This window comes from Heteronotia binoei, chromosome 20 (genome assembly GCF_032191835.1).
Source record: "Heteronotia binoei isolate CCM8104 ecotype False Entrance Well chromosome 20, APGP_CSIRO_Hbin_v1, whole genome shotgun sequence".
Taxonomy (NCBI): domain Eukaryota; kingdom Metazoa; phylum Chordata; class Lepidosauria; order Squamata; family Gekkonidae; genus Heteronotia; species Heteronotia binoei.
In genome coordinates, this window is record NC_083242.1 from 34,895,657 (window position 1) to 35,146,368 (window position 250,712).

The following is a 250,712-nucleotide window of genomic DNA, read 5'->3' on the forward strand; positions in this document are numbered from 1 at the left end:
TTACTCTGCCTGGTACTGCAGGGGGAAAACATGGAAGACTCCTCCTGGATGAGACCAGAGGGACGTGTAGTGTAATCTTCTCCTTCCCCGGGTAACCAGCCTCATGCTTGGGCAGCATTTCCCTCCTATAGTTTTGAGCAGCCTCTGTACACCACTGTTCCATCAGCTTATCGTCTCTTGGCTTCCTCTGGTAAGAGGCGGCTCCTTCTCTTAGACCAGCGGTAGAAAAGAGCAAGAGTCCAGAAGCATCTTAAAGATTAACAAAACGTGTGGCCGGGGTAGGAGCTTTCGTAAGCTGCCCTTCGCTCCTTCAGGTGCTTGATCTCGTGGTCTCTCTTGGCAGAAACGAGAGTTCAGATCCAAGAGTCCGTGAGAGGGAAAGACGTCTTCATCATCCAGACGGTGTCCAAGTGAGTGACAGCAGGCCTCTGTTCGGGCGATGCAGTCCGCTGCAAGGTGTTATTTCATGGGTAGCGGGGCAGAATGGCGCTGTGCCTGCAGTCTTTTCATTTCTGTTTTGTTTTGAACATATATGAACCTATGAAGCTGCCTTATACTGAATCAGACCCTCTTTGGTCCATCAAAGTCAGTCTTGTCTACTCAGACTGGCAGCTGCTCTCCAGGGTCTCAAGCTGAGGTTTTTCACGCCTCTTTGCCTGGACCCTTTTTAGTTGGAGATGCTGGGGATTGAACCTGGGACCTTTTGTTTACCAAGCAGATGCTCGACCACTGAGCCACCGTCCCTTCCCTGATGAACATATGAAGCTGCCTTATACTGAATCAGACCTTTGGTCCATCAATGTCAGTATTGTCTACTCAGACTGGCAGCGGCTCTCCAGGGTCTCAAGCTGAGGTTTTTCACGCCTCTTTGCCTGGACCCTTTTTAGTTGGAGATGCCGGGGGTTGAACCTGGGACCTTCTGCTTACCAAGCAGTTGCTCTACCACTGAGCCGCCGTCCCTCCCTTAGAAATTTTGTCTAGAATTCTGAACATATGAAGCTACCTTCTACTGAATCAGACCCTGGGTCCATCAAAGTATTGTCTCCTCAGATGCTCTGCCACTGAGCCACCGTCCCTCCTCTAATATATGTCTTGTATGGGTGGATGTGTGTATCTCATTGCCAGATTTTCTTTTGCATTGTGTGGAATAGTCAGCTTTCACACATGAAGCTGACTTGTGAACCAGACCCTCGGTCCATCAAGGTCAGTATTGTCTGCTCTGACTGGCAGCCGCTCTCCAGGGTCTCAAGCGGAGGTTTTTTCACACCCACTTGCCTGGACCCTTTTGAGTTGGAGATGCCGGGGATTGAACTTGGGACCTTCTGCTTACCAAGCAGATGCTCTACCACTGAGCCACCATCCCTCCCCTAATCCTTTTAATAATTTTTGCTGTGTTGCTGGGCATCACCTTTTGTTGCACCGGCTCTTAAAATATTATGTTGACCACTCAGTTTAGAGATGGCATTGACTTTAAAGTGTTTGAAGACAGGGGAATTATATTTAAAATGCCTCCTGTCTCTTTATATGTCTAGGCCTATAAGCCTGTTTAGGCAAAGGGACTGTACTGCGTTTTCCCCCCATGGCAGTGTGCAGAAGATGTTAGTTTGCTTTAAAAATGTTCTTCTTTGGCAGTTCTAATTTTTAGCAGAGCTTCTACGTGTCATTCTCTAAGAACAACGATTTATGGTGTGGCCTCTTTTGGAATACTCTGTACCATTCTGGTCACCATATATCAAAAAAGGACATTGCAGAGCTGGAAAAAGTACAAAGGAAAGCAACAAAGATGATTGGGGGAGTGGGTGGTTGGAGCACCTTCCCTAGAAGAAGACGACGACATTGGATTTGTATCCCACCCTCGACTCTGAATCTCAGAGTCTCTGCAGCTCACCATCTCCTTTCCCTTCCTCCCCCACAACAGACACCCTGTGAGGTAGGTGGGGCTGAGAGAGCTCTCAGAGCAGCTGCCCTTTCAAGGACTGCTCTGTGAGAGTTATGGCTGACCCAAGGCCATTCCAGCAGCTGCAAGTGGAGGAGTGGGGATTCAAACCCCGTTCTCCCGTGCACTTAACCACTACAGCAAACTGGCTCCTTTGAGGAAAGGCTGAAGAATCTGGGACTTTTCAGTTTTGAAAAGATACAATTAAGGGGGGGACATGATAGAAGCTTAGAAAATTATGCGCGGGATAGAGAGAGTGGACCAAGAGAACTTTTTCTTCTCCTCCCCAAGTACTAGAACTCAAGGGCATCCAATGAAGCTGACGGCCAGTAGCTTCAGGATAGTCAAAAGGAGATACTACTTTACACAGAGAGTGATTGAAATGTGGAATTTGCTGTCAGAGGATGTAGTGATGGCCAGTGTTCCCTCTAAGCTGAGTTAGAGTGAGCTAGCTCACATATTTTTAGTCTCCAGCTCACACATTTTTGTCTTAGCTAAAGAAGAATGACCCCAGAGCACCCTAATTTATGCAGCAGCTCACAGCTTTCATGCCAGTAGCTCACAAAGTAGAATTTTTGCTCACAAGACTCTGCAGCTTAGAGGGAACATTGGTGATGGCTACTGGAATCAACAGCTGTAAAGGGGGATTAGATAGATTTATGGAGGATCGTTCTATCAGTGGCTACTAGTCAGGGTGACTGAGGGGAGCCCCCCCATTCTGAGGCACTCATCCTCTGACTCCTAGAGGCAGGGGGCAGAATCACGGGTAGGGCTTTGCTGCTGTGTCCTATTGCTGGCCCTCCAGAGGAACTGGTTGGGCACTGTGTGAGACAGGAGGCTGGACTAGATGGACCCTCCCTGGTCTGACCCAGCAGGGTTCTTATGAAGGCCTCGGCCTCCATGTCCTGTTGTTGGCCCTCTAGAGGAACTGGTGGGCCACTGTGTGAGACAGGATGCTGGATTGGATGGACCCTCACTGGTCGTCTGATCCAGCAGGGCTCTTCTGAGGTTCTTAACATGGTCACTTGTGCATTAGCAAACGTTCTAAATGACTTAACTTTGGGGGGATAAAGAACAGTGCCATAGATTTCCACAAAAGGTGACTGGCAGGTGCCAAAGTGACATGCTACGGTTGTCAGTCGGCTGGCGCAAACACGTGGACTTCAGCGGAGAACATTTTTCTCGCTGTTGAAAGGTACGTGCCACGGGTAGGAAAACGCTCCCATCCCCAAGAGCGCAGGTGATGTAATAGTCATATTTCCCTGCACAGTTGCTGTTGGTTTCATAACATCCAAGTTCAACGCGTGGGGAGTGACAAAGAGCTCGCTTCCGATGCCACAAACATGGATTTGTTCAGCGACCAGTGGAATTTGAGTTTTTCATACGCTGCTCATGCAGTTAATTTCTCCCATTTTTTTATATTCTAGATCAAGGAGCAATATTGGATTTATTTTATCTTTTTGCCCTCGAGTCAGAGCTGACTTACGGTCACCCTGTAGAGCAGAGGTGGCAGACTCATTGGTTATGAGGACCAAATCAGTAAAGGACGTCCGCTTGCCTCAGCCGAAAGCCTGGTGGAACAGCTCCATTTTACAGGCCCTACGGAATGGAAGTCAATCCGGTAGGGCCTGAATCTCCACGGGAAGCCGATTCCACCAGGTCGGGGCCTTCATTACATGAAGCAAGGATTACGTACGACGAGAAGATTAGCCCGCTTACAGCAGCAGACGCTGTGACCTGCACACAGCGGTATAGTTTATCCTCAAAGCGGAGAGAGAAGCATATAAATTGCCGCTTTTGGAAAAAAAAACACCGCATTCGGCGCAGTGGCGTGCTTGGGAATTTTTGGCCGGGCAAAGATTTGGCGCTCCCCCTTCCTTCTCTGGTGCGCGGAGGACCTTTCCGCTAGAAATCCCGTCAGCCAGGAGGCCTCTTTTGGCAAGCGAAAGGTCTGGCGAAAGACCCAGAGCCTTCTCTCGTTGCAGGGACGTGAACACGATCATCATGGAACTCCTGATCATGGTGTACGCCTGCAAGACCTCCTGTGCCAAAAGCATCATCGGAGTGGTTCCCTACTTCCCCTACAGCAAGCAGTGCAAGATGCGGAAGAGGGGCTCCATCGTCTCCAAGCTGCTGGCCTCCATGATGTGCAAAGCGGGTGAGAACGCGGAGCGGTGGGGGACGGGACGGGGGGGTCCTTCGGAGAAGCGCTTCACTTCGTGCATCCGTCTGCGCTAGGACTGGCTTCTGTCGAAAGCCCGACACGACTCGGGTCCAGGGCAGGGATGGCCAGACTCGCTTAACGTGAAGCAACGTGCTGTTCTCTGTGTCCTCTCTGTCAACCAACCTCAGAAAGGGCTGCAGAGCTACTGCAGCCTCACAAACGGCCTCCTAGCGCATGCAGCCTCCAAAGGCCACAGAAATACCCAGGGAAGCCAGGCCCTGGTAGGAGTGCTAGGCAACCCAGGCTGCTTTTGTCAAGAAAGAGAGAGGCCTTGGAAATATAATACCATACAGTCCACTCTCCAGATCAGTTATTTTCTCCAGGATGGGGAGAAAGATCTGTTGTCTGGAGTTCAGACAAGAATGCATGCCAGATCTTTGAGAGCCACCAGACACGAATATCCAGTGTTTTGAGAGTCGGGAAGGAAGGTGGGGAGGCAGGCAGGCAAATAGATGGGGGAGGGGGAAGCTGAAAGAAAGCAACTTTAAATGCATTTCCCGAGCCGCCAGCCGGCTTGGCTTGGCGAAGCGATTTAAAGAGAGGAATGCCTTTTCCTAGCCAGCTGACAGGGTGGTGGGGGCTTGGACATGGCGGCACCTGAGCCACAGTTTGGCCACCCCTGGGCTAGGCTGTCTGAAGGGCTGCCTTCTCCCCTGCGTTCCTGCCCCAGGAATTGAGGTCGTCGCAAGGAGAGGCCCTCCTGACTGTCTGGCCAATCAAAGAAGCCGGCGAAAGGTTGGGCAGTGGGAGAGCACGCTGCTTTTATTCCATTGCAGAACTGAAGGTGGCTTTCCGTGGGCGTTCTTTCCTTCTGGGCACTGGTCAAACTGAGCCCCAACAATAGCAGGTGCCTTCCAACTGTGTCTTCTGCCCCAAGGGCTGAATATTTGGTCAGTTTGTTGGGTCCAAGCAGGGGAGGGGAGGATCAGTGGCTCAGGGGCGGAGCCTCTTCTCGGCATGGAAAAGGTCCCAGCTTCAATCCCCGGCAACTCCAGTTGAAAGGACTGGGCAGAGGTGACGTGAAAGGGCCTCAGCCTTGAAACCCTGGAGAGCCGCTGCCAGTTGAGTAGGCAATACTGACCTCAGTTGGTGGTTGGATTCAGTAGAAGGCAGCTTCCTCTTGAGTCCTGGCTGGGTACAAGACGGAATTTTGCTAGGTGCCAGTAGGCGTCGGCCTCTCGGCCCTTTTGTTGGCCCTCCAAAGAAACTGATTGGCCCCTTTGTGAGGCAGGATGCTGGACTAGATGGACTCTCCCTGGTCTGTCCCAGCAGGGCTCTCCTGATGTTCTTATCAGAGGGAGGCCTCGGCCTCTCTGCCCTGTTGTTGGCCCTGCAGAGGGACTGGTTGGCCATTGTGTCAGAAAGGAGGCTGGACTAGATGGACCCTCCCTGGTCTGTCCCAGCAGGGCTCTTCCTTTATTCTTACTGTAAAATAGGTATTCTCTCTCTGCTCTCCCAAAGGTCTGACTCACCTGATCACCATGGACCTGCATCAAAAAGAAATCCAAGGTTTCTTCAACGTTCCCGTCGACAACCTGAGAGCGTCCCCATTTTTACTGCAGTATATCCAAGAGGAGGTGAGCTGTACCCTGTCTCCAGTCTCCCAGCCGGTTGCACGGAAGGGATCGGTCTCTCTCTCTCTCCATACATCCAGTGCTGGAGCTGAGAAAGCACGCTTCCCGATTGCGCCAGGAGTTTGTTTTGCTCCCGCACCGGGCGGCGTATCTTGCATTTCCCACCGAAGATGTGAGATGTAAAAAAATGGCATTTGTTCTCTTTTCGTGTTACAGATTCCAGACTACAGGAATGCTGTGATCGTGGCCAAATCTCCCGCCTCCGCCAAAAGGTCGGTAATGTTTGTTTTCGAAACTCCTGCAGCCGTAGAAGAATACACACATTTTCTTTGTCCTTCGCTTGAGAGCCGCTGTGGCAAAGCGGCTGGGAGAGAGAAATTTATTTATTGTATTTCTTGACTTACATTAGACTTCTCTCCCGCCCTCTCCGCAAGCGGACTTGAATTGAGTGCAGATTGAGACCTCCCTGGGTTGGATTGTTCCTGCTCTGTGAACTTTCTAAGTCGTATTAGGCGGGGCAGTCTCTCTGCCTCAGCCTGAGCCCCTGCCTGCTGTGTAGGAGTGAAAACAGTGATCTGCATTACAGATTTGTTATAAGCAGGGCTTTTTTTGTAGCAAGAACTCCTTTGCATATTAGGCCACACCTCCCCTGATGTAGCCAATCCTCCTGGAGCTTACAGTAGGCCTTGTACTAAGAGCCCTGTAAGCTCTTGGAGGACTGGCTACATCAGAGGGGCGTGGCCTAACATGCAAAGGAGTTCCTGCTACAAGAAAAGCCCCGTCACTGGTTTGATCCAGCAGAAAGGTCACTTAGAAAGCGATGAGAAGCCCAAAGCCGGAAGAGCCACCTGCCACTGTTCATTCCCTGACAATTTCTATTTATTTGAGGCACATTGCTTTAGAACGTGGAGTCTCTACTAAGCCCAAGGCTTTTTTTTGTAGCAGGAACTCCTTTGCATATTAGGCCACACCTCCCCTGATGTAGCCAATCCTCCTGGAGCTTACAGTAGGCCTTGTACTAAGAGCCCTGTAAGCTCTTGGAGGACTGGCTACATCAGGGGTGTGTGGCCTAACATGCAAAGGAGTTCCTGCTACAAGAAAAGCCCCGTCACTGGTATGATCCAGCCGAAAGGTCACTTGTTTGTTTTGTTTGTTGTGTGCTATGTATGTTTTTAATAAAAAAAAATTAAAAAAAAGAATTGTTGTTTTAATGTTTGTGTTTTTTTGCTTGTGTTTATTTGTTTCGATGATTTGTTTTGGTTTTAATGGGTTTTTTTTTAAGTGTTTTGTATTTTTTTACTTCAACCTTCGAAAATCCAAATTCAAGTGTCCTTTTAATGACCAAAAGTAAACCAACAGTAGTATCCTTTCCAGTAATATAACTTGTAGTCCATTTGCTTTGGTTTTTTTTTTAAAGCTCACTCAAAAGCGGTTTTATTTATTAGTATTATTATTGTTTGAAAATCGTATTATTATTTGAAAACCTTGGCTCTTTGCAGGTGGTTTTGGCCAGAACCAGGAGTTCTTAGACTTGCTAATATCCAAGAGGCTAAAAATATTTGTGTGATTCTCCCTACTGGAGAAGGCTAATCAGAGCAGCTAACAATGGAAGCAAAGAATACATTGCAGTAGCAAAGCCAAGAAGAAAATAAAAAGGGCTGCACCAGTCATAGGAGATAAAAAATAAAGCCAAGGCTAGTGGTGCAAAGTCAGGTAGAAATATATTTTATTACTCTGTTAAAATTTCTTTTAAAATGCCCTATGCATTTCACCAACGGGCTTAGTCTAGGAATATGTTTGTCTTGCAGTTATTTTTCAAAAGGAGTACAAGATCAGCAGCGATTTGTCTCTGGAAGTAAAGTTTCCTCCAGTGACAATCTGATGCTGATTTTGTACTTCTTTTGAAGCATGACTGCAAGACAAAACAGATTCCCCTGACGAAGCCCGTTGGCAAAATGTGCTGGGAATTTTTTTTGAAATTCTAACTGAATAATGAAAAATATATCTTAGAAGAAGATGATGATATTGGATTTATATCCCACCCTCCACTCTGAAGAGTCTCAGAGCGGCCTACAATCTCCTTTACCTCCCTCCCCCACAACAGACACCCTGTGAGGTAGATGAAGATATTGGATTTATATCCCGCCCTCCACTCCGAAGAGTCTCAGAGCGGCTCACAATCTCCTTTACCTCCCTCCCCCACAACAGACACCATGTGAGGTAGATGAAGATATTGGATTTATATCCCGCCCTCCACTCCGAAGAGTCTCAGAGCGGCTCACAATCTCCTTTACCTTCCTCCCCCACAACAGACACCCTGTGAGGTAGATGAAGATATTGGATTTATATCCCGCCCTCCACTCCGAAGAGTCTCAGAGCGGCTCACAATCTCCTTTACCTCCCTCCCCCACAACAGACACCCTGTGAGGTAGATGAAGATACTGGATTTATATCCCGCCCTCCACTCCGAAGAGTCTCAGAGCGGCTCACAATCTCCTTTCCCTTCCTCCCCCACAACAGACACCCTGTGAGGTAGATGAAGATATTGGATTTATATCCCGCCCTCCACTCCAAAGAGTCTCAGAGCGGCTCACAATCTCCTTTCCCTTCCTCCCCCACAACAGACACCCTGTGAGGTAGATGAAGATACTGGATTTATATCCCACCCTCCACTCCAAAGAGTCTCAGAGCGGCTCACAATCTCCTTTCCCTTCCTCCCCCACAACAGACACCCTGTGAGGTAGATGAAGATATTGGATTTATATCCCGCCCTCCACTCCAAAGAGTCTCAGAGCGGCTCACAATCTCCTTTCCCTTCCTCCCCCACAACAGACACCCTGTGAGGTAGATGAAGATATTGGATTTATATCCCTCCCTCCACTCCGAAGAGTCCCAGAGCGGCTCACAATCTCCTTTATCTTCCTCTCCCACAACAGACACCCTGTGAGGTAGATGAAGATATTGGATTTATATCCCGCCCTCCACTCCGAAGAGTCTCAGAGCGGCTCACAATCTCCTTTCCCTTCCTCTCCCACAACAAACACCCTGTGAGGTGGGTGGGGCTGGAGAGGGCTCTCACATCAGCTGCCCTTTCAAGGAAAACCTCTGCCAGAGCTATGGCTGACCCAAGGCCATGCTAGCAGGTGCAAGTGGAGGAGTGGGAAATCAAACCCGATTCTCCCAGATAAGAGTCTGCACACTTCACCACTACACCAAACTGGCTCTTACCTGACTTGGCAGTAGCAAAAACTACAGCCAGAAAGCCGAAACCAGCCATCTTCTGCGTTTTCATTTGAAATGTTTTTTTTTAAACAAATGTCTCTTGGCCGCAGGGCGCAGTCGTTTGCCGAGCGTTTGCGGCTGGGGATTGCAGTCATACACGGAGAGGCCCAAGATGCGGAGTCAGATCTCGTGGATGGACGTCACTCACCCCCAACTGCCAAAAACATTGCTGCCATTCACCCCAGCTTAGAGATACCGAGTAAGTGACCTCGTGTTAAAGGTGTGTGTATGCGCAGGGGTCGTTTTGTAGGGGGAAAGGTGCAGGTGCTCAGTAGCATATCTCGTTTCCATATGCCCTGGGATCTGTGCACAGCGGGGTGAGAACTCCCCACTGCATGCAGACCCTGGCTGGAGGTTCAGGAGCTGTTCTCCTGTGAGCTCCTGCTGAATTCAAGCCCTGTGTGTATGTATCGGTCAGTACAGGCATCTTAAAAGGAGACTAGCGATTGGCTACAAGTTTGGTAAGGCTACCACAGTTCAGGCCTGTGGGTTTTCCTCCAGGTACTTTCCACTCACTCCTGACTTTTCTCTATTTAGGAGTGTAACTCCCAACTTGTGGACAGGGAGTGTGTTTGTGTTGTGTGCCCTCAAGTCACTTCTGACTGACGGCGACCCTCTGTGAACTCCGGAATGTCCTTTCGTTAACAGCCTTGCTCCGGTCTTGCAAACCGCAGGCCCTTGTGGCTTCTTTTGCTGAGTCAAATCGTCTGAAGCTCGATCTTCCTCTTTTCCGGCTGCCTTCCCGTTTTCATACCCCAAAAGAATGTTCTTTTTCTAAAAAGAATATGTGTATCTTTAAATAAATTTTACAGACATTTTCTCAAGTTAATAAATATTGCGTTAAGTATAAAATTTATGATCTCAATAATAGATACGTCGCAAATATAATACACGTCAAAAATAGTCATGCAAAGAGAATATGTTCCAACCAGCGTTCTAAGCCGCAGAGTCTTGTGAGCGAAAATTCTACTTTGTGAGCTCCTGGCATTAAAGTTGTGAGCTCCTGCATCAGTTAGTACGCTCTGGGGCCATCCTTCCTGAGTTAAGACAAAAATGGGTGAGCCGGAGGCTAAAAATCTGTGAGCTAGCTCATGCTACCTCAGCTTAGAGGGAACACTGGTTCCAACCATTGAAATTAAATATGAAACATTTTTTTTTCTCTCTCTCTTTGCATGACTGTTTTTGATATACAATATATTTGTGGAGTATTTTTTTTAAAAAGGGAGGTTTCTTTTTGATTATACATAGCGGGGTAGCGAAGATAGAAACTTTATAAAGGAAATAGGCAAACCCAGTTAATGTTGATGCTGTTTTTTTAACTGAAAATACAAACATGCTTAAGACATTCACACTTAAGCAGTGTGAATCTCTCTTAAAGTATCTCTCCGATGCTCCAGCTTGCAGTTCCACTTCCCATTACTCATTCACTCTGGAACAGTCCATAGAGACAAAGTGTATAATCTTAGCCGTTTGGCAATAAAAGTAATGACCAGTTGGTAAGAGCTCTGGATGGACTATAGGTTTGAAACCTCGTCTTAGAGGGTAGCTGTCGAGGTGATGGCTCTGGGGGCCTTAGAGATAGTTTGAAATGGTCCACGGTCTGCAGAAATGAAAAGAGAAGTCCCAATCTTTGGCTTTCCTTTTAAAGGAAAAGAAATCTTTGTGATGGAAGGAAAATGGGATGGGAGAGAGCAGGGCTGGTTTTTGTAGCAGGAGCTCCTTTGCATATTAGGCCACACCCCTCTTATGCAGCCGGTCCTCCAAGAGCTTAGGGCTCTTTGTACAGGGCCTACTGGAAGCTCCAAAAGGATTGGCTACCTCAGGGGGGTGTAGCCTAATATGCAAAGAAGTTCCTGCTACAAAAAAAAGCTTGATGGAAGGCCATTTCCCCCTCCCGTGAGCTAATTTCATTTCTGATCTCCCCTGAAAAGGATTTCAGGCTTCCCCAGGGCACCATTTTTGTGCGCTTGGCTCTTCGGGTGTCCTTTCTCATTCAGATTTATAAATGCAAATCAGTTGAGGGTTTTTTTTTTTAAATTGTCACAGTTCTTGCTGGGCAGAATGAGGACGGGATGGAGGCGGGGCCGGGGGGGAGGGCGTGGAAAGTTAACAATTCGTAGACAAGCAGAGCATTTCCAGCGAAATTTAGGCCCTGTGATGTGCTCTTTGCTTTTCCCTTCCCCCCGTCTTGACCAGTGCTGATCCCAAAAGAGAAGCCGCCCATCACAGTTGTCGGAGACGTGGGAGGAAGAATAGCCATCATTGTGGTACGTAGCAGCTTTCGTCAGCTTACCTTGTTGGGTGGTGAGTGCAAAGTGCTCTCATGTTGGACTGGACTTACGGTGACCTCTAGGGTTTTTCAAGGCAAGAGACGAAAGGTGGTTCCCCGTTGCCTGCCTCTGCGTAGCAACCCTGGGCTTCCTTGTTGGGCTCCCATCCAAGGACAATCCAAGCTTTTGAAGTGTGATGAGGTCAGGTTTCTGACCCTCCTGGTCAAGGCAAGAGATGAACAGCGGTGATTTGCCATTGTCTGCTGTTGCATTTTTATTAATACCTCCTTTTGTTCTTAATCTTGTGTCCCACTTTGGGCAGGGTCCCGGAGAAGGTGGCATAATTTTGTATATCTAATCAAATAATACAATATGGACACTCTCTGGGGAGCATAGTGTAGTGGTTTGGTGTAGTGGTTAGGTGCGCAGACTCTTATCTGGGAGAACCGGGTTTGAATTCCCCACTCCTCCACTTGCACCTGCTGGAATGGCCTTGGGTCAACCAGAGCTCTGGCAGAGGTTGTCCTTGGAAAGGGCCAGTTTGGTGTCGTGGTTAAGTGTGTGGACTCTTATCTGAGAGAACTGGGTTTGAATTCCCCACTCCTCCACTTGCACCTGCTGGAATGGCCTTGGGTCAGCCATAGCTCTCTTATCTGGGAGAACCGGGTTTGATTCCCCACTCCTCCACTTGCAGCTGCTGGGATGGCCTTGGGTCAGCCATAGCTGTCTTACCTGGGAGAACTGGGTTTGATTCCCCACTCCTTCACTTGCAGCTGCTGGAATGGCCTTGGGTCAGCCATAGCTCTCTTATCTGGGAGAACTGGGTTTGATTCCCCACTCCTCCACTTGCAGCTGCTGGAATGGCCTTGGGTCAGCCATAGCTCTCTTATCTGGGAGAACTGGGTTTGATTCCCCACTCCTCCACTTGCAGCTGCTGGAATGGCCTTGAGTCAGCCATAGCTCTGGCAGAGGTTGTCCTTAAAAGGGCCAGTTTGGTGTAGTGGTTAAGTGTGCAGACTCTTATCTGGGAGAACTGGGTTTGAATTCCCCACTCCTCCACTTGCACCTGCTGGAATGGCTTTGGGTCAGCCATAGCTCTAGCAGAAGCTGTCCTTGAAAGGGCAGCTGCTGTGAGAGCCCTCTCAGCCCCACCCACCTCACAGGGCGTCTGCTGTGGGGGAGCAAGGGAAAGGAGATTGTAAGCCACTCTGAGATTCAGAGTATAGGGAGGGATATAAATCCAATATCGTCATCATCTTCTCATTGAAGAGCCCTGAAGAGGCTTTTTAGGACCAATACTCTCTCTAAGCTGCATAGTCTTGTGAGCAAGAATTCTGTTTTGTGAACTACAGGCGTTAAAGTTCTGAGCTGCATAAATTAGCTTGCTCTGGGGCCATTTTTCCTGAGCCGAGACAAAGATGTGTGAGCCAGAGGCTAAAAAACTGTGAGCTAGCGCATGTTAACTCAGCTTAGATGGAACACTGCTCAGGACAGATCACTGTATCTTGTTCTGGTAAAAGTAATTGTCCGACTGGTCCACACGACATCTCTAGAAGCAACGTTCTTTCATTCAGTTCTCAAATAATTTCCCTCCCCTCCACACTCCATTGTATGTAGCAAGAGCACAGTTGGAGTTGGGTGAAATGCAGCGAAGGACGGCCATCGGTCCTTGACCCCCCATACCTCTTCCCCAGGGCCAGGGCTCCGTCCTGCAATACACAGGGGTATAGCAGTGCGTCTGAGCATGTGCCGAGTGTCACTTAACTCCCGGTTGCGTATCTCTCCATCTGGCCGTCTTGTTGCTCAGGACATTCTGACCGTCCGTCTTCCGTTTCCCTTTCGGAGCAGGATGACATTATTGACGACGTGGACAGCTTCCTGGCTGCCGCCGAGACTCTCAAAGAACGGGGCGCGTACAAGATTTTTGTCATGGCCACCCACGGCCTCCTTTCCTCGGACGCCCCCCGGTTGATAGAGGAGTCTGCCATCGACGAGGTAAGCCGGCAGCCTGGCTTCACGGGAGATAAGGTGGGGTAGAATAAACGACCTGTCACGCCTGTAAGATCAGGGAGCCGCCTGGCAGAAGGACGCTCATCGTAGCTGCTGCTCATTTTTCTCAGCTCTTGAGGGATCGAAGGAGCTTCCGCGATCATTCAGAGCCGAGAAAGACCGGCTCCCCGACTGCTCAGCTTTCCCACGCTGTGCAGAGGTTGAGCGGGGAGGGGGGTGGGGTTGCATGGAGGGCTCCTCTTGAGGAGGAGGGCCCGATTTGGGCTGGCGCTGGGGGCCCTCCCCTACTGGAGGGTGGGGGGGTGGAGCCTGCCTGGAACAGCAGAAACCCCAGCGCCGGCCCTGCACACACAATAAGTATCAGATGTTTGAGAGCCACGAGACAGGAACGTGTGGGGTTGACTTGCGTTACGTTTTACGACACCCGTGGCCCGGCCCGGCAAGCTCTCATTTATGTCAGCTCCGGCCCTCGCAACAAATGATTTTGACGCCCCTGGCTTAGAGGGAACACTGCTCCGTTTGCTGGCCAGGTCCTGGCGCCAAGCAAGACGATCAATAGCTACAAAGCGTTTAATTTCCCTCTTTTAAAGTGTTGATCCCGCACCGTTGAAGGTAGAAGAACGGGGGGCTGAGAAGCCATTCCTCCTTCCGGGTGTCTGATACCTCCTTTCTCTCCCTCGCTCTCTTCCGCTCTCTCTCTTTCCCCAGGTGGTGGTCACCAACACCATTCCGCACGAAATCCAAAAGCTCCAGTGCCCCAAAATTAAGACTGTGGACATCAGCATGATCCTTTCGGAGGCCATCCGCAGGATCCACAACGGGGAGTCCATGTCGTACCTGTTCCGAAATATAGGCCTGGATGACTAACCTCGGGGGCTTTGGAAGAGAGAGAGAAGAAATTCAGGGGCCAAAACTGGAGACAGAGAGAACATTTTTTCGAACTGTGAACCTTCGTGGCTTAATCCTTTGTATTTCAATGGGAACCCCCCCTCCCCCGCTCCGTTGAGTCGCTCCTGTTTAAATTTAGTGAGGAGATTTCGAAAGCTATTTTTTTCCTTTGCCATTTTTGAGAAGAAGAAAAAAAGACTTTACCAAAAAAAAATTACAAAAACCTAAGGAAAAAAAAATTAGCCTGTTAGGTTAGCTGCGCTGCTTCTAGGCACAATCCGGCGGTTGCTCCGGATGGGCGTTTTTGAAAAGAACGGTTGCTCGTGCAAGAGCATTTGTAGTTTCTCTGTTCCGTGGGAGAACAGTCTCAGTATACCGGTATCAGAAGACCAGGTTGGTCACTCGCTGTGAGGTCGTTCTCCTAGTTGGGCATGTAGCAACCTCAGAGGATCCACGTCCCTGGATCTTGCCCACCCGGAACCCGAAAACTTCACCTTGTGGGATGAAGACCGCAAGGAAAGAGGTCTTCTGCAAAATCCCCCCCCCCGCCCCACACAGGCTGGCTCTTGAGCTGCTTGTGGCTACTTCTCTGAGGCTTGCATAGAAGGTCTTGGCAGATCGTGCCACAAAAATGCAACACCCTCTCACCCACGCCCTCCAAAAGGAGCTCGGCTCCTCGATTCGACATTCCCCGTTTCCAAAACCCCTCGCTTTTAACAAGTGCTTTCGGAAGGGCTGGTTTCAGAACCGATGTCAAAAGTAGCTGTCGCAGGAAGCTTCTCACGTCTGCCAAGCCAAAAAACCACACATTTGTGCCGTCGTCTGCAGCTGTGACCTTTTTGGTTGTTTTTTTGGGGGGGGTAGAAGTGCTTTTATAGGAAAAGCATATGAAATATGCACCGGTATTTATTGTTTGCAACAAAATAAAATCTCGGGGTTGTTTTTTTGGTGCATGAGCTTTCAAAGAATCGTCGTGTGCGCTGACAGTTGTTCTCTGGGTGGTCTTTCGGGTGGAAGGGTGCTGGCACCTAAGGGGGAAATAGTGATTTGAAGGTCTCTGACAGAGCTCTCTTGATGTGAGACTTGTGGACTTGGGGCTTAGAGCTGTTGAGGGGAGTGCGGCCTCTACCGGTTCACCCATCCACTCCTGTCTGTTGAGCATAAAGCCGGGTCTCCAGAAGCAGCTTTGGGGAGGGGCCGGTGGGTCAGTGATAGAGCCTCTGCTTGGCATCCAGAAGGTCCCAGGTTCAATCCCCCCCTCCCTGGCATCTCCAGTTACAAAGACTGATTACTTTTTAACATATGAAGCTGCCTTATCCTGAATTCAACCCTTGGTCCATCGAAGTCAGTCTTGTCTACTCAGACTGGCAGCGGCTCTCCAGGGTCTCAAGCTGAGGTTTTTCGCGCCTACTTGCCTGGACCTTTTTTTGAGTTGGAGATGCCAGGGATTGAACCTGGGACCTTCCGCTTACCAAGCAGTCGCTCTACCACTGAGCCACCGTCCCTCCCTTAGAAATTTTGTCTAGAATTCTGCACATATGAAGCTTCCTTCTACTGAATCAGACCCTGGGTCCATCAAAGTATTGTCTCCTCAGACTGGCAGCGGCTCTCCAGGGTCTCAAGCTGAGGTTTTTCACGCCTACTGGCCTGGACCCTTTTTAGTTGGAGATGCCGGGGATTGAACCTGGGACCTTCTGCTTCCCAAGCAGATACTCTGCCACTGAGCCACCGTCCCTCCCCTATACACATATGAACATCTGAAGCTGCCTTCTACTGAATCAGACCCCCCTGGGTCCATAAAATTACTGACTGCAATGGGCCAAAAGGCAGCTTCCTGTTATGTCAGGGGTGGCCAAACGTGCTTAATGTAAGAGCCACACAGACAGGGCCAACGCGTGGGAGTCGGCAAACGAGGCGATCGCCTCCCCGCTCACGCCATCCCTCGTGCCTTCTCCAAGCTGGCTGATGGGGCGGTGGGGGCTTTGAGAGCCACACAATGTGTGTGAAAGAGCCACACGCGGCTCCCGAGCCACAGTTTGGCCACTCCTGATGTACGAGGTCAGAGTGGGACATAAACGTCACGATCTTGGCTCATCTTAGCTCCTGCTCTTTTTTTCTTGGCTCTGAGGGATCGGAGGAGCTTTCGTGATCACTCAGAGCCGAGAAAGACCGGCTCCCCTGGTCCCTGCAAACCCGGCGATCTGGCTGCTCAGCCTTCCCACGCTGCGGGGAGATTAAGCGGGGAGGGGGGGGTTGCATGGAGGGCTCCTCGAGAGAAGCTGAGGGAGTTTACTTCCAAGCAAGTGTGCTGCGCAAGGGAGTGTCTACTAAAACAGTTTGCGTCATTGCCGAGGCGATGGTGTCGTGCTCGGCCTCGATCTTGCGGGCTGGCCAGTGAAACCACTTTGCGGCTGGAATTGCCTCTGTCACCCTGGTTTCTAGTGTCTGCCCGCAGTGCCCAGGTCTGAAGCTACAAAGGCCAGACAGCCTCTCAGAGGGACTGTGCCAAATCTTGCCACCGGTTTGAGTCCTGCCTCTGAAACACGGAACCCGGAAGGAAGACAAGGAAGGAAGAAAGGCAAATAAAAAAGGGTGAGAAGTTGAAAGAAAGCAACTTTAAATGCCTTCTCCAAGCTGGCCAATGGGATAGTGGGGGCTCTGCGAGCCACGCAATATGTGTGAAAGAGCCACATGTGGCTTTCAAACCGCGGTTTGGCCACCCCTGCTCTATAATATCAATCAGCAAAGCCCAACTTTTCGTTACGGGTGACCACCTGCCCTTCCAGTAAATGCTGATGGAACAGGGAGATGTTTGTTGCTTCAACCAGAGGCTAGAAACATTTTGCAATTATGCTTCAATAGAAGCTGCTCGCTAAACCATGGCGATAGCTAATCGAAAGACTGACACATTAACAGAAGCTGTAAATGTTTCTCGGGGAGGGAGGGTGGAAAGTTGGCCTGCTAGAGAAAAGACAGATTGGAAAGTTGCAGCGGAGAGACTCAAAATGCACCCCTTGTGAGTTTTGTAAAAGGTGGGTTGCACGTTGCCGGTGTTCTGGGACTTGCATGCGCCCGGTGTGTTCTAGCACAGCTGAAGACCACAGTGCCCATGACACAACTCAAATCCTGCAACCGATTTGGGGGGCAACGTGGGGTGAAGATCTGGACGTCAGGCCCTGCAGCGGAGAATCAAATCCTTGTGCACACAGGTGTGAAACACGCTTTACACAAGCTTTCCTGTGGAAGCAGTGGGCCTTGAACAATGGGGCGGCCTGCTCTGCAGGGGTGTAAGGCAGCAGGTAAAATCCTGGTGGGAGACTTTCTCCTCTTGCTAGCCGTGAAATGCCACCTGGGAGATGCCATCGTTGGATTTGAGGAAATTGCTGCCACCCCCCTTGGTTCTTACCCCGACCTGGTTGCCTTTTTGGTCCCACTGGTCTTGTTCTGGGCTTGGATCAAGAAAGCCAGGAGATTTTTATCAGTTTGTTATGTATTTGATACCAACACCAAGTTATTTTGGCCTGTGCATACGCCTGCGTACCAAGATCACAACTTGCTGTGTGTGTTTGGGGGTGCGTTTTGATTTGGAGGAGCCGCTCTTCAAAACGGGTTATTTTGCATCTGACTGATATCTTTTCCTTGTAATGTTGATCAACCATATCTTTTTGTTCAATCGCACAGTCGAGTCCGACTCTTTTCGACCCCAGTCACGCCAGGCCCTCCTGTCTTCCACCATCCTCCGAAGTCTGCTCAAATTCATATTAGTTACATCAGTAACGCTGTCCAGCCATCTCATCTTTTGCAGTCCCCTTCTTTTGCCATCTGTCTTTCCCAGCATCAGGGTCTTCTCCAGGGAGCGCTCCCTTCTCATTGGGTGGCCAAAGTATTTGAGCTTCAGCTTCAGCATCTGACCTTCCAGGGAACAGTCAGGGTTGATTTCCCTTAGGACTGACTGATTGGATCTTCTTGCAGTCCAAGGGACTCTCAAGAGTCTTCTCCAGGGAGTGCTCCCTTCTCATTGGGTGGCCAAAGTATTTGAGCTTCAGCTTCAGCATCTGACCTTCCAGGGAACAGTCAGGGTTGATTTCCCTTAGGACTGACTGATTGGATCTTCTTGCAGTCCAAGGGACTCTCAAGAGTCTTCTCCAGGGAGTGCTCCCTTCTCATTGGGTGGCCAAAGTATTTGAGCTTCAGCTTCAGCATCTGACCTTCCAGGGAACAGTCAGGGTTGATTTCCCTTAGGACTGACTGATTTGATCTTCTTGCAGTCCAAGGGACTCTCAGGATTCTTCTCCAGCACCACAGCTCAAAAGCATCTATTCTTCTGCGCTCGGCCTTCCTTATGGTCCAGCTCTCACAGCCATACATTCCTACTGGGAATGCCATCGCTTTGACTATACAGACTTCTGTTGGCAGGGTGATGTCTCTACTTTTTATTGGCAGTTACCTTTTAGCTGCAGAAGAGAGATCTCTCACATAGCTTGCTCATTAAAACCTCGCACTCCAACCCCAAGTTGTTTAATGATCAATTCTTGCAAATGGCTCGAAATGATCCAGTAAGAGGTTGTCTTGATTTTGGTGGGTTTTTTTTGTCTGTGGCTGTCTTGGAGCTTACACTTACCTGCAGCGAACAGCTATGGAAAGCAATTCCAGCGCTGGAGCGTTTCCTCCTTCGCCCCAGTTTACTGCGGCCGACATATCCGTCGTGGTGGCGTACTTCATTTTAAACTTGGCGGTGGGCATTTGGGTAAGACCATTGAGGCTGCAGCTTTTAATTGGTAGACAAACCAACCAAAGTTTTTCGGTCAGTCGTTAAACATGGCTTAGTGTGGCTGAGAGTTTTGTGTTTGGGGTCTGGGTGTGTCGCTGTAACGAGATAATAAACTGGGCTTATTGATGTAGAGCAGGGCTGGCAGAAATTGCTTAACGTAAGAGCCGTGCAGAATAAGTGTCAGATGTTTGCGAGCCGCAAGACGAACATCAGATGTTTGAGAGCAGGAAGTGAGGGAAGCAAATAGGTGGGGAGGGAGAGGTGGAAAGAAAGCAACTTTAAGTGCATTCTCCAAGCCGCCATCTGGCCTGGCTGGGGGAAATGATTTCAAGAGACAAATGCCTTCTCCAATCTGGATGACAGAACAGTGGGGGCTTCGAGAGCCACAAAGTATGTGTGAAAGAGCCACATGTGGCTCCCGAGCTGCGGTTTGGCCACCCCTGATATACAATTGGCAGCCCAGGCCTCGATGGCCCTGGCTGATGCTTAAAAATAAAAATAAAAAATGTTCAGGTTCATGAAGCTTGACAGGTCCTCTTGGGGGGTGGCCCGGCAAGTCCCAAACGTAAAAAGAAACGGGAGGTTAAAGAAATGGGGGGGGGGGGGTGTCTCACAAGACCATAACATGTAGTCTCAGCCACCTCTTCTTTGTGTAAAGAAGATGATATTGGCTTTATATCCCGCCGTTCGCTCAGAGTCTCCGAGCGGCTCACAATCTCCTTTATCTTCCTCCCCCACAACAGACACCCTGTGAGGTAGGTGGGGCTGAGAGGGCTCTCCCAGAAGCTGCCCTTTCAAGGATAACTTTCAGAGTCTCAGAGCAGCTCACAATCTCCTTTATCTTCTCCCCCCCAACAACAGACACCCTGTGAGGTAGGTGTGGCTGAGAGGGCTCTCCCAGAAGCTGTCCTTTCAAGGACAACTCTCAGAGTCTCAGAGCGGCTCACAATCTCCTTTATCTTCTCCTCCCACAACAGACACCCTGTGAGGTAGATGGGGCTGAGAGGGCTCTCCCAGAAGCTGCCCTTTCAAGGACAACTCTCAGAGCCAAAGCGGCTCACAGTCTCCTTTATCTTCTCCCCCCACAACAGACACCCTGTGAGGTAGATGGGGCTGAGAGGGCTCTCCTAGAAGCTGCCCTTTCAAGGACAACTCTCAGAGTCAGAGCGGCTCACAGTCTCCTTTATCTTCTCCCCCCACAACAGACACCCTGTGAGGTGGCTGGGGCTGAGAGGGCTCTCCCAGAAGCTCTCACAGCACTAGGCCAGCCCCCCCCCACCTTTTTGAGCCCACTGGCAGCTTTTGAATTCTAACACAATGTGGTGGACACAACTGCAAAATGGCTGCCACAAGAGGCGGGGCCAGCCACAAAACATCAGAGAGTGAGGTTATGCGTAACTCTTAACGGTCACTTCGGCACTGCACAGGACACCTTTCCAAATGAACATACTTTTGAGAAACATTTTCTTGCTCACACGCAGCTGCAGTCGTGCGGTGCTGTGGTCGCAGCTGTTGCCAAATCAATGTTTTTAAAAAGCCAGTTGGAAGCTTCGGGGCGGGGGGGAGAACTTTCTAAAAGCACTTGGCCCGCACCAAGAAAGGTGTCAGTGGATGCCGCAACACCCATGGACACCGCTTGGGGACCTCTGAACCTCACCACGTGCCACAGGAAACTCTGCCATGCCAGCTCTCCTGCCATGAAGTATTTGCAGAACTTGACAAATCCGCAGATTCAGTTCCAGGAGAGCCAGTTTGGTGTAGTGGTTAAGTGTGCGGACTCTTATCTGGGAGAACCAGGTTGGATTCCCCACTCCTCCACTTGCAGCTGCTGGAATGGCCTTGGGTCAGCCAGAGCTCTGGCAGAAGTTGTCCTTGAAAGGGCAGCTGCTGTGAGAGCTCTCTCCAGCCCCACCCACCTCACAGGGTGTCTGTTGTGGGGGAGGAAGATAAAGGAGATTGTGAGCCGCTCTGAGACTCTTCGGAGTGGAGGGCGGGATATAAATCCAATATCTTCATCTACCTCACAGGGTGTCTGTTGTGGGGGAGGGAGATAAAGGAGATTGTGAGCTGCTCTGAGATTCTTCGGAGTGGAGGGCGGGATATAAATCCAATATCTTCATGTACCTCGCAGGGTGTCTGTTGTGGGAAAGGAAGATAAAGGAGATTGTGAGTTGCTCTGAGACTCTTCGGAGTGGAGGGCGGGATATAAATCCAATATCTTCTTCCAATATCTTCTATCTCAAATCTATTCCCGGCGTGCATACTTTTAAGCTGGCGTTCCTACACGGCTTTTCTCCCCCCGCACCCCACAAGAGACTCAAAATGGCTGTCGGAAACGTCCGAAGCAACCAACTCCAGCAGTATAAGGGGGAAAGCAACAAACAAAAATGCATCAGCAGGGTTTGCGGGGTGAAAATTCGGCATTCGCCGTCAGAGGTTGTAGCGATGGCCGCAGGAATAAACAGCTTTAAAAGGGATTAGATAGATTCATGCTGGAAGATGAGTCTATCAGTGGTTTGGGATTAGGGGCTCTTCTGAGGTTCTTGTCAGGGGAAGACCTCATCCTCTGTGCTCTGTTGTTTGCCCTCCAGAGGAGCTGGCTGGCCACTGTGTGAGACGGGAGGCTGGACTGGATGGACCCCCTTGGGACCTTTTATGGTCATATGAAGGCCTCAGTCTCAATGCATTCTTGTTGACCCTCCTGAAGAACTGGTTGGCTCCTGTGTGAGACAGGAGGCTGGACTAGATGGACCCTCACTGGTCTGACCCAGCAGGGCTCTCCTGAGGTTCTTCTCAGGGGAAGGCCTCGGCCTCTCTGCCCTGCTGTGGGCCCTCCAGAGGAACTGGCTGGCCACTGTGTGAAACAGGAGGCTGGACTAGATGGACCCTCCCTGGTCTGACCCAGCAGGGCTCTTCTGATGTTCTTCTCAGGGGAAGGCCTCGGCCTCTCTGCCCTGCTGTGGGCCCTCCAGAGGAACTGGCTGGCCACTGTGTGAAACAGGAGGCTGGACTAGATGGACCCTCCCTGGTCTGACCCAGCAGGGCTCTTCTGATGTTCTTCTCAGGGGAAGGCCTCGGCCTCTCTGCCCTGCTGTGGGCCCTCCAGAGGAACTGGCTGGCCACTGTGTGAAACAGGAGGCTGGACTAGATGGACCCTCCCTGGTCTGACCCAGCAGGGCTCTTCTGATGTTCTTCTCAGGGGAAGGCCTCGGCCTCTCTGCCCTGCTGTGGGCCCTCCAGAGGAACTGGCTGGCCACTGTGTGAAACAGGAGGCTGGACTAGATGGACCCTCCCTGGTCTGATCCAGCAGGGCTCTTCTGATGTTCTTCTCAAGGGAAGGCCTCGGCCTCTCTGCCCTGTTGTTGACCCTCCAGAGGAACTGGCTGGCCACTGTGTGAAACAGGAGGCTGGACTAGATGGACCCTCCCTGGTCTGGTCCAACAGGGCTCTTCTGATGTTCTTCTCAGGGGAAGGCCTCGGCCTCTCTGCGCTGTTGTGGGCCCTCCAGAGGAACTGGGTGGCCCCTGTGTGAGACAAGGTTGGACTAAATGGAACCTCAGTGATCTGACCCAGCAGGGCTCTTCTAATATTCTTCTGTCCATCCTGGCCTTTTGTAGGCTATTGTAGGCCTTTTGCCACCATGTTCATGCTTTAGGGTCACCAGGTGAGGCCTGAACGACTCCTGGACTCCGAACTGCAGAGTTCAGCTCTCCTAGAGAAAATGGCCGCTTTGGAAGGCGGGTTCTCTCTCCTCATGCTCCATTCAGGTCTTTCCCCATCAACAAAGTGTTGTCCCTAATTGTCTTGCTCCTTAGTCTTCCTGTAGGGTCAACAGGAACACTCTGAGCGGTTACTTCCTCGCCGGGAAGAACATCGCTTGGTGGCCGGTAAGTGGGCGCAACCTTCCCCTTTTGCTGGGTGTGCCGCTTGAACAGAAACCTGGTCTGGAATCAAAGGTGAAATGCACAAAGGTTTGGGATGCTAATTGCCTGTCGTTGGCTTGCAGATCGGGGCGTCTCTCTTTGCCAGCAGCGAAGGATCCGGCCTTTTCATCGGGCTGGCCGGCTCCGGGGCCGCAGGGGGGATAGCCGTGGCCGGCTTCGAATGGAATGTAAGGACGCTTTGTGTTTCAAGGAACAAATCGGCTCATCGATTCTTTTTTTTAAAAACCCTGTGGACTGAAAAAAACACACCCCAAACGCATATCATCTCTGGAGAGCCGGCTGCGGTTGAGACCAGCAGCCTCTAATCTGGAGAACCACGTTTGATTCTTCCTCCTCCTTCACATGCAGCTGCTGAGCGAGCTTGGACCAGTCCCGGTGCTCTTAGAGCTGTTCTCTCAAGAGCGGTTCTCTTAGAGCTCTCTCAGCCCCACCTGCCTCACAGGGTGTCTGTTGTGGGAAGAGGAAGGGAAAGGAGATTGTAAGCCGCTCTGAGACTCAGAGAAGGGCCTGGTATAAATCCAGTCTCTTCTTCTGCCTCTCCTCCTCAATTATCCTCATAGTTGCTGTTGGGGTATTCATTTAAGAAGAAGATGAAGATGAAGATATTGGATTTATATCCCGCCCTCCACTCCGAAGAGTCTCAGAGCGGCTCACAATCTCCTTTCCCTTCCTCCCCCACAACAGACACCCTGTGAGGTAGATGAAGATACTGGATTTATATCCCGCCCTCCACTCTGAAGAGTCTCAGAGCGGCTCACAATCTCCTTTCCCTTCCTCCCCCACAACAGACACCCTGTGAGGTAGATGAAGATACTGGATTTATATCCCGCCCTCCACTCTGAAGAGTCTCAGAGCGGCTCACAATCTCCTTTCCCTTCCTCCCCCACAACAGACACCCTGTGAGGTAGATGAAGATACTGGATTTATATCCCGCCCTCCACTCTGAAGAGTCTCAGAGCGGCTCACAATCTCCTTTCCCTTCCTCCCCCACAACAGACACCCTGTGAGGTAGATGAAGATACTGGATTTATATCCCGCCCTCCACTCCGAAGAGTCTCAGAGCGGCTCACAATCTCCTTTACCTTCCTCCCCCACAACAGACACCCTGTGAGGTGGGTGGGGCTGGAGAGGGCTCTCACAGCAGCTGCCCTTTCAAGGACAACTCCAGCGGGAGCTATGGCTGACCCAAGGCCATTCCAGCAGGTGCAAGTGGAGGAGTGGGGAATCAAACCCGGTTCTCCCAGATAAGAGTCCGCACACTTCACCACTACACCAAACTGGCTCTCTCATTTAAATGTTCACTGCATTCAAGTCATTTAAATCCTCGATTACTCATTTTTTTCAAAAACCCCCCCCCATTTATTTGAGTTTTGTTTCAATGCCCTTTGCTTAAAAACGGGGGTGGAATTCCAGCAGGAGCTCCTTTGCATATTAGGCCACGCCCTCCTGATGTAGCCAGTCCTCCAAGAGCTGACAAGGCTCTTTTTGGTAAGCTCTTAGAGGATTGGCTACGTCAGGAGGGGGGTGGCCTAATATGCAAAGGAGCTCCTGCTGGAATTCCACCCCTGCTTAAAAATAGAATGGTGCTCTTCCAAGAGAAGAGCATGTGTGGAGGTAACACAGACAATGGACTGCTTCACTATGAAATGGTAGAAAACATTCTGAACAGGATTGGGGGAAAATCAGGGCTTTTTTTGGAGCAGGAATGCAGTTCCGGCTTGTTTGGCGTCAGGGGTTGTGGCCTAATATGCTAATAAGTTCCTGCTGGGCCCTGAGGAAAACCCGTGTTTCTTCCTGAGATCTGGAACAGCCACCGGCAGTCAGAGGAGGTGGAACCGTCTCAGTTCCTCCACATGTGTCTCTAATTGCTGGGCCAGCCGCCATCTTGCAGCTGTACCCGCCTCGCAGGGTTGCTGTGAACATAAGATGGCCACCCAGCACAGTCCCCTGGAGAGGAGGGGATTCAAAGCATCTGCCCCTGGAAACAGACAAACACAAACCTTTTTGACTAACAAAAATTGTGGCAGGCTAGGAGCTTTCGTGAGCCGCGGCTCACTTCTTCGGTGACTCACGAAAGCTCACCCCCTCCCGCCACCAATTTTGTTAGTTTTTAAGGTGCTACGGATGCCTGCTCTTTTCTGCTACTATAAATAGACTAACATGAAGAAGAAGAAGAAGACTGCAGATTTATACCCCGCCCTTTTCTCTGAATCAGAGACTCAGAGGGGCTCACAATCTCCTATATCTTCTCCCCCCCCACAACAGACACCCTGTGAGGTGGGTGGGGCTGAGAGGGCTCTCAAAGCAGCTGCCCTTTCAAGGACAACTCCTACCACAGCTATGGCTGACCCAAGGTCATTCCAGCAGCTGCAAATGGAGGAGTGGGGAATCAAACCCAATTCTCCTAGATAAGAGTCTGCACACTTAACCACTGCACCAAATTGGCTCTCTAGTCTTTAAGGTGTTACTTTAAGGTTAGTCTTTAAGGTGCTGTTGGGCACCTGCTCTTTTCTACTATTATAAATAGACTAACGTGACTACGTACCTCGATCTATTTCAAAAACCTTTTTAGTTCTGGGATGACATATAATTAAAGTTGCCTTTTTGGACCTGGGAAACTCCTACAAATTTGGGGGCCTGGGGAATAGGTGGGAGTTCAGCAAGGGCCAAAATCTGTCTGAAGCTGCCCCTTTTTGCCCATGTGTCTGTAGATGCTGGTATTGGGGGAGAGATTTCAGCTGGAATCTACGATATCCCTTAGAGTCCACCCTCCAAAAGCTGTTATTTTCTCCAGCGGCCAGAACTTGTGTGTTTAGATTTCTTTCCGGGTTCTTGCAGGCCACCTACGTACTCTTGGCGCTGGCTTGGGTGTTTGTTCCCGTCTACGTCTCTTCAGGGGTAAGTGAAAACAGCTGGTTTGTACCTGTTGCATGGCTGTCTGTTAAGAAAGCATTTGGTGTTTTACTTCCAGATCTATGGGTGTTGTGGCCGTCCCCTTCCTTGTGAGATACTGATATTGAGCCGCGGATATCTGGGGCTATGGGGGGGGCTGTTTTTTTGGGGTAGATGCACCAAATTTTCAGTATAGCATCTAGTGCCTCTCCCCAAAATACCCCCCAAGTTTCAAAGAGATTGGACTAGGGGGTCCAATTCTATGAGCCCCAAAAGAAGGTGCCCCTATCCTTTATTATTTCCTGTGGAAGGAAGGAATTGAAAAAGTGTGCCGTCCCTTTAAATGTGATGGCCAGAACTCCCTTTGGAGTTCAATTATGCTTGTCACAGCCTTGATCTTGGCTCCACCCCTAATGTCTCCTGGCTCCACCCCCAAAGTCCCCAGATATTTCTTGAATTGGACTTGGCAACCCTGTTAGTTATTGTCATTAACAGCTAGACAAGGAGTTGGAACCAGAGGTGACTTCTCCCCCACCAGCTGTTTGTCTGAAAACTGATTGTTTCCCTTAATTTATACTGCACCTTTCTCCCCCCTGCTCCCGTAAAAACCCAAAGTGACTTACACCAGTGGTATCAAACATGCGGCCTGGGGGCCGAATCAGGGCCCCCCCCCCAAGGGCTGCTATCAGGCCCCGAGCAACTGGCTGTCATCTGCTTCCTTCTCCCCCTCTCTTGCTTCCTTCTGCATCACAGCTTGCTTTGCAAGGCTTGCTCAATCGCACGGGACCTACTGAGCAAAACCTCTATTTTCTCCATTGGCTGAGGCTCCTCCCTTGGGGAGGAAGGGGGGGGCGGAGGCAGAACTTGTTTTTCCAGGCTTTCTCAATCACACAGCAGAGCTACTGAGCCAAGCCTCTCTTCCTTCTATTGGCTGAGGCTCCTCCCTCACCAGTCTCCTGGGGAAGGAAGGAAAGAGCCAGAGCGTCCTTTGCCCAGTTCCCTGGATCCCATGGAAGGAATACAAAGAAAGCACCTTTAAAACCGATGAGTGCTAACATTGTAAGCATGTTTTAAATTAAAAAAAAAAAGATATTTGTGTGTGTTTGTGTCCTTTATAAAGTTTATATCTCTGCTACCGAATTTTAAATAGGTCCACACTTGGCCCAACCCAGCATGGTCTGGCCCAACCCGACACGGCCCAGCTCAGCAAGGTCTCCTTTATGTCAGATTCCGCCCTCATAACAAATTTCGACACCCCCAGGCTTACACTGTTCTCTTCTGTTTTATCCTCATAACAACCCTGGGAAGTGGGTTCAAATCTCTGTTGCTGGATTACCTTGGGCGAGTCACACACACACATACACACACACACTGTTAATCTGCTTTACAGGAAGGTTGTGACGACAAACACAGGGAGACTGTTGTAATCCACTTTAGGTCCCTCTTGGGGAAAGAAAAGTGAGGTATAAAAGAACTAAATAATAATATTTCTCCTTTTGTCTCCCCCCAGATTGTCACAATGCCGGAATATCTCCAAAGGCGCTTTGGAGGAGAGAGGATCCGAGTGTATCTTTCAGTCCTTTCACTCTTACTGTCTGTCTTCACCAAGATATCTGTGAGTGAGCGTGGGTGAGCTGAAATGCCGCCTCTCAGTTACTCGGGGTGTGTGTGTGTTGGTTTGGCCCTCGGCCTTAATAGAATCTGGGCATTCCTCCCCTTGTTAGAATCCTTTTCAGATGTGGCTAAGTGAGGGGTGGCCAAACTTGCTTAACGTAAGAGTCACATAGAATAAATAGATCCAAGTATATAAAATAAAATAGAATAAATGTCAAATGTCTGAGAGCTGCAAGACATGAATGTCAGATGTTTGAGAGCGGAAGGAAGGAAGGAAGGAAGGAAGGAAGGAAGGAAGGAAGGAAGGAAGGAAGGAGAAGAAGGTAGATTTATACCCCACTTTTCTCTCTGAATCAGTCTCAGAGTGGATTACAATCTCCTTTACCTTCCTCCCCCCACAACAGACACCCTGTGAGGTGGGTGGGGCTGAGAGAGCTCTCACAGAAGCTGCCCTTTCAAGGACAACTCTGTGAGAGCTACAGCTGACCAAAGGCCATTCCAGCAGGTGCAAGTGAAGGAGTGAGGAATCAAACCTGGTTCTCCCAGATAAGAGTCCACACAACCACTTCACCACACTGGCTCTCAAGGAAGGAGGAAAGAAAGCAAATAGATGGGGGAGGGAGGGAGGGAGGGAGAGGTGGAAAGAAAACAACTTAAATGCATTCTCCAAGCTGCCTTAGAAAGAGAAATGTCTTCTCCAAACTGGCCAGTGGGGCAGTGGAGGTTGTGAGAGCCACACAATATGTGTGAAAGAGCCACAGTTTGGCCACCCCTGGATTAAGAGTACCACTTTCCAGTGCCAACCAGCAGAGGGCGCTGAGATGGCATTTGGGTTACCTGCATCTCCCAGCTCTACCCCCCCCCCCCACCTCCCCAGTTGTGTATTCTACAATGAATGAAACAATTGATGGAAATATGAGATGCCCCAACGAAATCTCTAGGTGCCTGAACAACTTGGAATCTGGGTCTTGACGAGTGTGGTGGGTGTGAGAGGTTTTTAAGGAACGGTCTGTGCAAGAAGCACAATCTGCCTCTGGGGGGTGGGGTCGGCCCATTCTTGTCTCTTTCATTTTAGTCTCACAACAACCCTGTGAAGTAGGTTTGGCTGAGAGATTGTTACTGGCTGGGGTTGCCAAGTCCAACTCAATAAATACCTGGAGACTTTGGGGGTGTTACATAATTGAACTCCAAAGGGAGTTCTGGCCATTTACTGTATTTTTTGCACCTTTAAGACTCACTCCCCCCCAAAAAAAAAGTGGAGGGAAAAGTGTGTGCGTCTTAAGGAGTGAATACTGCAAAAAATTCACACAAATGCCTCTAAATTCACACAAACGGCTCTAAAAACTAGGTGCGTCTTATGGTCAGGTGCGTCTTATGGAGCGAAAAATACGGTATATGCCTTCCCTCCATTTGGTAAGAATGAACGACAGGAACACTTTCTTTAAGGGCTTGTAGAATTGGACCCCCCCTCCCCCCCCTGTAATGAATATAGCCTTTTAAATGGGTTGGGTTTTTTTAAACAGTGTTTTAAAGGTGGGTGAAGCTGAAATGTTATTGCACTAACACCTGCGTGTAAGTGTTTGTGACCTTGAAGGAAGTTAACTCCATCCAATATCTTCCGTCTAATCACTGTGTACAGCTGTACTATTTGTAGGCCAGCTGAGATACGTTTGTGTTGAGTGTTCCTGGGGTTTTAAAAAAAAAAACCTTTGAGAGTTCCCTTCACTTGGGCGAGACCTTCCAGAAGGAGACCAGGCAGTTGAGAGGTCTCTGTGAAGTTTGAGATCCCGTTGCTGTATGTAAGCTTATGATATTTTATGAGTTGTTATTTTTTTTTGCTCATCAGTCTTACCTTAAATTGCTTGCTTTAGTAATAAATTGTCATTTGCGTTAACTCATTGTTTTCTCCAGGGCTTTTTTTGAAGTAGGAACGCACAGAATCGCAGTTTCGACTGGCTTTATGTCGGGGTGTGGCTTAATATGCAAATGAGCTCCTGTTGGGCTTTTCCTACAAAAAAGCCCTGTGTGAATCAAGGCTCCCCAAAATCATGTTGGTCTCTAAGGTGTGGCTGGACTTGAATCCAGGCCTTTTGCTCCAGAGCTACTCTGAAACTGCTTGTCAGGGGGCGTGGCCTCATACACAAATGAGGTCCTACTGGGCTTTTTATGTTTTTCTCCATTGTCTTGGTTGCCGCAATAGACAAGGGACTTCACGCCTCTAGCCGACAGGCTGCTGTATCTGTTATAAAGTAGACTTCCAATAAGGGAGAGACAAGTTGGTGGCAGTCCTAAATTGTCAAGCTGGAGTAGGGTTTTTTGCCCCCCCCCTCCAGTACTTTCTGTGTAAATCTCTGAGCCACTGAAGAATGGCCCCACCCTGTCTCAGTTAGGGAGGGGTGTGAGTCATTATACCCTGGTCCCAGCTTTTTGAAACTTGGGGAGTGGTTTGAGGAGAGGCACTGGATGCTATGCTGAAATTTTGGTGCCTCTACCTCAAAAAACAGCCCCCCCAGAGCCCCAGATACCCACAGAGGGACAGTGGCTCAGTGGTAGAGCATCTGCTTGGGAAGCAGAAGGTCCCAAGTTCAGTCCCTGGCATCTCCAACTAAAAAGGGTCCAGGCAAATAGGTGTGAAAAACCTCAGCTTGAGACCCTGGAGAGCAGGAGAGGGACGGTGGCTCAGTGGTAGAGCATCTGCTTGGGAAGCAGAAGGTCCCAGGTTCAATCCCTGGCATCTCCAAAAAAGGGTCCAGGCAAATAGGTGTGAAAAACCTCAGCTTGAGACCCTGGAGAGCCGCTGCCAGTCTGAGAAGACAATATTGACTTCGATGGACCAAAGGTCTGATTCAGTATAAGGCAGCTACACATGTTCATATGTTCAGATCAATTCTCCATTATTTCCTGTGGAAATCAGTCTCTATAGGGAATAATGGAGTGCCCAGCAGATGTTCCCCCCCCCTTCAGAAAACCCAAACTGGGGTATCCCCTGCCCCCTCCTGGGGATTGGCAACCCTATGACTGGCCAAGGTTATCCAGCAAGGTTCTGTGGTGCCAGTGGGGATTCGAACCCGGGTCTGACATTTTTAACCACCATGCCACACTGGTTCATACATTTCTCTGAAATGACTTTTTCTTTGTTTTGCTACTGCAACTTCTGGGATTGCTTTCTCCCGGAGGGGAATGGAGGTGTGTAGAGGTGAAAGAGGGTTTAACCCCTTCCTCCCCTTGCATTTTGTTTCTGGGGGGAAGCTACTCGGGCAGCTTTTACTTTACTTTACAACTTGCAAAGTCCTGGATTCGAGTCCATGGTCTCTAACTACACGATTTTGGGGGTGTGTGAGCTATCAGGAGCCAAAGCCCCCTTCGTCAGGATTCTGGAGGAAGTGTTGACTCTTGAAAGCTCGTACTCCCCAAAATCATGTCGGTCTCTAAGGTGTGGCTGGACTTGAATCCAGGCCTTTTTGCTCCAGAGCTACTCTGAAACTACTTGAATAAATACCTACATTTCCCCCCCAGTGTGGGGACAAAAGCAACTTGGGGATGGCCCTTTCTGCTGGAAAAAAGGTTTAATAGTTCCTTCTCTTCTCATGCAAATGAAAGCTTGTGGCCAGAATTAAACTTTGTCGGGTCTTAAAGGTGCCACTGGACGCAAACGGAGTTTTGCAAAAGGTGGTCTGGTTGTAATGCAGCTGTTTCTCAGCAGGGGGAGCTCTTGGCTAAGATACTCCCCACCCTCTCAGCTATTGGCTTTCCCCGCATCCCCCAAAAATTCTTCAATGCATTTCACATATCAAACAGTCACCCCCCCCCCCCCCCGCACCCCGCACCATCATTTGGAAGGAGCAGAGAAAATTTGGGGGTTAATTTTACAGTTTCTGCCAAACCAGGACTTAACCTTTTGGGGTGTAAACCAGCCAGAGTTCAAAACATGTATATTTGTGTGTTAGGGTTACCAAGTCCAATTCAAGAAATATCTGGCGCCTTTTGGGGGTGGAGCCAGGAGACTTTGGGGGTGGAGCCAGGAGCAAGGGTGTGACAAGCATAACTGAACTCCAAAGGGAATTCTGGCCATCACATTTAAAGGGACCGCACACTTTTAAATGCCTTCCTTCCATAGGAAATAATGAAGGATAGGGACACCTTCTTTTAGGGCTCATAGAATTGGACCCCCTAGTCCAATCCTTTTGAAACTTGCGGAGTGTTTTGGCGAGAGGCACTGGATGCTATATTGAAAATTTGGTGCCTCTGTCGCAAAGAACAGACCCCCAGAGCCCAAGATACCCACGGATCAATTCTCCATTATTTTCTATGGGAATAAGTCTCCGTAGGGAATAATAAGAGTTCCAGGCAGACATTTCCCTTCCCCCTCTGCTTTCTGATGACCCTGAATCAGGGGGGGGGGCTCCAAACGGGGGGATCCCCTGCCCCCACCTGGGGACTGGCAACCCTATTGTGTGTTTAAATGGGAGAGATTTAAGCCTTGTATAGCTTTCTCATCGCTCTAGGGTTGCCAAGTCCAATTCAAGAAATATCTGGAGACTTTGGGGGTGGAGCCAGGAGACTTTGGGGGTGGAGCCAGGAACAAGGGTGTGACGAGCATAACTGAACTCGAAAGGGAATTCTGGCCATCACATTGAAAGGGACAGCACACCTTTTTAAATGTCTTCCTTCCATAGGAAATAATGAAGGATAGAGACACCTTCTTTTGGGGCTCATAGAATTGGACCCCCTGGTCCAATCGTTTTGAAACTTGGGGGGTGCTTTGGGGAGAGGCACTAGATACTATACTGAAAATTTGGTGCCTCTACCTCAAAAAACAGCTCCCCCAGAGCCCCCGAAACCTCCAGATCAATTCCCCATTATACCCTATGAGAATCGATCTCCAATGAAGTGCTCAGCAAACGTTTCCCTCCCCCCCCCCACCATTTCTGGTGACGCTGAAGCGAGGGATTGGCCTCTCTACTCACGAGCTGCAGCCAACTTCTTCCAAGTAACACAGACACACCATCGCAAGAGGAAGCCTTTCAATCGGAGACTGAAGTCTCCGGAGGTGCAAAGGCACATGGTCCTCTGGGGGAGGGGCTTCCCCCCGCCGGCCAGCCGACTGGGGGCGGGAAGGAGCCTGGGAAAGCGGAAGAACCCCCACTGGGACCTGGGGATTGGCAAACCTATTGCTCTTGGTGGAAAGTTGAGTGTGCTTAATGTTGCCTGGACCACACCTCTAAGGTCTCTTTTGTTTTTTATTTTACTAAGCACTGCAGGGCCGTTTTGAGGGTCATTAACAGACCAGACTTTTTTTTATAAAAAAGTGTGTTGTAGCGGTTAGAGCATTGGACAGCTTGCCTGGATCAGCTCCAGGTTCAAATCCCACCTCTGCCCCGGAAGTGACTTCCTGGAAGAGATAGTAATGCTAGGAAAACAGTTGAAGGCAATAGGCGAAGAGGAGGACCTGCCATGAGACCAATCGACTCAGTCGAGGAAGTCGTGGCCTTCAGCTTGTTAATGAGAATTAATTACAGGAAATGGCTGTTAATGATAGGAAATACCGCTTGACACAGCGAGTGATTAGAATGTGGAATTTGCTGCCACAGGATGTCACGACGGCCACGGCACAGACGGCTTTCGAAGGGGTTTAGACCAGGGGTGTCAAACATGCAATTCAGGGGCCGAATCAGCCCTCGGAGGGCTCCTATCAGGCCCCCGAGCAACTGGCTGTCATCTGCTTCCTTCTGCCTCTCTCTTGCTTCCTTCTGCATCACAGCTTGCTCAATTGAACAAAACCTCTGTTTTCTCCATTGTCTGAGGCTCTTCCCATGGGGAGGAAGGGGGGGGGAGGCAGAGCTTGCTTTGCCAGGCTCTCTCAATCACACAGTAGAGCTACTGAGCCAAGCCTCTCTTCCTTCTATTGACTGAGGCTCCTTCCTTCCTGGTCCCCTGGGGAAGGAAGGAAAGAGCCAGAGCTTCCTTTGCCCAAATACAAAGAAAGCATCTTTAAGATCAGTGAGTGCTAACATTTGAAGCGTATTTTAAGTTTTTAAAAATATATATTTGTTTTTGTCTGTGTTCTTTATAAAACAAGGAGAGCAAGTTTGGTGTAGTGGTTAAGTGTGCAGACTCTTATCTGGGAGAACCGGGTTTGATTCCCCACTCCTCCACTTGCACCTGCTAGCATGGGCTTGGGTCAGCCATAGCTCTGGCAGAGGTTGTCCTTGAAAGGGCAGCTGCTGTGAGAGCCCTCTCAGCCCCACCCACCTCACAGGGTGTCTGTTGTGGGGGAGGAAGGGAAAGGAGATTGTGAGCTGCTCTGAGACTCTTCGGAGTGGAGGGCGGGATATAAATCCAATATCTTCATCTACCTCACAGGGTGCCTGTTGTGGGGGAGGAAGGGAAAGGAGATTGTGAGCCGCTCTGAGACTCTTCGGAGTGGAGGGCGGGATATAAATCCAATATCTTCATCTACCTCACAGGGTGTCTGTTGTGGGGGAGGAAGGGAAAGGAGATTGTGAGCCGCTCTGAGACTCTTCGGAGTGGAGGGCGGGATATAAATCCAATATCTTCATCTACCTCACAGGGTGCCTGTTGTGGGGGAGGAAGGGAAAGGAGATTGTGAGCCGCTCTGAGACTCTTCGGAGTGGACAGCAGGATATAAATCCAATATCTTCATCTACCTCACAGGGTGTCTGCTGTGGGGGAGGAAGGGAAAGGAGATTGTGAGCCGCACTGAGACTCTTCGGAGTGGAGGGCGGGATATAAATCCAATATCTTCATCTACCTCACAGGGTGTCTGTTGTGGGGGAGGAAGGGAAAGGAGATTGTGAGCCGCTCTGAGACTCTTCGGAGTGGAGGGCGGGATATAAATCCAATATCTTCTTCTTCTTCTTCTTCTTCTAAAATTGATATCTCTGCTACCTAATGCTACACCCTCGGCCCAACCCAACATGGCCCCGCCCAACAAGGTCTCCTTCATATCAGATCCGGCCCTCATAACGAATGAGTCCGACACCTCTGGTTTAGACAAATCCAGGGATTTGTCAGTGTCTACTAGCCGGGGTGACTGGAGGGAATCTCCGTGTTCCGCGTTCTTTGATTCCCAGCGCCAAGAGGCAATGCTGAGGGGAGGCTTTGGCCTCTGTGCTGTGTTGTTTTCCCTCCCGAGAAACTGCTTGGCTGCTGTGGGGAACAGGATGTTGGAGGAGATGGGCCACTGGGGGGGCCTGGCGACCTCCCGCTTTGATAGGCTTGCCAATCCCCAGGTCCCAGCGGGGGTTCTTCCGCTTTCCCAGACTCCTTCCCGCCCCCAGTCAGCTGGCCGGTGGGAAGCCCCGCCCCCAAAGCCACCATGTGATTTTTTCCCCTTCCGGAGGCTCCAGTCTCCGATTGGAAAGGCTTCCTCTTGGGATGGGGTGTCTGTGTTACTTGGAAGAAGTTGGCTGCAACTCGTGAGTAGAGAGGCCAAGCCCTCGCTTCAGAGTCGCCAGAAGCGGGGGAGGGGAGAGGGAAACTTCTGCTGAGCACTTCATTATTCCCGATGTGGAGATCGATTCTCATGGGTATAATGGGGAATTGGAGGTTTCGGGGGCTCTGGGGGAGCTGTTTTTTGAGATAGAGGCACCAAATTTTCAGTATAGTATCTAGTGCCTCTCCCCAAAGTACCCACCAAGTTTCAAAAAGATTGGACCAGGGGGTCCAATTCTATGAGCACCAAAAGAAGGTGCCCCTATCCTTCATTATTTCCTATGGAAGAAAGGTATTTAAAGGGTGTGCCGTCCCTTTAAATGTGATGGCCAGAGCTCTCTTTGGAGTTCAATTATGTTTGTCACACCCTTGTTCCTGGCTCCGCCACCAGTGTCTCCTGGCTCCACCCCCAAAGTCTCCTGGCTCCATCCCCAAAGTCCCCAGATATTTCTTGAATTGGACTTGGCAACCCTACGCTTTGAGCACTGATCTCCTGCTGGCAGAGATCAGCTCCCCTGGAGAAAATGGCTGCTGTGAAGGGTGGGACTCTAGGGCACTGGACCATGCTGAGGCCCCTTCTCTCTCCAAACCTCGCCCTCTCCCGCATCCACCCACAAAGTCGCCAGGTATTTTCCAGCAGAGACCCGGCAACTCTAAGCTTGGGGCCGTTTGTGTTGTTCTCCCTTCCACTCTTTTATACTCACTCCCAGCAACCCTGCTAGGTTGGCCAAACTGAGGGAGAGTGACCAGCCCAGCTAGGCTTACCAGCCTCCAGGCGGGGCCTGGGGACTTCCCACTTTCACAACTGTTTTCCAGCTGGCAGAGATCAGCTCCCCTGGAGAAAATGTGGCAATCAAAGCCGGGACCACGGAGGTTACTGTAAAAGAAAACACCTCAAAGCCTCTCTGTGGAACAAAAATAATACTCCTTATTATTCCTACTTTCCCGTTGGCCTCCCCTGCAATATTGGACTAGTAAATACTAGTATTTACTAGTAACCAACACAGGGCTTACAGTGATAGCCAAACAGAATATAAACAAACATATTTATACAACACAAAATCCCTCCGGAACCGAAAGCACCCGCTGTTCCTACTGTATGATGGATCAATGTCCTATAGAAAAAATATGGAGCTGTAATACAAGTCCGACAATATCCAAGACCAGTCCAATATTGCAGGGGAGGCCAGCGGTAGCTCTCCAGATGTTTTTTTGCCTGCAACTCCCATCAGCCCCAGCCGTTGGCCATGCTGGCTGGGGCTGATGGGAGCTGTAGGCAAAAAACATCTGGAGAGCTACCATTGGCCTTCCCTGCAATACTGTTTCGAGTGCAGAGACTCTTCTTCTCGGGACCGTCGTCTTTATTGTTGATTCAGTAGGTAAGTGGTGCTTCTTTTAATTTTTGTTTCATGGCTTTGCTTTCATTTCTCCTTGGAATGCCTGCAAATTATCTTCATATCCTTCTGAAATGGCGTTCACTATCTTTGTCGGAAGGGGGGGGGGCTCTGTGGCACTGGACCTTGCCGAAGCCCCTCCCCTCCCCAAACCCCACCCTCTCCGGATCCACTCCCAAAGTCTTCAGGTATTTTCCAACACAGACCTGGCAACCACTGTTCCCTCGAAGCTGCGGAGTCTTGTGAGCAAAAATTCAACATTGTGAGCTGCTTGTATTAAAGTTGTGAGCTGCTGGCATGACAACTGTGAGCTACTGTGAGTTACTCAGGTAACTGGCTCCCGGTTGACTCAGCCTTCCATCCTTCTGAGGTCGGTAAATTGAGTCCCCAGCTTGCTGGAGGGAAAGGGTACAGGACAGGGCAAACCACCCTGTAAAAAGTCTTCCATGAAAACGTTGTGGAAGCAACATCACCCCAGAGTCAGAAACGACTGGTGCTTGCACAGAGGGCTACCTTTACCTTTTTACTGCATAAATTATTGTGCTCGGGGGGCCATTTTCCCTGAGCGAAGACAGAAATGTGTGAGCCGGGGGCTAAAAATCTGTGAGCTAGCTCACGCTCACTCAGCTTAGAGGGAACGCTGCTGGCCACCCTAATCACAGAGTTGGTTGTATTCTCACTTATCTTTTCCAGTGTATTTTTCGCAAATTATCCTCCTGCTTTCCCTTTCGTTTACACTCCCGCTGTGTGTGGGGCTCGAATTCCTTCAGGACCCCTTTTGTGGTTGCATCCACCACCCATTTGTCACAATCCCAGAGGGGGCCTCCGAGCTCAAAAAGTTTGGAACCCCCCCCGCCCTCGACAGCTGCTGCCAGCCGGAAATGACCAGGACAGTGACCTTATAAGTTGCGTAAGACATCCAAAAAGTTTGAACGTTCCATCACCTTCTAATTCCTGGCAGAACGTTCTACCAAGTATGTTCAACTTCAGACCTTTCGGGCACTGTTGTCTTTGGGCTTTCTTCTCACACCTAGGTGTGACTTTGGAATCTGGGTACTTTTGTCATCCCCATTCTCTCCGCTGGCCCTGCCTTTGGGGCTTTGCTCAGGCCTAAAAGGGTAGCTGCTTTCGGTTTCCCCAAAGGCCCCATTGTCCCCTCCCCTCCCCAGAGGCTGGGTCCTTTTCTTAAGGGCATCATAACCCCTCTGAGTCATTTGCTTTTTCAGCCATGGAGGGACAGGTTTGGTCCAGGAGATTAAATGAGTGTCTACCTTATTCAGGGTGGATTTGGATAATCGTGTTGACGGCAAATGGTTGAGACAAAAGTCTGTGAATGAAGGTCATGTGCGAGGGGGTGGGGCCATTCATCCGGGTCAGAGTTTCTAATTTGGGTCTCCTCTTTTTTCTTCTTATAGAAGAGCCCCGTGGTACAGAGTGTTAAAGGTGCAAGAGTGTTAAAACTCTGCAGGAGTGTTAAAACTCTGCAGGAGTGTTAAAACTCTGCAGGAGTGTTAAAGCTGCAGAGTGTTAAAGCTCTGCTCACAACCTGAGTTCGATCCCTGGTGGAAGCTGGGTTTTCAGGTAGCCGGCTCGAGGTTGACTCAGCCTTCCATCCTTCCGAGGTCGGTCAAATGAGTCCCCAGCTTGCTGGGGGGGGAAGTGTAGATGACTGGGGAAGGCAATGGCAAACCACCCCGTAAAAAGTCTGCTGTGGAAACGTTGTGAAAGCAACGTCACCCCAGAGTCGGAAACGACTGGTGCTTGCACAGGGGACCTTTCCTTTCCTTTTTTCTTTTCTCAATACGGGCAGAGATGTTGATAAGCACAAACCAGTGGGGAATGCTTTTCCTGATGCAAAGATGGCTGTGCAGATGTTCTGTTCGCATCAGCCAGGAGTGTAGGTCTCCACAGTTCACACAGCATGCGCAGCTGCTATCTTCTGTAAGAGTGTTAGTATATTGCTTTTCTGTACAGGAAAAATGTGACTGGAAGCTGTACCCATGTACAGAATTCATACTTTGCCCAGTTCACATCCAGTGTTCCCTCTAAGCTGAGTTAGTATGAGCTAGCTCACAGTTTTTAAGCCTCCGGCTCACACGTTTTTGACTTAGCTGAGGAAAAATGGCCCTGGAGCGAGCTCATTGATGCAGCGGCTCACAACTTTAATGCCAGCAGCTCACAAAGTAGAATTTTTGCTCACAAGACTCCACAGTTGAGAGGGGACTTTGCACGAGACATTGACTGCATGTATCAGGAGACCTGCGGGCTCCCAGTTCACATGAACCTAAATGTAACGTCGGCACACCGGTTTGTGATCAGGCCATTAGAGCATAAGAACACAAGAGAAGCCATGTTGGATCAGACCCATCCAATCCCTCTGTGTCACACAGTGGCTAGGAATACCAGGCGCTATCAGGAGGTCCACCAGTAGGGCCAGGACACTAGAAGACCTCCCACTGTGCCCCCACTCCCAAGCACCAAGGATACAGAACATCACTGCCCCAGACAGATAGCTCCAATAATACGCTGTGGCTAATAGCCACTGATGGATGTCTGCTCCAGAAGTTTATCCAATTCCCTCTTGAAGCCATCTATGCTTGAGCCGCCACCACCTCCTGTGGCAGTGAATTCCGCGTGTTAATCACCCTTTGGGTGAAGAAGGACTTCCTTTTCTCTTTCTAACCCGACTGCTCAGCAACTTCATTGAGTGCCCCCGAGTCTTGCATTGAGAGAAAGGGAGAAAAGTCCTTCTTTCTCTCCCTTCTCCATCCCATGCAGAATCTTGCCAACCTCTATCATGTCACCCCTGCAGGCGACGTTTCTCCAAGCTCAAGAGCCCCAAGCGTTCTAAGCTTTCTTCAAAGGGGAAGTGTTCCAACCCTTTCATCATTCTAGTGGCCCTTTCCTGGACTTTTCCCAATGCTATAATATCTTTTTTTGAGGTGCGGTGGCCATTAGCAAGGGAGACTGTGAGGCGGCAGCTTCCTGTGCTAAAAAGTGCTTAGAATCAGACGGCTTATAAGGCCAGGTGGGATTCTTGCAGTCCCAGATCCTTGCTCCAATGGGAACTACAATATGGCCTCAAACCTACAGCTGTGATAGAGTGCAGCAGAGAGCAGACCAGCGGCTCCCTTCCCTCGCCAGGCATGTAGAGCCTCCATATTCAGGGACAGTATATCTCTGAATGTCAGTAACTCTGAGCCAGCAGCCGGAGGGATTGGGGAGTCTGTGTGGGGACCTATTGTGATACCCAGTTGTTTTGGAAAACAGAATGCTGGACTAAATGTACAGGGGTTCTGATCGCATGGGGCTCAATACTCCCTCTAAGCCAGGAGTGTCAAACGTGTGACGTGGGGGCCAAATCGGACCCCTGGAAGGCTCCTATCAGGCTCCCGAGCAACTGGCTGTCCTCTGCTTCCTTCTCCCTCTCTCTGGCTTCCCTCTGCATCACAACTTGCTTTGCAAGGCTTGCTCCATCGCGCAGGAGCTACAGAGCAAAGCCTCTGTTTTTTCCATTGGCTGAGGCTCCTCCCTTGGGGAGGAAGGGGGGAGCAGAGCTTGCTTTGCCAGGCTCTCTCCATCGCACAGCAGAGCTACTGAGCCAAGCCTCTCTCACTTCTATTGGCTGAGGCTCCTCCTCCTCTTGGTCCGCTGGGGAAGGAAGGAAAGAATCATAAATAGGGATCTGTGTTTGTTAGTGTTAGGACAAAACAGGGCTGAAAAAACCACTGGAAGGTGATAAAAAGCAGATTGCTGTTCCCTGGATCCCATGGGAGAAATACAAAGAAAGCACCTTTAAGACCAAGTGCTAATTTCTTAAGTTTAAAAAAAAATTATTTGTGTTTGTCTGTGTCGTTTATCAAGTTTATATCTCTGCTGCCTTATCTTAAATAGGTACATACATGGCCTGGCCCAACATGGCCTAGCCCGACAAAGTCTCCTTTATGTCAGATTCGGGCCTTATAAAAATCAGTTCGATACCCTTGCTCTAAATTGTGGAGTCTTCTGAGCAAAAATCCTACTTTGTGAGCTGCTGGCATGGAAGTTGTGAGCTGCTGCATCAACGCGTGTGCTCTGGGGCTCTCCTTCCTGAGCGAAGACCAGAATGTGTGAGCCGGAGGCTAAAAACCTGTGAGCTGGCTCACGCTCACTCACCTCAGAGGGAGCACTTGAGGCTCCCCTTCTGGCCTCACTGCTAAATCCCCAGCAGGCAGCCGTGTTGGTCTGAAGCAAAAGAACAAAGCAGTAGACAAGTCATCCCATAATCATCCCAGAGGCACTCACTCATATGTGATGTGCCACAGGGTGCGGTTCTGTCCCCGGTGTTATTTAACATCTATATGCGCCCCCTTGCCCAGATTGTCAGGAGGTATGGACTGGGTTGTCACCAAGACGCAGATGACACACAGCTCTATCTATTGATGGGCGGCCAGTCCGACTGTACCCCGGAAAATCTAGACCTGGCTCTTCAAGCCGTAGCATCTTGGCTCAGGCTGAGTCGGCTGAAGCTGAATCCGACGAAGACGGAGGTTCTCTATCTGAGCCGGGGTGGTCCAGGGGGAGGGGTCCAGCTGCTGGCTCTTGACGGGGTGCCATTGATACCGGCCCCTAAGGTCAAGAGCTTGGGCGTGCTCCTTGAGTCCTCCCTTACGATGGAGGCCCAGGTAGCAGCCACTATTAGATCCGCCTTTTTCATCTTCGGCGGGTGCGGCAGCTGGCTCCTTTCCTGGAGCACGACGACTTAGCAATGGTGATCCATGCCACCTCAAGAATAGATCACTGCAATGCTCTCTACATGGGGCTACCCTTGACGCTGACTCGGAAACTACAGCTAGTGCAGAACGCCGCGGCGCGGCTGTTAATGAGGCTCCCCCGATGGGAGCACATTCGGCCAGCGCTGAAAGAGCTGCACTGGCCACCTATTGTGTTCCGAATCCATTTCAAGGTGTTGGTATTGACCTTTAAAGCCCTTTATGGTCAGGGACCTGTCTATCTGCGGGACCGCCTTTCCCCATATATTCCCCAGAGAGCACTGCATTTAGGGACAAAAAAATCTACTGTCCATTCCTGGACCAAAGGAGGCCAGGTTGCATTTGACGCGAGCCAGGGCCTTCTCAGTGGCAGCACCAGAATTATGGAATGCTCTCCCGGAGGCCATAAGGGCCCTGCGGGACCTCTCTACGTTCCACAGGGCCTGTAAGACCGAATTGTTTCGAAAGGCCTTCGAGAGAGAGCTGCCACCTGACATCAGTTAGAGTACTCGGTGATCACTGTCTGAAAAGCAGAACCGCCAATATAGTAATGATAAAGCACCATGTAATAGCTTTTTAAAATTTTTAAATTGTAATGATGTTTTATTGATTTTAATTGTGTAAATGAATGTTGTGAGCCGCCCTGAGTCTGCTTGCGGAGAGGGCGGGATAGAAATTTAATGTAATAAATTAATAAATAAAGTGCATCTTTAAGACCAACTAAGTTTTATTTAGAATGTAAGCTCTCGTATGCTCTTAAGCAGACTTCATCAGACAAAATGGGAACGGAAGCAGCAATTCTTAATATAAGTGGGCAGTGTAGAATCATTGGACTGTTTTTAGCAGATTATAAGAATCACAAATAGGGATCTGTGTTTGTTAGTGTAGGACAAAACAGGGCTGAAAAAATACTCAAATGGGGGATATTGGCTGTTTGTCTTACTGCATATACCAACGCATCCTCCACTGTATTTTAATGTCTTCCTTTTTTTCTAATGGCAGACTATAATGGATGTTATAATCTCTTGAGAAACCAGCCCCTCTATTTAAACAAAGCCAGAACGCTACCTAGATTTATGGCAAACTGGAGAGCCAGTTTGGTGTAGTGGTTAAGTGCGGGAGAACCGGGTTTGATTCCCCACTCCTTCACTTGCACCTGCTGAGATGGCCTTGGGTCAGCCATAGCTTTCATAGAAGCTGTCCTTGAAAGGGCAACTGCTATAAAAGAACCCTCAGCCCCACCTACCTCACAGGGTGTCTGTTGGGGGGGGGGGAGGTAGAGGAGATTGTGACCGCTCTGAGATTCAGAGTATAGGGCGGGATATAAATCCAAAATCATCATCTTCGCTTCGCACCTACAACAGCAGTCTGGTTTTTATCCCCCTCCAGTGTTTTTTCAGCCCTGTTTTGCCCTAACACTAACAAACACAGATCCCTATTTATGATTCTTTTAATTACTAAAAACATTCCCATGATTCTACACTGTCCACTTATATTAAGAATTGCTGCTTCCGTTCCCATTTGTCTGATGAAGTCTGCTTAAGAGCGTACGAAAGCTTACAAACTTAGTTGGTCTTAAAGGTGCGCTTGTCTACTGCTTTGTTCTATTGCTAAATCCCCAGTTGGAGACGCCTGGCTTCTTACAGAAGTACTTTCTAAAAGAAATATTTCTTCTGCCTGAATGGAAATCCTTAAGGTTTTGGATGCATTTTTAAAACCTTCCCCTGGGGGAGGGAGGTAAGTCAAGGACAGCTGTCTTGGAAAGGGGGTGTGTGTGTAGGAGGGGGTGGCCTTAAAATATCTTCGGAGAAGGATTCTTTTTACTGCCTGTCTCAGATCACAGCAACGAGGCCATGAGCTCATCTGAAGAGCCCTGCCCTCCCCGCACCGCCGGGAGCTGTTGGGTCCAACTTCAAAGGCCTTTCCTGCAGTTCCCGTTTTTTACGAATGGATAATACCTGGCTGTTTGGTTTTTAATGAGATTCTTGTTGCATTTGGAGCTTGTCTTCTCAAAGGAGCCTGCCTCATGCGCCTTCCCTGCCCATCCAAGCGAAATCGTGCAGCCAGAGGGAGCAGCTGGGGCCAGACTCTGCTAATTCCAGGGAGTGTAATGCTGATTATTTTTAAAATAGTTCCAAGTGGGCAGCCGCGTTTTGTTTGAAGCAATAGAATCAAAGTTCCTTTGCAGTATATTTAAAATAAAGGGCAGGTAGCGGCCAGCAGCTTATAGGATCCCTTCCGTTCCCGAACCCAAATAATTTGGATGACTTTTCTAGGAACTCTGTCAAACCAAGTTGGCAGGGTGGTCTAGTGGTTAAGAGTGTCAGAGTAGGATCTCAGGGACTTGGCTTCTACTGCGAACTCTGCCATGGAAGCTTGCTGGTCACGACCAATGCCAGTCACGACCAATGTTCCCTCTAAGCTGCAGAGTCTTGTGAGCAAAAATTCTACTTTGTGAGCTGCTGGCATGAAAGTTCTGAGCTGCTGCACGGATTAGTGCGCTCCCGGGTCGTCCTTCCTGAGCTAAGACAAACGTGTGTGAGCTGGAGGCTAGAAATCTGTGAGCTAGCTCACGCCAACTCAGCTTAGAGGGAACGCTGGTCACGATGCTCCTCAGCCTGACCTCCCTCGTGGGCTTTTTGCGAGGATAAAAAGGAGATGAGGAGAATGATATAAGCTGCTTTGGGTCCGTATTTGGGGAGAAAAGCGGGGTAGAAATGGACAAAGATAAATTACAATGGGGATAGGCATAGGAACAGCAATTCAGAAAATATCTGGGGACTTTGGGGGTGGAGTCAGGAGACTTCGGGGGTGGAGCCAGGAGAAAGGTTGTGACAAGCCGAATTGGACTCCAAAGGAAGTTCTGGCCATCACTGCACACCTTTTAAATGCCTTCCCTCCATTGGAAATAATGAAGGATAGGGGCACCTTCTTTGGGGGCTCATAGAACTAGACCCCCTGGCCCAATCTTTTTGAAACATGGAGGGTATTTTGGGGAGAGGCACTGAATACTCGGCTGCAGGTTTGGTGCCTCTACCTCAAAAAACAGCCCTCCCCCCAGAGCCCCAGGTACCTGTGGATCAATTCTCCATTATACCCTATGGGAATCGGTCCCCATAGGGAATAATGGAGTGTGCAGCAGACATTCTCTCCCCCCCCCCCACTTTCTGATGAAACTGAAGTGGGGGGAGGGTCGCCAAACCATGGGATCCCTTGCCCCCAACTGGGGACTGACAACCCTACTTGGCTGCAGTCTCCCTTTTAGCTGGTGATGACCCAAGGAATAGAAAACCTTGATCATATTTCCATTTCTTCATCGTCAGTCTTGAAGTTAGGGAGCAATATCTAGGTAAATAAAAGAGTTTGCAGACCTCTTTGGTTTCTTCTTTGGCTTGGCCTGGCCTTCCCACACCTGGCTTGCCTTACAACTAACATCTTCTCGGTTTGGTGTAGTGGTTAAGTGTGCGGACTCTCTGGGAGAACCGGGTTTGATTCCCCACTCCTCCACTTGCAGCTGCTGGAATGGCCTTGGGTCAGCCGTAGCTCTCTTATCTGGGAGAACGGGGTTTGATTCCCCACTCCTCCACTTGCACCTGCTGGAATGGTCTTGGGTCAGCCAGAGCTCTCTTATCTGGGAGAACCGGGTTGGATTCCCCACTCCTCCACTTGCAGCTGCTGGAATGGCCTTGGGTCAGCCAGAGCTCTCTTATCTGGGAGAACCGGGTTTGATTCCCCACTCCTCCACTTGCACCTGCTGGAATGGTCTTGGGTCAGCCAGAGCTCTCTTATCTGGGAGAACCGGGTTTGATTCCCCACTCCTCCACTTGCACCTGCTGGAATGGCCTTGGGTCAGCCAAAGCTCTCTTATCTGGGAGAACTGGGTTTGATTCCCCACTCCTCCACTTGCACCTGCTGGAATGGCCTTGGGTCAGCCATAGCTGTCACAGGATTTGTTCTTGAAAGGGCAGCTGCTGTGAGAGCCGCTCTGAATCTCTGATTCAGAGAGAAGGGTGGAGTATAAATCTGCAGTCTTCCTCTTCTTCTTCTTCTTCCTCTTCTTCTTCTTATCCTCTTCTTCTTCCTCTTCCTCTTCCTCTTCCTCTTCTTCTTCTTCTTCTTCTTCTTCTTCTTCTTCTTCTTCTTCTTCTTCTTCTTCTTCTTCTTCTTCTTCTTCTTCTTCTTCTTCTTCTTCTTCTTCTTCTTCCCCTTTCTTTTGCAAGTGGCATCTCTGTTGTGCTCCTGTGGCTTTGGGAAACTAAAACATAAGACCAGTGTGATGTTTGGGACTTGCGAGGGCTTCCGTAGACCGTGACACGAATGTGGTGTCCAAACCTACCTTTTGTGGAGTCACCGTGTCCGCCTGGGTGAATGGATGGGGGATTGGCGCACCACTCCAGCCTTGGTGGCTTGTGAGACTCGTGTGGAAACAGACTCATGTTGTTGTCTGGCTTCAGAGGCGCGCTCCCTCATGTACCGATGCCTCAGTGCCTGAGGCGGGATGCGCTCAACTAGGTCACCCCCAGCTTTTGCGGCCTTCGTTGGCTTCCAGAGAATTTTCACAACCCGTGTGTGGATGAGCCTGGTGCATTGCGCTGGCTTACGCCAGAGCAACTCGGTAATCCTACGAAGAATGTTAATGTTCAGCTTGCCTCTGATGTGGCCGGGGTGTGAGCTGAGAACAGAAGCCGTGGCTTGTAAAAACAAGGTCACTGTCCCACTTCTTCTTGGGAAGGTGTGAGCTCTCTTAAAATGGAGCAGCTGTGCGTTTGTGAAGGTCATTGCTGCGTCCTTTTGGAAGGCTTGAGATGGGTGTAAAAAGGAAAGACACCTAGAATAACCTCCCTACAACATCTAAAAGCATCATTAAAATGTACAACCCCCTTCAATTCTTGCTTCTGGGCTCCATTGTTGAACCCCCCGGTGAGAATTTCACTGAACTCTAAGATCTGACAAACTTTCCAGTATTTTTCCCCACACACAAGAAAGGGGAATTAACCAAAACATATCAAGCAAGACAGAAGGAATTCTTCATCATGCCATTGTGGCCACAGAGGAGAAAGCAATTTGAAAAGTATGAGGGAAGTAATGTTTTATTATGGCAATTGTAATTCAAGAAGCATTTTAGGAACATAGGATGGGCCACTGGCCTGATCCAACATGGCTTCTCTTATGTTCTGATGTCTGGGGCAGTGAAGCTCTGTATTCTTGGTGCTTTTGGGGGGAGGAACAGTGGGAAGGCTTCTAGTGTCCTGGCCCTACTGGTGGATCTCCTGATGGCACTTGGGTTTTTTGGCCACTGTGTGACACAGAGTGTTGGATGGGCCATTGGCCTGATCCAACAGGGCTCCTCTTATGTTCTTCTGTGACACAGAGTGTTGGACTGGATGGGCCATTGGCCTGATCCAACATGGCTTCTCTTACGTTCTTATGTTCTCATGTTCTCTTATGTTCTTATGGAACTCTCTGTCTGGGGCAAGTGATGCTCTGTATTCTTGGTGCTTGGGAGGGCACAGTGGGAGGGCTTCTAGTGTCCTGGCCCCACTGGTGGACCTCCTGATGACACGTGGCTTTTTTTGGCCACTGTGTGACACGGAGTTTTGGACTGGATGGGCCATTGGCCTGATCCCACGTGGCTTCTCTTATGTTCTTAACACGTTGCTGTCTACTGAGTCAGGCCGTTTGCCCATCAACCTTGTCTACTTTGACTGGCAGCTGCTCTCCAGGGTCTCAGGCAGAGGTCCTTCCCATCACCTTCAATTTTTGGGGGGAGGGAGGTATTTTGTGTCTGTGTGCATGCACCTGGAAATCATGGTGACCTATGGTGACTAGGGGCCTGGAGGGTATTCAGGGTGGAGGCTGAATAGAGCCTGCCCCTGCCTCCCAACTCCTGGTATTCCTTGGTGGTCTCCCATCCAAGTACTTGCCAGAGTTGACACTTCTTCGCTTCCGAGACTGGGGTTGTCTTGGCTTTCTGAGGCGGGGCCTTTTTGTTCCTTTTCACTTGAGAGGGCGGGGATTGAACCTGGCACCTTCTGTATGCCAAGCAGGGGATGTACCATCAAGTCACCCAAGCTTGGGAAGAACATAAACCATCCTTGTTTCAGGCAATTTAATCTTCACAGAGCTTTTCTCAAGTGCCTTGGGCCTGAGTCCCTTTTCAAAACATGCCAGTTGGGCATAGCGGTTAAGTGTGCGGACTCTTATCTGGGAGAACAGGGTTTGATTCCCCACTCCTCCACTTGCAGCTGCTGGAATGGCCTTGGGTCAGCCAGAGCTCTCTTATCTGGGAGAACCGGGTTTGATTCCCCACTCCTCCACTTGCACCTGCTGGGATGGCCTTGGGTCAGCCAGAGCTCTCTTATCTGGGAGAACCAGGTTTGATTCCCCACTCCTCCACTTGCACCTGCTGGGATGGCCTTGAGTCAGCCAGAGCTCTCTTATCTGGGAGATCCGGGTTTGATTCCCCACTCCTCCACTTGCACCTGCTGGGATGGCCTTGGGTCAGCCAGAGCTCTCTTATCTGGGAGAACCAGGTTTGATTCCCCACTCCTCCACTTGCACCTGCTGGGATGGCCTTGAGTCAGCCAGAGCTCTCTTATCTGGGAGAACCGGGTTTGATTCCCCACTCTTCCACTTGCACCTGCTGGAATGGCCTTGGGTCAGCCAGAGCTCTCTTACCTGGGAGAACCGGGTTTGATTCCCCACTCCTCCACTTGCAGATGCTGGAATGGCCTTGGGTCAGCCATGGGTCTCTTATCTGGGAGAACCGAGTTTGATTCCCCACTCCTCCACTTGCAGCTGCTGGAATGGCCTTGGGTCAGCCAGAGCTCTCTTATCTGGGAGAACCGGGTTTGATTCCCCACTCCTCCACTTGCAGCTGCTGGAATGGCCTTGGGTCAGCCAGAGCTCTCTTATCTGGGAGAACCGGGTTTGATTCCCCACTCCTCCACTTGCAGCTGCTGGAATGGCCTCGGGTCAGCCATAGCTCTCTTATCTGGGAGAACCGAGTTTGATTCCCCACTCCTCCACTTGCAGCTGCTGGAATGGCCTTGGGTCAGCCAGAGCTCTCTTATCTGGGAGAACTGGGTTTGATTCCCCACTCCTCCACTTGCAGCTGCTGGAATGGCCTTGGGTCAGCCAGAGCTTTCTTATCTGGGAGAACCGGATTTGATTCCCCACTCCTCCACTTGCAGCTGCTGGAATGGCCTTGGGTCAGCCATAGCTCTCTTATCTGGGAGAACCGGGTTTGATTCCCCACTCCTCCACTTGCAGCTGCTGGAATGGCCTTGGGTCAGCCAGAGCTCTCTTATCTGGGAGAACCGGGTTGGATTCCCCACTCTTCCACTTGCAGCTGCTGGAATGGCCTTGGGTCAGCCAGAGCTCTCTTACCTGGGAGAACCGGGTTTGATTCCCCACTCCTCCACTTGCAGATGCTGGAATGGCCTTGGGTCAGCCATGGGTCTCTTATCTGGGAGAACCGAGTTTGATTCCCCACTCCTCCACTTGCAGCTGCTGGAATGGCCTTGGGTCAGCCAGAGCTCTCTTATCTGGGAGAACCGGGTTTGATTCCCCACTCGTCCACTTGCAGCTGCTGGAATGGCCTTGGGTCAGCCAGAGCTCTCTTATCTGGGAGAACCAAGTTTGATTCCCCACTCCTCCACTTGCAGCTGCTGGAATGGCCTTGGGTCAGCCATAGCTCTCTTATCTGGGAGAACCGGGTTTGATTCCCCACTCCTCCACTTGCAGCTGCTGGAATGGCCTTGGGTCAGCCAGAGCTCTCTTATCTGGGAGAACCGGGTTTGATTCCCCAGTCCTCCACTTGCAGCTCCTGGAATGGCCTTGGGTCAGCCATAGCTCTCACAGAGTTGTCCTTGAAAGGGCAGCTGCTGCGAGAGCTCTCCCAACCCCACCCACCTCACAGGGCGTCTGTTGTGGGGAAGGAAGGTAATGGAGATTGGGGTATAAATCCAATCTCCTCCTCCGTTTACCAGCGCCATTCTTGGCTTACTCACATGCAGGCATGCACATACAGCCTATGTGGATTTATGGCTTCTGCAATCCCAGCATGGGTGCAGAATGTGAAACGGAGCAGAGGTTTCACCCCATGAGATTTAGCTGGCCCAACAACTAGCACAGTGGCGAAAGTTTGGGAGAAATCTCATGTTGGCGACAAGCTGACTTGGACAGGCCTTCTCCCAGTGAGGGTGAAGTCTCGTGAGAGGGGAGGGGAAGGGCGGGTCTGATCGGCTTGTTTGAAATGTCTGGGTGCTGCAGGAGAGGGTGTGTTGGGCCTGCTTCAGCCGGCACCGAGTTCTGGTTTTGCTCATGGAGAGCCAGTTTGGTGTAGTGGTGAAGTGCGCGGACTCTTATCTGGGAGAACTGGGTTTGATTCCCCACTCCTCCACTTGCACCTGCTAGCATGGCCTTGGGTCAGCCAGAGCTCTGGCAGAGGTTGTCCTTGAAAGGGCAGCTGCTGTGAGAGCCCTCTCAGCCCCACCCACCTCACAGGGTGTCTGTTGTGGGAAGGAAGGTAAAGGAGATTGTGAGCCGCTCTGAGACTCTTCGGAGTGAAGGGCGGGATATAAATCCAATATCTTCATCTACCTCTCAGGGTGTCTGTTGTGGCAGAGGAAGGGAAAGGAGATTGTGAGCTGCTCTGAGACTCTTCGGAGTGGAGGGCGGGATATAAATCCAATATCTTCATCTACCTCACAGGGTGTCTGTTATGGGGGGAGGAAGGTAAAGGAGACTGTGAGCTGCTCTGAGACTCTTCGGAGTGGAGGGTAGGATATAAATCCAATATCTTCATCTACCTCACAGGGTGTCTGTTGTGGGGGGGAGGAAGGGAAAGAAGATTGTGAACCGCTCTGAGACTCTTCAGAGTGGAGGGCAGGATATAAATCCAATATCTTCATCTACCTCACAGGGTGTCTGTTGTGAGGGAGGAAGGTAAAGGAGATTGTGAGCCGCTCTGAGACTCTTCGGAGTGGAGGGCGGGATATAAATCCAATATCTTCATCTACCTCACAGAGTGTCTGTTGTGGGGGAGGAAGGGAAAGGAGATTGTGAGCCGCTCTGAGACTCTTCAGAGTGGAGGGCGGGATATAAATCCAATATCTTCATCTACCTCACAGAGTGTCTGTTGTGGGGGAGGAAGGGAAAGGAGATTGTGAGCCGCTCTGAGACTCTTCAGAGTGGAGGGCGGGATATAAATCCAATATCTTCATCTACCTCACAGAGTGTCTGTTGTGGGGGAGGAAGGGAAAGGAGATTGTGAGCCGCTCTGAGACTCTTCGGAGTGGAGGGCGGGATATAAATCCAATATCTTCATCTACCTCACAGGGTGTCTGTTGTGGGGGAGGAAGGGAAAGGAGATTGTGAGCCGCTCTGAGACTCTTCGGAGTGGAGGGCGGGATATAAATCCAATATCTTCTTCTTCTTCATGTTGATTCCTTGACCTGATTTTGATTGAGATCCAATGGTGTGAGGACAAGGAAGGTTTTGTGGGTTTGGAGCCACTGGTTTCAAACGGTTCTGGGAGAACCTCCGCGGTTCTGTGGAAACTTCTCAGCATTTTTTTGGAGCAAAAATCAGTAGATGTGGGGAAATATGGGATCCAGCTATCCTTATGGACACGGGGCCGCTCCTGTTCAACATATTTGCAATTGATTTGGATGAAGGAATAGAAGGAATGCTTATTAAGTTTGCAGATGATACTAAATTGGGAGGGGGTTGCAAATATAGTAGAAGACGGAAACAGGATCCAGGATGATCTTGACAGGCTGGAAAACTGGGCTAAAACCAATAAAATGAATTTTAACAGGGATAAATGTAGAGTTCTGCATTTAGGAAGGAAAAATTCAATGCATGGTTATAAGATGGGGGAGGCTTGTCTTAGCAGTAACATGTGCGAAAAGGATCTAGGGGTCTTAGTGGACCATATGCTGAACATCAGTCAGCAGTGTGATGTGGCAGCTAAAAAGGCAAATGCAATTTTGGGCTTATCAAAGTCCCTTTTCAAAACATGCCAGTTTGGTGTAGTGGTTAAGTGCAGACTCTTATCTGGTAGAACCGGGTTTGATTCCCCACTCCTCCATTTGCACCTGCTGGAATGGCCTTGGGTCAACCATAGCTCTGGCAGAGGTTGTCCTTGAAAGGGTAGCTGCTATGAGAGCCCTTTCCAGCTCCACTCACCTCACAGGGTGTCTCCTGTGGGGGAGGAAGGTAAAGGAGATTGTGAGACGCTCTGAGAGGGCGGGATATAAATCCAGTATCTTCTTCATCTTCTTATCAACAGAGGTATAGTGTCCGTCCAGATTACGTGAAGTGATGGTATCACTTTTCTCTGCTCTGCTTAGACCACACCTAGAGTATTGTGTTCCGTTCTGGGCACAACAATTTAAGAAGGAAATAGAGAAGCTTGAATGTGTCCAGAGGAGGACAATGAAGATGGTGAGGGGTTTGGAGACCAAGTCCTATGGGGAAAGACTGAAGGAGCTGAGTATGCTTAGGCTCAAGAGGGCATGATTGAGAGGTGAAATGATCACCATCTTCAACTACTTGAAGGGCTGTCATGTAGAGGATGATGCGAAGTTGTTTTTGCTGCCTCAAAAGGTCGCACCACAACCAGCGGGTTGAAATTAAATCAAAAGAGTTTCTGATTCAACATTTGGAAGAACTTCCAGACAGTTAGAGCAGTTCCTCAGTGGAACAGGCTTCCTCGGGAGCTTTGGTGTAATGGTTAAGTGTGTGGACTCTTATCTATGAGAACTGGGTTTGATTCCTCACTCCTCCACTTGCAGCTGCGGGGAATAGCCTTGGGTCAGCCATAACTCTTGCAGAGTTGTCCTTGAAAGGGCAGCTGCTGGGAGAGCTCTCTCAGCCCCACCTACCTCACAGGGTGTCTATTGTGGGGGAGGAAGATAAGGAAGATTGTGAGCTGTGAATCTGAGATTTAGAGTGTAGAGTAGGATATAAATCCAATATCATCATCATCATCATCAATTATCATCCCCTCCTCCTTCTTCCCCTTTTCCTTCTCCTTCTTCGCCTCCTTCTCCTTCTTCTCTTTCTTCTCCTCCATCATCTCCTCCTCCTCCTTCTTCTCTTTCTTCTCCTTCTTCTCCTCCTTCATCTCCTCCTTCTTCTTCTCTTTCTTCTCCTCCTTGATCTCCTCCTCCTCCTTCTTCTCTTTCTTCTCCTTCTTCTCCTCCTTCATCTCCTCCTCCTTCTTCTTCTCCTTCTTCTCTTTCTTCTCCACCTCCTTCTCCTCCTCCTTCTCCTCTTTCTTCTCCTTCTTCTCCTCCTTCATCTCCTCCTTCTTCTCCTTCTTCTCTTTCTTCTTCTCCTCCTCCTCTTCTTCTTCTTCTTCTTCTTCTTCTCCTTCTTCTCCTCCTTCATCTCCTCCTCCTTCTTCTCCTTCGTCTCCTTCATCTCCTCTTCCTTCTTCTCCTTCTTCTCTTTCTTCTCCTTCTTCTCCTTTTTCTTCTTCTCCTTCTCCTCCTTCTTCCTCTTTTTTTCCTCCTCCTTTCCTCCTCCTCCTCCTTCTTCCTTGGAAGTTTTTAAACAGAGGCTTGATAGCCATCTGACAAAGCAGATCGTGAGAAGGGTTGCATCAGTGCTTAGTTCTCGTGGCCCTTTCTTACATGTGCAGGGGAATGCTGATCCAGACCTAGTTCGGCGTAGTGGTTAAGAGTGGTGAACTCCATTCTGAAGAATTAGGTTTGATCCCCTACTTCTCCTCCGCCAAGAATACAGAGCATCACTTGCCCCAGACGGAGTGTTCCATCTATACCTATAGCTTTGTCTCTCGGGAGCTTCTACCCCAGAAATCCTGTTGATCTTCAAGATCCTCTTCTACTGCAGACCAAAATGTCTGCCCACCTGAAACTATCCATGTCAGTTGGTGAGTATAAGCCCTCAGTTTAGGGCTGTGTAGGGCCCCGACCTGGCTAGCCCTGTCTCTTCAGATCTCAGAAGCTACGCAGGGTTGGGCCCATTCGGTGCTCGGATTGGAGACCACCAAGGAAGTTTAGGGTTGTTACGCAGAGGCAGACAACGGTGAACCACCTTTGTTCATTGCTTGCCTGACCTGGATGGCCCAGGCTAGCCCAATCTCATCAGATCTCAGAAGCTAAACAGGATCAGTCCCGCTTCCTACTTAGATGAGAGACCACCAAGGAAGTCCAGGGTTTCTGTGCCACCTTTGAACATCTCTTGTCTTGAAAACCCCACGGAGTCGCCATAAGTCAGCTGTGACACAGTGGTTTTTTAAACAATTTATTGATAACGTATGGTTACAATATTTAATTATATCCTTTCTATCTCTAACCCATATGATATTTTCGATCCCCCCTCCCTCCATTACTAGACTTCCCCCGAAGTTATATATTTAAGTTCAATTATAAAGGTACCCCTAGCCAATCAAAGTTCAACGTCTTTCTCTTCCCATTCATGCTAAAAAAATTGTCCAATGTCTTCTTACGTTCCACTCTTGCTCTATATATCCTTTAAATTTCTTCCACTCAGTTTTTAAACACGTCTAAATCATAATCTCTTAACGTCCTTGTGAACTTATCCATCTCACTCCACGATAAAACTTTTCACAATCCAATCCCATTTCTCTGGTATTTCTTCTTGCTTCCACAACTGCGCATACAGTGTCCTAGCAGCTGAGAGCAAGTACCAAATTAAAGTCCTGTCTTCTTTAGGACATTTTTCTATTTGTAATCCTAGCTGTGACACGGTGGTAAGGGGTGGGGGAGGGAATGGCAAGGGCCGGCCTCGGATTCAGTGCGAGCTCACAGGAGCGCAGCTCCTGAATCTTTCTGAGAGCTCCACCTCTTCCTTCTGAGAGTTCCACCTCCTTGTCCGTTGAATAGTACGTGCAGCTGCATAACAATCCCTGGATGAACTCCACCACCTGTTTTTCTACAAAACGACCCCTGGGCAAGCGTGTATTTGAACTGGCCCTTTCCAAGGGAGCTGAGTGAACTTGGGGTGCTAGTCCTCATGAGGGTGCTTTCTGGCGAGTCATCCAGGAACGAAACAGAAGAGCAAGCGGGAAAAGGTCCACACGATCCCCACCACCCGGGGTCATGAGTTCCTTCCTAATCCTAGCAACATTTTGGCAAATCCATCCCTTGCAGCTGGCCCCTCTCCTCGAAGACGGTTCAAGGCAAACGTGGAAACATCACTTGGCGCTGCTGCCACAGGCGGGGCAGATGCCAGAAGGGCAGATCCCTTCAAGTCGGAGAGCGAAAAGACCGGCTTTGCCCCACCTGCTGCCTTCCGCCTTGTCTCCGTCATCTCGCCCCGGAGGGAGCCGGAGGCCAGCAAAAGCATCTGCTGAGCTTGCAGGAAAGAGGGGCGGCAACCGGGCCCTCCTTTGGCAGCACATCTTAGGAGGGGGCGGGCCCCAAGATCCTCCTGGAATTTCCTCCCAGGGCAGCCAGGCAGGGTGAAGAACCATCTGCCACTCTTCTTGGCAAAGAGAGGCAGAGGCCGGGGAGGTAGGGTTGCCAAGTCCAATTCAAGAAATATCTGGGGACTTTGGGGGTGGAGCCATAAGCAAAGTTGTGACAAGCACAACTGAACTCCAAAGGGAGTTCTGGCCATCGCATTTAAAGGGACGGCACACCTTTTAAATGCCTTCCCTCCATTAGAAATAACGAAGGATAGGGGCATCTTCTTTGGGGGCTCATAGAATTTCGACCCCCCCTGGTTCAATCGATTTGAAACTTGGAGCGCATTTGGAGGAGAGTCGTTAGATGCTATGCTGAAAATTTGGTGCCTCTACTTCAAAAACCAGCCCCTCCAGAGCCCCAGGTACTCCCCGATCAATTTTTCATTATTCCCTATGGGAATCGATCTCCATAGGGAATAATGAAGTGCCCGGAAGACATTTCCCTCTCCCTCCCCACCCCCGCGTTTCTGACAACTCTGCTCCCACCTGGAGATTGGCATCTCTACTCACGAGCTGCTGAACTCCCAACTTCTTCAAAGTAACACAGAGCAACTGACCTCCGAAAGGATTATGCGACCAAGGAAGCGTCTGGGCTGCAAACGACCTCTGCAAAGATTGTGCAGCCAACGGAGGGTCTGGGCTGCTTCCACAGCCCTGTTGTTCTGCCTGCTCCCCCCACCCTCCTCCAGCCTTAAAGACACAGACGCACCATCCCAAGAAGAAGCTTTTCCAGTGGAGTCTGAAGCCTCCAGAGGTGGAAAGGCACATGGGGGCTGGGGGGGGGGCTTCCCCCCCCCCCCCGCCGTCCAGCTGACTGGGAGCAGGAAGGAGCCTGGGAAAGCGGGAGAACCCCCACTGGGCCCTGGGGATTGGCAAGCATACAGGGGGGCCCCCGTCCAGTCTAAGGTCGCCAATCCCCAGGTGGGCAACCAAACAGAGTAACACGAAAAGGTAGAAGAAGAAGAAGAATAGCAGATTTATACCCCGCCCTTCTCTCTGAATCAGAGACTCAGAGCGACTTACAATCTCCTTATCTTCTCCCCCCACAACAGACACCCTGTGAGGTGGGTGGGGCTGAGAGGCCTCTCACAGCAGCTGCCCTTTCAAGGACAACCTCTGCCAGAGCTCTGGCTGACCCAAGGCCATTCCAGCAGGCGCAGGTGGAGGAGTGGGGAATCAAACCTGGTTCTCCCAGATAAGAGTCCGCACACTTAACCACTACACCAAACTGGCTCTCCAGGAGGAGAGAGCCACACAGGCATTCATGTTGAATTAACCTCAAATCCTTAGAAATTCAACTATTTATATAACAAATTATTCATAGAAAATGCAGTGCATCGCAAAGCGCAAGGGAAACTACTCCCGAAACAACCCGTCCTGTATCCAAGTCCAACAGTTTGTTCCTTGAGATTGGAGTCGGGAAGTAGTGCGCAGTGCCGTGGAAACAGAGTCCAGCGCTCCAATTCTTCTCTGTTAGCCAGTATCTGGGTGGAAGGCAGCAAGGCACTAAGACGCGCCGTCAAATGTCTCCAACGTAGGAGCGTTGGTCTCCGATATGAATGATTTTGGTCATTGCCAAAGCTCATTGAAGCCTCGCTTGAAACTGCATTTAGCGCATCCCTGTTGCGTCTTACTGCCTTGTAGGGTTCCCAAATCCCCCGCTAGGCCTGGAGACTGCAGATTTGGAGCCTCCTCCCCCCGCTGGCCATAAAAGGGAAAGCGGGGGGAGGGGAGGGAGGAGAACGGCAGCCAGAGCTCTTCCGTTTTCTCAGGCTGCTTCCCGCCCCCAGTCAGCTGGCCGGTGAAGGGAGGGGAGCCCAGCCACGCCCCCAAAGGACCATGTGCCTTTGCACCTCCGGAGGTGAGTGAGTTCTGTCCCCTGCATCAGATTTCCCAGAAAGGGGGGGGGGAGGGTGTGGAGAGGGAAACGTCTTCTCATAGGGTATAATGGGGAATTGATCTGGAGGTTTCGGGGGCTCTGGGGGAGCTGTTTTTTGAGGTAGAGGCACCAAATTTTCAATATAGTATCTAGTGCCTCTCCCCAAAGTATCCCCCAAGTTTCAAAACGATTGGACCAGGGGGTCCAATTCTATGAGCCCCAAAAGAAGGTGCCCTTATCCTTCATTATTTCCTATGGAAGGAAGACATTTAAAAAGGTGTGCTGTCCCTTTAAATGTGATGGCCAGAACTCTCTTGGAGTTCAGTTATGCTTGTCACACTCTTGTTCCTGGCTCCGCCCCAATGTCTCCTGGCTCCACCCCCAAAGTCTCCTGGCTCCACCCCCAAAGTCCCCAGATATTTCTTGAATTGGACTTGGCAACCCTACTGCCTTGCTGCATTCCACCCAGATATTGGCTAACAGAGAAGAATTGGAGCATTGGACGCTGTTAGCATAGGAGAGCCAGTTTGGTGTAGTGGTTAAGTGTGCGGACTCTTGGAGAACCGGGTTTGATTCCCCACTCCTCCACTTGCACCTGCTAGCATGGCCTTGGGCCAGCCATAGCTCTGGCAGAGGTTGTCCTTGAAAGGGCAGCTGCTGGGAGAGCCCTCTCCAGCCCCACCCACCTCACAGGGTGTCTGTTGTGGGGGAGGAAGGTAAAGGAGATTGTGAGCCGCTCTGAGACTCTTCGGAGTGGAGGGCGGAATATAAATCCAATATCTTCTTCTATCTTCTTCTTGTTTTCACGGCACTGCACACTACTTCCCGACTCCAATCCGTTGGACTTCGATATAGGACTGGTTGTTTCGGGAGTAGTTTCCCTTGCGCTTTAAGATACACTGCATTTTCTGTGAATAATTTGTTATATAAATAATTGAATTTCTAAGGATTTGAGGTTAATTTAACGTGAATGCCTGTGTGGCTCTCTCCTCCTGCTCTATCCCCAGGTGGGGGCAGGGGATCCCCTGGTTTGGAGGCCCTCCCCCCGCTTCAGGGTCATCAGAAAGCGGGGGGAGGGGTGGAAAATGTCTTCTGGGCACTCCGTTATACCCTATGGAGACCGATTCCCCTAGGGTATAATGGAGAATCGATCCACAGGTATCTGGAGCTTTGGGGGGGGGCCCTGTTTGTTGAGTTAGATGCACCCGATTTTTAGCATAGCACCTGGTGCCTCTCCCCAAAATACCCCCCAAGTTTCAAAAAGATTGGGCCAGGGGGTCTAGTTCTATGAGCCCCCAAAGAAGGTGCCCCTATCCATTATTTCCAGTGGAAGGAAGGCATTTAAAAGGTGTGCGGTCCCTTTAAATGCGATGTCCAGAACTCCCTTTGGTGTTCAATTATGCTTATCACAACCTTACTCCTGGCTCTACCTTCTTTCCTTCCTTCCTTCTTTCCTTGTCTGGCGGTTCTCAAACGTCTGATAGATTCTGTGTGGCTCTTATGTTATGCAAGTTTGGCCACCCGTGCCCTGGACCAACGGTTTGCTGCTTTTTGGGGGGAAATTATGCATCCCAATTGGCTACTCACCAGCTTCTCCAACAAGGCGCTCGTTGGCTCCCTGGGGTTTCAGGTTGGAGAAACGGTACAGGGGCCATATTTAGATTTACTTTTCCTGCATGTTATCTCTCTCTCGGCTTGGCTTCGCGAACGAAGATTTAAGAAGGGTGCAATAGTCCACGTTTGCTGCAGGCTCGCTGGTGGCTGACAAGACCAATGTGGGACAGGCAGGTCCGGCCACAGCGGCTGCAGGGAAAAGTCTGATTTAGGGTTGGTCCTGTAGCAGTGCAATTCTTCCTCAGTCTCCTTTTGTCCTCAAGACCAGCTATGCGTGCGTTCTCAAAGGAAGAGACAGCCTGGTGGATGGTGTGCCTCCATGCTTTGCGATCTGAGGCTAGGTCAGACCACTGGTGATGGTTGATGTGACAGGTGCTAAGGGATTTCTTCAAGGAGTCCTTGTACCTTTTCTTTGGTGCCCCTCTATTTCGATGGCCGGTGGAGAGTTCGCCATACAGGGCAATCTTGGGAAGGCGGTGGTTTTCCATCCTAGAAATATGCCCCGCCCAGCGCAGCTGCGTCTTCAACAGCAGTGCCTCAATGCTGGTAACCTCTGCCCGCTTGAGGACTTCAGTGTTGGTCACAAAGTCACTCCAGTGGATGTTGAGGATGGTGCGAAGGCAGCGCTGATGAAAGCGCTCAAGGAGTCGCAGGTGATGACGGTATAAAACCCACGATTCGGAGCCGTAGATGAGGGTTGTCATCACAACCGCTTTGTAAACATTGATCTTTGTGCCTTTTTTTGTGCCTGCATGTTATAATATTGATTCAAAGGAGTCCCCACACACCTGAGAATGTATGTCACGAGCAGCAGGTAACAGCAGGTAAAATAGTGGCTCCCCCAATGTCTTAACCTACGGAAATCTTAAAAACCTATCACTTCACAAAGTGGCTTGGTCTTTTTTTTGTTTTGTCCTTCGCTGCAGCGAAGAGAGTGCTTTGAGCATGTGCAGAGTGCCTGAGCATTGAAAAGGCCCCCGGAGTTCTTGAAACAGCTCCTGTTTGTTGTCCTGGAGGTTTCTAGATAGCCTGCCTTACTCTTTTGTATTGCCAGGCCGAACATGTTTCTCTTTACCCAATTGTGTTTCTTTCTAGTTGCTTTACTGCCTGCTCTTAATCTGAGGCCTATTTCATTAATACCGTGTTTCCCCGAAAATAAGACACTGTCATATTTTTTTTTTCTCAAGAAGACACAATAGGGCTTATTTGCAGGGGATGTCTTCTTTTTATTAAGTATAATACAACAATCTACATTTATGGGGCTGGTGCTAGTGATGCGTGAACTCCTTTCCCCTAGCCGTTCGTGCGTGCGCAATAGGATGCCTGCGACCGCGGTTACCACACGCGCACCCGCGCATGTGTGAACGGCTAGGAGAAAGGAGTGGTGTGGTTGCCACTCGTGTACCTGCGCAAGTGCGAATGGCTCGGAGAAAGGAGTTGTAGCAGATAAAAGGTATTTCGGTCTTCCTTACTGCTCCACGCCGAAATGCATGGCGTGGCTATGCAGATACGCTGCATAGCCACGCCCATCACTAGGGGTAGGGCTTATATTTAACAAATGCATAGAAATCCCGCTAGGGCTCATTTTTTGGGTAGGTCTTATTTTCGGGGAAACACGGTATTGGTTTAAATGGCTTTGTTTGTTTTATGTGCTTTTTTCCCACCCTGACTTGGCTCGTTTTTATGGATCTGCTTTTAAAAATCTCTCAGTTCCACCGGTTTAATGACTTGTTTTTATAACGCGATTTGTTGTTCTGAACTGGTTTTATTTGTTATAGTCGAGATCTGCCTTTAGCACTTCTCGGAGAGGCAAGGTACAAATTTTGGGCTGTCCAAGGTGCAGGAACTTTCCCAGAGAAAAGTAGAAGGGGAACTCATATGGTGGAAATACTGCCAAAAATAGAATCCAGCGCTAAACTGACAGAAATTCAACTGGGGAAGCAGCTTCCCGTAAACCTTAAAGTACAACAGGATTCTGAAGTGCTTTCTGGAGAGGAACAGAAGCCAGTAGGAGGGTGGCTGGGCAGGGAGATTGGGGGGGGGCGTCACCCCAGTATGGTGATGTCACTTCCGGGGAACACCGTAAGTATACTAGGGAATACAAGGTAATCTCTGTACATAGAGTTTCAGGCAATTCCTAGAGCTACTGCTGTCTTTTCTGGGTATTCCCTGGAGGTAGGGTTCTGGACAAGTTGTAGCTTCCGGATCAGCCTCCAGGGCAGTTCTTGCATTATTTAGCTTCTCGTGATTAAGTATTTAGCTTGTCTTTTCTTGCCTTGTTGAGCTTGACAGGTTTAATATTTACAACTTGTGTCAGGTTTCTGCCATCTTGGTCCCTTTACGTTGTTTCTTAGATGACTCTTCATCCTGTTGATTGTACGGACTGACCTTACGCAATCCGCCTTCGGTCTCAAGTGAGGAAGGCAGGCTATTAATAATGTACCTCGTGTCAAAATGCAAGCTTTCTTGGCCTCCGTCCAAGGCCTGATCAGAATCCTGGCTGTGTTTCCTCTTGCAGACGGACCTGTATTCGGGCGCCCTCTTTGTCCAAGTCTGCCTGGGATGGAACCTCTACCTCTCCACGGTCTTGATGCTGGCCGTCACGGCGGTTTACACAATTGCGGGTAATGGCCTAGATCAGGAGGCTACAACCTTTTGGAGACTGTGGGCAGCTACGGAATTCTAACAGGGCTGGTGGGCACAGCCACAAAATGGCTGCCTCGGTAGGTGGAGCCATCGCAAAATGGCGCATGCAGGAGGCAGAGCCAAGCACAGATTTTTCAGGGACTGAGGTTGTGTGTAACTTGCATAGTAACTCATTAGCATTTCACCAGAACCTCTGTCTAACAGGATGCCTTTTAATCTACACAGCCAATCAGAAGCCCTGCTGGGTAAAAGTCCCATCTAGCCCCGCCCACTTTCTAAAAGCATTTAATGGGCACCGTGTTGGGGACCCCCATGCTACATGGTTGTCCCAAGTGCAAATTCCTTCCCCTGGAAAGAACATTAGACGAGCCCTGCTGGATCAGACCAGTGAGAGTCCGTCTAGTCCAGCCTCCTGTCTCACACAGTGGACAGCCAGTTCCTCCAGCTTCTGGAGTTCTGGCCCCATTGGTGGACCTCCTGATGGCACCTGGTTTTTTTTTTTTTTGCCCCTGTGTGACACAGAGTGTTGGACTGGATGGGCCCTTGGCCTGATCCAACATGGCTTCTCTTATATTCTTATGTCTGGGGCAGTGATGTTCTGTATTCTTGGTGCTTGGGAGGGGCAACAGTGGGAGGGCTTCTGGAGTTCTGGCCCCACTGGTGGACCTCCTGATGGCACCTGGGTTTTTTTTCTTGCCACTGTGTGACACAGAGTGTTGGATTGGATGGGCCATTGGCCTGATCCAACATGGCTTCTCTTATGTTCTTATGTGACACAGAGTGTTGGACTGGATGGGCCATTGGCCTGATCCAACAGGGCTTCTTTTATGTTCTTATGTGACACAGAGTGTTGGACTGGATGGGCCATTGGCCTGATCCAACAGGGCTTCTCTTATGTTCTTATCTTGGCTGCCCCCTCTCACATCCACCTGCCAGTCCCCCAAAAGGAGGTGCTTCCAGAAGCTCCTTGGGAGATAATGGTGAAGAAGGGGCCCGTCTCATGGTGGTGCCATCCTCTCTGATTGGCATCCGCATTCGTGTTTTGCAGGTGGTTTGGCTGCTGTCATCTATACGGATGCCCTACAGACCTGCATCATGATCGTTGGAGCTGTCATCTTAGCAGTGATGGGTAAGGCCCAGGAACACCAAACCACTAGTTTCGTGTAGTGGTTAAGTGTGCAGACTCTTATCATGGAGAACCGGGTTTGATTCCCCACTCCTCCACTTGCACCTGCTAGCATGGCCTTGGGTCAGCCATAGCTCTGGCAGAGGTTGTCCTTGAAAGGGCAGCTGCTGTGAGAGCCCTCTCCAGCCCCACCCACCTCACAGGGTGTCTGTTGTGGGGGAGGAAGGGAAAGGAGATTGTGAGCCGCTCTGAGACTCTTCAGAGTGGAGGGCAGGATATAAATCCAATATTTTCATCTTCTCTCCTCCCCTAACCTCCAGAAAGTGACCCAAAAGCTCTCCCTTATCTGGACACGTGCGGAATTCACTGGGGAGGGAAGCATATCCTGTCTGTGCAACTGCTGGGCGCAGGTTGGCCTTAAAGAAAAGGATCGGGGCCTGGTTGGCAGGAAGCAGATTGGCGACTGAGCCGTCTGTGCAACCGCTGGGTGAGAGCTGGACACGTGGGTGTTGCGCCAGCAGCAATAGGCAGGTTTCCATTGAGAGTCTTCTCGTGAGTCTTATTGCCTCCCACCTGTCCCGCAGTTTGGAGCAGGGCCCCTATTCTTGCAATGTTCAGAACTTTGTTCCTTGAGTTTGTGATTAGGAACCAGAGCATGTGCTGATCGTTCCAAGATCTGGTCTGCGTATCTAGCATGAACTTGCATAAGTCTTGGGGTCTCAGTGGTGAGGTTGGGGGGGTGCCCTAGGTGGAGAGGCCAAATCCTGGGGGGAGGGGGTTTCCAAAGATTGCAGCCCAATCTTTGGAAATGCTTTAGCTTGGGGGAGGGGGGCTGATGCAACATGGCTTCGAATCCCCAACTCAGCTCTAATGGCAATCCCCGCAATACAGTAGTGGGCAGTCAAGCGTTTTCTAAGGAAGTAGTGCAAAACAGTATCTAAACACTAATTTGCTCAGTCATAAGAACATAAGAGAAGCCATGTTGGATCAGGCCAGCGGCCAATCCAGTCCAACACTCTGTGTCACAGAAGAACATAAGAGAAGCCCTGTTGGATCAGGCCAATGGGCCATCCAGTCCAACACTCTGTGTCACAGAAGAACATAAGATAAGCCCTGTTGGATCAGGCCAATGGCCCATCCAGTCCAACACTCTGTGTCACAGAAGAACATAAGAGAAGCCCTGTTGGATCAGGCCAATGGCCCCTCCAGTCCAGCACTCTGTGTCACATAAGAACATAAGAGAAGCCCTGTTGGATCAGGCCAATGGCCCCTCCAGTCCAGCACTCTGTGTCACATAAGAACATAAGAGAAGCCCTGTTGGATCAGGCCAATGGCCCCTCCAGTCCAACACTCTGTGTCACATAAGAACATAAGAGAAGCCCTGTTGGATCAGGCCAATGGCCCCTCCAGTCCAGCACTCTGTGTCACATAAGAACATAAGAGAAGCCCTGTTGGATCAGGCCAATGGCCCATCCAGTCCAACACTCTGTGTCACACAGTGGCCAAAAAAACCTCCCAAGTGTCATCAGGAGGTTTACAAATGGGGCTAGAAGCCCTTCCACTTTGCCCTCCCCTCAAGCACCAAGAATACAGAGCATCACTGCCCCAGACAGAGATTTCCAATATGCTGTGACTGATAGCCACTGATGGACCTCTGCTCCAGATGTTTATCCAGTCCCCTCTTTAAGCTGGCTATGCTTGTAGCCGCCAGCACCTCCTGTGGCAGTGAATTCCAAAGTGTTAATCACCCTTTGGGTGAAGAAGGACTTCCTTTTATCCGTTCTAACCTGACTGCTCAGCAATTTCATTGAATGCCCATGAGTTCTTGTATTGTAAGAAAGGGAGAAAAGTTCTTTTTTCTCTACCTTCTCTATCCTGTGCAGAATCTTGTAAACCTCTATCATGTCACCCCTCAGTCGACATTTCTCCAAGCTGAAGAGCCCCAAGCGTTTTAACCTTTCTTCATAGGGAAAGTGTTCTAAACCTTTAATCATTCTAGTTGCCCTTTTCTGCCCTTTTTCCAATGCTATAATATCCTGCGGTGACCAGAATTGTACACAGTACTCTAAATGAGACCGCACCATCGATTTATACAGGGACATTATGATACCGGCTGATTTGTTTTCAATTCCCTTCCTAATAATTCGCAGCATGGCGTTGGCCTTTTTTACTGCAATCGCACACTGTCTTGACATTTTCAGTGAGTTATCTACCACGACCCCAAGATCTCTCTCTTGGTCAGTCTCTGCCAGTTCACAACCCATCAACTTGTATTTGTAGCTGGGATTTTTGGCCCCAATGTGCATTACTTTGCACTTGGCCACATTGAATCTCATCTGCCATGTTGACACCCACTCACCCAGCCTCAATAGATCCCTTTGGAGTGCCTCACAATCCTCTCTGGTTCTCACCACCCTGAGTCAGCTCATAAGGGAGCTTTGTACAGAAACTGAGTAGCCACTTTGGCATCAAAACGTTTGATTGCAGAGGGGACATATTGCCCACCTCTGAAAAAAAAAGAAATGCAGGATTCCCTTGTTTGTTCTCAGAGCTTTCTCTTTCATAAGGTCCAAGCTATCCTTCCCTCCCCTTCCTCCCCAAGGGAGGAGTCTCAGCTAACGGAGAAAATCGAGGTTTTGCTCCGTAGCTCTGCTGTGTGATTGAGCAAGCCTGGCAAAGCAAGCTGTGATGCAGAAGGAAGCGAGAGGGAGGGAGAAGGAAGCAGATGACAGCCAGTTGCTCAGGGGCCTGACAGGAGCCCTCTGGGGTTTGACACCCATGGTCTAAATATTGTAGTGGCGATTCTGTATGTGGGCTTCCTGTGTGAGTATTGCACACACGATCCATGACAGGACCAGAGACAGACCACACAGCTTTTTGAACTTTTATTTTTAAAATCTGTAAACAGTTTCTTCAGGAGGCTGTGCAACCATGTATAACACCCCCCTCCCCTCCCTCCCCCAGCAATACAGATTCTGCCTCGAAGGGGGCGTCTAGCCAAGGTTTAAAAGAAGACAATCAAGAACAGCAGCAAACATAAGAACCTTTGTAACAAGGCAAAATCTTCTCTCTCCCCTGCTAGTGCTGGATGGGGCCCTGCGTTGCTCGACTGGGCAACCATCCTGGTTGCCAACTCCAGTCTGGGGACATTTCTGGAGACTGGAAGAGGGACCTCGCTGGAATATAATGCTGTAGAGGCCACCCTCCGAATCCGCCATTTTCTCCAGGGAAAGCAATCTCTGTAGCATGCAGATCTGTTGTAATACTGGGAGATCTCCAGGGTTCACCCTAGCAACTGTCCTCATTTACAACAGCAGCCCATAGTTTCTAATACCCGTTCCCAGTCTTTTGGAGAGGTTTCGAGGATTTTTAAAAATTATTTTTAAAGTGGCTAACCTGAGCTTCCAAACCTGCCCGCCTCCCTTTTCGGAGTCCTGGCAAAGGTGTCGCGTTCTGAGTTCATGATGGTGCCCCGAGCTATCTGGTTTACAGTATCTGTCACGGATCGGGGCCATCCCCACCCACCGTATTGTGCTACTTTGGTTGCAGAAGTACAACTCGGTTACACCCCACCGGGAGATCGGCTATTTCTCTTTGTCGGTAGCCATGCTGGGAGACACAAACTCTAACCTGTCTCCTAAGTAACCACACTGCAATGTGTTTCCATTTGTTTAGTTTTTAAGGCACATCTTTGAGCAAATGCTGACTTAAGCAATCTCGCTATACTTGTGGCCTGAACAAATCTCTGGGGCACACCAGTGATAGTGAATGCTTCATGAAGTTGGTGGACGTGCATGTAAAATGCATGCGCATGAACAGAGAAGTCTCATTCATTGCTTGCTGGCTTGCCCCATGACCGCCAATTTTTAACAGGAGTTTGCGGAACCCATTCTGAATTTCAGAAATTCAGTAAGCCTCTCGTTTTGTGTGGCCTCCGTTGTATGTAACCAGAACAATGTCTGTTGTCCAGCTTTTTGGAACATGGGGTTGAAAACTCCAATAATATTTTGATCTTACGGCTTCAGTGCCCTTGACCGTACAGTACGGAAGTCGGCCTTGGTACAGAACGAAGTTTGAGTCCCGTGGCACGTTTAAGACCAACAAAATTTCATTCCGGGGATCAGTTTCTCTGGCAGAACAAAGCAGGAGTCAAGTGGCATCTTTAAGGCCAATGAAGTTTTATTCAGAATGTCAGCTTTCGTGTCCTAAAAGTAGGGTTGCCAATCCCCAGGTGGGGGCAGGGGATCCCCTGGTTTGGAGGCCCTCCCCCCGCTTCAGGGTCGTCAGAAAGTGGGAGAGGGGGAGGGAAATGTCTGCTGAGCACTCCGTTATTCCCTACGGAGACTGATTCTCATAGGGTATAATGGAGAATCGATCCACGGGTATCTGGAGCTCTGGAAGGTTTCGTGAGGTAGAGGCACCAAATTTGCAGAATAGCATCCAGTGCCTCTCCCCAAAATACCCTCCAAGTTTCAAAAAGAGTGGACCAGGGAGTCCAATTCTGTGAACCCCAAAAGAATTTGCCCCTATCCTTCATTATTTCCAATGGAAGGAAGGCATTTTAAAAGGAGTGCTGTCCCTTTAAATGTGATGGCCAGAACTCCCTTTGGAGTTCAATTGTGCTTGTCACACCCTTGCTCTTGGCTCCACCCCCAAAGTCTCCTGGCTCCACCCCCAAAGTCCCCAGATATTTCTTGAATTGGACTTGGCAACCCTACATGGGACTCAAGCTTTGTTCTGTTGCTTCAGACTGACACGGCTATCCACCTAGAATCATAGAGTTGGAAGGGACCTCCAGAGTCATCTAGTCCAACCCCCTGCACAGTGCAGGAAACCCACAAATACCTACCCCAAATTCACAGGATCCTCATTGCTGTCAGATGGCCATCTAGCCTCTGTTGAAAAACCTCCAAGGAAGGAGAGCCCACCACCTCCCGAGGAAGCCTGTTCCACTGAGGAACCACTCTAAACTCACAAATCCCTCCCCCTAAATTCACAGGATCCTCATGGCTGTCAGATGGCCATCTAGCCTCTGTTGAAAAACCTCCAAGGAAGGAGAGCCCACCACCTTCCGAGGAAGCCTGTTCCACTGAGGAACCGCTCTAAACTCACAAACCCCTCCCCCTAAATTCACAGGATCCTCATGGCTGTCAGATGGCCATCTAGCCTCTGTTGAAAAACCTCCAAGGAAGGAGAGCCCACCACCTCCCAAGGAGGAAGCCTGTTCCACTGAGGAACCGCTCTAATGGTCAGGAAGTTCTTCCTAATGTGGGGCCGGAAGCTCTTTTGATTTAATTTTAGCCCATTGGTTCTGGTCCCACCTTCTGGGGCCACAGAAAACAATTCCACACCATCCTCTAGATGACAGGCCTTCAAGTCCTTGAAGATGGTGATCCTATCACCTCTCAGCTGCCTCCTCTCCAGGCTAAACATCCCCAGTTCCTTCAACCTTTCCTCATAGGACTTGGTCTCCAGACCCCTCACCATCTTCATTGCCCTCCTCTGGACCCTTTCCAGGTTGTCTATATCCTTCTTAAAAATGTGGTGCCCAAAACTGAACACAAGACTCCAGGTGAGGTCTCACCAGAGCAGAGTAAAGCGATACCATCACATCACGTGATCTGGACACTAGACTTCTGTTGATACAGCCCAAAACTGCATTTGCCTTTTTAGCCACCGCATCACACTGTTGGCTCATGTTCAGTGTACAAATTGAGCTAGGTCACTGCAAATCAACAGTTCAGAGGTGGCCAATTTTTCAATGCCTTTTAGGATGGATCTGATCCACAGAGCCCAAATCTCTGGAAAGGTCATGCACACAAGTGGTGCCCTCACACATCTCCTTTTTCTTTGGATGGGACCAGTGTGGAGGAACCTGGGGCCCTGCGTTAATTACCTCAAATATGTGGCTACTTGGATTTTCTGCCTTAGTCACTGCAGTGTCTCGGTTCAGCCCTTCTACTTTGAAAGTGTACTCCTTCTGAACAATTACAACAACAACACCGAGTGGGCACGGCTGGTGCAGAGACGGTGCCCACACCCTCCTTTGGCCGGCTCACCCGCTCGGTTACCATGACAAAGCTCTGAGAAGGCCTGAAATCGTTAATTCCCGTTGGCGCCTGCCACAAAAGACTCTTAAATCTCTCCCTCCGATCCCTTCACTTTCTCTGTAAAGTGGCTTTTCTCTGCGGTGTTGGTGGATGTTTCCGGCCTTGGGCTTTGCCTGTCCTGTGAACGTGAGCTTTTTGTCTTGGAAAGGAGGCTGCCTGCCCGGGAAATACCAGCACGCCCAAGTGCCACTCAACGTGGTTAGCAGGATTCAAGTCCAGTAGTTCTTTAAAGATTTTCAGGTTAGAATCATAGAGTTGGAAGGGACCTCCAGGGTCATCTGGTCCAACCCCCTGCACAATGCAGGAAACTCACAAACACCTCCCCCCTAAATTCACAGGATCCTCATTGCTGTCAGATGGCCATCCAGCCTCTGTTTAAAAACCTCCAAGGAAGGAGAGTCCACCACATCCCAAGGAGGAAGCCTGTTCCACTGAGGAACCGCTCTAAACTCACAAATCCCTCCCCCTAACTTCACAGGATCTTCATCGCTGTCAAATGGCCATCTAGCCTCTGTTTCAAAACCTCCAAGGAAGGAGAGCCCACCACCTCCCAAGGAGGAAGCCTGTTCCACTGAGGAACTGCTCTAAACTCACAAACCCCTCCCCCTAAATTCACAGGATCTTCGTCGCTGTCAGATGGCCATCTAGCCTCTGTTGAAAAACCTCCAAGGGAGGAGAGCCCACCACCTCCCAAGGAGGAAGCCTGTTCCACTGAGGAACTGCTCTAAACTCACAAACCCCTCCCCCTAAATTCACAGGATCTTCATTGCTGTCAGATGGCCATCTAGCCTCTGTTGAAAAACCTCCAAGGGAGGAGAGCCCACCACCTCCCAAGGAGGAAGCTTGTTCCACTGAGGAACCGCTCTAAACTCACAAACCCCTCCCCCTAAATTCACAGGATCTTCATTGCTGTCAGATGGCCATCTAGCCTCTGTTGAAAAACCTCCAAGGAAGGAGAGCCCACCGCCTCCCAAGGAGGAAGCCTGTTCCACTGAGGAACTGCTCAAACAGTCAGGAAGTTCTTCCTAATGTTGAGCTGAAAACTCTTTTGATTTAATTTCAACCCATTGGTTCTGGTCCTACCTTCTGCGGCCACGGAAAACACTTCTGCACCATCCTCTCTATGACAGCCCTTCAAGTCCTTGAAGATAGTGATCCTATCACCTCCCAGCCGCCTCCTCTCCAGGCTAAACATGCCCAGCTCCTTCATCCTTTCCTCGTAGGACTTGGTCTCCTATGAAAGGAAGCTCCTACCCCAAAAAGGACTTGGGTAGGAGCTTTCCCAGCAGAGGATGAGGGGTCATAGGGTTGCCAGATCCAGACTGGGAAACTCCTGGAGATTTCGAGATGGCCCTAGACTGTCTGGCAAGGCTAAACTCTGGCAGCTCCTGAACCTTTCTGAGGGTTCCCCCTCCTCCTCCCCACCTACCTACCTTGTCCATTGAGTAGGAGGTGCAGCTGCATAACAATCCCTGGATTAGGAGAGCGGGCAGCCAGCCAGCCACCAGGGGCTTTGCCACGCCCCCAGCAGCCCTCATTAACCCCTGGAGAAGCCTGTGCCACCCTTTCTCCACTTCTTATGGGCAGTGGGTGGCTTGCTGGCCTTTTGACTCGGCCCAGGAGAGTCCCAGGTGAGCGAGGCCTGCTTGGGCTGGCTGGATCTCTAGCCAGCCTAAGCAGGCCTCGCTCGCCTGGGACTCTCCTTTCTTGCATTGGGTTCCTTTTGGCTGGGGGCAGCATATGTTAATGAGTAATGCTAATGAACTCCACCACCTTTCCCCCCTTCAAAACGACCCCTGCGCTTAGCCAATTGGAAAGCCTTGCTGGGCAAAAGTCCCACCTGGCCCTGCCCCTATCCTTCATTATTTCCTATGGAGGGAAGGGATTTAAAAGATGTGCGGTCCCTTTAAATGTGATGGCCAGAACTCCCTTGAAGTTCAATTATGCTTGTCACACCCTTGTTCCTGGCTCCGCCCCGATGTCTCCTGGCTCCACCCCCGAAGTCTCCTGGCTCCACCCCCAAAGTCCCCAGATATGTCTTGAATTGGACTTGGCAACTCTATTCTTGAAGCCCCCTCTGCCCTGTCGGCCATCTTGGAGAAGACATTTGTCTCTTTCAATCACTTCTCCAAGCCAAGCCGGCCAGCAGCTTGGAGAATGCATTTAAAGTTAAAGTTGTTTTCTTTTCACCTCCCCCTCCTCTATTTGCCTCCCGTCCTTGCGGCCTTCAGACCTCTGACATTTATTCTGTGTGGCTCTTCCATTAAGCAGGTTTGGCCACTCCTGTTCTGGGATATTCCCCCCCACCCCTTTAATACCAACTAAACGGAACTATTGCAAAAATCATTTGCGAAGTGCTTTTCTTGGAGGAGGCAGAACTGTGTAAACTGCATAGAGAAGATTCTCTGATAAATCAAGAGAGCATCATTCTATGGAGTAGACTTCCTGGTTCCTCTCTTTCTGTTCACCCCCCCCCCACCCCCCACCCCATTTTCATCCCTTCCCCCAGATCCCTTGTAGATATGGTTGCCAACTCTAGGTTGGGAAATGCCTGGGGAGGGGGGGATTTGAGGAGGGACCTCAGCAGGGCTGGAATTCTAGCAGGAGCTCCTTTGCATATTAAGCCACACCCCGGTGAGGTAGCCAATCCTCCAAGAGCTTGGAATTCTAGCAGGGGCTCCTTTGCATATTAAGCCACACCCCGCTGATGTAGCCAATCCTCCAAGAGCTTGGAATTCTAGCAGGGGCTCCTTTGCATATTAAGCCACACCCCGCTGATGTAGCCAATCCTCCAAGAGCTTGGAATTCTAGCAGGGGCTCCTTTGCATATTAAGCCACACCCCGCTGATGTAGCCAATCCTCCAAGAGCTTACGGGGCTCTTTTTTTTTCAAGCTCCTGGAGGACTGGCTGCATCAGGGGGCGTGGCCTAATATGCAAAGAAACTCCTGCTAGGATTCCAGCCCTGGACCTCAGGATGGCTCAATGCCGCAGACTCCACCTTTCAAAGCAGAGGAACTGACCTCTGTGATCTGAAGGCCAGTTGACATTCTGAGAGATCTCCAGGCCCCCCCTGGAGGTTGAGAACCCCAAGAAAAACCGTGACGAATAACGAATACAATCGTAAATTCACTTATAATTATTGGCGTATAAACCTTCAAAGTATTTGATTATCATGATCCATTTCAACAATTATTATAAGGGTAAGTACATATAATTCATATACAAAAACGCATCTAAGCACAATGACATCAGAACAAATAATTTAAAGTGCTTAGTGCTACAAAGTGCTTGTAAGTCAAAGTGACTTTGCAGATTTCTCTTCAAAAAGGAATATATCTGAAGATTCCCCGATGTAAGTGTAAGGCACTTTGACTTACAAGCACTTTGTAGCACTAAGCACTTTAAATTATTTGCTCTGATGTCATTGTGCTTAGATGCGTTTTTGTATATGAATTATATGAGAGCCAGTTTGGTGTAGTGGTTAAGTGTGCGGACTCTTATCTGGGAGAACCGGGTTTGATTCCCCACTCCTCCACTTGCACCTGCTAGCATGGCCTTGGGTCCGCCATAGCTCTGGCAGAGGTTGTCCTTGAAAGGGCAGCTGCTGTGAGAACCCTCTCCAGCCCCACCCACCTCACAGGGTGTCTGTTGTGGGGGAGGAAGGGAGAGGAGATTGTGAGCCGCTCTGAGACTCTTCGGAGTGGAGGGCGGGATATAAATCCAATATCTTCTTCTTCTTCTACTTACCTTATAATACTTATTGTTGAAATGGATCATGATAATCAAATACTTTGAAGGTTTATACACTAATAATTATAAGTGAATTTACGATTGTATTCGTTATTTGTCACAGTTTTTTTTGGGGGGGGTTTTCTCATCCTAATCCGTGATTCTCTCCGTTGTATTTTTTGAACAGATAGGTGTGATAAGAAACCAGTAGGGGGCGCGCTCAAACACGAGCCCCTTTAGCCATCCGACCACCATCTCATCATCACCTCTTTTTGGTTTTAATTGGCCCCCCTCCCATTCCCTGCCCTCTTTGCCTTTCAGCTTTTGACAAAATCGGGGGCTACCACAACTTAGAAGAGGCCTACTTGGGTGCCGTCCCCTCCACGATCATCCCCAACACCACCTGCCACCTGCCCAGGCCCGACGCCCTGCACTTGTTCCAGGAACCCAGTTCTGACGACCTGCCTTGGACCGGCATGACGTTTGGCCTCTCCGTTCTGGCCACGTGGTATTGGTGCACAGACCAGGTATCTATTCCCGCCTCCTTCCCCTCTCCCAGCCAGTTGGATGTACAGCAGCGGGAATTCCTTCCACAGGCTCGTGGACTACAGGGCTCCATCTGGAAGACCCAATCGGTCCGGACGGACCTCTCCTCTCCTGGTTTTACTGGTCCTTGCAGCTAGTGGTTCCATACGGCTTCGTCTTAGGATAAGATAATTGGGATGCCCTGTTCTTCAAATGTTTAGATTGGGACAGTTTGGACAAAGGGATGCCCAGTGGTGTCCTTATTTCTTCCGGCACCCTCCGGCTTTCTTGGAACGGTGACAGCGTGCCCCCAGTCGCTCTCGAGAAACTACCTGTCCCAGGGATGTGACCTTGGGGGAGGTGGCTGGGTTGGTTGTGTTTGCCAGGACCGAAGCCGTTGTTTGGCCGCCCCGGGGCGGCTTTTTTAGCCCTTGTTTCGTCCCGGTGGTATCTGCTGTCTCCTGGGATTTTGCTTGGTTGTGCCACGGGGGTGCCGGGTTTCCCACAGCCGGGGGATAGTTGTACTTGAGATCCGTAGCAGAAAAACTGTGGTCCCTGTTGGTGGAGCTGAAAACAAATGATGCAAGGTGTTATTAAACTGTAACAATCTCCTGCTTCCTTCAGTATCTCCAACAGGCAAAAATGAGATAGTTGCAGATTTATTATTTATATCTATCTATGTAGTTCCCAAGAAGCCCCATGGCCCAGAGTGGTAAAGAAGAAGATGATGATATTGGATTTATACCCCACCCTCCACTCCGAAGTGTCTCCGAGCGGCTCACAATCTCCTTTCCCTTCCTCCCCCACAACAGACACCCTGTGAGGTAGATGAAGATATTGGATTTATATCCCGCCCTCCACTCTGAAGAGTCTCAGAGCGGCTCACAATCTCCTTGCCCTTCCTCCCCCACAACAGACATCCTGTGAGGTAGATGAAAATATTGGATTTTTATCCCGCCCTCCAATCCGAAGAGTCTCAGAGCAGCTCACAATCTCCTTTCCCTTCCCCCCCACAACAGACACCCTGTGAGGTAGATGAAGATATTGGATTTTTATCCCGCCCTCCACTCTGAAGAGTCTCAGAGAGGCTCACAATCTCCTTTCCCTTCCTCCCCCACAACAGACACCCTGTGAGGTAGATGAAAATATTGGATTTTTATCCCGCCCTCCAATCCGAAGAGTCTCAGAGCAGCTCACAATCTCCTTTCCCTTCCCCCCCACAACAGACACCCTGTGAGGTAGATGAAGATATTGGATTTTTATCCCGCCCTCCACTCCGAAGAGTCTCAGAGCGGCTCACAATCTCCTTTCCCTTCCCCCCCCCCTCCATAACAGACACCCTGTGAGGTAGATGAACATATTGGATTTATATCCCGCCTTCCACTCCAAAGAGTCTCAGAGCGTCTCACAATCTCCTTTACCTTCCCCCCCCTCCATAACAGACACCCTGTGAGGTAGATGAAGATTTTGGATTTATATCCCACCCTCCACTCTGAAGAGTCTCAGAGCGGCTCACAATCTCCTTTCCCTTCCTTCCCACAACAGACACCCTGTGAGGTAGATGAAGATATTGGATTTATATCCCGCCCTCCACTCCGAAGAGTCTCAGAGCGGCTCACAATCTCCTTTACCTTCCTCTCCCACAACAGTCACCCTGTGAGGTGGGTGGGGCTGGAGAGGGCTCTCATAGCAGCTGCCCTTTGAAGGACAACCTCTGCCAGAGCTATGGCTGACCCAAGGCCATGCTAGCATGTGCAAGTAGAGGAGTGGGGAATCGAACCCGGTTCTCCTAGATAAGAGTCCGCTCACTTAACCACTACACCAAACTGGCTCTCCAGCTGCAGTCCTAAGCACTGCTTACGACCTGAGTTTAATCCCAGTGGAAGCCGGGTTCAGGTAGCTGGCTCCAGGTTGACTCAGCCTTCCATCCTTCTTAGCTTGGTAACATGAGTCCCCAGCTTGCTGGGGGGAAAGTGTAGATGACTGGGGAAGGCAATGGCAAACCACCCCATTAAAAAGTCTGCTGTGAAAACGTGATGTAACGTCACCTCAGAGTCGGAAACGACTGGTGCTTGCACAGGGGACTACTTTTACCTTTATCTGGTTCCCAGTTGTGGTCCCCATCTATGGATACCTGAATTGGTTCATTGGGGCCACGCTTGTGCCAAACAGAACTTCTTGCAAACTTGGGTGACCCTCTCCCAAGTTTGCAGAAAAATCTGAACTCTTAAAAGGAACACTGAGGGGTTAAAAAGGTAAAGGTAATCCCCTGTGCAAGCACCAAGTCATTACCAACCCATGGGGTGATGTCACATTATGGCGTTTTCTTGGCAGACTTTTTACGGGGTGGTTTGCCATTGCCTTCCCCAGACATCTACACTTTCCCCCCAGCAAGCTGGGTAGTCATTTTACCGACCTCGGAAGGATGGAAGAATGAGTCAACCTGGAGCTGGCTACCTGAGCCCAGCTTCCTCCGGGATCGAACTTGTCAGCAGAGAGCGTTGGACTGGGCCTGGTGAGAAAGCGGGGGAGGAATCCCCCTTCAAGTCTCACAGGCCCAAACTTGTGTTCGTGTGTGTATACACACACAGAGGGGTCATTTTGTAGAAAAATAGATGGTGGAGCTCATTAGCATAACTCATTAGCATATGCTGCCCCCCCCACCCAAAAGCAACCTGATGCAAGAATGGAGAGCCTCAGGTGAGCGAAGCCTGCTTGGGATGGTTAGAGATCCAGCCAGCCCAAGCAGGCCTCGCTTGCCTGGGGCTCTCCTTGGCCACCCCCGCTCCACAGTCAAAAGGCCAGCAAGCCACCTGCCATCCAAAATCTCATAAGAAGTGGAGAACGGGTGGTGCGGGCTTCTCCAGGGGTTAATGAGGGCTGCTGGGGGTGTGGCAAAGCCCCCTGGTGGCTGGCTGGCTGCTCGCTCTCCTAATCCAGGGATTGTTATGCAGCTGCACCTGCTATTGAATGGACAAGGTAGGTAGGTGGGGAGGAGGAGAGGGAATCCTCGGAAAGGTTCAGGAGCTGTCCTCCTGTGAGCTCCTGCTGAATTGAAAGATAATATAATGCATATGGGATTAAAATATATAATTTATATTCAATACTGTTTGTGCTGACCTGGGTGGCCCAGGCAAGCCCAGTCTTGTCAGATCTTGGAAGCTAAACGGGTCAGCCCTGCCACCGAAGAAGTCCAGGGTTGCTACGCAGAGGCAGGCAAGGGCAAGCCACCTCTGAACGTCTCTTGCCTTGAAAACCCCCTGGAGTCAGCGTGTTGACTGTGACTTGGTGGCACTTTCCACCGCCGTTGTCGTGGTCACTACGTATCCGCAAGCACGTGGTGGAAACGGCTGCCGAGTTGCGTCTGGCTTAGGGAGATCCTGTACGGTTTCCGAGGCGAGGGATGTTTGGTGGTGGTACGCCATTACTTGCTTCTGCTGGGCAGCCCTGGACTTTCTTGGTGGCCTTCCATCCAAATATGAACCCTGAATAGATCTGATGAGAGAAGGTTAGCCAGGGCCTCGCAGGTCAGGGCAAGGGACATCAAAGGGGGTGGTTTGCTGTTGCCTGCCTCTGCGTAGCAACCTGGACTTCCTTGGTGGTCTCCCACCCAAGTGCTAACCAGGACTGAATCGGCTTAGGTTCTGAGATCTAACAAGATTGAGCTATCCGAGTCAGGTTAGAGATGGCTTGCCGTTGCCTGCCTCTGCGTAGCAACCCTGGACTTTCATAGTGGTCTCCCATCCAAGTTCTAACTAGGGCTCACCCTGCTTAGCTTCTGAGATCTAACAAGCTTGAGCTATCCGAGTCAGGTCAGAGATGGCTTGCCGTTGCCTGCCTCTGCGTAGCAACCCTGGACTTTCATAATGGTCTCCCATCCAAGTTCTAACTAGGGCTCACCCTGCTTAGCTTCTGAGATCTAACAAGCTTGAGCTATCCAAGTCAGGTCAGAGATGGCTTGCCGTTGCCTGCCTCTGCGTAGCAACCCTGAACTTCCTTGGTGGTCTCCCATCCAAGTTCCAACTAGGGCTCACCCTGCTTCGCTTCTGAGATCTAACAAGATTGAGCAATCCGAGTTAGGTCAGAGATGGCTTGCCGTTGCCTGCCTCTGCGTAGCAACCCTGAACTTCCTTGGTGGTCTCCCATCCAAGTTCCAACTAGGGCTCACCCTGCTTCGCTTCTGAGATCTAACAAGATTGAGCAATCCGAGTCAGGTCAGAGATGGCTTGCCATTGCCTGCCTCTGCGTAGCAACCCTGAACTTCCTTGGTGGTCTCCCATCCAAGTTCCAACTAGGGCTCACCCTGCTTAGCTTCTGAGATCTAACAAGATTGAGCAATCCGAGTTAGGTCAGAGATGGCTTGCCGTTGCCTGCCTCTGCGTAGCAACCCTGAACTTCCTTGGTGGTCTCCCATCCAAGTTCCAACTAGGGCTCACCCTGCTTAGCTTCTGAGATCTAACAAGATTGAGCAATCCGAGTCAGGCCAGGGATGGCTTGCCATTGCCTGCCTCCGCGTAGCAACCCTGGACGTCCTTGGTGGTTTCCCATCCAAGTACTAAGCAGGACTGACCCTGCATAGCTTCTGGGATCTGACAAGTTTGGGCTAGCCCAGGCCATCTTGGTCAAGGCAAGAGGCAAATGGCTTTCCGTTGCCTGCCTCTGCGTAGCAACCCTCGTCTTCCACGGAATCGACCTTCTGTCGCACAGTCCTTGTGCTGCCAAAATAACATTTTTTTAAAAAAAAAACCCCTTCATGGCCAAGCAAATTTCCACTGACCGATCAAAAGCCCTCCTGGGCAAAAGCTCCACTTTCTAAAAACACTCAGCAGGCCCCAAGAAAGGTGTTGGCGCCGCCCTTGGAGCCCCCGGGTTACCAACTAGTCAGGGACCCCGTGATAGGAATCGTCGCTTCCAATGCAGGAGTGTTTGAGCCAGAGAGCCTTTCTGCGTGTTGAAACAGCCAAACAACACAGCAAATATTTAGACAGTAAGGCAGAACTATTCGGGCGCCACACCTGATCCGCAAACAGGATCCGAAAGAGAAGACCAGGAAAACCTGGTCGTGGCCAGAAAACTCCCTTCCCCGCCACACACTCTGGTGCAACAGTTCTACTGGCTTTATCATGACAGCCAGCATGGTCTATCGATTATAAGACTAAGATCTCAGGGACCTGGGTTCGAATCTCCACTCTGCCATGGGAGGTTTCTGGGTGATGTTGGGACAGTACCTCGGTCTCAGCCCTGCCTACCTCACAGGAGGAAGTGGAGGAAAGGGCAACCGAAGACACTTTGGGGTCTCAGTTAGGGAAACAGGAGGGCTGTATATGGGGTTGCCAGGTCTGTGCTGGAAAATACCTGGAGACTTTGGGGGTGGAGCTGGGAGAGGGTGGGGTTTGGGGAGAGGAGGGCCGCCAGCATAGTGCAATGCCCTAGAGTCCACCCTCCAAAGTAGCCGTTTTCTCCAGGGGAGTTGATCTCTGCCAGCTGGAGATCAGTTGTGAAAGTGGGAGATCTCCAGGCCCCACCTGGAGGCTGGCAACCCTAGCTGTAAGAGAATTGAATAATTTTGTGTGTGTCTGAGGAATTTTTGTGTGTGTGAGGGAGAGAGAGCCACTGATAGGGAGTAACGGGATTCCGCTTGTGCCCACAAGGGTGAGGTTCCCTCAGCCGTTTTCTAGGGCCCCTTCCTGGATTTTCACTTTTCGATTTTTGTATTATAAAAAGGAAGATTCTGCCACTTATAGGAGACAAAAGAAACATACGTGTGTGCGCGTTCTTTAAGGTTTTATTTATTTATTTATTTATTTTATACAGGGGTCCCCAAATTTTTTGCGCCCGCAAACACATTTGGAATTCTGACACGGCGGGGGAGGGGGGGGCACTGCCACAAAATGGCTGCTGTAAGCAGTGCACCCAGCAACAAAATGGCTGCCGCAGCTGACCATCAGCCACACAATGAAGTGTTGGCAGCTGTTGCCCAGGCAACATTTAAAAATATCTGCACACCCAATGAAATCTCCAGTGGCCAATCGGAAGCCTTGCAAGGCCCATCTGACCCCACCCACTTTCTAAAAAAAAGCCTTGGGAGGTGCCCTGTTGGGGAAACCTGATTTGTACTCTGCTCCCCCCCATTGCTGATCCAAAGTGGTTTTATGACATTCTCCTTTCCTCCACTGTGTCCTCACAAGAGCCCTGTGAGGTCGGTCACGCTGCGAGCGTGTGGCGGGCGTGAGTTCACCCAGCCAGCTTCCATGGCAGAGCGGGGATTTGAACTCAGGTCTCCTGGATCCTAGCCCAGTGCTCCAATCGCTGCGTCATGCTGGCAAGTCAGGATGCATCAAGTCAAAGTCAGTTGTGAGTCATGAACACCAGTGGTACCATTTCATGCACTTCTAGAGGTGCTGTTGTGCACCCCTTTGTGGTACATAAGAGAAGCCATGTTGGATCAGGCCAATGGCCCATCCAGTCCAGCACTCTGTGTCACACAGGTGCCAAAAAACCCCAGGTGCCACCAGGAGGTCCACCAGTGGGGCCAGGACACTAGAAGCCCTCCCACTGTTATCCTCCCCCCAAACACCAAGAATATAGAGTATCACTGCCTCAGACATAAGAACCTAAGAGAAGCCATGTTGGATCAGGCCAATGGCCCATCCAGTCCAACACTGTGTCACATAGTGGCCAAAAAACCAGGTATCATCAGGAGGTCCATCAGTGGGGCCAGGACACTAGAAGCCCTCCCACTCTTGCACCCCCAAGCATCAAGAAGACAGAGCATCACTGCCCCAGACATAAGACCATAATAGAAGCCATGTTGGATCAGGGCAATGACCCATCCAGTCCAGCACTCTGTGTCACACAGTGGCCAAAAAACCCAGGTGCCATCAGGCGGTCCATCAGTGGGGCCAGGACACTAGAAGCCCTCCCACTCTTGCACCCCCCAAGCATCAAGAAGACAGAGCATCACTGCCCCAGACATAAGACCATAATAGAAGCCATGTTGGATCAGGGCAATGACCCATCCAGTCCAACACTCTGTGTCACACAGTGGCCAAAAAACCCAGGTGCCATCAGGAGGTCCATCAGTCAGGCCAAGACACGAAGTCTTCCCACTGTGCTACCCCCCAAAGCACCAAGAATCCTGAACATCCCTTGCCCCAGACGGAGAGTTCCAACAATACACTGTGGCTAACAGCCACTGATGGACCTCTGCTCCAGATGTTGAGCCAATCCCCTCTTATTTATTTATTTATATTTAGACTTATATCCCGCCCTTCCCACCGAAGTGGCTCAGGGCGGCTTACAACATTATAAATTCATATAAAATCAGCATAAAAACAATTACATAATAAAGTTAAAACCAGACAGAAAGTAAAAATAGAAGCCAGCGGTCTGTAAATGCATTTTTGTTCCATCCAGAAGATATTCTCATTGTCCGTTAGATGTTATAGGCCTGCCGGAAGAGGGCTGTCTTACAGGCCCTGCGGAACTGCCCTAGGTCCCGCAGGGCCCGCACCTCTTCCGGCAGCTGGTTCCACCAGTAAGGTGCCGTTAACGAGAAGGCCCGATCCCTGGTGGATTTTAAACGGGCCTCCTTTGGCCCGGGGATTACTAACAGGTTTTGTGAACCCGATCGTAGTACTCTCTGGGGAACGTGTTGGGAGAGACGGTCCCTAAGGTAGGCAGGTCCTAGGCCATATAGGGCTTTAAAGGTAATGACCAACACCTTGTACTGGACCCGGAATGTTATTGGCAGCCAGTGCAGATCCCGAAGCCCCGACCGAATGTGCTCCCATCTTGGGAGCCCTAATAGCAGCTGAGCAGCGGCATTCTGCACTAACTGCAATTTCCGGGTCCGGCACAGGGGTAGCCCCATGTAGAGGGCATTACAGTAGTCCAACCTCGAGGTGACCGTAGCATGTATCACTGTTGCTAGGTCGTCGCGTTCCAGGAAGGGGGCCAGCTGCTTCGCCCGCCTAAGGTGAAAAAATGCGGACTTGGCAGTGGCTGCTATCTGAGCCTCCATTGTCAGTGAAGGATCCAATAGTACCCCCAAACTTTTGACCCTGCTCGCCGCTATCAACGGCGCGCCGTCAAAAACTGGCAGGGGGATTTCCCTTCCCGGGCCACAACGACCCAAGCAAAGGACCTCTGTCTTCGCTGGATTCAGCTTCAGCCCGCTCAACCTAAGCCACCTAGCCTCCACTGCCCAGTCCAGGTTTTCTGGGGCGCAGGCAGGCCGGCCGTCCATGAGCAGATAGAGCTGGGTGTCCTCAGCATACTGATGACAGCCCAGCCCATACCTTCGGGCAATCTGGGCAAGGGGGCGCATATAGATGTTAAATAGCATTGGGGAAAGTACCGCCCCTTGAGGCACTCCGCAATCAAGCGTGTGTCTCCGGGACAATTCTTCCCCAATCGCCACCCTTTGTCCCCGACCGTCAAGGAAAGAGGAAAGCCATTGCAAGGCCAGCCCCTGAATCCCCGCGTCGGCAAGGCGGCACGCCAGAAGCCGATGGTCGACCGTATCGAACGCTGCCGACAGGTCTAACAGCATCAGCACCGCCGAGCCGCCCTGATCCAGATGCCGCTCTTGAAGCTGGCTATGCTTGTAGCCGCCACCACCTCCTGTGGCAGTGAATTCCACGTGTTAGATCACCCTTTGGGTGAAGAAGGACTTCCTTTTATCCGTTCTAACCCGACTGCTCAGCAATTTCATCGAATGCCCACGAGTTCTTGTATTGTGAGAAAGGGAGAAAAGTCCTTCTTTCTCTACCTTCTCTCTCCCATGCATAATCTTGTAAACCTCTATCATGTCACCCCACGGTCGACATTTCTCCAAGCTAAGGAGCCCCAAGTGTTTTAACCTTTCTTCATAGGGAAAGTGTTCCAAACCTTGAATCATTCTAGTTGCCCTTTTCTGCACTTTTTCCAATGCTACAATATCCTTTTTGAGGTGCGGTGACCAGAATTGTATGCAGTACAATATTAGGCCACCACACACACATTACAATATTGTTAGGGGCATTAGTGGTCAGTCCCATGGGAGATGTGTATGCCTTCCTCACCCTGCTTGGCTGTATCTTGGCCTGGCATCTACCAAATGCCAGCGCTTGCCTGCATTTCTCCTGTGGGTGTCGGGTTCGTGCCATTTGTCACCAGGGCTTATCTACTCTTCCTTGGAAAGACTCAAGATTGGGCCGGCAGTGTCTGTGCATGTCCTAAATGTGCGTGAATCACATTTCCTTTGAGTCACGGGGATGACGGGAACATCATGCGTGTTTATGCCAGGCAGCTCTTGAACTCGCTGGGGTGGGAGGAACAGGACTTCAGAAGTCCCGGAGACTGGGAAGGCTTCTTGTGTCCTGGCCCCACTGATGGACCTCCTGATGGCACCTGGTTTTTTTGGCCACTGTGTGACACAGAGTGTTGGACTGGAGGGGCCATTGGCCTGATCCAACATGGCTTCTCTTAGGTTCTTCTGTGACACAGAGTGTTGGACTGGAGGGGCCATTGGCCTGATCCAACATGGCTTCTCTTATGTTCTTCTGTGACACAGAGTGTTGGACTGGAGGGGCCAGTGGCCTGATCCAACAGGGCTTCTCTTAGGTTCTTATGTGACACAGAGTGTTGGACTGGATGGGCCATTGGCCTGATCCAACATGGCTTCTCTTATGTTCTTATGTGACACAGAGTGTTGGACTGGATGGGCCACTGGCCTGATCCAACATGGCTTCTCTTATGTTCTTATGTGACACAGAGTGTTGGACTGGAGGGGCCATTGGCCTGATCCAACATGGCTTCTCTTATGTTCTTTTGTCTGGGGCAGTGATGTTCTGTATTCTTGGTGCTTGGGGCAGGGAGCAAGAGTGGGAGGGCTTCTAGTGTCCTGGCCCCACTGATTGACCTCCTGATGACACCTGGTTTTTTGGCCACTGTGTGACACAGTGTTGGACTGGATGGGCCATTGGCCTGATCCAACATGGCTTCTCTTAGGTTCTTATGTCTGAGGCAGTGATACTCTATATTCTTGGTGTTTGGGGGGAGGACAACAGTGGGAGGGCTTCAGAAGGCCCGGAGACTGTTGAGCTCAGTTTTCCTCATCTGTGAAATGTGGTCTATCCCGTGAGTAACACGTAGGATAGTTGGCTTTAAAGATGACTTGGTGTGGCTTTGGAGATGGTGGCATTCCGAGTGTGCCTCAGTGGTGTGGCTCACAGACAGCCTAAGCCAGCGTGGGACAGTGGTTAGACTGTCGGCGTAGGATCGGAACGTTTGAGTCCAGCGGCGTCTTTGAGACCAACAAGGTTTTATTCTGGGTAGGGCTTTTTTTTGTAGCAGGAACTCCTTTGCATATTAGGTCCCACCCCCCTGATGTAGCCAATCCCCCGAGAACTTACAGTAGGCCCTGTACGAAGAGCCCTGTAAGCTCGTGGAGGAGAGGGACGGTGGCTCAGTGGTAGAGCATCTGCTTGGTAAGCAGAAGGTCCCAGGTTCAATCCCTGGCATCTCCAAAAAAGGGTCCAGGCAAATAGGCATGAAAAACCTCAGCTTGAGACCCTGGAGAGCCGCTGCCAGTCTGAGAAGACAATACTGACTTTGATGGACCAAGGGGGGGGGTCTGATTCAGTAGAAGGCAGCTTCATAGGTTCATATGTTCATTGGCTGCATCAGGGGGTGTGACACGATGTCCCGACTCCTGCTGTCTTTACATCCCTCTTGCTGGAAGACACAGGTTGTACCGAAAGCCTTGAATAAATCCTGAGGTAGCCACACCTGTTGAATAGAGGACTGCTAGCTCAGGACTTATTCAAGCCTTTCGATTCAACCTGGGTCTCCCAGCAAGAGGGATGTAAAGACAGCAGGAGTTGGGACCTGATAATTGCAGCATCCAGTATTGGATCTCAACTGAAGTATTATTTCATTTTGTGGACATTGAACTCGCGTTACAGTCGTATAGATTTTGTTATAATAAGTAAGGCACAAGAAAAGTGTGTGGAGCATTTTTATTTCAAGCGTGCAAGTTTCACAGCGCTCTGTCTATTTCACTAATCTCTACGCTGTGGTTTCCGGTTTGTCTGACCTTCTAGGAAGGGCCTGGAGATCTCCCAGAATTACAAATGGTTTCCGCTGCAGAGTTCAGTTCCCCTGGAGAAAACAGTAGGGCAGACACAACAGTATGCTGCAGAGATGAAATCCCTCCCCAAAATCTCCCTCCAGAGGCACTGAAACCAAATCTCCAGGCATCCCCAGGCCCTCCAAGTGGAACCTGTGGGACTCGCTGCCACAGGAGGTGGTGGCGGCTGCAAGCATAGATGGTTTCAAGAGGGGCTTGGATAAATATCTGGAGCAGAGGTCCATCAGTGGCTCAGCCACAAGATAGAGAAGGAACTCTCTGTCTGGGGCAGTGATGCTCTGTATTCTTGGTGTCTGGGGGGCAGAGTGGGAGGGCTTCTGGTGTCCTAGCCCCACTGGTGGACCTCCTGATGGTGCCTGGGGTTTTTTGGCCACTGTGTGACACAGAGTGTTGGCCTGGATGGGCCATTGATTTGATCCAACATGGCTTCTCTTATGTCTGGGGCAGTGATGCTCTGTATTCTTGGTGCTTGGGGGGGGGCAACAGTGGGAGGGCTTCTAGTGTCCTAGTCCCACTCGTGGACCTCCTGATGGCACCTGGGTTTTGGCCACTTGGTGACACAGAGTGCTAGACTAGATGGGCCACTGCCCTAATCCAACAGGGCTTCTTATGTCTGGGGCAGTAATGCTTTGTCTTCTTGGTGCTTTTGAGGGGGGGGGGCACAGTGGGAGGGCTTCTAGTGTCCTGGTCCCACTGATGGATCTCTTGATGTCACCTGGGTTTTTTGGTCACTGTGTGTCACAGTGTTGGACTGGATGGACCACTGGCCTGATCCAACATGGGGCAGTGATGATCTGTCTTCTTGGTGCTTGGGGGGGGGGCAACAGTGGGAGGGCTTCTAGTGTCCTGGCCCCACTGGTGGACCTCCTGTTGGCGCCTGAGTTTTTTGACCACTGTGTGACACAGAGTGTTGGACTGGGTGGGCCACTGGCCTGATCCAACATGGCTTCTCTTATGTTCTTCAGTGACACAGGGTGTTGGACTGGATGGGCCATTGGCCTCATCCAACATGGCTTCTCTTATGTTCTTCTGTGACACAGAGTGTTGGACTGGGTGGGCCACTGGCCTGATCCAACATGGCTTCTCTTATGTTCTTACGGTGGGGGGGGGGAGAGAAAAAGGCTGCTTTCGAAGTAGTGCTTTGTGCCACTTTCTGCAACACAGGATCCAGGCCCCCTTTTGAGCACCACTGGCTCAGAGGCTGGAGGAGGGGTCTAGAGTTGGCACCCTTGCTCATGATAGAACTTTGAGCCCACGTGGTGCTCGGTACGGCAAACACTTTCCGTATTTCAGCCCCAGGTTCTGTCAGGTGCTCTGCTGCTGTTCTGGATTCTGCAGAGGATTCAGGGCGCTGGGGAGGTGGAGCGGATGGGGTTGGGAGCCACGTCGCTTTGCCTGCAGCCACCTCAGAGACAAAGAGCGACACGCCCTCTACCATTTCACAGATGAAAAGAGGGACCTGCCAAGGAAGAATCGCTTTGCCAGTCCCACGCCCGTCCGCAAGTACATACTGCTGACGGGTGGCTTTCTCACTGTTGTGTGCGGCGCTATGCAGGCTGCCATATCCTGGCTACAAGAAGTTGTGTTTGTTTGGTTTGCTATGAAATATACTTGGGAAAACATCATTCTACCGTGTGTTGTTATCCCATGGTGACTCAATAACACCTCCTAGGAGCGGTCAACCTTTAAATCATAAGAGTTGGAAGGGACCTCGAAGGTCATGTAGTCCAACCACAATGCAGGAAAATTCACAAATACCTCCCCACAACATCCCCCCCACCCGGGACCCCTGCAGGCTCCATACGCAGAAGATGGCAAAACCCCTCCAGAATCCCTGGCCAAAAGGATCCCTTGGTGTCAGTATTATTCGGTTTCTTAATTGTGAAGAGTAATAAATTAGACTCTGTTGTAATGTTTCATTGGTCTCCTCTAAAGCATGGGTTAAAATAACATTTGCCTACAGAATGAAGCTGGAGTCTACTCTGTTCAATTACTGATACAGAAATGCATTAGGATACAGTTGGATATATACCTCTCGAGCAGTTTTCCCTCTAAGCTGTGGAGTCTTGTGAGCAAAAATTCTACTTCGTGGGCTACTGGAATAAAATTGTGAGCTACTGGCAATAAAATTGTGAGCTACTGCATGAATTATTGTGCTCTGGGTCCATTTTTCCTGAGCTAAGACAAAAATGTATGAGTCAGAGACTAAAAAGGTGTGAGCTAGATCACACTAACTCAGCTTAGAAAGAACACTGCTCTGAAGTATGGGTTAACCTTGTCATTCTTTTCATCTGCTGAAAGCGTTTTCACTATTTTGCATACTAATTCACTCCTCACTCTCTCTATATGTAGGTCTGCTACTTTGTGAGAGAGAATGTCGTTAGACACTTGAGGGAGGGATTTCTCCCTTGCAGAGAAAATTGGGGTTCATATTAAAAAGAAAAGAAAATTACAGATTTTTTTGTGCATCACCTTTGAGAATGCAAACAAAAAGGCAGCTACTATCAAGGCCAGGTGTGAATTCTGGGTGGAAGTTATGTCAAGCATGCTATTTCTAAGTGCTGGGTCATCCATGCGTTTCCTTTCTTCTCCTTCTTACAACCCCCCCCCCCCCTTTTTCTCACTTCTCTCTAGCAATACATAATAAATCTCTCTTTGCTTCAGGATGTGTAGGGTAACCTTGTATTAGCAATGTAAAGTGCCTCTCCCCCAGATTCTCACAGCCTTGTCTTATCAGCTAGCAGAGAACGTGTGAGAAACGGAGATGTTCACATTCCTTAGTCACCACAGAGATATTAGTAACTAGCCTTTGAACCTTCAATGCAATTTGCATCTTTGTGTTATTCTTTTTGAAGTTATCTGTAACTCTGTCTTTGAAGTATCCTTTAAGATGCTATGCAACAGTGTAACCTGTATTACTTCCGAGGTATCGGTCCTTGGAGCAAGTCATTGAGTTTCAATAAAACAAATCTTTGATTTAAAACAAAAGCTTGATTATTTTGAAATATCGATGCTTGACAAGTAACCCCAAACTAGATTTCTGACCCTCTTTTTTTTCCTGCAGGTGATTGTTCAAAGATCTCTGTCCGCAAGAGACCTGAACCACGCCAAGGGCGCCTCCATCCTTGCCAGCTATTTAAAAATGCTGCCTTTGATCGTCATCATCATCCCCGGGATGATCAGCCGGATCCTGTATCCAGGTAACTCCAGAATGAAGACTCTGGGAATTCTCTTTGACTATTGTACGGTCTCTTCTTTTAGAGAAGACAGTGAGCTGGAAGTTCAGCAGTAACAGGAGGTTGTTTTCAGTCATCTGGGGGGTTTGCAAACTGTCCCTTTCTGGTGTGGCTTTTAAAGTTGTTGGATGCTTCCACTACAAACTATCTTTTCCCTTGCGGTTTCATCCTCTGTTCAGTCAATAGATTACAAAGTCTTAGCTGATGCAGTCTTGTCTGATGCAGTAAAAGCTTTGTCGTCCAGCACTCAAGGGGAATGAGAGCCAGTGTGGTGTCGTAGTTAAGACCGGGGTGGAATTCTAACGGGAGCTCCTTTGCATATTAGGCCACACACCCTTGATGTAGCCAATCCTTCAAGAGCTTACAAAAAAGGAGCCTTGTAAGCTCATGGAGGATTGGCTACATCAGGGGTGTGTGGCCTAATATGCAAAGCAGCTCCCACTAGAATTCCACCCCTGGTTGAGACCATCAGGCTAGGACCTGGCACAGTGTTCCCTCTAAGCTGCAGAGTCTTGTGAGCAAAAATTCTACTTTGTGAGCTACTGACATTAAAGTTGTGAGCTGGTGGTACTAAAGTTGCAAGCCACTGCCTAAATTAGTGTGTTCTTGGGTCGTCCTTCCTGAGCGAAGACAAAAATGTGTGAGCTGGAGGGTAAAAATCTGTGAGCTAGCTCACGCTAACTCAGCTTAGGGGGAACACTGGACCTGGGAGAACCAGATTCAAATCTCCGCTCGTGCCGTGGAATCTTGCTGGGTGGCCTTAGACCAGTCAGACACTCTCGGTCTAACCTACCTCACAGTAGTGCTGTGAAGATAAAACAGGGGAGAGCAGAACGACGTAAGCTATTTGGGGGTCTCCATTTGGGAGAAATGGGGGGGGGGGTGTTAATAAATGAATTCAATAAATAAATACTTGAGCTTCATGGAAAGCTTACTAGGTGATTCTGGGCCAGTGACATAATCACAATACAAGAACTTGTGGACATTCGATGAAATTGCTGAGCAGTCGCGTTAGAACGGATAAAAGGAAGTCCTCCTTCACCCAAAGGGTGATCTAACACGTGGAATTCACTGCCACAGGAGGTGGCGGCGGCTGCAAGCATAGTCAGCTTCTAGAGGGGATTGGATAAGCATCTGGAGCAGGGGTCCATCAGTAGCTATTAACCACAAAGTACAGATGGAACTCTCTGTCTGGGGCAGTGATGCTCTGTATTCTTGGTGCTTGGGGGGCAACAGTAGGAGAGCTTCTAGTGTCCTGGCCCCACTGGTGGACCTCCTGATGGCACTTGGGTTTTTTTTTTTGGCCACTGTGTGACACAGAGGGCGTTTTCCCACATAGCTTACCTCGGAGCGACGTGCCTCTTCACCGCGCAGCGTCTGCACGGATTTCGCACCAACTGCTTCACAGAACCAGGAAGAGCCGCGGCTTTTGCGTCGCAGATGTAAACCGCTAAAAACCAGTTTACATCTGCGACGCAGAAGCTGCGGCTCTTCCTGGTTCTGCGGAGCAGTTGGTGCGAAATCCGCGCAGACGCTGCGCGGTGAAGAGGGGCGTCGCTCCAAGGTAAGCTATGTGGGAAAACGCTCAAAGTGTCAGACTGGATGAGCCATTGGCCTGATCCAACATGGCTTCTCTTATATTCTTATTTTCTTAGAATACCCACACCCCAAGGCTCAAGGGCACGGTGGCTGGAAGAACAGGCCGGCCATCTAGGCAGTGCTGTTTAATGGAATGTTCTGGATAACTGAGTGCTGGATAACAAAGTTTTTTCCTGTAATTCTATCCGGCTTCATCTTGAGCATCTCAGACCTTCCCCGTCGTATCTGCTCAGCCGTCTCGTTTCGGGTGTGCCCTGCCCTGCCGACTGCGTTGCTGGAAACGAGCAGGTGGATTTAAGTAGCAGCCCAGGCGGTGGTAGGGGAAATGCTTTCCATACCAAGGCTTCTGAACATGGGCTTAGCCTGCGGTCTGAGCAAATTGCTGAGTTACTGAGAAGTCAGGCTTAATCATTATGTGGGTTTTTGCTGATTCACGAGTGGAACAATAATTCTGCAGAAACGGGCATTCTTTCGTTGTGTTTACATGGAAGTTACCGTCTTAGGAGAGGCGGTTCCCTCCTCAGCGAGACAGGAAGAATTCTCTTTCAGAAACTGTCATGGCTGCTTGCGAACTATCAAAACCAACAGTTTTATTGAAAGATCGAGGACGGCAGCCGTGTTGGTCTGAACTAATTATGTAGAGGTGTCTGTCTCTATATATGAACTGTTAACCTCCGTTCCAGTGTGTATGAGGAAGTGCGCATGCACACGAAAGCTCACACCTTGAATAAAACTTTGTCGGTCTTAAAGGTGCCATTGGACTCAAAATTTGTTCTAATTTTGTTGAAAGCTTCTTAATTTGCTGACTGGATCGGATTAATCGCTCATGAATTAACGAATGGTTTGCAGTCCTGTTCATAAGGCCGATATATGTTTAGGCTGTTTGTGCTGTTTAAGAAACTAAGAGTCTTCTGCTGGGGAGAAAGTAAATGGTATAATACTATGTTAAAAAGTCATAGAACCATAGAATTCCGGAGCTGGAAGGGACCTCCAGGGTCATCTAGTCCAACCCCCTGCACAATGCAGGAACTTCACAAATACCTTCCCCTAAATTCACAGGCAATGGTAAACCACCCAGAAAAAAGTCTGCCATGAAAACATCATGATGTGATGTCACCTCAGAGTCGGAAACGACTGGGGACTAACTTTACTTTCAAATTTACAGGATCTTCATTGCTGTCAGCTGGCCATCTAGCCTCTGTTTAAAAACCTCCAAGGAAGGAGAGCCCACTACCTCCCGAGAAAGCCTGTTCCACTGAGGAACCCCTCTAACGGTCAAGAAGTTCTTCCTAATGTTGAGCTGGAAACCCTTCTGATTTAATTTCAACCCACTGGTTATGGTCCTACCTTCTGGGGCCGCAGAAAACAACTCCACACCTTCGTTTATATAACAGCCCTTCAAGTACTTGAAGATGGTGATTATATCACCTCTCAGTCATCTCCTCTCCAGGCTAAACATGCCCAGCTCCTTCAATCTTTCCTTGTACGACTTGGTCTCCAGACCCCTCACCATCTTCATTGCCCTCCTCTGGACACATTCCAACTTGTCTATATCCTTCTTATCAATTATTTGCATCAAGGGCTTTTTTTGGTAGCAGGAACTCCTTTGCATATTAGGCCACACACCTCTGATGTAGCCAATCCTCCAAGAGTTTACAGAAGGCCCCATACTAAGAGCCCTGTAAGCTCTTGCGGGATTGGCTACATCAGGGTGGTGTAGCCTAATATTCAAAGGAGTTCTTGCTACAAAAAAAAGCCCTGTTTGTATCGTTATTTGAGTAGATGGAGGGGGGGGGGACAAAGGTATACCTTATGGGTGACCCTGATTACTCCTGTCTATGTGCCCCCCCCCCCATGTCATTACATGTTGCCCCTGAGCTTTGAGCCTAACCTTGGCAGTCAATAAGGGCTAGAAACCTGATGTCTTGAACCAGAAAAGAATAATGTGTGAATTTCTTCTTTTGTGCGACACGAGAGCAGAATACACACAGCTCATAACTGCAGGAGGAATAAACCTTTTTGGCGCAAGTTAACGTTTTCTTAGCAGTTCCGGAGACAGTCTGAGAATTGCATGATTTTATTGATTTATTGGAAACGTTTCCACTCCACGCTTCCCGTTAAAATAATAATATTTCCGAGGCAACTTCAAAAAAACAGTTCAGATGATAAAAACAATCAGCTAAAACAACAGGCGTGAAAGCGGCTGCGCGCTAACAACCTCTGGAATAACGTCAGTCATGCAACTGTAGCTTGAAGAGCCAAGCCAGAATCGACTAGCAATGTCACAAAGGGTGATAAATAGAATAAAGTAAATAGCGGTAAACCCGGGAAATACTGCTGGTTAAAAGGCAGAATGAAAACACATGTAAAGTGCTAATGGAAGTGGAATAAACAACATCGGTTAAAAGGCTTTGGGGTTATTTGTTAAAAATGGAAAAGACGACAAAGGCAAGTAGATTCCCATGGCAAGGAATTCCAAAAGCCTTTGATGCCACAACTGACAAAAAGCCTCGTCTCTGACATTTGCCCACCTTCTGAAAGAGGAGGCCCTAGGGTTGCCAGCCTCCAGGCAGTGGCTGGAGATCTCTTATTTATTTATTTTTATTTTATTTATTTATGATTTGTATCCCGCCCTCCCCACAAGTGGCTCAGGGCGGCTCCCAACAGCTAGTCAAACATAAAATTAAACAAATATTTGAATATATAAACAATTAAAACATTTAGAACAGTTAAAACCTTAAAACCATTAAACATTCCAAAACTATGTGAACAGGAGTTTGGCAAAGCTACATTGAGTTTCTCGTCGCAGCTAGGTGTAAGCTAGCCGGAAGAGGGTCGTCTTACAGGTCCTGCGGAACTGAACAAGGTCCCGCAGGGCCCTCACGTCCTCCGGCAGCTGATTCCACCATGTAGGGGCCATAACAGAGAAGGCCCTGTCTCTAGTGGATTTTAAGCGGGCTTCTTTTGGCCCAGGGATAGCGAGAAGATTTTGGGTTCCCGATCTCAGCACTCTCTGGGGAACATGTGGGGAGAGACGGTCCTTCAGGTAGGCAGGTCCCAGGCCATATAGGGCTTTAAAGGTAATGACCAGCACCTTGTACCGAACTCAGTACATCACTGGAAGCCAGTGCAGGGTCCGAAGACCCGGCCGAATGTGTCCCCACTTTGGGAGACCCAATAACAGCCGGGCCGCGGCATTCTGCACCAGCTGCAGTTTCCGAGTTCGGGACAAGGGCAGCCCCATGTAGAGGGCATTGCAGTAGTCCAACCTCGAGGTGACCGTAGCATGGATCACTGTTGCTAGGTCGTCGCGCTCCAGGAAGGGGGCCAACTGCCTTGCCCGCCTAATATGAAAAAACGCGGACTTGGCAGTGGCTGCTATCTGAGCCTCCATCTTTAAAGAAGGCTCCAATAGTACCCCCAGGCTCTTGACCCTGTCCGCCGCCATCAGCGGCGCACCGTCAAAAACTGGTAGGGGGATTCCCCCCCCCCCGGTCCCCGACGACCCAAGCAAAGGACCTCTGTCTTCGCAGGATTTAGTCTCAGTCCGCTCAGTCTGAGCCACTCAGCCACGGCCTGTAGTGCCCGATCCAGATTGTCCAGGGCGCAGACCGGTTGGCCGTCCATCAGCAGATAGAGCTGGGTGTCATCAGCATACTGGTGACACCCCAGCCCATACCTTCGGGCAATCTGGGCAAGGGGGCGCATATAGATGTTAAATAACATCTATTAGAATTACATCTTAGAATTACACCTGATCCCCAGACAACAGCAATCAGTTCTCAGGGAGGAAATGGCTGCTTTGAGGGTGGGTGGATTGGATGGCATTAGAATCATAAGAGTTGGAAGGGACCCCCAGGGTCATCTAGTCCAACCCCCTGCACAATGCAAGAAATTCACAAACACCTCCCCCCTAAATTCACAGGATCAACATTGCTGTCAGAGGGGCATCCAGCCTCTGTTTAAAAACCTCCAAGGAAGGAGAGCCCTCCACCTCCCAAGGAGGAAGCCTGTTCCACTGAGGAACCGCTCTAAACTCACAAATCCCTCCTCCTAAATTCACAGGATCCTCATTGCTGTCAGATGGCCATCTAGCCTCTGCTTAAAAACCTCCAAGGAAGGAGAGCCCACCACCTCCCGAGGAGGAAGCCTGTTCCACTGAGGAACCGCTCTAAACTCACAAATCCCTCCCCCTAAATTCACAGGATCCTCATTGCTGTCAGATGGCCATCTAGCCTCTGCTTAAAAACCTCCAAGGAAGGAGAGCCCACCACCTCCCGAGGAGGAAGCCTGTTCCACTGAGGAACCACTCTAAACTCACAGACACCTCCCCCTAAATTCACAGGATCCTCATTGCTGTCAGATGGCCATCTAGCCTCTGTTGAAAAACCTCCGAGGAAGGAGAGCCCACCACCTCCCGAGGAAGCCTGTTCCACTGAGGAACCGCTCTAATGGTCAAGAAGTTGGTCTGTGACCGTAGATAAAGTGACTGACTGACTGGGGCTGCCGTAAGTTGGCTATGACTTGACCTTGCATTCCACCAATAACTTGCCACTTCCCAAGACGTTTGTCCAATGCACGCTAACGGAGCCCTTCATACAAGGTATCCTGCTGGGTAACTGATTAACTGGGAAAGTCTGTATGGACAAGATGGAGTGAGAGGCAGAACGAAAATCCTGCGCCCTGCCACTAGGCGAACTAGGTGATTGTCTAGGGCGCTGGCCTTCTTGGGGCGCCGAATTTGGCTAACAAGTTGGGCACCCCCATGTGACACAGTGACGTTATCCGTGCGGGGGGGGGGGGCGGGACACTAGAAGTTAGCCTTGACAATGTGCCGGACAGTCTAGGGGCTGGCCCTGTATTGGACCACAGGGACACAGAATTGCTCTAAAGACACGGACCTTATTTTGCATGAAAGAAAATGCACTGGCTAGGTTTTTCACCGGCGGTGGTTTTAACGGACGGGCACCTCATGGGAATGCACCGTGCAGCTTCTTGAAAGGTCTCCAGCAACAGCCTGACCCAGAAAAGGAAGACACACTGACTCCGCAGCTGCGGCGTCAAGAGCCTCAAAGCCCTCGGCACGCCCGGTCTTGCAAAACTCCACCACGTGAAGGCAACTTGAAAACTTCTTAGGTGGTACGGAGCAGGCAAGCAATGTTTGGGGCTCAGGTCGATTGGTTTCTTTGTGTTTGCAATGCTGCGGTGTTACGAAGACTGCAGCCTATGGCTGGAATGGCTGGCGCTAAACTAGGGTTGCCAATCCCCAGGTGGGGGCAGGGGATCCTCCGGTTTGGAGGCCCTCCACCCACTTCAGGGCCATCAGAAAGCCAGGGTGGTGGTGGATTGTCTGCTGGGCATTCCATGATTCCCTATGGAGACCGATTCCCATAGGGTATAATGGAGAATTAATCTCTTGGTATCTGGGACTCTGGAGGGGGGGTGTTTTTTGAGGTAGAGGCACCAGAGTTTCAGCATAGCATTCAGTGTCACTCCCCAAAATGCCCTCCAAGTTTCAAAAGGATTGGACCAGGGGGTCCTATTCTGTGAGCCTCAAAAGAAGGTGTCCCTATCCTTCATTATTTCCAGTGGAGGGAAGGCATTTAAAAGGCGCGCCGTCCCTTGAAATGTGACGGCCAGAACTCCCTTTGGAGTTCAGTGATGCTGATCACAACCTTGCTCCTGGCTCCACCCCCAAAATCTCCTGGCTCCACCCCCAAAGTCCCCAGATATTTCTTGAATTGGACCTGTTAACCCTATGGGGCTTACGGGCCCCAGCTTCAATTGGACTTAAAACATACAACCAGATGAATTGGTTGCTGCGGTATTGACAAACAGACGCCATCCTTCCTGTTTGACAACATGATCCCCTGGCTGGCTCTTGAGTAATGACGCACGCGCTTGAAAAGGATTCCGGCGACTACCTCCGAACGGGGTGTGTTTCCGTTCGTAGACTGTGCCACGCCTCGGCTTTGCGACGACAATAATTCCACGCCATTGAATGAGCCTCTCTGAGGTTTTTTCCTGGATCCCTTAACCCCCAATCAATTCCCCCTCGAAATTGGCTGCCTTTTTGACTTGGGGCCATGGAGGGATAAATCTAGGGGACGCCTTGGGGCTATGCTGCAGGACAGGGGTGTTTGGCAATGTTCGGGCAACAGAATGTGAGACTTTTGAGGGAAAGAGGAGGCCTGACGGGTTTTTGGCTGCCAGAGGTGTGAAGTGAATTTGGGAAATGACAGACATCTTTGCCCTCTGGTCCTTTGACTCGAGCAATTAAATTGTCATCTTCCCTGTGAGAGAAGAGGGGAACTCAGCAAGGGAAAGGGCCGTGTCTTTTGACTAGAAGAGGCTCAGAACTTCTTCCGGATGATTCACAGCCTAGGACCCTTCTTCTGGCATCCAGACCCTGCCTTCATCCTATGGGCTAACTGGGCTTCTCGTTCAGACCTCATTTACGTTATCCCAAGGGGATCCCTCAAGTTGGTTTGTTCGCTGGTTTGCTTATACGATTGCAGCCTGAAGTAAATGCGGAGTGCTAAGGGATCCCTCTTATTTATTTTATTTAAAACATCTGTTAGCCGCCTTTCTACCCTGCAGGACTCAAAGCGGCTTACAATACAAATAAAATGACAATGATTAAAAACGCACAGAAGACCACAACTTAAAATCTCCAATAAATAAAAACTGAATTCGTCAAATGCAGTCCTATATAAAGCTTTCTTTAACTGCCTTCTGAAAAGTCAAGAGTGAGGGGGCCAGGCATACTGGCCCTGGGGAGGCTGTTCCGTAACCATGGGGCTGCCCCGAAAAGGCTCTGTTTTGTGTGCTTACCAGATGAGTTTGGGGAAACTGCCCTGTACTGACAGCTACATTTTAAATTTCCTTGACAGGGCAAATGGTAACTCCCTGGAGGTTCCTTTCAGAGTGGAAAAATAGTGCAGGAGAAGAAAGCTCAAGTCCCCTTTCCCTGCATGCCGGGTTCCGCTCTAAATTGACTCTCCCACACCTTGGAATTAAATTCCAAGCACAGAAAGCCTGTGTTTGTTCAAAAGTTCATGTGAGGGCTTTGTAACAGCCATTCATGCAATGAATCGGCCTTTAATGTAAACACATGTGGACAACCAAGCTTGTTTTCAAGCTTGAGTGAGACACATATTAGCCTCAAATGATAACTGCCAGTTTCCCCGCTGTGTGGGAATCCACACTGTTTATCTTTGTGGTTTTTCAGGATATGTGCAAGTTCACGCTTCCTGTTACCCAATGCATTTCTGGAGATAATTCCCCTGGGGATAAACCATGACGCTGCTATCAAGTGATAACTACCTCAGTTGCATGAATCACTCTGTGTCTTATACCTATTATATTCTGATATGTTAATAAAACAGAGTGCTAATACTGTAGTTCGTCTCATGGAACTATTTCAGAATGTTCGCAGGTACGTACAAAAAAAAAAATTATGCGTAGAAAGTTACAACAGATAATCCTACCTGTGGAGCATTGCTCGGACAGGTAATGTAGCCATCTGGTAAAGCATGTGGGCTACGGCCCCTTCCCCAAACACACCTAATCTCTTCTGTGCTGTTGTTTTGCCTCCTCTGCCTTCTCGCCTCTTCCAAACCCACGCTCAACAGCGGTTGGGGGCTGCCCAAGGGACTCACAAAAGTGCCCCGGCTCACTTGTGGCTCGCTTAGCTTTCTTCGCAAGCCGGGGTGTTCGTGAGGGCTGTGCTCTCCTCCGTTGGGGAGGAGGTCAGAGTTGGTCCGGCGCAGGGGCCCAAAGCGGTCTCTCACCTCAAAGTACTCGTCTGAGATGGAGGATGTGTTGGAGTGGTGGCGGCTGTGGGTGGCCGAACTGCCAGACAAACTCCCCTGGTCGCTGAACGTTAGGTAGGCCTCTTCCTCCTCCTCTTCTGCCTCACCCCCTTGTACCCCATTCATGGGGCAGGTGGCAGCTTTTTGAGACACAGCCTCCTCCCTCGTCAGCTTGCAGTGGCTCCCCCTATCTTCAGCCTTCGTGGGGCTTTCCTTGTGCTTTGGACTGGCATTGTCTGTCTTCAAATGCTGCAGTTGAGTGCTTTCTGCTATGGCAGCTCCACACTCGACAGGTACACTTTTCTGGGAGATAAAATCTGTCACGTGGACAGTCCTTGGTTTGGGGACTGGAGGAGTGACACCATTGTCCGCTGCTGGCTTTTGAGCTTTTGTCCATGGGGGTTGCTTCAAATGCTCACTAAAGGCCAAACTGGCAAAGGTACCTCCAGTTTTGGGTTTCCTGTGAGTCCTCTTGGTTGGGCTAGAGTTAGGGGTCTTCTGGATTTGTCCCGTAGCATTAGGGGCCTGCTGATTGCGTTCCGTAGTGTTAGGGGCCTCCTGGCTGTGTCCCACAGGGTTAGGGGTTTTCTGGTTGTGTCCCGTAGTGTTAAGGGTCTCTTGGTTGTGTCCTGTAGCATTAGGGGTATCCTGGATGCATCCCATAGGATTAGAGGCCTCCTGTTTGTGTCCCAAAGGGTTAGGGGTTTTCTGGTTGTGTCTTGTAGTGTTAGGGACCTCCTGGATTTGTCCCTTAGGGTTAGGGGTCTGTTGGATGTGTCCTGTAGGGTTAGGGGCTTCTTCAATGTGTCCTGTAGGGTTAGGGGCTTCTTCAATGTGTTCTGTAGGGTTAAGGGCCTCTGGAATTTGGGCGGAGGAAGAAGCGTTATTGAGATGGCAGGGGGAGGCAGGGGCCTCCTGGTTGCTCTGATTTTTTTTACTGTTTTGCATTTTCTGTTTGATCATCTGTCTGTGCTGTGCCTTGGCTTGGGAGATATCACACACTTTGATGCGGTTCATTTGGGAGAGCTGAATGTTTTTGATCTTGGGGTCAATAATGTTGATGTAACCCAATATCTCGCTTCCTGGTTCCGGGTCAGGCTCGACCCAAGTGGGCAGGTAATCAAACATATTGGCTTTCTCCAGGTTCAGGAGCCCTGGGTGGATAGGAGACGCTGTCTCCGTGAAGCCGCTCGGCCGTTCGGATACCCGTCCTTCCGGAATGGCCTTCCCCTTAGCTTCTGTCCTCTGTTGGTCAGTGAGTTTCTGGTCACTGCTTGCGTGATTCCCATTGGCGATCTGCTCGACACTTTTTGCCTTCACCAGGGCATATTTGGGGTTGACCATTTTCTTCACTATGGCGTTGGCTGGGGTCACAGGAATAACTGAAGGCACGATCACGGGTTCGGGTTCTGGCTCCTCATCCATGGGGATGGACTTCAAGCTGACTCCTCGAGAGAGAAGGTACAATTCTTGGAACTGCTTGTCAAAGGTCTCCACCACCTGACCGGAGAGGACCGAAATGACATTCCTGTCGGTTCTTGCAGCGGACCAGGTGAAGCTGTGTGGGAGAAAATCGGGAATTAATTTCTGGACAAAGAGTCCCTTCCTCCACAGAATCATAGAATCACAGAAGAAGAAAAGATTGGATTTATACCCTGCCCTTTGCTAGCCAAAGAAGTATCAGAGCGGCTTACAATCTCCTTTCCCTTCCGCTCCCCACAACATGAGGAAGCTGGGGCTGAGAGAGCTCTGACAGAAACTGCTCTTGAGCAGAACAACCTCAAGAGAACTTGTGGCTGACCCAGCAAGTGTATGGGGAGGAGTGGGAAATCAAACCCGGTTCTCCCAGATAAGAGTCGGCACACCTTAACCACTGCACCAAACTGCGTCTCAGTTGGAAATGTACCACAGAGGCCATCTAGTCCAACCCCCTGCTCAATTCAGGATCGGCCGAAAGCATCCTTGTCGAGTGTCTGTCTGGCTGTTGCTTGAAGACTGCCAAGAGAGCAGAAGTTCACCTCCTCCCTGGACAGCCCATTCCACTGCTCAACTACTACTACAGTAAAAAAAAGAAGAAAGAAATCCTAATATCCGACGGGTACTTCCCACCCTGAAATGAAACCCATTGTTGTGAGTCCTCTCTTCTGCTGCCAATAGCAACAGACCCCTGCCCTCCTCGAAGTGACAGGCAAACATCTGACATAAAACCAAGTACACGTATATTAGAACAGTGGCTTCCAACATTTTTGGCACCAGGGACCGGTTTCGTGGAAGATGATTTTTCCACGGACCAGTGGGGGGTGGGTAGGGGTGCTGGGGTTCTTACCACCCCAGGCTGCCCCCTGCCCCATCCCCCCCCATGGGAGTGTTTAAATGAGGGGTAGGCGAAGGTCACTGCCACGCTGCCCCTTTTGCCTGGGACCCAGGTGGATGAAGAGCCCCGTGGCACAGAGTGGTAAAGCTGCAGTACTGCAGTTGGAGCCCTCTTCTCACGACCTGAGTTCGATCCCAGGCAGAAGCTGGGTTTTCAGGTCGCCGGCTCGAGGTTGACTCAGCCTTCCATCCTTCCGAAGTGGGTAAAATGAGTCCCCAGCTTGCTGGGGGGAAAGTGTAAATGACTGGGGAAGGCCAATGGCAAACCACCCGGTAAAAAGTCTGCCGTGAAAACGTTGTGAAAGCAACGTCACCCCAGAGTCGGGAACGACTGGTGCTCGCACAGGGGAACTTTCCTTTCCAGGTGGATGAAAGGGGTGATAATTAGGGGCAAGGCCGCACTGCCTCTTTTGTCTGCCTGAGTCATGGGCAGGTTAAAGGGCAGTGTGGCACGTAGCCCCCAGGCTGGGGGGGGGGGTTTCTCCTGACCGAGAGATTCCCCCCCCCACCAGCCCACATTGGGCTGGCAGGGGGAACCTCCCCCGATGTCACTGGCGCAATGACATCACCCACAAGTGATGTCATCGCGCCAGTGACATTGTGTGCTGGCCACTCTAGGCATTTCCAGGGAAACTCTATGGTTTTCCTGGACGCTGTAGCATTTTGGGAGGGAAAACTCTATGGCACAATAGGTACCATAGCGTTTTTACCTCCCCAAATACTAGAGCATCCAGGAAAACCATAGAGTTTTCCCGGAAATGACTAAATCGTGCAATGACGTCACTTGCCGGAGGCCGGGGGGGGGGTGGATTTGGCAAACCTAGTGGCACATCTGCCTCTCTCCATGGCCCAGTTGCTAACAGACCATAGACCACTATTGGTCCACAGCCTGGGAGATGGGAACCTCTGTTTTAGAAGATAAAACCCACAATTGCCTCCCATGTGGGAGGACTAACCAGAACAAAACTGAAATTCTCACGGCCCTTGCACAAGTTATCTGTTGTAGAAGTTCTCACTCGTCAGATCAAACTCTTGGCCAAACATTCTGAGCAAACACACCAATTCCCAGCTGTTTCCAAAGCAACACACGTACCTGTAAGACCCGGTCATGGCTTTATCGCCATCCACAAACATGAACTTCTGAGCCAAGGCACCCTTGAACCTTGTAGCTGAGCGGGTGAAGAACTCGGTCCCTCCCATGGTGCGGACTCGAAGGTTCTGCGAAACAGAAGCAAAAAACCCCACCAAACAAATGGTTCAGTTCGGGAGTTCAGATAAATATCTTTAAGAACAGAAGAACCAGTTCATATTTCCCCCCCCCCCTGAATCTGTCTTTTTAAAAATGGTTAAACCAATGGGCACTCAGACCTTTTTTTGTAGCAGAAACTCCTTTGCATGTTAGGTCATACCAGGCCTTGAATTCAGCAGGAGCTCACAGGAGCACAGCTCCTGAACCTTTCCGAGGGTCCCTACTACCCCCCCCCCCCCCAAAAAAGCCCTCGTGCCTACCACCACTGTTCCCCTAAGCTGAGTTAGCGTGAGCTAGCTCACCAGGTTTTTTTAGCCTCTGGCTCGCACGTTTTTGCCTTAGCTCAGGAAAAATGGCCCCAGAGCAAGCTAATTGATGCAGTCACTCATAATTTTAAAGCAGAATTTTAGCTCACAAGACTCCACAGCTTAGAGGGAATATTGCCTAGCAGCCTATGTCACAATTTCAAAGGTGCCCACAGGCTCAAAAAGGGCGAGTTAAACGCAAGCTGTTCAAACGTCTCTTTTCTCTCTAACTCTTCAATTGGTTGCTTTGGTATAAATTGCCCTGCTCTCGCGATGGGGTGCAAATGGGCGGCCGACCTCGCTGGTACCCGTTCCTTGATTTAGAGTTGGGTAACTGGCATTGAACGATGGCTTGGCATTGCAGCAACCCTTTTGGGCATTTCCCATCCAAAGTTCTTGCCGGATGAACACGGAGATGCCTGACTAGCTACCTGCGGCATCCCATCCTCGTTCTGTTCTCATTGATCAAGGAAGGAGATTTTAAAAGGCAGGTATGTTTGTGGGCTAATAAGCACCCTCGGAGATTGACTCCTTGGCTAGAGTTGCCCGAGGCAGAATGTGGAAACGGTGCCCGCCCATCTACATAATTGATTCTTCCCTAGCCCCTTAATGACGCTTCCGGTTATCTTTGGAGAGCCTCCTTCAGTTGCTCTGCCTAGATGGGTGGCAAGTCAAGAAAGGGCCTTCTCAGTTGTGGCACCAAAACTTTGGGATTCCCTCCCCAGAGAGATTAGTCTATCCTCCTACTAGCTAGCGGGTAAAGACTCATTACATATATGTAACCCGTTTTCATTTCATGTATTCTTTTTTTTCTGATGGCCAACTAGAACGATGTTTATAATGTATAGATTGATGTTGAGAAGTAAATTAGGTGGGCAAGAACAAGGAAATACATGTCCTTTTGTAATTTACCTAGACTAGCAGAAACACCAATTTGCAGGCAGCTTTTATTACCTTTTTTGGCTCTCCAGACCAAATGGCCTTCTAAATTGTCACACTGTTCCACCATGTGATCCCAGCTCTGTATGAGTTTGCCCTCTTAACCCACAAACTGCATGTATTTCAGCCCACTGTACCCGATCCCCTCGTCTGAAGAAGTGTGCTATCAGCACACGAAAGCTTACGTTCTGAATAAAACTTGGTTGGTCTTAAAGGTGCCGCTTGACTCCTGCTTTGTTCAGCTGCTTGGATCTATCTGCTTTTTTGTTTTGTTTGGCAAACCCCCAATAACAGTTACTGACCTCTCCCCCCCCCCCCAATTCTGGTGTTGTTTAAGTGTTTTTATTGTACTGTTTTATAATTTTAAGCGTTGTTTTTAATTGTTTGTTTTTATTTATTTATTTAGACGATTTCTATTCCACCCTATCCCAAAAAGGCCTCGGGGCGGATAACAAGGTTATAAAAACAGTATAAATAGCAATTTAAAACGTATCTATAAAACAATGCAATTTAATCATAAACAGTTATAGGTGGCAGCTCAGTTGGGCACATATTGTATATACTGAGAATCTAGCTCAGTAAAAAGAGTAATTTAACATTGTGGAGAAACACCATCTTAGAGTGCTGGTGCTTCATTGGCAGGGATCAGTAAATCCCTCAGCAGGCTTTGTAGCCTTCCCCTCACTCCCCCCCTCCCTTCCAGAGCCAAACCAACAACTCTAGGGGGAAAGCCTCCTAGAGCGGCAGGAAGTTCTTTTGTTCTTGGCATGTGTTAGGCAGGAAGAGAGGGCAGATTTGAACTGGGGCTCGAGCGAGCATGTGGTGAGCATGGAGGCTCCTGCCTGGGAGGCCCCAGGCAGGCAGACCAAGTAAGTAATTCTCAAGACAGGACAAGTTTAGACCAGGGACAGTAGAAAGCGTTTATAAACACCTTTCCTTTGTCATGCTGTTTGCTGTGCTGTGCTAACTTTTTAAAGGCAACTGTTTTTGTTTTGTTTTTCTTTCCCTATCTTTTTCCCTTTTAAATAAATGTTTTTTCTGTTTTAAATACTGGCAGTCAATCTCTGTACCACCTAGATCCCCAGACCGCTTTAGACCACGCTGTTTTTGAGAAGGGGGCCCCGGGGAAGGGGGAAGGCATGCAGTTGGATAAGGTGCCAATCCTCCAGGGGTGCCCCAAAGAAGCGCTGAGGTCTCTGTGAAACCCAAGTGCAGGGTGGCAGAGGACCTTGAGGCCAGGCCTCATAGCGGGAGCGGGGGATTGGGAGTCCTGTTCCTCTCAATCTGAACCCCTAGACTGAGCGGGTGGTGGCAGCGAGCCCAAGGGGCAGGAGGAGAAATAGCTCCCTCCAGGAGTTGGCGACTCCATAGGGAGCAGACGGGACCGGGTCTGAAGGCAGAATCGGGCCGGTTCCGCCACAAACATTATGGCGGAGATGGTACCACAGCATAGGGCCGGCCAATGCTTTTACGTTCAGTGCCTCGGGGACCCTGACTAGGTGGAAAGATGTTGTGAAAATGTTTTAAATAAAATCGACACATTTCAAAATCTACTTCTCTGAGGCAGACCACCTCACTCTGCCTCAGGGTACAACCCGTTGTATCTTCACACATTACAAAGAACACAGGTTGGGTCCAGAGTCCCCACCTTGCGTCTTGGGTCACCCACGACTTACAGGTTCACCTCATTTCCTGGGTTTTGGCCCCTGTGCGACACAGAGTGTTGGACTGGAGGGGCCATTGGCCTGATCCAACAGGGCTTCTCTTATGTTCTTCTGTGACACAGAGTGTTGGACTGGATGGGCCACTGGCCTGATCCAACATGGCTTCTCTTATGTTCTTATGTGACACAGAGTGTTGGACTGGATGGGCCATTGGCCTGATCCAACATGGCTTCTCTTATGCTCTTCTGTGACACAGAGTGTTGGACTGGAGGGGCCACTGGCCTGATCCAACATGGCTTCTCTTATGTTCTTCTGTGACACAGAGTGTTGGACTGGAGGGGCCATTGGCCTGATCCAAAAGGGCTTCTCTTATGTTCTTCTGTGACACAGAGTGTTGGACTGGAGGGGCCATTGGCCTGATCCAACATGGCTTCTCTTATGTTCTTCTGTGACACAGAGTGTTGGACTGGAGGGGCCATTGGCCTGATCCAAAAGGGCTTCTCTTATGTTCTTCTGTGACACAGAGTGTTGGACTGGATGGGCCATTGGCCTGATCCAACATGGCTTCTCTTATGTTCTTCTGTGACACAGAGTGTTGGACTGGAGGGGCCATTGGCCTGATCCAAAAGGGCTTCTCTTATGTTCTTCTGTGACACAGAGTGTTGGACTGGAGGGGCCATTGGCCTGATCCAACATGGCTTCTCTTCTGTTCCTGTGCGTTTGTCCTTCAGTTTTGGCTTGACTCAGATCATGATGGCCTGAAGAATGTTCCTCTCATAAAATCTGTGTGAACTTTTAGCTCCAACATCACATTTATGGTTGGTCAGCTGATGAGGGTGTGTGCGTGTGGGTGTGTGTGAGGGGGGCAGTCTAGTTCGGGGTGTCAAACCTGCAGCTCGGGGGCCAAATCAGGCTCCCTGAGGGCTCCTATCAGGTCCCTGAGCAACTTGCTGTCATCTGCTTCCTTCTCCCTCTCTCTTCTGCATCACAGCTTGCTTTGCAAGGCTTGCTCAATTGCACAGGAGATACAGAGCAAAACCTTGATTTTCTCCACTGGTTGAGGCTCCTCCCCCTCCTGATCCCCTGAGGAAGGAAGGAAAGAGCCAGAGCTTCCTTTGCCCAATTCCCTGGATCCCATTGGAGAAATACAAAGAAAGCACCTTTAAGACCAACAAGTGCTAAGGTTTTAAGCATGTTTTATTTTTTTAAAAAATCTTTAGTCGTGTTTGTTCGACACTCCTGGTCTAGTCCAATCTTAGACGAAGCGGGGTCAGTTCTCAGCTGGGGGGCCACCAAGGCAAAGGAAGGCAATGACCAATCACCTCTGCTTCTCTCTTGCCTTGAAAACTCTATGGGGTCACCAGAAGTCAGCTATGACCCCACAGGACATTCCACACGTAGGCAATTGGCTGAAGGTCAAGCTAGCTATTCAGCTTGAAAAGTTCGCTATGCTGGTCTACAGTAGAACAGCTCGATTTGAGTCCAGTACAACCTCAGATATGCAGATGACACCACTCTAATGGCAGAAAGTGAGGAGGACCTAAAGAACCTCTTGTTGAGGGTGAAAGAGGAGAGCACAAAAGCAGGCTTGAAACTCAACATAAAAAAAAAAAAAGATCATGGCATCCGGCCCCATCACACTTTGGCAAATAGAAGGGGAAGGCATGGAAGTAGTGACAGACTTCACATTTCTGGGATCCAAGATCTCTGCAGATGGTGACTGTAGCCATGAAATCAAAAGACGTTTGCTCCTTGGGAGGACAGCTGTGGCGAACTTGGGCAGTATAATAAAAAGTAGAGACATCTCCCTGCCAACAAAAGTCTGTATGGTCAAAGTGATGGTATTCCCAGTAGTAATGTATGGCTGTGAGAGCTGGACCACAAGGAAGGCCGAGCGCAGAAGAATAGATGCTTTTGAGGTGTGGTGCTGGAGAAGACTCTTGAGAGTCCCTTGGACTGCAAGAAGATCAAATCAGACTAAGGGAAATCAACCCAGACTGTTCCCTGGAAGGTCAGATGCTGAAGCTGAAGCTCAAATCCTTTGGCCAGCCAATGAGAAGGGAGCACTCCCTGGAGAAGACCCTGATGTTGGGAAAGACAGAAGGCAAAAGAAGAAGGGGACGGCAAAAGAGGAGATGGCTGGACAGCATTACTAATGTAACAAACACGAATTTGAGCAGGATTCGGAGGCTGGTGGAAGACAGGAGGGCCTGACGTGACTTGGTCCAGGGGGGTCGCAAAGAGTTGGACTCGACATTGCGACTGAACAGCAACAACTGTGGGGGGGGGGCACTGCCCCTGACTTCCAGGCAGCCCCCCCCCCCAACTTCCAGGGGGGGCCTCAGGAGTGCAACTTGCTTTTCTTCTTTTTTGCCGTGGCTGAGCCAGCGAAGCGTCCTCAGCGGCAGCCGGTGCCAGGAGAGAGCTGAGCAGGGAACAACGCAGTGCAGCAGCAAAAGTAGCAGGCGGAGAAGAGGGAGGTGGAGGAAGCCCTGTGGAATGGGCCGGGGAAGGGGGGACAGATGGAGCTGCTTGCTGCAAAGTGCCTGGGTGGGGGAGATGGAGGTGGAAGGAAACCCCCCTGCTTTCAGGCATGGTTCAGTCCCTTCTTGACTCCAGAGTGTTAGGGTTGTCGGCCTTGACTTGGCCACTTTCAGAGCCTCCGGCTTTTGCCCCTACCTCAGAAAGCTTCTGAGAAGCAGAAAGTCCCACAGTGGATGGGAAAGGGGGCCCCCTGACTTTTTAAAGAGCCCCCAGACTTTTAAAATCCTGGCTAAGCCCCTGCAGGGCATGAGGTTTCAAGGGTCAAATCCCGTTTTGTTAGACTCTGAATTTGAGCCCAGTAGCCTGTTAACGACCATTAAGACATCGGAAGTATAAGCTTTTCAAGAGTCAACGCTCTCTAATCGAGAGCCAGTTTGGTGTAGTGGTGAAGCGTGCAGACTCTTATCTGGGAGAACCGGGTTTGATTCCCCACTCCTCCACTTGCAGCTGCTGGAATGGCCTTGGGTCAGCCATAGCTCTCTTATCTGGGAGAACCGGGTTTGATTCCCCACTCCTCCACTTGCACCTGCTGGAATGGCCTTGGATTAGCCATAGCTATCTCAGGAGTTGTTCTTGAAAGGGCAGCTGCTGTGAGAGCCCTCTCAGCCCCACTCACTCTGTTGTGAGGGGAGAAGATATAGGAGATTGTAAGCCGCCCTGAGTCTGATTCAGAGAGAAGGGCGGGGTATAAACCTGCAGTCGTCGTCTTCTTCTGATGATGATGAAGAAGAAGACAGAACTCACTCTCAAAAGCTCACACCCCTGAAACCTTGCCGATGTTTAAGGTACGATTGGACTCAAATCTACCTGTCCTAGTTAGTCGGGTGGTCATTTTGATGTGGGGAACCCTCAGAAATCCAGTCACCTTCCTGTCGTTTATGATGTTAATGGAACAGAAGCACACAAACCCTTCCGATGCGAAAACAAAAGGAAAAGTGGAGGAGTAAAGCCACCGCAGTCATTGTTCGAACAGGCCTCTTAAGTGACTCGCTGAGGGCTAGAAGATAGGATCGCTGGCGGAGCCGACAAGAAAGTTGGTCAGGCTTTTCTTGCTGCTCCTGACTGAAATGACGGCTGACGTGCGTCCCAGACGCCTTTGAGCTCGCCCCTGTCTCCCGTTGAAGGAAGGTGATAGATTTATGGACTATAAATATTCCCCTGTGCCAAGACACGACATTTCTTGGCAGGTTTTCGGGAGCTTGTCAAGAATGGCTTCAAGAAGAAGGTTCAGAGTCTGGAATTGAAAGTCCCGGAGACAAAAAAACCCCCCCCAAATGAACCAGTTATTTCATCTTCTTCCAAAAGTAGGGTTGCCATGTCCAATTCAAGAAAGATCCCGGGGACTTTGGGGGTGGATCCAGGAGACTTCGCGGGGTGGAGCCAGGAGCAAAGTTGGGACAAGCAGAATTGAACTCCAAAGAGAGTTCTGGCCATCACATTGAAAGGGACCGCACACCTTTCAAATGCCTTCCCTCCGTTGGAAATAATGAAGGGATGGGGCACCTCCTTTTGGGGCTCATAGAATTGGACCCCCTGGTCCAACCTTTTCGAGACTTGGAGGGCGTTTTGAGGAGAGGCGGCAGATGCGATGCCTCTACCTCAAAAAACAACCCCGCAGAGCCCCAGATACCTACAGATCAATTCTCCATTATACCCATGGGACTTGGTCTCCCTAGGGAATAACGGGGTGCCCAGCAGACACTTCCCTCCCCTCCCCCCACTTTCTGCTGACCCTGAAGCGGGGGGGGGGAGGGCCTCCAAACCAGGGGGTCCCCTGCCCTCAGCTGGGGATTGGCAACCCTATCCGAAAGCAGGGTTTTCACTCCTCAGACAACTGTAGGATTTTCCCATCGTCCAGGTTGGGTCTGAAGGTTCCCTGCAACTCCAAATGCCAGAGAAAAGGCCCCCCCCCCGAAGCTCCTCCCCTCCCCTCCCCAAACTCCACCCTCCTCAGGCTCTGCCCCCCTGTAGCTAGCAACCCTGCACGGCCATCCCACAGTCGGTGAGCGATAGGCACAACAGACACCCCCAGACAGAGCAGGGCTTCTCTTTCTGACGTGAAAACCGCACGTTCGCAGTGGCTCAGAAGCGTCTCTCATGCCGGGGGCATCTGGCGTGCAGATGTTATTGCCGGAGCCGCCAGAATGCTAAATGGCTCCAGGCGCAAATGGAGGATGCGCGGATGAGCCAATTACGGTTGATAATAACAGTGAGCCAACGGGCCCCAAATGTTTTCAGGGCTGCGTTATGCTGCTCAGTGCTGGGGTGGGTGAATTTTTCAGCCCCAAGGCCACATCTGGGTCTCCACCTTCTTTTGAGCCGAACATCACCTCTTCCTGGTTCCGATTCTGGCGGAACTGGCATCTACCATGAAAATCACACGGATCATTTAGATCAGAGAACTCCAGCGTCGTGCCTGAGGGCACTGTGGTGCCTGCCGACATCTTCCCTGATGCCCACCAAATGTTTTTAGAAAGTGGGCGGGGAGATGTCAGGCTTTTGTCCAGCACAGCTTCTGATTGGCCTTTGGCAGCACAAGGATCTTCACTGCGTGTCTGCAGGTGAGCCACGGTGGCCATTTTGTAGCTGGCTCCGCCTCCTGCGGTGGCCATTTTGTAGGCTGTGCCCACCACACTGGGTCAGAATTCCAAAGGTGCCGACGGACTCAAAAAAAGTTGAGGGCCGCTGATCCAGATGGTTCTCTGAATGGCGTTTGGTCTAACCATGTTTGAAAGTGTCTGCTTGCTCCCCGAATCTGTGGCTTGGTAGTCTGATTGTGCTTCTGATAAACTTATCAGCGGTTTAAGGGCTGGCTGAAAAGATTCTGGAGGCTGGATGTGGTGTCCCAGTTTCAGTCCCCAGTTTGAGGATCAGGTGGTACGAGCGTCACATGCCCTCAAGTTGCTGCTGACCTGATGAATTAACACCTTCCAAAACGTCCTCTTGTTAACAGCTTTGCTCAGGACTTGCAAACTGAGGGCTGTGGTTTCCTTCACAGATGTGATCCATCTTCCTTGAAGGGCTGTTCTATAGAGGATGGTGTGGGCCTAGAAGGTAACATCAGATCCAATAGGTCGAAATTAAATCAGAAGAGTTTCCGGCTCAACATTAGGAAGAACTTCCTGACTGTTAGAGCGATTCCTCAGTGGAACAGGCTTCCTCGGGAGGTGGTGGGCTCTCCTTCCTTGGAGGTTTTTAAACAGAGGCTGGATGGCCATCTGATGGCAAGGAGGATCCTGTGGATTTAGGGGGAGGGATTTGTGAGTTTAGAGTGGTTCCTCAGTGGAACAGGCTTCCTCCTTGGGAGCTGGTGGGCTCTCCTTCCTTGGAGGTTTTTCAACAGAGGCTAGATGGCCATCTGACAGCAATGAAGATCCTGTGAATTTAGGGGGAGGGGTTTGTGAGTTTAGGGCGGTTCCTCAGTGGAACAGGCTTCCTCAGGAGGTGGTGGGCTCTCCTTCCTTGGAGGTTTTTCAACAGAGGCTAGATGGCCATCTGACAGCAATGAAGATCCTGTGAATTTAGGGGGAGGTGTTTGTGAGTTTCCTGCATTGTCCAGGGGGTTGGACTAGATGACTTTGGAGGTCATAAGAAGAACATAAGAACATAAGAGAAGCCATGTTGGATCAGGCCAACGGCCCATCAAGTCCAACACTCTGTGCCACACAGTGGCAAAAAAATTTATATACACACATACACTGTGGCTAATAGCCACTGATGGACCTGTGCTCCATATATTTATCTAAACCCTTCTTGAAGGTGGCTATACTTGTGGCCGCCACCACCTCCTGTGGCAGTGAATTCCACATGTTAATCACCCTTTGGGTGAAGAAGTACTTCCTTTTATCCGTTTTAACCTTTCTGCTCAGCAATTTCATCGAATGCCCACGAGTTCTTGTATTGTGAGAAAGGGAGAAAAGTACTTCTTTCTCTACTTTCTCCAACTATATGATTCTATAGTCCCTTCCAACTATATGATTCTATGTCTCTAGGTGGAAATCTTCATCATGCCGCTGTGGCCCTATAGGAGAACGTAATTCAAAAAGTACGATGGGAAATGGGAGTAAGGTTTTATCGTGACAATTAGAATTCAAGAAGCATTTTAATGTAGATGCTGAGCTGATATAATTTAGTATACCTTCCGGTGATGTCAAGAGTGTGTGGCATATTCGAATGAGTTATGCTAATGAGCTCCTGCATCTCTTTTTCCTACAAAATGACCCCTGGATCCTCATATTTGCTTTTGTGGCTAAACATCTTCAGTGTGTGTGAGACTCTGGCGTGTGGGAACACAGAAACAAAGAGAGGCGTCTTGCATCTGAGCCAGAAACTTGGCTCTCTCCATGGGCCAATTTCTTCCACAGCTTTTACAAAAACGTTTAAGGTAGACAGTCGTCTGGCTAATGGGTTTGGCTACCTTTCAGGGGCTGGTGCGCTTTTGTTTCTGTCTGGTATTTTTTTTTTTCACTGCATGACGCAAACCTCAGGATGGTACCTTTTGTTAAAAGATTTCGGACATCTCCCAGCGGAGGCGGGTGACTGGGTTTGCTTTGTTTGCAAAATACCATTTTGGTCAACGCGTCCGCACTTGAGAGTCTGAGTTCACCCCGATCTCAGAAGCTGAGATTTCACAGGGTGGCCAAAAAGAGCCCCATTAATCCCGGCTTCTGTGTCTGTCTGGGCCCTTTTACGAGCAGACAAAAGGGTCAAAAGCGTGGTTTTGGCAACACCCAGCTGTGCGAAAAAGTCCCACAAACAAGGCCCGGCTTTCTGCTTCCTCCTCATGAAGTCAGATCTGTTTGTTCAATCTCCCAACGGGAAGGAGGAAAAAAGAAAGAAAGAAATGAAACAGAAGCAAACACGGGGAGGCGGATGAGCGGCTGGGCAAAGCACAGCCTCTGCTTGGGCCAAGGGTTGAATCACTCAGCAAACACTCCCTTCTGATTGTCGAGCGGATTGTGACACCGTTTCCCAAGCCGGTGTGTTGACCTGTTCTGCCTGCTTGTTCCAGCTTGCCGCAGAGGACCTGGGACTCTTTCTCTGGAACTTGGGATGAGCAGTTTACGCTGCCTCCTTGTTCTTTTCACCCACAAAGGCTCATAAAGATTCCCTCCACTATACAGAGACAGACTCAGCGGTGACAGGGGGCAAAGTCTGGCCTATTGAGTTTTCACTTTTTGAAGGGCCCTTTCCTTCCTGTGAAATAAGCAGGCGCTGTTTTTGTGCTGGAATCAGGCCACGTTCTGGAGTTCTGCGTAGCAGTGGTGTGGGGCTTCAGGTTGCCAGCTCTCGGTTGGAAAATTCCTGGAGATTTGGGGGTGGAGCCTGGAGGGGGCGGAGTTCTGTGGGGCAGAAGAACCTCAGTTGGGCAGAACGCCAGAGCCCACCCTCCATTCCCCAGGTGGGGGCAGGGGATCCCCCGGTTTGGAGGCCCTCCCCCCATTTCAGGGTTATTAGAAAGCGGAGGGAGGGGAGGGAAATGTCTGCTGGGCATTCCATTATTCCCTATGAAGATCGATTCCCATAGGGCATAATGGAGAATTGATCTGTGGGTAGCTGGGGCTCTGGGGAGGCTGTGTTTTGAGGAAGAGGCACCAAATTTTCAGCATAGCACCCTGTGCCTCTCCTCAAATTACCCTCCAAGTTTCAAAAAGATCGGAGCAGAGGGTCCAATTCTATGAGCCTCAAAAGAAGGTGCCCCTATCCTTCATTATTGCCAATAGAGAGCAGGTATTTAAAAGGCCCTTTAAATGTGATGGCCAGAACTCCCTTTGGAGTTCAGTTCTGCTTGTCACAACCTTGCTCCTGGCTCCACCCCCAAAGTCTCCTGGCTCCACCCCCAAAGTCCCCAGATATTTCTTGAATTGGACTTGGCAATCCTATCTCCAAAATAGTTGTTTTCTCCAGGGGAACTGAGGTCTGTAGTCTAAAGATCAGTTGGAACCAGTGCTCCCTCTCAGCTGTAGAGTCTTGTGAGCAAAAACTCTGCTTTGTGAGCTACTGGCATTCAAGTTGTGAGCGACTGCGCAACTTAGTTTGCTCTGGGGCCATTTTTCCTGAGCTAAGACAAAAATGCCTCAGCCTGAAGCTAAAATACGATGAGCTGGCTCACGCTAACTCATCTTAGAGGGAAGATTTGTAACTCCAGGATATTTGTAACTCCAGGAGATCTCCAGGTCCCACCTGGAGGTAGGCAACCGTAGGGGGCTGCAGGGATATAGGTGTGGTTAAAGAGGTTTCCCTACATGGAATATGTCGGGGGGGGGGGGCAGTAGGCCTCTGCGTGCTCTCCTCCCCAATAGTTCTTAATGCATGATGTTGAGTACAACAAGAAAAAAAGTTAAGCATTACCGAGGGCAGGATATAAATACAATCAAATAAAAATAATAAGATAAAATAAAAAAATAAATGTTTTCATTGAACCCATGAGGAAACACATGACCTAGGGTTGCCAGCTATGCAGCTACCCACCCCAGGCAGGAAATTACCAACCCTGGTTTCCACCCTTGAGAAAAATGCCCTCCACACTCTAGGAATTTCCCCGGACTCTGTGGTAAAGACAACAGAGACTAGACGAGGCTGCCTAGAAGATGATGAAGAAGATATTGGATTTATATCCCACCCTCCACTCCGAAGAGTCTCAGAGCGGCTCACAATCTCCTTTCCCTTCCTCCCCCACAACAGACACCCTGTGAGGTGGATGAAGATATTGGATTTATATCCCACCCTCCACTCCAAAGAGTCTTAGAGCGTCTCACAATCTCCTTTCCCTTCCTCCCCCACAACAGACACCCTGCGAGGTAGATGAAGATATTGGATTTATATCCCGCCCTCCACTCCGAAGAGTCTCAGAGCGGCTCACAATCTCCTTTACCTTCCTCCCCCACAACAGACACCCTGTGAGGTGGGTGGGGCTGAGAGAGCTCTCACAGCAGCTGCCCTTTTTAAGGACAACCTCTGCCAGGGCTATGGCTGACACAAGGCCATTCCAGCAGGTGCAAGTGGAGGAGTGGGGAATCAAACCCGGTTCTCCCAGATAAGAGTCCGCACACTTCCCCACTACATCAAACTGCCTAGAGCTTCACATCCTCCCCAAACTCCACCCTCCCCAGGCACCGCTCCCCAAATCTGACAGTTGCGGAGGCAGTGTTGGGAACCCTCTTGCCAACTTCCAGGTGGGGCCTGGAGTTCTCCTGCAATCCCTACTGATCTCCGGACTTCAGAGATCAGTTTCCTTAGAGGAGATGGCAGCTTCAGGAGGAGTACTCTCTGCCACCAAAGCCGCACTGAATTCTCTCCACAGTCACATCCCACAGATCTCCAAGGATTTCCCAAAAGGAAGCCAGCAATCCTATACGGGACCAGTTTCCCATCCCCAATTTGTATTCTATTTCCAAAAATTAGGGTTTGTATTTTGCACTCAGCTCTTCCCTCAGTGGCAATTGCATTACTGCCCACATCGCTACCGTGGCTCCGTGCATTTTCTGAGGTATCTCTCTGATTCTCCAGGTGAAGGTGGCTGGGAAGCCCTTTTGCTAGGGAGGGGAACCTCTCAGCCGAGGCAGGAGAATCACGACAGCGTTTTGTGGCCTGCGCTCCAAGACAATTGCATTCAAATATCCCCTTGGTGTTTGTTTTTCCTAGGAAGGCTTGGCTTCCTCAAAGAAACAGATGATCTAGGGCGGCCGTAGGAATGGCTGTGTTGTTTCTCTGGGGCTGGGCTGGAAGTGGTGCCGTTTATGACGGGGGGAGGGGGGGTTCAAAGTACCGTTTCAGGCTTCAAAACGAAACTGGGAGCGATCACCTCTGGCACAGTTGAAGTGGCGAGAGAGGCAAAGTTATGCAGCTCTGTCATTGGGTCACGCTGCGCGGCCCCATGCCCGACAGTCCTCACTGTCAACTTCAGGGACCTTTTGTTAGGGTTGCCAACTCTGGGCTTAGAAATTCCTGGAGAAGTGAAATTTATGCAGGTGAAGCTGAGGAGGGCGGGGCTTCGGGGAGGGGATGGTCCTCCAAAGGGTATAATGCCATAGACCCCGCCCTCCAAATCCGCCATGATTTTCTTCAGGGGAGCTGTAGTTGGGAGAATAGTTGTAATTCTAGGTTGCCAACTCCAGGTTGGGAAATCCCTGGAGAACTGGGGGAGGAACCTGGGGAGGACCGGTACCTAAGCTGTGTACAATGCCGTAGAGTCCCCCCTCCAAAGCGGCCATTTTCTCCAGGAAATCCAGCCAGCTGGGCACAGTGCCATGGACTCGGAGCTGAACAGTCCCTGGTTTAGATCTTGTCCCACTCTGGAAAGCCAGGGGAGGTCGAACTGCAGCTCGGGAGCCACACGTGGCTCTTTCACACATATTGTGTGGCTCTTGAAGCCCCCATGGGCCCATCAGCCACCTTGGAGAAGGCATTTCTTTCCTTAAATCACTTTGCCGAGCCAGCCGGTGGCTTGGAGAATGCATTTAAAGTTAAAGTAGCTTTCTCTCCACCCCTCCCTTCTGCTCTCAAACGCCTGACATTTATTCTGTGTGGCTCTTACATTAAGCAAGTTTAGCCACTCCTACTCTAAGTCTATCTGACAACGTGGCCCAGGCTGGCCTGATCTTGGCAGGTCACAGAAACGAAGCTGAGTCAGCCCTGATTAGCACTTGGATGGGAGATCACCCAGGGAGTCCAGGGTCGCTCCGCGGAGGCAGGCAATGGCCAGCCACCTCTGAATGCCTCTCGCCTTGAAAACCCCACAGGGTCACCATAAGTCATATGAACATATGAACAACATGTGAAGCTGCCGTATACTGAATCAGACCTTTTGGTCCATCAAAGTCAGTATTGTCTTCTCAGACTGGCAGCGGCTCTCCAGGGTCTCAAGCTGAGGTTTTTTGCACCTATTTGCCTGGACCCTTTTTAGTTGGAGATGCCGGGGATTGAACCTGGGACCTTCTGCTTACTGAGCAGATGCTCTACCACTGAGCCACAGCCCCATTCATGGCTCTCCAGGGTCTCCAGCTGAGGCTTTTCACACCTTTTTGCCTGGACCCTTTTTTGGAGATGCCGGGGATTGAACCTGGGACCTTCTGCTTCCCAAGCAGAGGCTCTACCACTGAGCCACCGTCCCTCCCCAGAACTTATGGACATATGAAGCTGCCTTATACTGAATCAGACCCTCAGTCCATCAAAGTCAGTATTGTCTTCTCAGACTGGCAGCGGCTCTCCAGGGTCTCAAGCTGAGGCTTTTCACACCTATTTGCCTGGACCCTTTTTTGGAGATGCCGGGGATTGAACCTGGGACCTTCTGCTTCCCAAGCAGATGCTCTACCACTGAGCCACCGTCCCTCCCCAGAACTTATGGACATATGAAGCTGCCTTCTACTGAATCAGACCCTCAGTCCATCAAAGTCAGTATTGTCTTCTCAGACTGGCAGCGGCTCTCCAGGGTCTCAAGCTGAGGCTTTTCACACCTATTTGCCTGGACCCTTTTTTGGAGATGCCGGGGATTGAACCTGGGACCTTCTGCTTCCCAAGCAGATGCTCTACCACTGAGCCACCGAACCTCCCCTTTTGTCCCTCAGGTATGACTTGAGGGTGCTTCCCCCCCTGAATCTATTAAGAGGGATAATATACCCCAGGGATGTATCTAGTCTGCGTCAGGAAAGAAAAGGAAAAATGTAAATGTCTCTTCAAGCAGTGCTAAATTCTGCCCCAAAGCAAACTTGTGTTTGGCAGCTCTGCAAACTGCTAATTTTGCATAATTCCCGGGAGGCCTCAGTCACGGGCTTTGCGTTCCTAACTTGTCAACAAGCGGGGCCAGCGATTTGCTGTTTCAATGAAAGCTGAGCTTCTGAGGAGAATGAATGATGTGCCCCTGCAGGACTGGAGCACAGTCTGAACCCTCGAGCCTCCTGTGGAAATCAATGGGTTATGGAGTTTGAAGGACTTAAAATACTACTACCATTACATATAGGGAGGGGTGGGGTGGGGTTAGTTGCCAGGAAGGGCCAATTAGAGTCAAGACAGAGACAGAAATGGAAATTACCAGTCTGCTATATGTAATGGCTGAGGAATTTCTGCTTTGCTATATCCGAAGAAGTGTGATTGCGGACTAAAGCTTATACATTGAATAAAACTCTGTTGGTCTGAAAGGTTCCTTTGTGCTGCTGTTTCAGACCAACATGGATCCCCATCTGACGCTGTCTTCTGGAAGATGTAAATTTGATAGGAAGCACCACCATCTTTCCCAATATTTGCTTTAACTGGAAATGTGGAATGAATCTGGGACATTCTGCACAGAACTTCAGTCTCTACTGGGGCCTTTTGGTATGGTGGTTAAGTGTGGGGACTCTTATCTAGGAGAACCGGGTTTGATTCCCCACTCCTCCACTTGCACCTGCTGGAAAGGCCTTGGGTCAGCCATAGCTCTCTTACATGGGAGAACCGGGTTCGATTCCCCACTCCTCCCCTTGCAGTTGCTGGAATGGCCTTGGGTCAGCCATAGCTCTCTTATCTGAGAGAACCGGGTTTGATTCCCCACTCCTCCACTTGCAGCTGCTGGAATGGCCTTGGGTCAGCCAGAGCTCTCTTATCTGGGAGAACCAGGTTTGATTCCCCACTCCTACACTTGCACCTGCTGGAATGGCCTTGGGTCAGCCAGAGCTCTCGCAGGAGTTGTCCTTGAAAGGGCAACTGCTGTGAGACCCCTCTCAGCCCCACCCACCTCACAGGGTGTCTGTTGTAGGGGGAGAAGATAAAGGAGATTGTGAGCTACTCTGAGATTTGGAGTGGAGGGCAGGATATAAAAATCCAATATCTATCCTCTTACCAGATTACACTGAGAATTCTGTCTCTGTCACGATCATTTTAAACTTCATGCACCTCCCAGTGCATGTGGGGTTAGACTTTGACTCACAGCCACCCCCCCCCCCCCGCAGCCTCCCTTGTTTGGGTAGTAGTGAGATAAGAAACCAGTATCCCTGTTAAGTCCTGGGGAGGTTTTTGTTTATATATTTATGATGTTGTGCATCGCTTTGAGCCTTCTGGGGGAGGGCAGTTTATCAGTCAATCAGCCAACCCAGTTCTGGCAACTGTACTCCAGGAGGTACCTGGAGATCTCCCAGAATTACAACTCTTCTGGAGGAAATTGCTGCTTTGGAGGGTGACATCGGACCCCAGTGAGGTAATAATAATAATAATAATAATAATAATACATTTTATTTTTATCCCGCCCTCCCCACCTCGGCAGGCTCAGGGCGGCTAACAACATTTTATAAAAACATACAATAGTAGATAAAAGCCTTTAGATTTAACAATATAAAACATTAAAACATTAAGCTTAATAACATGAAAACCAATCCAATAAGTACAGTTATTCGGCAGTATAGGTCTTCAAACCGCATTGGCGGATCCTTAATTACCGATCTTCTTAGCAGTCCAGGTGTGCAAGTTTAAAAAGGGCGGTCTTGCAGGCCCTGCGGAACTGATCAAGGTTCCGCAGGGCCCGCACCTCCTCGGGGAGTCGGTTCCATAGGGTAGGGGCCGCAACTGAAAATGCCCGTGCTCTAGTGTTCTGATATTTAATCTCCTTCGGCCCAGGGATGGTCATTAGATTTTTCCCGACTGACCTCAGTGCTCTCTGGGGTTCATATGGGGAAAGACGGTCCCTCAGGTAGGCAGGTCCTCGGCCATATAAGGTCCCTCCCCACACCCCACCTGTCTCAGACTCTCCTGTCTCAAAGCTCCAGGAATTTCCCCACCCGGACCCTAGCCGTATCTGCTAATAAAAAACCCTCGCAAAATAAGAAAGCTGTTTTTATGGTAACCCAAGGCCTTTGTCTTCCTTTGGCCGCAAAGGCATAGGGGGGGGGGGGGGGGGCTGACTCGTCCAGATGTATGCTTTCATTACCTTCAGGTGGCCAGCGTGCATCTGGGCTCTTTCGCACATTTGGAAGAAGTATTTCAAGTTGTTCTCGTCCAGGATGATGTAGATGGCCACTTTCCTCTTGAAGCCGGCGTCGAGGAGGTCCTTGAAGATGTCCACATCCGTGAACATGTCCATGACCACGGCCACGACCTGCGGAGACAACGGAGACGGGAGCTGAGAATCTGATAGGAAGTCTTCCAGGAATATCGGTTTCCCTGGCAGAACAAAGCAGGAGTCGAGTCGCACCTTTAAGACCAACAGAGTTTTATTCAGAATGTAGAAGAAGAAGAAGAATTGCAGATTTATACCCCGCCCTTCTCCCTGAATCAGAGACTCAGAGCGGCTTACAATCGCCTATGTCTTCTCCCCCCACAACAGACACCCTGTGAGGTGGGTGGGGCTGAGAGTGCTCTCACAGCAGCTGCCCTTTCAAGGACAACTCTTGCGATAGCTATGGCTAACCCAAGGCCATTCCAGCAGGTGCAAGTGGAGGAGTGGAGAATCAAACCCGGTTCTCCCAAATAAGAGAGCTATGGCTGACCCAAGGCCATTCCAGCAGGTGCAAGTGGAGGAGTGGGGAATCAAACCCGGTTCTCCCAGATAAGAGAGCTCTGGCTGACCCAAGCCCATTCCAGCAGGTGCAAGTGGAGGAGTGGGGAATCAAACCCGGTTCTCCCAGATAAGATTGCTCTGGCTGACCCAAGGCCATTCCAGCAGGTGCAAGTGGAGGAGTGGGGAATCAAACCCGGTTCTCCCAGATAAGAGAGCTCTGGCTGACCCAAGGCCATGCCAGCACGTGCAAGTGGAGGAGTGGGGAATCAAACCTGGTTCTCCCAGATAAGAGAGCTCTGGCTGACCCAAGGACCTTCCAGCAGCTGCAAGTGGAGGAGTGGGGAATCCAACCCGGTTGTCCCGGATAAGAGAGCTCTGGCTGACCCAAGGCCATTCCAGCAGCTGCAAGTGGAGGAGGGGAGAATCAAACCCGGTTCTCCCAGATAAGAGTCCGCACACTTAACCACTACACCAAACTGCCTCTCTTTCGTGTACACTTTCGTGTGCTCGAAGCACACTTCGTCAGACAATAGGATGGAATGGCAGGCAGTCCTAAATGTAGAGAAAGTGGGCCGTGAATTCACTTACATTCTGAATAAAACTTTGTTGGTCTTAAAGGTGAAACTTAACTCCTGCTTTGTTCTACTGCTTCAGACCCACAAGGCTGCCCACCAGGATCTAGTTTCCCCAGCACTTAGAGGCCGTGTTCTAGACAACCATCTTGGTCTAAGGGTTTTTTTTAAAGAAGAGACTGAAGTAGTTACCGGGACTCCTTTTAACACCAGGGAAATCTACCTTCCAGTCGTCTGTTCCGGCCCCATTGTTGAGGTAGCAAAGAAAGATCAAAGTATGACCAAAGACCAATGAGGTTCTATCCAAAGAATGAGCTTTTGTCTGCTAGTGCTTTTCCTCAGATATGTCGAAATGGAAGGTAACAGTTCATTGATATAAGTGGAAGGTGAACAGCAAATCAGCACACAACACTGCGATATTGCTTAGTTTTTGCATGTGTTAAAGCAAGAATAATAAGAGACCCAGTTTGGTGTGGTGGTTAAGTGTGCAGACTGTTATCTGGGAGAATGGGGTTTGATTCCCCACTCCTTCACTTGCAGCTGCTGGAATGGCCTTGGGTCAGCCATCGCTCTCGCAGGAGTTGTCCTTGAAAGGGCAGCTTCTGGGAGAGCTCTCTCAGCCCTACCCACCTCACAGGTTGTCTATGGTGGGGGGAAGGTAAAGGAGATTGTGACCGCTCTGAGATTCAGAGTATAGGGCGTGATATAAATCCAATATCATCTTAAGTTTACATGGTCTCCATTTGTTTGGGCCTACTGTGAGCTCTTGGAGAATTGGCTACATTGGGGGTGTGTGGCCTAATATGTAAAGGAGTTCTTGCTACAAAAAAAGCCCCGGTTACAAAGAAAACACATTAAATATCACAAAATGAAAGACAGATTGTGTGAAAGTGTCCTCCTTAATTGTGAAATGCTAAGCCTCCACTCTCCTCTCATCTCCTCCCAAGCGTGGAGGTAATTAACAGCATCTTCTTTCTTTGAGGTTGGGTGTACGTCTCCTTTCTTGCCAGATCAGAGAAATACATTCCAATATTCATTGTGTCATATTACAGTCACTATTCCAATATACTATTCTAAAAAGAAGAAGACGACGACTGCAGATTTCTAGCCTGCCCTTCTCTCTGAATCAGATTCAGAGCGGCTCACAATCTCCTATATCTTCTCCCCCCACAAAAGACACCGTGTGAGGTGGGTGGGGCTGAGAGGATTCTCACAGCATCTGCCCTTTCAAGGACAACTCCTGCGAGAGCTATGGCTGCCCCAAGGCCATTCTAGCAGCTGCAAGTAGAGGAGTGGGGAATCAAACCCGGTTCTCCCAGATAAGAGAGCTCTGGCTGACCCAAGGCCATTCCAGCAGGTGCAAGTGGAGGAGTGGGGAATCAACCCTAGTTCTCCCAGATAAGAGAGCTCTGGCTGCCCCAAGGCCATTCCAGCAGCTGCAAGTGGAGGAGTGGGGAATCAGACCGACTCCCAGATAAGAGTCCACGCACTTATCCACTACACTAAACTTATTTATTTGTTTGTTTGTTTATTTCATTAGATGTGTATCCAGCCCTCCCCTTATGGACTCAGGGCGGCTAACAACATTTTAAAATCAACAATTCAGCTTAAAAACAAGACGATACAATAAAACAGCAATATACCAACTTGCAGAACAATAGGCTAGTCATCCAAGAGGATGTATAGCCCTTCTTGGTGGGAATACATATGTAAGGACCAGCGTTCTTTCTAAGCTGCAGAGTCTTGTGAGCAAAAATTCTACTTTGTGAACTACACTGGTATTAAAATTGTGAGCTACTGCATAAATTATTGTGCTCTGGGGTCATCCTTCCTGAGCGAAGACAAAAATGCGCGCGCTGGAGGCTAAAAGTCTGTGAGCTGGTTCACGCTCACTCAGAGGAAACATTGGTAAGGACTGAATGAGGCTAGCTTACGTAGTGAGATAAAAAGCCAATATCCCTGCTAAGTCCTGGGGAGGTTTTTGTTCTGAGCGTTGTAATATCGTGCAGCTCAGCGATTTCCCTTTCTAGTCTGTTCCTGAAGCTCCTTTGCGATAAAACAGCTACTTTGAGATCACCCACTGAATGTTACGGACAAACTGATCTCAGTACGTTTCTCAGTCTTGTGATTCTTGATGTCAAATTTGTGTCCTTTTATCTTTTGCCATAGGGCTTGATCTGTTCGCCGTATGTAGAGAACAGGTGGGCATTGTTGACATATAATAGCATATGCCATGTTAGAAAAATGAGCGTGCGAATAAGCCTGAGATGTTGTTAGGTCCAGCGACTGTGTCACTTGGCAGCAAAGTTGGCATCTGGGTTTATTGCAAACTCTGGTACCAGTGCCCACGCTCAAATTAGAAGTTGTATTCTTGTAGGCGAGGAATTGCTTGGGATTGGGTGGGGGGGGGGCGGCCTGTGTGCAAGGAAAGGTTCAAACCCCTCTCCCCTAGTATTGTGAAAGACAACTGTCTTTATCCAGTAGAGATTGTAAACTGTTGGGGTATAATGACATAAGAGTCCACCTTCCAAATGGACTATTTCCCCCCCAGGGGAAACTGTCCTGTGTTACCTGGAGATCAGCGGTAATCCCAGGAGATCTGCAGCCGCCACCTGGCAAGTTGGCAACCACGTTTACCAAACCTGAGGTGAATTGGCTGGGCCAACGTTCCTGCCAGTTTAGTCCACCATCAAACAATGCCAAGAGGTGTTGATCTGTCATCCTTTCCCCCCAGCGATGAATAAGAGCTTGGGAGATATTATCAAGGGCCTGGGAAAAAGTCTCCCTGGGGAAAAAAACCCAGCTGCATCGAAACGTAGACAGCACGGTGTTATATACTCTGCCCTCCGCTGCTCCACTGCTCAATCTCCAGGGATTTCCCAACCTGGAGTTGGCAACCCAAACCTGTGGTGCTTCCCTCCTTACGTTTGCAAAGGAAAGGGAATAAGATTTGTCACAGTCCCTTGGCCGTGAAAGTGTTTTGCTTTGAAAGGATTGTGTGTCCCAAGTGTTTGCGTCTCCCTCTTCTCTGGGCTGTAAGCCTCCTGATTATATTGCCAACGCACCTCCTTTTATCTAGGTATATCAAAGGCGCTCTGTTTGGGAACCCATTCATTACATCGGCTTCCTTTTTATGGGATGCCACCATGTGGCCTACATGGACCGGATTGGGAAACCGAGGCCCATAAAATAGCTGCTGGGTGACCCCAGACGCTGCTAAGCTGAGTGGCTCGGCGATTATCTCTGCACTTTGCCGCGTCATAGTCGGTGACTTGTGTGAGCTCTCTCCGTCACAGCCCTTTAATTAACGCTTCTTAGTATTAATAACAACAACCCCTTTGTATTTTCATAGCACGTGCCACACGACTTGTTCCGCAATTCTTTAACAACAGCCTTCTAAGGTGGTGTGTCATCCCATTCGGATAGATGATGTGGAGCAAAACGGCTTCTGAAGCAACGCGATAAGGGTTGCTTTGGGGCCGCTCCATTTGCTGCCCTAGTTCCATTAGCATTGAACTGGGAGGCAGCGTGGCATAGCGCTTAGAGCAGGTGTGTCAAACGTGTGGCCCGAGGGCCAGATCAGGCCCCTGGAGGGCTCCTATCAGGCCCCCGAGCAACTGACCGTCAACTGCTTCCTTCTCCCACTCTTGCTTCCTTCTGCATCTCAGCTTGCTTTGCCAGGCTTCCTCAGTCAAGTCACATTGCAAAGCCTCTTTTTTCTCCATTGGCTGACCAGCACATGAAGCCGCTTATGTACAAAAGCTTACAATGCCCAGCCATTTCATGCTTTCCCCTGGGTCCTAGGCTCAAAGCATTGACAAACAGGAGACAAACAGTTTTTGAGAGAGTCTGAAAGTGGCTATGAACAGAAGGATTACTAACCTAGGCAAATGTGGGGAGCTTTGGAGGGTGGTGCTTGGGGAAGGGGGAGTTAGGGGAGGATGTGTTGTTGTTTCTGGGTGACACTAGGAATTTACCCTTATCTCTTTGGTCAAAACAGTAGAGACAAGAGGAAATTCCTACAGTCCCACTACTGTTTAAAAAGAATCTTGCTGTACAGTTTCTCAAGGGCAGGAGACTAGGACTGGGGGAAGGGAATTCCCTGGGCAACTGCGTATGGGGAAAGGTGACACATAAATTATTCTGAATAAATGAATAGGAAAGTGTTAGCAGCAAGCGGAGCCGAGCCCCAGCATCTCTGCTCGTGTCCCAGAGTTCCCTTGACTCACATCCTTTACTGACAGTGACATTTGCCTTCTGACCCTCAGTTCCTTTCTCCCACCCTGTTGCCGGTTTGGTGGACAAAGCAATGGCTGAGCCGGCCCCAGCCGTTGGTGCCGCTGAGTTGCATGGCCCTACAGTGCCCAGAACTCGCGGGCATTCGATGACATTGCTGAGCAGACAGGTTAAAACGGATAAAAGGAAGTCCTTCTTCACCCAAAGGGTGATAACATGTGGAATTCACTGCCACAGGAGGTGGCGGCGGCCACAAGTATAGCCACCTTCAAGAGGGGTTTCGATAAAAATATGGAGCAGAGGTCCATCAGTGGCTATTAGCCACAGTGTGTGTGTATATATATATTTGGCTGCTGTGTGACACAGAGTGTTTGACTGGATGGGCCATTGGCCTGATCCAACAGGGCTTCTCTTATGTTCTTATGTGACACAGAGTGTTGGACTGGATGGGCCCTTGGCCTGATCCAACATGGCTTCTCTTATGTTCTTCTGTGACACAGAGTGTTGGACTGGATGGGCCACTGGCCTGATCCAACATGGCTTCTCTTATGTTCTTCTGTGACACAGAGTGTTGGACTGGAGGGGCCATTGGCCTGATCCAACATGGCTTCTCTTATGTTCTTCTGTGACACAGAGTGTTGGACTGGATGGGCCACTGGCCTGATCCAACATGGCTTCTCTTATGTTCTTCTGTGACACAGAGTGTTGGACTGGATGGGCCATTGGCCTGATCCAACATGGCTTCTCTTATGTTCTTCTGTGACACAGAGTGTTGGACTGGAGGGGCCATTGGCCTGATCCAACATGGCTTCTCTTATGTTTTTATGTGACACAGAGTGTTGGACTGGAGGGGCCATTGGCCTGATCCAACATGGCTTCTCTTATGTTCTTATGTGACACAGAGTGTTGGACTGGATGAGCCACTGGCCTGATCCAACAGAGCTTCTCTTATGTTCTTATGTGACACAGAGTGTTGGACTGGATGGGCCGTTGGCCTGATCCAACAGAGCTTCTCTTATGTTCTTATGTGACACAGAGTGTTGGACTGGAGGGGCCATTGGCCTGATCCAACATGGCTTCTCTTATATTCTTACAGTGCTGGCTTGTTGTTCTGCAACGGTCACTCTGGTTTTTTCCAGAGCCATTTGACTTCCCCGTCCACCCCTGCCTCTAGCCTAAAAATCCTCTGCTCCACAGTAAGCAGTAGCAATCAAACATCTCTCTTACTCATATTAACTTTAATGAATGGGGTTTTTGGTTAAGTCCCCATTATCTAATTAGCAAGAACTTTGCTAATTGGGCAAAACCACCCTTCCAGTCCAGCATTCACTTTCCAACACATTGCCCCAGAGAGCCTAAAGCAGAGGTGTCAAACACATGGCCCGGGGGCCGAATCAGGCCCTCAGAGGGCTTCTATCAGGCTCCTGAGCAACTGCCTCTTGTCTGCTTCCTTCTCCCTCTCTCTTGCTTCCTTCTGCATCACAGCTTGCTTTGCAAGGCTTGCTCAATCGTACGGGAGCTACAGAGCAAAATCTTGATTTTCTCCATTGGCTGAGGCTCCTCCCCCTCCAGGGGAAGGAAGGAAAGAGCCAGAGCTTCCTTTGCCCAGTTCCCTGGATCCCATGGGAGAGATACAAAGAAAGCACCTTTAAGACCAACAAGTGCTAATGTTTCAATAACAATAATTTTAATTTAAGGATGTTTTAAACTTGTCTGTGTCCTTTTAAAGGTTTATATCTCTGCTACCTCATCTTAAATAGGTACACACAAGGCCCGGCCCGACACGGCCTGGTCTGGCTCGACAAAGTCTCATTTATCTCAGATCCGGCCCTCATAACAAATGAGTTCGACACCCCTGGCCTAAAGGGTGGGCGCAAAGGGGATGCCTTTTCTATGCCGACTGTCCTCCAGCATCTGGCACTTGCAGATAGACTGCCTTGGCACTTGGGGCTCCCATAGTCCCCTCAGCCGCCTGCAAGGAAATGCTGGAGATCCCGGGGGTGGGGGAGGCCTTGCAGCCAGTGTTCCCTCTAGGCTGAGTTAGTGTGAGCGGTAGGGCTATCAAGACCCCACCCGGGAGGTTTCCAGCCTGCCAGCCCACACTGGACTGGCGGGGGAAACCTCCCTCGAAGTTGCCGGCGCAGTGACGTCACCCTCGAGTGATGTCATTGCACTAACAATGTTGTGCACCGGCTGCTCTAGGTGTTTCCGGGAAAACTCTATGGTTTTCCTGGACGCTCTAGCAATTTGGGAGGAAAACATCTACGGTACAATAGGTACCATAGAGATTTCCCCTCCCAAAATGCTAGAGCGTCCAGGGAAACCATAGAGTTTCCTCGAAAGTGCATAGACAGACAGGCGCACGATGTCACTGGCGCGATGACATCGTTTACGGGTGATGTCATTGCACCGCGTGAAATGAGTCCCCCGCCAGAGGCTGGGGGGGGGGGGTGCTTGGCAACCCTAGTGAGCTGGCTCACAGTTTTTTAGCCTCTGCCTCACATCTTTTTGTTTTAGCTCAGGAAAAATGGTCCTAGAGCAAGCTAATTGATTCAGGAGCTCACAACTTTAATGCCAGCAGCTCACCAAGTAGAATTTTTCTTCACAGGACTCTACAGCTTAGAGGGACCGTTGCTTGCAGTAGCGACAGCCTGTGAAATGTTTGCGGGAGGCCCTGGCTGTAGGCACTGGGATTAACTCAGCTGAACAAACCCAGCTAGACAAATAGCCTCTCCAGGTCGCTTGCTGAAAGCAGCCCCGTTGTTGGCTTGTCGGTTGTTGCTCAGGTCGTCGCTGGCCCCTTTGCCTTTGCCGAGGCGTGGGGTGGGGGTGGCAATCTTTCACAACCTCCCTTCAAAGCCATCCTGTTGGCCTTTTCCCAGTGGCTACTGTGGAAAATACCCCATGCTCTTTTGCACTGCTGCCTCTAAGGAAACTCTGGCGGGGGCATCTGAGGGCTGGGGAGAGCGCTGTGGCCCGTCTCCTCTCCTCAGTCCTCCAGCAGACCTTATTTTTTTTTAAAGATGGCAGTTCTCTTTTTTATAACTTGGTAATCCCTGGAGAGCTGCCTGGGGGGAAGGGAGGAGAAGAAGGAGGAGGAAGAAGAAGATGATGATATTGGATTTATGCCCTGCCCTATACTCTGAATCTCAGAGTGGTTTATAATCTCCTTTACCTTCCTCCCCCACAACAGACACCCTGTGAGCAGTGTTCCCTCTAAGCTGAGTTAGTGTGAGCCAGCTCACAGATTTTTAGCCTCCAGCTCACATATTTCTGTCTTAGCTCAGGAAAAATGGCCTCTGAGCAAACTAATTTATGCAGGAGCTCACAGCTTTAATGCCAGGAGCTCACAAAGAAGGTTTGCTCACAAGACTCCACAGATTAGAGGGGTATTGCCTGTGAGGTGGGTGGGGCTGAGAGAGCTCTCCCAGAAGCTGCCCTTTCAAGGACAACTCTGTGAGAGCTATGGCTGATCCTGTGAGGTGGGTGGGGCTGAGAGGGTTCTCACAGCTGCTGCCCTTTCAAAGACAACTCCTGCAAGAGCTATGGCTGACCCAAGGCCATTCCAGCAGCTATAAGTGGAGGAGTGGGGAATCAAACCCGGTTCTCCCAGATAAGAGTCCACGCACTTAACCACTACACCAAACTGGACTGACTACATGGGTTGTGTCTGGATTCCCTACTCTGACTCTCACTTGCGAGTTCCCTGTTCCGAGGGTGCAGAGGCCTGCGTTGGTTCAGATCATGTTGTACAGGGGGAAAGGAGGGTTATCACTTCCCTCCCGCACCATTCCCTTCACCTGAGAAACAATCCAGAGAATAGCCTTCCAAACTGCAGAGGCCCAGTGCTGAACTCCTTGCCCCCAAGCCCAGTCTGTGGCCTCCATAATGGTGGTCTAGGAATTTTCCCACATCTCTATGGTCTTTACCATAGCTGCCCTTTCAAGGACAACTCTGTGAGAGCTATGGAGTTGCACCGGCTGCTCTAGGTGTTTCCGGGAAAACTCTATGGTTTTCCTGGACGCTCTAGCAATTTGGGAGGGAAACATCTACGGTACAATAGGTACCATAGAGTTTTTCCCTCCCAAAATGCTAGAGCGTCCAGGGAAACCATAGAGTTTCCTCGAAAGTGCGTAGACAGACAGGCGCACGATGTCACTGGCGCGATGACATCGTTTACGGGTCTCTATGGTCTTGACATCGTTTACGGGTCTCTATGGTCTTTACCATAGAGATGAGGGGAAGTTCCTAGAGTGTTGCCCAGAAGTGATATCACATCCTCCCCAAATTCCACCAGACACCACCTCCACAATCTTCAGGAATGTTGGGAACCCAACTGGGGACTCTGTTTACCTTGCTGGAGAAACTCCTATGTACCCCATCAGGGACGTATGCAGATCCCAATGCGCCAAACAGAGGGCTCTCAAGTTACACTGCTTCAGTAAATGCCGGGCGATTTGGGTGGCAGTGCTTGGGAAGGGTGGAGTTCGGGAGGAAGTGATGTTGTTTCCAGGTGATGCTCTAGGCTGTCTCTCCTAGTTTCTATGGTCTGGGGAAATTCCCAGAGTGCTGCTATGCGGTAGCTGTTATTTCTTTGTCTCTTCAATTGCTTGGGGGGGCAGGTAATTCCCCACCCTGAAATGGTACGTAGGTGGGTGGGAAGACTGAAGCTCCTCCTTCTCATGCATGTTGGTCCTGATCCGAGATGGACCCTTCCTCCATCCGAGTTTGAGGAAGATAAAGGAGGTTGTGAGCCACTCTGAGACTCTGGGATTCAGAGTAGAGGGCGGAATATAAATCCAATGTTGTCGTCTCCTCCTCCTCCTTCTCCTCCTCTTCCTCTTCCTCCTCCTTCTTCTACATCTTCTTCTTCTCCTCCTTCTCCTCCTCCTCCTCTTTGGAATTCAGTTCCCATGGAGAGAACATGCTTCTCACATTCAACTGAAAAGTCCTCAGGGCGTAGGCCTTTTTGGTGCCAATATTGGCAGAAGGGTGGAGTGCTGGATGTTTTAGCTAAATAAACAAGATTGCCACATAACAAAAAGTCGCCCGAATGTATCGAGAATTATTAGGCTGCTAAGGTCCAGTGGCAAATCAATAATGCACGAATGCCTACTCTGCATCCATCATGCAAATGAAGCCGGTTTGCATATGGGAACGGACATTGCATAATGTCTTCTTCATCGGCTGGTCAAGGGGTGAAAAACTGCAGACCAGAGAAGCCCTGAATTCTGGAAATTCTTCTAAATCATGCCATGTAGGTGTATATGTACAGGTCTTCCGTGGCCTGAATTCTGCGCCACTGCCCGTTATGTTGGAGGGGAGCGTCTTCTGTCTTTCTTTGACAACTCTTATTGTCAGGACACGGCTCCCAACCGCGCTCCTTTGCCTGACGTGCGGCAGTCTGCAGTGCTGTCTAGTTGCTTCATAGTAACCCCGTGGCGCAGAGCGGTAAAGCGGCAGTACTGCAGTCCAAACTCTCTGCTCACGACTTGAGTTTGAGCCTGGCAGAAGCTGGGTTCAGGTCGCCGGCTCGAGGTTGACTCAGCCTTCCATCCTTCCAAGATCGGTAAAATGAGCACCCAGCTTGCTGGGGGGAAAGCGTAGAGGACTGAGGAAGGCAGTGGCAAGCCACCCTATAAAAACTATGCTGTGAAAATGTCATGATGCGACGTCACCCCAGAGTCGGAAACGACTGGTGCTTGCATAGGGGAATGCCCTTACCTTTTACCCACCTAGTTGCTTCAGAGGTACGGCGAGCCTATCAATTAATGAATCCTTTCATTAACAGCCTCGAGCAAATCTTGCAAACCAAGGGCCAGGGCTTCCTTATCTGGGAGAACCGGGTTTGATTCCTCACTCCTACACTTGCAACTGCTGGAATGGCCTCGGGTCAGCCAAAACTCTCGTAGGAGTTGTCCTTGAAAGGGCAGCGTCTGGGAGAGCTCTCTCAGCCCCACCCACCTCACAGGGTGTCTGTTATGGGGGAGGAAGATACAGGAGATTGTAACCTGCTCAGAGACTCTGAGATTCAGAGTGGAGGGCAGGGTATACATCCAGTATCATCATCATCATCTCTTCTTCCTTCTTCTTCTTCTTCTTCTTCTTCTTCTTCTTCTTCATCATCTCATCACTCCGTCTCATGTTGGACTCTTCCTCATTCCCTGCTGCTTTCCGCTTTTTCTAGCATTATTGTCTTTTCTGGTGAATCTCGTCTTCTCATGGTGTGGCCAACGTACAATGGCCTCAGTTTAGCCATTTTAGAGGTGAATTTTCTTTTCTGGCACGGAAACCACTTTGGTAGCCAGTTTGGTGTAGTGGCTAAGTGTGCGGACTCTTATCTGGGAGAACCAGGTTTGATTCCCCACTCCTCCACTTGCACCTGCTGGAATGGCCTTGGGTCAGCCATAGCTCTGGCAGAGGTTGTCCTTGAAAGGGCAGCTGCTGTGAGAGCCCTCTCAGCCCCACCCACCTCACAGGGTGTCTGTTGTGGGGGAGGAAGCAAAAGGAGATTGTGAGCTGCTCTGAGACTCTTGAGTGGAGGGCGGGATATAAATCCAATGTCGTCGTTGTCGTCTTCTTTGGTAGGCAACTTGGGTTTGCTGCTGTGAGAAAGTATGTGCACGTTGTGGTTGAGATTGACTCAGCAGCGCATAATACGTAATGGTGCATTTAGATTCAGGTGGCTAGCTGAAGGCGTGTCCGTGCACATGAAAGCTTACACCCAGAATTAAATTTTATGGGTCGTCAAAGTGCCATGGGACTCAAACTTTGCAATATTGCATTTAATGTTTTAGCAGTGCGTCGAGGAAGTTAGCCCCTCATCTGAAAAGCAACTGGCTGATCTTAAGAATTGGCAACCTCAAAGGGGCATCTAGAGATCTCCTGTTGTTGCAATTAGGCCAGTAGCTGTGGGGGGGGGGGGGACGCTCCACCCAAAGTCCCCTTCCACCTGTATGGCCCCTCCTTTTATTCTCGCCTTCGCTGCTGCTCTGGCCGCCCCCAGTGCTCTCGCTGCCCCGCTCTCCTCACTGCTCTCACCACCCTGCTCATGCTGTCCACACTACTCTTGCTGCCCTGCTGCTCTCGCTGCTCCCCCTCTCCCCAACGCTCTTGCTGCCCTGCTACTCTCGCTGCTCCCCTCTCCCCACCGCTCTTGCTGCCCTGCCGCTCTCGCTGCCCCCTCTCCCCATCGCTCTTGCTGCCCTGCCGCTCTCGCTGCCCCCCTCTCCCCACTGCTCTTGCTGCCCTGCCGCTCTCGCTGCCCCCTCTCCCCGCCGCTCTTGCTGCCCTGCCGCTCTTGCTGCCCCCCCTCCCCACCGCTCTTGCTGCCCTGCTGCTCTCGCTGCTCCCCCTCTCCCCACCGCTTTTGCTGCCCTGCTGCTCTCGCTGCTTCCCCTCTCCCCACTGCTCTTGCTGCCCTGCTGCTCTCGCTGCTCTCCCCACTGCTTTTGCTGCCCTGCTGCTCTCGCTGCTCCCCCTCTCCTCACTGCTTTTGCTGCCCTGCTGCTCTCGCTGCTCCCCCCCTCCCCACCGCTCTTGCTGCCCTGCTGCTCTCGCTGCTCCCCCTCTCCCCACCGCTCTTGCTGCCCTGCTACTCTCGCTGCTCCCCCTCTACCCACCGCTCTTGCTGCCCTGCTGCTCTTGCTCCCCCCCTCTCCCGGCCACTGCCACTCTTGCAGCTGCTCCCGCTGCTCCAAGGGATCATTTTAGGCCCCAGGGCCCACCCCCACCTAAAATGTTCTGGCTACCTAGGATTGCCAGGTTTGACTTAGGAAGTGTCTGGGGACTTTGGGGGTGGAGCCAGGAGACTTTGGGGGTGGAGCCAGGAGCAAGGGCATGACGATCACGAATGAACTTCAAAGGGAGTTCCGGCCATCACATTGAAGGGAACCCTGCTCCTTTTAAATGCCTTCCCTCCATTTGGAAACAATGAAGGATAGGGACACCTTCTTTTGGGGCTCATGCAATTGGATTCTCTGGTCCAACCTTTTTGAAACTCGGAGAGTTTTTTGAGGAGAGGCAGCCGATGCCATGCTGTAAATTTGGTGCCTCTACCACAAAAAACAGCCCCCTCTGCTAACCCTGAAGATGGGGAGGGCCTCCAAACGAGGGGATCTCCTGCCCCCGACTGGGGATTGGCAGCCCTTAAACCCCACCCTCTCCAGGTTCCACCCCTTAAAAACCTCCAAGTATTTCCCAACCCAGAGCTGGCAACCATACGGCTTTTGCTTACATCTCCCCATGCCTCAGTTTCCCTTTACATTTCCTTAAAGTAAGAACAAGCCTATTAATACTCCCTCCCCCACTCCACTGTTCCCTGAATTCAAACAAGGTAGCTGGGTATTTGGAATATGCTACTGGCCAACATTTTTGGCAGGATTAGGCCTTACAAACAAGCTTGCCTCAATGTCAGAGACTTCAGGCTATTGTGTGGAACAGCTGCTCAGCACAACGAAGAACGGGCAGCGAGATTCCCGAATCTCAATTTCATCCCTTTTCTTAACCAGCAAGTATAAATGAGATTCCCGAATCTCAATTTCATCCCTTTTCTTAACCAGCAAGTATAAAATGTTGAATTCTTACTGGGTGGGAGGGAATAGGGTGGTAAACAGGTTCTTTCTCCCAGCTTCTCAGGAGAGTACTCTGACTTGCTGTGAGCTTTGTTTCCTCGGTGTACACCTGTAACTGCAGAAAATAGGTTGGGCGACCTGTCGGGGAGCCCCATGGCATAGAGTGGTAAAGCTGCAGTACTGTAGTTCGAGCTCTCTGCTCACGACCTGAGTTCGATCCCGGTGGAAGCTGGTTCAGGTAGCCAACTCAGCCTTCCATCCTTCCGAGGTCGGTCAAGTGAGTCCCCAGCTTGCTGGGGGAAAAATGTAGATGACTGGGGAAGGCAAGGGCAAACCGCCCCGTAAGAAGTCTGCCATGAAAATGTCATGATACAACGTCACCCCAGAGTCGGAAACGACTGGTGCTTGCACAGGAGACTACCTTGACCTTTTTTACGACCATTTTCGCACACAGCTCACCTCGCAGTCACAATCCTGTCCCCTCCGCAGCGTCTGGTTGGATTTCCCACCATCTGCGCCGAAGTTACAGGAAGTGCTGCAGCTTTTGCGTAGCAAACGTAAACTGCTAAAACCCAGTTTACATTTGCTACGCAAAAGCTGCAGCACTTCCTGTAACTCCGGTGCAGATGGTGGGAAATCCGGCAGACGCTGCGGAGGGAACAGGATTGTGACTGCGAGGTAAGCTGTGTGCGAAAACGGTCTACCTGTTGAGGAAGCCGCAGATAGGAGCAAAAACTTGCTAAGAAAACCTGTTGCTTCTCCTACTTTCTTCTTGTGGCTGCCGATTGCTTTGCATCTTATAATTACGAACTGAATTATGCAGGAGTACAAAGTTTGAATCCAGGGGCACCTTTAAGACCAACAGAGTTTTATTCTGGGGATAAGCAGGGCGCTTTTTTGTAGCAGGAACTCCTTTGCATGTTAGGCCCCACACCCCTGATGGGGCCAATCCTCCTGGAGCTTACAGTAGGCCTTGTGCTAAGAGCCCCGTAAGAGGATTGGCTCCATCAGAGGGGTGTGGCCTAATAGGCAAAGGAGTTCTTGCTACAAAAAAAGCCCTGAGTATAAACGTTCGTGTGCACGCACACTTCATCAGATATATTGAAAAAGAAGTCGCCAACCATTACATATAGGTCAGAGGGTGGGGTGGGTGTTGCCAGGAAGGGCTAATTAGAGTCAAGATGCAGAAGTAACTGAGCAATTAGCATAGTTAAGATTGGATTAAGGCTATTGGGAAGACCCAGGGTTTTTTTTTTGTAGCAGGAACTCCTTTGCGTATTGGGCCACGCACCCCTGATGTAGCCAATCCTCCAAAAGCTCACAGGGCTTTTCTTACAGGGCTTACCGTAAGCTCTTGGAAAATTGGCTACATCAGGGAGGTGTGGTCTAATATGCAAAGGAGTTCCTGCTACAAACAAAGGCCTGGTAAGACCTGCGAATAGCAACTACGCATCTAAAATTTCCACAGTGCGTTTGTTTGTTTTGGAGACTGCAGGCAAAAACGATGCTTGTGCCAAGGGAAAACCCTGCAGTAGAGGTTGAATCTCCAAAGATCTCCTAGGATCTCAGTTTAAGAAGGAACGGAGGGAGACCAACGAGTGTCACGCTGCAGAGATTTCAGACTTTTGTAGAATTTGCCCATTTGTCCTCTGCTTTGGGGAAGTGGGAGACAAAAACGGGCTATGTGGACTGTGGAGTTTTTGCTTGTTCAAAGCCAGCTGTGCAGGGTTCGAGCAGGAACGCACAGGAACGCCGTTCCAGCTGGGTTGGCATCAGGGGGTGTGGCCTACTATGCAACAGCAAACAGCAAGCCTTTATTGGCATAAAGGCCTACTATGCAAATGAGTTCCTGCTGGGCTAAAGCCCTGTGCGAAACAAGGGCGACGCAGGGGTGTGGCCTAATACGCAAATGAGTTCCCGCTGGTTTTTTTCTACAAAAAAAGCCCTGCAAATATGTCATATTTGTTGTTTCCCGTGTTTTGCTGGCATAGGGCCGTAGCTCTGTTCAAAGTTCGTTCCCTGATATCTCTTGGCAACAGAAAAAAAAAAGCATTTCTGGAAACCGGGACAGGGGAAGTCCCCTTTGCGAAACTGAAAGACAACTGCTATTGCTCTTTGTGAGGTTTTCTCTTCACTCTCTTTCCCTCTACAGAAACCCTGAGGGCATTTGGAGTAAAAGAGAGAGAGAGTGACAGATGTGAGGTGCGAGTAGAGATGGTTGAGAAGGGATTTGAACCCGGGTCATCTTACTCCACCCTGACCTGGTTGGCCCAGGCTCGCCCAATCGCATCTGATCTCGGAAACTACACAGGGTCAGCATGCCTGGTTAGGGTTGCCAAGTCCAAGAAATATCTGGGGAGTTTGGGGGGTGGAGCCAAGAGACTTTGGGGGTGGGGCCAGGAGACATTGGGGGTGGGGCCAGGAGCGAGGTTGTGGCCAGCATCATGGAACTCCAAAGGGAGTTCGGCCATCACATTTAAAGGGACCGCACACCTTTTAAATGCCTTCCCTCTTCTAGAAATAATGGATTGGGGCACCACCTTTGGGGGCTCATAGAATTGGACCCCCTACTCCGACCTTTTTGAAACTTGGAGGGTATTTTGAGGAGAGGCACTGGACGCTATGCGGAGAATCTGGTGCCTCTGTCTCCAAAACAGGCCCCCCCCAGAGCCCCAGATACCCATGGATCAATTCTCCATAGGGAATAATGGAGTGCCGAGCAGACATTTCCCTCCCCCCCCCTTTCTGATTACCCTGAATTGGGGGGAGGGCCTCCAAGCTGGGGGATCCCCTGCCCCCACCTGGGGATTGGCAATCCTAGGCCTGGTTTGTTCGAGGATGGGAGACCGCCAAGGGTAACTACGCAGTGGCATTGCCAGCTACCTCTGTTCATCTCTTGGCCTGGGTAGCCCAGGCGAGCCTGATCTTGGCATATCTCAGAAGCGAAACAGGGTCAGCCCTAATTAGCATTTGGATGGGAGACCACCAAGGAAGCCCAGGGTTGCTGCGCAGGTGGAGGCAACAGCAAACCACATCTTGGATGGCAAACCCCAGGGGGTCATTATAAGTCTGCTACGATTTGAAGAAGAAGAAGACGAAGTCGAAGAAGAAGACGACGACGAAGAAGACGACGACGACGATATTGGATTTATATCCGGCCCTCATATACTCTGAATCTCAGAGTGGTCATAACCTCCTTTCCCTTCCTCTCCCACAACTGACACCCTGTGAGGTGGGCGGGGCTGAGAGCGCTCGGACAGAAGCTGCCCTTTCATAGACAGCTCTGCGAGAATCGTGGCTGACCCAAGGCCATTCCAGCAGAGGAGTGGGGACTAAAACCTGGTTCTCCCAGATAAGAGTCTGCGCACTTAACCACTACGCCAAACTGATCGTGCCTTCCGCCACAACTCTCCTTGCTCCGAGCCCAGCACTCAGACCACCCCGCACGACTGTTTTGGATAGCATCAGGCAGTGTATTAGGACCACGCACGCCAAGGATGATGAGGTCATGTTGCGACATGATGGACAGCTCAGACGGCCAGAATTCACCTGGAAATGGGATTCCCTTCTTTCCGTAAACACCACCTGGCTTCTAACTCCACCGCGGCGAGTCTGAATCCAGCAACCCCCTCGTTACACAGATGAGCCAAGAAGATGCGGTCTGTCTCGCCAGGCGAACTTTGCCCTTGCCGAAATGCTGTGGTTTGGTTTTATTGGTCTTTGAAATAACTCTGGCTGCCAAAACATGACGCTTTCGCTGATGGAGACTTTGATAAAGGTTCATTTCCCTCCTGGGTCGCGATGAATGATCTCGAAAGAGGGCGATCGCCGCGGTCCTCACAAGACTCTCATTTCTTGATCTCCATACAAATACAAGTCGATGGGGTGTGAACTGGCAGAGACTGACCATGAGAAAGATCTTGGGGTCGTGGTAGATAATTCACTGAAAATGTCAAGACAGTGTGCGTTTGCAAGAAAAAAGGCCAACGCCATGCTGGGAATTATTAGGAAGGGAATTGAAAACAAATCAGCCAGTATCATAATGCCCCTGTATAAATCGATGGTGCGGTCTCATTTGGAGTACTGTGTGCAGTTCTGGTCGCCGCACCTCAAAAAGGATAGTATAGCATTGGAGAAAGTCCAGAAAAGGGCAACTAGAATGATTAAAGGGCTGGAACACTTTCCCTATGAAGAAAGGTTGAAACGCTTAGGGCTCTTTAGCTTCGAGAAACGTCGATTGCGGGGTGACATGATAGAGGTTTACAAGATAATGCATGGGATGGAGAAAGTAGAGAAAGAAATACTTTTCTCCCTTTCTCACAATACAAGAACTCGTGGGCATTCCATGAAATTGCTGAGCAGAAAGGTTAAAACAGATAAAAGGAAGTACCGTACTTCTTCACCCAAAGGGTGATTAACATGTGGAATTCACTGCCACAGGAGGTGGTTGCGGCCACAAGCATAGCCACCTTCAAGAGGAGGTTAGATAAAAATATGGAGCAGAGGTCCATCAATGGCTATTAGCCACAGTGTGTGTGTGTGTGTGTGTGTGTGTATATTTGGCCGCTGTGTGACACAGAGTGTTGGACTGGATGGGCCATTGGCCTGATCCAACATGGCTTCTCTTATGTTCTTCTGTGACACAGAGTGTTGGACTGGAGGGGCCACTGGCCTGATCCAACATGGCTTCTCTTATGTTCTTCTGTGACACAGTGTTGGACTGGAGGGGCCACTGGCCTGATCTAACATGGCTTCTCTTATGTTCTTCTGTGACACAGAGTGTTGGACTGGAGGGGCCACTGGCCTGATCTAACATGGCTTCTCTTATGTTCTTCTGTGACACAGAGTGTTGGACTGGAGGGGCCATTGGCCTGATCTAACATGGCTTCTCTTATGTTCTTATTTTCCAAGGGGCCTTCAGAATACGACTGGCGGGGCTTGTTTTGTCAATATCGGCAGGGGTGGAGTTCTAGCAGGAGCTCCTTTGCATATTAGGCCACACACCCCGATGTAGCCAATCCTCCAAGAGCTTACAAAAAAAAGAATATTATAAGCTCTTGGAGGATTGGCTACATCAGAAGGGCGTGGCTTAATATGCAAAGAAGCTACTGCTAGAATTCCACCCCTGGTATCGGGCACGGTCAGAAATGACAGTTGTCTTTAAGTGACTCTACTGCTGCTAGCAGTGGTAACTTCTGTTCATAGCGTTGCCAGCTTTGGTTTGGGAAATTCCTGGAGCCTGGGAAAGGCAGAGTTTGAGGAGCAGAGGGACCTCAGCAGGGGGATGTAGCCAATCCTCCAAGAGCTTCCAGGGCTCTTAGCGCAGGGCCTACTGTAAACTCCTCGAGAATTGCCTGCGCCAGGGGGCGTGGCCTAATATGCAAAAAAGTTCCTGCTACCAAAAGAAAAAGCCCTGCTTATGAGCCAGTAGAAGGCCGACCCTCAGCAGGGTATGTGAGGGTGGGGATGCTGGGAGATCATGCGCTTTCCTGCAAGAGGGAGATCGGCTCTGGGGCACTTCCCCAGCTTTAAGAAAGGATGGAGACGATCGCTTTGCGTGCTCCTTTTTTGTGCTGCCAACACGAGTGAGGTTTGATGTGGGGAAGGTTGAAAGAAGCTGCAAAAGTCTGGGTAGACCTGCGAACACCCCAGGTCCTCTTAAAAGACGTGCTGGTAAAATTGTACAAAGCAGTAAACAGTTTCCTGCACATAACCCCAGAACTGGTGCATGTGTCAGCGGACAATGGGATCTCACAGGTTTTGGGTGCACACACTATGAGAATTATTAGCAGTAAAAAAGGAAAAAGGCAATCCCCTGTGCAAACGCCAGTCGTTTCCGACTCTGGGGTGATGTCGCGTTCACGTTTTCACGGCAGACTTTTTTACGGGGTGGTTTGCCATTGCCTTCCCCAGTCATCTACATTCCCCCCCAGCAAACTGGGGACTTATTTTACCGACCTCGGAAGGAGGGAAGGCTGAGTCAACCTTGAGCCGGCTACCTGAACCCAGCTTCCGCCAGGATCGAACTCAGGTCATGAGCAGAGCTTGGACTGCAGCTTACTGCTCTGCACCACAGGGCTTAGTATTGAAGGTAGTCCCCTGTGCAAGCACCGACCCATGGGGTGATGTCACATCACAATGTTTTCTTGGCAGACGTTTTGTTACAGGGTGGTTTGGCCTTGCCTTCCCCAGTCATCTACACTTTCCCCGCAGCAAGCTGGGTACTCATTTGACCGACCTCGGAAGGATGGAAGGCTGAGTTACCTGAACCCAGCTTCCACCTGAAGGCTACCTGAAGGCTACCTGAACCCAGCTTCCACCAGGATCAAACTCAGGTCTGCACCATGGGGCTACTCGTTATTAGCAGTGTGTTGATGCAAAGAAAGGGGCGAACATCATACACAGACAGTCTCTAGTGCCGATCTGCCCCGGATGCCTTTGGAACAGGGTTTGGCTGTGAGAAAGAGACGCTTGGTGCGCCTCCAGAAGGCTTGTGGTTTAGATTTCCCAAGCGCGTTTGTGCAGAACTCTATCAGCTTGCCTCACGCTGTCCCGCTAAGAGCCGACTGTGGAAGAGGCCTTCAACCCAGCTAATAATTAGTTAGCGTCTCGGGATCAGCCGAACTGTCACGTCTTGAGGGGCAGCAAAACAGATTAATCAGGGAGGCGGTGAGGCAGAGGGAGAGAAAATGGGAGATAGCGTTTTTGCTAAAGGCGAGCAAATGAGACTTGGAACTCCGATGCTGGAGTGCAGGTTGCCCCCACAAAGTGCTCCCATGACGCACAGCTAGAATCTGTAATTTAGTGTACAAACTGGGCAAGGAAAGGCTGATTGTGCCAGATACAGCTGGAAGAAAGGGACTTTTCCCGGTCGAAAGGTCACTCTTCCGGATAAGAACTTTATCTGATAACAGAGCCCCGTGTTATAAAACCAAGCAGAACGGGGGAGTCAGGCTGTAGCAGTCGGAAGCGTGCATCTCCATTTGCGGAGGTACCCATGCTCAAAATGTGAACTACATTTTTCTGCGTTAACAGCAAGCCATCTGGGAGATGCAGGGCCTTCAGGGACGCGACTGTGCTGTCTATTCGCTGGGCTGCATCTTCACAAGTTAGAACGATTTAAAAAATAAAATAAAAGAAGGACCACATGGGTGAGCAGAGTGAAACCTGGCCTCCGCCCCATTAATTAATTAATTAGATGTATATCTCGCTTTTCTCCAAACTGGGGGTTCAAAGCGGCTTGCAATGTAGCATTCTTCCCTCTTCCAGTTTGTCATCACAAACTGTTCTCCTCAGTGGGGACTGGAAGTGGCTTACATAGAAACACAGAGCTGGAAGGTACCTCAAAGGTCATCTAGTCCAAACCCCCCCCCCCAACAAGGCATGAAATTCACAACTACCTTCCCGCCCCACTCTCCCAGTGACTCATGCTCTCTGCTAAGCAGGGTTAGCCGTGGTTAGTATTTTGATTGGGGACCACCAAGGAAGTCAACAGTGTGATGTGGCAGCTAAAAAGGCAAATGCGATTTTGGGTTGTATCAACAGAAGTTTAGTGTTCAGATCACATGATGTGATGGTGTCGCTTTACTCTGCTCTGTTAAGACCTCATCTGCAGTATTGTGTTTAAGAAGGATATAGACAAGCTGGAACGGGTCCAGAGGAGGGCAACGAAGATGGTGAGGGGTCTGGAGACCGAGTCCTATGAGGAAAGTTTGAAGGAGCTGGGGATGTTGAGCCTGGAGAGGAGGCGGCTGAAAGGTGATAGGATCACCATCTTCAAGTACTTGAAGGGCTGTCCTATAGAGGATGGTGTGGAATTGTTTTCTGTGGCCCCGGAAGGTAGGACCAGAACCAATGGATTTAAATTAAAACAAAAGAGTTTCCGGCTCAACATTAGGAAGAACTTCCTGACCGTTAGAGAGGTTCCTCAGTGGAACAGCCTTCTTCCTTGGGAGGTGGTGGGCTCTCCTTCCTTGGAGGTTTTTCAACAGAGGCGAGATGGCCATCTGACAGCAATGAGGATCCTGTGAATTTAGGGGGAGGGGGTTGTGAGTTTAAAGCAGTTCCTCAGTGGAACAGGCTTCCTCAGGAGGTGGTGGGCTCTCCTTCCTTGGAGGTTTTTCAACAGAGGCTAGATGGCCATCTGACAGCAATGAGGATCCTGTGAATTTAGGGGGAGGGATTTGTGAGTTTAGAGCGGTTCCTCAGTGGAACAGGCTTCCTCAGGAGGTGGTGGGCTCTCCTTCCTTGTAGGTTTTTAAACAGAGGCTAGATGGCCATCTGACAGCAATGAGGATCCTGTGAATTTAGGGGGAGGGGTTTGTGAGTTTAGAGCAGTTCCTCAGTGGAACAGACTTCCTCCTCGGGAGGTGGTGGGCTCTCCTTCCTTGGAGGTTTTTCAACAGAAGCTAGATGGCCATTGACAGCAATGAAGCTCCTGTGAATTTAGGGGGAGGTGTTTGTGAGTTTCCTGCATTGTGCAGGGGGTTGGACTAAATGACCCTGGGGGTCCCTTCCAACTCTATGATTCTAAGTCCCGGGGTTGCTGTGTAGAGGCAGGCAAGGGCAAATCACCTCTGTTTCTCTGCTCTGACCTAGATTGCCCTAGCTAGCCTGATCTTGCCAGCTCTCAAAAGCTAAGCAGGTTTGATCCAGGGTTGCTAGGCAGAGTCAGGCAACAGCCAACCCCCTCTGTTCCTCTCTTGTCCTGACCTGGATGGCCCCGGCTAGCCCAGTCTCATCCCATCTTGGAAGCTAAGCAGGGACAGTGTTTGGATGGGAGACCACCGAGGAAGTCCAGGGTTGCTACGCAGAGGCAGGCAACGGCCGACCACCTCTGAACTTCTCGTGCCTTGAAAACCCCACGAGAGTTGCCATAACGTGACTTGACAGCGCTTTCTGCCACCACCAGCACTGCGAGTGAGCGTTGGCAAAAAGAGAGCCAGTTTGGTGCAGTGGTGAAGTGCGCGGACTCTTATCTGGGAGAACCGGGTTTGATTCCCCCCTCCTCCACTTGCAGCTGCTGGAAGGGCCTCGGGTCAGCCGTAGCTCACCCGCAGCTGTCCTTGAAAGGGCAGCGTCTGTCAGAGCTCTCTCAGCCCCACCCACCTCACAGGGTGTCTGTTGTGCGGGAAGAAGATAAAGGAGATTGTAAGCTGTTCTGAGTCTCTTGATTCAGAGAGAAGGGTGGGGTATAAATCTGCAGTCTTCTTCTCCTTCCCTTCCCTTCCCTCTTCTCGTTTCCCACCTTTTCTTCAATGCCTCCAGTGGAATTTTTCAACAAATCAAACCTTTGTCTACTGGGGGGTGGGGGCAGTCACCAGAACCCAGCCCCATCTCCCAGTTCTGCTTTGGGGGATGACCGACTTGTGCATGGAATAAGCCCCCTTGCTTTGGTGTGCGCGTGCACACAGTTGGGTAGCAACAGGACCTGAAGCGTTGGAACTAGTTGGAGAGATGGACTTGCTCACCGCAAATGTCACACAGAACTGGAACACACTGCCCTGAGAAAAAGACAGACTCTCCCCTTTTTTGGGGGTGGGGGGAAGGTGGTAGTTTGAGAACAGTTTGGGCGGGGAGGCTTTTTGGTACAAGGCGGCCCTGGAGGTCCACCAAGTCCCTTCCTGCCCTGTCATTTCTAAGGATGCTGGTGGAATTAATTCTACCTTTCTCATTCGTTCCTGCCCTCCAGCTCTCGTTCCCAAAGCTGTTTTGGGATTCTTTGCCAAGTCTTGACGTCTGGCCCTGCTAACGTCACCTCCCCTTTGCCAAATCAGCTCTTTGGGATGGGACGGCAACTGCAGGTAGGAGCAGAACCAAAAGAAGCCGGTTTGATAGTGCCATTCTAAGTGACTCCTAAAAGCAGAAGGTACACGGACACCATCTTGTTAGGGGGTTATAGCGTTTATAGGTTTAATGTTTGATTTGTTGTTTTAAACCACAATTCTGCAATCCTGTATGGATAAATGTGCGGAGCAGAGGTCCATCAGTGGCTATTAGCCACAGCATATTGTTGGAACTCTCTGTATGGGGCAGTGATGCTCTGTCTTCTTGGTGCTTGGGGGGGCAACAGTGGGAGGGCTTCTAGTGTCCTGGCCCCACTGATGGACCTCCTGATGGCACCTGGGTTTTTACCACTGTCTGACCCAGAGTGTTGGACTGGATGGGCCATTGGCCTGATCCATCGTAGTTTCTCTTATGTTCTTATGTCTGGGGCAGTGATGCTCTGTCTTCTTGGTGCTTGGGGGGGAGTGGCGGGGTAGGGCTTCTAGTGTCCTGGCCCCACTGATGGACTTCCTGATGGCACCTGGGTTTTTTGCCACTGTCTGACCCAGAGTGTTGGATGGGCTTGATCCAACATGGCTTCTCTTATGTCTGGGGCAATGATGCTCTGTCTTCTTGGTGCTTGGGGGGGGGCAACAGTGGGAGGGCTTCTAGTGTCCTGACCCCACTGATGGACCTCCTGATGGCACCTGGGTTTTTTGCCACTGTCTGACTCAGAGTGTTGGACTGGATGGGCCACTGGCCTGATCCAACATGGCTTCTCTTATGTTCTTATGTGACACAGAGTGTTGGACTGGAGGGGCCATTGGCCTGATCCAACAGGGCTTCTCTTATGTTCTTATGTGACACAGAGTGTTGGACTGGAGGGGCCACTGGCCTGATCCAACATGGCTTCTCTTATGTTCTTATGTGACACAGAGTGTTGGACTGGATGGGCCACTGGCCTGATCCAACATGGCTTCTCTTATGTTCTTATGTGACACAGAGTGTTGGACTGGAGGGGCCATTGGCCTGATCCAACATGGCTTCTCTTATGTTCTTATGTGACACAGAGTGTTGGACTGGAGGGGCCGTTGGCCTGATCCAACATGGCTTCTCTTATGTTCTTATGTGACACAGAGTGTTGGACTGGAGGGGCCACTGGCCTGATCCAACATGGCTTCTCTTATGTTCTTATGTGACACAGAGTGTTGGACTGGAGGGGCCGTTGGCCTGATCCAACATGGCTTCTCTTATGTTCTTATGTGACACAGAGTGTTGGACTGGAGGGGCCATTGGCCTGATCCAACATGGCTTCTCTTATGTTCTTCTGTGACACAGAGTGTTGGACTGGAGGGGCCATTGGCCTGATCCAACATGGCTTCTTTTATGTTCTTATGTGACACAGAGTGTTGGGCTGGATGGGCCATTGGCCTGATCCAACAGGGCTTCTCTTATGTTTTTATGTCTGGGGCAGTGATGCTCTGTCTTCTTGGTGCTTGGGGGAGGGGCAACAGTGGGAGGACTTCTAGTTCTAACCTGCCCTGAGCCCATTCACGGGAAGGGTGGGATGGAAATTGAATCAGATAAATAAATAATTTTTGCGGGATTAGACCAGTGGTCCAACTAGTCCAGCGTCCTGTTTGCCACAATGGCCACCAAGATTTCTCGAAATGTCCAGATGAGGGGTCTTCCCTAAACGTGTCTAATCCTCGGGGCCTTTTTCTGCAGCAGGAACTCCTTTGCATATTAGACCACAAAACCCTGGTGTAACCAATCCCCTTGGAGCTTTCAGTAGGCCCTGTAAGAAGAGCCTTTTAAGCTCCTGGAGGATTGGCTACATCAGGGGGGAGTGGCCTAATACCCAAAGGAGTCCCTGTTACAATAAAAGCCCCTCTGATCCCCCTTTCAAGCCACCCATACTAGTGGCCCTCACGACACCTCGAGGCGGTGAGTTCCACAGGCTGGTTATGCGTTGTGCAAATAAGCGCTTTTGCCTTTTGTTTTGGCTCGCCTAGAAAATCTTTGGCTGAGTTCCAGCGAGTGGTTTCTCAGCAAGCCATCGCCAGATGCAACAGTTGTCACCTCTGTATTTTAACGAATTAAAGACAGCAGCAATCGATCCTCCTTCATTGTCATGGGGGGAAAACAAACATCCCCTGAACGCTGAACTCTGGCAGCCCTGGCGCACGGGATCCTAAAGGTCCTGATACTTCCGTGTTATTTGGCACAGCGGTTGGAGTGTCGGAAGGCCGAATGAGATCATAGAGAAATGCCTTGCTGGATGGGTCAAAGGTTTTGTGAGTGAAGTGCTTTGTTTCCAAAGGCCACCAGTGTCTCTGCGCATCGGGGCATAAAAGACTGTAACCGAGTGTTTTGCAGCAACGTAAATTCTAGCATTTGGAAGGGAGGGAGGAGCATAAACGTTTCCAGATCCCAACCCTCTTTATCAAAGCAAGGAATGAAAAATACTTGCTGCCTCTCCCCCCCCCCCCCTGCATCTAGGACTCAGAGGTTACAGTGAGCCAGTTTGGTGTAGTGGTTAAGTGTGCGGTCTCTTATCTGGGAGAACCGGGTTTGATTCCCCACTGCTCCACTTGCAGCTGCTGGAATGGCCTTGCGTCAGCCAGAGCTCTCTTATCTGGGAGAACCGGGTTTGATTCCCCCCTCCTCCACTTGCAGCTGCTGGCCATTGCCTTGGGTCAGCCAGAACTCTTTTATCTGGGAGAACCGGGTTTGATTCCCCACTGCTCCACTTGCAGCTGCTGGAATGGTCTTGGGACAGCCATAGTGGTGAAGTGTGCAGACTCTTATCTGAGAGAACCGGGTTGGATTACCCCTCCTCCACTTGCAGCTGCTGGAATGGCCTTGGGTCAGCCATAGCTCTCTCAGGAGTTGTCCTTGAAAGGGCAGCTTCTGGGAGAGCTCTCTCAGCCCCACCTCCCTCACACAGTATCTGTTGTGGGGGAAGAAGAGAAAGGAGATTGTAAACCACTCTGAGACTCTAATTCAGAGAGAAGGGCAGGGTATAAATCTATAGTCTTTTTCTTCTTCTACATTTCCTCTGAGCGCGGAGCTTTCATAGTAAGTCCTGCTTTGAAAACTGATGATACATCAACCGTCACCTTTACATTGCTGAGCAGACAGGTTAAAACAGATAAAAGGAAGTCCTTCTTCACCCAAAGGGTGATTAACATGTGGAATTCACTGCCACAGGAGGTGGTGGCGGCCACAAGCATAGCCACCTTCAAGAGGGGTTTAGATAAAAATATGGAGCAGAGGTCCATCAGTGGCTATTAGCCACAGTGCGTATGTGTGTGTGTGTGTGTGTGTGTGTGTATATATATATATATATATATATAATCTTTTTTGGCCACTGTGTGACACAGAGTATTGGACTGGATGGGCCAGTGGCCTGATCCAGCATGGCTTCTCTTATGTTCTTTAGTGACACAGAGTGTTGGACTGGAGGGGCCATTGGCCTGATCCAACATGGCTTCTCTTATGTTCTTATGTGACACAGAGTGTTGGACTGGATGGGCCACTGGCCTGATCCAACATGGCTTCTCTTATGTTCTTTTGTGACACAGAGTGTTGGACTGGATGGGCCACTGGCCTGATCCAACATGGCTTCTCTTATGTTCTTATGTGACACAGAGTGTTGGACTGGATGGGCCATTGGTCTGATCCAACATGGCTTCTCTTATGTTCTTTTGTGACACAGAGTGTTGGACTGGATGGGCCACTGGCCTGATCCAACATGGCTTCTCTTATGTTCTTCTGTGACACAGAGTGTTGGACTGGATGGGCCACTGGCCTGATCCAACATGGCTTCTCTTATGCTCTTATGTTCTTATGTTCTTACATTATATGATACAGCCAGAGAATTATGTGTTCCTTTTCTTTAAAATGAATTTGTCCTCCTTTCTGGTTTGTCATTTTATTTCTCTTCCACTGACACCCATCAAGTCACAAACTGCTTTGTGGCGTCCCCACAGAGCTCTCAAGGCAAAATATGGTCAGAGGTGGCCTGCCCTTGCCTCCCTCTGTGGGTGTTCCTGGGTGGTCTCCCATCGAAATACCAACAAGGGCCGACCCTGCTTGGCTTCCCAGATCTGACGAGAGTGCACTAACCGGAACTACCCGGCTCAAGGATTTCTCATCCGCTATCCCTCATCAGCTGCGACTTGACAATGCTTTACACCAGGGGTCCCAAACCCCCGGTCCACAGACCGGTCCCGGTCTGCGGCCTGTTAGCAACTGGGCTGTGCAGACCCATTGCTCCACCCCCCTGCAGTGTTGCAGTGGGGAGGAGGCAGTGGGGAGGAGGCAAGGGCAGTGCGGCTTTTTCAGCGGGTTGCTCACCGCTGCTGTCGCGGTTCCCTCCACCGATCGATCAACTGATCGACAGGGGTGGGGTCCACCTTTAAAGAGCCGGGGAGGCGCTTCACTGCCCCTTCCCTGGACTTAAATTTGTGAAAACGGAAGAGGGAGGAGGTGCCGTGGGGGGGCAGGGGGGAGGCTGAATTTGGTGCCCCCACCCTGCTGGTCCTGGGGCCACCGTGGGTGGGCCGGGCCTGGGGCCGGTCCCCAGGGCCACAAAGGTTGTTGGCCACTGCTTTACATGCACACAACCTTAGCTGCAAAATGGTTTTGTTCATGCATGTGGCTTGATGGTGTGTCTGCATGCGCGAGCACTTCCATCCGTTGCTTTGGAGAAATTTGCCTGGGGGGAAAACCGATGATCCCCCCTATGCAAACCAGCCTTCCTTCCGTCTGTCGCTTTGGCGGCCGCACTGTCCTTCAGCGTCCCATGCAACGACCTCCTTGTTGACTCCTTTTGACAGTTTCCCAGTTATGCTTCTCACTGCCCAACGCTTTGTGATTGACACGGTCTCTTTCTGGGACAGCGTCACCTTGCAGAAACGCTTGCGTTTCCCGGCAGCTGTGGCTGGTTATTGAGCTGCAATTTCTGCCATAAAGTATGTAGAGATACTGCTCCGGTCTCAACTGCTTGCCTTACATATCCAAGTGGTGTCAACTTACAGCCGACTAATGGCAACCCCAGGCAGTGGCTTTCGAGGCGAGTGAGAAGCAGAGGGGTTGGCCATGGCCTTCCTCTGCAGAGCCTTCCTTGGTGGTCTCCCTTCCAAGTACCGACCCCGTTTCGCTTCTGACATCTGATGAGAGGCTTATGGCAAACCCAGCCAGGGGCTTTCCAGGCAAGTGAGAAGCCATTGCCTTCTTCTACAGAGTTTGCCATTGCCTTCCCCTGCAGAGCCTTCCTTGGTGGTCTCCCTTCCAAGTACCAACTCCACTTCGCTTCTGACATCTGATGAGAGGCTTATGGCAAACCCAGCCAGGGGCTTTCCAGGCAAGTGAGAAGCCATTGCCTTCTTCTACAGAGTTTGCCATTGCCTTCCCCTGCAGAGCCTTCCTTGGTGGTCTCCCTTCCAAGTACCAACTCCACTTCGCTTCTGACATCGGATGAGAGGCTTATGGCAAACCCCGCAAGGGGCTTTCCAGGCAAGTGAGAAGCCATTGCCTTCTTCTACAGAGTTTGCCATTGCCTTCCTCTGCAGAGCCTTCCTTGGTGGTCACCCTTCCGAGTACCAACCCCACTTCGCTTCTGACATCTGATGAGTGGCTTATGGCAAACCCCGCAAGGGGTTTTCAAGGCAAGTGAGAGGCAGAGATAGTTGGCCTTTGCCTTCCTCTGCAGAGCCTTCCTTGGTGGTCTCCCATCTGAGTGCCAGCTTCCAAAATCTGACAAGATCAGGCTATAACATGCTGCCTTCCCTCCCACATCTATTTTAAGTCAGGACAAAATGACCGCGGCTGCAGTCTGGGCTGAGATAACCATTGCTTGTTTTTTTTTTAAAAAAAGAAGTAGATTATTTTTGTAATTTTACTAGCACAATGCCTTGCAGGAGGTTTTTTGGGGGTGGGGGTGGTTAGCTTGCTTTGTCTTACAACAGCCTGAGAGATCGGTCAGTGTTACGCCCATTTTGCAGACATCAAACTGAGGCTGGGAAGCCACTGGATAGGGCTCGTTCTTCAACTGCAGCATGGGAAGACCCCAGGCAATAACTACTGCCCTCTCCCTGCTGTTAACAGTGCCTGGCTTTCCTTATGGCGGGAGACAGTGTGGCACAGTGGTTAGAAGACTAGGATCTGGAAGACTCCGAGTTCGAATCCCCGCTTGTGCTATGGAAACTCACTGGGTGACCTTGGACCAGTCACACACTTTTGGCCTCGCATACCTCACAGGGTTGTTGTGAGGATAAATGGGAGCGGAGGAAGTTTTGCCCAGGTTGAGGTAAAAGTAATTTGGGGGATGTTGATTTTCAGTTTGGGAGAAGGGCCAAAGACTCATTCTTTCCCCTTCCCACAAGTCACAGCCTCAGAGGGTGACCTTCAGCCAGTTTCTCTCAGCCTAGCCCACCTGACAGGGTTGTTGTGACAATTAAATAGGGGGGAACTGTGAGCCTGAACTCTTTAGAGGAAAGCCAGGGTGAAACATGGAATGGATAAATAAACCTATTGCTTAACGGAATCATGTAACAGGACAGAGCAAGTAACTCAAAGTATATCAAGAGAGGCTCTCTCATTCCAGCTAACCTCAAGTAGGCCTTCACTAGGAATAACTGAAAGGCCTTTATTTCAGCTCCGGTTTAATCTACGACCCCATTTCCCATGCTTCGGCCAAGAAAAATCAGTCCCCTTAAACAGGAAGGCTTTAGTTTTATGGAGTGTTATAATCCTGGTGGGTATGTGACTGACTTTAGAAAGATGCCGACTGTTGTGTACCCCCTGAGGTGATGACAGCATCACGGAGCATATGAAGAGTGCCTCTGTTGCTGAGTGGGCACTGATTGTCCCCGCTCTCCTGGAACGAGGGAGTGGGGTTTCCAGGTGGGAAGGTGCCACTTTCCTACTAGATTCAACCCCCTGTGCCTTGGCGCATTAAAAATTAAATCACAAATAGAATGGCGGCGGGGAAACAGGGAGAGAACTGTGCAAACGGCTTCCCAGGCCGGGCTGTTAACTTGGTTTGTGTTGGATCTGTGCTGATACAAAAACTTCAAAGTCTCGTAAGCCTTGGCATTTACTGGAACAAGTCCTGTCTTTCCATCCCTTCTCCTGTGCAAGTACAGACAACGGCCCTAACACCTTCAAAAGAAGGAAGCTAAGATCTGAGACAAGAAAGTTAGGCTGGGGATGATTCAGTCACGCGCCACCCATATTTTTCAACCAGTCATCGTTCAAACCTATCCAACTACCCCTATGATTTCTTTAGGTAACTGGATGGGTGCCGGCTGGGCCCTTGTCATCCAACACGGGGGAAATTGGCGTCAACTCCCAGTGTAATGACCTCATTCCCAAACAGACCAGACATGTCTAGGGAACATCCTCTAGGCAAACTCAGGAGAGGAATCATCTAACCATGCTTCTCGCGTTCCACCCCCCAAAAGAAAAACTGACATGTCAAAAGGGGCACAACTCGGAAAAACCGATACGTCAAAAGGGGCGCAACTCGGAAAAACCAATACGTCAAAAGGGGCACAACTCAAAAAACCTGATACGTCAAAAGGGGCACAACTCACCTTCTGCGCTTGAAAGATCATCTTGCGGACCACCTCTTTGATGTGGGGTTGACAGTCGATGGGGGGCTGCATGTAGACAGTGGCCCGTGTCACTCCCCGGTATGCGACGCTCTCTGGCCACCCGAGGTCTAGCTGAGGGATGGATCGGTCGGACTTCTCTGGCCAATACGCCAGAGAGGGCAACGGATCTTGCTCCCCATTTTGGCTGCTGACATCTCCGTTCTTGTCTCCGTGGGGGGTATATTCCGAACCCGGGTCATATGTCTCCAGTGTATCCAGAATCTTTTTAAGCTCCAGTTCAGAAAGGAAGTCCCGGATATTCTCTTTCTTGAGGACTTCATAGAAGGCTTCAGGGCCTTTGGAGACCAAGGCTTCCAAAGCCAACCTCTGCTCTTCGCTGTAGAAGAATTCAGGCTTGGACTCGCTCGATCGCCAGTTGACGTGACTGTCATCCAAACACTGGACCTGTGAGAAAGCCATGGCTACTGACGCGAGAGCAGAGGGTCCCGATCCCACAGTGCTAGTCCCAAAGCAATAAATAAAAACAAGGTGGCTATTTGCCCAGTCTTAAAAAAATAATAATTTAGTATTGCATATCCCTGAGTCAAGCAGCTAGCAGCAAATTCAATCCCTCCTTTATGTGCAAATTCACACCTATGATCCCACTAATACTTTTTCCTCCTTTGATCCTCACTCAGCTGGCTTTTGAAGTGGGTTTTGGAGTTCCTGGTTACCTCATCTCAGCGGAGGAGTACAGATGTGGGGGCGCGAGGGATAAGTCTTGGTCAAGTTTCTCTCTCAAAACTCCTGGAAGCGGCCGGAATGCGCCGGAATGTCAGCATTAAAAAAACCCACCTGGCTTAAGAATTTCCTTCAGCTTTGAAGACCCTGTTTGACCCTTGCCCTCTAGCCCTCGGAAAGTCGGCTTCCTTCAGGTTTGACTTTTGCTTCCCAGCTCTCCATGGGATGTAGCCCAACAAGGCGAGTCAGAGAGGCACTGCTCTTACCGGAACTTGAATTCAACAGCAGCGATTTCAGATTTGCACCGGTATGCGGTGCCTTCCAACAGTGCGAAAACAGGGTTAGGTCTTTTTCCTGACAACCTGATGGCTTCTTTCTGCTTTCAGCTCTGGGATCGTCTCGGGTTGCCGGGTCTGCTGAAAGCTTTTGCCGCTGAGCAGCCGGGCAGGTATCAGCCAGCAATGAGAAATCAGAAGTATGTTCGGAGAGGAGGGGAAGGGAAGAGGGGGAAGAGAAAGAAAAAAAAAGACAGCTTGAGTAATTGGCTCCTCCTTGCCCCACCCGCTCTCATGCGCTGCACCGCCTCGCGGATCGGCCCCTGTTTCTGCCCAGCCGGCTGTTAACTCCTTCAACAGCGTGTGTCAAAAGCTGTGCACACCTTTGGCTCTAGAGGGAAAGGCAGGAAACTGACTCATTGGAGCTGGCTGGGTCAAGCGGGCCGGGCCAAGGCGGGGAGGGACGAGCCGGGCCTGGTTTCGTCATGTCAAGTAGAAGCGGTGTTTGTTTTGCAGCAGAGGGTTGCCAACTTCCAGGCCAGGGTGGAGAAAAGGGCACGGCCTTCGCGAGAGAACCGTTCACGCTCTTCTCTTCCAGTACTTTCACATCTGTGAATAGCTTGAAGCAAAACTGATCATATTCCCCAAAAAACAAACAAACACAGAACTTCAAAACACAGAGTACAAAGCAGACATCAAAATTATTCCAGTTCAAAATATTGACAACATAAATATCTCCCTTCCTCTTCCTTAAGTGAATCTTCATAGCTCCTGGAACGCATAAAAAAAATATTGCAAAAAGACAGCAGTCCCTATCCGCTTTCAATGCAGTTCACAGACTTTTCTTCATGTAGCTAACAGATGTGAAAGTACGTTTAAGGGAATAGTGTGAACGACTCTGTCCTGAAGGCTGTGCTTTTTTCTACCGTGGTTTTCAATTTGGTTGCCAAACCTCCAGGTTGGGGGCTGGAGATCTCCTGGAATTACAATGGATCTGTAGACTACATGAGTCACTTATTTCTGTATTGAAAAAAATTATTCCATTCCTCCTAGAGAAAATGAACATAAGAGAAGCCATGTTGGATCAGGCCAGTGGCTCCTCCAGTCCAACACTCTGTGTCACAGAAGAACATAAGAGAAGCCCTGTTGGATCAGGCCAGTGGCCCCTCCAGTCCAGCACTCTGTGTCACATAAGAACATAAGAGAAGCCCTGTTGGATCAGGCCAGTGGCCCCTCCAGTCCAACACTCTGTGTCACAGAAGAACATAAGATAAGCCCTGTTGGATCAGGCCAGTGGCTCCTCCAGTCCAACACTCTGTGTCACAGAAGAACATAAGAGAAGCCCTGTTGGATCAGGCCAGTGGCCCCTCCAGTCCAGCACTCTGTGTCACATAAGAACATAAGATAAGCCATGTTGGATCAGGCCAGTGGCCCATCCAGTCGAACACTCTGTGTCACATAAGAACATAAGAGAAGCCCTGTTGGATCAGGCCAATGGCCCATCTAGTCCAACACTCTGTGTCACACAGTGGCCAAAAAACCCAGGAGGTCCATCAGTGGATCAGGAGGTCCATCAGTGGATTCAGGACACTAGAAGCCCTCCCACTGTTTCCCCCCCACAGCACCAAGAATACAGAGCATCCCTGCTCCAGACATAAGAACATAAGAGAAGCCATGTTGGATCAGGCCAATGACCCATCCAGTCTAACACTGTCACACAGTGGCAAAAAAACCCCAGGTGCCATCAGGAAGTCCATCAGTGGGGCCAGGCGTCACGTTCTTAGGATACCAGCACACCAGAAGTCCTCCTGCTTTGGAAGGTGGACTGCATGGCATTACCGAAGTCCTTCCTGCCCCTAAACGCCACTCTCCAAGGCTCCACATATTTTCCAATCTCCAGGTATTTTCTGAACCTGGAGTCGTCAACCCATTAGACCTGGGACTCTCAGACTATGTGAGAAGCCGGAATATGTCTGTGTGAGAACCATGGGGGAGAAATTTCGGATATGAACCATTGCGAGACTGAAGGATAATTGCCTCTCTGGAGTTGCCAGCCCCAGGCAGTGGCTGGAGATCTCTGGAATTTCCAGACAGAGATTAGTTAACTTGGAGAAAACAACTACTTTGGAAGGTGGGCGGTCTGGCATTATTCCCCATTTATTATTCCCTTCCCTTCCCTACCCAAACCCCACTCTCTATACCAGGGTAGCTAAACTTGCTTAATGTAAGAGTCACATAGAATAAACGGCAGATGTTTGAAAGCTGGAAGATATGAATGTCAGAGGTTTGGGAGCTGCAAGGAAGGCAGGCAGGCAAATAGAGGGGAGAGAGAGGTGGAAATGAGCAACTTTAACTTTCAATGCATTCTCCAAGCCACCGGCTGGCTTGACTTGGAGAAGTGATTTAAAGAAGTTGTTACTGGGTTTTTACCCTGCCTTCCACTCTGAATCTCAGAGTTTCAGAGCAGCTCTCAATCTCCTTTCCCTTCTTCCCCCTCAGCAGACACCCTGTGAGGTGGGTGGGGCTGAGAGGGCTCTCCCAGAAGCTGCCCTTTCAAGGACAGCTCTGTGAGAGCTATGGTTAACTCAAGGCCATTCCAGCAGCTGCAAGTGGAGGAGTGGGGAATCAAATCAAATTCTCCCAGTTAAGAGTCTGCACACTTAACCACTACACCAAACTGCCTTCTCCAAGGTGGCTGATGGAGTGCGGTGGTGGGAGTGGGTGTTTGAGAGCTACACAATGTGTGTGAAACAGTCACATGTGGCTCCCAAGCCACAGTTTGGCCACCCCTGCTCTACACACTCCACCCCAAAATTCTCCAGGATTTCTGAACCCAGTCCTGGCAACTCTTTTGTTTCCTGCACCCCTCTTCTTCCTCTTCTCGCTTTGCAGGAAAAGTGTCAGGCAAAGTTCTAGGAGATCCAGATTCGAATCCCCTCTGCCATGGAAGCTTGCTACATGATCTTGGACCAGTCGCATACTCTCAGCCTAGCCTACCTCACAGGGTGGTTGTGATGATCAAATGGAAAAGAGGAGAATTGGTGTAAGCTGCATTATGGGGAGAGAAGGCAGGGTATAAGCAAAGTTAATAAATAATGTGGGGCCCGCAGTTGTCCCAGATTTACAACTGATATTTGTGCTACGGAGATCAGCTCCCCCAGAGGAAGTGGCAGCTTCAGAGGGCAGACTCTGTGGTATACAATAGAGTCTAGAAGAAACAGAAGTCCTAGAGTGACACCACATCCCCACTGAATTCCTTCTACTCCCCAAACGCTGCCCCTAAATCTCCAGGAATTTCCCCAGCTGCCCCCCTGTCTTCTGGGTAGGGTTGCCAGGTCAAATTCAAGAAATATCTGATAAAAAGACAGAAATCTCCATTTCAATCTAATTAATAATATCTGACCAAGGAAGCTTTAACTTTCAGTAGCTTATATCCCCGGAAATCTTTTTGGTCTTCAGTCTAGCTGTTTCATTGGAGCCCAACACAGCTACCCAATATTTATTTTAGTATATTTGTATCTTCTTCCTCTGCCATAGAACTCCAGGCAGTGCCTCTGTTTCTCTCACTTCCTCTATTTTAAGCTCACAACAACCTTGTGAGGTAGTTGAGGCTGAGCGAGACGGCCTCAAGGTCACCCTGTGCTTTTTGTGGCTGGTGGGGATTTGAATCTGAGTCTTGTAGCTCCCAGTCCAACCCTTTGACCGCTGAGAGATCTGGGTTCGAATTCCTACTCTGCCATGGAAGTCACCTTTAGCCATTCACTCCCTCGCAGCCTGACCTACCTCACAGGGACGTGGTGGGGATAAAATGGAGCAGGGGAGGGCCAGTGTAAGCTATTTTGGCTCCCCATTGGGGAGAAAGAAGACTGTAGATTTATACCCTGCCCTTCTCTCTGAATCAGAGTCTCAGAGCGGCTTACAATCTCCTTTATCTCCTTCCCCCACAACAGACACCCAGTGAGGCGGGTGGGGCTGAGAGAGCTCTTACAGCAGCTGCCCTTTCAAGGACAAGTCCTACAAGAGTTATGGCTAACCCAAGGCCATTCCAGCAGCTGCAAGAGGAGGAGTGGGGAATCAAACCTGGTTCTTCCAGATAAGAGCCCGCACACTTAACCCTACACCAAACTGGTTCTCAATGAATGGCAATGAACGAATGAATGAATGAACGAACGAACGAACAAACAAACGTAAACATCTGAAGCAGAAGTCCATCAGTGGCTATAAGCCGCAGGATATTGATGGAACTCTCTGTGTGGGGCAGGGATGCTCTGTATTCTAGGTGCTTGGGGGGGCAACAGTGGGAGGGCTTCTAGTGTCTTGTCTCTACTGGTGGACCTCTTGATGGTGCTTGCTTCTTTCGGCCACTGTGTGACACAGTGTTGGACTGAATGTGCCATTGGCCTGATCCAAGAGGGCTTCTCTTATGTTCTTATGTGACAGAGTGTTGGACTGGATGGGCCAATGGCCTGATCCAACAGGGCTTCTCTTATGTTCTTATGTGACACAGAGTGTTGGACTGGAGGGGCCACTGGCCTGATCCAACAGGGCTTCTCTTATGTTCTTATGTGACACAGAGTGTTGGACTGGATGGGCCATTGGCCTGATCCAACAGGGCTTCTCTTATGTTCTTATGTGACACAGAGTGTTGGACTGGATGGGCCACTGGCCTGATCCAACAGGGCTTCTCTTATGTTCTTATGTGACACAGAGTGTTGGACTGGATGGGCCACTGGCCTGATCCAACAGGGCTTCTCTTATGTTCTTATGTGACACAGAGTGTTGGACTGGATGGGCCACTGGCCTGATCCAACAGGGCTTCTCTTATGTTCTTATGTGACACAGAGTGTTGGACTGGATGGGCCACTGGCCTGATCCAACAGGGCTTCTCTTATGTTCTTATGTGACACAGAGTGTTGGACTGGATGGGCCATTGGCCTAATCCAACAGGGCTTCTCTTATGTTCTTATGTGACACAGAGTGTTGGACTGAATGTGCCATTGGCCTGATCCAACATGGCTTCTCTTATGTTTGAATGAATGAATGAACGAACGAATGCCTAACAGCCACGAAAACTACATGGAACTCCGATGGTCAGTGATTACTGATGACCAGTTATGAGGGGACAACAACAGGTTCAGGACCTCCGTACCCTGTGGGATAGGCCTTCTGGAGATATCTGGCTGGCCGCTCCCAGAGAAGATCCCGAAACTAGAATGACCTTTGATCTAATCCGGCAGGGCAGCTACAATGGCCTCAGAGCAGAGATCTCTCCTAAAGAGATTGCAATCTCAATTTTAGCATTTGGGAAAGATAACAGAGAGTTAAGCAAAGTCAGGCTTAACTTCAACTGGGGCTGAAGCCAAAAACTGACGGAAAGGGGGAGTGGCGAGATAGGATTGAAGGAAAGGAGAGAGGGAGAAGGAGAGAGATTTTGGAATGCTGGAATCCATCACAGCAACAAGAGAGGAAAAGGGAGGCCAACGCTGCTCATGCTAGATCAGACCCTGCATTCGTAGTCTGAAAAGGAAGTTCTAGTGCAGGGAACGATCAAGCAGATTTAAGAAGAAAAAAAAATCCCTGCAAGCCAAGAGTGAGGGATTGCTGCAACCAGCCCTATGTTATGATGTTATTTTGGTTTGCACACCGATTTCGGTCTCCTGTGGCCAATAGCAAGCAATAATTCCTCTAAGCTGTGGAGTCTCGTGAGCAAAAATTCTACCTCGCGAGCTACTCGCAATCAAGTTGTGAGCTAATGCATAAATTGGTTTGCTTTGGGCCCTTTTCTCCTGAGCGAAGACAAAAAATGCGTGAGCCGGAGGCCCAGAAATGGTGAGCTAGCTCACACTAACTCAGCTTAGAGGGGACACTGGTTGCAGACCCCAACCACTTTCTAAAAACGCTTAGCCAAGGCCAGCAAAGGGAAAGTGGGCACCATTTTGGGAACCCTGGAGCTAGAACCCTGGAAGAAGATTCAACTGTAGGGGATTTTTTTTTTAAATCGAAGCTCTCCGGCTTCATTAACTGCATCTGCAACAGCACTTCTTCACCTGGTTGGACTGGGTGTTCCATGTGGCCAGGAACTCACAGTGCCGGATTAAACCCTGTGGAGGCCCTGAGGCAGTCAAAATCTCGAGGGCCTCCCCACAAATTATCTCAGAGTTGGAGCCCTGCTGCAGCCTGCAGACCCCTTCTCCAAAGCCCCTTTGACAAAGCTGTGGGGAAGAGGTAGAGAGAGGCAAACTTGGTAACAATGCCAGCAGCAGCCGCACCAGGCAAGTCGGGCAAAGAGCAGCTCAGTTGCTGGCTGTGTGTGCAAGCTGGGAGGGCTGCAAACAGGGGAGAAACTGGGGAATAGGATTGCCAAGTCCAATTCCAGAAATATCTGGGGACTTTGGGGGTGGAGCCAGGAGACACTGGAGTGGAGCTAGGAGCAAGGGTGTGACAATCACAATTGAACTCCAAAGGGAGTTCTGTCCATCACAATTAAAGGGACCTCACAACTTTTTAAATGCCTTCCTTCCCTCCACCCTCCCCTTCTCCGATTCCACCCCAGAGGCGGAGTGGAGCGGGCGACGTCGCCGCGCTGCTGCCGCCTCTTCCCCGCCCCACCGCAGCCGCTCCTCCGAGATGGGCCCAGCCTGAGCCCATCTCGGAGGAGCAGCCACGGTGAAGCGGAGAAAAGGCGGCAGCGCAGCAGCTTCGCCCGCCCCGCTCCGCCTCCGAGGCGAAACCAGAGAAGGGAAGGGTGGAGGCGGGCCAGGAGCGCGGCGAGCTGCGAGTCCGGGTCCTAAAAGGACCCAGACTCGTGGCCCGCCACTCTCCTGGCCTGCCCCCCCCTGACTCCACCTCAGAGGCGAAGCGGAGCGGGCGATGCTGCCGCGCCGCCGCCCCCTCCCCGCCCCATCCCAGCTGCTCCTCCAAGATAGGCCCAGCCTGAACCCATCTCGGAGGAGCAGCCATGGTGAAGCGGAGAAGAGGCCCGCTCCGAGATGGGGCGGCTCACCATGCTCCTTGGCTCCGTTTCTCCCCCTCCCCCCGCTTCCGTTTTTTTGGGAGTGGGGGAAGAGGATGGAAATCCTGGGGTCCCCCGCCAGGGCGGGAGGGTTGGGAAGCCTACTGGGGAAGGAGGCCCCTAAAGGCTACAAGGGCTATAGGCTAGTGCCTACTTGGCCTAATTGTTAAGCTGGACTGGTCTTTTGTCTGTCATTCCAGATGCCGTCGGCTGTGTGGACCCCAACGAATGCGCTCGAGTGTGTGGGGCCACTGTCGGATGCTCCAACATCGCTTACCCCAAGCTGGTGATTGAACTGATGCCCGGCGGTAAGAGAAACTTGGATGGCGCTGATCTCACTATTGTCTAGGTGGGTCAGGCTGAGCCATAGCCCCTCCCCCCCGCCTTCCAACCCGTTAAGTCCTGAACCATCTCCATGCATGGTGACTTCTATGATTGCAAAATCAAGATAGTTTATTCACTGTATGAAGCGTCACAGGGGCGGACTACGTCTTGATAGGAAATTAAACAGAGGCTGGACGGCCTTCTGACAGCAATGAGGATCCTGCGAATTTAGGGGGAGGCGTTTGTGAGTTTCCTGCATTGTGCAGGGGGTTGGACTAGATGACCCTGGAGGTCCCTTCCGACTCTATGATTCTATGACCGAGAATGTCGATGCAGACAAGTAATTATATAAAAAAGGTAAAGGTAGTCCCCCTGTGCAAGCACCAGTCATTTCCGACTCCGGGGTGACATCGCATCACAACGTTTTCACGGCAGACTTTTGACGGGGTGGTTTGCCGTTGCCTTCCCCAGTCATCTACGGTTTTCCCCCAGCAAGATGGGGACTCATTTGACCGACCTCGGACGGATGGAAGGCTGAGTCGACCTGGAGCCGGCTACCTGAACCCGGCTTCCTCCGGGATCAAAATCAGGCTGTGAGCAGAGCTTGGACTGCAGTACTGCAGCTTTACCACTCTGCTCCATGGGACTTCTTCTAAATAATTATATAGGCCAATCCAGACCATTATACATTTGAGTTAAAAGTGCCTTTTCCTGCCAGTGAGATGTTCCCCACTCCCTTCCCTCTTTCAGTTCCAGTCCAAGCCAGCTGCAGCCTAGAGCAATACTCTCTGAGAGTAGTCGGCCTTGGTACCAAGCACACAACATATCTCAGGGTGAGAAAGCCTACTTGTAAGTTTCCCAGACACAACATACTGGATTAGTATGCCAACTGCTTCATCTGTTACAAAAGCACCACACAGGCCTGGATTCAACATGGAAGTGCTCACGGCAAGGAAACCTGTTGGCACCAGCGTTCCCTCTAAGCTGAGTTGGCGTGAGCTAGCTCACAGTGTTTTAGCCTCCAGCTCACACATTTTTGTCTTCGCTCAGGAAGGATGGCCCCAGAGCTCAAGAATTGATGCAGGAGCTCGCAACTTTCATGCCAGTAGCTCACAAAGTAGAATTTTTGCTCACAAGACTCTGCAGCTTAGAGGGAGCATCGGTTGGCGTCACCATTTCCTCTTTTGGTTTGTATTTGTTTGGGTTGCCGGGTAGAATCAAGACCTGCCTGGATTTATCTTGGGTTTCCCAACCGAGGGGTATTTTTTGTTGTCTTCTCCTTCCAAATGAGGAAACGCAAAGCAATGACTAACGGGGGAAATTTGCCTGGAATGTTTCTTGGTGCAAAGGGGATTACGGAGGCCCTTGTCTTCCCGACTCCTCCATTGTTCAGTTTTTAAAAGGGGAACAGTAATGCTGTTTTCTGGCTGAGCCGCTCTGAAATCGGAGCACACCAGGAAACCAGAACCTCCGTGTGGATACAGCCCCTGTGGCCTCCCTAACCGGTTCCTGGAGGTGTCCTGGCTCTTCCCCCCACTGCAGGACCATTTCCTGGCCAAGGAGAGCATCACGGTTTGCCGTTACCACCTACCCCAGGGCTGCTTTTGCTTACAGAGCTGGAGAATTCCAATGCAAGGGGTGAGGAAATGCTTTGAAGCACACGCTGGCCACTGGAGCGGTTTGTTAAGGGCTTTCTCTACTGAGCGCAAGTGTGTGCCACATGCTCTCAAGTCATTTCTGACTTATGACGACCCTATGAACTTAATGACCTCCCAACCATCCAATTATTGGGAGACCTCCTTGGAATACCAGAAGTTAGGAGACAGGGGCAGGCTTTATTCAGCCACCTCCCTGAATATCCTTCCGGCCTCCATTAGGGGTCAGGGGTCGCCATGACTCCCAGAAGAAGAAGAAGAAGAAGATGATGATGATATTGAATTTATATCCTGCCCCACACTCTGAATCGCAGAGTCTCAGAGCGGCTCACCATCTCCTTTCCCTTCCTCCCCCACAATAGACACCCTGTGAGGTGGGTGGGGCTAAGAGAACTCTCACAGCAGCTGCCCTTTCAAGGACAACTCCGATGAGGACTATGGCTAACCCAAGGCCATTCCAGCAGCTGCAAGTGGAGGAGTGGGGAATCAAACCCGGTTCTCCCAGATAAGAGAGCTCTGGCTGACTCAAGGCCATTCCAGCAGCTGCAAGTGGAGGAGTGGGGAATCAAACCCGGTTCTCCCAGATAAGAGAGCTCTGGCCGACCCAAGGCCATTCCAGCAGCTGCAAGTGGAGGAGTGGGGAATCAAACCCGGTTCTCCCAGATAAGAGAGCTCTGACTGACCCAAGGCCATTCCAGCAGCTGCAAGTGGAGGAGTGGGGAATCAAACCCGGTTCTCCCAGATAAGAGAGCTACGGCTGACCCAAGGTCATTCCAGCTGGTGCAAGTGGAGGAGTGGGGAATCAAACCCGGTTCTCCCAGATAAGAGTCCGCACACTTAACCACTACACCAAACTGGCTACTGGGGAAGAGCGGAGGGCAAGTCCAAGTAACCCCAGAAAGAGTGAAGCGGCTGGGCCAAAGCCGAAAGGAGGCTCAGCTGTGGATGTGTCTGATGGTGAAAGAACTGTCCGATGCTGCAAAGAACAATACTGGTGCTGGGAAAGACAGAAGGCAAAAGAAGAAGGGGATGGCAAAAGAGGAGATGGCTGGACAGCGTTACTGATTCAACCAACACGAATTTGAGTGGACTTTGGAGGATGGTGGAAGACAGGAGGGCCTGGCGTGACTTTCTCCACGGGGTGCGACTGAACAACACTTCTTTAGATATCATGCATGCACATGAAAGCTTATAGAACTTTGTTGGTCTTAAAGGTGCCGCGGTACTCAAACGTTGTTCTCCTGCTTCAGACAAACACAGCTTCCCCCTTGCCTCTAGCCTCAGTTTAGTCATTGTAGCTTCTAGGGAGAATTCAGGTTCGATTTGATCTAGCACTCATTGATGTGTCTTTTAACGAAATAACTTTATTGAGAATTTTGTAACAGGGAAATAATAAAACAAAAAAAGATATATGAATGAGAAGGGGAAAAAGAAAAATATATATATTAAGAAATTTAAAGAAAAGACTTCAAAGTAAAAGTAAAATTGCAATGCATGAGTAAAATTAGGAGCCCCGTGACGCAGAGTGGTAAAGCTGCAGTACTTCTGCTTTCTGCTCACGACCTGAGTTTGATCCTGGCGGAAGCTGGGTTCAGATAGCCGGCTCCAGGTTGACTCAGCCTTCCATCCTTCCAAGGTTGGTCAAATGAGAGCCCAGCTTGCTGGGTGGAAAGCGTCGATGACTGGGGAAGGCAGTGGCAAAACCACCCCGTAAAAAGTCTGCCATGAAAACGTTGTGAAAGCAACATCACCCCATGGATCAGTATCGACTCGGTGCTTGCACAGGGGACTACCTTGACCTTTTATAAGTGCAATTGCAAATTTAATTCCGATTGGCAATAAAGGTAGATAATGTCTTTTCTCTGATCAGAGCAGTAACTTTCGCAAGCTCTGTTATCTTAATCAGCCATTCTTTCGTAGGTCATGTTGAGCATTTCTAGTTCTGTGCATGTAGTAATCTCATTTCCATTGTCATGGATAAAAACAAAGTTGCCATGACTTTCCCCCAACTGTCTATCCATTATACCACTGATTCATCTTTTTAGTGGTCCACATCTGTCAAATTCTCCTCCAACACCACATTTCCAAGGAATCCATTTTCTCCCTGTCAGCCGTCTTCGCTGTCTGACTTTCACACCCATGCATAGCAAGGGGGAATACGGCAGCATGAATTAACTTGATCTTGTTCACCAGCAATACATCCTCAGCCCACGGTTTGGTGTAGTAGTTAAGTGTGCTGACTCTTTTCTGGGAGAACCGGGTTTGATTCTCCACTTGCAGGTGCTGGAATGGCCTTGGGTCAGCCAGAGCTCTCTTATCTGGGAGAACCGGGTTTGATTCCCCACTCCTCCACTTGCACCTGCTGGAATGGCCTTGGGTCAGCCAGAGCTCTCTTATCTGGGAGAACCGGGTTTGATTCCCCACTCCTCCACTTGCAGGTGCTGGAGTGGCCTTAGGGCAGCCAGAGCTCTCTTATCTGGAAGAACCGGGTTTGATTCCCCTCTCCTCCACTTGCAGCTGCTGGAATGGCCTTGGGTCAGCCACAGCTCTCTTATCTGGGAGAACAGGGTTTGATTCCCCACTCCTCCACTTGCAGCTGCTGGAATGGCCTTGGGTCAGCCATACCTCTCTTATCTGGGAGAACCGGGTTTGATTCTCTACTCCTCCACTTGCACCTGCTGGAATGGCCTTGGGTCAGCCATAGCCCTCGCAAGAGTTGTTCTTGAAAGGGCAGCTGTTGTAGAAGAAGAAGAAGATGATATTGGATTTATATCCTGCCCTCCACTCCGAAGAGTCTCAGAGCGGCTCACAATCTCCTTTACCTTCCTCCCCCACAACAGTCACCCTGTGAGGTGGCTGGGGCTGGAGAGGGCTCTCACAGCAGCTGCCCTTTCAAGGACAACCTCTGCCAGAGCTATGGCTGACCCAAGGCCATTCCAGCAGGTGCAAGTGGAGGAGGGAGGATTCAAACCCGGTTCTCCCAGATAAGAGAGCTATGGCTGACCCAAGGCCATTCCAGCAGGTGCAAGTGGAGAAGTGGGGAATCAAACCCGGTTCTCCCAGATAAGAGAGCGATGGCTGACCCAAGGCCATTCCAAGCAGGTGCAAGTGGAAGAGTGGGGAATCAAACCCGGTTCTCCCAGATAAGAGTCCGCACACTTAATCACTACACCAAACAGGCTCTCCAGCCCCACCTACCTCACAGGGTGTCTGTTGTGGGGGGAGGAAGATAAAGGAGATTGTAAGCCACTCTGAGTCTCTGATTCAAAGAGAAGGGCAGGGTATAAATCTGCAGTCTTCTTCTTCCTCTTCCTCTTCCTCCTCCTCCTTCTGCATAGCTGCACTTCCCAGCCTCTATCTCCTCCTGATTTCCTGGCTGCAGTCTCCCTTTGGGTTGATAGGACACTGCAATTTGTATGCCAAAAATTCAGCAGGACTCATTCAAAGCGAGGTAAAGATCGCTTAACTGGCCTTGCCCCCGGGGTCAGTGATTTCCCACACCGCAGCCTGCTTTATACTCCTCCGCTCAGCACAATCCGAAGCCTGTTGTTCAGCGACAGTGGCCCATGAGAACCAGGGCTCCTGTAGCTGGAAGAAGACTCCGAGCTTTGCTGCAAGGACGAGGAGAACTGGTCAAGCCTGTTGGAAAGAGGATGTTGGGACTGATGGCTTATCCGACATTCCTCAGTGGAATGATCAGAAACCACTGCCCTGAAAATTGCACCCCTTCTGTGGATCTTCACTCACAATCTGAAGATCTGAGGAAGTGTCAGGTTTGCAGGGGTGAAAGCGAATCACTCCATGATGCCAGTAAACCATTCCATGCTAGTGCGGGCAAACGGTTGGAAATTTTTGTGAGGGAAATTATTTAAATTATTAGAGAGCCAGTTTGGTGTAGTGGTTAAGTGTGCGGACTCTTATCTGGGAGAACCGGGTTTGATTCCCCCCTCCTCCACTTGCACCTGCTGGAATGGCTTTGGGTCAGCCATAGCTCTCTTAAATGGGAGAACTGGGTTTGATTCCCCACTCCTCCACTTGCAGCTGCTGGAATGGCCTTGGTTCAGCCATAGCTCTCTTATCTGGGAGAACTGGGTTTGATTCTCCACTCCTCCACTTGCACCTGCTGGAATGGCCTTGGGTCAGCCAGAGCTCTCTTATATGGGAGAACCGGGTTTGATTCCCCACTCCTCCACTTGCAGCTGCTGGAATGGCCTTGAGTCAGCCAGAGCTCTCTTAAATGGGAGAACTGGGTTTGATTCCCCACTCCTCCACTTGCAGCTGCTGGAATGGCCTTGAGTCAGCCACAGCTCTCTTACCTGGGAGATCCGGGTTTGATTCCCCACTCCTCCATTTGCACCTGCTGGAATGGCCTTGGGTCAGCCATAGCTCTCTTACCTGGGAGAACCGGGTTTGATTCCCCACTCCTCCATTTGCACCTGCTGGAATGGCCCTGGGTCAGCCATAGCTCTCTTACCTGGGAGAACCGGGTTTGATTCCCCACTCCTCCACTTGCAGCTGCTGGAATGGCCTTGAGTCAGCCACAGCTCTCTTACCTGGGAGATCCGGGTTTGATTCCCCACTCCTCCATTTGCACCTGCTGGAATGGCCTTGGGTCAGCCGGAGCTCTCTTATCTGGGAGAACCGGATTTGATTCCCCCCTTCTCCACTTGCAGCTGCTGGAATGGCCTTGGGTCAGTGAGAGCTCTCTTATCTGGGAGAACCGGGTTTGATTCCCCACTCCTCCATTTGCACCTGCTGGAATGGCCTTGGGTCAGCCAGAGCTCTCTTATCTGGGAGAACCGGATTTGATTCCCCCCTTCTCCACTTGCAGCTGCTGGAATGGCCTTGGGTCAGCCAGAGCTCTCTTATCTGGGAGAACCGGGCTTGATTCCCCACTCCTCCACTTGCAGCTGCTGGAATGGCCTTGGGTCAGCCAGAGCTCTCTTATCTGGGAGAACCGGGTTTGATTCCCCACTCCTCCACTTGCAGCTGCTGAGATGGCCTTGGGTCAGCCAGAGCTCTCTTATCTGGGAGAACCGGGTTTGATTCCCCACTCCTCCACTTGCACCTGCTGGAATGGCCTTGGGTCAGCCAGAGCTCTCTTATCTGGGAGAACCGGGTTTGATTCCCCACTCCTCCACTTGCAGCTGCTGGAATGGCCTGGGGTCAGCCAGAGCTCTCTTATCTGGGAGAACCGGGTTTGATTCCCCACTCCTCCACTTGCAGCTGCTGGAATGGCCTTGGGTCAGCCAGAGCTCTCTTATCTGGGAGAACCGGGTTTGATTCCCCACTCCTCCACTTGCAGCTGCTGGAATGGCCTTGGGTCAGCCAGAGCTCTCTTATCTGGGAGAACCAGGTTGGATTCCCCACTCCTCCACTTGCAGCTGCTGGAATGGCCTTGGGTCAGCCAGAGCTCTCTTATCTGGGAGAACCGGGCTTGATTCCCCACTCCTCCACTTGCACCTGCCGGAATGGCCTTGAGTCAGCCAGAGCTCTCTTATCTGGGAGAACCGGGTTTGATTCCCCACTCATCCACTTGCAGCTGCTGGAATGGCCTTGGGTCAGTGAGAGCTCTCTTATCTGGGAGAACCGGGTTTGATTCCCCACTCCTCCACTTGCACCTGCTGGAATGGCCTTGGGTCAGCCAGAGCTCTCTTATCTGGGAGAACCGGATTTGATTCCCCCCTTCTCCACTTGCAGCTGCTGGAATGGCCTTGGGTCAGCCAGAGCTCTCTTATCTGGGAGAACCGGGCTTGATTCCCCACTCCTCCACTTGCAGCTGCTGGAATGGCCTTGGGTCAGCCAGAGCTCTCTTATCTGGGAGAACCGGGTTTGATTCCCCACTCCTCCACTTGCAGCTGCTGAGATGGCCTTGGGTCAGCCAGAGCTCTCTTATCTGGGAGAACCGGGTTTGATTCCCCACTCCTCCACTTGCAGCTGCTGGAATGGCCTGGGGTCAGCCAGAGCTCTCTTATCTGGGAGAACCGGGTTTGATTCCCCACTCCTCCACTTGCAGCTGCTGGAATGGCCTTGGGTCAGCCAGAGCTCTCTTATCTGGGAGAACCGGGTTTGATTCCCCACTCCTCCACTTGCAGCTGCTGGAATGGCCTTGGGTCAGCCAGAGCTCTCTTATCTGGGAGAACCAGGTTGGATTCCCCACTCCTCCACTTGCAGCTGCTGGAATGGCCTTGGGTCAGCCAGAGCTCTCTTATCTGGGAGAACCGGGTTTGATTCCCCACTCCTCCACTTGCACCTGCTGGAATGGCCTTGAGTCAGCCAGAGCTCTCTTATCTGGGAGAACCGGGTTTGATTCCCCACTCCTCCACTTGCAGCTGCTGGAATGGCCTTGGGTCAGTGAGAGCTCTCTTATCTGGGAGAACCGGGTTTGATTCCCCACTCCTCCATTTGCACCTGCTGCAATGGCCTTGGGTCAGCCAGAGCTCTCTTATCTGGGAGAACCGGATTTGATTCCCCCCTTCTCCACTTGCAGCTGCTGGAATGGCCTTGGGTCAGCCAGAGCTCTCTTATCTGGGAGAACCGGGCTTGATTCCCCACTCCTCCACTTGCAGCTGCTGGAATGGCCTTGGGTCAGCCAGAGCTCTCTTATCTGGGAGAACCGGGTTTGATTCCCCACTCCTCCATTTGCAGCTGCTGAGATGGCCTTGGGTCAGCCAGAGCTCTCTTATCTGGGAGAACCGGGTTTGATTCCCCACTTGCAGCTGCTGGAATGGCCTTGGGTCAGCCAGAGCTCTCTTATCTGTGAGAACCGGGTTTGATTCCCCACTCCTCCGCTTGCAGCTGCTGGAATGGCCTTGGGTCAGCCAGAGCTCTCTTATCTGGGAGAACCGGGTTTGATTCCCCACTCCTCCACTTGCAGCTGCTGAGATGGCCTTGGGTCAGCCAGAGCTCTCTTATCTGGGAGAACCGGGTTTGATTCCCCACTCCTCCGCTTGCAGCTGCTGGAATGGCCCTGGGTCAGCCAGAGCTCTCTTATCTGGGAGAACCGGGTTTGATTCCCCACTCCTCCACTTGCAGCTGCTGAGATGGCCTTGGGTCAGCCAGAGCTCTCTTATCTGGGAGAACCGGGTTTGATTCCCCACTCCTCCACTTGCAGCTGCTGGAATGGCCTTGGGTCAGCCATAGCTCTCTTATCTGTGAGAACCGGGTTTGATTCCCCACTCCTCCGCTTGCACCTGCTGGAATGGCCTTGGGTCAGCCAGAGCTCTCTTATCTGGGAGAACCGGGTTTGATTCCCCACTCCTCCACTTGCAGCTGCTGAGATGGCCTTGGGTCAGCCAGAGCTCTCTTATCTGGGAGAACCGGGTTTGATTCCCCACTCCTCCGCTTGCAGCTGCTGGAATGGCCTTGGGTCAGCCAGAGCTCTCTTATCTGGGAGAACCGGGTTTGATTCCCCACTCCTCCACTTGCAGCTGCTGAGATGGCCTTGGGTCAGCCATAGCTCTCTTATCTGGGAGAACCGGGCTTGATTCCCCACTCCTACACTTGCACCTGCTGGAATGGCCTTGGGTCAGCCAGAGCTCTGGCAGAGGTTGTCCTTGAAAGGGCAGCTGCTGTGAGAGCCCTCTCCAGCCACCTCACAGGGTGTCTGTTGTGGGGGAGGAAGGGAAAGGAGATTGTGAGCCCCTCTGAGACTCTTCGGAGTGGAGGGCGGGATATAAATCCAATATCTTCATCTTCATCTGCCACCCGAGGCAGAACCCCAACGCGTGCCCACCCCAACCTGCAGTTTTGGGGTTTTGCACCTGCAGGGGCTGGGCATGATGATGTCACCCAGAGGTGACATCATCATACCCGGCACTCAGCACGTCCCCTCCCCAGCGCTCATCGAGTTCCGTGGACGGGAAGCACCGTTCTTTCTCGGCTTTAAGAGGTCGGGGGAGCTCCTCCGACCCCTTGAAGCCAAGGAAGAACACTGAGTCACCACTTCCCCTCCCCAGCGCTCGCAGAGTTTGGCGGATTCTGCAGCAGATAGAGAGCTGGGCCAGCATTCTCGCTCGGCCCACCCTTGCCCAGCCCTCTCCCTCTTCCGAGAGAGCTGGCTGCGCCGCATCTTCCCTCCTTCGCTGGGAGTGGGGATGGAGCGCCTGCCTCCTGCCCCCTGCCCCTGCGGCAAGTCCAGGCGGCCGCCAACCTCTCCAATTCCCACGCACCAAGCCTGCTCATAGTAGAATGCTTTGGGGGGGGGGGTCATTGATTCATTGGGTCACCACAAATCAGAAGGCCCTTGATGCTGCTTAACACAGCCACACTTTTTCTTTTAGCTAACAAAACAAGACAATGGCAGCGATGTGGTTTTGCCCTCCAGGTCTGCGGGGGTTAATGATCGCAGTCATGATGGCGGCTCTGATGTCATCGCTGACCTCGATCTTCAACAGCAGCAGCACCCTCTTCACCATGGACATCTGGAAGAAGGTCCGGCAGGAGGCCAGCGAGAAAGAGCTGCTGCTGGTTGGAAGGTCACCCCTGGGGGTGCTGTGGAGTGGGGAGCGGGTGGCAAAGCAACACTATCATAATAATATTTCCTAAGAGCTTAAGTGGCTATTCGTTGCTGCTTGGTGCTTGTCTTTATCAGAGGGGTGTGCTGCGGGAATACTTCTTCCAATTGCTAAAAGGGCAAGAATAGAATGGCTACACACACCCCAAGATATCAATCATATGCATGTTTCAATACCTCTTCATCTGGTCGCCTTCTTAGTCGGAACTATTAGTCAGAAATACAATACAAGCTGCAAGCAGCAAAAGAAAATTACAAGAAAATGGCATGACAGGGGTTTACAAGATTATGAATGGGATGGAGAAAGGAGAGAAAGAATTTTGAGCTGTATCAACAGAAGTCTAGTGTCCAGATCACGTGAAGTGATGGTATTGCTTTACTCTGCTCTGGTAAGACCTCACCTGGAGTCTTGTGTCCAGTTTTGGGCACCACATTTTAAGAAGGATATAGACAAGCTGGAACGGGTCCAGAGGAGGGCGACGAAGATGGTGAGGGGTCTGGAGATCAAGTCCTATGAAGAAAGGTTGAAGGAGCTGGGGATTTTTAGCCTGGAGAGGAGGCAGCTGAGAGGTGATAGGATCACCATCTTAAAGTACCTGAAGGGCTGTCATATAGAGGATGGGGTGGAATTGTTTTCTGTGGCCCCAGAAGGTAGGACAAGAACTAATGGGTTGAAATTAAAAGTGTTTCCATCTCAACTTTAGGAAGAACTTTCTGAACTTTCTGACCGGCTTCCTCGGGATGTGGTGGGCTCTCCTCCCCTGGAGGTTTTTCAACAGAGGCTGGATGGCCATCTGACAGCAATGAAGTTCCTCTGAATTTAGGGGGAGATATTTGTGCGTTTCCTGCATTGTGCAAGGGGTTGGACTAGATGACCCTGGAGATCCCTTCCAACGTTATGATTCTATGAAATACAAAGAAAGCACTCTTAAGACCAATGAGTGCTAATGTTTTTGCATGTTTTAATGTGTATATATAGTTTGTTTGTTTGTTTGTTTACAAGATTGTTTATAAGATTATGCACGGGATAGAGAAGGTAGAGAAAGAAGTACTTTTCTCCCTTTCTCACAATACAAGAACTCGTGGGCATTCAATGAAATCGCTGAGCAGCTGGTTTAGAACAGATAAAAGGAAGTCCTTCTTCACCCAAAGGTTGATTAACATGTGGAATTCACTGCCACAGGAGGTGGTGGCGGCTACAAGCATAGACAGCTTCAAGGGGGGATTGGATAAATATATGGAGCAGAGGTCCATCAGTGGCTCTTAGCCACAGCATATTGGAACTCTCTGTCTGGGGCAGTGATGCTCTGTCTTCTTGGTGCTTGGTGGGGGAGGAACAGTGGGAGGGCTTCTTGTGTCCTGGCCCCACTGATGGACCTCCTGATGGCGTCTGTTTTTTTTTCTTATACTGCTGAGCAGACAGGTTAAAATGGATAAAAGGAAGTACTTCTTCACCCAAAGGGTGATTAACATGTGGAATTCACTGCCACAGGAGGTGGTGGCGGCCACAAGCATAGCCACCTTCAAGAGGGGTTTAGATAAAAATATGGAGCATAGGTCCATCAGTGGCTATTAGCCACAGTGTGTGTGTGTGTGTGTGTGTGTGTGTGTGTGTGTATATATATATATATATATATATATATATATATATATATATATATATATATATATATATATGTATATACACACACACACACACACACACATATATATATATATATAGCCGCTGTGTGACACAGAATGTTGGACTGGATGGGCCACTGGCCTGATCCAACAGGGCTTCTCTTATGTTCTTCTGTGACAGAGTGTTGGACTGGAGGGGCCATTGGCCTGATCCAACATGGCTTCTCTTATGTTCTTCTGTGACACAGAGTGTTGGACTGGATGGGCCACTGGCCTGATCCAACAGGGCTTCTCTTATGTTCTTCTGTGACACAGAGTGTTGGACTGGATGGGCCATTGGCCTGATCCAACATGGCTTCTCTTATGTTCTTCTGTGACACAGAGTGTTGGACTGGATGGGCCACTGGCCTGATCCAACAGGGCTTCTCTTATGTTCTTCTGTGACACAGAGTGTTGGACTGGATGGGCCATTGGCCTGATCCAACATGGCTTCTCTTATGTTCTTCTGTGACACAGAGTGTTGGACTGGAGGGGCCATTGGCCTGATCTAACATGGCCTCTCTGATGTTCTTCTGGAAGGAGGAAGCATCCACCTGTTAAGCCACTTGTATTGAGAACAGTAGCAACATTTGCTTATTTAGAGAAGACTATTCCGCACACCGGCTTAGGCTATGGGTCTGAATGAATCCAACCTCGGTGCTGGATTGGATGGGCCACTGGCCTGATCCAACACGGCTTCTCTGATGCTCTTATATTTGTCTGTGTTCTTTATAAAATTTATCTCTCTGCTACCTAATCTTAAATAGGAACCCACATGGCCTGGCCCAACCCGGCCCGGTCCAACAAGGTCTTATTTATGTCAGATCCGGCCTTCATAACAAGTGAGCTTGACACCCCTCTTCTAGGGTATAATGTGTGGCTGTTTCTTTAAATAAACAGGGTTGCATCGTTTGGGTTGCTTTAACTGATAACCGCGTTGCATCCAGTGGTTCTTTAGCCACCTAAAGGCTGGCAACTCCAGAAAAGTAACAGGGGTGAGGCCGGTAATTCTAGGGGAATCTCATTAGTTCTGGAGTCCCAGCCTGTGATGATACTTGTAATTCCCGCTCCCCCTTCCCCCATGATAATAGAGGCAGTCGGCTCTCTGATCTCTTTCACTGGCACCGTTCTCAGCCGCTGAGCATGATCAATCGCCGTTTGTTTTGCCATTCCTTTTGAACAGGCTCTCGAATCATTTCTTGCTGGCATCTGGGCTTCAATTGAACCGTCTGCGCAATGGACTTCATGATTAGATTCCTCTGGCAAGCACGTTAACGAATGAGATTATTTGCATGGCTGATAGAGAGAGCTCATAAGCAGTAACTCGGTGTGCCTTTGATCCAAATATTTAATCACCCGCCGCCTTTTCTCGGGTCGCTTTCACCAACACCTATGGGCTGGCCCAGCCGATGGCTCATTAAAGCTGCCATATATCCGATGTGATTACTGTCGAACTACCAACATCGACTACTTAATATGCTTGTGAAATCTGGCGATTACGGCACTGGCAATAATCGATGAGCACGCACATCAAGGTGTTCACTTGCTCACCTGGTTATGCCTATGTTATCATCATTAGAAGAAGATGATATTGAATTTTTTATCCCGCCCTTCAGTCTGAATCACAGAGTGGCTCACAATCTCCTTTACCTTCCTCCCCCACAACAGACATCCTGTGAGGTGGGTGGGGCGGAGAGAACTCTCCCAGAAGCTGCCCTTTCAATGACAACTGTGCCAGAGCTATGGCTGACCGAAGACCATTCCAACAGGTGCAAGTAGAGGAGGGGGGAATCAAACCTGGTTCTCCCAGATAAGAGTCCATGCACTTAACCACTACACCAAACTGGGACAAGAGAGCTATGGCTGACCCAAGGCCATTCCAGCAGCTGCAAGTGGAGGAGTGGGGAATCAAACCCGGTTCACCCAGATAAGAGAGCTCTGACTGACCCAAGGCCATTCCAGCAGGTGCAAGTGGAGGAGTGGGGAATCAAACCCGGTTCACCCAGATAAGAGAGCTCTGACTGACCCAAGGCCATTCCAGCAGGTGCAAGTGGAGGAGTGGGGAATCAAACCTGGTTCTCCCAGATAAGAGAGCTCTGGCTGACCCAAGGCCATTCCAGCAGGTGCAAGTGGAGGAGGGGGGAATCAAACCCGGTGCACTTAACCACCACACCAAACTGGCTCTCAAACTAGCATTCTAAGATAAGCAATCCGACTTTTGTAAAACTCTCTTCTCTGGTTGCCTTGGTGGCAGTTCTTCTTCTGCGGCAGCAGGCTGGCTTCTAACCATTTGTTGGCATCTTAAGCCTCAAGAACATGACCACACGGCAGTGTGGTGGTGTGGGGAAAGTGTCCAACTACAATCTGGAAAACCCAGGTTCAAATCCCCACTCTGCCACAGAAGTTTGTTGAGTGACCTCAGACCAGTCTCTCTCTCAACATAAAAGAAACTATGTTGGATTAGGCGAATGGCTCATCCAGTCCAACACTCTATCACACAGTGGCCAACCCCCTCCCCCCCAGTCTCTCTCCCTGAGAGCCAGTTTTGTGTAGTGGTTAAGTGTGCGGACTCTTTATCTGGAAGAACCAGGTTTGATTCCCCACTCCTGCACTTGCAGCTGCTGGAATGGCCTTGGGTCAGCCATAGCTCTCGCAGAGTTGTCCTTGAAAGGGCAGCTTCTGAGAGAGAGCTCTCAGCCCCACCCACCTCACAAGGTGTTTGTTGTGGGGGTGGAAGACAAAGGAGACTGTGAGCCGTTCTGAGTGGAGGGCGGAATATAAATCCAATTTCTTCTTCTTTTTCATTGCTGAACTATTATCTGTAAGACCGCTAATAGGGTTACAAAGGACCAGAGAACTGAGATATTGATAAAGCGCCTATGTTATAAAATCTTTCTTATAGCACCTAATATTTAGTTTTTTAAATTGCCTATATATATTTTTATTCTTTTATAAAGGTAATTTAAATTGTTTTTATCATGACTGTTAGTCCGCTTGTGGAGTGGGCAGCATATAAATAAAATGAATAAATGGAATGGAATAAATAAAATGAATAAATAAATTCCTCCTCCTCTTCTTCTACTTCTCTTCCCCCCCTTAACCTCCATCACAGAGTTTCTGTTAGACTAAAACGGGGAAGATAAATGTCATGGTAAAACATGTTGGAAAGAAGAACAGGACGTCAAGTCAATGAAAATAAAATGAAATGTATGCGTGCCTCCTTTCCCTTATCATCACGCCCTGCTTTGCTAATGAAACCATCGGGCCTTAATCTAGGTGTCTGGTGCGAATCCCCTTCCAAAAGACCACAAGTATTAAATTTTGGTCAGTTGTGTTTGATTTTGCTTCCCGCGAGCCGTTCCGGGGCATCCTTTTCTTGTGGCTGAAAGTGGAGTCAAAATATAATCAGAGGTAAACACGCAACTAATGAGTGCTGCCCTATCTGATGGGGCTGTTGTGAAAGTCCAGGAAGCTCTAAACGCTGGAAATGCAATCCAGAATCATAATGAATTACACTTGATTGGTGTGAAACGCATTTTTCTCCAAACAGGAGACGGAGACGGTTCCACCCACTTAAACGATCCACCAAACTGGTTGCGTCAAACTGGCTTTTCAGTTGCCTCTTGGCTGGTCGCCTGTGGTGCGTAAGCGTTGCCTTCAGGCAAATACACAAGGGTGTTCTTTTTTCAAATGAGAATGTCAGTTCCCTCCCCTCCCTTCTTGTTGCAAGTGATTGAAACAGAGCCCACTTATTGTAGTGCGTGAGCGACAGCCTTTTGCAAATGTTCGCACCTGAAACAGAAGAAATACCGCAAAGCCAAGGGTAGGAAGTGGGCAATGTTCCCTCTAAGCTGTGGAGTCTTGTGAGCAAAAATTCAACTTTGTGAGCTGCTGGCATTAAAGTTGTGAGCTGCTGAGTAAATTAGTTTGCTCTAGGGCTCTTGTTCCTGAGCTGAGACAAAAATATGTGAGCTGAAGGCTAAAAAAAAGTGAGCTAGCTCACACTAACTCAGCTTAGAGGGAACACTGGAGGTGGGATGTTGGAAGCAGGATTAAATCAGCTAACATTAAACAGAGAGCCAGTTTGGTATTGTGGTTAAGTGTGCGGACTCTTTATCTGAGAGAACCGGGTTTGATTCCCCACTCCTCTGCTTGCACCTGCTAGCATGGCCTTGGGTCAGCCATAGCTCTGGCAGAGGTTGTCTTTGAAAGGGGAGCTTCTGGGAGAGCTCTCAGCCCCCACCCACCTCACAGGGTGCCTGTTGTGGGAGAGGAAGATAAAGGAGATTGTGAGCCGCTCTGAGACTATAAGATTTGGAGTGGAGGGCGGGATATAAATCCAATATCTTCTTCTTAATTTGGCAAAGAAGGTTAACGTGGTCTTGGAGTTTATCAAGAGAGGCATAACATCTGAATCGCAAGGTGTTTTAGCCTCACTGTACATCCCATCTGTACAGGCTGGGGGTATTGTGTGCAGTTCTCCTCAAAAAAGATGCAAACAGAATGCAGTGGGTGAAGAGACGGGTGACTAAGATAATCAGGGGCCGAGAGAACAAGCCCTGCAGTGGAAATCTGAGGGACGTGGGGATGTGCAATCTAGCGAAGAGAAGGCTGAGTTCTTTAAGTCTTTGAAGGGCTGTCGCTTAGAGGAGAGCGGGGAGCTGCTGGCAACAGAGGATGAGAGGTCTCGCAAGAATGGCTTTAAATTATGGGCGAGAAGTTGCCTGCTAGATATTAGGATTTTTATTTTTTTTGTTTTACAGTGAGAGTAGTTCAGCAGTGAACTAGGGAGGTGGTGAAACTCCCTCACTGGCAGTCTTCAAGCAGCGGCTAGATAAACACTGGTCAGGGATGCTCTAGGCAGGGGTGGCCTAACTGTGGGTCAGGAGCCAAATGTGGGCAATGTTGCCTCTAAGCTCCAATACCGATCTTTCCCCCATTTCGCTTCTGTAATCAGCAGCCGCTCAGCCGTCTGATGGGTTTTTCTATCCCGATTATCCCAACACAGGCGTACATTTATCCAAAACCAACTTTGCGACGCTCCTCTCATTTCAATTGCAAAGCACCAATCAGGGAAACTCCTTATGGCTCCACCTGGCTTGGGACTGGGTTGCATTGGGGGAGGTGGGAGACGCCCCGCTTAATTGTTTTTATTTCCCTTCTCTGGTTTTTTTTTGGGGGGGGGGCGGTCAGTTTGCTCGGGCTGTGTGCAGAGAGAGAGGGGAAACATTACGAGTGTCAGGTTGCCAGCGATGGTGCAACTCTGCAATACAATTCAGTCAGCTGATCCCCCCCCCTCCTCCACTTCCAGCTGCCGGAATGGCCTTGGGTCAGCCATAGCTCTTGTAGGAGTTGTCCTTGAAAGGGCGGCTTCTGGGAGAGCTCTCTCAGCCCCACCCACCTCACAGGATGTCTGTTGTGGGGGAGGAAGGTCAAGGAGATTGTGAGCCTCTCTGAGACTCTGATTCAGAGACAAGGAAAAGGAAAGGTCCCCCGTGCAAGCACCAGTTGTTTCCGACTCTGGGGTGACGTTGCTTTCACAAAATTTTCACGGCAGACTTTTTACAGGGTGGTTTGCCATTAAGAACATAAGGGAAGCCAATGGCCCATCCAGTCCAACACTCTGTGTCACACAGTGGCCAAAAAAACAAAACAAAAAACCAAGTGCCATCAGGAGGTTCACAAGTGGGTCTAGAAGCCCTTCCACTTTGCCCCCACCACCCCAAGCTCCAAGACTACAGAGCATCACTGCCCCAGACAGTTCCAATAATATGCTGTGGCTAATATGGACCTCTGCTCCATATTTTTATCCAAACCCCTCTTGAAGCTGTCTATGCTTGTAGCTGCCTCCACCTCCTGTGGCAGTGAATTCCACATGTTAATCACCCTTTGGGTGAAGAAGGACTTCCTTTTATCTCTTTTAACCTGACTGCTCAGCAATTTCATTGAATGCCTACGAGTTCTTGTATTGTGAGAAAGGGAGAAAAGTATTTCTTTCTCTACTTTCTCCATCCCATGCATAATCTTATAAACCTCTATCATGTCACCCCGCAGTCGACGTTTCTCCAAGCTCAAGAGCCCCAAGCGTTTCAACCTTTCTTCATAGGGAAAGTGTTCCAAACCTTTAATCATTCTAGTTGCCCTTTTCTGGACTTTTTCCAATGCTATAATTTCCTTTTTGAGGTGCGGTGACCAGAACTGCACACAGTATTCCAAATGAGACCGCACCATCGATTTACTGGCTGATTTGTTTTCAATTCCCTTGCTAATAATTCCCAGCATGGCGTTGGTCTTTTTTATTGCAATCGCAAACCGACTTGATATTTTTAGTGAGTTATCTACAATGACCCCAAGATCTCTCTCTTGGTCAGTCTCTGCCAGTTCACACCCCATCAACTTGTGTTTGTAGCTGGGATTCTTGGCCCCAATGTGCATTCCTTTGCACTTGGCCACATTGAAACCTCATCTGCCATGTTGATGCCCACTCACCCAGCCTCAACAGATCCCTTTGGAGTGCCTCACAATCCTCTCTGGTTCTCACCACCCTGAACAATTTAGTGTTATCTGCAAACTTTGCCACTTCACTGCTTACTCCCAACTCCAGATCATTAACGAACAAGTTAAAGAGCATGGGACCCAGTACTGAGCCCTGCAGCACTCCACTGCTTACCGTCCTCCACTGCGAAGACTGCCCATTTATACTCACTCTCTGCCTCCTATTAATTAGCCAGTTTTTGATCCACAAGAGGACCTGTCCTTTTACTCCATGACTCTCGAGCTTACTAAGGAGTCTTTAATGAGGAACTTTATCAAAAGCTTTCTGGAAGTCAAGGTAAACAACATCTATTGGGTCCCCTTTGTCCACATGTTTGTTCACTCCCTCAAAGAACTGTAACAGGTTAGTGAGGCAAGATCTCCCCTTACAGAACCCATGCTGAGTCTTCCTCGATAACTTTTGTTCATCAATGTGCCTACTCATTCTGTCCTTGATACTGGTTTCTACCAACTCTCCTGGTAATGAAGTCAGACTGACTGGCCTGTAATTTCCCAGATCTCCTCTGGAACCCTTTTTAAAGATGGGGGTGACATTTGCTACCTTCCAGTCCTCAGGAACAGAGGCAGATTTCAATGAAAGATTACATATTTTTGTCAGGAGATCCATAAGTTCACCTTTGAGTTCTTTCAGAACTCTCGGATGTATGCCATCCGGACCTGGTGACTTATTAGTTTTTAATTTGTCTATCAGTTGTAGGACCTCCTCTCTTGTCACCTCAATCTGACTCAGGTCTTTCAACACCCCTTCCAAAATAAGCGGTTCTGGAGCGGGCAAACACTTCTCATCTTCCACAGTGAAGACGGAGGCAAAAAATGCATTCAGCTTCTCAGCCATTTCCCTATCCTCCTTCAGTAATCCTTTTACCCCTTGGTCATCCAAGGGCCCCACTGCCTCCTTGGCTGGTTTCCTGCTTCTAATATATTTGAAGAAATTTTTGTTGCCATTGCCTTCCCCAGTCATCTCCATTCCCCCCCCCCCCCCAGCAAGTTGGGTACTCATTTTACCGACCTCAGAATAATAATAATAATAATAATAATAATAATAATAATAATAATAATAGTAGTAGTAGTAATAATAATAATAATAATAATAATAAATTTTACTTGTATCCCGCCCTCCCCCGCCTAGGCAGGCTCAGGGCGGCTAACAACATTTCATAAAATATACATTAATAAATAAGGCTTTAAATTAACAATATAAAACTTTAAATTTAACATCACTGAAAACCAGTCAATATGATTAAAATTTATCACTTAGTCTGACAGTGATGATGGCATTTGACACTAGTTCTGTCAGTGTATACAATTTACCGAGCGGTAATCATTAATTAGATAGTGGTAATCCTTAATTAAGCAGCCTTGTTCAGCCGTCTGTATATACTAGCCTGAAGAGGGCGGTCTTGCAGGCCCTGCGGAACTGTTCAAGGTTCCGCAGGGCCCGCACCTCCTCAGGGAGCTGGTTCCATAGGGCAGGGGCCGCGACTGAGAAGGCCCGTGCTCGGGTGTTCTGAAGTTTGATTTCTTTCAGCCCCGGGATAGTCAGTGTATTTTTCCCAGCTGACCTCAGAAGGATGGAAGGCTGAGTCAACCTGGAGCCGGCTACCCGAAAACCCAGCTTCCGCCGGGGATCGAACTCAGGTCGTGAGCAGAGCTTAGGACTGCACTACTGCAGCTTTAACACTCTGCGCCACGAGGCTCTCTTCAGAGAGAAGGGCGGGGTATAAATCCATTATCATCATCTTCTGCCTTCCCCACTGACCTGATTCTTCAGTGCTTGCCCAATGTTGTGAGTCAGTATTAAAAAAAACAACAAACCACTGGCAAGTCGAGACTGAGTTTCAGCAGCTGGACTTCCGCTGTGCATATAAACAGATCTGACGGCTCCAGTGTTCTTCTGCTTGTCTGTTCTTGGGGGGTTTGTCAGAACAGCAAGTTAGCCTTTGAGGACAGAAGCGGTTTCCCATTCCTTCTGTTTGTGGTCCCCAGTCATGCACTGACCTCCTTCTGCTCTTGGCTTCACCGTCTGTAAAATGGGTTGACTCCCTTCAGCTTATCTTTGGGCGGGGAATGGCAGAGTGGCTTAATGAGGGCATTTGGGCTGGTAGGCGAAAGTGAAGCCATTCATTATCAGTCGTTGCTGGAGGACAGAACTTGACATGATGTGGATGTGTCCAGACATCGAGGCATGCTGCAGTGAGAGTCTGGTTTTTTCGCACACGCTCTCGATGGCCCCCTGTGTGTTTCTCTCTCCATGCGCAGATCTCGACACGGAATTTCTCGCTTGGCTCAAACTCAGATTCACAAGCCCTGTTTGCAAACTATGGCGAACCGATGTACAATCTAGAAGATAGATCCAGGTGGGCAGCCGTGTTTGTCTGAAGCAATAGAACAAAGTTGGAGTCCAGTGGCACCTTTAAGACCAACCAAGTTTTAATCAGAATGTAAGAAGAAGAAGAAGAAGATGATATTGGATTTATATCCTGCCCTCCACTCCGAAGAGTCTCAGAGCGGCTCACAATCTCCTTTACCTTCCTCCCCCACAACAGACACCCTGTGAGGTAGATGAAGATATTGGATTTATATCCTGCCCTCCACTCCGAAGAGTCTCAGAGTAGCTCACAATCTCCTTTACCTTCCTCCCCCCCTCAACAGACACCCTGTGAGGTAGATGAAGATAGTGGATTTATATCCCGCCCTCCACTTCGAAGAGTCTCAGAGCGGCTCACAATCTCCTTTACCTCCCCCCCCCTCAACAGACACCCTGTGAGGTAGATGAAGATATTGGATTTATATCCCGCCCTCCACTTCGAAGAGTCTCAGAGCGGCTCACAATCTCCTTGCCCTTCCTCCCCCACAACAGACACCCTGTGAGGTAGATGAAGATATTGGATTTATATCCCGCCCTCCACTCCAAAGAGTCTCAGAGCGGCTCACAATCTCCTTTCCCTTCCTCCCCCACAACAGACACCCTGTGAGGTGGGTGGGGCTGGAGAGGGCTCTCCCAGCCGCTGCCCTTTCAAGGACAACCTCTGCCAGAGCTATGGCTGACCCAAGGCCATTCCAGCAGGTGCAAGTGGAGGAGTGGGGAATCAAATCCCGTTCTCCCAGATAAGAGTCCGCACACTTAACCACGACACCAAACTGGCTCTCCCTTCGTTTCCCTTCGTAAGCCTTCGTGTGCATACACACTTTGTCAGTGCCTGACAAAGTGTGCGTGTACACGAAAGCTGACATTCTCCATAAAACTTGGTTGATGTACAATCTGTGTAAGGCATACACTTGTTCTTTGTATGTGCGTTGAGTAATTCCCGTATTATATTCGATGCCTGTACTACTCAACATATTCATTTATTGTAAATTTATATTCTGCCTTTTCCTGGGAGCGAGCTCAGGGTGGATAACAGCATAGATAAAACAACAATTAAAACTTACGATTAAAATCAAAACACCATGAAGCAATGCAATAAACCTTGAGGCAAGTTATAGACCACAGATGGCAGTTTCAGTTGGACACATTCTACAATTCAGTGTACTGATGGTCTAAAAATACAGGGACGGATAGTATAGTAGCAAAGATGGTATCGTTGGTTGTTGGGTCAAAGAGACCCAGAGAGAACTCCATTTTTCTGGGCTGCACCTCTGAGGAGGCCAGTCACAGTTGCTGGAACAATGTCAGATCTCACAGTGCCAAGACCACAGCCACACAGCCTGGAAAAGCTACAACAACCAATGGACTCTGGCCGTGAAAGCCTTCGACAACATAAAGATGGTATCGCTGCAAATAAGAAGATGATATTGGATTTATATCCCGCCCTCCACTCCGAAGAGTCTCAGAGCGGCTCACAATCTCCTTTACCTTCCTCCCCCACAACAGACACCCTGTGAGGTAGATGAAGATATTGGATTTATATCCCACCCTCCACTCCGAAGAGTCTCAGAGCGGCTCACAATCTCCTTTATCTCCCTCCCCCACAACAGACACCCTGTGAGATGGGTGGGGCTGGGGAGGGCTCTCACAGCAGCTGCCCTTTCAAGGACAGAGTCTCAGAGCAGCCTACAATCTCCTTTCCCTTCCTCCCCCACAACAGACACCCTGTGAGGTGGGTGGGGCTGGAGAGGGCTCTCACAGCAGCTGCCCTTTCAAGGACAGAGTCTCAGAGCGGCCCACAATCTCCTTTCCCTTCCTCCCCCACAACAGACACCCTGTGAAGTGGGTGGGGCTGGAGAGGGCTCTCACAGCAGCTGCCCTTTCAAGGACAGAGTCTCAGAACGGCCTACAATCTCCTTTACCTTCCTCCCCCACAACAGACACCCTGTGAGGTGGGTGGGGCTGGAGAGGACTCTCACAGCAGCTGCCCTTTCAAGGACAACCTCTGCCAGAGCTCTGGCTGACCCAAGGCCATTCCAGCAGCTGCAAGTGGAGGAGTGGGGAATCCAACCCGGTTCTCCCAGATAAGAGAGCTCTGGCTGACCCAAGGCCATTCCAGCAGCTGCAAGTGGAGGAGTGGGGAATCAAACCCGGTTCTCCCAGATAAGAGAGCTCTGGCTGACCCAAGGCCATTCCAGCAGCTGCAAGAGGAGGAGGGGGGAATCAAACCCGGTTCTCCCAGATAAGAATCCATGCACTTAACCACTACACCAAACTGGCTCTCCAGACCTGTCAACAGAATAGGACACCCATTACCTCAACCAATGACCAGTCTCTGGTTTCATTCATCACGAGAACACATGTTGGGTCTTATAAAAAGGTATGTTGACATACAGGATTCACTGTAACGTGTGAACAGGGCTATGGTGATATCCAGATGTAATTTGCCTTCAGGCGCAAGCATAATCGCCACAACCCATGTTTGTTTTGTTGACGGAAAGAAAACTGTGAGTGCTCTGTCAGGGGCCACCTTGCCTCTGTTAGTGGCTGGGGCCCCACTTTGGCTCTTTTCCTGGCAAGGCTTCGGATTGGCCACTGGAGATCTGATTGGCTGTGCATTTACATCATAGGGGAGGGACAGTGGCTCAGTGGTAGAGCATCTGCTTGGTAAGCAGAAGGCCCCAGGTTCAATCCCCGGCATCTCCAAAAAAGGGTCCAGGCAAATAGGTGTGAAAAACCTCAGCTTGAGACCCTGGAGAGCCATGAATGGGGCTGTGGCTCAGTAGTAGAGCATCTGCTTGGGAAGCAGAAGGTCCCAGGTTCAATCCCCGGCATCTCCAAAAAAGGGTCCAGGCAAATAGGTGTGAAAAACCTCAGCTTGAGACCCTGGAGAGCCATGAATGGGGCTGTGGCTCAGTGGTAGAGCATCTGCTTGGGAAGCAAAAGGTCCCAGGTTCAATCCCCGGCATCTCCCACTAAAAGGGTCCAGGCAAAGAGGTGTGAAAAACCTCAGCTGGAGACCCTGGAGAGCTGTTGCCAGTCTGAGTAGACAATACTGACTTTGATGGACCAAAGGTCTGATTCAGTATAAGGCAGCTTCATATGTCTTCGGGGAGGGACAATGGCTCAGTGGTAGAGCATCTGCTTGGGAAGCAGAAGGTCCCAGGTTCAATCCCTGGCATCTCCAAAAAAGGGTCCAGGCAAAATGGTGTGAAAAACCTCAGCCTGAGACCCTGGAGAGCCTCATAAGTGTTAGGGAGGGACGGTGGCTCAGTGGTAGAGCATCTGCTTGGGAAGCAGAAGGTCCCAGGTTCAATCCCCGGCATCTCCAAAAAAGGGTCCAGGCAAAATGGTGTGAAAAACCTCAGCCTGAGACCCTGGAGAGCCGCTGCCAGTGTGAGAAGACAATACTGTCTTCTATGGACCAAGGGTCCGATTCAGTATAAGGCAGCTTCATATGTTTATATGTTCATATGTCATTTTGGCAGCAGCTGCCACTACAGCGTCGGTTTTATTTACACTCTTACTTCTCTTTCCCAGTGTATTTTTTTTAAAAAAAATTATCCCTCTTCTCCCGTGCACTTGAGCTTCCTCTGTGTGTCAGTGTGTGACGCCACCTCATTTGGCAGCCATGTTGTGGTTGGCTCTGTCTCGTACGGCAACCATTTTGCGATTGTGTCCACCACCACCTCATGTCCGAATTTCAAAGGTGCCCATAGGCTGAAAAGCTTGCCTATGGAACTGTCAGTATCTTGAAAGGCACAGTATAAGAACAGTTTTGTGTTTACTCTGCGAACAAGTTGCTGCAACCAGGATAGTGCCTTATTTATAAAGAATATATTAAGTGTAGTTTATTCTCTTCAGAGAGGAAACGCATTCTTCATGTACTCACAGACTTTTTCCTCACGTATTTAAAATTTAAAAAAAAAAATATGTTCCTTTGTGCGCTTAAGGTGAAAGAAACTTTAAGCATGCTCAGAGGCCCCCCACTCCACTGGGAAATACCCCTAGCCCTCATCTCTGCTTGTCACCCTGGCTCAGATTAATCTAGGAGGCAAATCGGCCTGAATAACGTGGCGGCGTGGGTGACATTTGTATATGGCTGCAAACTACTATCAAACGGTGGAGCAAAAGCAAAGGACGCGAACCTCTGTTTTTCCTTATAAAGAGATCCCCCCCCCCGGTTTCCTCACCTGAGCTTTCCCCCTGACTGACGTTTTCTTTTTCGTTCTCCTTTCGCTATCGGTTGCGTAACGCTGGTGTGATTAAGCGCGGCAGGCAAAGACGCGATCCGAGGAATGAATGAATGAATGGGTGACTAATCTGAAGGGTTTGATCAGGGACAGACGAGCCGATAGGAAGAATGAGAACGCTCCCAAACCGGAGCAGGGAAAAGAGGGCTTGTTGGGAGGAGCCCCTGAAAGAGAGGAAGAACAATAGCAGAGCTCAGCAGTTTCTGCCACAGCTAGCTGGGCCCAGATGTGTTGGTATGTGAGGCATCTTGCTGAGACATTATTCTCTCCTCCTTATCCAGTGTGATGAATGAAGACACCGCTTTGTTTCTAGGTTGTTTCTAGAGCACTCTAGGTTTTACCCAGAAGAAGAAAAGAGGAGGAGGAAGAGGAGGAGGAGAATATGTATTGAACATGATGCCTGGCGGGAAACGTTCGCGGACAATCGGGCAACCGCGAGAACACTAGCAATGCAATATTTCCGTCGGAAATCTAGACTCTTTTAAAGTAACCAATGAGCAATCAGGGCACGAAACTTGACTGCTGTGATTCGGTAGGGAAAGTTGGGGGGTGATTCTTTTTGCATGCATATAAGCGGAGGCACGGCCCCGCCATGTTATCTTGGTATGTCGTTACCAATAAAGCCAGTTCTGTGTGAACTCCCAACGTATCCAACCCAATATTCAACAATTTTGGATTTATACCACCCTACACTCTGAATCGCAGAGTCTCAGAGTGGCTCACAATCTCCTTTATCTCCCTCCCCCACAACAGACACCCTGTGAGGTTGATGGGGCTGAGAGAGCTCTCCCAGAAGTTGCTCTTTCAAGGACAACTCTGCAAGAACTATGGCTGACCCAAGGCCATTCCAGCAGCTGCAAGTGAAGGAGTGGGGAACCAAGCCCGGTTCTCCCAGATAAGAGAGCTATGGCTGACCTAAGGCCATTCCAGCAGCTGCAAGTGGAAGAGTGGGGAATCAAACCTGGTTCTCCCAGATAAGAGTCTGCACACTTAACTGCTATACCCAACTGGCTAAGAAGAAGAAGAAGATAGTGATGGGGGTGGTGATGATGATATTGGATTTATATCCCACCCTCTACTCTGAATCTCAGATTCTCAGAGCGGCTCACAATTTCCTTTACCTTCCTCCCCCACAACAGGCACCCTGTGAGGTAGGTGGAGCAGAGAGAGTTCTTACAGCAGCTGCCCTTTCAAGGACAACTCTGCCAGAGCTATGGCTGACCCAAGGCCATTCCAGCAGCTGCAGGTGGAGGAGTGGGGAATCAAACCGAGTCCTCCCAGATAAGAGTCCGTGCACTTCACCACTACACCAAACTGACATCTTCTGCCGCACAGGGTGAAGAAGTTATCCCATTTGCTCTGAATCACAGCTGCACACAGAATTTTGTTGGATGATCTGGTGTTCTGGAGGAGACAGAAAAAAATATTGTAAACAATGAGGGGTGGAACTGGGCACCATTTCCTCATTTCCCCCTGTCAATTCCTGTCCCGTCTTTACTTCCTCCCTTATCTGACTGTATCTGCAATCAGTTATCTATGAACCTGATCAATGCAAATTAGGACGTGCCTGGAGCGATTCCTCTGGAATGCAGGGGGTTTCCCGAGTGAAAGTGTTGCTAAATTGTCTTTTTGATCGCTCCCTGTGGCCCGCAGCCCTTTCTCTCCCAAATATTTGCCCAAGTAAGGAAAGTGCCGAAGACTGCCAATCTCCAGGTTCGGTCTGGAGGTCCGCCGGAATCACGTCTGATCTCCAAATCATAGAGATGAGTTTCCCAGAAATAAACGGCAGCTTCGGAGAGGTGGACAGTTTTTGCAAACCAAACTCTATGGCATGCCAGTGCCTTTGGAATTCTGGCAGTGTAGCTGCCTTAAAATGGCTGCAGCGGGAGATGGAGCCGGCCGCAATATGCGCATCTCTGTCGCAGTCATGTGCCTTGGTGTCAAAATGGTCTACACCGGCTACTTCTGAAGAAGAATCGGAGTGTTGGACTCTGTTTTCATGGCTTTTCCAATCGCACTCCTACTGCTATAAAGAATAAGAACTTTATCAAAGATTTCAGGTTTTCACGGCTGGTGACATCATTAGGGTTTGTAGAATCTTTCGGGCTCAAGTGCCGTGTTCTACTGGAGAAAGTTTTCCTTCCAGATGTTTCGTTCTCGGCTGCGGAGAACATCCTCAGTGGCGTTGCAGCCGGAGCAGGCGCTCTGACCTTCTTGGCTGCTGTGCACTCAATGCACAGCAGCCAAGAAGAAGAAGAAGAAGAAGATATTGGATTTATATCCCGCCCTTCACTCCGAAGAGTCTCAGAGCGGCTCACAATCTCCTTTCCCTTCCTCCCCCACAACAGACACCCTGTGAGGTGGGTGGGGCTGGAGAGGGCTCTCACAGCAGCTGCCCTTTCAAGGACAACCTCTGCCAGAGCTATGGCTGACCCAAGGCCATTCCAGCAAGTGCAAGTGGAGGAGTGGGGAATCAAACCCGGTTCTCCCAGATAAGAGTCCGCACACTTAACCACTACACCAAACTGGCTCTCAGAGCACTCAATGCACAGCAGCCAAGAAGGTCAGAGCGCCTGCTCCGGCTGCAACGCCACTGAGGATGTTCTCCGCAGCCGAGAACGAAACGTCTGGAAGGAAAACTTTCTCCAGTAGAACACGGCACTTGAGCCCGAAAGATTCTACAAACCCTAATAATAAATAAGTCACAGAAATGGTCATTTCCTTCCTTGGCTCTGAAGCAGACTTATAGCACATCCTTGACTCGTAGGTCTGTCAACTGCCTGGAGGAAAAAAAGATTCTGCCCTTTTCACAGAGGCTTAATGTGCCACCCTGCCACAAAACTCAAAAAAATGAGCCGAACATTACGTTGTTAGCTGCCCTGAGCCCTGCTTGCAGGGATGAATAGTCTATAAATTGAATATAATAAATAATAATAAATAAAGATTTCTGGTTTTCCACGGCTAGTAACATCATTAGGGTTTGTAGAATCTTTCGGGCTCAAGCGCTGCGTTCTACTGGAGAAAGTTTTCCTTCCGGACGTTTCGTTCTCAGCTGCGGAGAACATCCTCAGTGAACTTTCATCGTGAATTTGAGTATATGGGATTCGGGTGTGACACCATTGCACTTTTGTAAATTGGTTGTCCAAGGTTTCTGTGTTTTGTATGATTAATAGAAATTATTTTATATTTGAGGCTGTTTGTCACGGATGCTTCAGTGCTTCTGACCTGCCCCACCTGGAGGCTGCCAACGCTACCAAAGCAATGTGTTTTGAAAAACCTGCACAGCTGACCGAATCGCTAATGGATAGCAGGGGCTGAATTCTAGCAGGAGCTCCTTTGCATATTAGGCCACACACCCCTGATGTAGCCAATCCTCCAAGAGCTTACAAGGCTCTTTTTTGTAAGCTCTTGGAGGATTGGCTACATCAGTGGGGTGTGGCCTAATATGCAAAGAAACTCCTGCTAGAATTCAACCCCTGATGGACAGTAATATCACTCTTGGAGAGTGACGGGAAGGGTGTTGGTGGGCTCCGTTCTACATTATTCCGAAGATTCTAGCTGAAAGTCCTCCTGAAATTCCCCCTTCATGGTCTTTTTGCAACCCTCATTTTGGGCAGGAGTTCACAGGAGCGGAACTCCGGCACCTCTAAATTTTATTGGGCTCTTTCTTTCTTAACCCCCCTTCCAAATACTTGCTCCTGGACTCCATTGTTCAAACCCCCTGCGGGAATTTTACCGAACGCTAACGTTTGACAAACTTTCTAATGTTTCCCCCCACAAAAAATGGGAAAAGAACCAAAACATACAAAGCAGACAGATGGAAATCTTCCTCATGCCGCTGTGGCCACAGAGGAGAAAGTAATTTAAAGAGTACGATGGGAGTATAATAAGGTTTTTATTATGACAATTAGGATTCGAGAAGCATTTGAAGGTAGATGCTGAGCTGATATCCTTTAGAACATCTTCTGGTGATGTCAGAGGGTGTGTGGCGTATGGAGATGAGTTGTTCAAATGAGTTGTGCTAATGAGTTCCAGCACCTCTTTTTCTAGGAAACAACCCCTGCTTCGAAACATCGGGAAGTTCCCACGTTTGGCAACACTGGCTGGGAAGTGCTTGGAATTGTCCGTTCCCTTCCTCCGAGAAGGATTATAGCGTCTCAAGCTGGAGACAGATGTGGGATTCCAACAGCCGGCACAGCAGTTTTGTCCCTTGGTGGACACCGCAATTTGCAACACAGATGTGCATTCCAGCAAATTTGCATTAGCCTGTCCCCTTTTCCACGCCCTTTGCGCATTATGAGCCAGTTTGGTGTAGTGGTTAAGAGCACAGACTCTAATTGGGAGAACCAGGTTTGAGTCCCCGTTCCTCTTCCACGTACAGCTGCTGATGTGACCTTGGATCAGTCACAAGTTCTCTCCAAGCTGTTCTTTCAGCCCCACCTGCCTCACAGGGTGTCTCTTGGGGGAGACAGGAAGGGAAGGAGATTGTAAGCCGCTCTGAAACTCCGAGGGAAGGGCAGGGTATAAATCCAATTCTTCTTCTTCATTAGGCAAATAGAGCGGCGCAATTAATCATTTGCCTATTTATCCTTACCAAATACACGCACCCCTCGCCAATGTTTCAGAAATGGTTGCGAAGCTGCTCTGTGAGTCTGGGAATTGGAGAGAGCTGGTTGCGGCATGGTCACTGCCCAATATGTGCTGATCGCAGCTGTTATTTCCCTAGTTCCAAGTGTTGCCAAAATTCCCCACCCCCAGAGTTCCCCAGAGGAAAGAACTTGTAAAAACGGTACGTTGCTCCTAAATTCGGTGATAGTGTTTTGAAACTCCCCTGCTGTTCCAAAAATATTACCACTGTCTGAGCCTCCTTCTGGCTTTGTTGTTCTTTCGGGCTAGGATTTAGCACTGACTGAGACAGAATTCCAGGTATTTATTTAGAAGAAGAAGAAGACTGCAGATTTATACCCCGCCCTTCTCTTTGGATCAGAGTCTCAGAATAGTTTACAATCTCCTATATCTTCTCTCCCCACAACAGACTCCCTGTGAGGTGGGTGCAGCTGAGAGAGCTCTCACAACAGCTGTCCTTTCAAGGACAACTCTGCGAGAGCTATGGCTGACTCAAGGCCATTCCAGCTGCTGCAAGTAGAGGAGTGGGGAATCAAACCTGGTTCTCCCAGATAAGAGTCTGCACACTTAACCACTACACAAAACTGGCTATCGCCAGTTTGTAAGCCATTCTGAGACTAATTCAGAGAGGACAGGGTATAAATCTAGTACCTTCTTCAAAAGTGAGGGGGCCAGTTGCAGCTCCCTGGGGAGGTCGCTCTACAATTGTGAGGCTTCCACCGAAAAGGCCCTGTCTCATGTACTCACTGGCTGAGCTTCTTTGATCAGTGGGACAGTTAAGATCTTAATTCCTGGGCAGGAACATATGGGAGAAGACAGTCCTTCAGATACCCCAATCCGTGTAAATCTTTAAAGATTAAAACCAACCCATTGAATTGGGCTTGAGAGCTCATGGGTAGCTGGTGTAATAGCTGTGGTATTGGGGTCATATGTTCCCAGTAGCTGGCCACAACTAGTAGTCTAGCTGCAGCTTTTTGAACACTCTCCAAGGGCAGCCCCAAGCAGAGTGCATTGCAGTAACCCAGGGGTGTTGAAGTCATTTGTTATGAGGGCTGGGCTGACATGAGATCTTCTTGGGCCAGGCCATGCGTGTCATAAAATGTAGTGTCACAAAGCAGAGATATAAACTTTATAAAGGGCACAGACAAACACAATTAAAGATTTTTTAAAAGAAAAACTTCAAATAGAACATAATCAAAACGTTAGCACTCTTGCAATACTTTTATTTAGCAGTCTCTGATAACTGACACCTCTCGCTCTGAATTATTGCATCAAAACCTGGAGACAATGTCTACACTGTAGCAATCTCGAGTATGCTGTTCAGGTGTCGTTCAGGGGTATATCTGCAATTTGCAAACCTACTTTTGATTTACTGACATTCATCGCAGAAATCTCACCGTCAGTGCTTTGAGCGTAAGACCCCAAGGAAAACATGAAACGGCTGGGCATTGCAAGCTTTTGTACATAAGTTGCTTCGTGTGCTGGTCAGCCAATGGGAAAGACAGAGGCTTTGCATTGCAGCTTGATTGAGCAAGCCTGGCAAACCAAACTGTGATGCAGAAGGAAGCAAGAGGGAGACAGAAGCAGGCAAATGTAATTAAGGCACGGATCGTTGTGGGTAGATCTGACTAAGCCAAGAACAAGCACAGCTCAACTTCTTTGATTGATGGGACACCCAGGAGGGCCTTTTCTGGCAAGAAGAGCTTTCTAGGGCAAGGGGAAGAGCTTTCTTCATTTCTGTTTACATCGTCAAAGAGAGAACATGTTGTCAGTTCCCAGGGAAGTGGTGATCCGTCTTTTTTTGTACCAAATACAAAGTGTTCTTCAGAACAAGGATTTTCTTCTATAAACTAAGCAGGCGAAAAAGTTTGGTTTGCGAAAGCTGTCCTCCTTTAACGAAGAGAGAGAACCAGGGAATTCTGTGCTTAATTAAACAGATAGGGCTTGGCCCGAGGTGTAAATAAATGGTTATCAAAATGGCACGCCTTGACTTGTTTCTGCTTGTAATTCTTTCCCTCCGCCCTGCTGCTGATCTTGCGTTGTTAAAGATTTCTTTTTGGCGCGGAGGGGTTAGATTCAGTGTGGGTGTCTCTCTTCTCCTCCCAGAAATTCTCAGCCGCTCACGGTGGGAGAGGATTAAGTTGTCCGATGTGGGCGAATGCATTGCTTCTCTTGTCAGCTGCAGGGTTCGGGTGCATCATTCGAGCGAGTTTGGCCCATGGAAACGCGTTTTTACATTTTAATTCCTTCCCTAGCAAATTCAAACTGGTTGGAAAAGAGCCTTCGTCTGTTGTGGTCGTGGATCTGCTCGAAACAGCATTCAAGGCGCGGATTAAGCGTTTACACCATGGTGTGTGAAACCTGATAGAATTTGTTGGGAGGTTTTGTAAACGACGCCAGTCCTCCTCTGCTCTCCCTTCTGCAGTGACTGAAGGTGGATTCCAGATGCACAGCGGATGGGGTTGCTTCCCAGCAGAGGCTGTCAGAGGCAAAACTTCTCCCCCCCGCCTCATCCTTTTCACAGTGGCCTGCTATCCCTCTGCGCTTTTCCATGCTTCAGAATTTCAAAAGTGGTCCCTTAAAAACTGTGCAAAAGGGGTGTGTGTGTGCAAGCCGAGATCCTCTCCGAATACATCTGCTCTTTTGCATGTGGGAGTGGTAGGCCCCAGCGTTCCCTCGCAGCTGAGTTAGTGTGAGCTAGCTCCCAGTTTTTTAATTTCCGACTCGCACATTTTTGTCTGAGCTCGGGAAAAATGCCTCCTGAGCAAACAATTTGACGCAGGAGCTCACAACTTTAAATGCCAGTAGCACACAAAAAGGAATTTTTGCTCTTTAGACTCCACAGCTTAGAGTAGGGTTGCCAGATCCCTCTGCCACTGAGGCGGGAGACTTGTTCTTTGCATGCTATATGCACGTGGTGCTACGACATCACCCAGAAGTGACGTCATCGTGCCGGGGATGTCACGTCGGGACGCTCTCGGACTCGCACTAAAAACTCCATGGTTTGCTGTAGGAATCGCGGTAAAACTCTATAGTACCGTAGAGTTTTTAGCACAAGTCCTAGAGCATCTCCAGCCCAATGAAGTCACTTCTGGGTGATGTCATTGTGCTGACTACAGCTCTCAAGAATGGGGCTCTTTGGGGGCAGGAATCCCCTTGGAGGCCTGCTCCCTGCCGGCGGGTTGGGGCCCTCCCGGGTGGGGGATCCATCATCCCCCTGTGGGAGCTTGGCAGTCCTAGCTTAGAGCCCTGGGGAAAGAAAAGAAAAAGAAAGATTGCCTGTCTTTTTCTTTTACCTGTCTTTTTTCCTATTGGGCTTCAGAGCAGTCTGGGAGGCCTGGTTTCAATAACGAGAGTCGTGCAGGGGAAATAACCAAAATCCCTACCTTCCCAGCCTGATATACTGATTATGTGAATATTTTGACTCGTAAGACAGGGTCTGAATTGCGGGGGGGAGGGGGACGGGGGGCCGCAACAGGAAGGGCCCTGCAGCAAGGCAACATCAGCAAGGTCAGAGCCTTGTGGGACCTTGCCCAGTTCCACAAGGCCTGCAAGACAATATTATTTCAGCTGGCTTTGGACTGAAACTGCCGAGGTAGTAGATCTAAACGGATGGCTAAGAACACTGAATGCCATCTGTAACTAAATGGAAATGAGCACCACATTGTTCAAATTGTTTTAACTGTTTTTAATGTTTAATTTAATTGTTTTGTTGTGATTTTACTGGGTGTTGTGAGCCGCCCTGAGCCTGCTTTGGTGGGGAGGACGGGATAGAAATCAAATCAAATCAACTAAACTGAACTAAACTCCCTCTGGTGCGGTTGGCATTACTTTCCGGGACGTTTGCGTTGAACTTCCTGACAAATGGATTTCTTCGAAGTCTTTCCGCCCCCCCCCCTCTTGACCGCAGCCTCTCAATCTGGTTTTGTCTCCCCCCCCCTTTTCTTTTGGCATCGTGTTTTTGTGCGTACGTGTAGCAATTACAGCACTAAAAAACAAAGCGTATCACCATCCGCAGATTAAAATTCTGGAGTGCTTATGAACCAATCGTGTAATTAGAAGCCAAGAGAGAGAACCGGGTTTCATGCCTGGCACACGATAAAGATCAAAGGCTGGTGCCAAAGCAAATGGATATGCCACAGACAAGATGCCAGGGTGGAAAGAGCTTTCTGTGAAGAATAAGATGATATTGGATTTATATCCCGCCCTCCACTCTGAAGAGTCTCAGAGTGGCTCACAATCTCCTTTACCTTCCTCCCCCACAACAGACACCCTGTGAGGTAGATGAAGATACTGGATTTATATCCCACCCTCCACTCCAAAGAGTCTCAGAGAGGCTCACAATCTCCTTTCCCTTCCTCCCCCACAACAGACACCCTGTGAGGTAGAGTAAGATATTGGATTTATATCCCTCCCTCCACTCCGAAGAGTCTCAGAGCGGCTCACAATCTCCTTTCCCTTCCTCCCCCACAACAGACACCCTGTGAGGTAGATGAAGATATTGGATTTATATCCCACCCTCCACTCTGAAGAGTCTCAGAGCAGCTCACAATCTCCTTTACCTTCCTCCCCCACAATAGACACCCTGTGAGGTAGATGAAGATACTGGATTTATATCCCGCCCTCCACTCCGAAGAGTCTCAGAGCGGCTCACAATCTCCTTTCCCTTCCTCCCCCACAACAGACACCCTGTGAGGTAGATGAAGATACTGGATTTATATCCCGCCCTCCACTCCGAAGAGTCTCAGAGCGTCTCACAATCTCCTTTCCCTTCCTCCCCACAACAGACACACTGTGAGGCGGGTGGGGCTGGAGAGGGCTCTCACAGAAGCTGCCCTTTCAAGGACAACCTCTGCCAGAGCTATGGCTGACCCAAGGCCATTCCAGCAGCTGCAAGTGGAGGAGTGGGGAATCAAACCCAGTTCTCCCAGATAAGAGAGCTCTGGCTGACCCAAGGCCATCCCAGCAGGTGCAAGTGGAGGAGTGGGGAATCCAACCCGGTTCTCCCAGATAAGAGAGCTCTGGCTGACCCAAGGCCATTCCAGCAGGTGCAAATGGAGGAGGGGGGAATCAAACCGGGTTCTACCAGATAAGAGTCTGCACACTTCACCACTACACCAAACTGGCTCTCTTCTGTGATGGCCAGTCCTCTTCTGACACCCTATTCAGACTTCCCAGAATTCTCTTCTCTGCCTACAAGAGGAAGTACCCCCCAATTGCAGCTTCGGAGGACCAAACTGGCACTCAGACTGGTCACTGGAGAAACGCCATCTTGTGTGTGTGGGTTTAACTAGGGCTGCCAAGGTTCTGGGCAGGGCAAGGGTTCAGAGCTGGGTCCGCCAGCCAACACAGGCCCAGTCTGCCACAGTAATGATCAAAGGTTACTCGGCTGAGGTCAGATTGTTTTTGAGCACCTACTGGTCAGATTTGGCCAGCCTCCCTTAACTGCACTGACAATTCCACTAGATATGACGGATGTAGTTACCTAAGAAGCAAGTGAGCCAAGCTGCATTTTTAACTAGGGTTGCCAAGTCCAATTCAAGAAATATCTGGGGACTTTGGGGGTGGAGCCAGGAGACATTAGGGGCGGAGCCAGGAGCAAGGGTGTAACAAGCATAAATGAACTCCAAGGGAGTTCTGGCCATCACATTTAAAGGGACGGCGCACCTTTTCAATTCTTTCCTTCCATAGGAAATAATGAAGGATAGGGGCACCTTCTATTGGGGCTCATAGAATTGGTCCAATCTTTTTGAAACTTGGGGGATATTTTGGGGAGGGGCACTAGATGCTATACTGAAAATTTGGTGCCTCTACTCCAAAAAACAGCCCCCCCAGAGCCCCAGATATCCACTGCTCAATTCTCCATTATTTTCTATGGGAATAAATCTCTATAGGGGATAATAGAGTTCCCAGCAGACATTTCCCTCCCCTCCCCCTGCTTTCTGATGACCCTGAAGCGGGGGGAGGGCCTCCAAACCGGGGAATCCCCTGCCCTCACCTGGGGGTTGGCAACCCTATTTTTAACTGTGTTGTTGTCTGCAGGGGTGGAATTCTAGCAGGAGCTCCTTTGCATATTAGGTCACACGCACCTTGATGTAGCCAATCCTCCAAGAGCTTACAAGGTTCTTTTCTGGAGGACGGGCTAATCAGGGGGTGTGGCCTGCTACGCAAAGGAGCTCCTGCTAGAATTCCACCCCCGGTTGTCTGTATCGTTTACGAGCTGTCCGATGTTTCTTCACGCTTCCGCGTCTTGCGCTAACTCTTGCAGGATAGTCACCGTCATCTTGGTGGTTGTGAGCGTGGTCTGGATTCCGATCCTGCAGAGCTCCAACAGCGGTCAACTGTACATCTACATCCAGTCTGTTACCAGCTACCTCGCGCCGCCCGTCACAGCTGTGTTTCTGCTGGCTGTTTTCTGGAAGCGAGCCAACGAGCAGGTAGATCCAGCGTCGGGTGCGCGGCTAGCGGACAGCAGCCTTCTGGCTTTCCCACGTCCCCTCAGACTTGGGTCGGGGAGCTGAAGTCGATTCACACAAAGTTTACATCATTTTACTTCTATCCCGCCCTCCCCGCCGAAGCAGGCTCAGGGCGGCTGACAACACAAATCAATACGTTAATTATACAGTGTATTTCAACAAGACTAATTGACAATTTAATTAAAATTCTATTAAAATTCTAAAAACAATAAAATTAATATTAATATGCTGGTGCTATTATACAGATGGTAAGTTCTTAGCAGTCTCTCTCTTTTGTCGGTGAAGGCCATTCGAGAAAGGATGGTCTTGCAGGCCCTGCGGAACTGTTCAAAATCCCGCAGGGCCCGCATTTCCTCCGGAAGCTGGTTCCAAAGTTGTGGAGCCACAGCAGAGAAGGCCCGGGCACGGGTACTCTGTAGTTTTACCTCTTTCGGCCCGGGGATAGTTAGCAGGTTCTTCCCTGCTGACCTCAGTGCTCTCTGGGGTTCGTATGGGGAGAGACGGTCCCTAAGGTAGGCAGGTCCTCGGCCATATAAACTAAGGGCGCACAACTCAAACAGATACGTGGGCCGTTACGGATCTTGACTGCAGCTAAGTGAATACTACCGGGCTGTGCTTTGTGATGCCACCAGTTTGTCCCCTGTGATGCTACCTGACTACACCCTGTAATGCCACCTGGCTGCACTATGGCACTATTGGGAGGAGGGTGAGAACACCATCTCTCAGCTGTTCTCAAGGCTGAGATGCTGCTAGCAGTCACGCTCCTCCTCTTGCGGACGAGCAGTTGAGCAGGCTAGAAAGAGGCAGGAACACCCTTCGTATAATATCACCTCGGAAATCATAAATATAAGACACTGTCTGGCCCCAAAGGACACAAAAATGGACGCCAGCCGGAGGCAAGCCTGGGGAAACCTGGGAAGGTGAAGGTGAAGTCAGAAGCGGCTGACTAACAACCCTCTCCCCACTCTTGGGAGATGCATAAATTAGGAACGAATGAGTGTCCCAAGAACTGTCACCACACATTATACTAATCCTGACAACTGTCTAGCCTTACTCCCCTCTGACCCATTTGCCCTTAATTTAGCAATACTTAACACCGGGGCTTTTTTTCTTTTTGGTAGAAAAGGTTCAGCAGGAGCTGAACTGGGGAAGGCTGAAGTCATCAGAGAGGTATTTAAAGAAGGCTCCCCGCACCTTCCCCAGCGTGCCACAAGAGCTCTGGCCAGCCCAGGCAGATCTCCGCTCCTATGCGCTCCTGCCCCCAAAAGCCCTGCTTAGCACTGTTCACAAAACCTGGTAGCTTTCCCGTCCCATCCTCAGCAGGTCATCCAGAAACACTGGCACCTTTAGCACCCCTCAGAAATCCCATCAACTTTCTTTGGATGCTGAAAGCAGACTCCTAGGGTTGTACCTGGAGATCTTCAGCTATTACAATTTAAGAACATAAGAGAAGGCCCCTCCAGTCCAACACTCGGTGTCACACAGTGGCCAAAAAAAACCCCAGATGCCATCAGGAGGTCCATCAGTGGGGCCAGGACACTAGAAGCCCATAAGAACATAAGAGAAGGCATGTTGGATCAGGCCAGTGGCCCCTCCAGTCCAACACTCCATGTCAATCAGGGGCCAAGAAACCCAGATGCCATCAGGAGATCCATCAGTGGGGCCAGGGCACTAGACGCCCATAAGAAATAAGAGAAGGCATGTTGGATCAGGCCAGTGGCCCCTCCAGTCCAACACTCCATGTCAATCAGTGGCCAAGAAACCCAGATGCCATCAGGAGGTCCATCAGTGGAGCCAGGGCACTAGAAGTCCTCCCACTGTCCCCCCCCCCCAAGCACCAAGAATACAGAGCATCACTGCCCCAGACAGAGAGTTCCAACAATACCCTGTGGCTAATAGACACTGATGGACCTCTGCTCCATATATTTATCCAATCCCCTCTTGAAGCTGGCTATGCGTACAGCCGCCGCCACCTCCTGTGGTGTCCAAGCGACCAAGATTAATTCCACTGGAGGAAATGGCTGCTTTGGAGAGTGGACTCTGTGGCATTATACCCTGCTGAAGCCCCTCCCCTCCCCAGACCCTGCCTTCCCCAGGCTCCGCCCCCCAAATCTCCAGCTCTTTCCCAAGCCAGCAACTCTATTTTATATATCCAAAGGGGCAGAACAGCGATTAATAAAGTCGTCTGCCGCTGTTGTGTGATCACAGGGTGATTAAAATGCAGTCCGGTGGCGCCGTAAGGATTAACACAATTTATTCCAGGGCTCGCTTCACCAGACGTATTGGAGGGGTACGCCCACGGCTGATATATTTATACATAGAGTTACAAGTCGGACAAGGTAGTTAGACTCGCGTTAAGGAGAGAACTTCAAAAGGGTAGCCCCATCAGTCTATTTGTAAGCAAGTGATCCAGTGCTACCCCCAAGGTTAACCGAGTTTATTCCGGCAGAAACTTTTCACAAATTAGTGTTTTGACTTCTCACTTGGTTGACTTGACATGCAGAGCATCGGCCGCCAGAAATTAAAAATGCTCCAAAAGGGAAGATGTGACTCATATTGCAAACAGATTGGATCTGTCGGGAGCAGCGTTATCTAATCCAGGGATCCCCAACCTTTCTGGGCCAACTGGTTCCTCTGGAGGGCCAACAAGAGGGCAGAGAGGCTGAGGCCTTCCTTTGAGAAGAACATCAGAAAATCCCTGCTGGGTCAGATCAGTGAGGGTCCATCTAGTCCAGCCTTCTGTCTCACACAGTGGCCAGCCAGTTCCTCTGGAGGGCCAACAAGAGGGCAGAGAGGCTGAGGTCTTCATAAGAACCTAAGAAGGGCCCTGCTGGATCAGACCAGAGAGGGTCCATCTAGTCTAGCTTCCTGTCTCACACAGGGCCCAACCAGATCCTCTGGAGGGCCAACAACAGGGCAGAGAGGCTGAGGCCTTCCCCTGAGAAGAGCATCAGAAGAGTCCTGCAGGATCAGACCAGGGAGGGTCCACCTAGTCCAGCCTCCTGTCTCACACAGGGGCCAACCAGTTTTTCTGGAGGGCCAGCAACAGGGCAGAGAGGCCGAAGCCTTTCCCTGAGAAGAACATCAGAAGAGCCCTGCTGGGTCAGACCAGTGAGGATCCATCTAGTCCAGCCTCCTGTCTCACACAGTGGCCAGCCAGTTCCTCTGGAGGGCCAACAACAGGGCAGAGAGGCTGAGGCCTTCCCCTGAGAAGAACATCAGAAGAGCCCAGCTGGATCCGACCAGGGAGGGTCCATCTAGTCCAGCCTCCTGCCTCACACAGTGGCCAGCCAGTTCCTCTGGAGGGCCAACAACAGGGCAGAGAGGCCGAGGCCTTTCCCTGAGAAGAACATCAGAAGAGCCCTGCTGGGTCAGACCAGAGAGGGTCCATCTAGTCCAGCCTCCTGTCTCACACAGTGGCCAGCCAGTTCCTCTGGAGGGCCAACAACAGGGCAGAGAGGCCGAGGCCTTTCCCTGAGAAGAACATCAGAAGAGCCCTGCTGGGTCAGACCAGAGAGGGTCCATCTAGTCCAGCCTCCTGTCTCACACAGTGGCCAGCCAGTTCCTCTGGAGGGCCAACAACAGGGCAGAGAGGCTGAGGCCTTCCCTTGAGAAGAACATCAGAAGAGCCCTGCTGGGTCAGACCAGTGAGGGTCCATCTAGTCCAGCCTCCTATCTCACACAGTGGTCAGCCAGTTCCTCTGAGGTTCAACAGCAGGGGAGAGAGAGGCTTTCCCCTGATGTTGCCTCCTGGCACTGGGATCCAGAGGTTGACTACCTCTGAATGTGGAGGTTCCCTTTATTCACCGTGACTAGTAACCCACTGCTTAAACCTCTCCTCCCTGAATCCGTCTAACCTCCTTTATGCTTGTGGCCATCGCTACACTTTCTGGCAGCGAATTCGTAGTATAAAGAAGTATTTCCTTTTGTTTCTCTTTTCAGGGTGCGTTCTGGGGCCTGATGGTGGGGCTAGCCGTGGGCCTGACCCGGATGTCTTTGGACTTCATGCACCCCAAGCCCCACTGCGGGACCCCAGACGACCGCCCGTCTCTTGTGAAAGATGTCCACTACCTTCACTTTGCCGCCATCCTCTGTATGCTGACAGCCGCCGTGGCGGTTGGGATCAGTTGGCTGACCGGGCCTCCCGCCAAGTCCCAGGTGAGGAGAGAAGGGTGGTGTCAAGCACTGATAGTCCAAATAATGATATCCTTTGTGGTTTGCAAATAGATTCATTTATTAGTGTTCCACGGAACACGTCTGTGAAAGAACTGAGGATTCAAACAACATACATAGCTATATAACATGTTACTAGCGGTTACTAAATTGGCGGTTCTTTTCGAACCCAGGGGTTACAGGTTAGAATAATAAAACTACAAAGAGAATTGGCAAAGATGCTTCAAAAGATAAGGACCTTGAGAACACAGGGGCATCGCTTCTCACACATCCAGAGACTAGATCCAAGAGGGCAGCTGTGTTGGTGTGAAGCAGTTGAACGAAGCAGGAGTCAAGTTTCACCTTTAAGACCAACCAAATTTTATTCAGAACATAACCTTTCGTGTGTTCTCTAAGCACACTTCATCAGACGAGGGGATCAGGTATTGTGATCCCCTCGTCTGATGAAGTGTGCGTAGAGAGCACACGAAAGCTTACGTTCTGAATAAAACTTGGTTGGTCTTAAAGGTGAGACTTGACTCCTGCTTTGTTCAACATGATACAACAGTTTGGCTTGGCCATTTGGTCTGGATAGCCATGAAAGGTAATAAAGTTCCCTGCCAATTGGGGTTTTTGCAAATCACAGAAGGACATGTCTTTCCGGAGACTAAACAGAGCCCTCTAAAGTTGTAAACATTCCTTTGCCAGATGGTAACGGCTATTAGGTAGTAAATATCAGAAAGTAACAGGGCCCCTTGTACCTGGCACTTAGATTCCATGGAAAGAAATATAGAGGAGCTTGACAGGTGGAGGCAGAGTGAAGCTGTCTGCATTTCTGATGAAAGTAACGAAAGGAGGAACACAGTATAAATGTCTCAAATACAACACCCCCCCAAAAAACTGTGTTTAATAACACTCCATCCATCCATCCATCCATCCATCCATCCATCCATCCATCCATCCATCCATCCATCCATCCATCCATCCATCCATCATCTATCTATCTATCTATCTATCTATCTATCTATCTATCTATCTATCTATCTATCTATCTATCTATCTATCTATCTATCTCTCTCTCTCTCTATCTATCATCTATCTATCCATCCATCCATCCATCCATCCATCCATCCATCCATCCATCCATCATCTATCTCTCTCTCTCTCTCTCTCTGTCCGTCTGTCTGTCTATCCATCTATCATGTGCAAAGAAATATATTCAACAAATGCATACAATATTTGATATACTGACACAGTCCTTGTTACAAAAATTTGTTGTTGTTCAGTCGCAGTCGAGTCCGACTCTGCGACCCCGTGGACCAAGTCACGCCAGGCCCTCCTGTCTTCCACCATCCTCCGAAGTCTGCTCAAATTTGTGTCAGTTACATCAGTAATGCTGCCCAGCCATCTCCTCTTTCGTCGTCTCCTTCTTCTTTTGCCTTCTGACTTTCCCAGCAAAAATACTTGTTTGCAATAGTCCTTTCAGCGAAGCAGCCCCGAAGTCTGAATCGTGCGAGGCTATGAAGCTGAGTAATATTGTTAATTGGGACCCCAAAAAGAAGCTACACACAAATTCTTCTCTATATGTATTTGGAAAGAGTATATGAATAGAATTTTTCCTTGAAGGAAATAGAACTTACCTGATGAAGGACCACAGACTGAAACACGCTTCAAAATCTAGATATCATGTAGTGCGGGATTATGACTTGAGGCTACTGGTGTGGAATTATATTTTGAGGCTATTTTCCAAGAATATATACTCATCTGCAGACAACAGTGAGCATCATTAAGAGACTGCTTGAGTAAAGAGACTGCTTGGTTGAAAGGACTTTATTGCAAATAAGAATTTTGAAGAAGGGCTGTGTCACTATATCAAATATTGTATGCATTTGTTGAATATATTTCTTTGCAGGTTGTTTTTTTTGGGGGGGGGGGTGTATTTCTGAAGCACCCAAAGATCCACAAAGGGCAAAGAACGTGGCTGTCTTGCAGAATTTTATATTTTTCCAGAATTTAGAACTGGTCTCCAGATGACAGAGGTCAGCTGCCCCGGAGGAAATGGCTGCTTTGGAGGGTCCACTCTGTGGCAATAGACCCTGCGGAATTACTTGCCCTCCCACGGCTCTAAGGTTGTCAACTCCATTCAAGTTCTAACCAGGACAAACCCTGCTTAACTTCTAAGATCTGATGCGATATGTCTAGCCTGGGCCATCTACGTCAAAGCAAAAGATGAGCAGAGGTGGTTGGCCATTGCCTACCTCTGCGTAGCAACCCTGGGCTTCCTTGCTGGGCTCCCACCCAAGGACTAGCCAAGCCTGACTCTGCTTAGCTCCTGAGATCTGAGGAGATCGGGCTAGTCTGGGCCATCTAGGTCAATGTAGAGATGGAGGTGGGTCACCATTGCCTACCTCTGCGTAGCAACCCTGGGCTTCCTTGCTGGGCTCCTACCCAAGGACTAGCCAAGCCTGACTCTGCTTAGCTCCTGAGATCTGAGGAGATCGGGCTAGTCTGGGCCATCTAGGTCAATGTAGAGATGGAGGTGGGTCACCATTGCCTACCTCTGCGTAGCAACCCTGGGCTTCCTTGCTGGGCTCCCATCCAAGGACTAGCCAAGCCTGACTCTGCTTAGCTCCCGATATATGAGGAGATCGGGCTAATCTGGGCCATCTAGGTCAATGTAGAGACGGAGGTGGGTCACCATTGCCTACCTCTGCGTAGCAACCCTGGGCTTCCTTGCTGGGCTCCCACCCAAGGACTAGCCAAGCCTGACTCTGCTTAGCTCCTGAGATCTGAGGAGATCGGGCTAGTCTGGGCCATCTAGGTCAATGTAGAGATGGAGGTGGGTCACCATTGCCTACCTCTGCGTAGCAACCCTGGGCTTCCTTGCTGGGCTCCCATCCAAGGACTAGCCAAGCCTGACTCTGCTTAGCTCCCGAGATATGAGGAGATCGGGCTAATCTGGGCCATCTAGGTCAATGTAGAGACGGAGGTGGGTCACCATTGCCTACCTCTGCGTAGCAACCCTGGGCTTCCTTGCTGGGCTCCCACCCAAGGACTAGCCAAGCCTGACTCTGCTTAGCTCCTGAGATCTGAGGAGATCGGGCTAGTCTGGGCCATCTAGGTCAATGTAGAGATGGAGGTGGGTCACCATTGCCTACCTCTGCGTAGCAACCCTGGGCTTCCTTGCTGGGCTCCCATCCAAGGACTAGCCAAGCCTGACTCTGCTTAGCTCCCGAGATATGAGGAGATCGGGCTAATCTGGGCCATCTAGGTCAATGTAGAGACGGAGGTGGGTCACCATTGCCTACCTCTGCGTAGCAACCCTGGGCTTCCTTGCTGGGCTCCCACCCAAGGACTAGCCAAGCCTGACTCTGCTTAGCTCCTGAGATCTGAGGAGATCGGGCTAGTCTGGGCCATCTAGGTCAATGTAGAGATGGAGGTGGGTCACCATTGCCTACCTCTGCGTAGCAACCCTGGGCTTCCTTGCTGGGCTCCCATCCAAGGACTAGCCAAGCCTGACTCTGCTTAGCTCCTGAGATCTGAGGAGATCGGGCTAATCTGGGCCATCTAGGTCAATGTAGAGATGGAGGTGGGTCACCATTGCCTACCTCTGCGTAGCAACCCTGGGCTTCCTTGTTGGGCTCCCACCCAAGGACTAGCCAAGCCTGACTGCTTAGCTCCTGAGATCTGAGGAGATCGGGCTAGCCTGGGCCATCTAGGTCAATGTAGAGACGGAGGTGGGTCACCATTGCCTACCTCTGCGTAGCAACCCAGGGCTTCCTTGTTGGGCTCCCACCCAAGGACAAGCCAAGCCTGACTCTACTTAGCTCCTGAGATCTGAGGAGATGGGGCTAGTCTGGGCCATCTAGGTCAATGTAGAGACGGAGGTGGGTCACCATTGCCTACCTCTGTGTAGCAACCCAGGGCTTCCTTGCTGGGCTCCCATTCAAGGACAAGCCAAGCCTGACTCTGCTTAGCTCCTGAGATCTGAGGAGATCGGGCTAGTCTGGGCCATCTAGGTCAATGTAGAGATGGAGGTGGGTCACCATTGCCTACCTCTGCGTAGCAACCCTGGGCTTCCTCGCTGGGCTCCCATCCAAGGACTAGCCAAGCCTGACTCTGCTTAGCTCCCGAGATCTGAGGAGATCGGGCTAGTCTGGGCCATCTAGGTCAGTGTAGAGATGGAGGTGGGTCACCATTGCCTACCTCTGCGTAGCAACCCTGGGCTTCCTTGCTGGGCTCCCATCCAAGGACTAGCCAAGCCTGACTCTGCTTAGCTCCCGAGATCTGAGGAGATCGGGCTAATCTGGGCCATCTAGGTCAATGTAGAGACGGAGGTGGGTCACCATTGCCTACCTCTGCGTAGCAACCCTTGGCTTCCTTGCTGGGCTCCCACCCAAGGACTAGCCAAGCCTGACTCTACTTAGCTCCTGAGATCTGAGGAGATCGGGCTAGTCTGGGCCATCTAGGTCAATGTAGAGATGGAGGTGGGTCACCATTGCCTACCTCTGCGTAGCAACCCTGGGCTTCCTTGCTGGGCTCCCATCCAAGGACTAGCCAACCCTGACTCTGCTTAGCTCCCGAGATCTGAGGAGATCGGGCTAATCTGGGCCATCTAGGTCAATGTAGAGACGGAGGTGGGTCACCATTGCCTACCTCTGCGTAGCAACCCTGGGCTTCCTTGCTGGGCTCCCACCCAAGGACTAGCCAAGCCTGACTCTACTTAGCTCCTGAGATCTGAGGAGATCGGGCTAGTCTGGGCCATCTAGGTCAATGTAGAGACGGAGGTGGGTCACCATTGCCTACCTCTGCGTAGCAACCCTGGGCTTCCTTGCTGGGCTCCCATCCAAGGACTAGCCAAGCCTGACTCTGCTTAGCTCCTGAGATCTGAGGAGATCGGGCTAGTCTGGGCCATCTAGGTCAATGTAGAGATGGAGGGGGGTCACCATTGCCTACCTCTGTGTAGCAACCCTGGGCTTCCTTGTTGGGCTCCCACCCAAGGACTAGCCAAGCCTGACTGCTTAGCTCCTGAGATCTGAGGAGATCGGGCTAGCCTGGGCCATCTAGGTCAATGTAGAGACGGAGGTGGGTCACCATTGCCTACCTCTGCATAGCAACCCTGGGCTTCCTTGTTGGGCTCCCACCCAAGGACTAGCCAAGCCTGACTGCTTAGCTCCTGAGATCTGAGGAGATGGGGCTAGTCTGGGCCATCTAGGTCAATGTAGAGACGGAGGTGGGTCACCATTGCCTACCTCTGTGTAGCAACCCAGGGCTTCCTTGCTGGGCTCCCATTCAAGGACAAGCCAAGCCTGACTCTGCTTAGCTCCTGAGATCTGAGGAGATTGGGCTAGTCTGGGCCATCTAGGTCAATGTAGAGACGGAGGTGGGTCACCATTGCCTACCTCTGCGTAGCAACCCTGGGTTTCCTTGCTGGGCTCCCACCCAAGGACAGTCCAAGCTTTTGAAGTGTGATGAGGTCAGGTTTGCCTGAGCCATCGTGGTCAAGGCAAGGGACATTCAGAGGTGGCTTGCCATTGCCTGCCTCTTCCTGGGTGGTCTCCCATCCAAGTACGAACCAAGGCCAACCCTATACAGCTTCTGAGATCTGACAAGATCCGGCTAGCCTGGGCCACGCAGGACAGGGTGAGACAAGCAGAGGTGGCTTGCCATTGCCTGCCTCTGCATAGCAACCTTGGACTTCCTCGGTGGTCTCCTGTCCAAGTACTGACCAGGGCTGACCCGATTAGCCTCTGAGACCTGATGAGACTGAGTGGGGTTTGGGGAGGGGAGGGACCTCAGTAGGCTATGATGCCCTAGAGCAGGGGTGACAAACATGCGGCCTCGGGGCCTGAATCAGGCCTCCAGAGGGCTCCTATCAGGCCTCTGAGCAACTGGCTGTCCTCTGCTTCCTTCTCCCTCTCTCTTGCTTCCTTCTGCATCGTGGCTTGCTTTGCAAGGCTTGCTCAATTGCTGCATAGCAAAAGCTCTATTTTCTCCGTTGGCTGAGGCTCCTCCCTTAGGGAGGAAGGGGGAGGAGGGATAGCTTGCTTTGCCAGGCTCTCTCAATCGCACAGCAGAGCTACTGAGTCAAGCCTCTCTCCCTTCTATTGGCTGAGGCTCCTCCCCCTCCTGGTCCCCTGGGGAAGGAAGGAAAGAGCCAGAGCTTCCTTTGCCCAGTCCCCTGGATCCCATGGGAGGAATACAAAGAAAGCATCTTTAAGGCCAATGAGTGCTAATGTTTTAAGCATGTTTTGTTTTAAAATATACCTTTGTGTTTGTCTGTGTTCTTTATAAAAATTTTATCTCTGCTACCTAATCTTAAATTGGTACACACATGGCCCAACCTGACATGGCCCAGCCTGATCCAACATGGCCCAGCCCAACAAGGTCTCATTTATGTCAGATCCAGCCCTCATAACGAATGAATTCGAGACCCCTGCTCTAGAACCCACTCTCCAAAGCAGCCATTTCCTCCAGGGCCACTGATTTCTGTTGCTTGGAGATCAATTGCCATTGTGGGAGCTCTCCAGCTGCCACCTGGAGGTTGGCAACCCAATGGCAGCCACTAAGGTTGCCTGGCAACATGCAGGAGCTTTTGGGGTGGGGGCACGGCTTTGTGTGCAGTGCGTCACTTCCCGGATGAACCCGGAAGTGATCTAGTGTAGCTCTTGAATGACTGGAAATTCTCTGGTGAAACCATAGGTAAGTTTCTTTCTTTTTTAAAAACTGCAGATCCAAAACATGACCTGGTGGACCCTTCGAACAGAGCGACACCCATCTCTTCCCCCAGTTTCAGTGCCCAAATCACTACCTGAGACAGCAAACGAGGGTGAGTAGGCCAGACGAACCCAGGGGAACAGTTGGCTTTTCCTTGGGAAGAGAAGTGGGCATGCTGGGAATGGAACCCTGGTTGTTACCCCTTGGAATACGGAGGCAGACTTTGCCCATGGACTAACAGGGTTGCCAACTCTGGGTTGGGAAATATCTAGAGCAGCAGTGTCAAACATGTGGCCTGGGGGCCGGATCAGGGCCCTAGAGGGGTCCTATCAGACCCACAAGCAACTGGCTGTCATCTGCTTCCTTCTCCCTCTCTCTTGCTTCCTTCTGCAACACAGTTTGCTTTGCCAGGCTTGCTCAATCGCACAGGAGCTACAGAGCAAATAGCTCTCCTGGGTGCAACTGGGTTGCCTCCCCCTTTTCACTGTTTTCATGTCCTCATGATCCAGTCTTTCTCAGTAGGAAAGCAATGTGAACTATTTAGATGAGGAATAACAACAAGCCAGTGAAATGGATGAGGCTGAGAGTGTGTGTCCAGACCAAGTTCACCCAAAACATTTGCTTTGTAGATGGGGGGGGGTTTAACCTAAGCTTCCAAGATCCTGACCACTATGCATGGCTGTCTCCCTTGCTGTCCTACTTGATCTCCCCTGCTGTTTGACCTCAGCATTCGTTATGAAGATAGACTACTCCTGTACCTGGAAGCTCCAGTTAGCTACCATAGTCACTGGGCAAACCTATCCTCCACAATGCTTATTTTTCTTTCAAACGCGACCCGTTTCTCTTGTTTTCTGACAGAGCCCCAGGAAGGACAGACCAGGAGTGGTGTCTGCAGTTCCCCAGGCCTGAACTCAGAAATATCTGGGGCTCACACGCCGTCTCCTTTCTGGGCTCGGGTTTGCTGCATCAACGCCCTTCTCCTGCTGTGTGTCAACGTCTTTTTCTATGCTTATTTTGCTTAGGGATATCCTTTGCTCAGGGCCATAAGAAAGCTGGGACAGGGGGATCTATAAAGGATAGAATTTCCCAGTGATATCGGCGTGATTTTGTTTAATAGTATGTTTCGACCACCAATGCAGCCTTTTCACCTTCATCCGAGGCTGGAAACATTACGGGACATTTGACTGGGGGTGTTACGGATGTGTGCCTGGCACAGACTGAAACTTTGCAATCTTGAGGGCCATAAACCTTACATGAAAGCTGAAATCTGGAAGCTTCAGTTGTCCCAACTGGCAGGTTATTTCCCCCCCTCATTGGCCACTGGGGAAAGGTGGGGAAGGTTACTGGATCCAGGTTGGGAAACTCCTGGAGATTTGGGGATTAAGCCCGGAGAGGCCAGAGACTTCAGTGGGTTACAATGCCCTAGAGAGCTCACCCTCCAAAGCATCTGTTTTCTCCAGGGGAACTGATCTCTGTGGTCTGGAGATGACCAGTAATTCCAAGGCATCCCCACCTCCCACCTGGATAGGGTTGCCAAGTCCAATTCAAGAAATATCTGGGGACTTTCGGAGTGGAGCCAGGAGACTTTGGGGGTGGAGCCAGGAGACATTAGGGGTGGAGCCGAGATCAAGGCTGTGACAAGCATAAATGAACTCCAAAGGGAGTTCTGGCCATCACATTGAAAGGCACACCTTTTCAATGCCTTCCTTCCGTAGGAAATAATGAAGGATAGGGGCACCTTCTTTTGGGGCTCATAGAATTGGGCTCCCTGGTCCAATCTTTTTGAAACTTGGGGGGTATTTTGGGGAGAGGCACTAGATGCTATACTGAAAATTTGGTGCCTCTACCCCAAATAACAGCCCCCCCCAGAGCCCCAGATACCCGCGGATCAATTCTCCATGTTTTTCTATGGGAATAAATCTCCATAGGGAATAACAGAGTTCCCAGCAGACGTTTCTCTCCCCTCCCCCCGAAGTGGGGGGAGGGCCTCCAAAACGGGGAATCCCCTGCCCCCACCTGGGGATTGGCAACCCTACACCTGGAGGCTGGAAACCATACCCTTTACCCCGGATGCCCCTAAAACTCTTCGAAAAGCTGTCTTTGGGGCTTTAGAGCCCTCCCCTCTTCCTACGTTGTCAGACTCCAGGTTGGGCCTGGAGAGCTGCAGGAATTTAAACCAGTCCCCAGACAACAGGGATCAGTTGGGAGAAAATGGCGGCTTGGGGGGTGTGGCGTCTGTGGCTTCATAGCTCTACTGAACTCCTTCCCCCTTCTAAGGCCCGCCCTCCCCAGGCCCCACCCCACATAGGGTTGCCAACTCCAGGTTTTGAAATTCCTGGAGATTTGAAGGTGGAGGAGCGGGGTTTAGGTGGGACCTCGGTAGAATATAATGCCCTGGGTTCCCCCTTCCAAAGCAGCCATTTTCTCCAGGAAAAGTGGAAGAACGCTTTTAAATGAACCATAAATAAGTAGTTTATGCAGTCTGGAGACCGTTGTAATGCTGGAAGAGCTCCAGCACCCACCTGGAGGTTGGCAACTTATCTCCAGGAATTTCCCAACCTGGAGGTGGCAACTGTGCACTGTTCTGGTAGCACAAACTGTGCCCGGGGACAAGAGAGGTGAACTCAATGTCCTGTCAAGCGTGTCTCCTTTGGGAAAGCCGTTAGATTGTGGTTGTGATTGTCACCAGCAGTGAGTTGTTGGTTGTCGCTAAAGCTTTTTTGTGGTTGACTGACGAGTGCCAGTTCCTGCCTCCCGTTCCCACTACGAGATTTCCCAGGTCAACATCTGTCAAGGGGAATTAAAACAGCGTTGCAGAGGGAAAGTTCTAGATATTATTGCGCCAGCCGTACATCTCAGCTTTGCATGGATGAGGGCAATTGACTCGGGAGGCGGATCCCTGAAACAGGGAATGAAGAAAAAGTTTGTGGCTGTTGTTTCTGTTTTGGTTTTTTTGGGGGGGAGGGGGGATGTTAGATTTGCTGTACGGAGGGAAAGTACCAGCGGCTCCTCCCAGCACCGTTTTGTAGGCCTCGGAAACTGCAGAGCCAGGGTCTCCAACCTTTCTGAGCTCGCGGGCACCTCTGGAATTCTGACGCAGTCACAAAACAGCTGCCCCGGGAGGCGGAGCCAGCCCCAAAATGGCTGCCGCAGCTTGCCTTCAATCGCACAGTGAAGCTCCTTGTGCTGCGCCAGCTGATGCTGCAGAAGCCATGTTTCTTTTTTTTTTAAATTAATCAGATTTTTATTAACAGATTTTCACTTTACATCAAAGAACGCTGTCATCTCTCACCTCAAATAACGCAGCCTAAGTGAGGATATAAGAAACAAATTTTAAAAAAACAACCAAGGAAAAGAAAGAGTAATCCATAAAATGGAGAACCAAGAAGAAGAAGAAGAAGAAGATATTGGATTTCTATCCCGCCCTCCACTCCGAAGAGTCTCAGAGCGGCTCCCAATCTCCTTTCCCTTCCTCCCCCACAACAGACACCCTGTGAGGTAGATGAAGATATTGGATTTCTATCCCGCCCTCCACTCCGAAGAGTCTCAGAGCGGCTCCCAATCTCCTTTCCCTTCCTCCCCCACAACAGACACCCTGTGAGGTAGATGAAGATATTGGATTTATATCCCGCCCTCCACTCCGAAGAGTCTCAGAGCGGCTCACAATCTCCTTTACCTTCCTCCCCCACAACAGACACCCTGTGAGGTGGGTGGGGCTGGAGAGGGCTCTCCCAGCAGCTGCCCTTTCAAGGACAACCTCTGCCAGAGCTATGGCTGACCCAAGGCCATTCCAGCAGGTGCAAGTGGAGGAGTGGGGAATCAAACCAGGTTCTCCCAGATAAGAGAGCTCTGGCTGACCCAAGGCCATTCCAGCAGCTGCAAGTGGAGGAGTGGGGAATCCAACCCGGTTCTCCCTGATAAGAGAGCTATGGCTGACCCAAGGCCATTCCAGCAGCTGCAAGTGGAGGAGGGGGGAATCAAACCCGGTTCTCCCAGATAAGAGTCCGCACACTTCACTACTACTCCAAACTGGCTCTCCCAAGGAGCAGCCATACAATTATACTGAAGAGCATCCAGTGAAAATGCATTCTGTTGACTGATTTTACTGTAGGCATGTACAAACAACTGTCCCGATATTCTATTAAGAAATCCGGTTAATCAAACTCAACTAATTAGAGCTCACGGTTTTTGTATTCAGACCAGAGGAGAGAAAGGGAGCCCAGAACATATCAGAAATAGAGCATATCATGATAAAAAAAAAATGTTTTTTGGGGGGAGAATATTATGTTTGGTGAGATATTCCACTATTTGGAACCAGAACGCAGGACATTTTTCTTGAGTATGTTCTGTCAGAGCATCAGCACTATAAATTGAGATTTCACTTAGTAGGAAATAATCCCACAGTCGGGTTCTCCAGCATGTATTGAAAGCAGATCCTTGTCTTTCCAGTGTGCGGCAACCTCCAATCCTGCTGCTGCCAGTGAGAGGGCAATCCTGTCTACAGAGATTTTGTTGGATGGTGCATTGGGCCGCCAGCCTAACAAAACAGTCTCTGGATGAAAGGGGAGAGATTCTCCAGTGATTTCCTTCATTTCTTTTAATGTAAGAACCCCCACAATTATGAATTTTAGGGCAGGACCACCACAGATGTATGAAGTCACCACCTTGTCCACAATCTTTCCAGCAGAAAGGGCTATTAATAGCTTTCATGCTATAGAGTTTAGGAGTATAACACCAACGGGTAAAGCAATGCTTCTTTAGAAATCTGCACAGCCAATCAAATCTCCAGGCGCCAGTCAGAAGTCTTGGCCTAGCCAGCTGCTGGTTTGGAGAATGCATTTAAAGTTGCTTTCTTTTCACCTCTCCATCTCCCATATATTTCCTTCCTTCCTTCCTTCCTTCCTTCCTTCCTTCCTTCCTTCCTTCCTTCCTTCCTTCCTTCCTTCCTTCCTTCCTTCCTTCCTTCCTTCCTTCCTTCCTTCCTTCCTTCCTTCCGTTTGGTATAGTGGTTAAATGTGTGGACCCTTTTCTGGGAGAACTGGGTTTGATTCCCCATTCCTCCGCTTGCAGCTACTGGAATGGCCTTGGGTCAGCCATAGCTCTGGCAGAGGTTGTCCTTGAAAGGGCAGCTGCTGTGAGAGCCCTCTCAGCCCCACCCACCTCACAGGGTGTCTGTTGTGGGGAAGGAAGGTAAAGGAAATGGTGAGCCGCTCTGAGACTCTGGGATTCGGAGTGGAGGGTGGGATATAAATCCAGTATCTTCTTCTCCTTCCTTCCTTCCATCCCTCCGTCTGTCCTGCAGCTCTCAAACATCCGATGTTCATATCTTGTGACTCTCAAACATCTGACGTTGATTCTAGGTGGCTCTTATGTTAAGTAAGTTTGGCCACCCCTGCCCTAGAGTTTCTAGAGATTTCTTGAGCTACTGTATGTCACTCCCAGGTTTTTTCCTGCAAGTGCTGTAGCAACATTATTTTAAAAATCAAGTAACTAGCATTGCCAGTAGGAGGCCTTCCCCCCCCATAGTGGGAGATCAAGCAGCCCAAGACGCATGTGGGTGTTGGGCTCTGCAACCTTCTCAGAATGCACTCAGCTTGGTTCTTAGGGCGGACGCCTGGTGTAGGAAGTTCCAAAGCCGCAGGAAGATTCTTTTCTTGACCAAACAGTTTCGTTAGGAGCATGCCTTGGTGGACACACTGTGTTTTAGAAACCTTGTGCGTTTACAGGCTTCCGATAGGAGAGGCCGCAGCTCAAACCTCAGTCGCGTCACCAGAAACAGGAGTCAAATGCCAGCGGCTTCAAGAACCAGCCCCAACGGTGGATGCCTTGCAGAAAAAAAATGACACCCTATTATTTTGAGCCTTGTAAAACACAGGAGGAGCCAGGCTGGTTGTGTCAGAGGACAAGCGGCACCCTTCCCGTCCTAGAAGGGTGATGCTTGATTTTTAACAGCTGCACTGAGCAAATTGGCCGAATGATGTCATTGCAGGGCTTGTTAGATTACCAAGGAAGAGGCTTGTATCACTGGCTTGTTCCCGACATGCCCGAGATGGTCTCGTTTTAGAGACGTGTGCTTTGTCGATCTGAGGGGCACAAAAGAAAGTGCTGGGCCCATAACCTGCCATCTAGGGCGGAGGACCTCCAGGTGGGACCTGTAGATCTCCCAGAATTCCAGCTAGTTTCCAGATGACAGAAATTGGAGTTGAATGCTATCCTTACCTTTGGACCCAAGTTCTCAGCTGCTACATGAAGGGATTAGGCAAAAAGGGGAAAATATGGCAAAGATGGTTGGTATAAAAGAAGAGGGAGAAGATGATATTACATTTATATCTCGCCCGCCACTCCAAATCTCAGAGAGGTCACAATCTCCTTTGCCTTCCCCTCCCCCCACAACAGACACTCTGTGAGGTAGGTGGTGCTGAGAGAGCTCTGACAGAAGCTGCCCTTTCAAGGACAACTCCTACAAGAGCTATGGCTGACCCAAGGCCATTCCAGCAGCTGCGAGTGGAGGAATGGGGAATCAAACCCAGTTCTCCCAGATAAGAGAGCTACGGCTGACCCAAGGCCATTCCAGCAGCTGCAAGTGGAGGAGTGGGCAATCAAACCCAGTTCTCCCAGATAAGAGAGCTCTGGCTGACCCAAGGCCATTCCAGCAGCTGCAGGTGAAGGAGTGGGGAGTCAAACCCGGTTCTCCCAGATAAGAGTCCGCACACTTAACCATCACACCAAACAAGCTCTCAGCAGGTAGGGCCATTTTTTCCAGTTGCACTTCCAGGAATCTCCAGGCTCTGCCTGGAGGCTGGCAACCCTAAATTGAATGAGCCAGTCAAAGAAGATTTTGCTTATAAATTGTTGGTTAAAACAAGTTGTGCCCTGTTTTTCCTCAAAAATGTAGTGTCCAATTCGGCTTTTTGAATAGGAATCCAGGAGAATCACGTTGCAGTTCAAAGAGTGGGCCAAATCCCTCCCTGACTTCAGTTCAAGATCTGCGTGCTTCCACAACTCAGCTAGAAATGGGCCTGGAAAAACAACAACCTTCCCTGTTGTCTCAGCGCCTACGTCTTTAAGGAGCCGGTCCCCCTCCCTGAACGAATGGGTTTCTTGGGTGCTCTCTGCCAAGGTAAATACACCTGCTTTGGACAGGGAGAACCTACTGTGAGAACCTCCACGGAGCTTCCCCCCACACAACGCCCTAGAGAGCCAAACCATCAGCCTGCTCTCCTGCAGTCCTTCAACCCTGGCAGCTTCAAAGGGGCGTGTAGCAGAACAGGCCTGTTCCGGCCTGCCGGCCCAGCTCCACCCTGCCCTCCTAGATCTTCCCAGCACCCGGAGAGGCTTTTATTTTGGGTAACCACTGCCACCACCTGTCCTTTGTAGGAATTGTTCCCTGGGAGGGTCAGGACTCCCAGCTTCCTTAACCCAGTTTGGAGGCCTCGCCTTTGTGTCTCTCACTGGCCAGAGCTTGGTCACCACGGAGACCGTTTACTGCTTTGTGCGTCCTTGGAGGAATAGCCGCTTGCCAACTGCCAGCCTCCCCCCGCCCCCCCAAGTGCTCCTTTTAAAATAGTATGTCCAAGATGGTGGAGGTCTGTGTGGTACAGAGAACCACTTTTGTTGTTTAGTCGCACAGTCGAGTCCGACTCTTTGTTACCCCATGGACAAAGTCACGCCAGGCCCTCCTGTCTTCCGCCATCCTCCAAAGTCTGCTCAAATTCATGTTAGTTGCATCAGTAACTCTGTCCAGCCATCTCCTCTTTTGCCGTCCCCTTCTTCTTTTGCCTTCTGTCTTTCCCAGCATCAGGGACTTCTCCAGTGACAGCTCCCTTCTCATTGGGTGGCCAAAGGATTTGAGCTTCAGCTTCAGCATCTGACCTTCCAGGGAACAGCCTGGGTTGATTTCCTTTAGGGCTGTCTGATTGGATCTTCTTGCAGCCCACTGCCAGCGTCAAAAGTTAGGAAGGATTTATTAAAAAGAAAATGTTTACCAGCATACTTTTGGCACAGCACCCGGTTGAGCGAGGGATTCAGAAGAAATTGAGAAAACGCAAATCCTCCATCCCTTTCTCCATACATGCTCTATCGGATGTTAAAGTATAGGACAGGGACCTTAGCTGAGGAGGTTACAGCTCTCTACAGAGGGTCTATTACTTTGAAGCTTCCTCTGTGATGTATGTGTCTTTAAGTAGGAGGGTCTCCATTCCATTCCTCTTTATTTAATTTGTTTAGAGTGGGATGGTTGGAGAACTCTCCAGCTACATGCTGTCTGTGCTTGGCTCTCCTTCCTGGTGTTTCATCTTTGCCAATAAAGCTGTTCTGTAAACAACGGGGTGTTGTTGTTCGTTGTTCCTGTGTGCCAAACACTACACGGTGTTAGAAGTGGAATGCGAACCCACGCCTCCATGTGGGATTTGAACTCACACCTCTTCAAGCTGTCACATGGTTAATGGCTGCCACCTCCAGACCTCAGTTAAGAGTTCTGTCTGCTCTGAGAGACTCAGCACCAAAGAGCCCGCCCTCCTTGCTTCCAGGAGGTTTATCTTCTCCCTTTCCCCTCCCACCGACCTAGTCAGGCCCGGTCAAGGAGGCTTTTCCTTCCTGAAGTCACTCGAGTTTTGATTCCTCCCAATCTCTGTTCCCTGCTTGGAGAGAAGGAGGGGGACAGAGCTTGACTTGGAGAGGAGTTGGTGGGGAGAGCTTGGCCATTGCCTTTAGCTGGACCTATTAGCATTTCATAATAGTTGAGCCTGGAGTTGAGCCTGGAAAGACACTGATTGGCCTCCCCCGCCCCCCGCCGCCTGTTCTCTGCCCTGAAAGAAATTAAAAAAACACACACAGTGAAGGTTTTGCTCATTTCAACCTCCAAAGGGGGAAAATTGCATTTCTTGACAAGGTGTCTGCCGGATTTGAATGTGCTCATAAATGGGGTCGAGAACACCAAGGTGCAGAACAGAGAACAGCACTCAGGGTCTTGAGGTTTTTGAATGCTCAGCTGTTTTTCAAAAAGGCAAATAATACTTTGCAAATATTTCATAGAATCATAGAGTTGGAAGGGATCTCCAGGGTCACCTAGTCCAACCCCCTGCACAATGCAGGAAACCCACAAATACCTACCCCAAATTCACAGGATCTTCATCGCAGTCAGATGGCCAACCAGCCTCTGTTTAAATACCTCCAAGGAAGGAGAGCCCACCACCTCCCGAGGAAGCCTGTTCCACTGAGGAACTGCTCTAAACTCACAAACACCTCCCCCTAAATTCACAGGATCTTCATTGCTGTCAGATGGCCATCTAGCCTCTAATGAAAAGCCTCCAAGGAAGGAGAGCCCACCATCTCCCGAGGAGGAAGCCTGTTCCACTGAGGAATCGCTCTAACGGTCAGGAAGTTCTTTCTAATGTTGAACTGGAAACTCTTGATTTAATTTCAACCCTTCGATTCTGGTCCTACCTTCTGGAGTCATAGAAAACAGCTCCACCCCATCCTCCATATGACAGCCCTTCAAGTACTTGAAGAAGGTGATCATATCACCTCAGCTGCCTCCTCTCCAGGCTAAACATCCCCAGCTCCTTCAACCTTTCCTCATAGGATTTGGTCTCCAGATCCCTCATCATCTTCATCACCCTCCTCAGGACCTGTTCCAGCTTGTCTGTATCCCAAAACTGAACACAATACTCCTAGTGAGATCTTACCAGAGCAGAGTAAAGCGATACCATCACATCACGTGATCTGGATACTGGACATCACGTGATCTGGAGAGCCAGTTTGGTGTAGTGGTTAAGTGTGTAGTCCCTTATCTGGGAGAACCGGGTTTGATTTCCCACTCCTCCACTTGCACCTGCTGGCATGGCCTTGGGTCAGCCATAGCTCTGGCAGGGGTTGTCCTTGAAAAGGCAGCTGCTGTGAGAGCCCTCTCAGCCCCACCCACCTCACAGGGTGCCTGTTGTGGGGGAGGAAGGGAAAGGAGATTGTGATCCGCTCTGAGACTCTTCGGAGTGGAGGGTGGGATATAAATCCAATATATTCATCTACCTCACAGGGTGTCTGTTGTGGGGGAGGAAGGGAAAGGAGATTGTGAGCCGCTCTGAGACTCTTCGGAGTGGAGGGCAGGATATAAATCCAATGTCTTCATCTACCTCACAGGGTGTCTGTTGTGGGGGAGGAAGGGAAAGGAGATTGTGAGCCGCTCTGAGACTCTTTGGAGTGGAGGGCGGGATATAAATCCAATATCTTCATCTACCTCACAGGGTGTTTGTTGTGGGGGAGGAAGGTACAGGAGATTGTGGGCCGCTCTGAGACTCTTCGGAGTGGAGGGCGGGATATAAATCTAGTATCTTCTTCATCTTCTAGACTTCTGTTGATACAGCCCAAAATTGCATTTTCCTTTTTAGCCACCGCATCACACTGTTGACTCATGTTCAGCGTATGGTCCACTAAGATCGTTTTCGCACAGACTACTGCTAAGACAAGTCTCCTCCATCCTATAACTATATTTATCCAATCCGTTTTTCCTTTGCTTTCCTCCCCAATAGGGACTGTAACCAGCCAACATAGAAACATTAGGTTTTTCTCCTCTCTTTGTTTTACTTTAGCCCCTATGCCACGCTGGCTTTCCTGAGGGATGGAGATCCAGTATGGTGTAGTGGTTAAGTGCATGGACTCTCATCTGGGAGAACTGGGTTTAATTCCCCACTCCTCCACTTGCAGCTTCTGGAGTGACCTTGAGTCAGTCACAAGTTCTCTCAGAGCCGTTCTGCTCAAGAGCAGTTTCTGTCAGAGCTCTCTCAGCTCCACCTGCCTTACAGGGTGTGTGTTGTGGGGAGGGGACAGGAAAGGAGACTGGAAGCCACTCTGTGACTCCTTCGGGTATGAAAGGGTGGGGTATAAATACAATCTCTTCTCTTCTCTTCTTAAATGGACCTGCATTGGATAAATGGCAGACACGGCTTTATGAGACAGCCTCTTGAAGCCTAGCCTGGGTGGTACCCAGAATCAGCTGGGAGGCATTTTGAGCCGGGCAACTTTTGAACATGCTGAGAATACACTCTGTTCTAATTTTCGGGGTGTGAGCTGGGCAGCTGCAATCTCAAAAGCTGCAGATGTGAGATACGCATCTGCCTTATCACACCCTACCCATAATGAGAGGTGTGGTGAAATTCTAAAGACTGTGTGTGGGGGGGAGATCTCATAGGGGTACCAACTCCAGCTTCAGAAGCTTCTGGAGGTTTGGGGTTGGTACCTGCTGGGCGAGATGGACCTTCACTGGTCTGATCTAGCAGAGCTCTTCTGATATTCTTCTCAGGGGAAGGCCTTGGCCTCTCTGCCCTGTTGTTCGCCCTCTAGAGGAACTGGCTGCCCTCTGTGTGAAACAGGATGCTGGGCTAGATGGACCCTCACTGGTCTAATCCAGCGGGGCTCTTCTGATGTTCTCCTCAAGGGAAGGCCTCTGCCTCTCTGCCCTGTTGTTGACTCTCCAGAGGAACTGGTTGCCCCCTGTGTGAGACAAGAGGCTGGACCCTCACTGGTGTGACCCAGCAGGGATCTTCTGATGTTTTTCTCAGGGGAAGGCCTTGGCCTCTATGCCCTGTTGTTGGCTTTCCAGAGGGACTGGTTGACCACTGAGACAGGATGCTGGACTAGATGGACCCTCACTGGTCTGGTCCAGCAGGGCTCTTCTGATGTTCGTCTCAGGGGAAGGCCTCGGCCTCTCTGCCCTGTGGTTGGCCCTCCAGAGGAACTGGCTGGTGGACCACTGTCTGAGACAGGAGGCTGGACTAGATGGACCCTCACTGGTCTGGTCCAGCAGGGCTCTTCTGATGTTCGTCTCAGGGGAAGGCCTCGGCCTCTCTGCCCTGTGGTTGGCCCTCCAGAGGGACTGGTTGACCACTGTCTGAGACAGGAGGCTGGACTAGATGGACCCTCACTGGTCTGGTCCAGCAGGGCTCTTTTTATTTTTCTGATGTTCTTCTGTCTCCACAGCAGTATTTCTTTGTCATTCTGCTCCAAACTTGGGCGCAAGGGCTTGTGACTAGTAATTATGCATACATTGAGGTGCTGATGTCAGCCTCTCTGTCTTTTGATGGCTCTGATTGTTGGAGGGCAAGCTCATGGGCAGCTGCTTGCAAATGAAGGGTGGAGAGGTTTATCAGAACTGCTCAGCAAATCCACACCTTCCGTCTCCTTATCTGTGCAGGATTTCTTCCATGGGTCTAGGAGGGTCGCTAAAGGCTCGGTGGAATTTATTTTTAAAAATGTTGAAAGGTACCGCCAGGGTGGAGTAGGCAGATGGTCAGGAAAGAGAGGGAATAAAGAAGCTCATGGTAGAGAACTCACTGAAAATGTCGAGACAGTGTGCGATTGCAATAAAAAAAGGCCCACGCCGTGCTGGAAATTATTAGGAAGGGAATTGAAAACAAATCAGCCAGTATCATAATGCCGCTGTATAAATCGATGGTGTGGCCTCATTTGGAGTCCTGTGTACAATTCTGGTCACCGCACCTCAAAAAAGATATTATAGCATTGGAAAAAGTGCAGAAAAGGGTAACTAGAATGATTAAAGGGCTGGAACACTTTCCCTATGAAGAAAGGGTAAAACGCTTGGGGCTCTTGAGCTTGGAGAAACGCTTGGAGCTCTTGACTGCGGGGTGACATGAGAGAGGTTTACAAGATTATGCATGGGATGGAGAAGGTAGAGAAAGAAGGACTTTTCTCCCTTTCTCACAATATGAGAACTCGTGGGCATTCAATGAAATTGCTGAGCAGTCAGGTTAGAACGGATAAAAGGAAGCCCTTCTTTACCTTAAGGGTGATTAACACGTGGAATTCACTGCAACAGGAGGTGGCGGCGGCCGCAAGCATAGACAACTTCAAGAGGGGAATGGATAAGCATATGGAGCAGAGATCCATCAGTGGCTATTACCCACAGCTTATTGTTGGAACTCTCTGTCTGATGCTCTGTATTCTTGGTACTGGTGGGGGGGCACGGTGGGAGGGCTTCTAGCCCCACTGGTAGACGTCTTGATGGCACTTCATTTTTTTGGTGACTGTGTGACACACAGTGTTGGATGGGCCATTGGCCTGATCCAACATGGCTTCTTTTATTTTCTTAAGCTCAACGGCTCTACTCTGTGCTCCTGGATTTCTGCTAACTGAACTCTGTAACATGTAAAATAGGGTTGCCAACCTCCAGGTAGGTTCATTGAAAACCTAGACTGCCTGTATCACTGTTTGGGCTCATGCCTCTGTGAAATTGTATTTTGAGCACTGGTTCCAAATTTAATGATGGTGATTAGGAGGAAGGAGAGCCACTTGAAACACATCTAGTTTAAACCCAGGAGACGTGTCATTACTTATCAGAAGCCAAGAGCTCAGAGGACAACTACTGGAAATTGACCAGAGTTTGTCTCCTATCAAAAGCCAAGAGCTCAGAGGAACACTGGTGGGAATTGACCAGAGTTCATCATCTATCTAAGCCAAGAGCTCAGAGGACCACTACTGGAAATTGACCAGAGTTTGTCTCCTATCAAAAGCCAAGAGCTCAGAGGAACACTGGTGGGAATTGACCAGAGTTCATCATCTATCTAAGCCAAGAGCTCAGAGGACCACTACTGGAAATTGACCAGAGTTTGTCTCCTATCAAAAGCCAAGAGCTCAGAGGAACACTGGTGGGAATTGACCAGAGTTCATCATCTATCTAAGCCAAGAGCTCAGAGGACCACTACTGGAAATTGACCAGAGTTTGTCTCCTATCAAAAGCCAAGAGCTCAGAGGAACCCTACTGGAAATTGACCAGAGTTTTGGAAATTGACTAGAGACTTCTACATGGACTTCTTTTTTGCATTCTAGACACTTATTATGGCTCTGGACATGTAATTTTGTATTGTTGTGTGCATGAACGTGTGTATAACAATTATAACACGCTAATTTAAGTAAGGTACAGTGTTGTTTCTTTTGTGGCCTTGCCTGGGGATCTCCTGGGGGTCTCCTGAACTTGCAACTGACCTCCAGGTGACAGAGCTCAGTTTCCCTTGAAGAAAATGGCTGCTTTGGAGGGTGGACTCTATAGCAACAAAACCGGTTAAAGGCCCTCCTACCTGCACAAGGCGGTGGAGGTGGCAGCTGGCGACCTCCTAGAATGACAAGTGGTCACGAGGTGTCATGATACTATACCCTGCTGAGGTTCCCCCCCCCCCCGGCCCCCAGACCCTTCCCCCCTTGCGTCTTTTCTGAATAGTGGAAAGGTTTCAGGAACACGAAACCTGCCTCTTGCAGTCTAAAGTAATGTGACTCCAGCAAAACTATATCACAGTAGATTTAATACTAAAGGTGAAGGCAGTCCCCTGCGCAAGCACCAATGGTTTCCATCTCTGGGGTGACGTTGCTTGGAGACGATTTGTGTAGGACCAGCGCCCCCTGGCGTTCTCCCAGAGGCACTACAGCTGTGAACGTTGTCCTGTACTGGCTGGGGTTGTCGTTTCCAGGATGGGGCAAGAGTTATGTCCAACACCCAAGTCTCAGATTCAGCAGGAGCTCACAGGAGGGCAGTTCCTGAGCCTTTCCAGAAAGTAGGACCAGAACCCATGGGTTGACATTAAATCCAAAGAGTTCCTGGCTCAACATTAGGAAGAACTTCCTGACTGTTAGAGCGATTCCTCAGTGGAACAGGCTTCCTTGAGAGTTGGTGGGCTCTCCGTCCTTGGAGGTTTTTCAACAGAGGCTAGATGGCCGTCTGACGGCAATGAGGATCCTGCGCATTTAGGGGGAGGTGTTTGTGAGTTTCCTGCATTGTGCAGGGGGTTGGACCAGATGACCCTAGAGGTTGCTTCCAACTCTATGATTCTAAGTATCACAGCTACTCTGTGAGCCAGTTTGGTGTGAGAGCCCGTTTGATACAGTGGTTAAGCGCACGGACTGTTATCTGGGAGAACCAGGTTTGAATCCCCACTCCTCCACTTGCAGCTGCTGGAATGGCCTTGGGTCAGCCAGAGCTCTCTTATCTGGGAGAACCAGGTTTGAATCCCCACTCCTCCACTTGCAACTGCTGGAATGGCCTTGGGTCAGCCATAGCTCTTCTAGGAGTTGTCCTTGAAAGGGCAGCTGCTGTAAGAGCTCTCTCAGCCTGTTGTCTGTTGTGTGTGTGTGTGTGTGTGTGGGGAGAAGGTAAAGGAGATTGTGACCGCTCTGAGATTTAGAGTATAGGGCGGGATATAAATCCAATTTCTTCTTCTTCTTCTTCTTCTTCTTCTTCTTCTTCTTCTTCTTCTTCTTCTTCTTCTTCTTCTTCTTCTTCTTCTTCTTCTTCTTCTTCTTCTTCTTCTTCTTCTTCTTCTCCTCCTCCTCCTCCTCCTCCTCCTCCTCATATAAGGCCACATACCCCTGATGTGGCCAATCCTCCAAGAGCTTACAGTAGGCCCTGAAAGAAGAGCCCTATAAGCCCTTGGAGGATTGGCTACATCAGGGAGGTGTGGCCTAATATGCAAAGGAGTTCCTGCTACAAAACAAGCCCTGCTTACAGGGCAAGGCCCCTTGTGGTGAGGAAACCATCCCACCCTGAACCCAGGACCTCTGGTGTCCCCTTCAGGGCTGTTTGGCCGAGACCCAGCTGGGGAGTGTTGGAGGGGCAACTCTTGATGTTTGGGGGGGGGGTCTGGACTCCCAACAGTGGACTCCCAACAGTGATCCATCCCCCCCCCCCAGTGATCCATCAACCAATGCTAAGGCATGTTTCACCCGCTACCCAGTTTTTGGGGCTATTCTGGGCCATCTGGTCCTTCCTCCAAATGAGGATAGCGACCACAGCCCTCGTTTACAGGTAATGTTGCCTGCTGCAGATATCATGTAATGCAGTGGCTACCAATACCCCAAAAGCTGTGCAGATCAGGTCCTGACCTAATGGCCAGCTATCAAGAGATTTGCCAAGTTTGCAAATCTCTGGGGAAAAAACAGCAACCTTTAACGTCATAGCATGCCTTCTGTTTCCTCTTCCTCTGACAACGTTACTTTGGGAGACGACAAACAGACTATTGTTAATTCTTGCAAACTAAGCAAGATGTTATCTCCCATGCCAGACTTCCTTGTGACGCTCTATTGTGTCATTGTATTGTAAGACTAGAATGATTTTGAATAACTGGGGAACGTATATAAAATAAAGACGGCTTGCCCAGCAAGCTGAAGAACTAATTCCCTCCTCACAAACTCGTGTCAAGAGTCTGCATTGCAGCAGCCTGCAGGGGGGATAGTTGGCTCTTACTGCCGGTTGATGCTCTTTGTTCTTCCTAGAAGAGAACACAGCACTCGGCTATATATACAAGCCACTTTCTGAAGGTCTTTGGCACCTTGTAGGATTGCCAATCCCCAAGTGGGGGCAGGGGATCCCCCGGTTTGGAGGCCCTCCCCCCATTTCAGGGTCATCAGAAAGCGGGGGTGGGGAGGGAAATGTCTGCTGGACACGCCGTTATTCCCTATGGAGACCGATTCCCATGGGGTATGATGGAGAATTGATCTGCAGGTATCTGGACCTCTGGGGGGGGGGGAGCTGTTTTTTTTTTAGTTAGAAGCACCAAATTTGAAGCATAGCACCCAATGGTTCTCCTCAAAACACCCTCCATGTTTCAAAAAGATTGGACCAGGGGGTCCAATTCCATGAGCCCCAAAAGAAGGTGCCCCTATCCTTCATTTCAAACGGAGGGAAGGCATTTAAAAGGTGTGCCGTCCCTTTAAAAGTGATGGGCAGAACTCCCTTTGGAGTTCAATTATGCTTGTCACAACCTGGCTCTTGGCCCCACCCCCAAAGTCTCCTGGCTCCACCCCCAAAGTCTCCTGGCTCCACCCTCAAAGTCTCCTGGCTCCATCCCCAAAGTCTGGCTACACCCCAAGTGTCTCCTGGCTCCACCCCCAAAGTCTCCTGGCTCCACCCTCAAAGTCTCCTGGCTCCATCCCCAAAGTCTGGCTACACCCCAAATGTCTCCTGGCTCCACCCTCAAAGTCTCCTGGCTCCACCCCCAAAGTATCCTGGTTCCACCCCCCAATGTCTCCTGGCTCCACCCCCAAAGTCCCCAGATATTTCTTGAGTCGGACCTGGCAACCCTTGCTTGGGCCATGAAAACCAAACATGCATGAGGGTAATGCGGATTAAGTGGGGGGGGGGCGAGCTTGCTTCTTGGGGGGGGGGTGTTCAGCAGGGGGCAAGGAAGATAATTCCTCTACTCCCGCACTTACCCCTTGAGATGGAAAGGGATACTCTGTCAACCAGGGTTTTTTTTGTAGCTGGAATCCTTTGCATATTAGGCCACACCCCCATAATGTAGCCAATCCTCCTGGAGCTTACACTCGGCCCTGTACTAAGAGCCTTGTAAGCTCTTGGAGGATTGGCTACATCAGGGGTGTGTGGCCTAATATGCAAAGGAGTTCCTGCTACAAAAAAAAACCCCACGCCCTGGTGCCAACTAGGGGGAACATATGTGCGTAAAATGCATTACACACTCACAGCTATGTGCATCTTGACACTCTCTCTCCCTCTACAAAACTCCAGACAGGCTTAAGAAGAGAACATAGCAGGTGTGTGTTCAAACTAACCAGCGTCCGGTTCTGCCCTCCCCCTAGTTGTTGGAGATCTGTAATTCCGGCTCCTGCCTGCATGAGAAGGGTAGAATATTCTGTTCTGGCCCAAAGACCTCAGGGTGGGCTCGGACTTGCCAATGGCGTGCTAATTACAGCGCTCGTGACAAAAGCAGTTGCAACTAAATCTCATAAGGTGCATTTATTATGGTCCCACTGTTAACATGTTCGAGTATAAAGGGCTTGGTGGAGCCTGGTTAAATCCTTCCCTTTCCAGGCTCTCGTCTACCTGCCGGCGGTCGTCACGTGCCGATCCCGTGTCCTGCGCGGCGATGGAATCAAACCCACCCTTCCCAAATTGCAGCGCTCCCAGGGTTCTCGTCTCGTCGCCTCATGCTCGCCTACGAATTTGACACGCTAACGAGAACCAAACCTGCCGGAGCAGCCCTGCCTCTCCAAAACCGCAGCAACGCACACATACGGCTCGAAGAAAGCTGGCACGTGAAATAGGTTTGCCAAAGGCAATGTTTTGAAATGGATTTGGCCTCTGAGAGCTGCAGCTTGACCCCCCCCCCCTCTTAAGCCTGATAGCAGAAGTTACCGCTGAGCCTCAGACCCTTCTGCTCCTCTAGAGGTGCTGAAAGAAACGGACTTCAGAAGAACAGGCAGCGTGGTGGTTGCAGGTCCTTCTCTTGCGGTCTGTGATGCTTTTCAGAAAGTTGGTGGGGCCACTGAAAGGCCAAATTTGTTCTTGGCTACCCTCGTTCCAATTTAAGGAGGAGGACTGGAGTCGCTTTCCGTGCTCCGCGTGTGGTTCCACCCCCTTCTCAGGGTTTCCTTCTTCCCAGGAGGTGTGAGGAGGGAAGGATTCAATTTGGGTCCACCTCCTGAGGCAGCCATTTTGGGGCGGAACTCATCACACACGCCCCTCAAAATCCCAAAAGTGCCCACAGGCTCACAAAGGTTGGGAACCCCTGACAGTGGATGGGATGTCCTCCTCAGTGCTGATCAAGGCCTGATTCAAACCTACTTGTTCATCTTAAGGACAGGAGAGAGCCATGTTGGATTAGGTCAGTGGCCCATCCAGTTCTACACCAGGTGCCATCAGGAGGTCCATCAGTGGGGCCAGGACACTAGAAGCCCTCCCACTGCTTCAGCCTCACTGCCCCAGAATAAGAACATAAGAGAAGCCATGTTGGATCAGGCCAATGGCCCATCCAGTCCAGCACTCTGTGTCACAGAAGAACATAAGAGAAACCCTGTTGGATCAGGCCAATGGCCCCTCCAGTCCAACACTCTGTGTCACAGAAGAACATAAGAGAAGCCATGTTGGATCAGGCCAATGGCCCATCCAGTCCAACACTCTGTGTCACTGAAGAACATAAGAGAAGCCCTGTTGAATCAGGCCAGTGGCCCCTCCAGTCCAACACTCTGTGTCACAGAAGAACATAAGAGAAGCCATGTTGGATCAGGCCAGTGGCCCCTCCAGTCCAACACTCTGTGTCACATAAGAACATAAGAGAAGCCATGTTGGATCAGGCCAATGGCCCATCCAGTCCAACACTCTGTGTCACAGAAGAACATAAGAGAAGCCATGTTGGATCAGGCCAGTGGCCCCTCCAGTCCAACACTCTGTGTCACATAAGAACATAAGAGAAGCCATGTTGAATCAGGCCAGTGGCCCCTCCAGTCCAACACTCTGTGTCACAGAAGAACATAAGAGAAGCCATGTTGGATCAGGCCAGTGGCCCCTCCAGTCCAACACTCTGTGTCACAGAAGAACATAAGAGAAGCCATGTTGGATCAGGCCAATGGCCCATCCAGTCCAACACTCTGTGTCACTGAAGAACATAAGAGAAGCCCTGTTGAATCAGGCCAGTGGCCCCTCCAGTCTAACACTCTGTGTCACATAAGAACATAAGAGAAGCCCTGTTGAATCAGGCCAGTGGCCCCTCCAGTCCAACACTCTGTGTCACAGAAGAACATAAGAGAAGCCATGTTAGATCAGGCCAATGGCCCATCCAGTCCAGCACTCTGTGCCCCACAGTGGTCAAAACTCAGGGGCCATCAGGAGGTCCACCAGCAGTGCCAGAGCTCCAGAAGCCCTCCCACTGTTGCCCCCTCCCAAGCACTAAGTAGGCAGAGCATCACTTGCCCCAGACAGAGAGTTCCATCAATACCTTGGGGCTAATAGCCACTCATGAACATCTGCTCTTTATATTTATCCATAAGAACATGAGAGAAGCCATGTCGGATCAGGACAATGGCACCTCAGTCTAGCACTCTGCGCCACGCAGTGGGCAAAACCCAGGTGCCATCAGGAGGTTCACCAGTGGGGCCAGAACTCTGGAGGCCTTCCTACTGTTGCCCCCCGAGCACCAAAAATACAGAACATCACTGCTCCAGACAGAGTGTTCCAACTATAAGTTGTGGCTGATAGCCACTCATGGACCTCTGCTCCTTTAGAACATTAGAACTTAAGAGAAGCCCTGTTGGATCAGGCCATTGGCCGATCCAATCTAACACTCTGTGCCACAGAAGAACATAAGAGAAGCCATGTTGGATCAGGCCAGTGGCCCATCCAGTCCAACACTCTGTGTCACATAAGAACATAAGAGAAGCCCTGTTGGATCAGGCCAGTGGCCCATCCAGTCCAACACTCTGTGTCACATAAGAACATAAGAGAAGCCCTGTTGGATCAGGCCAATGGCCCATCCAGTCCAACACTCTGTGTCACATAAAAACATAAGAGAAGCCATGTTGGATCAGGCCAGTGGCCCATCCAGTCCAACACTCTGTGTCACATAAGAACATAAGAGAAGCCCTGTTGGATCAGGCCAGTGGCCCATCCAGTCCAACACGCTGTGTCACATAAGAACACAAGAGAAGCCATGTTGGATCAGGCCATTGGCCCATCCAATCTAACACTCTGTGCCACACAGTGGGCAAAACCTCGGTTCCATCAGGAGGTGCACTAGTGGGGCTAGAACTCCAGAAGCCCTCCCACTTTTGCCCCTCCCCCAAGCACCAAGAATACAGAGCATCACTGCCTCACTGGCTAATAGCCACTGATGGACCTCTGCTCCATATGTTTATCCAATCCCCTCTTGAAGCCATTTATGCTTGCAGCTGTCACCTTGCAGCAGTGAATTCCATGTGTTAACTATTCTTTGGGTGAATAAATAGCAGCTTGCATGTGCGAAAGGAAGCATCTAACAAGGAGTTAAACCTTTTTTTTTTTTTTACTTAAACCTTTTTAATGGTGCTTATTCATGCACTCAGCTTCAACTTTTCAAGTCTACACATAATCCAAACGATCGTGTGCAAATCTGTCCCAGAGTGGCAAGTATCGCCTTTAACACACCGTGCTCAGAGTTCCTGCATTGGAAGCACAAGAAGGCATCATCCCGTGGTCGCGGTAATCCCTGTTGTGAGAGACGGACACAAGTTTCCTTCTCTTCTAGCGGCTCACTGCCAGCTCGAGGCTCCGGAGGCAGGTCTTCACGTCCTCTCGGAAGGACGGGGCGTAGAGGCCATCAAAGATGGGGTCTGTGCAGGTGTGCAGCAAGCCGAAGAGAAACTGGAAGTGGTTGATGTATTCGGGCATCTGACGGATCATGTCGGGCTGGAACCAGTACCACAAGCCCAGGAGGTAATACGGGGTCCAGCAAATGAAAGACGCCACGATCACAATAGTCATTTTGAGAGTCTTCATGCGGGCCTTGGAAATGTGGCCGTCTTTGCCTCTGGAAAGACCTGTAGGGAGAGTGACCAAAGAGCAGGGATCATTTTGTAGATAAATAGGTGGTGGAGCTGTCAAGCATCGGTATTTGGAATAACCTAGCTTTGTTTGAATCAAAGACTCGCTTTATTGATAATCCAACACTTGCTCCATGGTATGAAGAAGATATTGGATTGGATTTGTATCCCGCCCTCCACTCCAAAGAGTCTCAGAGCAGCTCACAATCTCCTTTCCCTTCCTCCCCCACAGCAGACACCCTGTGAGGTAGATGAAGATAGTGGATTTATATCCCGCCCTTCACTCCGAAGAGTCTCAGAGCGGCTCACAATCTCCTTTCCCTTCCTCCCCCACAGCAGACACCCTGTGAGGTGGGTGGGGCTGAGGGAGCTCTCACAGAAGCTGCCTTTTCAAGGACAACCTCTGCCATGCTAGCAGGTGCAAGTGGAGGAGTGGGGAATCAAACCCGGATCTCCCAGATAAGAGAGCTCTGGCTGACCCAAGGCCATTGCAGCAGGTGGGAGATTTGAACACAGATCCCAGTTGCACACTTTAACTGCAGATAGTGCATCATTTGGCAGCCTTGGTAAAGCTAAGGGAATCCGAATCCAGTCAGTGTCATGATGGGAGAAAACCCCATGTATTCTGACTTGCGTCTTATGGAAGAAAGGTGGGATATAACTTGAACTTCTTTTCTCCCTTTCTCACAATACAAGAACGCATGGACACTCAATGAAATCGCTGAGCGGTTGAGTTAGAATGGATAAGAGGAAGTCCTTCTTCACACAAAGGGTGATTAATACATGGAATTCACTCCCACAGGAAGTGGTGACTGCTAAAATCATAGAGAGCTTCAAGAGGGAATAGGATAAACATATGGAGCAGAGGTCCATCAGTGGCTATTAGCTACAGCATATTGATGGAACACTCTGTCTGGGGCAAGTGATGCTCTGTATTTTGGTGCTGGGGGGGGGCAACAGTGGGAAGGCTTCTAGTGTCCTGGTCCCACTGATGGACCTCCTGATGGCACCTGTTTTTTTGGCCACTGTGTGACACAGAGGCTTGGACTGGATGGTCCATTGGCCTGATCCAACATGACTTCTCTTATGTTCATATGAGTCTCTACTTGAACACCAAGCTCAAAAATTAGGAACACTTCACTTATGAATATACTTTAAGTGGGGCTTTTTTGCAGCAAAAGCCCAGCAGGAGCTCATTTGCATATCAGGCCACACACCCCTGACCTCACCATAGTTTCACACAGGGCTTTTTTTGGTAGCAAATCCATGTATATGTTCGCAAGACCACCGACAGTGTTCAAATATTCCTCTTTCTCCACATCTTCCAGATTACAGACAGACAGCTTCAAGGAACATCTTCAACTGGAGCGGTAAAACGTCCTGTGTAAGAAACTTATATTGTAAAAGTTGGATATTCAAATCCCATATTAAAGCCCAGTGCTTTTTTTGAGGTGAGAAGTGAAGATGAGGACGCCAACTGAGTTGGTCTGCCAGTGATTTAGCAGAGAAAGGGACATTTATCGGATTGTATGTTTTGGAAACCAGAATGGTCCTCTTGACTTGCTACATTCTTCGAGAGGCCCACTCCCGCTCAGAGATAGAGTCAAACGGACGTGATGCTGGGAGATCCAGGAAAGCACCATCCCAGCCTTCTGCAGAGTCAAACAGCTCCGGACAGGGCCCCAGTTCATATCAGGACTGCGGAAAGGCAGCCCAGATGCCTCCTTTCTTTCCCCCTTTCCCCCCTCCCAGAAGCGAGGAGTTGGTTTCTGTCGGTGAAGCTGGGTGACTAAGAACATAAGAGAAGCCATGTTGGATCAGGCCAACGGCCCATCCAGTCCAACACTCTGTGCCACATAAGAACATAAGAGAAGCCCTGTTGGATCAGGCCAGTGGCCCATCCAGTCCAAACACTCTGTGTCACACAGTGGCAAAAAATTTTATATATACACACACACTGTGGCTAATAGCCACTGATGGACCTCTGCTCCATATTTTTATCTAAACCCCTCTTGAAGCTGGCTATACTTGTAGCCGCCACCACCTCCTGTGGAAGTGAATTCCACATGTTAATCACCCTTTGGGTGAAGAAGTACTTCCTTTTATCCGTTTTAACCTGTCTGCTCAGCAATTTCATCGAATGCCCACGAGTTCTTGTATTGTGAGAAAGGGAGAAAAGGACTTCTTTCTCTACTTTCTCCATCCCATGCATTTTTTTGCCCCTTGCCTCTGCACCCCCTTTTCCAGTACTCCTTCTAAGTTGTGGAGTCTTGTGAGCCAAATTTGTCCTTTGAACTCCTGCCATTAAAGTTGTGAGCCGCTTGCATGAATTACCTTTGCTCTGGGGCCATTTCTCCTGAGCTAAGACCACAAATGTGTGAGCTGGAGGCTGAGCAACTGCGAGCTAGCTCACACTAGTTCAGCTTAGCGGGATCACTGACAGCAGCTGTGGTCTGAATCAGGGCTTCGTGACCCAGCCACGTGGCATTCGCAGATGCTGCGAAGGCGGCGCTCCCAGAATCTTGTCCGTTGTGGCCCTCCGTCAGGGCTGGCATCAGCCTATCCTGAGATAGGGTAGCTGGCAAGACCCAGGGCTTCTGGCGGGGCCCACTATCAGTCCCCCTGTGGCCTCTACTGCCACCTGCCCATGTGCCCTCTAGTACCCATGCTTCCACCCTAAGAACACAGGAGGACACCTGTTGGATCTTGCCAATGGCCCCTCCTGCCCAACACTCTGTGTCATGCATTGGCCAAAACCCAGAGGCCATCAAGAGGTCCACCAGTGGGGGAAAAACTTCAGAAGCACTCCCTCTGTTGCCCCCCAACCACCAAGAATAAACAACATCATAACAACCTAAGAGAAGCCCTATTGGATAAGGCCAATGGCCCCTCCAGTCCAGCACTCTGTGTCACGCAGTGGCCAAAACCCAGGGGCCATCAGGAGGTCCCCCAGTGGAGGTAGAACTCCAGAAACCCTCCAGTTGTTGCACCCTAAGCACCAAGAAGAGAGAGCATAAGAACATAAGCGAAACCTTGCTGGATGGGGCCAGTGGCCCCTGCAGTCCAACAGTCTGTGTCACACAGCGTGCATTCACAATACACAAAATAATGTGTTTTGCAACTGGATTTTAGCTATTCTTACACAGTAAAGATCCCGTTGCAAAACACATTATTTAGTGCCCTCCCTCGTACAAGAAAGCAAAACAAGCTGGGAGGGGGGGTGTCTTTTGACACCAAGTTTGCAGCATAGGATCCGATGCCTCTCCTCACAACACCCTCCAAGTTTCAAAAAGATTGGACCGGGGTGGGGGGTCCAATGTTATGAGCCCCAAAGAGGGCTGCACCCCTATCCTTCATTATTCCAGGTGGGGCCTAGAGATTTCCTGTTTTTCCAACTCATCTCCAGCTAGCAGAGATCAGCTCCTCCGGAGGAAATGGCTGCTTGGAAGGGTGGGCTCTGTGGCATTCTCCCGTGCTGAGGCCCCTCCCCTCCCCAAACCCCACCCTCTAGGATCCACCCCCAAAGTCTCCAGGTGTTTCCCAACACCAACCTGGCATCCCCAACAAAAGCACTAAAGATGTGAACTTGCATTTATAGGGGAAAAATCACGTCTAAGAACAAACAGGCTAGTTGTGTTCCCAGTAAGGGATACAAGTGTTTCGAAGTGTTCTGGAGAGAAACCAATGTTGTTACTTTGAGAAGAAAAGAAGAAGAAGATAGATATGCTTTACCATTATTGTGTCTTCTAGAATGGAATCACCTATCGTCCTGAAGAGGACAACAATTATTTTCAGGGAGGAGATCATCCAAGTAAGTAGTCATGTTGGTCCTAAGCAAGAGAAGAAAGAGTCCAGTGTACCTTAACAGCCCAATTAGACTGTCTGGTAGCCATGTCTGCTTGGTTCCTTTCCCCATAAAGTTGACATATCTCTCCAGCCTGGCCTGTTCTGTCGGTACACCTTGCTGTAGAAAAAGTGGCATCTTGTAGTTTCAGCTTGGGAGTCATAATATCTATGGTTTGCCCTTGACACAGAGAGCGCCACTAACTAATAAAATGCAGGTTGTTAATAGAAGAAGTAGAATTGCAGATTTATACCCCGCCCTTCTCTCTGAATCAGAGACTCAGAGCAGCTTACAATCTCCTATATCTTCTCCCCCCCCACAACAGACACCCTGTGAGAGGGCTCTCATAGCAGCTGCCCTTTCAAGGACAACCTCTGCCAGAGCTATGGCTGACCCAAGGCCATTCCAGCAGGTGCAAGTGGAGGAGTGGGGAATCAAACCCAGTTCTCCCAGATAAGAGAGCTATGGCTGACCCAAGGCCATTCCAGCAGCTGCAAGTGGAGGAGAGGGGAATCCAACCCGGTTCTCCCAGATAAGAGAGCTATGGCTGACCCAAGGCCATTCCAGCAGCTGCAAGTGGAGGAGGGGGGAATCAAACCCGGTTCTCCCAGATAAGAGAGCTATGGCTGACCCAAGGCCATTCCAGCAGCTGCAAGTGGAGGAGTGGGGAATCCTACCCGGTTCTCCCAGATAAGAGAGCTCTGGCTGACCCAAGGCCATTCCAGCAGGTGCAAGTGGAGGAGTGGGGAATCAAACCCAGTTCTCCCAGATAAGAGAGCTCTGGCTGACCCAAGGCCATTCCAGCAGGTGCAAGTGGAGGAGTGGGGAATCAAACCCGGTTCTCCCAGATAAAACTTCCAGGGGCTGGGAGGGGGGTGTCTTTTGACTTAGAGGCACCAACTTTGCAGCTTAGGATCCAATGCCTCTCCTCACAACACCCTCCAAGTTTCAAAAAGATTGGACCGGGGGGGTCCAACGTTATGAGCCCCAAAGAAGGTTGCACCCTATCCTTCATTATTCCAAATGGAGGGAAGGCATTTGCAAGGTGCACGGTCCATTTCACTGTGACGGCCAGAACTTCCTTTGGAGTTCCACTGTGCTTGGCGCACCCCTGCTCCTGGCTCCACCCCCAGAGTTCCCAGAGATTTCTTGAATTGGACGTGGCAGCCCTCTCTGAGGCTGGGGAGGTTTCCTGCTGCTGCCCGGGGATCACTGATTCTTAGCTGGCTTGGAAACAGCGGTTCATTTGAAAAGTGACGTTTCCGTTGCTCTTTGGCTGGGAGCGGGGAGGGGGGCAGCCAAAGGCCTAAAGGGTTCATTAGACCATCATTCACCTTCTAACCGTTGCCTGTTTTGATTTCGAAGACCAGGGAGGCGGAGATCGGCACCATCGAGGCCGGCTTGGAGGTTGTCTGGTAAGTATTAGCAAACCATGGGTATGTTTTCTTTTGAAAAATATTCTGTGTACTTATGCTGAGAAAAACCTAGAGGGATACAGAAAAATAAAATTTATTATTATTTATGACATTAAATTTCTATCCCGCCCTCTCCGCAAGCGGACTCAGGGGGGCTCACAACATTCATTTACACAGTTAAAAACAATAAATCAATAAAATCAATAAAACATCAATACAATTAAAATTTAAAAAAAAAATTAGAAAGGGAAAAGGGAAAATTTGTTCCGAGGGAGGGACAGTGGCTCCGTGGTAGAGCATCTTGGAAAGCAGAAGGTCCCAGGTTCAATCCCCGGCATCTCCAACTAAAAAGGGTCCAGGCAAGTAGGTGTGAAAAACCTCAGCTTGAGACCCTGGAGAGCCGCTGCCAGTCTGAGTAGACAAGACTGACATTGATGAACCATGAGGGTCTGATTCAGTAGAAGGAAGCTTCATATGTTCATATGTGGAAGGGGAGGGATGGTGGCTCAGTGGTAGAGCATCTGCTTGGTAAGCAGAAGGTCCCAGGTACAGTCCCCGGCATCTCCAATTAAAAAGGGTCTGGGTGTGGAAAACCTCAACTTGAGACCCTGGAGAGCTGCTGCCAGTCTGACTAGACAAGACTGATAGATTGAGGGTCTGATTCAGTAGAAGGCAGTTTCATATGTTCAACATGCCTTCATTAATCACAGACAATTAGGGTTGCCAATCCCCAGGTGGGGGCAGGGAATCCCCAGTTTGGAGGCCCTCCCCCTGCTTCAAGTTCATCAAAAAGCAAGTGGGGGGGAGGGAAATGTCTGCTGGGTTCTCTAGTACTCCCTATGGAGACCTATTCCCCTAAGGGATAATGAAGAATTGATCTGTGGGTATCTGGGGCTCTGGGGATAGGCTGTTTTTTGAGGCAGAGGCAGCAAATTTTTCTAATTGTATCCAGCTCCTCTTCTCAAAACACTGTCCAAGTTTCAAAAAGCTTGGACCAAAGGGTCCAATCCTATGAGCCCCAAAAGAAGGTGCCCCTATCCTTCATTACTTGCAATGGAGGGAAGGCATTTAAAAGGTGTGCGATCCCTTTAAATGTGATAGCCAGAACTCCCTTTGGAGTTCGATTTTGCTAGTCACAACTTTGGTCCTGGCTTCACCCCCAAAGTCTCCAGGTTCCACCCCCAAGATATTTCTTGAATTGGCAACCCTGCAGACAATCATCATTCACAGTGTGTCTGGTAACTCATTTCAAATTGTCCAAGACCTGCATGTCCAAGATCTTTAAGTAATATATATTTATATTACTTAAAGAACGTTGCCTATAAATTGCTTGCTTTTCATAGGCAGACGGAAGAGGAGGATGGAACCTCAGAGGATGGAACATCAGAGGAGGGTGGACTGGAGCAGGAGGAGGACGGCCCATCTGAAGATCTGGAGGAGGAGGACGAGGACGGCCCATCTGAAGATCTGGAGGAGGAGGAGATCTGGAGGAGGAGGACGGCCCATCTGAAGATCTGGAGGAGGAGAACGAGGACGGCCCATCTGAATATCTGGAGGAGGAGGAGATCTGGAGGAGGAGGACGGCCCATCTCAAGATCTGGAGGAGGAGGAGGACGGCCCATCTGGAGATCTGGAGGAGAACGAGGACGGCCCATCTGAAGATCTGGAGGAGAACGAGGACGGCCCATCTGAAGATCTGGAGGAGAACGAGGACGGCCCATCTGAAGATCTGGAGGAGGAGGAGATCTGGAGGAGGAGGACGGCCCATCTCAAGATCTGGAGGAGGAGGAGGACGGCCCATCTGGAGATCTGGAGGAGGAAGATAACGGCCCATCTGAAGATCTGGAAGAGGAGGAGGACGGCCCATCTGAAGATCTGGAGGAGGAAGATAACGGCCCATCTGAAGATCTGGAGGAGGAGGAGGACGGCCCATCTGAAGATCTGGAGGAGGAGGAGGACGGCCCATCTGAAGATCTGGAGGAGGAAGATAACGGCCCATCTGAAGATCTGGAAGAGGAGGAGGACGGCCCATCTGAAGATCTGGAGGAGGAAGAGAATGGCCCATCTGAAGATCTGGAAGAGGAGGAGGACGGCCCATCTGAAGATCTGGAGGAGGAGGACGACGGTCCATCTGAAGATCTGGAGGAGGAGGAGGACGGCCCATCTGAAGATCTGGAGGAGGAGGAGGACGGTCCAACTGAAGATCTGGAGGAGGAGGAGGACGGCCCATCTGAAGATCTGGAGGAGGAGGACGACGGCCCATCTGAAGATCTGGAGGAGGAGGAGGACGGCCCATCTGAAGATCTGGAGGAGGAGGAGAATTGGAGGATGAAAAGATCTGGAGGAGGAGGGGGACGGCCCATCTCAAGATTCCAGCAGCTCGCTGGATGAAGAGGTTTCAATGAGGAGCCTATTATATCATCCAGCCTATTATGGAGCCTATTATATCATCCAGCGAGCCAGAAGGGCAGCGAGAGGCAGAGGTGGCAAACAGCAGGGTCAGGAAGTGGTATTCACGGGCAGGAAGAACCCTCCAAATCACTGTCCAGAGAACATTTCAAATTGTCAAATACCTCCATGGCAGAGAATCTGGAAAAAAGATCTCAGCAGTAATTTGGTTCACAGCTCTGTAAGCGGTCGTGTCACAAACTCTTGCATTATGGTGCAGTAAAATACAGAATGTTTAGAGATTTTTTAAAATATATATATTTTTTTGCTTAAAGAACATTGCCTATAAATTGCTTGCTTTTCATAGGCAGACGGAAGAGGAGGACTCCTCTAACGAGGATGGAACATCGGAGCAGGACAAACCATCGGAGGAGGACGAACCATCGGAGGAGGACGGACCATCGGAGCAGGACGGGCCATCGGAGGAGGACATACCTTCGGAGGACGGACCATTGAAGGAGGATGGACCATCGGAGCAGCCATTGTCCAATCTGGCCATCCCACCCTAGCTGCAAGTTTATATGGGGGCAGCTGGGGTGGAGATTCAATCGGTTGGGGCCTTCCAGGAATGGCTGGAGGACTTTATTTCCTGCCTGGAAGTGGAGTGTACAGAGCTGCTCGGGGGGGGGGGGGGTTGCAGAAGCAGAGCTCCGGGTGCTGCTGACCTCCCTGCAGAACCGGCCTGGAGCCTATCGTATGGTTCCATATTTGAAAACTCCTCATCCAGCGAGGAAGAAGGGCAGGACGAGGCAGTGGAGCAAAAGCAAAGAGCGGAGGTGGTATCTGCGGGCAGGAAGAGCCCTATGGCAGACTGTCCGCAGAATCCGGAGGTCCTTCTGCTGCTGCTCCTGTTCAGAGGAGGCCGAGGGAGAGTCCAGCCCTCCTTAAGAGGGAAGTGGAGTGTCCAGAGCTGCTCGGGGGGGGGGGGGTTGCAGAAGCAGAGCTTCGGGTCTTGCTGACCTCCCTGCAGAACCGGCCTTCCAAAACAGATTCCAGCAGCTCGCTGGATGAGGTGGATCAGGAGCCTATCGTATGGCTCCATATTTGAAAACTCCTCATCCAGCGAGGAAGAAAGGCAGGAGGAGGCAGTTCAGCAGAGCAGAGGCAGGAGGTGGTATCTCCCCATTCTGCGGGGAGGAAGAGCCCTCTTCAGAGTCCAGCCCTCCTTAAGAGGCTCAGGCCCCTCCACAACACAGCTCAGGAGGCAATCAAAGGTCTTCAGAATTTGACTGCTTCCCTTGCGCTGATGTCCCCTCTGAAGATCTGGAGGAGGAGGAGGACGGCCCATCTGAAGATCTGGAGGAGGAGGATGGCCCATCTGGAGATCTGGAGGAGGAGGAGGACGGCCCATCTGAAGATCTGGAGGAGGAGGAGGATGGCCCATCTGGAGATCTGGAGGAGGAGGAGGACGGCCCATCTGAAGATCTGGAGGAGGAGGAGGACGGCCCAGCTGAAGATCTGGAGGAGGAGGAGGAAAGCCCATCTGAAGATCTGGAGGCGGAGGACTGCCCATCTTATAATCTGGAGGAGGAGAACGGCCCATCTAAAGATCTGGAGGAGGAGGAGGACGGACCAGTGGAGGTAGAACTCCAGAAACCCTCCAGTTGTTGCACCCTAAGCACCAAGAAGAGAGAGCATAAGAACATAAGCGAAACCTTGCTGGATGGGGCCAGTGGCCCCTGCCGTCCAACAGTCTGTGTCACACAGTGTGCATTCACACTACACGAAATAATTTGCAACTGGATTTTTGCTATTCTTACACAGTAAAGATCCCGTTGCAAAACACATTATTTAGTGCCGTTCCTCATACAAGAAAGCAAAACAAGCTGGGAGCGGGGGTGTCTTTTGACTTAAAGACACCAAGTTTGCAGCATAGGATCCGATGCCTCTCCTCACAACACCCTCCAAGTTTCAAAAAGATTGGACCGGGGTGGGGGGTCCAATGTTATGAGCCCCAAAGAAGGTTGCACCCCTATCCTTCATTATTCCAGGTGGGGCCTAGAGATTTCCTGCTTTTCCAACTCATCTCCAGCTAGCAGAGATCAGCTCCTCCGGAGGAAATGGCTGCTTGGAAGGGTGGGCTCTGTGGCATTCTCCCGTGCTGAGGCCCCTCCCCTCCCCAAACCCCACCCTCTAGGATCCACCCCCAAAGTCTCCAGCTATTTCCCAACACCACCTGGCGTTAGGGTTGCCATGTACAATTCAAGAAATATCTGGAGACTTTGGGGATGGAGCCAGGAGACTTTGGGGGTGGAGCCAGGAGACATTGGGGGCGGAGCCAGGAGCAAGGGTGTGACAACCATAATTGAACTCCAAGGGAGTTCTGGCCATCACATTTAAAGGGACAGCACACCTTTTAGAATGCCTTCCTTACCTAGAAAATAATGAAAGATAGGGGCACCTTCTTTTGGGGCTCATAGAATTGGACCCCCTGGTCCAATCCTTTTGAAACTTGGGAGGTATTTTGGGGAGAGGCACTAGATGCTTTGTGGAAGATTTGGCACCTCTATCTCAAAAAACAGCCTTCCTAGAGCCCCTGACACCCGCGGATCAATTCCCCATCATTCCTTATGGGAATCGTTCCTGGAGGTGCATAATGGCTGTGGGGGTGGAGCTTCCCCCGCCAGCCAGCTGGCTGGGCGGGGGGAAGCTTGTAGAACCAGGGGATCCCCCGCTGGGACCTGGGGACTGGGAAGCCTACCTGGCGTCCCTAACAAAAGCACTAAAGATGTGAACTTGCATTTATAGGGGAAAAATCACGTCTAAGAACAAGCAGGCTGGTTGTGTTCCCAGGGGCCTCAAACCTGGGTCGTTTTCGCACTTAGCGTTTGCTCCCCTTATTCCGCGGCGCAATTATGTCCGGATCATTTTTCTCGTTTTCCCACTAGTGACTCTTTGCGGAGTCGCCTTCCCTGAAGCCCCGGCTCAAATCGTTTTCCCACTGGCATCGACTTGAGTTCGATGCCCTGTCAATCATTTTTTTTTTAAGCGCAAGTCTGGTTGCGTTATGACGTACTAACGTACTAACGTAACATCGAGCTGTTCCCTCCCCTTCTTTTCGTGGACAAACCGCATCACGTGTGCTGCTGCTGCTTATGGATTGGCTGCAGCTGTAGAATCCTCCACAGCCCTTTATGTATTAACAGAAGCATTCACAGTGGAGAATCCTAGCACTAGATTCCCCCCCCAAATTCTGAAGCACTAGATTCCCCCCCCAAATTTCCTCCGCTCTCTTTCCCCTCCCCGGCTGGCGCTTGCAACGGGGACCTGACTGATTCCTGCTGCCAGAGCTCCCCCCCCCCCCGCCCCATTCTCTCCTTCCCCTTCTGTGGCGCGTGTGAAGAGCGAGCTCGCGTCTATTTTCTAACCGAGCGGAATGTAGCCAGGGAGAAGAATGCAGGACTCCAACTTCCCATTTTATACATGGCGATTTTGTGCAGGTCCAGAAATCCTGGTGGCATAGCTGAGGGAGGCATTCCCTTTTTAAAACACACACACATGAACGCTTTGGCCCGCACCGGCACTAGATTCCCCCCCCAACAATGGTCGTTTTCGCATTATCGAGATAACGCAACAGCGAAATAACGCAACTAAAGTCAATAATAATAATAAAAAATTCTAACGAAACCAATTGAAGTGGCAATTGAGGCTATTCCAGGAGGGTTTTTTTTTTTCTATTTGTTAATTTCGAAATATCGCTATTACGCAAAACTGTGAAGTTTTAAAAAAAAAATGGCCGTGCCGGCACTTTGGGGAAGCGCCGCGAAAGGCTGATGATTGGCCAAGGGGGTGGATGGGGTGGGAGGACATAAGAACATAAGAGAAGCCATGTTAGATCAGGCCAATGGCCCATCCAGTCCAACATTCTGTGTCACACAGCGGCCATATATATATATATACATACACACACACACTGTGGCTAATAGCCACTGATGGACCTCTGCTCCATATTTTTATCTAACCCCTTCTTGAAGGTGGCTATGCTTGTGGACGCCACCACCTCCTGTGGCAGTGAATTCCACATGTTAATCACCCTTTGGGTGAAGAAGTACTTCCTTTTATCCGTTTTAACCTGTCTGCTCAGCAATTTCATCGAATGCCCACGAGTTCTTGTATTGTGAGAAAGGGAGAAAAGTACTTCTTTCTCTACTTTCTCCATCCCATGCATTATCTTGTAAACTTCTATCATGTCACCCCTCAGTCGACGTTTCTCCAAGCTAAAGAGCCCTAAGCGTTTCAACCTTTCTTCATAGGGACGGAAAGGGAGAGGGTGCCGCCCACACAGCAGTCGATCCGGCGTGGATGGATTTCCCACAGAAAACTCCGCGGAGTGGATCCGGAGGTTTTCAAAAACTCCGGAAGGAGGTGGATCTAGATACTCCGGCGTGAAACCCCTGCAGCGCCGGAGCAAACCGCAGCGCCGGAGCAACAGGTGGGAAAACCAGGAAAAGATCCGGAGGTAAATGGGGTGCTACGCCGGAGTAAACGCTAGTGCGAAAACGGCCCTGGTGTTACTGGGGGCAGCAGAAGCTCCAGTCCAGCAGGTGTTGTTGGGGGGCAGAAGAGGCTCCACTCCAGCAGGTGTTATTGGGGGGCCTCTTGGGTGGTAACTGAGGCTGGAGTCCACCAGAGCTTCTGCTGCCCCCCAATAACACCTGCTGGACTGGAGCCTCTTCTGCCCCCCAACAACACCTGCTGGACTGGAGCTTCTGCTGCCCCCCAGTAACCCCTGCTGGACTGGAGCTTCTGGTGCCCCCGAGTAACACCAGGTTTGTGGCCACTGCCTTTTCCTCTCTTTTTCCATTTATCGTCTTCTCTTTGTCCGTTGCCGCTGCCAAAATTGGGCCAAATGAAGGTCTCCTGCAGTCTCACAGCCCAGGCAGGGAAAGAAAAAAAAAATGACGCTCAAGCAAAATTCCCCCGTTGGCATAAGAAATGTTCACACATCTGGAAGACCCACTGATTTCTCTTTCTCGCTGCCAAGAGGGAGCCTCTCTCGGGCATGGAAATGTTTCTATCTTACTTATGAAAGTAAAGAGCACAACTAAAAGGTCTTCCTTGTGAGCTCCCTCTGCCCTTCTGGGCCCAGAGAACAGTTAACTGCAGCGACTGCCATCACCATAACAACCATCCCAGCAACTGTCACATCACCTTGCTGTAGAAAAAGTGGCATCTTGTAGTTTCAGCTTTGGAGTCATAATATCTATGGTTTGCCCTTGACACAGAGAGCACCACTAACTAATAAAATGCAGATTGTTAATAGAAGAAGAATTGCAGATTTACACTCCGCCCTTCTCTCTGAATCAGAGACTCAGAGCGGCTTACAATCTCCTATATCTTCTCCTCCCCCCACAACAGACACAATGTGAGGTGGGTGGGGCTGAGAGGGCTCTCACGGCAGCTGCCTTTTCAAGGACAACCTCTGCCAGAGCTATGGCTGACCCAAGGCCATTCCAGCAGGGGCAAGTGGAGGCGTGGGGAATCAAACCCGGTTCTCCCATATAAGAGTCGGCACACTTAACCACTACACCAAACTGGCTTTCTTGAACCTGAAGAGTGTCAGTCAAGTTCCCAGATTTCCTTCAATAAAGATGACTCTCCATGTTTTGGATTTCTAAGGCAGGCTACATTGACACTGATACACAGGCACTGGGTAGCAGAGGCTTGGCTTATATACCCTTGCAAGGGTTGTTAAAAGCATGCCTTATTTTGCATTGGCTCCACAGAGAGATTCTTTCCTTTCCTTTTTTTTGCCTTTGAATATTTCTATTAGTTTTGAAGTAAATAAATATCAATATCAATATGAATATGCAATTACTAAATCTTATGGAAACTAGTTAATACATTCACAGATACTTACATACATATAATAAATATCGCAGAAGGACATCAAGTTATATAGATGCAACAGGACACACTGACTGATTTAAAATAATATATCTTTCCAAGGAGAGAGAGGTCAAGAACGATCTCTGCAAAGTTAAAATTAAAGCAATAATTCTTATATCAAGAGACAGCCAATCAAGATAAACATGTATTACTAAAAAAAGAAGAAAAGATTAATAAGGGATTGATATGGATGTTTAACTAACAAACTGTGGCCTACACAGACTATTCCAGAGTTCCTATTAGGTAATGACTCTTAGGTGTAACACAGAGATTCTCACCTGAGAGTTCTACAGGAGGAGGACTCATTCTGGAAGGGGAAGCTTGGGATTCTTTTTAACACGTGTCCTGGTTTTTCTTTTAAGCCATCTCCATCTGACTTGGGAGATCTGCAAATCTCCCTACAGGAGCTGTGGGAGAAGGTGGCCACGGCCAACAGAATCAAGGTATTTCCCAATGCACTTGCTGGTTTTTCATTAGGCCATAATCCTTACGGGAAGTTCCTCTGCTGCAGAAATAGGGCGGCCGATCCCCAGGTGGGTGAAAAGCCTAGAGTTCCGCAGAAAGTGACTCAACCAACAACAAAAAAACTGTGGAAAAATAATGAAAAATTAATGAAAAACACTTCAAAATTGTAATAGATAATTGAACACTTCAAGTTCACACATTATTACATGTAATTAAATATTACAGCATATTGTCAAAAATACAAGGTGTAAAGTACAAGGGATAAATATTCAAAAGTGCTTGCAGTTAATCATGTCCATAACCAGCTTGAAAGACTATTCACCCGACTCCGCGGGACAATTAAAGTGCCAGCGTCGAATGTGTTGCGATTGCAGATGCTTCTTCTTCTTCAGCAAAGAATTTGTGATGTTAAGACGTTGCTTTAAACTTCCTTTCTTTAAAGACGTTTAATATATAGCAGATAGTCATTAGCCTCTGACAGTAAAGCCTGTAATACTGTTTCAATTGTCTTCATCTGAGAGACATATTCCGCTTATCAACTTCTAGCATACCGCATTCCTGTGACACTAGGGGCGTTTCCGCACTTACCTTAAGCCGGAGCGACGTCCCTCTTCACTAGGGTTCATTAGGAGGAGGAGGACGGCCCATCTTAAGATCTGGAGGAGGAGGAGCATAAGAACATAAGCGAAACCTTGCTGGATGGGGCCAGTGGCCCCTGCAGTCCAACAGTCTGTGTCACACAGTGTGCATTCACACTACACAAAATAATGTGGTTTGCAACTGGATTTTTGCTATTCTTACACAGTAAAGATCCCGTTGTAAAAAACATTATTTAGTGCCCTCCCTCGTACAAGAAAGCAAAACAAGCTGGGAGGGGGGGGTGTCTTTTGACTTAAAGACACCAAGTTTGCAGCATAGGATCCGATGCCTCTCCTCACAACCCCCTCCAAGTTTCAAAAAGATTGGACCGGAATGGGGGGTCCAATGTTATGAGCCCCAAAGAAGGCTGCACCCCTATCCTTCATTATTCCAGGTGGGGCCTAGAGATTTCCTGCTTTTCCAACTCATCTCCAGCTAGCAGAGGTCAGCTCCTCTGGAGGAAATGGCTGCTTGGAAGGGTGGGCTCTCTGGCATTCTCCCGTGCTGAGGCCCCTCCCCTCCCCAAACCCCACCCTCTAGGATCCACCCCCAAAGTCTCCAGCTATTTCCCAACACCAACCTGGCATCCCCAACAAAAGCACTAAAGATGTGAACTTGCATTTTTAGGGGAAAAATCACATCTAAGAACAAACAGGCTGGTTGTGTTCCCAGTAAGGGATACAAGTGTTTCAAAGTGTTCTGGAGAGAAACCATTGTTGTTCCTTTGAGAAGAAAAGAAGAAGATAGATATGCTTTACCGTTATTTTGTCTTCTAGAATGGAGTCATCTATTGTCGTCAAGAAGACAACGATTATTGTTAGAGAGCAGACAATCAAAGTAAGTAGTAATGTTGGTCTGAAGCAAGAGAAGAAAGAGTCCAGTGTGCCTCAACAGCCCAATTAGACTGTCTGGTAGCCATGTCTGCTTGGTTCCTTTCCCCATAAAGTTGACATCTCTCTCCAGCCTGGCCTGTTCTGTCGGTACACCTTGCTGTAGAAAAAGTGGCATCTTGTAGTTTCAGCGTTGGAGTCATAATATCTATGGTTTGCACTTGACACAGAGAGCACCACTAACTAATAAAATGCAGGTTGTTAATAGAAGAAGAAGAATTGCAGATTTATACCCCGCCCTTCTCTCTGAATCAGAGACTCAGAGCAGCTTACAATCTCCTATATCTTCTCCCCCCCCCACAACAGACACCCTGTGAGAGGGCTCTCATAGCAGCTGCCCTTTCAAGGACAACCTCTGCCAGAGCTATGGCTGACCCAAGGCCATTCCAGCAGGTGCAAGTGGAGGAGCGGGGAATCAAACCCGGTTCTCCCAGATAAAACTTCCAAGGGCTGGGAGGGGGGTGTCTTTTGACTTAGAGGCACCAACTTTGCAGCTTAGGATCCAATGCCTCTCCTCACAACACCCTCCAAGTTTCAAAAAGATTGGACCGGGGGGGTCCAACGTTATGAGCCCCAAAGAAGGTTGCACCCCTATCCTTTATTATTCCAAATGGAGGGAAGGCATTTGCAAGGTGCACGGTCCATTTCACTGTGACGGCCAGAACTCCCTTTGGAGTTCCACTGTGCTTGGCACACCCCTGCTCCCGGCTCCACCCCCAGAGTTCCCAGAGATTTCTTGAATTGGACGTGGCAGCCCTCTCTGAGGCTGGGGAGGTTTCCTGCTGCTGCCCGGGGATCACTGATTCTCAGCTGGCTTGGAAACAGCGGTTCATTTGAAAAGTGACGTTTCCGTTGCTCTTTGGCTGGGAGCGGGGAGGGGGGCAGCCAAAGGCCTAAAGGGTTCATTAGACCATCATTCACCTTCTAACCGTTGCCTGTTTTGATTTTGAAGACCAGGGAGACAGAGATGGCGACAGTCCACGCCGGTGTGGAGGTTGTCTGGTAAGTATTAGCAAACCATGGATATGTTTTCTTTTGAAAAATATTCTATGTACTTGTCCTGAGAAAAACCAAAGGGATACAGAAAAATAAAATTTATTATTATTTATGACATTAAATTTCTATCCCGCCCTCTCCGCAAGAGGACTCAGGGGGGCTCACACCATTCATTTACACAGTTAAAAACAATAAATCAATAAAATCAATAAAACATCAATACAATTAAAATTAAAAAAAAAAAATTAAAAAGGCAAGGGAAAAAGGGAAAAAATTTTCCGAGGGAGGGACAGTGGCTCAGTGGTAGAGCATCTTGGAAAGCAGAAGGTCCCAGGTTCAATCCCCGGCATCTCCAACTAAAAAGGGTCCAGGCAAGTAGGCATGGAAAACCTCAGCTGGAGACCCTGGAGAGCCAGTCTGAGTAGACAAGACTGACATTGATGGACCAGGGGTTTAAGGCAGCCTCATATGTTCGTATGTCTAAGGGGAGGGATGGTGGCTCAGTGGTAGAGCATCTGCTTGGTAAGCAGAAGGTCCCAGGTTCAATCCCCAGCATCTCCAATTAAAAAGGGTCTGGGTGTGGAAAACCTCAACTTGAGACCCTGGAGAGCTGCTGCCAGTCTGAGTAGACAAGACTGATAGATTGAGGGTCTGATTCAGTAGAAGGCAGCTTCATATGTTCACCATGCCTTCATTAATCACAGACAATTAGGGTTGCCAATCCCCAGGTGGGGGCAGGGAATCCCCAGTTTGGAGGCCCTCCCCCTGCTTCAAGTTCATCAAAAAGCAAGGGAGGGCAGGGAAATGTCTGCTGGGCACTCTAGTATTCCCTATGGAGACCTATTCCCCTAGGGGATAATGAAGAATTGATCTGTGTGTATCTGGGGCTCTGGGGAGAGGCTGTTTTTTGAGGCAGAGGCAGCAAATTTTTCTAATTGTAACCAGCACCTCTTCTCAATACACTGTCCAAGTTTCAAAAAGGCTTGGACCAAAGGGTCCAATTCTATGAGCCCCCAAAAAAGGTGCCCCTATCCTTCATTACTTCCAATGGAGGGAAGGCATTTAAAAGGTGTGCGATCCCTTTAAATGTGATGGCCAGAACTCCCTTTGGAGTTCGATTGTGCTAGTCTCAAGTTTGGTCCTGTCTTCAACCCCAAAGTCTCCTGGTTCCACCCCCAAGATATTTCTTGAATTGGCAACCCTGCCGACAATCATCATTCCCAGTGTGTCTGGTAACTCATTTCAAATTGTCCAAGACCTGCATGTCCAAGACCTTTTTTGTAAAATATATATATTACTTAAAGAACGTTGCCTATAAATTACTTGCTTTTCATAGGCAGACGGAAGAGGAGGATGGAACATCAGAGGACGGAACATCAGAGGAGGGTGGACTGGAGGAGGAGGAGGAGGACGGCCCATCTGAAGATCTGGAGGAGGAGGAGGACGGCCCATCTGAAGATCTGGAGGAGGAAGAGAACGGCCCATCTGAAGATCTGGAGGAGGAGTACGGCCCATCTGAAGATCTGGAGGAGGAAGAGAACGGCCCATCTGAAGATCTGGAGGAGGAGTACGGCCCATCTGAAGATCTGGAGGAGGAGGAGATCTGGAGGAGGAGGAGGACGGCCCATCTGAAGATCTGGAGGAGGAGGAGATCTGGAGGAGGAGGAGGACGGCCCATCTCAAGATTCCAGCAGAGGAGGGTGGACTGGAGGAGGAGGAGGACGGCCCATCTGAAGATCTGGAGGAGGAAGAGAACGGCCCATCTGAAGATCTGGAGGAGGAGGAGATCTGGAGGAGGAGGAGGACGGCCCATCTGAAGATCTGGAGGAGGAGGAGATCTGGAGGAGGAGGAGGACGGCCCATCTCAAGATTCCAGCAGCTCGCTGGATGAGGAGGTTTCAATGAGGAGCCTATTATATCATCCGGCCTATTATGGAGCCTATTATATCATCCAGCGAGCCAGAAGGGCAGCAAGAGGCAGAGGTGGCAAATAGCAGGGTCAGGAGGTGGTATTCACGGGCAGGAAGAACCCTCCAAAACACTGTCCAGAGAACATTTCAAATTGTCAAATGCCTCCATGGCAGAGAATCTGGAAAAAAGATCTCAGCAGTAATTTGGTTGACAGCTCTGTAAGCGGTCGTGTCACAAACTCTTGCATTATGGTGCAGTGAAATACAGGATATTTAGAGATTTTTAAATATATATATATTTTTTTCCTTAAAGAACATTGTCTATAAATTACTTGCTTTTCATAGGCAGACGGAAGAGGAGGACTCCTCTAACGAGGGCGGAACATTGGAGCAGGACGGACCATTGAAGGAGGACGGACCATTGAAGGAGGACGGACCATTGAAGGAGGACGGACCATTGGAGGAGGACGGACCATTGGAGGAGGACGGACCATTGGAGGAGGACGGACCATTGGAGGAGGACGGACCATTGAAGGAGGACGGACCATTGAAGGAGGACGGACCATTGAAGGAGGATGGACCATTGAAGGAGGACGGACCATTGAAGGAGGACGGACCATTGAAGGAGGCTGGACCATTGGAGGAGGATGGACCATTGAAGGAGGATGGACCATTGAAGGAGGATGGACCATCGGAGCAGCCATTGTCCAATCTGACCATCCCACCCTGGCTGCAACTTTATATGGAGGCAGCTGGGGTGGAGATTCAAACGGTTGGGGCCTTCCAGGAATGGCTGGAGGACTTTATTTCCTGCCTGGAAGTGGAGTGTCCAGAGCTGCTCGTTGGGGGGGGGGGGGTTGCAGAAGCAGAGTTCCGGGTCCTGCTGACCTCCCTGCAGAACCGGCCTTCCAAAACAGATTCCAGCAGCTCGCTGGATGAGGAGGATCAGGAGCCTATCGTATGGCTCCATATTTGAAAACTCCTCATCCAGCGAGGAAGAAGGGCAGGAGGAGGCAGTTCAGCAGAGCAGAGGCAGGAGGTGGTATCTCCCCATTCTGCGGGCAGGAAGAGCCCTACGGCGGACTGCCCACAGAATGGGGAGGGCCTTCTGCTGCTGCTCTTCAGAGGCCTTCAGAGTCCAGCCCTCTTCAGAGTCCAGCCCTCCTTAAGAGGCTCAGGCCCCTCCACAAAGAGGAAGAAGAGGAGGAGGACTACCGGTCCCAACGTTCCATCAGCTCGCTGGAGGAGGCAGCGGAGCAGAGCAGTGGCAGGTGGTATCTCCCCATTGTGCGGGCAGGAAGAGCCCTACGGCGGACTGCCCGCACAATGGGGAGGGCCTTCTGCTGCTGCTCCCCAGAGGCCAGAGTCCAGCCCTGGTCCAGCCCAACCTAAGAGGCTCAGGCCCCTCCACAACACAGCTCAGGAGGCAACCAAAGGCCTTCAGAATTTGACTGCTTCCCTTGCGCTGATGTCCCCTCCCCTTCCTCCTTCCCAACTGGGCCCAGCAGAGATTGGGGATTTCCCAGAAGCTGCAGGACCCCAGGATCAACTGGGTCAGGTTTCCTCGGAGCCCCGTGAAATTGAGAGAGTGAAATTGAGAGAGAGTGAAATTGAGAGAGTTCGAGAGTGAAATTGAGAGAGTTCGAGAGAGTGAAATTGAGAGAGTTTGAGACCTCTGCCTCACTCTTGATCTGAGAGCCCTACTAGTCAGTAGCAATTGAGAGAGTTCGAGAAAGTGAAATTGAGAGAGTTCGAGAGAGTGAAATTGAGAGAGTTCGAGACCTCTGCCTCACTCTTGATTTGAGAGCCCTACTAGTCAGTAGCAATTGAGAGAGTTCGAGAAAGTGAAATTGAGAGAGTTCGAGAGAGTGAAATTGAGAGAGTTCGAGACCTCTGCCTCACTCTTGATTTGAGAGCCCTACTAGTCAGTAGCAATTGAGAGAGTTCGAGAGAGAGAAATTGAGAGAGTTCGAGAGAGTGAAATTGAGAGAGTTCGAGACCTCTGCCTCACTCTTGATCTGAGAGCCCTACTAGTCAGTAGCAATTGAGAGAGTTCAAGACAGTGAAATTGAGAGTGAAATTGAGAGAGTTCGAGAGAGTGAAATTGAGAGAGTTCGAGAAAGTGGAATTCAGAGAGATTGAAACTGAGAGAGTTCGAGTGAGAGAGTGAAATAATCTACAACTGAGGTAATTTTTGTCCTTTCATAATTTCTATACGCTCAATGACCTTCAACCAAAAAGGTTGGATTTTGGGTCATTCTAGCAATGAAAATACGAGCCAATCTGTTTGCAATATATATTAGCACAGGGGTGGCGAACCTATGGCACGGGCGCCAGAGGTGGCTCTCGGAGCCCTCTCTGTGGGCACGCGTGCTCCCCTGCCCCCCACTCCGTGGCCACCCCACCTTCCCTCCCTCCCCGGAACTGCAATGCAGCTGTGCTCCGTGGCCCCCCTCCTCCTCAGAGGCATGGTGAACAAACAGAGGTTCACAAGTGGGGCTAGAAGCCCTTCCACTTCTCCCCCCCCCCAAGCACCAAGAATACAGAGCATCACTGCCCCAGACAGTTCCAATAATATGCTGTGGCTAATCGCCACTGATGGACCTTTGTTCCATATTTTTATCCAAACCCCTCTTGAAGCTGGCTATGCTTGCAGCCGCCACCAAGTCCCACTCTGTTTGGAAAGAATCTCCCTGTTGTGTTTTTATTGTGCAAAGGACACAACAGGGGAAAGAGCCTGCAATTTTGGCAAACTAGCCAGAAGTCTCCCCGGTTGCTCAACTGGGCCAGGTTTCCTCGGGGCCCTGTGGGATAGCAGCTTGAACTGCCTTCGCTCCAGGCCTTCGCTCCTCCAGGAGCCCCTCTGCTGCCCCCCAATAGCACCTGCTGGACTGGAGCTTCTACTGTCCCCCAGTAACACCAGCTGGACTGGAGCCTCTGCTGCCACCAAAGAACACCTGCTGAACTGGAGCCTCTTCTGACACCCAAAAAGAGCCTCTGCTGCCCCCCAATAACACCTGGTGGACTCCAGCCTCAGTTACCACCCAAGAGTCCCACCAATAACATCTGGTGGACTTCAGCCTCAGTTACCACCCAAGAGGCCCACCAATAACATCTGGTGGACTCCAGCCTCAGTTACCACCCAAGAGTCCCACCAATAACATCTGGTGGACTCCAGCCTCAGTTACCACCCAAGAGGCCCACCAATAACATCTGGTGGACTCCAGCCTCAGTTACCACCCAAGAGGCTCACCAATAACATCTGGTGGACTCCAGCCTCAGTTACCTTCCAAGAGTCCCACCAATAACATCTGGTGGACTTCAGCCTCAATTACCACCCAAGAGTCCCACCAATAACATCTGGTGGACTCCAGTCCCAGTTACCACCCAAGAGGCCCACTAATAACATCTGGTGGACTCCAGCCTCAGTTACCACACAAGAGGCCCACCAATAACATCTGGTGGACTCCAGCCTCAGTTACCACCCAAGAGTCCCACCAATAACATCTGGTGGACTCCAGTCCCAGTTACCACCCAAGAGGCCCACCAATAACATCTGGTGGACTCCAGCCTCAGTTACCACCCAAGAGGCTCACCAATAACATCTGGTGGACTCCAGCCTCAGTTACCACCCAAGAGGCTCACCAATAACATCTGGTGGACTCCAGCCTCCTTTACCACCCAAGAGGCCATGTCCTTTCTGCCCACCAATAACACCTGGTGGACTCCGGCCTCAGCTACCACCCAAGAGGCCCACCCATAACACCTGCTGGACTGGAGCCTCTTCTGCCCCCCAATAACACCAGGTTTGTGGCCACTGCCTTTTCCTCTCTTTTTCCATTTATCGTCTTCTCTTTGTCCGTTGCCGCTGCCAAAATTGGGCCAAATGAAGGTCTCCTGCAGTCTCACAGCCCAGGCAGGGAAAGGAAAAAAAATGACGCTCAAGCAAAATTCCCCCGTTGGCATAAGTAATGTCCACACATCTGGAAGACCCACTGATGTTTCTTTCTCGCTGCCAATAGGGTGCCTCTCTCGGGCATGGAAATGTTTCTATCTTACTTATGAAAGTAAAGACCACTACTAAAAGGTCTCCCTTGTGAGCTCCTGCTGCCCTTCTGGGCCCAGAGAACAGTTAACTGCAGCAACTGCCATCACCATAACAACCATCCCAGCAACTGTCACATCATGGAAGGGAACTCCAGAACAGCCATTTTGTTTTTAAAGAGGCCACCCTCCTATTACCCCCTCTCCCCATTGAATTAGGTTGATTCTTCCTAATTAGTTCCTGAGGGCTCTCCACTCACTCCATATTGCTTCGGAGGGGGGCGTGTGCAGAACTGAGCATTTTTACACCACTGCAGACCTGTGTTAAAGTGCTTAAGGATAACTAAGGGAGTCAGAAAAGCTGAAGTTAGCATCCCACAAGGCTCTGAGGGAGCAGGGTTCAAATTCTTTTCTCTTTGTCTCAGTCTAGCCTACCTCACAGGGTTGGTGTTACTGTAGGACAGGCATACGTCTGCGTTTTGCACTATGGAAGCTGATCTGTCTGTTTGGAGCAAAACTAACATCATTTTGATTCTAAAGCTGCTGCAGCTAACGTTAGGCCTGCTGACATGTGAGCATAAGAGAAGCCATGTTGGAACAGGCCAATGGCCCATTCAGTCCAACAGTCTGTGTCAGACAGTGACCAAAAAACAAACGGAGGTTCACAAGTGGGGCTAGAAGCCCTTCCACTTTGCCTCCCCCCCCCCCCCCCCCACCAAGCACCAAGAATACAGATCATCACTGCCCCAGGTTCCAATAATATGCTGTGGCTAATCGCCACCAATGGACCTCTAATCCATATTTTTATCCAAACCCCTCTTGAAGCTGGCTATGCTTGCAGCCGCCACCAAGTCCCACTCTGTTTGGAAAAAATCTCCCTGTTGTATTTTTATTGTGCAAAGGACACAACAGGGGAAAGAGCCTGCAATTTTGGCAAACTAGGCAGAAGTCTCCCCGGTTGCTCAAGGGGAGGGGAGCCTGGGTGGACAGCACACCTCTCCTTTGCCAGCAAAAAAGATTGTTTTAATCCGGTGTGGGCCAAACTTGCTTAAATGTAAGAGCCACATAGAATGAACTACAGATGTTTGAGAGCCACAAGACATGAATGGGAGATGTCTGAGAGCTGCAGGACAGGACAGAAGGAAGGAAGATGGGGAGGGAAAGGTGGAAAGAAAGCAACTTTAAATGCATTCTCCAAACCGCTGGCTGACTTGGCTTGGAGAAGTGATTTAAAGAGAGAAATGCATTCTCCAAGCCAGCCGGCGCGTGGTGGGGGCTTTGAGGACCACACAATATGTGTGAAAGAGCCACAGTTTGGCCACTCCTGTCTGAATCCGTGGGTGGTGTCCCGCTTTTACAGCCTCCCTTTGCCGCTTCAGTTGACAGGTGTGTCTCTGGTTGAGATCCTTAGAGCAAGTGGAGAAGGGAAGCAGTGCTGGGGGTAAACAGGTTTAATTGGGATTAGGGATTGCGTCTGTTCTTTTGGTTCCTCTGCGGGGATAAATTGGGCATAAGGCTTTCTTAGGAGCCGCTGCAATCTCGGCTGGCAAGAGGGAACCCATGAGTCCCCTCCAGCAGTTACTTTTTGGACTTTCACTCTAGCTGAGGAGCTGGGCTTCTGGTTATGGCATGGGGGCTTGCCATCACCTGCCTTTGGGTAGCAACCCTGGACTTCTCCCATCCAAGGGCTAACCACGGCCGGCCCTGGTTAGCTTCTGAGATCTGACAAGATCGGGCTAGCCCGGGCTATCCGGGTCAGGTCGAAGAGTGTGCCATCAAGTGACAAGTGACAAGGTCCACCCACCTCATGGGGGTGTCGTCAGAGCAAGAGACACACAGATAGTCTGCAAAGCACCTCCAGATTCCTTGGTGGTCTCCCATCCAAGCACTATCCAGGGACAGCCCTGCTTCGCTCCCAAGAGCTGATGAGATTGGGTCAGTCAGGGCAAGAGACATTCAGAAGTGGTTTCTCATTGCCGGCCTCTACATAGCAACCGCAGACTTCCTTGGTGGTCTCCCATCCAATTCCTCCCCTTGGCTCACCCTGCCCAGCTTCCAATCTCTGTCACACAGAGACCAGTTGCAATAGTGGGGAGATCTCCAGCCACTACCTGGAGGTTGGCAACCCTAGCTACAACGCCATCGAGCGCCCCCCCCCCTCTAAAGCAGTCATTTTTTGCAATGAAACCAAACCCTGTCATTTGAAGATCAGCTGAAATTCTGGGATATCTCCAGGCCCCACTTGGAGGGAAGAAAATAAGAGAAGCCCTGTGGGATCAGGCCAATGGCCCATTCAGTCCAACACTGTGTCACACACCTGCTGGAGTGGAGCTTCTGCTGCCCCCCAGTAACAACTGCTGGAGTGGAGCTTCTGCTGCCCCCCAGTAACACCTGCTGGACTGGAGCTTCTGCTGCCCCCCAGTAACACCTGCTGGACTGGAGCTTCTGCTGCCCCCCCAGTAACACCTGCTGGAGTGGAGCTTCTGCTGCCCCCCAGTAACACCTGCTGGAGTGGAGCTTCTGCTGCCCCCCAGTAACACCTGCTGGAGTGGAGCTTCTGCTGCCCCCCAGTAACACCTGCTGGAGTGGAGCTTCTGCTGCCCCCCAGTAACAACTGCTGGAGTGGAGCTTCTGCTGCCCCCCAGTAACACCTGCTGGAGTGGAGCTTCTGCTGCCCCCCAGTAACAACTGCTGGAGTGGAGCTTCTGCTGCCCCCCAGTAACACCTGCTGGAGTGGAGCTTCTGCTGCCCCCCAGTAACACCTGCTGGAGTGGAGCTTCTGCTGCCCCCCAGTAACAACTGCTGGAGTGGAGCTTCTGCTGCCCCCCAGTAACCCCTGCTGGAGTGGAGCTTCTGCTGCCCCCCAGTAACACCTGCTGGAGTGGAGCTTCTGCTGCCCCCCAGTAACACCTGCTGGAGTGGAGCTTCTGCTGCCCCCCAGTAACAACTGCTGGAGTGGAGCTTCTGCTGCCCCCCAGTAACACCTGCTGGAGTGGAGCTTCTGCTGCCCCCCAGTAACACCTGCTGGAGTGGAGCTTCTGCTGCCCCCCAGTAACACCTGCTGGAGTGGAGCTTCTGCTGCCCCCCAGTAACAACTGCTGGAGTGGAGCTTCTGCTGCCCCCCAGTAACACCTGCTGGACTGGAGCTTCTGCTGCCCCCCAGTAACACCTGCTGGACTGGAGCTTCTGCTGCCCCCCCAGTAACACCTGCTGGACTGGAGCTTCTGCTGCCCCCCAGTAACACCTGCTGGACTGGAGCTTCTGCTGCCCCCCAGTAACACCTGCTGGAGTGGAGCTTCTGCTGCCCCCCAGTAACAACTGCTGGAGTGGAGCTTCTGCTGCCCCCCAGTAACACCTGCTGG

General features: G+C 50.1%; 3 protein-coding genes and 1 non-coding gene across 6 annotated transcripts; 2 read left to right on the forward strand and 2 right to left on the reverse strand.

Moving 5' to 3' along the window:
• The first annotated feature begins 320 nt into the window (after positions 1-320).
• Positions 321-15,149, forward strand: PRPSAP2 (phosphoribosyl pyrophosphate synthetase associated protein 2). Its single transcript, XM_060260870.1, has 8 exons — positions 321-410; positions 3,922-4,094; positions 5,622-5,737; positions 5,951-6,006; positions 9,067-9,215; positions 11,213-11,283; positions 13,135-13,281; positions 14,005-15,149. Exons 2-8 carry the CDS (start codon positions 3,941-3,943, stop codon positions 14,161-14,163), a joined length of 852 nt encoding a protein of 283 aa, XP_060116853.1. The 5' UTR covers positions 321-410; positions 3,922-3,940; the 3' UTR covers positions 14,164-15,149.
• Positions 15,150-18,816: 3,667 nt separating this feature from the next.
• On the forward strand, positions 18,817-204,780 carry SLC5A10 (solute carrier family 5 member 10). The gene is made up of 15 exons (XM_060260687.1): positions 18,817-18,931; positions 22,771-22,842; positions 22,962-23,066; positions 25,738-25,797; positions 27,302-27,406; positions 60,482-60,587; positions 61,658-61,738; positions 71,897-72,102; positions 86,299-86,434; positions 156,399-156,506; positions 166,504-166,654; positions 192,425-192,593; positions 196,575-196,790; positions 203,517-203,613; positions 204,360-204,780. Exons 1-15 carry the CDS (start codon positions 18,821-18,823, stop codon positions 204,521-204,523), a joined length of 1,887 nt encoding a protein of 628 aa, XP_060116670.1. The 5' UTR covers positions 18,817-18,820; the 3' UTR covers positions 204,524-204,780.
• FAM83G (family with sequence similarity 83 member G) lies at positions 72,216-148,804 on the reverse strand. 3 transcript variants are annotated; one of them, XM_060260684.1, is made up of 6 exons: positions 148,171-148,804; positions 116,851-117,018; positions 99,350-99,474; positions 96,619-97,441; positions 95,560-96,498; positions 72,216-72,655 (listed from the first exon to the last, which is right to left on the reverse strand). In XM_060260684.1, the coding sequence occupies exons 1-6, from the start codon at positions 148,648-148,650 to the stop codon at positions 72,239-72,241; spliced, it is 2,952 nt and encodes a 983-aa protein (XP_060116667.1). In that variant the 5' UTR covers positions 148,651-148,804; the 3' UTR covers positions 72,216-72,238. The 3 variants fall into 3 exon arrangements, with proteins under 3 accessions (XP_060116667.1, XP_060116668.1, XP_060116666.1); XM_060260685.1 differs by having other exon boundaries at positions 95,863-97,441; XM_060260683.1 differs by having other exon boundaries at positions 95,560-97,441.
• Positions 113,864-113,935, reverse strand: TRNAT-AGU (transfer RNA threonine (anticodon AGU)). The gene has a single exon. It is a non-coding gene; the product is annotated as a tRNA-Thr (tRNA).
• Positions 204,781-250,712: the final 45,932 nt, after the last annotated feature.

Coding starts and splice junctions, on each gene's coding strand:
- PRPSAP2 (XM_060260870.1), top strand. CDS start 3,941: ATGGAACTCCTGATCATGGTGTACGCCTGCAAGACCTCCTGTGCCAAA. Junction 5,738..5,950: donor TGCAGTATATCCAAGAGGAG/GTGAGCTGTACC, acceptor TTCGTGTTACAG/ATTCCAGACTACAGGAATGC. Junction 9,216..11,212: donor CCCCAGCTTAGAGATACCGA/GTAAGTGACCTC, acceptor CGTCTTGACCAG/TGCTGATCCCAAAAGAGAAG.
- SLC5A10 (XM_060260687.1), top strand. CDS start 18,821: ATGGAAAGCAATTCCAGCGCTGGAGCGTTTCCTCCTTCGCCCCAGTTT. Junction 22,843..22,961: donor AGAACATCGCTTGGTGGCCG/GTAAGTGGGCGC, acceptor GTTGGCTTGCAG/ATCGGGGCGTCTCTCTTTGC. Junction 86,435..156,398: donor CAGCCGGATCCTGTATCCAG/GTAACTCCAGAA, acceptor CTGTCATTCCAG/ATGCCGTCGGCTGTGTGGAC.
- FAM83G (XM_060260683.1), bottom strand. CDS start 148,650: ATGGCTTTCTCACAGGTCCAGTGTTTGGATGACAGTCACGTCAACTGG. Junction 117,019..148,170: donor TGATCTTTCAAGCGCAGAAG/GTGAGTTGTGCC, acceptor TTGTCTCCGCAG/GTCGTGGCCGTGGTCATGGA. Junction 72,656..95,559: donor GTCCGAGCAATGCTCCACAG/GTAGGATTATCT, acceptor CTCCACCAACAG/GGACCACAGTTTTTCTGCTA.